Here is a 288,358-nt window from a genome sequence, read left to right as displayed (position 1 = left end):
AAAATCAAGGCTACAAAACTTTCATTCTGAATTTTGGAAATAAGCACTGCCATATTTAAGATTGAACTTTCTAGGACACAAAAATTTTGCGTGCAAAGAAGATTTATTTTTTCCAAAAACTCTTTCTTGAAAAGAGCAGAATGAAGGTTTTTAAATGAACTAACTCAATTTAGAAACAAGCAGCTATTTTCTCACTGAAAAACACACTTCCATGTATTTTCTATGAATTGTAAATTATGTAGATTTCTTTAGAAAAATATTTCCATGTGACCTAACTGCCCACTCTGCAGACCACTGTGAAACACATGGCAGAGGGTACGTCCATTGTACCAGAGATTACAGTTTCTTCCTATCCCATACACGTGTAGATCCAGGGAAGAATGATTGTTTGAAGGCCTCTGTGCATGCTGTAATTAATCAAAACTTGTCCTCAAGATCCTTTTGAGCTAAATGCATAGGAGGTTGTAGTATATTCCTAGTCATCAATTAAAACCGGTTGTTGAATCTTTGTTAGTAGACTTTCTATGGATAATTTATGTCTGTCGTCACGAGTCTGCTGGTTCAGTTTCTTCACTACCTCTGTGACGCTCTTCCAAGGTTCAAACAAACCTTTGACCATTCATACTGTCCTTCCCTGTATACATTCAGTATCCCCTGTTAGTCCTGCTTGGTGCAGATCCAACACTCTTGAGCAATATCCTAGAACTGATCGCACAAGTGATTTGTAAGTAATCTCTTTCATAGACTGATTGTACTTCCCCAGTATTCTACCAATAAACCAAAGTCTACCACCTGCTTTACCCACAACTGGAACTATCTGATCATTCCATTTCATATCCCTATAAAGTGTTACATCCATGTATTTGTAGAAGCAGGCAATTCCAGCTGTGACTCATTGATATTATATTATAATCATAAGATACTATGTTTCTCTTTTTTATATATTTAGTGAAGTCACAATTTTACAGTTTTCACTGTTTAAAGCAAGCTGTCAATCTTTGCACCATTTTGAAATCTTACCAAGATCTGGCATGTCTTTGGGTTTTTTGAAGGATCACTTTACACTATTCCATTGCAGCAGTCATGCTATCCCAGGAATTTGACATTTGCAGTATGATACTGGTCTCTCTCTGCTTCATTTCACACAGCTGATTTGCTCTACTTCTTTAGTTGGATTAGCAGCAGATATTCCTTGCACCTCAACTGTTGTAATAGTCTGCCCTGTGTAAGGCATGCCAGATTTGCATCTAACACAATACACACCTGGTTTTCAGAGACCTATACTGTCTTTAACATTACAAAGAATACACTTCATCCAGGCAGTGGAAACACATAACTGCAAAAGTAACAGCACCTGAAGAAGACAGCAGGGTCGGTAGTCGAAGTAGTGTGTGAAGGGTTCCTAGATAGTTCATTCATCCCGGGAGAATCTCCATGATTTTTGCCTGTGATTGATATCTATACTCTCAAGATATCTGTTCCAGGGATTCCAAGACTTTTGAGAATGACAAAAAATGTTTATTTTGTGTGATATAATTGCAAATTAACAATTTTTGGATTTTCTTTTTAAATGTACTATGAAACTTTTGCTTCTTGCCAAATTTCATGATTCTAGGTTAACAGGAAGTATTGTATAGCTTGATTCCAGATCAACAGGAGGTATACTATAGGTTTTGATGACTGAGCAGGTATTAAAATATGTGACACAAATGGCCATATCTTTTGACTGCATTGACTTAGAATCTTCAACTTTTTACACCGCCAAGGGAGGCTAAATATTAGTATATGATATAAATTTCCACTGCTGTATCTAACTGTTCCTGAGGAAATGGGTTTTTAACAGTTGGACACACAGTCAGATGGACAACAAAGGGATCCTATGATGCCAGAGTGCTCAACCCATCAATTACAATAAACCTGTAAATTGCTGAGGCTTTGTGGGTCAATCTTTTGAAATATTTGTCCAAATCCTGTTTAAATGAACTGTTGTTGTAAAATACTAGTTTCTTGACAATGAGTGTCACACAATATTTGTAGGTGGTAAATCTTACAACACTGACTTCACCTCTTTCACCTCCATCTGCATTTCACCTCCTTTAACACTTGTGCCAAGCAAGTCTTTCCTCCTGCACAGTTCCAGAAATTAAATGTGAAACACTTTCCTCAACTACAGTGAGAACTGTCGAGTCAACAAACATCACTGGACCAAGATGCTGCAAAGAAATATATGGCCAACCTGACAGCACAGAAAATAGTGAAAAACTGATTTTCAGATTTCAAAGCAATAGAACCTGTTCTAGCTTTCATAGCTCCAACATTTCTAAAAAGGGGTGTTGAAGATATTACAAGTAAAGTGAGTACTCTTTTTCTCTTATAGTGAGACTGAACTTGAAGTGGAACATGAAGTTTTCTTAAAGTCAGAATGCAATGAAGATAACTTTTGGAGATTAGTGAGTGTAAAAACTTACTATAAACTGTAAAAGTGGCATCATATGTTTCATTGTTTTTTTGGATCAACATATCTATTTGAAGCAGTGTTTTCAATTATGGACATAGTGAAATTTAAGTGTAGAATTAAACTGACTGATCCTCATCATTTGGACTGCGTACGTTTGGCTCTGACAAATTATTCCTTGCCACCGATATGCAAAGCCAAGTATCTCGTCAAACTGTTTTTAAAATTTATGATGGTGTATATTTTAATTCTTTTCACATGTGTAATATCTCAGAAACTGAGTAGTAGGCCTACAACTTCTGATGGTGAGAAAATTTTCTTTTATGTATTTTATGTAATTAAAATGGTTAATTTTGGCAAAGAAGGTGTTTTGTGCTTAAACCCATATGATATTTTAAGCCAGTAACTTTCTAAATGGACTAAATTGCTCGTAGTTGGCCTCAAGCCTAAAGAGGGTGAGCACTCCCGTTATAAAGGTTCTGTTTTGTCAACTGAGGTACAGAATCGATAAAGTCGAACAGAACAAGTTTTTCATGATGGCACCCTTCAACCAGTTAGTATGCAAATGCTTGCTTTTGCTGCAGCCAACACCACACAATGTGTTTTGTCAACCTCAAACCACTCTCTCGTTACAGTTACCATCGCCATCACAAGGCAGAAGGCGGGCACCCAGCCCGCCACCCGAAGAGCACCATCCGTCTCCAGACGAGACTCCTGAAATGGCTGCTTACAGGGCACGCCGCCTGAGGAACAACCTGGCCGCCAAGAAGTAAGCAGTTGCACCATTTACTACCAGCCTTGCCTCAAAAATATGGGAACCTGGTGTCAGATGAAAAGATCTACATAAAAACAGACAAACTACACTGATCGCCCAGAACATTATGACCACCTACATTATAGCCAGTATATCCACCTTTGGCATGGGTCATTGGAGAGAGTTAGCACAACATCTGCACACACAAATCACCTAATTCCTGTAAATTCTGGGGAGAGGGGGCGATGAGCTCTGACACCACATTTGACGACATCACAGATCTATTCTATTGGGTTGAGATCTGGCTAGTAAGGGGCCCAGCACGTTAATCGGAAATCGTCACTGTGGTCCTCAAACCTCTCCATCACACTCCTCGCCTTGTGACATGGCACACTATCTTCTTGAAAAATGCCACTGCTGTCGGGAAATGTGATCATCGTAAAGGTGTGTATGTGGTCTGCAACTGCTGTACAACAGTCCTTGGCCATCGTGGTGTCTGACACGAGCTGCACAAGTGAATGTTCCCCAGAACATAATGGAGTCACTGACAGTTTGTTTCCATCCTGCAGGACAGGTGTCAAGGAGCTGTTCCCCTGGAAGATGACGGATTCGTGACCTCCCATCGGTAAGACGAAGAAGGTATAGGGATTCATTAGACCGTGCAATGCTCTGCCACTGTGCCATCATACAGTGCCGACGGTCACGTGCCCATTTCAGTTATAGTTGCCAATGTCGTGGAGTTAACATTGGCATGTGCGTGGATCACAGACTGCAGAAGCCCATCATAATGGATTGTTCGGTGTGCTGTGTGTCCAGACATACTTGTACTCCACCCGACATTAAAAGTCTGATGTTAGTTCTGTCACCCGTTCTGTTTTACCAGTCTGCCCAGCCTACATTGTACAATATCTCGAATGAGCAGTGGCCACCCAAGCACACATCATCTGGAAATCATTTCACCTAGGTTTCACCCATGTGTTAAAGACACTCACTCAACACAGTACTTATCAAACACCCAACAAGTTGTGCAGTTTCCGAAGGCCAAGGCTCCAGGCCATCACAATCTGCTCTCAGTCAAACTTGGATAGATTGTGCATCTGCCCCATTCTACACACAGACAGCACTCTTACTGATACTACATGCACCATGCGTGTGTCTGACTAGCAGTCATCCCTCACCAGGTGATGCTGCTATCACTTGGATGGGTTTACATCAATAGTAGGTTGGTGGTCATAATGTTCTGGCTGATCAGTGGAAAATGTTGTTCTTGTGGCCATCAGTCCAAAGACTCATTAGCTACAGCTAATCTAGCCTGTGCAGGCTTTATGAGGAGAAAACAGCAAAACTTAGATTAGTGGAAGAGGGTCAAAATAAGAGAACATGTGCCTTGGCTTATCTGTAGATGCTAGACAGTTTCTGGAAAAATCACAGTCAAAGTTTTTGAGCTACTTTTGAGATACTTTACATGCCTATTACTGTGTGGTATCACTAGACAAATTGTGGCATGGTGGTTAGCGTAGCAGTTTCTTAATTTTGCCACCCGTTTTTGAAACCTGTTTTTCATTTATATACCCACGGTCTGTAGAAGTATCTTTTTCAGTGTATACTGTTACAAAATTGTCCTTACTTGCCTACTAATTGTAAGCTGGGTGAATGAATCAAAAATTGTTTGAAATTGTTTTTGGTGAAGTTCCTTTACTGTATCTTGACTCATAGAGACAGTTTTCAGAAATGTGATCCATTATACAAGGTTTGCCATAAATTATTACTAATGCATGAAATCTTCACCATTGTGGCGTTTGGAATATCTTTGCTTTGAATCTTTCCACGATCTGTATCATCCAGGCAAACACATCAAATCTTCTTTAAGGATGAACATGTGAATAAAATATAAGAATTAATATAATAATTGATATAAGAATGAAATATCTGAATATGAGAATTTAAAAAGATTATTACTTCTCAACATAGCATACACACATACATTACATAATAAACTTGTGACACTTAATGTGACATTCAGCTGTAATATAACACCATTTTATCCCCTTATTTGATTAGAAACAGTTGTGTCATGACCTTTCATGGACATGGTTAAATAAATGAAAACAGTAAAAATAAAGAAGACAATAATCAGGTTTAGAACATTGGGTGTAAAATTAAGAAGCCTCAATACTAAACGCTGGGCCACCATTTTGTCTGAGAATATCATGTAGGAAAAGGCACATAAAATACTTTGAAAATACCTCTAAAACTTTGCCCAGCATTTCTTCAGAAATGGTTGAGTACCTACAGATAAGTTGAGACATGTGTTCACTTATTTCAAGTCCTCTTCCACTGAGCAATTGTTTCTGGGAAATCAGGTTATGAAACTTGCCATGTTTTCCTCATTAGTCTCTCTCTAAAAGTGATCACACAATCCCATTACCCCCGATTAACATGTTCACATATTCGTAGATCATGTCATATCATGACAGATGACAATTCTGAAGGACTGTGACTATTCTTTATTAATTATTGCAGAGTATCTGTGTTTCATAACAGTATAATTCTCCTCCATGTTTGAGGTGTGTTCAGAAAGTAAATGTACTATGACCATAATGGGATGTGGTTTCAACACTGAGTGGTAGATGGAGAATCCTCTGACCAGAGTGAGCATCGCAGTGACATGGTAGTACCTAAACTCGTGTTGTAGTGTCCTGTTGCATGAAAGATGCCACGTGCTGGTGTCCACTTATTACTCACAGAAGGAATAACATTCACTGAAATTTTTTTTGTAAATCAAAACAGTTTATGGCAAAAGTGTCATGAATCGGCAGATGGTGTTTATGTGACATACAGAGTTTGTTGGAGGCAGAGATATTTTCATGACAGAGGCATGGAAAACCTTGCTTTTTGACTGATGATTTGGTGCAAAAAATAGAGAAAACTGTTTGTGAAGACTGCTGATAGACAGTGGCTGAAATTTCTGCAATGTTCCCACAACTCTCTTACATGAGACACAGAATTGCTGGGATATGATAAACTGTCCACAAAATGGGTCCATAAACAGCTGGCAGAGCAACAAAACAGAAATTGAGTTAATAGTGCCTGCAAGTTTCTCGAGCAACTTGGAATGGAAGGTGAGGATTTTCTGAACTCTGTTGTGACTGGAGATGAAACATGGGTGGTTCATTACATGCCTGAGACAAAAAGACGGTCATTAGAATGGTGTCATAGTAGTTCCTCATCTGCCAAAAAATTCAAAATCATAATTTTGGGCAAAAAAACCATGGCCTCAGTGTTTTGGGACTGTAAGTCATTTTAGTCAAGTTTCTGCCTCAGGGGGAGAGCATCAAAGCAAAATGATATTGTGAAACCTTAAAAAAACTCAAAAGGAATGGAATGCCAACAAGGCAGGTGTGCTTGCTGTACAACACTAACTGTCCTGACGAAGCCTTAGCCACCAAAGAGCTCTTGGACTGATTTGCTTGGGATGTTTTGAACCACTTCCTGTATTCCCCTGACTTGGTGGCTTCTGACTGTCATCTTTTCATCTCCCTGAAGGCACACATGAATGGAATTAATTTTCAACTGACAAACAGGCACAGAAAGTAGTTCTGAAGTGGACAAAGGATGACATAAAGAAGCTTGTGCTGCAACTCACCATTTTCATTGAATGGGATGGTGATTATTTGGAAAAATATTCAACAAGTGTATAAATAATATCCTGTAATTTTTCTCCACATATACTTTTTCAAAAAAATTAAGTGCACTTACTTTTTGAACTTGCTTTGCATAATACAAAATTCTCTTCAATGTTGTTGGCAAGGTGGCAGTAAATGCTCATCGAACAGCATCTTTAAGTTGATAAACTGTCTCGTTGTGAGTGACAGCAACCTCCTGGTTAGTGAACCCCCACAATGCATTGTCGTGAGGTTACAGATCACTAAGACATTTGTGTGGCCACTCTGAAGGTGCAGGCTAATCAACAGAACTGTGTCCAATCCATTTGTCAGGAAATATCTCGTCGAGATAGTCTCTAACAGCAATATCCTATTGAGCTGGCGCTCCATCCCGCTGGAACCATACACGAATGAGCAGTGTCTGATCTTGCAGATATGTAATAAATATTCATGTAACATAATGAGATATGCAACGTGATTCATAGCACCATCAAAGAAATATGGATCTACCAGGTGGGCTGCAGAAATTGCACCCCAGTTAATGACATGTGGTGCATTGTATTCAAGTTCTTCATAAAGACGTGGGGTATCTTTACTCCAGAAAGACATCCTAAGACAAAAAAAAATATCCAAATGGGATGGAAATTGGTAGATGTGATGTATGCATACACACAAACAACTGATTACAGTTTCAGAAAAACTGGATGATTCTTTTCAAGAAAAAGGGCTTTACTAACTGGGCAGTCAATAACACATTGGTTCACCTCTGGCCCTTATGCAAGCAGTTATTCAGCTTGCCATTGATTGATACAGTTGTTGAATGTCCTCCTGAGGGATATCATGCCAAATTCTGTCCAGTTGATGTGTTAGATCATCAAATTCTCAAGCTTGTTGAGGGCCCTGCCCATAATGCTCAAAATTTTCTCAATTGGGAAGGCATCTGATGACCTTGATGGCCACAGTACAAAGACAAGCAGCAGGAGCTCTTGTTGTGTGCAGCAGGCATTATCTTGGTGAAATGTAAGCCCATGATGCCTTGCCATGAAGGGCAACAAAATGAGATGTAGAATATCATTGACACACTGCTGTGCTGTAATGATGCTGTGGATGACAATAAAGCGGTCCTGCTATGAAAAGAATTGCATCCAGACTATTACTCTTGGTTGTCAGGTTGAATGATGAGAAACAGGGAGATTTGTATCCCACCTCTGTCCAGGCCATTTCCAACACATCTTTGCTGGCCATCGGGGCTCTGTTTGAAGTGGGACTCATCACTGAAGACGGCTGTACTCCAGCAATGAGATTCCAGTCTGAAGATGTGTCTGGAGATGCCCCAGAGAATGGTGGGATACCAACCTGACAGTCATCTGGCACGTGGCCTGAGGACCAGGAGTGATGGTCTTGGGTCACATTTCTTTTCATAGCAGGACCCCTTTGGTTGTCATTCATGGATCCCTTTACTGCACAGCTGTACTGCAATGATATTCTGCACCCCATTTTGTTGCCCTTCATGGCACTCCATTCTAGGTTTACATTTCAGCAATATAATGCCCATACACATATGGCAAGAACTTCTACTGCTTGTCTTCATGCTTGCAAAGCCCTACCTTGATCAGAAAGGTCACCTGATCACTCTACACTTACAAATGTTTGGAGAATTGTGGGCTATGCCCTCGAACCATCTTGGGATTTTGATGATATGATGCACAAATTTGACAGAATTTGGTGTGATATCCCTCAGGAGGGCATCCAACAATTCTTTCCACCAATGCCAAGATGAATAACTGCTTGCATAAGGGCCCGATTTGGGTCAATGCATTACTGAGTTGCTCAATTTGTGAAGCTATTTCTCTTGGAAAAAATCATCCAATTTTTCTGTAATGCTTTGTCTATCTGTACATGTACATCATATTTACCAATTTCCATTGAATTTGGATAATAATTCCTTCACTGTGCATTTGTCCCCCCTTCCCCTGCTCCTTAGAATGTAGATGTTTCTTGCTTTTTCACTGCAATATATTGCACACTTGTCCAAGAAAAACTCTTTCCTCCTTGAAGAAAGAGTTGTAAAGACATCGAGCATTTTCCCACAATCCTGATGATGTTTCTGCATGTCATAAAATTTGTTTACAAATGAAACAATGGAAAATCCAGGATGGAATGTAACAATACGAGAGAAGGAAAGTTACTACTCACCATATAGCGGAGATGCTGAGCCGTAATAAGCACAATAAAAAGAATCACACAATCATAGCTTTCAGCCATTAAGGCCTTTGTCAGCAGTAGACACATATACACACAAGCACACACACACTCACACAAGTGAAACGTGCACACACATCTGCAGTCTCAGTGCTTTAGCTCTTTTTATTGTGCCTATCGCAGCTCAGCATCTCCGCTATATGGTGAGTACCAACTTTCTTTCTCTCGTATTGTTTACAAATGAAGGTGTAAAAGCATTTAACATAAAGTCATTCTTCATATGTTTTTGTAATATTGATTATGGAACTCCCAGATCCTGTGACTGCACACGAATGGACTTTTTTGATTAATGTTTGATCCAATTCTGCAGCCTCCACAAATGTTTCCAGTCATGTTTATGGTTATCCTGAGTGGAGCTTTGTTATAACGTCAAGTTTAACACATATATTTCAGAACGACACAACACATATAAGTCACAGAGTAAGTTGACAAGCAAGACATGTGTACACGTTAGCATTCGAATGAGCACTGAGTCCCAGTCTAGCGGCCGCTGCTCGGCTGGCCGCTTAGGTGGCACAGCTGCTGCATGGCTGGCAGACAGTGCCGCTCGTAGAGGATGCGCGTAATTGCGCGGCGGCGCTTTGAATGATCGATGAGTCACAACACCTTTCCCCCTTTGAAATTGTTGCACTGGTCTTGATGGAGGTGTCCTGGACATGGCTAATGTCCATAGGCGTTGTTTGACTCGCCGTAAAGTCTCGAGGAGGAGGCTTCCTGTACAGACGGAAGTGTCCCTGATGATAACGGTTCATGATGACAGGAGACGTAGGGGTCGAATCTGCTGGGGCCCCATGCACCAATCTGCCCGTTGCAGCAAGTCCAGTTGATATGTCAGGAGACATGGGCGATGTGTCGGCGTCCGTTGAAGGAGGAGGCGAGTAGATTTGCTCTGACAGAGGATGGTCATCTGGTTCCTGCATGGGCACGTCTCCTGGTGGCATCTGTTCTTGTGCTGGCATCGCGATGACGGTGAGAGGGCTGCGTTGTGAGTATTGAGAGATGCCAAGATCCCGAGTGGCAGGTAGAGCCAAAGGTGGTGTAGTGGCATTCGGAACAGGCGTTGCTGGCACACGAGGTCGAAGCTGGTCCGAATGACGCACTGCAACACCCGTGTCCATCTGGATTTCATACAGGCGTCTGCCACGGTGTCTTAAGATGTGGCCCGGGCTCCATTTTGGCCGCCTGCCATATCCCCGTACCCAGACGAGGTCGTCAGCGGCAAACCGGCCAAGTGAAGGCACCCGTGGCCGTGAGGTGGAAGGCCGCAGAAGATGAAGTAGCGTGCGGGGCTTTCGGCAGTGTAAGAGCTCAGCCAGGCTGTGGCCGCCCATGGGGGTGAAATGGTAAGACGCCAGAAACTGGAGAAGTGCATCATCAGCAACAGAAAAAGTCAGAAGTTTCCGCATCTGAGCCTTAAATGTGCGGACCAGTCGTTCAGCCTCACCGTTGGATTGTGGATGGAACAGCGGGGCCGTGACATGCATAACGCTGTGACGAGCACAAAAATCCGCAAATTTGGAAGAGGCAAATTGCGGACCATTATCAGTAACAAGAGTAGAGGGGAGGCCTTCCAAAGAAAAAATGTGGGCGAGAGCACTGGTGGTTGCCGCGGTGGTAGGCGACGTGCAACGGACAATGAAAGGAAAGTTAGAGTAGGCGTCAATTACGAGGAGCCAATAAGTACCTAAAAAGGGTCCTGCAAAGTCAGCATGAATGCACTCCCAGGGCTTCTCAGGCGAAGGCCACGGTGACAAAGATGACTTCGGGTCAGCGGCCTGTGACGCACAAGGGCCGAAGGCAGCGACCGTGTGTGCTATTTCAGAGTCGATGCCAGGCCAGTACACATGACGGCGTGCCAGAGATTTTGTGCGAGACAAACCCCAGTGCCCTTGGTGAAGGAGGCACAAGACCGAAGCACGCAAAGATGCAGGTACCACAACACGCGGCGAAGCATTGTCAGTGGAGAGGAGGATAACACCATCCGTAGCCATGATGCGGTAGCGCAAAGCATAGTAGTTCCGCAACGGATCAGAAGTATTGGCGAATGGGCTATCTGGCCAATCCTTCTGAATACAGCGTAAAATCCGGGAGAGAGTAGGGTCAGAACCCGTAGCAGCTGCCAGCCTGTCCCCAGTGATGGGGAACTCGTCCACAACCCGCTGCTCGGCAACATCCAGGTGGAAACACAAAAGTTCGTCACTATTGAATGCCTGATCAAGACCCATGGGAAGGCGAGACAGAGCATCAGCATTTGCATGTTGAGCCGTTGGCTGGAAATGAATCTCATTGAAACGAGACAAGTAAAGAGCCCAACGCTGGAGGCGGTGTGCAGCCTTGTCGGGAAGTGACGTTGATGGATGAAACAAGGAAACAATTGGTTTGTGATCTGTAACAAGATGAAATTTTGAGCCATAGAGAAAAACACCAAACTTATGAAGAGCATAAATAATGGCCAAAGCTTCTTTCTCAATTTGAGAATACTTTTGTTGGGCATCCATGAGTGTTTTGGAGGCATAAGCAATGGGTTGTTCCGAACCGTCAGAAAAACGGTGCGCAAGGACTGCACCGACCCCGTATTAAGAGGCGTCTGTGGCAAGAACAAGTTGTTGGCCAGGTCGATAAGTAGCCAGGCACGGGGCCTATTTCAGCATAGTCTTCAATTTCTGGAAAGCCGCTTCGCATGATGCGGACCAGTGAAAAGGCACGTTTTTATGCAACTGCTGAGCCACCGAAGCCGCAGACGGTAAAAACTTGTGATAGGACGCTATTTTCCCCAAGAAGGCCTGCAGTTCCTTAACAGATGTAGGGCGAGGAAGGGCATCGATCGCAGCGACAGTTTGCTGAAGCGGACACTTACCATCCCGAGAGAGTTGAAACCCCAAGTACGTGATACACTCCTGGAAATTGAAATAAGAACACCGTGAATTCATTGTCCCAGGAAGGGGAAACTTTATTGACACATTCCTGGGGTCAGATACATCACATGATCACACTAACAGAACCACAGGCACATAGACACAGGCAACAGAGCATGCACAATGTCGGCACTAGTACAGTGTATATCCACCTTTCGCAGCAATGCAGGCTGCTATTCTCCCATGGAGACGATCGTAGAGATGCTGGATGTAGTCCTGTGGAACGGCTTGCCATGCCATTTCCACCTGGCGCCTCAGTTGGACCAGCGTTCGTGCTGGACGTGCAGACCGCGTGAGACGACGCTTCATCCAGTCCCAAACATGCTCAATGGGGGACAGATCCGGAGATCTTGCTGGCCAGGGTAGTTGACTTACACCTTCTAGAGCACGTTGGGTGGCACGGGATACATGCGGACGTGCATTGTCCTGTTGGAACAGCAAGTTCCCTTGCCGGTCTAGGAATGGTAGAACGATGGGTTCGATGACAGTTTGGATGTACCGTGCACTATTCAGTGTCCCCTCGACGATCACCAGTGGTGTACGGCCAGTGTAGGAGATCGCTCCCCACACCATGATGCCGGGTGTTGGCCTGTGTGCCTCGGTCGTATGCAGTCCTGATTGTGGCGCTCACCTGCACGGCGCCAAACACGCATACGACCATCATTGGCACCAAGGCAGAAGCGACTCTCATCGCTGAAGACGACATGTCTCAATTCGTCCCTCCATTCACGCCTGTCGCGACACCACTGGAGGCGGGCTGCACGATGTTGGGGCGTGAGCGGAAGATGGCCTAACGGTGTGCGGGACCGTAGCCCAGCTTCATGGAGACGGTTGCGAATGGTCCTCGCCGATACCCCAGGAGCAACAGTGTCCCTAATTTGCTGGGAAGTGGCGGTGCGGTCCCCTACGGCACTGCGTAGGATCCTACGGTCTTGGCGTGCATCCGTGCGTCGCTGCGGTCCGGTCCCAGGTCGACGGGCACGTGCACCTTCCGCCGACCACTGGCGACAACATCGATGTACTGTGGAGACCTCACGCCCCACGTGTTGAGCAATTCGGCGGTACGTCCACCCGGCCTCCCGCATGCCCACTATACGCCCTCGCTCAAAGTCCGTCAACTGCACATACGGTTCACGTCCACGCTGTCGCGGCATGCTACCAGTGTTAAAGACTGCGATGGAGCTCCGTATGCCACGGCAAACTGGCTGACACTGATGGCGGCGGTGCACAAATGCTGCACAGCTAGCGCCATTCGACGGCCAACACCGCGGTTCCTGGTGTGTCCGCTGTGCCGTGCGTGTGATCATTGCTTGTACAGCCCTCTCGCAGTGTCCAGAGCAAGTATGGTGGGTCTGACACACCTGTGTCATTGTGTTCTTTTTTCCATTTCCAGGAGTGTAGAAGCCCGAAAAAAATTGTGATTTCTGAAGATTACACTTAAGACCAGCAGTCTGAAAGACATGAAAAAGTGTGCGGAGATTTTGAAGATGTTCTTCAGTAGTGGAGCCAGTGACAACAATGTCGTCCATGTAATTGATACACCCGGGGACAGGGAGCAATAATTGTTCCAAGAATCACTGAAAGAGACCAGGGGCTCTAGCAGCCCCGAATGGCAAGCGTTGGTATTGATAGAGACCGAAAGGCGTGTTAAGGACCAGAAACTGCCAGGAAGCAATGTCGAGAGGAAGTTGATGATAAGCTTCTGACAGGTCAATTTTAGAAAAATACTGGCCTCCAGCAAGTTTAGTGAACAGTTCTTCAGGACGGGGCATAGGGTAAGTGTCGATGAGGCATTGAGCATTTACAGTGGCTTTGAAATCGCCACAGAGACGAATATCACCATTTGGCTTAGCAACGACAACGACAGGAGAGGACCACTTACTGGAAGTGGCAGGAAGCAAGACCCCTGAAGTAGTGAGACGATCCAACTCCCGTTTTACCCGATCACGAAGGGCCACAGGAATGGGCCAAGCCCGAAAAAACTTAGGCCGAGCAGTGGGTTTGAGCGTGATATGGTCTTCAAAGTCGTTTGCACGGCCTAACCCAGGACAAAAAAGGGACGAAAATTTCGTCGACAAGGAATCCAGTTGAGCATAAGGAATAGCATCAGAGACAATATTGACAGAGTCGTCTATGGAGAACCCAAAAACGCGAAAGGCATCGAAACCAAAAAGATTTTCTGCGTTGCTCTGGCCGACCACAAATATGGGAACAGTGCGAACGACGGATTTGTAAGATACCTCAGCATTAAACTGTCCCAAGAGAGAAATATTCTGTTTATTGTGCGTCTGTAATTGCCGAGTGACAGGTGACAGGAGTGGAGAACCCAACTGAAGATACGTCTGAGAATTAATTATAGTGGCAGCAGAACCGTTATCCACTTGCATGCGAACATCTCGACCAAGGATTTGGACAGTGAGGAATAACTTCCCTGAAAGGGAAGAAGTGCAATTGACAGACAACACAGAATCAGAATCAGCGTCATGTTCATGAACATCATGTATGCAGTCGGATTTGCAAACGGAAGACACATGACCTTTCTTTTTGCAATTGTGACACACAGCCCAACGTTGGGGACAATCCTCGCGTGAACGCTTCATAAAACACTGCAGACATGAAGGAAGTTGCCGGGGGTTTTGCTGCAGTTTCTTAGCGGGTTGTTTAGGGCTAGGCCGAGGCTGCACGTGGGAGTGCACTGCGGCCACGTCGGCCAGCGGGGATGCGCCGCACGCGTCGTCAACAGCGCACAGAGGTTGTATTTCTGCGACATCACCCCATGCCTCTATTTGCACCCCAGCGGCGCGGGAAATTTCAAAAGACTGCGCAATGGAGAGAACTTCATCTAGAGTCGGATTCGCCAACTGAAGGTTCAAATGGCTCTGAGCACTACGTGACTTAACATCTATGGTCATCAGTCCCCTAGAACTTAGAACTACTTAAACCTAACTAACCTAAGGACAGCACATCACACCCAGCCATCACGAGGCAGAGAAAATCCCTGACCCCACCGGGAATCGAACCCGGGAACCCGGGTGTGGGAAGCGAGAATGCTACCGCACGACCACGAGATGCGGGCGCCAACTGAAGGGCACGTTGCCAAACTTGTTTGTCGGGCGCCGATCGGATAATAGCATCCCGTACCATGGAATCGGCATAGGATTCTTTGTGAACGTCAGTAACAAATTGACACTTTCGGCTGAGGCCATGAAGTTCAGCAGCCCAAGCGTGATAGGGTTGATGTGGCTGTTTCTGACAACAATAAAAGGCAACACGAAAGGCTACCACATGCGTTTGCTTTTGAAAATAGACAGACAGAAGTGAGCACATTTCAGCAGAGGACAAAGACGCAGGATCGTTCAAAGGAGCCAATTGCGACAACAACTGATACATTTGAGGTGAAATCCAGGAAAGGAACAGAGACTTACATGGTTGTTCATCCGCGACATGAAATGCCAAGAAGTGCTGTCGAAGACGTTTTTCATAATCAGACCAGTCTTCCGCCGGCTCGTCGTAAGGAGGAAAGGAGGTATAGGCAACGACGAGAAACGCCCCGCATTTGATGCCGCGACGAAATCGCGAATCGCCGCTGTTAGAAGCGTTTGCTGTTCAAGGAGATTTTGCAATAGTTGCTCGGCAGTAGCCATGGAACCCTGTGGGTCAACGGTGAAAAGGAAAAATCCCATCCTCGTCGCCAATTGTTATAACGTCAAGCTTAACACATATATTTCAGAACGGCACAACACATATAAGTCACAGAGTAAGTTGACAAGCAAGACATATGTACATGTTAGCATTTGAATGAGCACTGAGTCCCAGTCTAGGGGCCGCTGCTCGGCTGGCCGCTTAGGTGGCGCAGCTGCCGCACGGCTGGCAGACAGCGCCGCACATAGAGGACGCGCGTAAGTGCGCGGCGGCACTTTGAATGATCGGCGAGTCACAACAGGCTTATCTTTTATGCAATCAGTTGGAAACAGCTTTCTCTCACACCATAAAACTGTTGATTTTGGTGGAGAAGGTTTATGAAATTTTATAGTGAAATCATGCTGAATATCTCTCACTGATTTTCCTGGATGGGGCAGTTCATGAGCCCACTTGCTCATGCAGTGGACTCATCAGCCACGATTTCCATGTATAGCAGCACCTGCAACAATAAGGACCAACAATTCATTAACATCTATGTAATACTTATTGGATAATGGGACTTCGTGATCACTCTGTACAATTTTTACCTCCATCAGAGACACATCGAGGCCACAATGAGGTAGGTCCCTGCCAAGGGCGTAGGCGCACAGGGAGCACAGAAAAAAGACAATTCAAGAATTAATCAAAAGATTTAATGGATTGGTGCAGAAGTTCATAGAGTTTTTCAATTAGTTTAATAAACAACACAGATACACATAACAGACACTTTCGTCATCAATAATACATTCGCCTTCACCATATATCAAAGGTGCTGAGTCACAGATAGGCACAAACTACATTCCATGCTGGATTTTCCACTGTCTGATATATTCGCCTTCACTATTTACAACAGCTTGCCGATACTGCGGTAACTCTTCAATTCCGTGATTGTAGAAATCGCACAATTTTGAGGTGAAGAAATTGTCAAGCCAAGTTCAGCGTGCATTTTCATCCAGAACAGAAGTTCCTGGAAGATTGTTTGATAGAGAGGGGAAAAGTTGAAAATCTGAGGGTGGAGGATGAGGTGAATAACATGGGTGTGGTAGGACCTCAACAGTTGCAAGAGGATGCTGAAGCAAACATGTTATTTTGGGTGAAGACATAAGATTTCTGCCAATTGAGAACAGAAGTGAAACTGTTTAAAGTAGAGTGTCTGAAACTATTTGATAGACTAGTATGTGAAATGAGAAACAGAACTCACATACAATACACCATTTCACCCCACATTAATTTCCTGTAAGGAACACTTTAAATGAGTGCTCTGTATCTTATTTTGGAAAAGATGCAACAGATTTTGGTGTCAAATATAGCATTTGAGCTAGTCAAATTCCAGTAGAAAGAGCTGAAATAGAACACTGATACAGCTTCCCATTTGGATGTTTTGAAGTATTATTCCCCTTCAAGGTATGAGTAACAAGCTGCTTATTTAAAAATAAAATAGATTTGAGGGCATATGACAATTCCAATGACTGCAGCATCTTGATCACAGTTTCAGCTAATTAAAGATTGTAAAACACTACTTACGGTCAAGTGTAGGTCAAGTATACTGTCAAATTCAGACGCTGTGTCAACAGAATATGACACAGTTGATAAATTTGACTTCAGTGACATAATCAATGAGCTTGTTTCTCTCATAGCAAGGAAACAGAAAGTAACCCTCAGTTCTTGGAAAGGCATTTGTTTGCAACTCTCAATTCTAGTTATTTTTCTTTGAATTCCAGTTAATAATTTGTGAAGAGTATATAAAATATGTTCTTTATAATACAAGTACATCATATAGAACACACACATCAAAAAAAGTTTTACCATCACCTCGGTTCTGAGAGTTCCGGAACCTGTACAGAAAACTGGAATAGAGATCAACAAAAACATCATTTCTGCCCTTTTTATTGCTCATGAAAACCAGACATTGCATGTTGTACCACCATACAACGAGACCTTCAGAGGTGGTGGTCCAGATTGCTGTACACACCGGTACCTCTAATACCCAGTAGCACATCCTCTTGCAGTGATGAATGCTTGTATTCATCGTGGCATACTATCCAAAAGTTCATCAAGGCACAGTTGGTCCAGATTGTCGCACTCCTCAATGGCGATTAGCCGTAGATCCCGCAGAGTGGTTGGTGGGTCACATCCTCCATAAACAGCCCTTTTCAATCTATCCCAGGCATGTTCAATAGGGTTCATGTCTGGAGAACATGCTCGCCACCCTAGTCAAGCGATGTCATTATGCTGAAGGAAGTCATTCACAAGATGTGCTGGATGTGGGCCCGAATTGTCCATGAAGATGAATGCCTTGTCAATATGCTGCCGATATGGTTGCACCATCAGTCGGAAGATGGCATTCACATATTGTACAGCCATTACGGCGCCTTCCATGAACACTAGCAGCGTACGTCAGCCTCACATAATGCCACCCCAAAACAGCAGGGAACCTCCACCTTGCTGCACTCTCTGGATTCTACTTTACCATACTTCTAGTTTTGTAATGTCAATAGGCATTGTCCCATTTAAAGAGGTGTATGTTTGCACAAAAAATACATTTTCTACATATTATTACAATCTGTTTATTGGCTAATGATACAAGCCGCTGACTACGAATCCATTCCATGAAAACACTTTCCATTTCCACAATATCTGCGGTGCAAGATTTAAGTGATTCACACTGTATATTCCAATTGCTGTCCCCTCTACAGCTGCATCCAATACCACAGAAGTTATTCCCTGATGACACATTTTGTCATCCCGTCCCTTCTTGCTGCCTGCCTAGTTTTTGACATCGTTCCATAGTTCCACATTTCCAACACTTTGGTTTTGCAAGTCTATGACTCACCACCTTACAATGCTGTGTTCCAAACTTATATTCTCAGAAATTTCTTCCTCAGATTGAGGCTGATTTCTGATACTAGCAGGCTTCTCTCAGCCAGGAATGCCCACTTTGTCTGTGCTGGCCTACTTTCTGTGTCCCCTTTTCTTCATACGTCGTGTTATTTTTCTTCTGGTGTAGCAGAATTCTGTAACTTCATATACTAAGAGGTTCCCAATTTTGACATTAAGTTTACTGCTAATCTCATATCTATTACTCATTACTTTCATCTTTCTCCTGTTTTGCTCACAGTCCATATTCTGTACTCATTAAACTGTTTAAATAAATAATCACCACCTGTAATTTTTTTCTCACTTTCACTGTCATCATCAAATCTTATCATTGATATCCTTTCACTCTGAATTTTAATTTCACTCCTGAACCTATGTTTCATTTAGACACAGATGAATTCATGACATTAAGCTACTAGTGGGCAATGATTAACATCAATAGAGAAAGTTGAAAATTTGTGCCGGACCGCGTTTTGACTTGGGTCTCCTGCTTAGTAGGCTGATACTCTGACCACTGAGCCACCCAGCTGCAAGGACTACCCTAGTATGCCCCCATCAGACGCCAATTCTCAACTTGTCCACACACTACTGGCACAGTGTCCCTGCCCATTACCTTCATTACTTGCAGCATTTTGCCAATATTTATAAGATTTCAAGCATGGTGTGCATATCCACATGTCCTAAAGAACAGAAACCACATATACGAGGCTCATTCAATAATTAAAGAGACAAACTGGTCTGGGAAAAAACTGTTAGTAGAGCTAGTTTGGTACTTCTATGGCTTTAAGTTGGCATCACTGGGATGAGCTCTGATCAGTTGATGTATCTACAGTGTTTTGTTTATAACATCAAAAATACATTTCAAGATGGCGAGTCCACTTGAAACGTCCACATTAGTTGAACAACATTCTGTTATTTGTTTTTTACTTGCTGAAAGTGAGAAAGCAGTGAATATATACTGTAGAATGTCTAAAATTTATGGTGAAGGTTGTATGAATTGTGAAAATTTTTAGAACTGGGTAGAGCAGTTCAAAAATGGTCGCAATTCAGTGACTGACAAACACCATTCTGACCGACCAGTTGTAGTTACAACTCCCTCACTTGCAAGTCGAATTGATGACATTATTCATGCCAAGCACCATGTGACTGTGGAAATAATAGTTGATGAGGTTCAAGTTAGTGCTGGTACAGTTCATAACATTATCTGTAGCAAGGTGAAGTACCGCAAAACGTGCGCAAGATGGGTCCCAAGGAGTTGACGTGGCTACACAAGGAAATAAGGTTGATAGTGTGCACAAAACTAAAGGAATAGAAGGTGAGCACTTCTTCAACAAAATTTTAACTTGTGATGAAACTTGGGTTCACTATTATGAGCCAGAATCAAAAAGACAAAGCATGGAGTGGAAGCACACCAACTCACCTGACAAGAAAAAATTCAAAACCCAAGCATCAGCAGGAAAAGTCATGTTGACGATGTTTTGGGATGCTGAAGGTCCATTTATTATTATTATCTTCTTTCCTTTCTCAGATCTTAGGTCTGGTTAAAAATGGAAAGTGACGCGGACCTTGATCAAGTGTAACTTCCTTTTACCTGTACGGTATATGTTACATTGCATTTAGGAACTTTCAGGTAATTGAACATGTATCAAAAATTACAGATTTCTGTAGTTGTATATATACACGTTTGGATGTAGCTGTATTGCGTTGATGTACTGGTGGATATTGTGCGGTATGACTCCTGTAGTTGATAGCATAATTGGTATAATGTCAACTTTATCCTGATGCCACATGTCCTTGACTTCCTCAGCCAGTTGGATGTATTTTTCAATTTTTTCTCCTGTTTTCTTCTGTATATTTGTTGTATTGGGTATGGATATTTCAATTAGTTGTGTTAATTTCTTCTTTTTAATGGTGAGTATGATGTCAGGTTTGTTATGTGGTGTTGTTTTATCTGTTATAATGGTTCTGTTCCAGTATAATTTGTATTCATCACTCTCCAGTACATTTTGTGGTGCATACTTGTATGTGGGAACATGTTGTTTTATTAGTTTATGTTGTATTACAAGCTGTTGATGTATTATTTTTGCTGCATTGTCATGTCTTCTGGGGTATTCTGTATTTGCTAGTATTGTACATCTGCTTGTTATGTGAACTACTGTTTCTATTTGTTGTTTGCAAAGTCCGCATTTATCTGTTGTGGTATTGGGATCTTTAATAAAATGCTTGCTGTAATATCTGGTGTTTATTTTTTGATCCTGTATTGCAATCATGAATCCTTCCGTCTCACTGTATATATTGCCTTTTCTTAGCCATGTGTTGGATGCATCTTGATCGATGTGTGGCTGTGTTAGATGATACAGGTGCTTGCCATGTAGTGTTTTCTTTTTCCAATTTACTTTCTTCATATCTGTTGATGTTATGTGATCTAAAGGGTTGTAGAAGTGGTTATGAAATTGCAGTGGTGTAGCCGATGTATTTATATGAGTGATTGCTTTGTGTATTTTGCTAGTTTCTGCTCGTTCTATAAAGAATTTTCTTAAATTGTCTACCTGTCCGTAATGTAGGTTTTTTATGTCGATAAATCCCCTTCCTCCTTCCTTTCTGCTTAATGTGAATCTTTCTGTCGCTGAATGTATGTGATGTATTCTATATTTGTGGCACTGTGATTGTGTAATTATTATTATTACCTTGAAGGGTAGCTACAATGAGCAGCCAACACTACTTGGATTTTCTTTCAAACAAGGTGAAAGAGCGAGGGACATCGTGGATCTCAGATGAGAGGTGTGATTCTCCAGCAAGAGAACACACGTCCTCATACTGATCAATGAACAGATAAAACCATCGACAAAATGGACTGGGAAGTACTGTCTCATCCCCATTACAGTCCTGATTTAGCACCTATGGATTTCCATTTGTCTGGTGCACTGAAGGAGTAATTACATGAGAAAAGGTTCCAGGATGACGATGACACGAAAAAGTTTGTGGGCAATTGGTTCAAACACCAAGATAAAGAGTTCTTTGCAGCCAGAATAAAAATGCTTGTAACCCATTGGAACAAGTGCATAAATGTTCAAGGGTATTCTGTTGAAAAGTAGAAAAAGTAGGGTTTTGTAAAAATAAATGCTTTTTTGTCCAGACCAATTTGTCTCATTAATTACAGAATGACCCTCGTATAATTAAGGTGAGACCGGCCAGTGATCCCTTGAGTGCAGGTGCATACCACACTCAAACTCTTAAGGGAATCAGTGAAATGCTGCGAGTAATGAGGATAATGGGCAGGGGCACTATGTCGGTAGTGTGTGCACAGGTTGAGAATTTGGGTCTGCTGGGAGGCTTGCTAGAATAGTGAGTGCAGTTGTGATGACCACTGTGTCTGGATGGCTTAGTGGTCAGAGCGAGCATCTGCCGAGTGTTCAGGGAGCTGGATTCAAATCCCAGTTTGGAGCAAATTTTCAATTTCCCACTTTGGTGTAAATCGATGTCCCCTAGAAGCTAAATATCAGTAATTGCTTTATCTCTTGATTCAGATTGGCTGCAGGATCAACACGGTGACTGTTTTTTTTGGACATGTCTGAAAGAACAGACACCACTTATATATCTTTCATTTCCTTCATTGCTTTTTTGGTGCATAGATTGGACAGTGGTGATGAAAGACTGAATCCCTATCTTATAACCATTTCAATTTCAGCATTTCATTCTTGGTCTCTCATCCTCATTTTTCTCTCTTGGTTTTTGTACATTACTGGTCTTTCCCTAAAGCTTATTACTACTTTCCTGATAATTTTGAATACTTTGCACTATTTTACATTGCTGAACATTTCTTGCAGGACAACTCCTAAGAAAGTGTGCAGATTTTTCTTATGATCAATATGATATGATACTAAAAAGAAAAAATACACACATGGCTTGAAGGATCACTAAAAGTCTCATCCAAACTGCAAGTCACAACTTCATGGTAGACAAATGCAGGGACCATTAACAAAAACTCCTTGTGTATGTGTGTGTGTGTGTGTGTGTGTGTGTGTGTGTGTGTGAGAGAGAGAGAGAGAGAGAGAGAGAGAGAGAGAGAGAGAGAGAGAGAGAGAGACAGAGAGGTGGGAGTGGTATCCTAATTAATTACTTAACTTACTTATTCTTTCCATTTTCCAGGTCTCGTCTTGCACGGCTTAATAGAGAATACAACATGTTAATTTCTGCAGTGTACTGCTGTTGCACCATTATATTCTACAGACATGAACTCGGGATGGCGAGGCTCTTAATACGGAAGCTCAAAAGGCAGCTGGAGGCAGTTCGCTTGCAGCTGTACAACAAAGGACTTCTTCATTTACTGCAGTGAATTGTGTGACCTGCACCCGCAATGTACACAGAGGAGAACTGTTGCAAAGCCTCCTAATTGTTTATGCTACTTCAGTAGTACCTGGAAAAGATGCTCTAGTTTTATGTAAAAGCAACTCAGATCATTTATTTAGAAAACAGAGTTATCGATAATATATTTTTTTCGAACCTGTATAAACAGATGTTTCCACATTTTGACAATATAATGAAAAAAATAGATTGCGACCCACCGTGTAGTGCAGATATTGAGTCAGATACAGTCACAACAAAAAGACTGCTAAACAAGAGTTGTGCATGTTTGTGACTCAACATCTACACTATGTAGTGAGGAAAAATCTATTTTTTTCATTATATTGTCATTATTCCATTGTGTATTTTCCGATGGTTATTCTACATTTTGATGGCAAAGCACATCATGTATTCGGCAAGATCTGAGTGAAAACAAAAAATCTCTTTGTGATATACATACGCCTTCCATTGAGTAGTTTAAAATTAAAATAGCAAACCAAGTATTGCTCACAGCCACTAATATTAATTGTAAATACAACATTTTTATAAATATTGGTTAAAATGTCTTAAGCCAGGTACATATATTATTTTATTGCAGAGGAGCCAATCTGCAAAGTGAATTTCTTTTATGGACATTTTGTCGAACTTTTATTCTGTCAAATATGCCGTGATGCCAAAGAGGATTAATCAAGTGAGGGACAATAAATAGGTAGAATTCTTATGTTCTGACCTAAATTGTTCAGATATGAACAATGTTAGAAGAGTGAAAAAATTTTGTATGTAAAGATTACTACTGAAGACTAAAAACTGTGCTGTGTTTTTAAATAAAAGACTGAAAGTATGATTACAGATTTAACTATACATGAGTATTACACCAAAATGTAGTGACTTGTTTTGTACTAGTTGAATAAAGCCGTCACATTATTATAATTATTTTTCTTTCCCTAAATTTTGTTTCTACTACTAGGAAGTGAATGACATTTTGAGACAACAATGGCAGTTTGCTCACTCGTGTACAGTTGATGGAACCCGTCAAGGAAAACTGTCAGGAATGAGGAACGAGTGGAGGTATACACCAAAAAGCTAACCCTTCTGACAATGTGGTTTACATTAGCACTATTCACACAACACCTGTAGTTAAAATTGTAGTCCTTATGATTGAAATAAAGTTGACAGGCAGAGGCCAAAAACTGTACCCCAGAACATGCTACAGTCCTGTCTGCTCGAGAAAAGAGTTTTAAATCTTGTTTGTGGGCCACTCAATGTCTGGGCTGTGCGGTTACTTGTATTCCTTCCAACTTTGAGGTATGTCCACAAAGTAAGTTCTATTTGGTTATATAAAACAAACTTGTACAATTACAGACAAAATATTTACTGTACAAAAATCTAGAACTGTTAAACTATTTTTCTACATAGCTTCTGAAATTTTGTAGGCACTTATCATAGCGTAGCACAATTTTTTGTATGCCTTCTTCATAGAATCATTTTTGAAGTGTTGACCACCTAGGGCAGATTTTAGGTGTAAGAGGCGATGAAAGTCACTAGGACCGAGATCCAGGCTGTACTGAGGATGATCAAACGCATCCCAGTGAAATTCCCGTTGTTTGGTCACATTCACCGTGTGAGGTCGGGCATTATCGTGGAAAAAAATATAACCTTTTGATGGTAATCCTCGGTGCTTGTTCTGTATTGCGCGGCACAATTTCCATAGCAAGGGCACTAAGTGTAAACTTACAGTTGTGCTTAATCTTCTCTTCAATCGTGTGAACCATTTCATCAGTAACCACAGATGGGCGTCCACTTTGTGCACTTGATTACGTCCTTCATTTAACAGCCTGACCCATCTTCTGACCATTGAATCACTCATAGTATTTTGTCCATAGACCTAGCAGATTTTCCAATGAATTTCCTTTGGTTTAACTTTCTTTGCATTTAGAAAACGAATCACAGATCTGATTTCACATGCAGCAGCATTTTCAATTAAGGCAGACATTATAAAAAAGCACTACAAAGCACACATCAGCAGCAGCAATCTGAAAATTGCGTATGTATCTTCTCCTTGAGTCAGAGTAACTGCTGCGCATGCTCGGAACTGCGATCATAGCGCTGCTGCGGATAGAAATAGAAACGGAACTTACTTTGTGGATGACCCTCGTATTTGTTGTCGCTTCATTTGTGTTGCATTTAACCCCTTATAGGGTTTCATAAATCAGCAAACCAGCAAATAGAATCAACTCATTTCGAAAAATGTGATAGTGACGGATGTTGAAAAGCAAGTGGGCTGGTAAGAAATAAAGAGTTTCTCCCCTGCACTGATGAGAAAGAAATACGTGGAATGCACTGACTAAAATGCTGGACATGACAGTGACATGTTGACACAGCAAGGACTAACTGGCATGGTATTAGAGGGAGCTATACAGCTTGGAATACATTCTACACTTTTCTCCATCTTTCCCAGTAAATTATTGAGAACACTGGATGTAAGTGGTACTCTCAAGATGAAGTGCCTGGCACAAGAGGTGAATCTAATTTTATGAGGTGTATCAAGAAAGGAAGTTCCAACAGCATCCAGAGATGGCACGAGTAATTGGACAGGAATGTGCACAAGTAGGAGAAGAGATGAGGTACACAGGAATAATGCAGGGCAGTTTCAGCCTTGTGATGGAATCAGTTACAGCACAGTGTTAAGGTAAAATGGCTACTCCAATATTGTCTCTGCAGTTAATTGATTTTTGCATGCTCAGAAACAATATTGTTTCTGCAGTTATCTGATTTTTTGCAGGCTCAGAAGCAATCTCCAGCAGAGATGTGTCGCCAACTGTGCCACGTGTATGGACACGATGACAGTAGAGTCGGATGATGTAATGCAGGCAATTAGCTGAAGGACAAACCAATATGCACGATGGAGACAATAGTAGCCAACTGCTCTGGTGACACCAGAACTGATGGAAAGTGTGCACCGAGCAGTTTTGCAGAACTGGCACCTCACAATTTCGGAACTCTCCTGTCAGCTTCCCGAGAAGTCTCACTTGCCATTGCATGAAATTGGCTCTGAATGGCTCAGTTTTTATAAAGTGTGGGCAAGATGGGTGCCAAGGCACTGAACACAAAACCAAACATCTGCCCACAGCACTGACATTCACACAGAGGTACACAGTGAAAGGCGACACATTTCTCAACTGTGTTGTCACTGGGGATGAAATTCAGTTGCATGCTACACCAGAAACTAAACAGCAAACTGTTTATTGGTTCAAATGGCTCTGAGCACTATGGGACTTAACATCTATGGTCATCAGTCCCCTAGAACTTAGAACTACTTAAACCTAACTAACCTAAGGACAGCACACAACACCCAGCCATCACGAGGCAGAGAAAATCCCTAACCCCGCCGGGAATCGAACCCGGAAACCCGGGCGTGGGAAGCGAGAACGCTACTGCACGACCACGAGATGCGGGCAAAACTGTTTATTGCTGGCACAGTAGTTCACCTGTGAAGACCAAATTCAAGCAGAAATTCTCTTTCAAAAAGATTGTGTGCACTGTCTTCTGCGATTGAAATGGTGGCTTCTTGCACAAGTTTTTACCGTGAGAGGAAACCGTATATGGTGATTGGTGTCATCAGAAATCAAAAAATCTGAGGATGGCAATCCAAAACAAGAGCTGTGGGTTGTTGGCAAGAGACATTACACTTGTGTATGGCAACACAAGGCCCCAAACAACCAACACTAAGGGAAATATGTCAAATCCGTTCAGATTGAAGATGTTTGACCATCCACCCATACAGCCTGACCTTGCCCCGAGTGACTGATATCTTCAGTGTCACAAAGCATTTTCTGGCAGGAAAATGATTCCACAATGACACTGATGTGCAGTAAGTGAGATGACTTCACAGCTACGGGCGTTGGCGGCAGACAGCTATTATGTGGGCACACATATGATGGTGCATCGTTATAATAAATGCTTCAACAATGGTATTGACTACGTTGAAATGTAGCCAGCAAATCTGTGTAAGTATTCCATAAGTAATTTCTAGTTAGTGATGTTTCGGTTTTCTTTATCGCTCATCAGAACTTATTGTCTAGACAGGCCTCACATATTCATTTCCTACAGTTAACAAGTTGGATGTGAAAGGCAAGCAGTAGTTGAGAAACAAGTGAGACAGGATTGTAGCCTATACCCAATGGTATTCAATATGTGCAATAAACAAGATGTGAAGGAAACCAAGGAGAAGCTTGGAAAAAGAATTACACTGATTTCAGGGAGAGCAAATAAAAACTCAGAGGTTCACAAATGAAGTTGTTGTTGTGTTTTTTTTTTTTTTTTTGTGTTAACTTACAAAACTATGTTTTATGATTGGGAGTTACTTCTGAACGTATTCTCATGCAGAGTGTAGACCTATATGGAAGTAAAAAGCAAACCATATACAGTACATTCAAAGAGGTATAACCTATTCAAACATAGTATTATAGAAAGGAATGCTGCTGATTAAATGGGTTGATTGAGAACAAATGGAGAGAAATTTGATGATAACTAGGTCCACAGGCATTGCGAAATATTTAAATGAAATCATTCTGATTTTGGCTATTAAAACATTATTTATCGTGATTGCAATTTCAACATGTGGTCATTTTACACCTTTGCCAGTTTTGTGAGCCATCTACCACACCCACTGCACAAAATTTAAACTTAAGTGTTTACATCATTATTTCATCAGCTTTCTAATGTGCATAATATATGGAACAGCTGATGAACTTACAATACCACATCCAGCTGCTCTCACACAGCATACCACAGCTTTACAACTGTTAAGTGGGTTACAACATGCCACAATGCTTGAAAATAACCGTGTATTGAAGTTGCAATCATAATAAATAATGTTTTAACAGCTAAAAGTGTAATGACTTCATTTAAAAAGGGAGATACTGATCAAATTGTGAAGAAATTGAAAAATCTGAGGAGGGTAACAGAACGAGATGTGGGATGTTGACAAGAGGCATTAAACTTGTGCATGACAATGCAGGACTCCACATAGCCAGTGCCGAGCAGCACAGCACACAACTTCACTGAAAGGAGGGATTGGCCAATAGGACACAAGGCATCAAGGGATTATCAATTTGTTGAGGGAAAGGGAGCGTAGAGGGAGGAGGGGGGGGGGGTGGAGGAAGGGAAAGGGGTGAAATTTGAGGGTGGGGATCGTTGCTTAAGTACAGTAAGCAGGTTCAAATGGAGTTAGAGACTTGCACAAAATAGACTACAATTAAGACTTGCATCAGATGTCTTTGGCCTGAAAATGAGCAACAAACATAATGGTGGGCCTGCAAATACTTCCTAAACTTCTTACCAAAGCAAAATGAAACTGGTTTCCAATTCTGATGTGGCCCTAAGAACTCCTTCAAGTTAGTAATACCATTCCATGTAACTGAGAGAATGAATAATGCATATACTTTACACCAGGGCTTAACAACTGGCCGGTTTTGAGCGCGAGTACTCGCGGCTGCTCAGGCACGTGCTTGCGAGCAGGTGCAAGGGGAAATGCGCGCGCACATATGAATAGGACCGCAGCGTGCCTATTGAATTCGCGCCGACTGTGTAACGTTAAAAGTACTACGATCAGCTCCAACAGTCACTTCGCTGGTTAAGAATCACGTCAAGTCGCCGTTGTGTAACCCCAACCATGCTTTCGCAGTTCAACCCCCATTGGGAGGAATTGTATCTGTTTACAGAAAAAGATGGTGTTGCAAAATGTTTAGTATGTCACAAAATGCTGAATTCTTTTAGGAAATTTAATTTGCAGCAACATTGTATGTCGTACCACACGAAAGACTACGGAAGTGGAAAGTGTGATGGACCAGATCGTGCACATGAAGTTATTAAACTTAAAAGGAGCCTATCCGAAGAAGATCTGGATGGCGAAGAAAAATCAACTGAGGCAGCTCTGAGAGTGAGCTACAAAATTGCTTTGTTTTTAGCAAAATCCCTGCGCCCCTTCACTGATGGCGATTTAATAAAAGATGTTTGGTAGTTGCAGCGGAACATTTGTGTCCATCTCAAGTTGAACAGTTTCGGATTGTGCCATTATCTGACATGACCATTATGCGTCGCATACAGGACATGGCAGACGACGTCCAGAGCCAGCTTGCAAATATCTATAAAGATTTTATGGCATATTCTCTAGCTCTGGACGAAAGTGTTGATATCAGTGGAACAGCACAGCTTTCCATATTTATTAGAGGTGTTAATAGAGATCTTCAGGTGAGGAAGGAGCTCCTCGATGTAGTAGCCATGAAGAACACTACAACCGGAGGTGATATTTTAAGTAGTGTTGAAGAAAGTGTTGAAAATATAGGATTGTCATGGAATTCTTTAGTTTCAGTGTCTACAGACGGTGCACCAGCGATGACAGGGAAAAAATTAGGTTTCGTTGCGCTGTTGAAGGAGAAAATGCAAAAACTGACAGTGCCGAATGAAATAAGGGGCGTTCACTGTGTGATCCACCAGGAAAACTTATGTGCAAAGAGTATCACTCTAAAAAATGTGATGAGTGTTGTTGTTCGTACAACCAATTATATAAGGAAGCATGGGCTACAACACAGACAATTTAAAAGCTTTCTTGAGGATGTAGAAAGCCAGTATGGTAGCCTGCCTTATTACAGCGAGGTCCGCTGGCTTAGTCGTGGCGAATTATTAAATCGAATTTTTGCCTATTAGATGAGATAAATATGTTCATGGAAATAAATAACATGTGTGTTCCTGAATTGAAAGAGCCTTCATGGAAATGTGATCTCGCGTTCTTAGCAGTTTAACTAGCAATCTGAATGCTTTGAACATTTCACTACAAGGTAAAGAGATCTGCTAATTACTCATTTCATAGATCGAATACAAGCTTTTAAAATGAAATTGACACTTTGGGTGAGTCAGCTGGAAACAGGAAATCTAGCTCATTTTCCTAAATTATCATCCATGCAAGATGTTCACAAAGACTGTGAACGTTATTCACATAGTTTAGTTGCCCTTAAGGAAGAATTTGATCAACGCTTTCAAGATCTGACAGCACTAGACAGTGATTCTGATCTGTTCTCCTCTCCATATTCAGCAAATACTGAAGAGATTCGTCCTGAGCTGCAACTAGAAATTATTGACCTGCAGTGTGACAGAGAATACAGAGACAAATTTCAGAACAAGAAAAACATTTTGTAATTTTACAGACACTTCCCTCAGGATAGATTTCCTCATTTGCACAAACTGGCGGCTACAGTAATACCAATGTTCGGTTCCATGTATGTTTGTGAATAACTGTTCTCTGCAATGAAATGTAACAAGACGCCCCTGAGAAACGCATTGTCTAATCGAAATTTAAACTGCACGCTGCGCCTACGATGCACAAGAACAATTACTCCGAACATAGACGCAATTGTAAAGGGCAAAAAGTACAAGATAACAGAGAATCCCACACTTCAGTGACACCTTTTATTGTGTAACCGTTCACAAATTAATACGAATGTAGAGGCATACACTAAGCTAATAAAATTATGTGGCACGTGTACATTCTCCTTTATTTGTTTCATTTGTCACAGTAATAATTCGTGAGTGATATCCCTGCAGGTGGCCGCGGATTTACATTGACTTGACTGGCGGCAGCTGTTGTGTGCCCCACGTGACTCTCCCCACTCTCCGCTCTGGTCCGGTAGTGGGGGTAGCATGCTCGCACTGCTCCGTGGTCGCGCCTTGTTGCTCACAGCTTGCTCCGTGAGCACGTATGTTGTGAAGCCCTGCTTTACACTGATTCCTACAATGAATGATTTAATGCTCAGTTTCTGATTGGATAGTCATCAAATTATGTATTCAAATTTGTCTTCAAAATGGAAAACTATTTAACAAAGGCATCTATCATGAGAAGTCAAACCTTCCTCAATATTTTCCCTTGTATACTTACTTTCAATCATCGTCTTCTGCATACCTGTCTAATAGTCTGTGCTGCTTCTATTTAATGAGTACCTTGTTCTCTGTATTATTACAGAGGCAATCTCTCATAAGTTCAATCTGACACAGTTGGATAGATTAAAATAAAAATGCAACATTGATCCAGAATAATGAAAGCAGTACGAATTTGCAATATTTTTATGGAATGTTGTTATTCAAATGAGGTCCATTATATTTATATTTATAATTATGCTGTTTATAAGGGAAAAAAAAGTATTAAAATAATGTCACAGACATGTGAACAATGACAATGAAAATCACAGTAGCAATCACACTGTTTTTAACAAAATTATAATAATGGAGTTTCACTGTACATAGTGTATTTATCACCTATTTAAACATACTGAAAAAGATGTCACACAGGCATATACATATTTGCTGAGTATTTTGATCAAACCCAACACCACAAGATGCAGTCTTTTCTCTTTGATTCTAATTTAAAAATATCTTTGCTGTAAGTTTTCAGTTGCATAGTGTTCCTTCCTACAGGCATATTAGTTAACCTGCTCTCTCTTAAAACAGAATAAATGTGTAGTGAAATGTTTTCAAGGTTTACACAACAATTCAAAAGACAAAAACTTTAAGTAGGCACAAAATCTAAATGTGAAAGTGATGATTAGAAAGGCTCAATAATTTCAATATATGAAACCTCCAAATATGTAAGCTGTAATTTTCTAAACTATTTTTCAGTGTGTAGCCTACAGACTGTTAATGATAACAGCCCAAATAGCCCATCTATATACATTTTCTTTTTTAAATGAAATATTCTAAATTTGAAAATCACTAAAACCATGAGCAATTCAAAATCTACAGCTACAAATAATTGTTTGTTTTGAGGCCAGCATACATTGTTTAAAAGCTCTCATTTCTGTCTTTTTAAAGCACATGATATTTTTACTGAAATTTACATAATGTAGAATTCAATTTTGAATAGCAATATCATATTCTAGAATGTTTAAATATTAAAATGTAGTCCTTTCCACAACCCAGTTTTGACCATTTTGTGCCCCAATTTTTCCATTCCAAAGACTTCCTAGCATAACATATTAGTTTTTGAAACATGCAAATTAGAAATTTAAGTTTTCATAAAATTCTTGGCAGGGTGCTGTAGAACTCCAAAACTGCCACCATAATAAAATAGGTACCCATTTAAGGATATTAAACTACTTGGTAACCACAATTACATTTGTACCTCATGTGAATGTATGTTGTATACTTCTGTCTCTTATGTTCATATCTCATATATAACAGCTTTATATTTTACATTTTGTAATATCTGGCCCATTTGTGTCTTTAAAAGGCATTTCACACAATGCCAGTGATGATCGCTGGTAAGCATTTAACTAATCTGAACACTGTGTTATTCAGTGTGTTGATTCAGTCAGTCAGCGCCCAGTAGCCATTGTGTTAATTAGCTACATCTTCCAGAGATTGTTTGAATGACTCTTATTGAAATGATATGAAATGAGCCAGTTTACAGGATATGTATATGCCATTAGCGTTGAACAACACATTTACACTCACCCACACATGCATGCTCTCTCTCTCTCTCTCTCTCTGCACACTAGGAGAAATTACTTTAATCAAGCAATGGGAAATCCAGTATGGAATGTAACAATATATGAGAAGGAAAGCTGCTACTCACCATATAGCGGAAATGCTGAGTCAGAGATAGGCACTGAAACCGCACTGCGAGTAGCAGCACCAGTGCATGACGGGAGTGTATGTGTCTGTTGTTGATGAAGGCTTTAATGGCCGAAAGCTTTAATTGTGAGTGTCTTTTTGCTGTCTAACAGCGACTCAGCATCTCCGCTATATGGTGAGTAGAAATTACTTTAAGTTAGAGTTAAAACTTGGTTTGCTTTGCTGCCTGTTGGACAATTTATGTAATTGGGCAAATGGTCAAAACTTTTTGTTGCTGCATACTGAACTTTGTTCTGAGCAATTGACAGCTTTAATAATGGAAAATAAATGTCATTTATCCGTCTAGTGCTGTAGGTGTGGATCTCACTATTATGATGATTGATTATTTATGATGAATTTCATTAGCTAATATATGCATTGTGATGGTATAATTTAAATGCTTAACTCCTGGGAGCAATACTGTGTGTGAACACCATACGTTAATCTTACTGTTCACTTGTGTGCAATCAATACTTTCTTTCCAAGTGGTGAGCCACCCTAGAAAATCATTCCATAAGACTTTATTGAATAGAAATATGCAGAATATGTCATGAGGTTGATTTGTTTGTTTCCAATACTCCTACTTACATGAATACCAAAATTAGCTGAACCAACTGTTTGCAAAGCTCAGTAATATGTTTCATCAGTACGCACAATGAAAAATTGTAAATGTTCTACCTTATATACTGACTACTGCTCATGTGCTACATCAGTTGTTGACGTGACTATTTGTTGTAGAGAACTGAATATAGTGTGTTTTCTCCAAATTGAGTCCATTTTCAGAGCATCGCTTAATAATTCTTTGAAAAACACCATTAACTTCATATTCTATTGCTTTTTCTCTAAAGGAATAACACTGGTATCATCTACAAAAATTACAAATTCTGCTTGCTGAACGTTAAGTGGAAAGTAATTTACATGCATTAGAAACAGCAGTGGACCCAAAATTGAATCCTGTTGACTCCATTAGTGATTTCTCCCCAGTTACTGAATTTTTCTACACTTGCAACATTGGTTCAATTATTGAGCACAAGTTTTTGCATTTTAATGATTAAGTGTGATACAGATCAGTTATGGGTAAAAAATCCCCCCCTGCCAGTAAAGCATTACATATATCACTAAGGACAGTCCTTGTTTCAACTTAATAACTTTCCAGAATTCTGTTTGAAATCCTGTCAATACCATATGAGCTTTTGTTTTTTAGAACTTTTAGAATTCTACTAATTTTGATGATGGATAATGATGTTACTTTGGGTAGCTTAAAGTTTTGTGGAATGACATTTTTAATATACTGAACCATTTAATCCTATTTTTGCTGCTATATTTAGAAAATGATTGATAATTCACAAGTTGTCAGTACTCTTTATCAGTTATAACATCATGATTTAGTATCTTATACACTGAGGGGCTATGCTGTCTCCAGTTTGACACTGTCCCATATACTAATAGTCTTACTATCTGCATTGTTTGTTTCTGTCTGGGTGTACATACTTCTGGACATTTTAACAACTTTCCTTAAATACTACAGTATTTTTTGTAGTTGCAAGTAATGTCAGAGCTGGACTTATTCCAGCCTTTATGTAAAATTCCCCCTTTCGCTTACATTAGATTTTAATTCCCTTAGTTATCCATTGCTTGTTTGTTCCTTTTATGAATTATCTGGATAACTTTCTATGAAAGCTACTTTCAAATATTGACAGAAGGGCCCTTTTTCTCCACTTGCTGTGCGGAGCATGATGATGAAGTTCAAATCAACTGGAGAACTCGTCATTGCTCTGGGAAGAGGCTGATGATCGGTGGCACCACAGGCGGTGGATGAAATTACCATGGCTATGGCAGACAATGCTGTGCACAATTCCCCATCATCACACAGCGCACGTACTGTGTCATGACAGTTGAACATCCCGCAGTCGACTGTACGGAGGGTGCTTCAAATCATTCTCAAATGGTATCCCTACAAGATCCATATCATACAGCAGCTTGCACCAAAGGATTCACATCATCATGTTGACTTTGTTCTCCAATTTCTCACAAGGATTGAAGTTCACAAAGGTTGGCACTCAACCATCCTATGGACAGGCAAAGTTTATTTTTCTCTGATGGATGAGGTGAACACACAGAATTGCCAAGTTTGGGGATCTTCACCTCCAGTCACTGTGCATGAAGTCCCTCTGTATGGTGAGGCTTCATGGCTATGTTCATCATTAGCCCATTCCTTTTTTAACAGGTTGGCACTCAAGGACCAAAGATGTGCAGTGTGACTGGCCAACATCACTGCAATATGCTTCACCTGCCCTACAGGAGAGAGACACACTGAACTCAACAGTTTTCATGCAAGTCAGCTGATTGTTTCCAAATGCTTGGCAGGCACAATCACCTGATCTCACTCACTGGTTGTGGGGCTACCTGAAGGTCAGATTTTACCAGGGGAACATTCACACATGTGCTGATCTGAAGGGCAGCATAGGGATGGGCTATGATCGCACCCGAGAAACACGCGACGCGAAGACAATTTCTCGAGAATGTCTCGGGTATGCTCGAGGAGTTGACAATGCTGCGCTCTCCGAGAAATTGCGCAAACCTTCAGTACACGAAGCATTGAGCAGCAGCGGTCCTACTCGTCATATGTACGTGCACCGAAACTTTGAAATTCTATGATTGATATCAACTGTACTACCGTTATTAATGTTTACTTAAGTATTAGTATATGTCTCATAAGACAAAAATCATAGAATTCTTGTTTAAAACAAAGCACAGAATTCACATGAAACAGAAGCTTTATTCCTACAAAATAAATTACCTTGTACATTCTGCATGTATGCATGCTCAAACGTAAAAGAGAAGTGTTATAGCCTTTTATATACAGAAACTGCGTACATGAGTTTACTTACTGAAGGAAGAAAGGAAACAAAAGGTGTTCAGCAGAAGGCATTTTTACATCCCATTGCTGCACTGCCGTCGATTTTTGTTTAGAAATATGATTTCATTAACCAATTGCCCTTTTAGTCTGCTTCTTTGTTTGTTTATAAGTAGTCCTGTTTTCGAAAATTTTCTTTCACTGGGAACAGAAGTTGCAGGTATTGCAAGATATTTTTTTGCCACAACAGCTAGATCTGGGTAACTGTTTTCATTTATTTTTTTTCCAGCAGTGTAAAGGATTATCCTTGTGTTGTGGGTACGGTTCTTCCAAATATCGTTGTACCTCCTGGTCTATGCTATAGTGTCATTAGCAGCCGAATGAGTAGATCCTACGGTTTCTACCATGTTTGTGCTCTCTGCAATTAGGCTTGCAACGGCATGTTTTGAATGAATAGGATTCGTAAATGGTAATGTTTTGAATCTTGAGTCGAGAACTATGGCAACAGCATGTACTTTGTTTCTATTAATCCTAGCCGGGCTATTAGTGAGTTGCGCAGATGTTGCTGTAGCTCTTGCGCTGTCGTGGTAGCCCACTTCCCATTGCATACGGTTAGGATTAGCTGTCTGATTATTGGAATAGCTTTCGAAAGAGAGGTATAGTTTTCAGTTGAGATTTCACTTTTTATCACTTCAAGGCTCCACTACACACAAACATTCGCTCAAAATTCGCCACTCGTCAGCTGTGAGGCTATCTACACCTGAATACAAAGATGATAAACAGGCTGCAATGCATTCCTTTTGCTCCACTAGACGTTGTAGCATATAAAACGTACTGTTCTATGGGGTTTCGGTTTCCTGATTCAATTTATGAACAGGTTTTTTCATTAGATACTGGATCTCATGGAGTTTTTCATTAGCATTGCAACTTGTTTCAAAATAGCCAACAGTTTTTCTGGCTTTTTCCCGCATTATGCAGAGCTCACCGTTGCTGTTCAAAGAACTTTTCACAACTAAATTGATGGCGTGTGCTAAAAAAGGCACATGTTGCATATCTATGTTGCCACCATGGAGGTAAGAATAAGGGGAGATGGCGCTACCTATCCCAGCCGTGCTACGTTTTGAAGCCATGGGGGCGTGGCTCGCTGCCATGACACTCTGACCAAAATATTGCCAGTGTGCTATAACGCTGCGTGTATTAAAATCGCTAATTGCACCATATACGCATGTAACATCATCAGATTGGTTGTTTCAAAGTTTTTGTTTAAAATAAAACCTCATAAAGGCAAAATTCCACATTTCTTCTGATTAAAAATATTTTTTAATGTAATATTACGAATAGCTAGTCTTCAATGTAAACGATACAATTTTGTTAATTCAGTGATCGACGTGTATCACAAACTAGGGTTCTTTCTTTACTTATTCTTACGATCATCTGATTGGACGAAGCAATGCCACATTTACGAAAAGTGACGACGTCTTTTCCGATTTTCGTGACATACAAACCAAAACTTTTCAGTTGTTTGAGTTCAGAATGATATATTGTAGCAGCTATTTACTAATGTGTAACAGACTGATTGCGGTTCTGACCACCAGCTATATCTGAAGAGGTAACCAAATGATCTGTCTTTGTTGTTAATTATTTAAACAATGAAGCAGCAGATAAATAAGTCTGATAAAATAACTCAATGTGAGTTAATGTTTAGCCAACAACCTGTCACATTGTGCACAACCTCATTCTGTTGTCAAGTGGAATATAACTGCGGAGAATCCCAAGAAATATAAATTAGGTGTTTGTTATACACAACAGGTACTTTCAGTTTCGATAACATTGACCCTGATGAAGAAAACAAAACTCTTTGCCATACAGTTCATACACACTTCAATACATACCCACATTTCTTCTCTTAAGTGATATGCAGCAGCTCTAATATGAGACTAGGGCACTTTTTTTAGTAACTAACAAATCAACTGCAGCAGCAGCAGCAGCACTTAAATGACATGTCTGTTAGCCAAGGCAGTATAACAGTGTTCCAATTTTAATCTGTTACGGGACTCATTTTAATATTAGTAAGGAGTTCTACTTATTCCTTACTTACCTTAGGTTCCAATTTCTTATTTTGGTATGGAAGAGATTTGTTAACAGGGCAACAATGTCCCAGTGTTTTTAGGTAGCTTAGGCACAAACCATTCTTCATTGAGCTTTGTTTATGTCATTCCCTATTTTGTAACTTTCTTTTAAATGCAAGCCTTTCTTGTCAAGCTGACAGGTATTTACAGTGGTACAAAATGAAATGAAGGGATTGAGACAGATCATGGAGCAAAACTTTACATCATCATAGTTTGAGAAGTGTGGAATGTCTCAATAAGCAGAAGCTTCATTGCTTGCCAATGACAAAGTTTTACTAACATTGAAACTAGGATTTGCTTTTGAAATCATTGTCCTAATAAAAATATAGGCTACATATTCCTTATTCGTTCATAAAAAGTATGTGAACTGGGAATGAAATAAAGCATAAATATTAGGTACTATATTCAGAATTTTATTCCAGCAAAAAAGCTTTTCTTGATCTGTTATCCACTTTGTTGAACTGCTTGTTACAGGTATACAGAAAAATTATTACAATGTGACTTTTCAGTTAACTGCCTTTTTCACAAGATTGTGGAATTTAAAAATAACACAGTTCTCTGTAAAAAAAAAATATTATATGAAATTGTAACAAAGTCCACATCATTGCTTGTTGAGAATGAAAGAAATGTCTCAGTCTCCTGACTGATACAAATGTAATACTATTTACCATTCCACATACATATGATTTATCACAGTGGTCTTGCAGAAACCAGGAAAGTAGTCAAGCAAACAAACATAAGAAAATATGCAATCATTTATAAAATATGTCTTACTACAGATATATACGTTGTGGGCTGTAGTTTCTGTACAACACATGGGTTACATTTCAATGGATTAGGGGAGAGACTGCTAGAAAATTTAGTGCCAAATGAAGCAGTAAAAAACCAATAACGCCCACCTGCGAACACTAATATCTCATTTTTTGAGAGTAAACCACTGTTGGACTAGATCACAAAAAAATAGAATTTGTAATGACACACAAGCAAAAACCATAACATACCACACACTGATGGGAATGTATTTCAATGTGACAAAAATGAGGCAATTCTATTTCTCATTAATATGTTGTCACTCGTGGAAACTTAATTGACAACACTGGCTAGAACATACTACAGCATACTCTGCCAAACAATGGCTAAATATTTCAAAAAGAAATGTATGTCCCATTTGGAAGCGCACAGATCACAAGCTATTGCAGAACCAGTACTGCATACTGGTATGATGGAGTATCAATCACTTGGAAACACTCTGCATATAATGTAGTTCCAAATGTTGGTTTGAGGAAGATATATTTGAAAGGTATTACACACACACATAAAATTATAATTGTCTGACTCCATCACACACCAGGAACAAATTTTCATAGATACACTGAATATGCCAGTACTAATAGTTTTAAGATACAGACATCACAAACATTTTGTAGCTGGTTATAACAACATAGACATAACGGAAAAGGAAGAATGTGCATCATTTATTAATTACAATAAGGTTACATTCCCAGTTTGCCTCAATATAATGAGTGCTTTATACAAGATGCCTCACACACTAGACCTCTGTGTACAAATATCAGTTACTGACCTTTAAAGAGTACCAGTTTTGTATAGGTTGTCCTGATTTTATTTTCATGCAATGCATCACTTATTCTCTTGGCTGCATGTTTTTGCCGTGTCAGGAGGTATCGTGTGGCAATTGCTTTAATCAGCAGTATCATATGATTGTCCAAGGGATGCTGATTTTTCATGTGGTCTGCTAATTCCTTAAACACTGGCTTGAATATGAATTCACTAAGCACCTCAGACACACATTTGGAAAACTGATTTTTCAAAGGAACTTTACAATTACCTGTAGTATAGTACCTGAACACTTTTTCTGCACACACACACACACACACACACACACACACACACACACACACACACACACACAGATGTCAACAACATCATTCGATGGTAAAACCAACCATCCCCTACTCTTTCTATGAATGAGAGAATAAGCAACATGGCTACCATCCCCTCTCAACACGGATAAACATGGTACACATTTTAAGGTTTTCTCTAAGTGATGCACCACAAATCCAGCTATATATACTACAATATAGACTGCCACTTCAGAGAGATAAATTCCAGTAGCATAGTAATCGTGGTCGCTGTCAGTTGTCGCTGCACTATTTTCCGTGCTTAGTAACTGCCACCGTTCCGAAGTGTTATTTATGTGATCTTCAACATCGGAACTGCTGAAAGTAAGAATGGGAGTATCTTCCAAAGTTATACAATTCCCTCTTTCTGATCCACGGATCTCACTATGATTAGTAGCCTCTTGTATGCTGCAACAAACTGGCGAGCAGTGGGGTTGTTATTCCAACCACCACGACTTCAGATGGCACTAAAAAACATTTCCAAGTGGTCCTGAGAACATTTGTAAAGAGGCAGAAACTTCAATGGAGGAGCATGAGTTTGTGTCCCCACTACTTTGCTATACATGTGTAAAACACTGGAATACACACCAGGAATCCAACAAACCCTGTCTATCTATTTGAGTCAACAACTCTCATTGCTTGAGGATTTGGACCAACAGTGAGATCCTTGATGTACCTCTGTGCCTTTAAAAGAAATCCCTTTACAGCACTAAAATTTGCTGTATTTAATGCCTGCTTGAAACCACTTTGTAAAAGTGTTCTGGAATTGCAGACATCACAGAGACAGTTGAAAATGCGTATAAATTTTACTGTTGCAGATGCCTGTTGAAAACCTGGAAGTTTCATATCACAACAGTACTGTATGGCATCTGCCACAGAATTGCTAAGCAGCTGAGTAGCCAGTTTCACCTTCATTTTATTTTTAAAAAAATTAAGGTGACTGGCAGTGATCTTGTTGCCTATGTGGAGCCCTTCCTTGACCTGTAATTTCTGTAACAGTTCCAAAAAGTGCCAAGAAATGACACCACCTAGCTCATCCCAAAGAAATTTTTTATCTCCTAAAGTGTTGCGCACAAGTTTCAACATATGTGGAGGGTCTAGGAAAAATGACATTTCATGATCATTCCCTTCAACTGAAAAAGTACTTTTCAAAGTTTCACAATTGACACTGCAGCTTAAACATCTAGCCATTGACAAATTGCTAGCTGAACCATCATATGTGAGCGAAACAACTATCACACCACTTGAATTGGCAAGATCAATGCACTGTTTAACTATCTTGGCTTTTTGCTCACCAGTTATACCAGCAGTCAGGAAATACCCAACTGGGAGCTTCCAAGAAGCATTAATAGCCACAAGCATGAGCACAAATGCTTCTTTGGCAATGGGCAAATTATCTGTGTCTACAGATGACCACATGTCAACATAACTGTAATAGCATGTACCATCAAATTCTACATGTTGCCTGATGGCAATTTCATCAACCACCAAGCTACATATAGTTGGAAACTCTGTTTCACGGTGACAAGCTTCTGCCGTGATTACCTTAAACGCCTCGGATGTGAAGCCAGGTGCTCCACCCACACACTGGTACCACTTTGTTAATGTTCTGGGGTGTGGCAAACATGTATTAAAACAGCGCCTAACATAATTATACGACCTGTGGGAATAAAAATGCAGCGTTAAGGCAAAGGAGCGCAGTTCTGGGCTGTATGACCTAGGTACAGCCTGTGCCCCAGCTTTTGCAGTTTATCGCTGCAGCAAGTCTCTCTGCATTCCAGGTATGCTTTCTAGTATATTTAGTGAACTTTCATCCACAAGATGCTTGTCCTTCAGTACCTTAATGATAGCACTCAAAGAAGCCACTTTCTTCTTAAGTCGTCGCTTAGACTGCTGAAGAGTTTTGTTTTTTGTACTGATCAGTTTTTCTTATGAGGTGTTCACACTTCGTCTTCAGTTCCTCACTTTCAGAGGATGTCTGACTACGTTCTGGTGGTCCTGCAGTGTACTCAGGAACAAGAGCAGGAACTACTTCATCCTGCACTCTGCTGACGGCAGCCAAAACTGAAGATGGAAAGGAAGAGCTCTCCTTCCGCAATGGTGGCTTTCTCTTCTTGTATCCCTAAATGAAATAAATGGATGGAAAACATTAAGAACTGTTTTTAACAGATGGTTGAAGGTGTTACAGTCTTTGTCATGAACAGCATGTTACAGCCCACTAATTACTCCTATTCTTAGTCCTTTCCAGAAATATAAATTCTATTTTTCCAGCAACTATTTATCTTGTTCATAAAATACTCATTCTAAGAAAAACCGTTGTTGTGTTCAGCAGACAACTTGACATGCCTCCCATGTGCGAAGCTACAATTAATACACACTTATTGAAAAAATATAAACTTTGAACATGTAAAATATTTCTGCTGGGGTGTCTTGTTTAGCTATCACACTGCACCGCTATGGGTGCTGTCAGTTAACAAGTTACCGGTCCAACAGTTAATGATATAAAATTGTGTGTTATATCTAATTTTGCATTAGTGGTTGGTGCATATTCAATGTTCCACAGTTGTGGATAATGTTAACAAGAAGCTTTTTAATCAATGATATCTTTCAATGGAGAAAGTCAATGAATAGTGCATCAAACAAAAGAAATGTTCATTTGCTGTGCTTAACCCAAATACAGAGTTATATTTAACACAGCCCAAGTGTTAATTTCTGTGACTTCACTAAATAATTATACCAGACAAACTTGTTAGCTTCAGTAGTCTGATAATCTAAACAGCGAACCTGAATTTTCTTCTCAAATATTCTCTTGTGTGCAGAGGCTGATGCTCATCAAAAAGGAGTTTCATAAATTTGTTTCTACATGACAATGTGGAGAACCAGATTATCTCTTTATAACATACTGTGTAGCTGCAGAAACACTTCAGTGTTCCAGCACCTCCCCTCTTAAATTCTATATACAGCATGGAATCATTCCTAGGCAAAAGCTATGTGTAAGGAAGGACCTAATCAGGTGGAAAGTGAAATTAATGCATTCAAATGACCTGAAGGAATCCTCCCAAAATCAACATATATAAGTAAAACTAGAGCTGTATCAATTACTCCTAAAACATAACTGCCATTAACCAGCAAAAACAGTGCAATAAAAATGTTGGACTACACAGTAGACCAGACAAAGTGAGATGCTCACAAACTACTGCCTTAAATATTCACATAACTGATATACTTTACTTCACACGTGTATTCCATTACTTTCGGAGTTAGAGCTATATAATAGAAAATGAGAACTAAGTTAGCTATACCCTCCCTCAAAGCCCCATAAATACATTTTGTTTGTAATACGTACTGGGGCATTTCAGTTACGTTACTCTACTGGGAAACATTGTTCATTACCACAAATATTTACTGAAATACGGTACATAGAATGACAAATCTACACAGTGTCCTGTTTAGGCCTATACTTTACGCCAGTTAATGTAGTGTTAGCTTTTAATTTGGTACATCATGAAGACAAAGCGAGTTACTCAACACTTCGATTATCGACGATACGTACGTATTATATTGAAACGTGAACTTGAAAACTAAGAATTTAATTCTTTGAATTAACGTACCTTTTGCAAATGTTTTGGGTGTGTGTAGGGAAAACTGATGGTACAGCATTTTCTCGGAGCCTTACTGTTGAAAGGGAAGTTCGGTCTATGTCCTCTTCTCGGAAATGCTGAGAACATATAGTGCTCCATTTAGACGCACGCCAATTCTTCCTCCTCACGGCATTCTCCCACAGAGCTTTCCGACTTTCATTTTTAGGAAATCTAAAATCATACAGGAGAAAAACACGCTATAGTACAAGTACCGATGTAGCACACGTTCGTTCACACTTAACGCGACAACTTACACATGAAATGTTATTCCCTTCGATTTCGCATCACAATCAGAACGATTCGTACATCCGAACACCACACAAGTCACCATAATAACGCAAAATCCTTCCAAAGCGAGCGACAAGCCTATGCACACAAGCTTACAGCAGCAATGTTTTGGTCGGACTGAGATGGCTACCCTCGGCTTCACATAGCTTCGCAGCTGTGACGTCACGGCGTCTCCCTATGTTCTAATATTAATAATAATTGTCTCATACGTAATTGCTATATTGTCTTAATTAAATGACGCATCGCTTGCAACAACATACATGTTAAATACGCTAACGTTTAATTAAACATGTTATCATAATTGACACAACACATAAATTGTTGTTTCAATCACAGTAGTCAAATATACTAGAAATATACAACTATATTGTAACAAAAGTAAGCAAGAACTCAAATTAGGTTACAAAATATATACATACCGGTATGTGAGCTATTCATCGTCGTCACTCAGAAGATCGAATAACTCTTCTGTTTCATGCTCTGACAGAACTGTAATTGATGTAGAGGGTTGAACGTCGCTCAAAAGCTGATGTTGCAGTTCGACTGGTTTTCCCGCAAAAGAGTAACTTTTGTTCGTTCCGATAAGGTCCAATACGTCTGACGGTATGTCAAAAGATGCACAATCTTTATTTTGTTTCTTCAAGTGGTCTTTCAATGTGGTCAAAGCATCAATTTCTTTAACGATAATCTGTTACGTTATTTAGTTTTTGTAATGTTCATAGAACTGAACATTCTTTCCACTTCTGCATTTGAATGCGGTAGGCATAGAACAGTCATTGCTAGCTGTGAAATCAAAGAAAAAGGATTCTCCCCTGCGGCATTTTTATACTGCAAAACCTCACTCCAAAATCGAACAGTGTTAGTAGTGTTATTCCACCTAATGAAGTTGATATTATGCCACTCTTGCAGCATACCGTCTATAAAATCGCCACCAAAACCCAATTCTTTGGCTACAACCGCTACAGCATTATTTTTATCCACTTTTGGTGTTTCTTCAACATTCAGCATTGACATTTTTTTCAGGGTCGTAACGTTACTTGGCAGTCTTTGTTGAATGTTTTTTATGAGTTTCAGACTAAACTGAATGCATCTCTTCTTCAAATAAACTTTATTTTCTTCAGACAGACAATTTCTGCTCAAACATAAAGCCAAGGTTCGGATTTGCATACATACATTTGCTTGGAACTGGTGTTGTCAACAAATCAACAGTTGGAAAAACTATGTTTTGTCCGAGTGACTGCATGAGAAATAAAAGTATCTAGTAATTTAGTGGGATCACTGTCTTCTCCTTCAAAAGCTTTTGTTGCTATTTGTACGTCTTTTATAGCATGTTTAAGGTAAAACATGTAAAGATGATTTGAGTCGTCACAATACATCTTGTACAAAAGATCGGCAGTGTAACAATTATCTTGAAGTTTTCGACAATTTATTGTCTCATAATCCTTTTTATATTCCTCTTGTCTTTTGGGTGAAATGGAGAACCAATTGTTGGTTTCCCGTACAAGAAACTCTATGTTTCTAGGTATGGTATTCACTGAGGCGTGCGAAACTGCAAACTGAAGAGAGTGACAAATGCAACGGATCAATACCAAATGCTTCAAACCATATTCTCTTTTGAGTTGTTCGAAAAGCCCATTGTTTATTCCAACCATTGCAGAAGCATTATCTGTGCCAATTCCTACCACATTAGCGACTGGAAGTTTGAGATCTTTCAAAGAATTCACAAGAACAGCAGCCAGATTTCTTGCATCTGCAGTTTCTACTACAGCGGGTTTCAGAAATGCTTATCTAATGGTTTGGTTGTTTACACTATAGCACCGTAGAACGATACCTAGCATTTTAGATATTGATACATCTGAGGATTCATCTATTAGTACACTGTATTTTTGGTTACCTATATCGTCAACCAATGATAGTGTAAAATACGGAGCCAAAACTTCAGTTATAATGTTAGTGCACTTTGTACGATGTAATTACATGTTTTTAGCGCCCTCATCATCGGAAAACACCTTCTTGCACAGTATTCCTAAACGATCTACAGCTAAAATAGAACAATGTCCAGCAATAAATAAAGAAAGGGCGCCTTCCGCTCTGCTTGCTATTCCAACTGTAGTTTTCAGAACAATTTTCACAAGTAAGGTGGTTTGTGTTTTTTAAATCAATTTTTTGTTTATGCTTAATAGTTTTCGAATGCTTTCTAATATCACACAATTTAGCATAAAACTCTGTTGCACATACTTGACATATTGCCTTGGATAAGTCTCCAACGACTGGTTTCAGCCACCCATTAAATTCAGGTTCTGCTTCCCACGCATCCAGATATTTTTGAGCGTACTGCTTCTTCTTCTGCGGTAAATCCATTATGTAAGCCACCACAACATAAGTTTCGCCAATTTATAATCGCTGAAAATACATTAAAACTCAGGCGAACTAGAGGCCATGAAACAATCTACTCACTCGGTAACTCGATATCAGTCCTATTGTTCATTGTTTAAAACGTAATAATGTCTGAGATGTTTGTTGTTGTTGTGGTCTTCAGTCCTGAGACTGGTTTGATGCAGCTCTCCATGCTACTCTATCCTGTGCAAGCTTTTTCATCTCCCAGTACCTACTGCAACCTACATCCTTCTGAATCTGCTTAGTGTATTCATCTCTTGGTCTCCCTCTACAATTTTTACCCTCCACGCTGCCCTCCAATACTAAATTGGTGATCCCTTGATGCCTCAGAACATGTCCTACCAACCGATCCCTTCTTCTGGTCAAGTTGTGCCACAAACTTCTCTTCTCCCCAATCCTATTCAATACTTCCTCATTAGTTATGTGATCTACCCATCTAATCTTCAGCATTCTTCTGTAGCACCACATTTCGAAAGCTTCTATTCTCCTCTTGTCCAAACTATTTATCGTCCATGTCTCACTTCCATACATGGCTACACTCCATACGAATACTTTCAGAAATGACTTCCTGACACTTAAATCAATACTGGATGTTAACAAATTTCTCTTCTTCAGAAACGCTTTCCTTGCCATTGCCAGCCTACATTTTATATCCTCTCTACTTCGACCATCATCAGTTATTTTGCTCCCCAAATAGCAAAACTCCTTTACTACTTTAAGTGCCTCATTTCCTAATCTAATTCCCTCAGCATCACCCGACTTAATTAGACTACATTCCATTATCCTTGTTTTGCTTTTGTTGATGTTCATCTTATATCCTCCTTTCAAGACACTGTCCATTCCATTCAACTGCTCTTCCAAGTCCTTTGCTGTCTCTGACAGAATTACAATGTCATCGGCGAACCTCAAAGTTTTTATTTCTTCTCCATGAATTTTAATACCTACTCCGAATTTTTCTTTTGTTTCCTTTACTGCTTGTTCAATATACAAATTGAACAACATCGGGGAGAGGCTACAACCCTGTCTTACTCCCTTCCCAACCACTGCTTCCCTTTCATGTCCCTCGACTCTTATAACTGCCATCTGGTTTCTGTACAAATTGTAAATAGCCTTTCGCTCCCTGTATTTTACCCCTGCCACCTTTAGAATTTGAAAGAGAGTATTCCAGTCAACATTGTCTCTAAGTCTACAAATGCTAGAAATGTAGGTTTGCCTTTCCTTAATTTTTCTTCTAAGATAAGTCGTAAGGTCAGTATTGCCTCACGTGTTCCAGTGTTTCTACGGAATCCAAACTGATCTTCCCCGAGGTTGGCTTCTACTAGTTTTTCCATTCGTCTGTAAAGAATTCGTGTTAGTATTTTGCAGCTGTGACTTATTAAGCTGATAGTTCGGTAATTTTCACATCTGTCAACACCTGCTTTCTTTGGGATTGGAATTATTATATTCTTCTTGAAGTCTGTGGGTATTTCGCCTGTTTCATACATCTTGCTCACCAGATGGTAGAGTTTTGTCAGGACTGGCTCTCCCACGGCCGTCAGTAGTTCCAATGGAATATTGTCTAATCCGGGGGCCTTGTTTCGACTCAGGTCTTTCAGTGCTCTGTCAAACTCTTCACGCAGTATCATATCTCCCGTTTCATCTTCATCTACATCCTCTTCCATTTCCATAATATTGTCCTCAAGTACATCGCCCTTGTATAGACCCTCTATATACTCCTTCCACCTTTCTGCTTTCCCTTCTTTGCTTAGAACTGGGTTTCCATCTGAGCTTTTGATATTCATACAAGTCGTTCTCTTATCTCCAAAGGTCTCTTTAATTTTCCTGTAGGCGGTATCTATCTTACCCCTAGTGAGATAGGCCTCTACATCCTTACATTTGTCCTCTAGCCATCCCTACTTAGCCATTTTGCACTTCCTGTCGATCTCATTTTTGAGACGTTTGTATTCCTTTTTGCCTGTTTCACTTACTGCATTTTTATATTTTCTCCTTTCATCAATTAAATTCAATATTTCTTCTGTTACCCAAGGATTTCTACTAGCCCTCGTCTTTTTACCTACTTGATCCACTGCTGCCTTCACTACTTCATCCCTCAAAGCTACCCATTCTTCTTCTACTGTATTTATTTCCCCCATTCCTGTCAATTGCTCCCTTATGCTCTCCCTGAATCTCTGTACAACCTCTGGTTCTTTTAGTTTATCCAGGTCCCATCTCCTTAAATTCCCACCTTTTTGCAGTTTCTTCAGTTTTAATTTACAGGTCATAACCAATAGATTGTGGTCAGAGTCCACATCTGCCCCTGGAAATGTCTTACAATTTAAAACCTGGTTCCTAAATCTCTGTCTTACCATTATATAATCTATCTGATACCTTTTAGTATCGCCAGGGTTCTTCCATGTATACAACCTTCTTTCATGATTCTTAAACCAAGTGTTAGTTATGATTATGTTGTGCTCTGTGCAAAATTCTACCAGGCGGCTTCCTCTTTCATTTCTGTCCCCCAATCCATATTCACCTACTATGTTTCCTTCTCTCCCTTTTCCTACACTCGAATTCCAGTCACCCATGACTATTAAATTTTCATCTCCCTTCACAATCTGAATAATTTCTTTTATTTCATCATACATTTCTTCAATTTCTTCGTCATCTGCAGAGCTAGTTGGCATATAAACTTGTACCACTGTAGTAGGTGTGGGCTTCGTATCTATCTTGGCCACAATAATGTGTTCACTATGCTGTTTGTAGTAGCTTACCCGCGTTCCTATTTTCCTATTCATTATTAAACCTACTCCTGCATTACCCCTATTTGATTTTGTGTTTATAACCCTGTAGTCACCTGACCAGAAGTCTTGTTCCTCCTGCCACCGAACTTCACTAATTCCCACTATATCTAACTTCAACCTATCCATTTCCCTTTTTAAATTTTCTAACCTACCTGCCCGATTAAGGGATCTGACATTCCACGCTCCGATCCGTAGAACGCCAGTTTTCTTTCTCCTGATAACGACATCCTCTTGAGTAGTCCCCGCCCGGAGATCCGAATGGGGGACTATTTTACCTCCGGAATATTTTACCCAAGAGGACGCCATCATCATGTAATCATACAGTAAAGCTGCATGCCCTCGGGAAAATGTCTGAGATACCCCCACCGAATTGTTCTTGCGTTACCACTGTGCATGTTGTAATAATTTGAATGCGAGTTAACATTTCGAAAAATTAGAGGTTATTATACTTAATATTACGTGTGTTTTTTGTCAATTCGAAAAATAAAGGGAGTTCAAAAGTAGAAGAATTATTGATCGATATGCTATCGACGATAACAGGCTAGTGGGCAGTGAATAATGAATTGTTCTATAGTCAAGGTTTTCTTACTCTGTAGGCAATTCCCACATTAAGGTTTACTAAATGCTGAACAGTGCTACATGATCTGCTAAGAACTTAATTTAACTTAGTAAATCTAGAACAAAGTCAGTGTAGTACCTATTCTATAGTTAAAATCTTAATTTTGTTAATGAAAATACTGGCCCAAAATAGTTTTGACTTGTACTTCAAAAGTCGTCAGTACTCCAAAAGTCGACAGATAAGTTGCTAAATAATTTTTGTCGCTAAAAAGTTTTTTTTTGTCGCTAAGACGAAGGCAAATGTCGAAATTTCTAGCGACAAAGTCGCTAAATTGTCAACACTTGTTGTCAGTTGTGATGCTTACAACTTTGTTTTCAATGTTCCATTTTGAAATCACATTATCTAATGCCTCACTAATATTTAGCGCTGTATGCTTTACCAGGAAACGAAATGTCTCGACAGCTCAAGCTTTAAGGCACCAGTTAGTGTTAATGAAATGACCAGTTACAGCAATATGTGCCTCACTATTGAGTGACCAGTTACAGAAATATATGCCTCACTATTGAGTGAAGTCCAAATATCGGTCGTTAAAGAAACACAAGTATCAAGTCTTCCACGCCCAAGTTTACATCCTCTTTCTGTTTATGGTAATCGTCCTCAATCATGAGGCGATTTGGTATCGAGTATTGTGGGTCCAACAGTGAAACAAAATGTCGAAAACCAGTGTCCTCGACGATTGAAAGAGGTTAAAAATCGTCTGTTATTATGGCCACTAATGCTTCATCTAGCTGCTGTCGTCGTTTACTTCCCTCTATAAAGAGAAACGGAGTACGATTTAAAAAATCAATGTTTTTTTTTTAAGCGTGGCGGACCGCTTCAGACACTGCCCGAACTTTTGCACGGAATTCACCTTTTGTACCATACATACCTGGATATTTAATCTGCCTCGCACTATTGGAAGAGCATCTGTATCCACGGACGTCGCTGTTTTATTGCTCGATAAATTGTGCAGTTTAAGATGTCTAATCATGGCCGTTGTATTTTTTGGTACATTACGGAGATTTTTACGACAAATGTTGCAAGTAACGTTATCTCCATCCTCCGTAAAATATTGCCGGCACCATGATGTTCGTTTTCGAGTGTCCATATTGGTTTGACTCGAATGAAAGCATAGAGATATTTACTCTATGAATGAAACCTGAGACATACTAGTTACGAGCACAGCGAGCGTGTTTGTCTAGTGGCGGCATTCAATTCCTAAAACAACAGCGGCGCGGCGAATGTTGTCGCAGTCAACTGGCGCGCAGCGGTACACGCAGCCGAGCCGTTTCTCGTGAGCTTCTCGAGAATTGCTTGAGAACTAGTGGCTCGAGAGATTCTCGGTGCGCTCGAGCCGCCCATGCCTCGCCATCCCATCACTGGGGCAGCATATAAAGAGAGGTAGCTAGCAGACCCACGGACATGCTTTGTTCTGCTGTGCAGAATGCAATCCTGCACTTTCAGACTTTTCTAGACACTGATGGGCATCATATTCAGCCTCCTTTGTAGCAGTAATGGTACCGGTATGTAATGGTATGATGTACCACAGCAGCACATTAAAAATATTTCAGCTGAATTGATTCTGCATTATTTCTCTTCCCCATGTCCTTGACATTAAGTTGTGTGAAGTAGCACCTCTTTTTCGACAAATATACATTTTTTTCACAGTTCTTGTTAGATCTGCCATAGTTCTAGAGTTCTTTGCACAAAATTTAAATACTTCTTCAGAATGTAACGAAAAAAACAACAATACTCGAAAACATTTTCGTATCGAAAATATTCTTTGTCAATTGCCGCAAAATGTAAATAAGTACAACAGTTCTGAAGAGTTCTATCGAAAATCCAAGTAACTTTTTCCATGCACCTATAGTTTGAGATAATTGCAATTTAAGGAGAAAATCTTTTCACTTACTGTGAAGTTGGCTCCCTTTTTTTTTAGAAATGTATATTTTTTCAGAGTTCTTGATAGATATGCCATAGTTCTAAAGTTCTTTGTACAAAATTTCAATAGCACTGCAGAATTTAGCGAAGAAAACACAGGACACGTAAAAATTTTGGTTTCGGAATCATTCTTTGTCGATTTTCGCAAAAAGTTAATTCGTACAACAGTTCTGAGGACAGTTCTCAACAGAACCCCAATAGTTCTATCGAAAATCCAAATAACATTTTATTGTGCAGCTAATAGTTAACGAGATAATTGCAATTTAAGGAGAAAATCTTTTCACTTAGTGTGAAGTTGGCACACTTTTTTCAGAAATATACATATTTTTCAGAGTTCGTGATAGAAATGCCATAGTTCTAGAGTTCTTTGTTCAAAATTTGAGTAGTTCTGCAGAATATAGCGAAGAAAACAACAATGTATAACATAGCTGATTCAGGAACCCTTTCCTTCTGATACAATTCTTACTGTTGCCACAATAAATCACTTGTGAATAGATTCCAACCGTATTGATCATTACAAAAACATAACCACTGACCAACGGCGCACATTTCTTGCAGCATTGTACAAAGCATTCAGCTTATCCACTGCGAAAATACCACACTTGATGCTATTGTAAAATTGACAATGGATGGCTTCCGTTTATCTACAGCATCAGCATCTATCGAATTATCTTCATGCAAACGTAATCACACACTTCCCCTTTTTAAGTACGAGGGAAACTAGAGTTCAGTCTTGTGGAAGCCAAAAAAGGAACTATGGGCAAAGCCGGCCACAGTGGCCAAGCAGTTCTAGGCGCTTCAGTCTGGAACCGCGCGACCGCTACAGTCGCAGGTTCGAATCCTGCCTCGGGCATGGATGTGTGTGATGTCCTTAGATTAGTTAGGTTTAAGTAGTTCTAAGTTCTAGGGGACTGATGACCTCAGAAGTTAAGTCCCATAGTGCTCAGAGCCATTTGAACCATTTTTGAACTGTGGGCATCCTTTCTTTTACTGATAGCAAACCCTAGAGAAATCTCACGCTTGTTTTTCTTCATCGTGCCAACAAAAGAAAAATTCTCCCTTCATAGCTCTATTATCATTCCAATACTAGTAAACCAGTTGTCCACTTTCGCATTTCGATCTGTCTGATATATAGGTTTACACAGTCACAGAACAACATCAAAATGTTTATTGCTCAGTTGGTAAATCCATCTGGTTGCAACACAGCGTGTATTCCCAAATTGTACAGGTAAAATACTTAAGAATCTAGAAAAGCATAGATTTTAAATCCATACTTGTTTGTTTTAATAGGTACATATTGGCAAAAACTGCACCTTCCACAGAATCCTTCCAGCTTCTTGTCTACTGTAACATTTTCCCCGAGGGTGTAAGATTTCTGGTAGTTGCGCACAAACACAGTAAATATTTCCCGAATTGCTGTTAGCTTGTCTAATTGTCTCCTTTCATCACGAATAGCGCGACTGTAAAATCTAAGGCACCCCACAATAGATTTTAAACGTTTTATGTTCATTTTCGAGGTGAAATTTTTCAATGCAATCCCCATCAGTTCCACATAGATCTTCCAGGCTTTATCTGTTACTTTTGTTAACAACTATTAAAAACAAGAGACTGATGAAGGCTTTCAATTCAATAACATCTATTGATTTTACCCCTCTCTCACGCTGAAATGAAGCTTTGGCGCTCTCAAAATTCTGATTGGAATACAAAACTACAATAGACAAATATCCTCATCTATGAGGCAGTTACAGCATCACAAAGGCTGCTTTGGCTGCGCCTATTGGTCCAGGTAAATTTCGAATAATATTATCCTTTTCGAACAATATGCTTTGGATCTTCAACATGATATAGTACATCCCACTTAAAATAATAAAATTCCTATAAGATAACGCAACCCTGCGCAGTGTATTAATTTGATACTTGACGTTCAGACAGCGGACACTGACGATTAAACAGTTCAAACAAAATTTAAGTGCATTTTACATTCTGGATTAGCCTTTTACTACTTACAACGTTGATAAACAAATGAATTAATTGCTGAAATGAAATACGAAAGGGCACAGTGGATAAAAACGAGCAATTGGCTCATATCTCATCAAGAGAGCATTAGCGTCGATACTGTATTATACAACAATGAAAGGCATACAGAGAAAGGAAGCTATAACGAGAAGTCGCGGGGCTGCCAATTGCCGGCAAGTAATTTACAGTCACACAACAATGAAAAGCATACGGAGAAGGGAAGCTACTAACGAGAAGGCGCCAATACTGCAAACTGTCGAAAAGTAAGTTACAGAAAATTTCGACATGTATCAATCTGAACAGCTGCGCCGGATGGAAGGATAATAAAAACTATGATACGTCCCTGAGACCTCTCAAGACCAAAAAATAATAACCAAAGCACAGCAACAATGCAAAAGTCGTGGCACTACATCTGGAAACAATGCACACGTGAACTGCGTCTTTTAAACAAGTGACGTCAGCGTAGCAGTTACAATAGAGGCAGCATCAAAGCTTCTCGCGGTAGCATCAAAGTTAATGACAAGAATGGCTGCACTTTCTGGGTGGCGCGCGCCGCGTCGTGTGAAGGCGCCCGCCAGCGCTGCATTTCACTCTTTGATCTGCCCCTAATGACTAAACGTAACAATACTACTCACACTCATGCTCGTTCAGTCAGAGCTCTTGTACGGTCGGTTCCTGTTGTGCAGTCGGTGCTGTTGTGCAAGTGATATTTATGAACCGTAAAACCCATAAAAATGTACAATCTACCAGAATTGAAACGTCTTCTCAACATGGAGGAATTTAAAGTAATCGATGATACAGGCATTCAATTCACTCCGTCTCATCCGATCTTCCCAAAACTGTCTGATGCCATGGGCGACATCAGCTCGAAAATGTTTTCAAAACATATTTACACAACAATTATAGAAGATAGTCATGATCTGCTTACTTTTGTTAGAAACACCTTCAGGCTGGAATGTTTCGTTGAAGAAAAAGAGGACGACAGCAAAGATGAGTCGTGGAATGTTTTTGGTTCTTCGTGCAACAAGGATATGATAAAGCAATTTGACCTACTACTGTCAGCAGAAAAATGGTCTACTATAAAACCAACAAAGAGAAAAACTTGGAAAGCCTTCAAGACTGGAAATAGGGAAATGGACCGATTTGATGGCTGATAAAATTTATGAACATGACAAAATTCCATGTGCCTTTTCTTTCAAGTGCGCGAAAGTGTGTGAAAGTTCAAGTCCAGAGTACTTCTTGAAGATCAAAGGAAGATGTACAGAATGCGGAGCCACTTTCGAAGGGATTGCTCTGAAGAAGCCAAAGGACAACGATATTATTCTAAATTGCAGACTTTCAAACTTTTCAGACGATAGTAATCACCTGAAAGGAAGACAACTTCGTGGCACGAGAAGACAACAGGTAGCTGCTAAATTGGTTGGTAACGGGATGCCTTTAGCTCTTTGGCGAAATGATGAAGCGAAAATATGTCTTTCGGAGACATGATTCCTCCAAATTTACCAAATGCTGATGTCTAGAGAAAGGCTAAAGAAGAGGAAAGGGACAAACGATTTGGTATAACAACTAGTAAGCCTGTTGAAAACCTGCAAATCGCAAAACATACAACCCATCGGGAATAAGTTCACGCAATCGGATTGGGCCCATTCTTCTGTATATATTAGCCGAAAGATCAAAGCCAGTTGTACAAATACTGTCATCAGATCAATAGCAGTGTATACGATTCAGTAGATGCTACAAGTGGCGTTGCATTTCGAGTTATTTCACGATTTGGGGATCTGTCAAACAGGGCTGACTGTGTGGAAATTAAGTCAAAGTACATACACCTGTATCAGTAGATGTGCATCAGCGAATTAAACGTCACTAGTAAAGATCCAAATACCATCAATCGATCATCAATCAGTTGCTCAACTTATCAGATGATATCCTCTAGGCATGACGCATCATTCTTGTCTTTTTTTTATGGGAATCATTAGATCTGGAGCTCCCAAACCAAAAATCATGGTAACTGATTTTGGTAAGGCTTTGTGGGTTGCCATTTCTAGAGCAATAGCCCATTGATTGGACTTAACAGATTATTTGAATAGGTGTTATAGTCATATTGTTTTGCATGAAAGAGTAATTCTACCCTCGTGTTGTTTGAGAATAGATTTAAACCATTTTATGGTCATGATTTCGAGGTGGAAATGCTTCTCGTGAGGTAAATCATAAGTCAAACAACTTCATCTTCGAGTTTTGGCCAATACTTACATGATGACAGATTTTCGTGATATTGAAAGTGCTTTGCCCTCACTTTTGGTTGTTGCGTTGAGTGAACACCTTGGTATTGATGAGTGCGGTCAAGAATATTCATTAATGGAACATCAGCGCTACCTTGATAACATTATCAAAGGTGGTCCACGTCATTCATATATTGACGAAAAGAAAGATGATGACAAGAAAACTGATGATGTGGAAAACAATGGTGACTGTTTTTTGGAATCAATTTTGAACTCTAAGGAATCTACTGCAAATGCTTGGATTGATAAGGCAAAACGTATCTAAAATGAAGCTGAAGTCATTGCGAATCATACTAAGGATGAAAGTCTCTTTGATGTGAATCTGTACAACATTCCTAATGCTGCAGAGATGCTGAAAGAGCTGATGTACTATATACCACTGTGGACAGCTGTGCTGTATCCTTCTTTCCATATTCCTTTATCTATTCGTTCGTCAGCAGCGACTGAAGGACAATTTTCAAAACTAAAGACAATGGGCTTTCACAAGCTGCCTGTAAGAGTAGACAAATTCATTTTTCAACATTTGAAGTGGCTGCGTGAGGAAACAAAACTGTTAGCGACACTTATGATGGAAAAACAAGATTCAAAGCAAGCTGTGAAGCACAAACCAACTGAAGCATCATTGCTTTACCATGAAGAAGAAAACTGGAGAAGAAAAAATAAGAAGGTGAAGATAACAAACCCCAAAAGCAATATATACTCGATAATTCTGAGAGCATACTGAACAATACCTTACGAAGTGAGACCCAACACGAAGATGGCAATGAGACAGAGTTAAACAAAGTTTATAATAGTTTTGAATACAGATTTTCTCCTACTTCGAGCTCACTTGTTATGAATGCGGAGAACAAAGTCTCTCAGTCAAGAGTGATAGTGTGTGTTTTCAGCGCTCTTCAGATAATAATTTACTGGCGAATTTGGACTCCTGTGTTTCGAAAACATAAGAAAACCGAGAGACCTGTAACATTAAAATGGAGGAGAGTGCAATGCTGAAAAAACTTCAAAATGAAATCATTGTCACATCGAGCATGCAAACTAAGAGCAAGAAAAACTACTTGGATGATTGCTCAAACTGGAATTAGACTAAGAAATTCATAGACATTAATTTGCCACTTTTCCCAAATGGGTGCTCAAGCAAATTCAAATCTGCTACCTTTGACTTGATGGGAATGTGCGGTTTCGATTCTTTGATGATCTTAGTCATGCAAGCAATATCACTCAGTGATGATTTCAAAAGTACCATTCAAATGGTGAGCCATCCATTTTTGAATCTGGCTTTGGATGTTTTGGACAAAAAATTATAAACTCCCAGCATTTTAAGCAGAGATTTGATATTTTATATGTGATACCATTCCTAAAAAAAAGGAGTAACCTCTCGAAAAATATTGTCTCTGAATGCAGAGTCGAATGTTGGGGAAGAGACAATATTAAAAGATATCCCAATTTGCAACAAAAGATATCGTGTCTAACGTGCCTAAATTCACGTATTTCCGTTGATAATTATGTGCTTTTCAGACTTGGTTATAACTTCATGCAAGAGGCTGTAGATGCAATAAATGGAGGTCTAAAGACTATCATAAAATGCAAGAAATGTAAAGGAGAGGCAGTCGAAGAAAAGAAATTTGGATGCTACTTGATGATGGATACTAGTATAACAACTTGTCCACTAACTGAAGATCAGTTTCCTTCGAATCAAAGGAAGAAATGTGTGTTGCTAACGATCACGAAAGAAATAGTCAATAACCAAGAGTATACTCTCATTGGTGCGAGTCATTATAATAGGTCCATCAAACACTACACGGCATATGTCTTCGATGGAACCAACTGGAAGCAGTACGATGACCTGTATAAAGATGTACAGAGAGTTTCAAAAGAAACGATAATTTCTCCACACCTGTTCATGTATGTCAAGACAGGAAAATTTTCAAATGGCAGCTACAAGACCGACGAGACGAAACAAGTAGTCCCTACATAGGAACCTTGCTTGATAAGGTAAGCAATTGCTGAAAGTTGATATCTAAATATTCAAATACAGCTCTTATGTTAATTCTTAGTATCTTTGTTTGTGGAACCACAGCCTTCCTGTTTTAGTTACTAGAATAATATATTTTTGGTACTTATTTTTTTTAGTTGTTTCACACCTCATAAATTGTATACTTATTTACTACTGAATTCTCTACATATGCATTTCCTTCTGGGTTTTAGTGTATCCTGAAGAAGAGCTGTTAAGGGGACCTGTACATCACGGCCTGTAGTTTTTACTGGCACTTTGAAATTTAATAATGCAACACTGTCAATAGATTCAGGAATGAAACTTTTATCAACGAATTGGTATATTCTGAGCTCTAGGTGAAAAAAATTGTAAATCTGTGGAATACATTGTGCAGTGAATATTGATGTTTTTCTTACATACTGAATTACATGTAATAGTTATTTTAGGTTCAATGTACTTACACACTATTCCAAATAAAAGATAAAAAACAAATTTTATTCTTTGAATTATTACCTTGTTGAAACAGCAAACCAGTAATATTTACCAGTTTCATTTTCTGATTTTTAAAAAAAATGTATCTTAAGAGTCAATTTTTTCTCCTAATAATTTAAGAACATAATACGAAATACTGCAGCTTAAAATATTTAATCCATTGTTGAATAATGTGGTTCAGTGTGTAGCCAAGCACTATTTTATTATTCATCCATAGCTTTGTTTATGTAGCTTTAGTAGTGGATGAGATACCAGTAACAGTATCTCTGTATGCGAACATGTTGATTACAGAAAATTGAAACTAAAGATTTGTATGTCATTTTTTTCTCAATGACGCCATTGCAAACCATATCTGCTCCATAATCTTGTTGATACCTTTCATGTCCTTTTAATTTTCTTTAGTTTTACTTCTTTTCTTTGTTATTCTGGCCTCCTTTTTCATGCTTTCAGCAGCTTTTTCAGTTTATGTGACATGTTGCCTGTCCATCCACATGAGCACAATTTTCATGTTGTTCCTAGTTTTGATGCCTGTTCTGCTCCTTGTTTTTAATCTTTCTTTCATCATTAAAACATATTGCAGCTGTTGAAGCGCATTCTGATTTTGTTTTATGCCATGTAAACATTTTTCCTGCACATACAATAGTCGACAGGTTCTTCAATGATATTACATAAACGAGGTTCAACGGAAACTGTGGCGCCCAAATTAAACCAAATGACATTTAAGCACGAGAATGACGAGGTGCTGTACATGAAGTGTATATTTTTAGAATCAGGAGAGACCAGAAGAATTTTATTATGTAAAACAGTAATTCTTTTGAGCTCTTATGGCATCCAGGACCCACTTACAACTAAAAATATGCCCAGGACCCTCATGGATGAAAGTTAGGTGCCAACATCACCAGACGCTAGGATACATAAAAACATGTGCTGTGTGTAACGAACAAATTTGAAATTGCTATCGTTAATATTGTTGCAAACATTTGTTCTAGTTAGAAAGGAAGTGTGGAAGTTTGATTAGTTACACTACAGCGAGAGTCAAAAGTCTTTACAATGTATAGAAATGTGAGTATATTTAAATGAATATATTGTACAAACTAAGTAGTATGTTAAAATCCTAATTCAGTCCATGACTGATAGAGGTGTTATTACGTTGAGGGGATACAGTATTCACGTTAATAAGGAGTTCGAAATTTGTAAACAAGAACCTCGTTTATTTGATCCCACTTATCCGGATTCATATTTTGTGTCCCTTGATTTTTTCTCTTTTTTTCTTTTAACACTGAAGATATGTAGTTGGTGAGGTACGTAGGCTGCTTATCACTAGGCCGGTAATTTAGTCTACTACTGAGTGATTAAGGAACTCAGAGTGTGTGAATGACATTGTTTCTCAAGTATTGTACATTAATATAACGGTGTATTGGTGCCCGTCAAGTAAGTTGCATAGTAACCACGCCAACAGTACTCCACCACAGCTCATTGTACCTCTGGTGCGCTTCTCGACAGGTGTGACACCATCTGGTTAGTGGCGCGTGTGAATGTATCTGCTCTCTCAGCCGTCTGTTTGTTTTGCACTGACGAGCCTTCTCTCTTTGAATCATCTAAGCATGCACATCCCACGCTTTCACCTACAGTTACGACAGTCAGTCTTAAGAAGGTGTACCGGCATTTGTACAGTGCTGAACATTTAGACTTTTTGTATTTAGTAGAATATATATCCGAATTTTCGGTTATTCGGATTACATCCGGTCTCACCTAGTCCGGATAAAAGAGCTTCTTGTGTACTGCACTGCACATTGTAACATTGTTTATGTCTCACATAATTCCAAAATAAAAGTGAGAATTTACGATCCGTCCTCATAGCTGTACTTCCAGCAGTACCTCATCTGCTGCACTCAAAATTCAACAGTAGTTGTCCTACGAAAATTGCAGAAGTAGCATTCCAGGAAGAAAGCATATTGTGACGATACTGCTTCGTCACAGCTTGGGGTTAGAGACCCGGTCCAGTACACAGTTTTTATCTGCCAACAAGTTTCACATCGGCGCACACCCGCTGCAGAGTGAACACACAATCTATTTCATAATCTATTGACACCATAAAAATGTTATGAGGGTTTTTAAAAGAACTCTTTCGGTGCTATCCAGAACTGTCAGCAAAAGGGTTCTGCCAATTTATTATAATGTAGACCAGGTGGGTCTCTCGTAAATGATATTATCTCATTAACTGTTATCCACACAAAAAATGTTATTATAGTTTTCGGTAGAACCCTTAGGGTCCTATTAAGAAATGCCATCAGACCTTTTGTATGAATTTATTACTTTTTCATGACAGAAGTGCGTCCCACATTAATTATCTCATATAATGTCGTCGTCACAAAAAATGTTGTTATAGTTTTCAGTAGAACTCTGTGTGTGCTATTCAGGACTGTCATCAGAAGTATTCAACGAATTTTGTTTTCAAAGTGAGTATCAGATTAAAACAATTATCGCATAAACGATTATCGCCACAAAAATGTTCTTATAATTTTCAATACAACTCTTCGGGTGCTATCCAGAACTGCCAACAGAATTGTTATACCGAGCGAGATGGCGCAGTGGTTAGACACTGGACTCGCATTCGGGAGGACGACGGTTCAATCCCGCGTCCGGCCATCCTGATTTAGGTTTTCCGTGATTTCCCTAAATCACTCCAGGCAAATGCCGGGATGGTTCCTCAGTAAGGGCACGGCCGACTTCCTTCCTCATCCTTCCCTAATCCGATGAGACCGATGACCACGCTGTCTGGTCTCCTTCCCCAAAACAACCATCCAACCAACCAGAATTGTTATACAAATTCTGCAGGACTATTCAAATTTTGTACAAAGAACTCTAGAACTATGGCATTTCTATCAAGAACTCTGAAAAAATGTATATTTCTGGAAAAAGAGTGCCAACTTCACACTAAGTGAAGAAGTTTCCTCCTTAAACTGCAATTATCCCGTAACCTATTAGGTGCACAAATACTGTTATTAGGATATTCGGTAGAACTATTGGAGTTCTGTTTAGATCTGTGCTCAGAACAGTTGCACAAGTTTAATTTTTGCGAAAATTGACAAAGAATGTTTTCGATACGAAAATTTTTTCGAGTATTGTTGTTTTCTTCGCTAAATTCTGCATAGCTATTGAAATTTTGTACAGAGAACTCTAGAACTATGGCATATCTATCAAGAACTCAGAAAAAAATATACTTCTGAAAACAAAGGTGCAAGCTTCACAGTAGGAGTTCTTAATGGGGTCCTTAATTAAGTTGCAATTACCTCTTAAACTATTACCTGCACAAAAAAATGCCACTAGAATTTTCGATAAAACTCTTCATGTGGTGTCCAGAACTGTCATCAGAACTGTTGTACGATTATTTTTACATTTTCTGTAGAGAAAGTGTGTCCCACATTAAATCAACTTATCTCATAAACTATTATCGCTATAGAAAAACATTATTGGGATTTTCGATAGAGCTCTTGGGGTTCTGTTCAGAACTGTCGTCAGAACTGTTGGAAGAGTTTAATCTTTGCGAAAATTGACAAATTATGTTTTCGATACGAAAATTTTTTCGAGTATTGTTGTTTTCTTCGCTAAATTCTGCAGAACTATTGAAATTTTGTACAAAGAACTCTAGAACTATGGCATATCTATCAAGAACATTGAAAAAATATACATTTCTGAAAAAAAGGGTGCCAACTTCACAGTAAGTGAAAAGATTTTCTCCTTAAATTGCAATTATCTCGTAAACTATTAGTTGCACAAAAAATGTTACTTGGATTTTCGATAGAACTCTACGAGTGTGAGTGGGTACACATTAACTGTTCCAGTTTGAGCACTATATATGAACATATTATCAATCCGGGTCCTGCTACACAGCTGCACACAAACAAACAAACAAACAAACACTGTGCGAACTTGAAGGCCCAACGTCACCAACTGGCCACCATGTCGTCGTCAGGCCATAGGTGTCACCGGATGAGGATATAGAGAGGCACATGTGGTCAGCACACTACTCTCCCGGCCATTGTCAGTTTTCTTGACTGGTGCCACTACTCGTCAACCACGTAGTTCCTTAACTGGCTTCACAAGGGCTGAGTGCACCCCACTTGCCAACAACACTCGGCAGACCCAGAGGGTGACCCATCCGCGTGCTAACCAAGCCCGACAGCGCTTAACTTCAGTGATCTAACAGGAAATGGTGTGACCATCGTGGCAAGGACATTGGATATCTCTCTGCGCGTGTTGGAAAATGAACTACTGAAATTAGATTGAAACACACTAATAATAATGTGGGAGTGACAAGTCGATAGTCGACAAGACACTGAGAGATTCTCTTTACCAGCGGGGTTCTTTGGAGGACACGACGAGTGTTCGTTTCCCGCATTAACGTATGTATCAAGGGTGTTTTGTGTGGCCTTCAATCAAGAAAGATACACAGGAGTGGGCCCGCAGCTGCTATCAGTGTCAACGTACCAAAGTGGGACGCCATGTTCACGCTCCAGTAGGACAATTCCCAAACCCAACAGCACATTTTGGGCATGTACACATTGACTTAGTTGGACCCCTCCCCCCTTCAGAAGGTTACAGGTACTTGTTTACGGCAGTGGATCGTTGCACGATGTGGGCAGAGGCTACACCAATCAGGGACATTTCTGCAGAGACTACTGCACGCGCATTCTTGGAAACTTGGATGGCTCGTTTTGGGTGCCCATTTTTCGTTACCACCGACCAAGGACGCCAGTTCGAGTCAACACTGTTCCAACAACTGTCAAAACTCTGCGGCTTCCAACGAAACCGTACTACTAGCTACCACCCGGCCAGCAACAGTTTGGTGGAAAGGTGGCACCGGACCTTAGAGGCTGCCCTGATGTGCCACGAGGACTCATGGACTCAAGCGTTGCCATTGGTTTTGTTGGGGTTACGGACCGCATTAAAAACAGACATCAATTGTTCCTTGGCAGAGTTGGTATACGGAAAACCACTCCGAGTTCCAGCAGAATTCCTTGCACCAGTTCCTCTCCCAGATGACACACAACTACCCCACCTCTTGCAACAAATGAGGAAGCGGGCAGAGACACTACGTGCAGCCCCGACGTCTCAGCACGGCACGCATCCAGTGTTCATACACAAGTCCCTCGATACTTGTTCCCACATCATGCTCCGCACAGACCTGGTATGTCATTCGTTACAGCCACCGTACACTGGACCATACCAAGTGCTAGGACGGGACACACACACAATGGATATCCTCCTCCAGGGAAAGTCGACCAAAGTTTCCATTGAGCGAGTAAAACCCGCTTGGACAATGACAGCACCGACGACAGTCTCACAGTTGACTTCAGACACAACTTGCAACGAACCCACACCTTCCGTAGAACCAGACAGCTGTGTCCCACATGAGCCCCACACCAGGGGACCTAATGCAGCAACAGAATCAGCAAGCAGCACCCACACCCACACTATCCGCACTCGGGCAGGCCGAGAGGTGAAGTTTAAGTACCCCACCATACCGGGTGCCCCGCACTTCAGGGGGGGGGGGGGGGGGAGGGGGGCTGTGTGAGAGTGACAAGTCGATAGTCGACAAGACACTGAGAGATTCTCTTTACGAGCGGGGTTCTTTGGAGGACACGACGAGTGTTCGTTTCCCGCGTTAACGTATGTATCAAGGGTGTTTGTGTGGTACAATAAAGGTGGTCGTTCACAGTATAAATTCCACACAAGTGTTTTCCTTTATGTAGTGAAATTACCCCTACAATAATTCCAGTTCACTTTTCCTGTCTGTATCTTTCATAAAAAATCTCCACAGACTATTAACTGTTTCTCCTTGCCTGTTAAGTATCTCAATAATGTGTCAATATTTCTGACAAAAAGCCGAAAGATTCCTAGAGGGCATTTGTAGACCTTTAAAACCGCCGGAAAGATATTCTGCAGTAACAACTCACAAACACATGGTCTGCTTTCCCAGCACTGAGAATCGATCGAATAAATTGCCACACGATATCCATCCATCTTACTGACAGCAGCAAAAAACACTGTTGCAGGCCTTTAATGCAATATGGACAGAAAGCGAAATTCGTCAAGAATGGAACACACAAATTATTATAACCATATTAAGTCCCAGTACAGATCCTTCAACAGCAGATTCATATCATGCAATTGCACAGTTATTATGTTTAGAAAAGACATTTGAATATCTTCTCAAATTACGATTTGCATGATGATTGGAACATAATACACTACATTGGCAAACAAATTGGTGTAGGCATGCTTATTCAAATACGGAAATATGTAAACAGGCACAATACGGCACTGCGGTCGGCAATACCTATATAAGACAATAAGTGTATGGTGCAGTTGTTAGATCAGTGACTGCTGCTACAATTGAAGGTTATCAAGATTTAAGCAAGTCTGAATGTGGTGTTATAATTGGCGCACGAGCGATGGGACACAGTATCTCCAAGGTAGCGATGAAGTGGGGATTTTCCTGTATCACCATTTCACGAGTGTACCGTGAATATCAGGAATCCAGTAAAACATCAAATTTCTGACATCTCTGCGGCAGAAAAAAGATCCCGCGAGAATGAGACCAACAACAAACAACGAGAATTATTCAATGTGGCAGAAATGCAACCCTTCTGCAAATTGCTGCAGACTTCAATGATGGGCCATCAACAAGTGTCAGAATGTGAACCATTCAACGAAACATCATTGATATCAGAGCTGAAGGCCTACTCGCATAGCCTTGACGACTGCATGAGACAAAGTTTTACGCTTTACCTGGGCCTGTCAACACCGATATCAGACTGCTCATGACTGGAAAAATGTTGTTTGGCCGGACAAGTCCAATTTCAAATTGTATCAAGTGGACGGATGTGTACGGGTATGGAGACAACCTCATGAATCCATGAACCCTGCATGTCAGTAGCGGACTGGTAAAGCTGGTGGAGCCACTGTAATGGTGTGGGGTGTGTGCAGGCGGAGTAATATGGGACCCCTAATACATCTAGATATGACTCTGACAGATGACATGTATGTAAGCATCCTGTCTGATCACGTGCACCCATTCATGTCCATTGTGCATTCAGACAGACTTGGGCAATTCCAGCACGGCAATGCGATGCCCTACACGTCCGGAATTGCTACACAATGTCTCCAGGAACACTCTTCTGAGTTTAAACACTTCCGCTGGACACCAAACTCCACAGACATGAACGTTATTGAGCATATCTGGGATCCGTGGCAATGTGCTGTTTAGAAGAGATTTCCACCCCCTCATACTCTTACGGATTTATGTTCAGCCCTGCAGGATTCTTGGTGTCGGTTCCCTCCAGCATTACTTCAGACATTAGTCGAGTCAACGCCACGTCATGTTCTGGCACTACTGGGGGGGGGGGGGGGCTACACAATATTAGGCAGGTGTACCAGTTTATTTGGCTCTTCAGTGTACATTTTTGCTAGTGTTACAGTGTGGCTTTCAGAAAGGGAGGAGCACTATTGACTATTTAAGTATCCTAATGTTGGACACTGAAAACACTTTTGACAAGAAAGATTATATTAAAATTTTATTCTCTAATGCAGGCTGTTCCAGCTCCTCAGCTCCGCTGAGAGCCGCGGAGCGCTCCCTGCTCCAGGGAGCCGCGTCGCTCGCTGTGACCAGTCAAGTGGGCCGGCACGTGGCACGGCTGGCTGAGGCAGGCGGCAAGGCAAGCGTTTTGATGTGCCAGCTACGTCTTACAAGATCGACAACCTCATACTCTTAGCTGCTAATACGATGTTCAGGAAATAAATAAGAAACAACTGTTTTACAAGAAATTGCATACTAAATTTATTGGGCCTCTGTAGCTTGACATTTTCTTTTCATTACAAGATCGGAAATATCAGGCGTCAAAGTGTTCGCAGTGTTAATGCGGAGGATGGCCTTCATTGTTGCGTCCTGAAGAAACGATCGTTCCTTACTTTTTACTCTTTTCATTGCTGAGAAAAGCTGCTCACAACACTACGTAGATCCAAACATGCACATGATCTGAGCGGCATTATTGTGAAGCTTGGAAAATGTTTTTTGCTGTAATGAACGATACCATCGTGACAAATCCAACGTGTTGTAGTACCTCTCTTTCAACAAAGTTGAATTTTCGCAAATCAATAATCTCCAATTGAAGTGACGATGACAAGTCGTCGGGGGAAACTGGAAAAGGAGTGCTGAACACCTTAAGTTCCATTTCCAAACTAGTGAGGTCTCGGAATCGTGTTTCAAACGACGTGATGAGCTGCTTTAACTTCGCTTGGTAATCGCCGAAACTAGTACCTTCAGGTAGTTTTAAAGAAGCAAGACGATTGAAGAACGTTAAATGTCCATTACTCATCTGCCCCTCAAATAAACGTAACTTTTCCATGAACGCTTTGATCTGGTCGTGCATGTCAACGATTAGCTACCATTTGCCCTGCAATGACAGCTTGAAATTATTCAGATGCATAGTTATGTCAGCTAGGAACGCCAGGTCTGATATCCATTTTATATCTTTCGGACAACGCATTTGTTCCCCTTTCATTTCGAGAAAAAGGAATATTTCCTCACGAATGGCAAAGAAAAAATCAAGAACTTTTCCCTGACTCAGCCAACGAACTGTACTGTGGTAAGGTATATCCCCATACTCGGCTTCCATATCTTTCAGGAATCCTTTGAATTGGCGATGATTCATACCGTGACCCCACACAAAATTCACACACTTCACATCTATCATTGGGCCACCTAGCTCTACTGTTTCAGCACACCGTGCCTCCTGGTGAATAAAACGATGAAGAGTTCAAATGTCTTTCCCGAATTCGTCGCCGAGTTTATTTTTCGAACGAGAAGCAAAACCTTGGTGACGCCTGATCATTTGTGGTGCACCGTCTGTAGTTACAGAATGGAACTTATCCCACGGCAAATTCATATTGTCCACAGATTGACAAACAGCTTCAAAAAATCACGTCCTGTTGCGGTGTAATCGAGTGGTACCACATCCAAGAATTCTTCAGTTACTTGCAGCTCCATGTCGACACCACGCACAAAGACTGCAAGCTGAGCACAGTCCGACATGTCGGTGCTTTCGTCAAGTGCTAGCGAAAATGCAACAAAGCTCTTCACCTTTTTCCTGATCTATGTCTCTAAATCCGCTGCCATGTCCAGGATTCGGCGAGACATTGTTTGCTTCGACAGGCAAACCCCTTCAATTACCTACACCTCTCTTGGGAACAAACATTCTGCAACTGCTACCATGCACGATTTTTTAAGTGGTCCCACCGAAAACGGCTTGCCACTCGTCGCAATGATGTGAGCGACCCTGTAGCTTGCTCGAAATGCAGATTCAGTAGTGTTTTCTCCGCTCACATTCACTTAAAAATTATAAACGCATTACAGTACACGAACTATGTTGCACGTTTTGATACCCTCCGTATTACGAAACCGTTTTTAAACTTATGTCTCTTGGTATGCCGTTCTTAAGCCTGGTTACCAGTTCTCTGCGTGCAACGACTTCTACCTGATCGTAGTGCGCTGCGTGAAGACGTGTATAATGTCTTTGTATATTGTACCTCTTAGCAAAATTAAATACTTTATGACATACAAGACACTGTGGGCGACCGTCCCTCTCAATGAATAGAAAGGTATCGTCCAATAGAGGTACAGGGCTCCCGTGGCTTGTCATAGATGTCATTGAACACAGATTATTGGGTCAGTTGCGGCTGCATGCGGCCAGGGGGCAGTGAGTTCGCTTTCCCCCTCCACGTGGGCTCCGAGCTGCCACAGTGAGCGCTCCGGAGCGCTCCCGGCTCCCTGGAGCTGGGTTGGAACAGCTTGCTCTAATGGATCTTATTTCTCTTGCATAAGTTTTACCACTTAGACGTCCCACACATTTGTCTTCATTCTGTTCAAAATTATTCACACTGTAGAACTGTTTACATTAATAAGCAAGACAACAATTTATATGGACCCTTCTCAGGACGGAAAGAAATACCTCAAGGTGTTATTCTAAGCCCCTCTTACATGCCTTATTTACAGCAGATTTGGAAAACTTATTTAGTTCCCATGATTCATGTGCTGTAATATGCAGATGATTGCTGCATGATTACAGCAGCTGTCAGCCTGGAATTATGTTGCTCATGGATGAATAATGCTACTGATCTATCTGAGTGGCTGCTGTTGTCACAATCAAAATCTTCCGTAGTTTCCTTTAGAAGGACAGATGAAACACAGCCAATGAATACAGTATCCCTGGGACCTTTCAGATTAAATATATAAACATTAGCAAAGGTATTAGTTGTTTTCCTGGATAGCAGACTAGACTGGACAGAAAACGTTAATCAAATTGTTACGAAAATAGAAAAAGCTCCGAATATCTTAAGTGCTGTATGTCACATGTGGTGGGATGCCCAACCAAACATACTCCTCGTCCTACACTATGGACTAATGTGCTCTATAATGTACTATGGAACTTTTCTATTAGGAAATGCCACACAAAACGTACTTCAATTTTGGGGTATTGGACAGTGCTTTGGACCAGTGAAGTCAAGGCTCTGTTAATACATCATGGAAGAAACAGGGGTTTTCTTTCCCTTTAGTCCAGTGCAGTATACCAAATAACCATGGTACAGTCTGAAAAATCTCCCAAGGAGGTATGTAACATCAGTTATTAGAATAAAGTCAGGACATTCAAGTTTCCCAGCCCATCTCAACGAGATTGCAGTGGCAGACTCTCCCACATGTAGCGAACATCGAGAAGACAACAGAGATCTTGACCATATCATTTTAGATGATCCAAACATGCTTCACAACAAAATAAGCTGTGGAAAAACATTGCAAAAATGAAGATTCCCTTATCAACAAATATTAAAACATTAAAGAGAGAACAACCTCAAAATGGCTAGTATAATAGTACATTATGTACAAGAGGAGGAAATAATGCTGTATTTGTAACTGTAATTATATATGTATAAAGTAGATGTATACTTAAAAATTAACTGAAGTCACTAATCTAAGCAATTTTAATGGTCATATTGTTTGTTACAAAAGTCAATAAAATAAATTTTAAAAATCCCTCTAGATTTTGATCTATGCAAAAACTGTTTCTTTCTACATGCCTGACTTTGTGTCCAACTCTTAAGTAAGTTGCAACAGCTCCGCTTTCCATTTATCTCTGTATGAAAACAATATTTAATTCCTCCATCCCTGTGTTTATATGGAGTTCAGAGAGGTACAGAACATCTACCACTTCAGAATTTTCCACGTCATCTAGGCATACAAGAAGCTCATCTATATTGTTTTGCAGCCCCGTAATGTTCTAAGGAAATATATTAATTTTACTTTTTTGGAAACTATTACATATATTAAGGTCCTTTTTTGTACAACATTTCTTTGAAGACTGTGTTTCTATAACATGACTCTAACCCAAAAAATTTGCTCCTCTGACTCCAGTAATCATAGGGATTTTGACTTGCGTACTTATGGGACCCTGTAACACTTTCTGCAAAATGCTCAGCCTCCTCCCTCCTATTCAGGCGCAGGCCACGATTTGTGTATCCCTAAATTGTAGTGACGGTTACAGCATAGAGAGGAGCCCTTGTTTCAGTCAAAAAAAAATCCACTCAGCTCTTTGTTAACATGACCAACAGCTGTTTTATCCCAGGGTAGGTCATGTCACTGTGAAACCTCCACAAACACTACATGAGCGTGTGCTGTTGCTGTACCTATTTCCTCCATGTCACCTTTGGTACTACACTCTCCAGTTGTGTGAACTTCAGTGTCAGACATAATATTCTTACAGTCAGTTTGCTAGGCAGAACACTTACTTGTTATTATTATTATTATTATTTCACTCAAAAGTATGTTAATCATCTACTTCAATTGTGAATGGCCAATTGTTAATTTTTGCTAGGCTATATACAGCTTACATGAGCTGCTAACCTGTGTTATACATGGTGTTCCACTTGAAGAGGCCCCACAAACCTGTGTAACAATTCTGCTGAATCTGCACCACAGAATTTGTGACATTTGACGTGTCAGCACTGCACTCTGCAACATCGTTTGATGCAACAGCATGTTTCCGCATGTCGCTGTGGCTGGAGCTCAGTATTCAGTGTTTAATGTTCAGTGTCCAGTGAGCATGTATCGCCATTCTGTCAAAGAGCACTTGTTTCTTGTGAAACAATATTGGATTACTGGTCAGCTAATGTTGGATAGAATGGTTTGGTGACCAGTAAATAGCATCTAAATGCTGCATACATAAGTTAGTGGACAAGTTGGGAAACAGTGGAAAAATGTTGGATCCCAGTGGTGGGGGGCGGCTGCCATTATCAGAAGAAAAACTGACTGATGTGAAACAACGTTTGTTAGCCTCTCCTGCAAAGTCCATTCAACATGTATCTCAGGAGTGTGGAATGTCACAGGGCTGCGAAGAAAGCTGGCATGTATCAAAATAGGTTTACAGTTGTTCAGGAACTGAATGTCAATAACAAGACAGACCCGTTACATTTTGCCATTAGTTTCAGCAATTTGTTGTTCTGAGGCCAGGAGTATTGCAGTACATGTGATTCAGTGAGGAGTTGTGGTTCCACCTCTCTGGTTATGTAAACTCTCAGAATACACATTTGTGGTGCAATGAAGATCCTCAAGCACTGGTCAAGTAATCCCTGAATTCGCAAAATATTAATGTGTTCTGTGCAATACCACAGTGTCACATCAATGAAGCAAATTTTTTTTAGTCTACTGTGACAAGTGCAGTTTGCATCGAAATGTTTCATGAATTTGTGAACCAATTGAACGATGAAGAACTTACCCTCAGCTGATACCAACATGATGGCACAACATGCCACATGTCTTGAGTGACCAAGGCTGAGGTCAAATCATTTTTCCCTGGCAGAGTGATATCGAAAGGACTGTGGCCCCCAAGGTCACATAATTTAACGCCGCCCGACTTTTACCTTGGAGTGGCCTAAGGGCAAGATCTACAGGAACAAGTCACACAACTGGGATGATTTATAAGACAATATCATCCATGAAATCCACCAGAGATTCTGGCAGCAACATTTGAGACTCTGCAGCATCGTGTTCAACTGTATTTACAAGTCTAAGATGGTCACTTTCAGCACCTTTCGTGGTTCACCTTTATTCATTTTTATTTCCCCAAGAACAAGATATACGCGTTCATTTCATTTCCTGATTTTCATCCAAAGCCTTTAAGTGTAATTTAAGCAATTGTGTGTGTGTGTGTGTGTGTGTGTGTGTGTGTGTGTGTGTGTGTGTGTGTGTGTGTGTGTGTTTTGGTGGCTCACCCTGTACTATCATTTAACATTAGTACGTGTAAACTAATCATCGTGAGAGTGTTTAGTAACAGCATACATGAAGGAAATGAAAGGTAAATCCTAAATTGTTGTGTTGAATTATTAAATAATTACTAAAAACACCTAATAACCATCAGTGCAGTGGTAGAGGAAGTCCTACAAGACTATGGCGCTTCAAAATGGGTCGGTAAGCCCACAACCTGAGACGATTGCCCTAAAAGCTACAGCAGATAAATAATATGATAATGATAGCATTCAAACTAGTTATTAATGCAACGGAGCATCAATGTCATTTTCGATCAGTTTTGACACATGGTTGGTTGATTTGGGGGAAGGGGATGTATTGAATGATATTTTTCTTTTTTTTCTTATATATAAACTATATGTAAACCGAATGAGCTATAAACCAAAGACACCGCAAAAATAAATTAATGAGTTGTTTTGTGGCAAGGATAATGTTTTAATACATCGTTAAATGTCTGTATGAAAAAAGTAAAAAGCATACTCTTAAATTTATTAATTAATGTATCTTCACCCCTTTTTGTATCAGGAAGTGGTAGTGTACAGACATATACTTGGATCCGTTGTACCAGCATTGTTAAAAATGTGTATATTAAAAGTATTAGAAAACAATATTAGAAAAGGAATTTTATTTGCATGGTTATAAGTTCAACGCTTATCTGTTCATCACTTAACTCGCCACCGAAGTTCTGCATCAAGAGATTGGGTGCAGACAAGAATAATTAATGCTGTATCTGGAATAACGTGCCTGTGTCGACATTGTCATGCTCAAGACTAAACACAATGGAATTAATGTGAAGGTAATTACTCAAACTAGATAGGAAGCTATTGAACTTGGTTTACTTGTACTAACAATATTGCGCTTCGGGTGTTTAAGAACAGACAGATCGACAATTGCAATGATTGTGATGATTATTTTGTACAGCATACTACTGGCAGCAGCAGTAAGCAATGCAAATTATGTTTATTGACCTTGAATGTGATGATATTCGAGGTCTGTTGATATTAGTGTCAGTTAAAGTTCACCGAAGGTCAACATTGAGCACAGATTCATAACTTAACTTCAAAATTTTCTCCACTATTCTCTCCAGTCAATTTTTCCAGTTATTCAAGCAATTATTAATCCATTTCAATTCCACATCCTTATTCAGTGGTGACAGTTTAAAGGACAGCCCCTAACGAAATATGAACAGACCTTTCACTTGTTGAGATAAAAAATATTGAGATAAATGATTCAAGTTATTATTACAAGGAAATTTTGAAACTTTCATTATATTTGTTACATGTCCACGAGTTTGGGAATGATAAAACCATAGGAGGAGCATATTAAAATTAAATTCTGCCTACAAACGAGATGAGCCGGGAATGCTGATTTCAGCGGTAAAGTTAGGAAGCTACTACGCTGTAGGCTTATATGGCTGCATCTCTAGAAGTTGATAATCTCTTTTTCTTCCAGTTAATATCCTTTACAGAATGTTCATTTCTACAGAAAAGACGAAAATTTGTACAAAGTCATCATTAAGATGCAAGAAAAGTCATTTAAAAGAATTTAAGACTGTGCCAGATAATAATCATGTTCATTAGTGAATACGCAGCTAAACCTACTTTAATTTAAAAGTACCAGTACAGACAAAATTTCATTTTTGAAAATTTTTATTCATAGTTTTGTTAAAAACTATTCACAATGGAGTCAAGGGAAATGACCATTATTGAAAATTCATTACAAAAAGTAATATGCCAAGATGTCGGAAATCCGAGCTTGGCAACACTTGAAGATTTTGATTTGATTTGATTTATTATTGGTCCTGTAGATCATACAATTTGTACAGCAAAGCACATCAAGATATAGGACAAGTTAATTTGAAAAATTATGTTAAGATAGAGAGATGACAGTAGTGACACATAACTCACATAGCAGAATACATATAGGATATATAGACAAAATTAAAAAAGGTGGTGTGTGATGAGAGATGACTGTGGTGCATACTGCACATAGCAGAATACATATAAGAGATACAGACAGAATATGAGTAACAAACAATAATTAAATTATCTTACTAAGTAGAAATATCTACAAGTGAATATACAGCTTATTACAAGTAATTAAAATATTGTGGTACATAGTTCACATAGCAGAATACATATATGAGATACAGACAGAATATAGATAAGATACAATAATTAAATTATCTTACTAAGTAGAAACATCTACAACTGAATAAACAGCTTATTGCAAGTAATTAAAATTTTGTTTCAAGCAATTCATGTACGGAATAGAAACAGTGATGTAGTAGCAATTCCTTTAACTCGTGAAATGGCCAATGGCAACCAAAACAACAAGGTTGGCATTCCACTATCAATAGATGATGACACTGCTAATATAGCTAATCACGGTGTCACATTTATGACACTTGATGAGACAATTGCTCAGTTATCACCGGGAAACGTTTTTTCAAATAGTGAAACTGAAGGGCACAGCAGCGAAAATTCCTTTGATTAGTTGCTCACAACATCACGACTGCAAGGGAACGTTCATGAAAACAGTGTAACTGCTAGTGAGACAATTTGATACAACTCATGCAACAAAAACACAGTTTTCAAAACCAGGAAAGTGTAACACAACTTAAGGATATGACACAGCAGTTCACAAAACATCAGGAAAATACAGGGCAACAGTTCACACAGCAAAATCGGGCATTTAGCGATTTCAAGAATAGCATTAGTCAACAGTGAGGTGAGGTGAGCAAAACTACACCCACTGAATTATCTGATGAACTGTCCTGGAAGTTGGCAGAGTTAGATAAACAACTAAAACAAGAAATAATTACCGACATACCCCGCAATAGAAATATGTTAACGGAAAGAGTATTATCTGTCGACGATAAACAGAAACAACTTGCAGGTGAGTTACAAAACCTTAGTGAATCATTTTCTCAAATTCAGGAGACGCAATCCCAAGTGGATGCGTGGGGAAAAAATGTGACGGGAGCAGTCAGCGAGTGTTAAGACATGTGCAAAAACTTACCTACAGAAGTACAAATGTTAGGTCTAGAGTCAAAATTTGCCAAAAAATTGGGATATACGTGCAGATGTAAAGAAAATAACTGAAAAAGCTGAAATTCTTCCACTCCACATCCCTATGTGACATACAGCAAACTATTGCTTAATGGTATTGGTTAAAAACAGTCTTGGCTGCAATTTTAGTTTTTTATTTTTCAACTACGCGTTTCGCCTTATTTAGGCATCTTCAGGTTATCTTAATTTGGTATTTCTTAAATGGTTCAAATGGCTCCGAGCACTATGGGACTTAACTTCTGAGGTCATCAGTCCCCTAGAACTTAGAACTACTTAAACCTAACTAACCTAAGGACATCACACACATCCATGCCCGAGGCAGGATTCGAACCTGTGACCGTAGCAGTTGCGCGGCTCCAGACTGTAGCACCTAGAACCGCTTGACCACTCTGGCCGGCGGTATTTCTTAGAAGGATCCCTTAGACAGTGTAGCCAAAGAGCATCGTCGAATGTATCAGGCCAACATTGCCTTCGTTAAACTCAGTAAAAACTTTTCTAGATGGATGCGAAAAGTTTTTACTGAGTTTAACGAAGGTGATGTTGGACTGATATATTCGACAAGGCCCTTTGTCTACACTGTCCAAAGGATCCTTCTAAGAAATACCAAATTAAGATAACCTGAAGATGCCTAAATAAGGCGAAACGCGTGGTTTAAAAATAAAAAACTAAAATTGCAACCAAGACTGTTGTTAATCAATACTGAAAAAGCTGAAGTTGGGATGCTAGATAAGGGTGGTACCCTTGCTGAAAAGGTAGTATCAGAATGCAAAATTTATTAAGATACAGTAGAAGAAACTCTAAAGGAGAAAAAAAGTCAATTTCTAGCTAAAATACACATTTAAAAGAGACAGAGGAAAGGTTACGAGGCAGTATTGCTAAAACTATTGACATTCCAAACCAACATATGACAGAAAACAAGTCCTATGCTTTTAAAGAAGTTAGATACCTTCACTGGTTACCTACAATACGGGATTAGCCCATCAAAGGAAAATAGCGAAGGTTGCACAATGCAACAACACTTGCCAGCAGCTGTACCTGTTGAGCAAGCGCAATTGCCATGCGCTACCCCACAAGTGAACTCAATTGCGCCTAGCACTGACAGCGTGGCGTTTTGTCAACATTACTTGCAGATGACGTATTACTTAGGCGTCAACCATTTCCGATATTTACCTCTGAAGGGAAAAGAACAAAACCTGTAGTCTTTATCAGAGCATTTCAAAGTGTTTTACCTCATACCTGGACCAAAGCCCAAAAAAGTAAATTTGTTGTTGCATAAACACAAGGTAATGTTCTGTTATGGGCTGTGGACACGGCGGAACGAGGCCGCTACTATGAACAGTTTGACAGAGCCTTTCTGGATAAATATTGGTATGAGGCCGAATGAGGGAGGCTCAGACGTGAGGTATTCAACCCAGCTCCATTCAATAGCAAACATGGAAGCTTAAGGGGTATTCTGAAAAATATTTGAATAAAATCAGATACTGGACGAACCCAGTATCTCAAGTAGATGTGCAGAAAATTTTAAAGAGCTATCTACCTGCCCACATTAGGGAGAAACTCCTTACGATCCCGGGACAAGACATCGAATTCTTTCTGTCTGTACTGGACTCCATTGATTTGATATACGAAGAGAGACAAGTAAAACCGAAGCCTGTTAATACGCATATAGTGCCACAAGGGTGTATAGACTAACAAGGGAACAACTGATTCATAGTACAACATGGATGGGAACCTTACCCCACACAAATCTATGGTAACAGTAACGGTAATCACTACAGCAATGGCAAAAGCTGTAAATTCAAGGACGGATATAAAAGAAACGGAAAAAAATAAAAACTAAAATGGGTAAGCAGTGTACAGCCAGCCTGTATGATATGTAGAGACACAAGCTACTGGCAATTATCAGCCGATCGCTTGGTAAACACAAAACAATACCAGGCAGCCGAATAACCCACAGACAGAGGAATTCAGCCAGCAAAGTAACTTACATATGCCGGATAACACGCGAAGGCAAAGAGAGTAATCGCGTAATCAGACACCAACAGTCCATATAGTAGAAGTTACGCCTAACCCAGAGACCGATGCCACTGCAATGCCAGAAAACTTGAACCGGTCAAAGTGAGGCCTCTGTTCTGTGACCTGGGAGGAGAATGGGGGCACGAGCTTGATCGACACTTGTTTCATCAGATACGATCAAGGTAGTGATGTGAAAGATGATCTGTATCAAAGTGATGAAGATACATAGAAAAACTTGACAGAGGACAAGGTACAAGCTACTATTAAAGCCAAAATATTTGACCTTGATTTTATCCATTGTGCTTGGCACAGGTGCTATGACTAATTTGATGTTACAGGGATTCTTTCAAGAACTGAAGAAACATGGGCGTATGACCACACTGCCAGTGCAAAATTGCAAAGTACAAACTGTGACTGGTCAGAAATCGAAAGGAGTCAAAATACAAGCTTTAAATCCCATCCAATTAGGGCAGTTTTTTGTACAATACAATTTTTTTATAGTAGGGAAATTAATAGTTGGCTTTTTAATCGATATAGATACATTTAGGACATACCAAGAACAAATTGATATAGGCATGCGCCAATGTCATTTCACAGTAAATAACCAATTATCTGCAATCGACCTAATCAGGGAAAGTACTGACAAACGTAAAACTGAAGTTACTCACGACTTTGAGGTACAGTTGGTAAATCCCATAGTCATACAACAATGAACAGTTGGCAGCAGAAGAGGTAAACATCGATACAATAAATACGAAGGTAAGTGAATCAAAGTGCTTGTCTCACGAACAACGAGCGGACCTTGAGGAACAGATACTTGCTTATATACATGTAGTTGAAAAAAGACCAGGTATCATAAAGGATTTTGTGTATGTTATGGAAGTATATCCTCGTGGAACATTTCGTTCTACTTCGTACCCTACACCATGGACAAAGAGTGAAGCAGTAAGAAAAGAGATTAATAGGATGCTTGAATTGGGAATAATACAACCATCATTTTCCCCCTACTGTAGTCCTGTTTTGGCCGTGAGTACGCCAGATGGCAAGGTGAGCTTGGTCCTCGACACTCGCAACATTAATAAGATCATTATATCAGTATGAACACGTCCAAACAACTTAGAGGAACAGCTTATGAAGTTCCCTGATGCTAAATTTCTTATTATAATCAAGCTTCATTCCACTTATTGGCAAATAACACTATGTGAAGAAAGTCTGAAGTATACTGCCTATGTGTATGGGGGCAGGAGCTTCGAATTTCAAGTATTGAACATAGGTGCAGGTGTATTTATCTCTGCTCTGGACAAAGTACTAGGACCTGAACATTTGAGAAAGGTAACAATATATGTGGATGACCGTTTAGTCACCACACCCCCTTGGGTAGAACACTCAAGATTAACTCAACAAGTATTGAACCACTCTTCTGAACACGGTGTAACAGCAAATTTCAAGGAATCTAATTTTGGACAAGAGATAAAATTTTTAGGACACATAATCTCTTTGGAAGGCATACTGCCAGATCCTTAAAAACTGTTCCTCAAAACAAGAGTCAATTAAAGGCATACTTAGGCCTTTTGCCTCATTTTTCAGGAAATTCATTCCTAACCAACTTATGAATAGTGATGCTTTACTCAGTCTTCTCTGGAAAAAGGGACCTTGGTTATGAGACAAGCAATGTCAAACCGATTTCAAGAACATCAAGCAAATCTTATTAAATGCTAATATTTTATGTCAACCAGACATGAAGAAGGATTTTTGCTTATGCACCGATGTGTCTTCTCAAGGTTTGGGTGCATTTATTTTTCAAATTGTAGAAGAAGAGGGAAAACTCATCACTAAAGTAATTAGCTACACCAGCCACACCCTATCCAAATCTGAACGTTCATATTCAGTTACGGAGTTGGAGGGTTTGGCTGTAATTTTGTCCTTTAAAAAGTTTGAATATTTCCTTTGGGGTAAATACTCAAAAGTGTACTGTGACCATCAGTCACTATTGTCCTTGTTAACTTGTAAATTGCTACACCAATGGATAGCCAGGCGGTGTATGTATTGCTAAGAACTCGATTTTTAAATAGTGTACATAAAAGAAAACTAGAAAATAATAGCTGATGCTCTTTCTCGATTACCACAAGGCTTAGAGGAATTTAACAATCTTTTGGAGCAGGAATGTGAAAAAAAGCTATGTTGATGGAAGACAAAACACTCTGACCATACTATGTCCACATGTGTAAACACGTGGAGCAATTATAGCAGACAGTCACAAGCTGGAGTAAGGTAAGAGCGACACTTACACAAAACGGTGATGAAAAGCTAAAGATGTTTTTCACTATTGACAAAGGTGTTCTGTTCCAAGGGAACCATCTCGAGCAAGAACAATGGCACCTGTGTTTGCCAGAGGAATATGTGGATTATTTAATCCTGTGCACACACAAAACTTGGGGCTATTATGGCACTGCAAAGTGCACTGACAGAATAGGTAAGTATTGTTATTTCCCCAACCTTAGACAAAGAGTACTACAGTTAGCAAGAAAGTGTATTGTCTGCCAGAAAACAAAACATTCTATCTCCAAACTGATTGAACTATACATCCCATTGTGGCTAAAAAAAAAAAAAAAAAAGCTCTTGAAACGATATCTTTGGATGTGGCTGTATCCTATCCCAGAGGTAAGGATGGCGTAAAGTATATAGTAGGTCTGTATGATATTTTCACCAAATACGTAAAATTGTACGCTGTACGGAACATTACAGTAAGTTCAATTATAAGACAAATCAAAGAGGATTATTTTGTATGAGTAGGAAAAGCAGAAGTCATATTAACAGATGATGTCTCATATTTTGTTGGATGTAAATGGAAAGAATTTGTAGATTCTAACCAAATCAAACACATTTTAGTATCCAAATTTCATCTCATAGCATCCACCACAGAAGGGGTGTATAAGGAATTCATCCTCGTAAACATACCAAGTGGATCGAATGTGCCCCTTTCTTACAAGTTGTTAACCTTCCCCATACATCAACTGTATTTACACCAAATGAGCTGATGTTCAATTGCAAACAAGCAGAGAAGTGCGAGAAATCTTTGCCCAAGATACTGGTACAGGAATTATCACTGGATGATAAATACAACAAGCAGTAATCAGCCTTGAAACCTGGGCTAAATACAGGAAAGGAATTTATGACAGAAAGTAGAAATGTACAACACAGTTTTATATAGGACAAAAGGTGTTACTTAGAACTTATCCCAAATCCATAGAAATTGGAAAGCTGAGCCATAAGTGGAAACTACTATACACCGGACCATACATAATTGCTAAAATCCCCTACCCGGGAGCATACAGATTGGTAGACATGATCATGAGTAGACACTGGGATTTACCCATACAAAGACTTGAAAATGTTTATATATTGAAAGAAGGGTGTGGTGTCACTGCCAGACACCACACTTGCTAGGTGGTAGCCTTTAAATCGGCCGTGGTCCATTAGTATACGTCGGACCCACGTGTCGCCACTGTCAGTGATTGCAGACCGAGCGCCGCCACACGGCAGGTCTAGAGAGACTTACTAGCACTCGCCCAGTTGTACAGCCGACTTAGCCAGAGATGGATCTCTGACAACTACGCTCTCATTTGCCGAGACTATAGTTAGCATAGCCTTCAGCTACGTCATTTGCTACGACCTAGCAAGGCGCCACAGCATTTGATATTGAGATTATAACATGTACCGTCAAGAGCGATGTACACCAATTGTGGATTAAAGTTAAGTATTATATCAACTACGTACTTTATTTGCTACTATTAATTCCCTTAACTGTTCCAGACCTCGCGCCAGTCAGCGTGTAATTAAACGCGTGCATTTCGGCCTCCTCTAGCAACACAGTGTTGGCTCTTCTGCCAATACTTCAAAGGGCTGTATACCCTCTAAGTTGTATACATGCATAATAATATTAGATTTAGGCTGCTGGAAAGTCACATTCCAGAATTTATGTTGTTAGTTGTTAAGGAAAATTTCTGTTTGTATTCTTTCAAATAAAGGAAAATCCAGGATGGAATGTAACAGCATTATGAGAAGGAAAGTAGTTACTCACCATACAACAGAGCTGCTGAGTCACAGATAAGCACAGCAAAAAGACTCTCACAATTAAAGCTTTCAGCCATTGGCCTCCGTCAACAACAAACACATATACACAAGCGCGCGCGCGCCCACACATACATACACGTGCGCGCAACTGCAGCCTCAGGCAACTGAAACCACACTGCTGAGACTGCAGTCATGTGTAACCTCCTAACTTAAGAAAATTAATAGTTATATTATGCTTTGTAAAATCACAAAATTATGTTGGAATTTTTTATGTTCCTTGTTTGACCATAGTTACCTTTTAAAATACATTCAATAATGAGTTAAAACAAATAATAATTATGGTAGTAAGCAGATTAACTGAAAATGAGTAGTGTGAACCATGATAGTGCTACGATGCTGAGGGCACACTTAGAATTTGTCCCGGTGCGCGAACCTTCAGGTAAAGTCTGGCGCTGGTGGGTCAGCTCTGCGACATCAAAAGGACTGCAGCAGAAGCGCCTCGAACCCACCCTGCCGCCACAGTCATTCAGTGTGGATAGCTTCGTTCAGTGCATGCTGCAGACGTGTTTAGTGTTATGACTTTAGTGTCTAGTGGACTATTTTATATGACTATATTTTATTCATTTACTTTAGTCTGTTAGTGTATTGTGAATTAAGTTTGCAATGTATAAATTTGTTACCAAAAAGGCGCACTTGGAAGTTGATGATACTGCAAGTCAACCTCCAACAATTATTGTGTCGTCAATTGCTTCATCATCTTCAGGCGACAACTGTTCACTACCGAAACCTGGACAATCCAGTAAGACCATATCATTTCAGTTGTCTTGGTTGATCAAATATACATGGCTAGAATATGAAGTCTCTACCGAAAAAGTTTTTTGCAAAACCTGCAAAGAGCCAGATGCTAAAAATCTATTACAATTTTTATCAAAAAAAGAAGATGCATTTACTTCCGTAGGATTTCCTAACTGGAAAAAGGCTTTGGAAAAATTCTGTCTTCATGAAAATATGTTTACGCATAAAGAAGGTGTCCTGAAACGAAATTCTATCACTAACCGAAGTGTGGCCTCCAAATTGAATGAACAGTTAGACAGTGATATGAAGAAAGGCCGTTTAGCTCTTGAGACTGTGCAATTTCTAGGCCGACAAGGACTAGGGAATTAGATGGCACAAGGATGTAAACTCAATTTTTTTTCAACTGTTGGAACTCTGAAAGAATGACATACCTGTGTTTAAAGACTGGTTAGGGCATTCGGGGAATAAGTGGACGTCCCACAACATTCGAAACGAGACCATTGATCTACTAGGAAAGTCTTGTATTGAGAAATGTATTCACTTAAATCAAAGAGACTGAACATCTTTCTAGTATTGTTGATGAAATAAGTGATTCTTGGATTCATGAACAAGTGTCATTTTGTATTTGTACTGTTGATGATTCCTTAATCATCAATGAAGACATTATTGGCTTATACGAGACCCCAAACTGAATCACAAACTCTGTTTAGTATTTAAAAGGCGTTTTTGCTAGTCCTGATTTGTCAATGGATGAATAACTTAAAGAGGACAGAGCTATGATGGTGCCTCGAATATGAGAGGTAAGTTCAAAGTACTAAAAAAATTAGTTTTGGATATACAACCAAAAGTACGTTATGTGCACTGCACCGCTCACAGTTTAGACTTGGCAGTTGTAGACAGTCTCCACCATCTTACGTCTATGAGCGATATTATGGCTTTAGCCAAGGACTTAATAAACACCGTAAGGGAATCCAACAAAAGGATGGGACTTTTCAGAAGCATACGCTGTGAGAGCGCCAACGACCAAGCTGGTCTATGACCCCTTTGCCCAACTCGATGGACTGTACGGGCTTCTAGTATCTTGAGAATACTGAAAAACTTTGAAGAACTTCTAGAGTTTTTTTAAACAATTTCTGCAGAGGACAAAACAGAGGCAGGTTATGAAAGAGCAGGCTACCTTGAGTCAATGTTACAATTCACGACTTTTATTTCTTTTTACGTCTTTATTGCCATGCAATGAACTCAGTAGAGTACGTCAATGAAAAAATTCAGTGCCCTCCCCTAGGTGTTGCACATCTGGAAAAAAACATATGATGGCTTGATTTGTATATTGAATGGAAGGCATGATAGTTTTGAACACTATTGGGAATTGTGTTTAAAAGAAAAACCTTCACAAGCTGATGTCACTTCACTTCCTCAGAATCGAAGTATACCAAAGAAGTATGAAAAAAACAAAGCCAGCTCATCACGCACTTTCGAAACCCCAAAGGAATACTACAAAGCTATTTACATTGACGTTTGTGAAAAGGTGCAATCTTGCATTACTGAGTGGTTTGCTTCAACTGGACTCACATAGGTCATTGCAGTTGAACAAGAGTGTTTGCTTTTAGTAAATAGAGATGAAACAAATTTGAAAAAATCAACTGAGTTTTTCAAAAATGACCTAGACATTGAGAGACTGTGGTTACACTTGAATATGTTAGCCGATATTGCTAATAAAAAACAAATGGTCTTAAAAAAACATGCGTGATGTAAGAAAGTACATTACAAAAGAGCCTGCAGTTGGAGAAATGTTATGTGAAGGAGTGAAGTGCCTTAAGCTTCTCCATGTCGTTCCAATCACGACTGCAACAGAAGAATGGTCATTTAGCGCCCTTAGACATCTGAAGTCATATCTCCGATCAACAATGGGACAGAAGCAAATGAACAACTTGGATGTTCTTCATGCCCATCGAATTGTTTTGGAGGAATTGGATGTCCAACCAGTCGTCAGCAACTTCATATTCAGTAATCCAGTCAGACGATCGTCGACATTTGCACCTTTCTAAAGATACTCTAGCCCTAATAATGGCATTTAAGCAATATTAAAAATCTTTATAAAATAGAGAATTAAATACATACATAATGTTAAATTTTCAGTTTCGAAATATTAGTACTAGTTTAGTACTGTATTAGTTATTTTCAAATACTTAAATATTTTTAGGGTGTAAGACTCAATTAAAACCCACTGTTTACATACTTTTTGACTGAAAGTATTAGGCATACTGTATTAACTTTATTAACTATAGCAAAGCATTAACTTTGAGAGACTGTTTTTATCTAACAAACCCTGAGCCTTATTCAAAGTAAGCTTAAATTAGGTATTGCACTTATTAATCAAAGTGCTATTACTGTGCGACAGCAATATTTTATGTTTTATTCTTTTAATGATAGTTTAGGATTTATTTAAATATAATTTCAGTCTTTTCAGAACTATTTATTCACTGCTCTGTAATAGTCTACAAGCATGATTACTACTGTAAATTAAATTAGTTTTTTACGAAAATACGATGCATGTTTATCTTTTGTATTGAATCATGTTATTTTCCTTTCTTTTCTTTTCTTTTCTTTTCTTTTATATGAGCTATATGTAAACTGAAGGAGCTCTAAATCAGATATACCGCTAAAAGTAAATTAACAAGTTGTTTTTTGGCAAGGCTAATGTTTTGATACATCGTTAAGTAGCTGTATGAAGCAAAGTAAGAAATACACTTTTCAATTTATTAATTCACGTATCTTCGCCCTTTCTGTTTCGGGAAGCGGTAGCGTACAGACATATGCTTGGATCAGTCGTTCCAGCATTGTTAAAAATGTGTATTTTAACCGACCATTAAAAGTATTAGAAAAATCATTAGAAAAGTAATATTTATTCACATGGTTATAAATTCAACTCCTGTCTGTTCATCATTTCACTCACTGCTGAGCTCCTGCATCCAGAGATTCGGTGCAGACAAGAATATAATTAAAGCCATATCTGGAGGAGCGTTTCTGCATCAACATTGTCACACTCAAGACTAAACGCAATGGAATTAATGTGAAGGTAATGACTCAGTCTTGATAGGCACCTACTGTACTCAGTTTACTTATACTAAAAATATTTTGAATCATGTGTTTAAGAACTTATAGACAGATCGACAGTTTCAATGGTTGCAGTGATTATTTGGTACTGCACATAACTGGAAGCAGCAGTACGTAATGCAAATTATGTTTATTGACCTTGAATGTAATGATATTAAAGGTCTGTTGATACTGGTATCAGTTAAAGTTCACCCAAGATTGTGTATAGATTCATAAATTACCTTCAAAATTTCCTCAACTTTTCTTTCCAATCAATTTTTCCAATTACTCAAGCAATATTAATCCATTTCCATTCCCATATCCCCATTCAGGGACCAGACAGCAAGATCACAATCCAATCAGATTACGGAAAGATGGGGAAGGAAATCAGCCATGCCCTTTTCAAGGAACCATCCTGGAAACTGCCTGCACAATTTTGAGAAATCACAGAACATCTAAATCAGGATGGCCAGACACGGGTTTGAACAGTCATCCTCCTGAAAGTGAATCTAGTGTGCTAACCACTGCGCCACCTAACTCTATTTTGACACTTAATGGTCCTATGGTTGTCATGTGTCTCTCTTGGTCAGTCTAAGCTCATTCTCAACCAACCTGACTCCACTGTTTGTGTATGTTGTTGCTCAATTGTGTGTATGTTTAGGGTGACCAGACATCCGGATTAATCCGGACATGTCCTCCTTTTTAGCTCTTTGTCCGGGGTCCGGGCGGATTTTTACAGTGTCCGGATTTTTGCAAAGTTGAGAGTAATGCAGTTAAATTTACATTTCGTCCCGTTCTACTGCTCTTTTCTTAAAGTATCAATAATTGTTATGGAGTGTGTGTATGTATGTTATGTCTATAAATAATAAATTCATTTATTAAAATTGAACGTATGTTTGATAAGGAATACTGCAGATGAGGATACCACCCGTCAGCTTTGGACAAGTCACATGAAAGTAGCCAATCAGGAGTGGTGTTTAGGCAGCCATCTTTGTTAAATCTTAAAACTATGCATAAATATAAAAACAATTGATGCCACCCTGTCACCAAAATCAATGTTTTTAATTTAAAATAAAAAACATTGCTGTGGGAATCACCACCTGACCACCAGTAACAATTAACTACTAGTTTTACCTGTAATTCCCAGCAGTCATGTGACTTGTCCAAAGCTGACGGGTGATATCTTCATCTGCAGCTGACCCATTTGATGTGTCCTCTTTTTTCTTCCTTTGTCCTCCTTTTTGAAGCTGTTTGTCCTCCTTTTTAAACAATTGCATCTGGTCACCCTATGTATGTTTAACCTCTAAACATTTACTTTCTCTCTTAGACTCCATTATTTTTCCTTGACGCACAGTCCTTGGGTTCAACAGATGACAGCAGCCATCTGGTGATAAAATGAGTTTCTTATAAGCATTTATCTGGAAAAGCTTACTGAAAATAGTTAAAAAATTAGTATACAAGGGAATCCCATGGCATCAGATGCAGAGAAAAGTTGCCTTCATGGTATTAAGGCAGATATTTCCACAAAACTTGTGTAAAAATGCCATTTTTCTGGATAAGTAAATCATCCTCTAAACATTATGTTTCTATTTCCTTGCCTATATCTTCTGAACCAAGAGTTGTTTTGTTGTCATTTCATCTATTTTCCTGCAAACTCTGAAACTTTATTTTATACCTTTTGTCAAGATGATGAAAAAGTATGGGTTCATTTTCTGAACAAACAACTGCATACCATCCTATCAGACAAGTCAAAGAGCCGCATGTCCAACAGAGACGTTAGTGAACTTTGCCATTAATATCAAGTGAGAGCATGCCACATTTACTAGAGACTTCCTGTCCTCTCGACATTTCATCATGCGGTGACCGACCCGACCTTAAAACATGTAAGTACAGGGTGATTCAAAAAGAATACCACAACTTTAAAAATGTGTATTTAATGAAAGAAACATAATATAACCTTCTGTTATACATCATTACAAAGAGTATTTAAAAAGGTTTTTTTTCACTCAAAAACAAATTCAGAGATGTTCAATATGGCCCCCTCCAGACACTCGAGCAATATCAACCCAATACTCCAACTCGTTCCACACTCTCTGTAGCATATCAGGCGTAACAGTTTGGATAGCTGCTGTTATTTCTCGTTTCAAATCATCAATGGTGGCTGGGAGAGGTGGCCGAAACACCATATCCTTAACATACCCCCATAATAAAAAATCACAGGGGGTAAGATCAGGGCTTCTTGGAGGCCAGTGATGGGGTGCTCTGTCACAGGCTGCCTGGCGGCCGATCCATCGCCTCGGGTAGTTGACGTAAACTGTTTATACCAACGTTTAATACACCACCTATCAGGAGGTTTAACACCATACTTCGTTCGAAATTCACGCTGAACAACTGTCGTCGATTCACTTCTGCCGTACTCAATAACACAAAAAGCTTTCTGTTGAGCGGTCGCCATCTTAGCATCAACTGACGCTGACGCCTAGTCAACAGCGCCTCAAGCGAACAAATGTACAACTAAATGAAACTTTATAGCTCCCTTAATTCGCCGACAGATAGTGCTTAGCTCTGCCTTTTGTCGTTGCAGAGTTTTAAATTCCTAAAGTTGTGGTATTCTTTTTGAATCACCCTGTATAATTTATATGATACGGCATCATTCTTTGTTCCAGATATAAGTAAATACAAATCAGTGTCTACAGGCTTTAAACAGTTAATAGCCACATAAAAATAATTACAATAATGCATAATCAAAATATCCACGGGTGTATTGCCGGTCTACAGTGTCCAACGGGCACAATATTTCGGCGATCATACATGTCGCCATCATCAGGTGAACTGATGATGGCGACATGTATGATCGTCAAAATATTGTGCTTGTTGGACACTGTAGACCGACAGTATACCCGTGGATATTTTGATTATCAAATACGCCGGGAGAAACTCAAGAATCACAATTACAATAATGCTGTTTAGCTTTTGTTATTGTATTCTTCCTCTGAAGTCGTCACAGATAAAATATGGTGAGTGAAACATTGCCACAACTTGTACAGAAACTAAACTGTTTTCATAAAAGTCAAAAGAAAGGGGAGGAATGCAGAGGTTTGAAGGGAGCGAGACAGGGTGGTAGCCTGTCCTCAATAATATTCAATCTGTTCATTGAGCAAATAATGAAGGAAACCAAGGAGAAGTATGAAACAAATTGGCCAAGCGCAAGTAGGACCCACTCACTGCGGGTTCCGTACAAACTCAGTTATGCATATAGATAGTTCATTCATTCTGGGAATCGAGAACCTCTATCATTTTTGCCTGTTATCAACACTGGTACTGGCAAGATAACAGTCCCAGAGATTCCATGATTTTGGAGAATGTTTTATTTTCAATAATATGCACGTGATATAGAATCGTGCAGAAGGCAGGTGACCATTATTATAATCATCAGCACTTCTGCATTCAATCTGACTGGGTCGCAATGGTAAAAGTCAGTCTTCAGGCTAGGAACAGTTTCATTGCTCATATGACGTATTTTGTAATTTATCCATCACCAGACATTCAAGAGCGATTACTGCACGTAGGTATGGCATTTCAAGTTGTATATGATACAAACATTCATGCCCTAGTCTCCTCATGGATATCTAGTCTGGGAATGCTCGAAATGCTGCCGGATATCTGGTGATGGATAAATTCCGAAACACATCATATGAGCAATAAAGTAATTCCTCGACTGATGTTTAACTTTTACCACTGCGATATAGTCAGCCTGAATACAGAACTACATACTGTTTCAATTTCAAGTTCGACATAGGATTACAAATAATGTCTTCTGATGTGCAACTTGTACTGTACAACCTTGTTTCCCGCTAAATTTCATAATTCTAGGCCAATGGGAAGGATCCTATAGATTTTGATGTGGGAATTTGTGAGTAACAAAAGTATGTGACATGAACAGTGGTACCTTTTGGCTGCATTGAGTTAGAAGCTTATATTTATTACAGTGTCAAGGGATCAGCATGTGACATAAATTTCAACTTAGTACATCTACCTATTCCTGAGAAAAAGGGTTTTAGACAGACAGATGGACAACAGAGTAGTCCTATGAGGGTTTGACTTTTACTAACTAATGCACAAAACCCTAAAAAGGATAAAAAGTTAGGGAAAAGAAGCAAAAACTTTGAGGTTTGCTGAGGACAATTTACTGCTATCAATTACAGTAAAGGACTTGGAAGTCAAACACTATCAGGGGATCAGAAGGAATCACATTATGAAATGACACACTAAAGATAGTAGAAGAATCGTAATAAATAGAAATACAGTTTATTTATAAATTAGTTGTTCTAACGTAACATTTATGAGACCTGGTGGTCAAGGAAGGCAGGATTCGGTAACGATTGTGGATGGGGCAGTAATCAGTTACTACTGGTTGGCTTTTCTTTTAATCACACACAATTTATTTAAAATTAACAACAAATTAAAATATTGGCGATAATTTAAGAATTGTTTCATGGCTGAAAGCCTTAATGGTAATAAATTAAGAATTTATTAAACTTGCTGCAACTTACAATTACAGTTATTAAAATATAAAGACAAGTGACCAAGGTCTTAAAGCTCACTGCAAAACTACAATTGCCAATTTAAAAATTTTACGACAAGTCATGACACTCACGGCTCAAGGCCTTAATGCAATAAATTAAGAATAGTTTCAAGGTTGAAGGCCTTAATGGCAATAAATTAAGAATTGTTTAACTTGTTGCAAGTTACAAACTACAGTTATTAAAATATTGAAAACAAATCACCAAGGTCTTGGAGGTTAACCGCTAAAATATCCACCCCGATAGCTGAGTGGTCAGCATGACAGATTGCTGTCCTACGGGCCCGTGTTCGATTCCCGGCTGGGTCGGGGCTTTTCTCTGCTCAGGGACTAAGTGTTGTGTTGTCTTCATTATCATTTCATTCCCATCTGGTGTGCAGGTTGCCCAATGTGGCGTCGAATGTAATAAGACCTGCACCGAGGTGGCCGGACCTGTCCTGTAAGGAGCCTCCTGACCAATGATGCCAAACGCTCATTTCCATTGCTAAAATACAATTGTCACACTAGAATTTTAAGACAAATAGTGACAGTCACAGCGGAAGGCCTTTAATGCCAAGAATGCCAATTATTTAAAAAAATTAACAAACATACTGTGAAACAGCAAGGTGATAGCAAAAGTTAATTTAAAAGGCAGGCAACTGATCACGAAATAGGTGAGATAAAATGATAGTAAACTTGGTAGCACAACCGTTTAATCTTGCTGTAACGCCAAAAGTGGCAACTATATTAAAAAAATTTAGAAACATACAATAAAACAGCAAATATAATAACAACGTTAATTAAAAAGGACAAGCAACTGATCAGCAAACAGATGAGACAAATGATGGTAACTTGGTAACACAATAATAAAACACAAGGGCTAGTCACAGATGGTGCTCCAGGAATCGACCTCTGAGTAAGTCAGGCCAAAAACACTTTCGCAAGCAATGAGAAAGGCAGCCAAGAGTTGCATTCACTTCACAAGATGGTAACTCAGACTAGTGGCAGTCTAACGAATGACTACTGATAATCTGCTGAAGTCCAATAACCAATTCAATGATGGAACACTATGCCAAAGCCGGCACCAGCGGTCAGCACTACGTCCTCAGAATGCTGTGTTTAGAGCATCCGAAAGGAGAAAGGAACAACTACTACCTGAGTAGAAGAAACACCAACCGATCTACAAATCAAGGAAACTGTCAAAACTACACGCCTTACTGGACAGCAGCAGCAAGGCGAGGAAACGTACACTGCCGTTATATACACTAACCTCCAGGGCAGGTCAATGGGGAATTAGCGGCCACCAGGCAGGAAAAATACCGCTGGATGAACTTATCAAATAGTAACACATAGAATGCAGCAATTAGAAACAAGAAGTCAAGGAAAGATAATTAGCTCTGCCTACCCCAAGAACCCCACTCGCTGGTCTTCGTCTCGGCAACACTACGAGCAGCAACACGAACTCAAGTCACTGGAGAATCACGCAATCTCACAGTGGTGGAGGTTTCACTGATAGGATTAAAATCCACTCAGCTTAAAGCTTGTTGGATCGGTTTGATGACTAGGTCGTGTACCCTTGCGACCACAGCCCTTCCATCTGGCAGTGCATGTGTGCCGCCAGTGGTCCTGGCGTGGTTTCGCAGCGCCCTCTTGGCTCCTCCGGAGTCGCCAACTGAACCCCTCACTCACACAACCTGGAAGAACGATGACGTCACCCCAAAGATAGGGCCACAGTTACTACATATCGATAATGCCACTGCTGCCAATAGGGGACAGGCAGTGCTTGCAAAACCAAGTGGTGCCAGTCAACACATGAAGATTACAAACAAATGCAACCATGTCAACTAAATGATACAGTCTGGAGGACGCAAACCTACAACAGCACCAACGCGAGCTGCAGCATGACTCAATTTATATGATAAAAGGGTAAATAACTTAAGGAAATGTTTAATATAACACTGAATGCAACATATCTTCAAGTTTTATTCCCACCTAACACTGTTAGTTCCCGACGTTCCTGCCAGGTGGCATGCATGAATGAATTTTCTCACTACCATCATGAAGTCACATAACAGTGCAAACGTGTACAGTGTTGTTTATGGTGTCATAAATTCAAATTTACTACTAAAGTTTAGAGACAATTCCAGAATTAATATTGCAAGCCATCTCCTCAAAAACAAACTGTTATTAATTGGTAAAATGGTTTCACCGAAACTGGCTGTGTATCACATAGGATGCTGGGACAGGGTCAGCCAGTAGTCTCTGAAACAGCAATTGAACAACTTCAGCAGGCTCGCATTTGTAGTCTGGGTATATCAATGAGATGTGCATAATGTTACAGTGTAGGAGATGATATGAAAAGAACTGTAATTATACCATACAAATTGGAACTGTTGCAGGCTTAAGAGAAAGTGACAAAGAAAAACCAGCCAAGTTTTGTGTAGGAATGTTTAAAAGAACACAGACTGGAGATGATTTTCTTAAAAAAGTAGTGTTCACTGACGAAGCCTCCTTCCACACCTGTGGTAAAGTGAATTTGCTTACTGTCTGGATATGGGGTGAGTAGAAACCATGTCACATAATCGAACATATATCGGACTCGCCTAACGAAAATGTGGTTTTTTCTTTTCTCTGTAAGTTATAAAAGATACAGGGGATAGGAAAAAGAATGTGAACAGTGGTAGTAATGGGATGGTTGTGTCCGACGGCCGACAATGCAGAAAAGACACGTATCGCGCTGGACTGTGTGTGTTTAGCACGGACTAGGCATCAGTGCAGTTTGTTTACGACTACTGCACACTTTGTATTTGCATTCACAGGCCAATGTTGACATGCAATGAAAGACCTAAGAGAATTCCAAAGAGGGCAGATTGAGGTGGCCCGATTAGCTGGACTATCAATAACCAAGACAGCCAACTTACTGAAAGTTTGAAGAGCAACTGTTTCAACAGTCATCACAGCCTACACAAAACATGGAAAGACAACATTGTGTAAACATAATAGTGGGCGCAACTCAAAACTAAATGACAGATATCGTCATACGCTCACACGAATTGTGTCAAAACGACACAAAACTATGGCAGCTTAAGTGGCTGCAGAGCTCAACAGCCACCTTGAAGACCCCGTATCTATTGACAGTGTCTGCCGAGAACTCCATAAGACGAATATTCGTGGACGAGCTGCTATACTGAAACCATCAGTGATGACAACCAACGCAAAGAAGCATTAAATACGATGTCAGGAGCATAACTCCTGGACAGCTGATGAGTGCAAAACGTCATACAGTCTGACGAGTCAATGTTTTCGTTATTTCCGTCGGGCTGGATTTACATCTGGAGGATGCTAAAAGGAGCCTAAAATCTGAACTGCTTGTTTCCAACGGTTAAGCATGGAGGTGGAAGTGTGATGGTATGGGAAGCCATATCATGGTATTCTGCTGGTCCCATCATTATTCTCAAAATCCGTGTTACAGCCAACGATTATGTGAACATTTCAGGTGATCTGGTGCACCCCATGATTCAAATGTTGTTTCCCAACAATGATGCCACATTTCAGGACAATAATTCACCCATTCACACAGATAGGACAGTACAACCATGATATGAGGAGCATGCAATTTAACTGAAGCATCTTTCCTGGCCAGCACAGGCCCCAGACTTCAATATTATCGAACCCTTGTGGGCGGTATTAGAGTGCAGACTCCAGAGCAGACTTAAACCTCGTCAGTGCAGGAGTTAGAAGAGATTCTGATCGAAGAGTGGCAATACATTTCACTGGAGACTATGCAGTCATTATATGCCAGTATTCCAAGAAGAATCGCAGCTGTATTACGGGCAAATGGGGGTCCAACCCCTTATTAATAAACCATTCCCAAGTAACTACAAGTGTTCACATTATTTGGCCTATCCCCCGTATATTGTCCTTTCTTTTTTGCCAAGTCAACTGTAACTGGCATATTGTACCTGGACATGCTTGAACATTTTCTAACGCCTTAATTACAACAGGACGTAGGTCCAGAATGTATTTTCTAGCGAGATGACTCACCTCCACAGGAGGGAGGCACAGAATTTATTTTCTAGCAAGATGGCACACCTCTACATTATATCACGAAGCTGCTGCATATCTCCTTAGGAATATGACAAGGTGGACTGGACATGTTGGAAAAATGTCCTGGCCACCACGATCACCTGATTAAACACCAGTGGACTTCTGTGTTTGGGGTTTGTTTCTCCGCTTCCAAGAAATGTCAAGCTGTTGCCCCCATACATTGAGACTTGTTTCATAGGATTTGGCAGGAAACTGATTACAGATGGGACATTTGTTCAGCACTGTATCCAACATTTCTGTAAGTTATTCACATTTTTCATAACTGAAGGTTACTTTTGTACAGCTAATTTTTCAACATCCTGTAATTTGAGGCGAGTGTGTGCCAGGCTGCATTTAGTCAGGATAGTTGCTTCCCCCAACTCACCAGTCTAAACACAGCTACACTGCCAAAAATGATACATCCATGTGTGTTTCTTTTCATTGCATGTGTAATTTTGTGCTTTGGCAACTAAGTGGATGCATGTTGAAATTAATTTCTCTGATAAATTAGCTGCTATCACAATGAAGTTGTTGATGGAAGTTTATTGAAAATTTTTACGGCTAACTACAGAGTTGGTGTTTCTACAGTTTCAGAAAGCATTCAGTTGAAATCTAAATTTGTAGAACACACTGTGAAAAATTCTTCCAAGAAAAACATGGTAAACATCCAAGTTTGAAAAGTAGGTGAAGCTCTTTATCTTTGGTTCACCCAGCAGCAAGATAAGGGCATGACTGACTGGCCCAGTACTGCAAGAAAAAACTAAATGTTAGCCAAGTTACTGAGTGAGGAAGGAAAAGATTTTTCTTCAAGCTCTTCATAGTTAGACATGTTTAAAAACTGGCTGTACATGGTGAAATGTTATCCGCAGACCTAGATGCGGTTGATGTTTCCGGAACAGTGTCTGAAGGTTACACACTGAGGACCAAATTTACAATGCCGATGAAATGGGAGTTAATTTCATGATGTTGCCTTCAAAATCTTCAGCTGCCTTGAAGAAGCATCTGCCCCAAGATGCAAAATGAAATACTTATGGCACACAGATTGAACAATAATGTGTATCAGTAAGTCAAAAAATCTCTAGCTTTTAAAGATGGACTGGACATGTTGGAAAAATGTCCTGACCACCACGATCACCTGATTAAACACCAGTTGACTTCTGTGTTTGGGGTTTTTATAGAGCAGCAAAAAGTTCTTAGATGTCTTGCAACCTCTTTGACAAATGGTTTAGTGATGAGTTTGTACTGGAAGTTGAAAAGTTTTTAACTGGAAAAGATCTTCCTAAAAAACCCATCTTATTAACTAAGAATGTGCCTACACATCCTCATGAGTCGAAAATTGGTAATATTGTTGTGCATTTTCTTCCCCCAAATGTGAGATGTGACATGTCAGTTTTGATAAAAAGATATATCACATCTCTCCAGCCTTAATAATGATGAAAGATGTTCGAGAGATTTGAAGAAAGTTTATTTTATTAGTAGTTCTGTTTTGGACATCACACTGGGGACGGAATGCTTTTCAATATGTGCAGGTACGATGAAAGACATGAATGCATCCCACCTACAATGCGGCAAAGTGAGTTTAGTTTCTCCACATTGGGGGGTTGGTTGTTCTGTGACATCGCAGCTTGGAGAAGTTTTGCAGGCAAAGATAAAAGGGCCGTCATGTCAACAATGAAAACTGTGTGACAAGCAAAAATCAAATGAACTGTAAGCTGAATCTTGTCTGAACTAAGATGATGTAAGATCAGTCAGTCATAACAACATACTCTCAAGACTGTGAATGGAATAAGTAATTGTGTTATGAAGATTTAATAGAGGCATTCAACTTGAAATTCTTCCAAGTTATTTCATTAGTCTGGAAGAAAATCCGTGCTCTCCTTCTGCACCCAAATAATGCAAGTGGAGGCAAAGTGCATAAACTACTACTGGGGCATGGTTATTTGGCTCTGCGAAGTCCAAATCGGCAAAACATAAAATTAGGTGACCGCAAGAAATTTTATTAGCACATGTCAACATCGAGGCCAAACAGGTGACAGATTATAATTTCCACAAACAACACTTCCTTCACCATATTACACTTCATTTAGTGACTGTGACATGTTAACACGCAAGCGAAAAAGCAATAGTTTGGCGATCCAATTGTTTGTCACTGCAGCACTAAAATATTGTTAAAACTATCATTATCTCTGCTGAGGGCGCACATATGAGTGAGCGGAAATGCTAATATACTTAATGAGGCAAAGACACTTATTATAAAATTATTTTTAAATGTGTTTTTTTTGACATTATACATTACATATCACAGAACATTAATCCAAAGGGATTATGGATCAAACGAAGCAATTACTTTGTATTAGTAGACTCGTAAATGAATTGAAGACAATCAGTTAGGAACATTTTGTGTGTTACATAAATACAACAGTATTTGGCTAGGAAGCATTCAAGATTAATACAATATACATTACTCTGTGTTATTGAGATAATGAGTAAACCATAGAGACAATAGAAATTAAAGAGCTGAGAAATTTACTACACGGTACCATGAGAAGAAAACCGCAAATATGTTAGTGAGGTGGTCATCTATACTTGTAAAGGCAAATCATCATTTAAAGCGGTTACCAATTGGCAAAAATTTCGAGGGGGCGGGTGGGGAGAATTGACTGATTTACTTCAGATCGCTACACAATACTCCAGTAAATGTCCAGACCAACACACACTACATTGTGGGTTTTTTTTTTTTAAAATGTAGATGGCATATAAATACAAATACAATTTTCATTGTACTATATGAAGACAAGTTTATTTTTAACATTGTTATAAAGCTTCTCGAAAATTTCTTTATCAATTTACTTCAAATATTGACACAATGCTCTAATAAATGTTCAGATAGACATGAGCTATATATTTTTTTAAAATATATATGGTATATAAACATACATGTAGTGTGAGAAAAATCTCAAAAAGTTCTTGATACATTTACTTGCACCTTTCACATGGTGTTCTAATAAATATTCAGATGGAGAAAGGCTACATACGTTAACACGGATAATGAGAAAGAATATTCAGTGCTTTAAAAATGTGCTGTTCCAGTTTCTTTCTTGCAGGCCATTTTAACTACAATAGTGTAGCCTTTGAGCCACTAGACAATTTGCGTGTAATTTCAAAAGAAAAGAAAAAGTATACACAACTGTGAGCCATTTTGCTTTCTTCTTCGCAGTCACTTTTCACAGAAAATAGGAAAGTTGTAACTACGATTTATCCGTATATGAATAGAATACTACTATGGAATACAGATTGCCCAAAATTTTGTAAATGTTCCCTTTCGCACATTAAAACTATGTGAAATAGTGTCAATGAAGCTCCTATCCTCACAGATCCAGCAGCACGAGATGTTCCTCATACCCCGTATACCAATGATTCCAACAAGGATAAGATCAGAGAGAGTGGGTAGAGGAGGTGGGCAAACGGATATAGAGAGGGCAAAGGAGCAGATGGACAGAGACAGTGGGGAGGGGGAGACACAGAGAGATGGTACAGGAGCAGATGGGCAGAGAGAGGTGCACGGAGAGGGAGGAAAAGGAAAATAAGACGTACATCCAATTCCCACAAATATTGAGCAATTGCAAAGCATTGGTGGATTCACATGTAAGTTTACAGAAAGCACAAAAGAAAGTATAAGTGAAAGTGTGTTTACAGAGTGGTTTGGAAACATCAGTTTATAGGCTTCAAGGGAAGTTAAAACTCCAAGAAAAAATTTCTCCATATAAATGAATATGGGTATGGGCATTCTATTCGAGATAAGTAAATACTTCAGGTTCATGTCAATAAAGAACCGTACTATCCGCGAGTGCATTAGTGTTGTAGAAACAGGATACCAGTTTCCCATAATGACATCCCCTCCCGGGCACTTGCGCTACAAGACTACAATAAACATGTTATATAAATTTGTATTCAACGTCTCAATAACTTAAGCAAGAAAAATTTCACAACATTTTTCATCTCGGTGTGAGGATGAGAGATGTAACATGTCAAATTTGATAAAAAGATACACTGATCAGCCAGAATATTATGACCACAGACATACTATTGATATAAACCCGTCTGGGCGATAGCAGAGTCACCTGGGAATGAATGACTGCTAATCAGACACACATACGGCGCATGTAGTATCAGTCAGCGTGGTGTACGTATGTAGAATGGGGAACATTAATATTATGAAAAGGATAGTTGCTACTCACCATGTGGTGGAGATTGGGGGAGGGAGGGGAGGATAATGGAAAAGGAGATAAGTAAAAGGACTGAGGGTGCGTTGGTGGAACAGAGGGCTGTGTAGGACTGGAATGGGAACAGGGAAGGGGCTACATGAATAAGGACAATAACTTATGAACGTTGAGGCCAGGAGGGTTACGGGAATGTTCACTATATTGCAGGGAGAGTTCCCACCTGCACAATTCAGAAAAGCTGCTGTTGGTGGGAAGGATCCATATGGCACAGGCTGTGAAGCAATCACTGAAATGAAGAACGTTGTGCGCGTGGTGTGCTCAGCAATGGGGTGGTCCAGTTGTTTGTTAGCCACAGTTTGTCGGTGGCCATTCATGCAAACAGACAGTTTGTTGGTTGTCATGCCCACATAGACTGCACCACAGTGGCTGCAGCTTAGCTTGTAAATCATATTGATGGTTTCACAGGTAGCCTTGTCTTTGGTGGGATAAATGACACTTGTGACCAGACTGGAAGTGGTGGTGGTGGTGGTGGTGGGAGGATGTGTGGGACAAGTCTTGCATCTAGGTCTATTACAGGTATATGAGCCGTGAGGCAAGGCATTGGGAGTAGGCGTTGTGTAAGGATGGGTGAGGATATTATGTAGGCTCGGATTGGTGGCGGAATACCACTGTGGGAAGGATAGTGGGTAGGACATTCCTCATTTCATGGCACAATGAGAGGTAGTGGCGGAGAATGTGATTCAGTTGCTCCAGACCTGGGTGCTACTGAGTCGTGACGGGAATGCTCCACAGTGGCCAAATGGTGGGTGACTGGAGATATAAGGCACAGGAGATCTGCTTTTGTGCAAGGTTGGGATTGTAATTACAACCTGTGAAGGCCTCAAAGAGACCCTCGGTATATTTCAAGAGGGACCACTCGTCACTTCAGGTGCGACTGCCATGGGTGGCTAGGCTGTATGGAAGGGATTTCTTGGTACGGAATGGGTGGCAGCTGTCAGTATTGCTGGCAGTTGGTAGGTTTGATATGAACAGAAGTACCAATGTAGCCAACCTTGAGGCAGAGGATATCAAGGTAGGTGGCTTGTTGGGATGAGTAAGACCAGGTGAAGTGAATGGGGGAGAAGGTGCTGAGGTTCTGGAGGAACGTGAATAAGGTGTCCTTACCCTGAACCCATATCACAAAGTTGTCAACAATGAATCTGAACCATGTGTTTGGGATTTTGGGTGTTTAGGAAGGATTCCTCCAGATGGGCGATGAATAGGTTGGCACAGGACAGCACCATGTGGGTGCCCATAGCCATATCCCAGATTTGTTTGTAGAGAATGCCTTTAAAGAAGTAACTGTGGTGAGTATATAGTTGGTCATGGCGACTAGGAAGGTGATTGTTGGTTTAGAATCCATCAGATGTTGGGAAAGGTAGTGTTCAACAGTGGTAAGGCGATGGGCATTAGGCGTGTTAGTGTGGAGGGAGGTGGGAATCAACAGTGATTAGCAGGCACCATGTGGTAAAGGAACTGTGGAGGAAATGGTTGGTGTCTTTTATATAGGAGGGTGAATTGTCAGTAATAGGCTGAAGGTGTTGGTCTATGAGAGCAGAGATTCTCTCAGTTGGGCCACAGTAATTGGCAACAATGGGGCATCTTGGGTGGTTGGGTTTATGGACTTACGAAGCACGTTGAGGGTAGGAGTGCAGGGAGTGGTCCTTTCATTTATTATTATTATTATTTTCCAATAACTAGTAATTTCACACTGTGGTTCCCAGAAGCATTAGTGGTGCACAAAATCGTAATATGTCCTTAAGATGATGACATATACAGGAGCATGAACTTCACTCTTTAAAGCAAGGGTTCTGATTGGTAGACATTTCCAATACAGACCACTTTCATCTGCAATATAAATTTGGTCTGGGGTGAAATCTCTTCTTCCACAAATTTCTGGAACCCTTCCCAGAGGAAATCAGCTGCCACAACGTTTGAACTATGTCACTCTCCTTGCACAGTAAGTTCGCGAATCTTGGGATGACGACTGAATCTGGTTAGCCATCCAGATGAGGCATGGAACTCTCCCTCTAACCCTACAGCATTACAAAAAAATGGTTCAAATGGCTCTGAGCACTATTGGACTTAACTTCTAAAGTCATCAGTCCCCTAGAACTTAGAACTAGTTACACCTAACTAACCTAAGGACATCACACACATCCATGCCCGAGGCAGGATTCGAACCTGCGACTGTAGCAGTCGCGCGGTTCCAGACTGCAGCGCCTTTAACTGCTTGGCCACCCCGGCCGGCTACATCGTTACAAAAAACCAAGCATTTTTGATACTTTTATTTATTTATTTAATCGTGTCAGAAACACACACTATAGCTTACAAGTTATACAAAATAATCCAAAACATGGTACTATAAGCATTACAATTAAATGCGGTGTGACCAGTATGCAGCAACTTCGCATGCTTCCTTGGTGGCATCAATGACATTCTGTGACGTGCATGACATTGGGCATAGTCTACAGACATGAAGATGATTCACTGTCTGTTCTTCACGACATTCACATGCTGTGGAGTCGCATGCAAATCCCCACTTTTTCAAGTTAGTCTTTGTTCTTCCAACTCCAGAATGCAGCCTGTTGAGGGTCTTCCATATTGACCAGCTTTCTTCGTGACCTGACGGGAGGCTTTCGGTCGGGATCATCCACCCTGCAAGGTGGCTGGATCTGGAATGCCACAAGTTGACTCTGAAGTTCGAAGGTGGTTCAGTGAGGCTTTCAGTTGAATGGAGAAAGCTTTTCCTTGACTTGAGCCTTGGTACTGCTGGCTGATATCCGTGTAGAGCGTGGGCCTTCAGATTCAATGCCTTAGACTTTTCCAGTTTTTATGCACATTCACAATTGATATCTGGAGATGGAATGCCCGCTAGACAATAAACTTTATCAAGTGGTGTAGATCTCAAATATCCCATAATAAGTCTGAAGGTTTCATTCAAGGCGATATCCACTTGTTCAGCCTGACTAGATCTGCATCAGACAGGGCAAGCATATTCTGCAACTGAATGACAAAGAGCTACAGCAGAAGTTCTTAAGATGCGAGGATATGTCCCCCAGGTTGTACCCAATAATTTCCAGAGAATGTTGTTCCCTGCAGACACCTTCCGTTTGGTGCTCAAAGAATGTATTCTGTAGGTAAGTGTTCGATCAAGAGTTACTCCAAGATATTTGGGGGTGAAGCAGTGTTCTGAAAACAAGCAATTTCCTTGCTGCATGTCTATTTCTAAAATGTAATGCACAAATCTGTGTTTTTGCTGGATTTAGCTTCAGCTGGTTGTCTTGGTAATAGCCACTTAGATTTTCTACAGCATGGGGGAGCTTCTCTCTAACATGTTCAAAAGATGTTCCTTGAACTGCTAGAGCAACATCATCAGCATAAAGAAATCTCTTTGTCCCTTGCGGGGAGTGCTGATCATTTGTGTAACTGTTACAAGTATAGGAGCTAACACACTCCCTTGAGGAAGGCCGTTCTTTACATTCCTCCATCTGCTCCGCAGACCTCGAAATTCAACAATAAACTTTCTGTTCCGAAGAAAGCACTCAATCATTTGGGTGAGTTTGTAACCCCCAGTTATGTGAAGCACTTTATTTAGCAATGTATGGTGGTTAACAGTATCATAGGCTGATGTCAAGTCAATAAAAGCTACACCAGTGACTTTGTTGTTTTCATAGCTGTCTTCTATATATTGTGTTAGGTGAAGTACTAATCGTACCTGAAACAATGATATCTTCTGCTCATTTTTGGCTAAACCATTGCAAGAGAGCAGCAACTAATTCATCAAATCTATATCTCTTCATGCTTTTTTGTGCAGATGGTCCAGGACTAGAACTGCATTTCCTGGTAAAATTCTGTACTTTTTGCTGAGTGTTTTTAAGGAGCCAAACAGTCTGCATTTCAATTAGTTTTGCAGCAGGTCCCTCACTTCTCAAAGCTTTCAATCAATTCTAATTTTTGTTTTAATGTCAACACATTTCTCTGTGTTCCCGATCACACCGGAACACTGAATATGTCTTTGATTTCCATGGAACAGGTTGGCCGATAGCAGTGGAAATGATACTCTATTGTCATGTGGCAGTCATTTAAACAACAGAAATGGCACTTATTGTCATATGGCAAATTGTTTCACAAATAATCCGCAAACAGGATAATCCATACACTAATAATCACGAATACACTTCATGTATTATCATTGAGGCCAAGAGAGAGAAATCTTAAATTCTAAAAATCACACATCCTTGACCACGTTACACTCCAATGTTACCAATATAATTCAGCCACTGCATCAGGGCATGATAGCAACATTTAAATGGCACTACCGTGAGCTATTGTCGAGACTCATCCTGCAAGATAGTGACACGGAAAACAAAAACATGAATTATGCACTGAAGACAGTATATATGAAACACACAATTTATTGTCGAGTGCAAATCTGGTATAATGTGAAAGCAGAAACTCTTCAAAGGTGTTGGAGCAAACTGTATGACGGGCTCTGAGAAGATGAGTCCGAAAATTTTGAAAACTTGACAGATATGGTAGAAGGAATTCTCAAATGCAAAGACATGGATATGTGCGAGGTGGACAAATGGCTTGTCACTGACCATTTGCAAGAACTCGTTGATCAAGAAATCATAGAAACAGTGTTGCAATCCATAGCTGGCGATGGTTTTCGAACACTAGAGGTAAGGTTATTTCAAGAATTAATCTTTCTAAAACCTGCTGGATATAGTACAACACGGAAGTCACAGTACATGTGCTGCTGCTGCTGCTGCTGCTGTCGTCGGCGGCGGCGTAGATTGCCCTAAGATTTGTTGAACAATGCTGTGAGTCAACACTGGTTAACATCCCTCTGAAGAAATGTTGGTGGAACAATTCAGGTGCTAGCAACTGTTAAGCACAGTATATTGTATATTCAGGTATTGTAATCCCAACAAGTTATCTGAAATGGCTTCTCCCCCTTTAGTTCTATTGATTGGGATTGTATTGGCTCCTGAATTGTGTACATTCACCAATAACGAGGCATCATTTCATCCAAGCCAATAAGTCCAATGAGTGGAAAACATATATCCAATATTATAAAAATACATCTAAAAACAAAGATGATGTGACTTACCAAACGAAAGTGCTGGCAGGTCGATACACACACAAACAAACACAAACATACACACGAAATTCTAGCTTTCGCAACCAACGATTGTTTCGTCAGGAAAGAGGGAAGGAGAGGGAAAGATGAAAGGATGTGGGTTTCAAGGGAGAGGGTAAGGAGTCATTCCAATCCCAGGAGCGGAAAGACTTACCTTGGGGGAAAAAAAGGACAGGTATATACTCGGGCGCGCGCGCGCGCACACACACACACACACACACACTAACCTAACCTAAACACACACACACATATCCATCCGCACATACACAGACACAAGTGAAAATGTGTCTGTGTCTGGCCACGGCAGCCAGGCTCTGTGTGTGTGTGTGTGTGTGTGTGTGTGTGTGTGTGCACGCATATGCGTTTGTGTTTTTGGTGGTGGTGGTGGTGGTGGTGGTGGTGGTGGGGGGTTCATTCCGCTGAAGGCCTTTTTGGCCGAAAGCTTACTTGTCTGACAGTCTTACCTGCAACTCAGCATCTCTGCTGTATGGTGAGTAGCAGTTACCCTTTTCAAAATATTGTCATTATACCATGCTGGATTTTCCATTGTTTAAACATTATAAATCTTCTGACATCCCTGTCATTACCATACCTATCTGAGTTATAATATTCTTACCTAAGTTCAGGTCTCAAGTAATAAAACTGATAACACTGCAGATTTATTAACAAAACTTTTGCCCAATATAACAACAGACATTCAGTTCGAAGTACAAACTTACATGGTATAAAATAAGGGTACATAACATGACAGTTTGACACAAAATTAAGCAACATGTATGCCACAGTTATATCTGTCTGTCTGTCTGTCACATAATGTAACACTTTGCACACTATAACAAGCACTCTCCCCACAGTGGACAGACTGTGCCCTTTGAAGCCTACAGTGACCTGATGCTCCTCTATTTCACATAATGGTGGGAGTTAATCACTGTCACTGAACACTATCGTAGACTTCTTCATGCTTCTGCCACTGCTCCTGCTACTCTGGCCCGTGAATGACTCAGCAATAGTCCTTTGTGCCACAGGCTCATATGTACCCTATAAAATGCAAATAATCATCACATAACTGGAGAGAGAGAGAGAGAGAGAGAGAGAGAGAGAGAGAGAGAGAGAGAGAGAGAATTACAATTAGAGTACGCTCAAGACAAAAGCAAATGAAATTAAGATCAGGTTACCTTCCATTCGGAAAGCAGTTGCACTCCGTGACTGTTATATTGACTTCCAAATTGTAGATTGCAGCAATCAGTTGTCCTTTATAAATTTTATTATGCAGATCTAGATTTTGGCTAGAAGCTAGCCATTCTCAATGCACTATTATTTTCGCTCAATGCATATAATGCCTGTTGGTCAGGCTTCATCCAATATTCATTGAATACTCGATGAACTGTGGATGAAGCCCAAAATCTAGATCTGCACAATGAAATTTAAAAAGGACGACTGATTGCTGCAATCTATAATTTACAAGTGAAATTAAGATGCCAGAACAAGGAACTGCAAATCAACTTAACACAAAATATCTGTAAAAAGAACTATACATCCACAAACACACAAAACAAAAGCAACACAATACAGTAATTAAGCTTTAAACTACAATGCCTCTGTGGATCAGAAACACCAATTCTCAACAGGAACACAGACATTGAAAACACTAAGAAAAATGAATGCAAAATTGTAAGAAATATTCTAAGCCCAAAATTTTTAGACAAACAACACAGATTCAGAGGCAAAAAGGAGCTCTAAAAATGCACAAATATCCATAGTGAAATTAGGAAATACAAGTTAAGATACTATTGACACATTAAAAGAAGAACCCAGACAGACTTACCTAACAAATAGTGAAATTCTTTGACACCAGGAGTAAAGCCAAAAAGGACACAATGAAATGGACTGGAAACATCAAAACTGATCTGAAATTGGCAGGAATTACACCAGAAGATTCCAAAACATTGAAATCTTCATGTCTCAATTTTACAAATGGCAAGCTGACCAAGAGGAAAACCAAATATGGCAATGGAAAAAAATGGTCTGATTTCTCTGTCATATATTTGGCAACATAGATACGAGATCTAAGAACAGCTATGGTGTTTGAGATATAAAGGGCTCACCAAGAAATTAAAATGCAGAAATGTTCAACTGTCACTCGGCAACAGACCTATCGTGCTGCTTCTTTTTTGCAGTGCAACACCTAACACAATAGGCAGCTTACTGGGAAGAAGAGGCGCACGGCCTATTGTCCAACCAGTGGGGAGATCATCTGCCCAGTTAAGGCATCTAATGCGAGTGTGAAAGCAATTACATCATTCAGTCTATCCGTACAGTTACCACCTGCTGTGCAAACAGTGCAAATTAAAAATCGAGAACTTGAGAAATCAGCTGCTGCTGAGAACTGCCAGTACTTCGGATATCGAGAATCAGTTACAATGGTTACGGGCCATTTTGCCTCAGGAGATACAATGGCTTTATGACACCATCCCCACCTACTTCAGGAGATACATCCAGGCCAGAGGGATTACAACATTGTAAGTAGACTCATACTGCCAAGTACTTCATAAATTTGACTCGTTGGTGTAAACACTGAAATAATATTACATATTCTCTCGTCCCCGTAAAGTAGAGGTGTACAGACTAGTTAGTATTGGGGTCTGCTGCTGTGGCCGCCCACTGCAGACATCGTAGTGCCTACTGAATCGGCATCCCACTTCACATCCAACCAACATGGGACGCCTGCATCACAGGGCTTATATTCACCAGAAAAACCTACGTCATCTGTGTTGCCCACAAATATTTACCGGCAGCCACAACACAACACAACACCAGGTCTCCACCGACAGCCGCCAGGGACTGCTACCCATTCGTGGAGCCTGCAGAACAGCTACACTAGAGGTCGCAGCTAGTCCGGGAACTAATTTGCTACGCAAGGCACGTGATCGCAAATAGTTCTGGCAGATACATCCACCAATGAGCTTTATAGGGCGGTGCAATACCGGTAAAGGGCAGTTCGATGCACCGCTTGGAAGCCTACAGAACTGGCACCCTGGCAACCATAGCCAGTCACCTCTTCTAGCTGGGTGATCTCTTGCGGATGGACTTGGTATAATCGATGAACATCTTGACATTGTAGAATTGTTTGATTTTGATCCCTCCCTGTGAAGAGTCAGAACTTTCCTATTATTATTTGTTATTGTATACTGGTGATTATCCGCAGGGACAGAGTCTGTAATTTTTTTGGAGATTGTATTATTGTTTCATTTAGGTGAGTCCAGTAAGTTGTTTTCAGACTTGTATTTTCCGCATTTCTATTCTGCCAGTGCAGATACACGAGCCGCAATCCCCTCACTGCGACACTTTAAGGGCTGCGAGAACAAAATACACAAAGATATATATAATCGACAGTGAAAACAAAATTAAAAAATAATACAATTTGCATACTTCTGTGAACCTGTAAGTAGTCTGTGCATCCTTGGCATAAAGTTTCATTTTGTTTCCTCGTCTCCTCCTGAGTGCAACACTTCTCTTGTCAGGCAACATATAAAAGTAAGAAAAACTATTCTAACTTTTGGAACTGTTGTATCCTTCCTCACAAAAGAATATGTAAACTGTAGGGGGCACTTTAAAAGCAAGTGCTGACCACCTACAAGGGAATCTGTGTTCACACGCACCACTCCTGAGGCACAATGTGTAGCACTAATATTTCTTACCACTGAACGACATTCTCAAATGTAAACTATAGAACAAGTAGTCATAGGTAAAAGCAGTCGATATGTGGGGGTTATTATTTTTATTTGTACACGGAGAGCGAAGTCTAGGGACGAAGTGAGACTTTGGACACAGGACGGCAATTGCAGCAACTCTGTGAGAGAAAATAGTGCCTCAGACACAAAAACAGGCTGCTTTGGGGATGTGCAGAGTTGCTAAGATGGTATAAATAAATGAACAATGGAGATGAGGCTGGGTAAATTATGTGAAATTTTCTATTAAGACTGACTCTACGGTTGAACTACTAGCAGTGAGAGATCTCTAAGTAATCTAATCGATGATGTACCTTTGGGAAGTCAATAGATCTGTTTTAATTTGTATTGGAATCCTTACATTATTTGCTGCAAGTTTAAAAATGTGGTGTAGCTTTTCTTTAAAGAAGCGGAGGTACAGGTGACGCATGAGTCTGAGGAAAGCTGAACTGCAGCACAGCAGAGAATTTGGAAAAGGGCGAAGAAGAACTAAATTGATAAATTATTCCACAATGTCCACAAAACACCACATTTGTGCAACCAAAGTGCTGGACATTTATCACTTGCTGGAAGTGAAACAAAGCTAAACTTCACGAGAGACTAAATTACATCACAAAGAATGATAAAAGTGAGAAATATTAAATAAAAATTGATAAGGGAGACCATTAGAAGAAAGGTTTTAAGAACAATTAGCTATTTTACGTGAAGAATTATTGTGAAATGGTAGCATTGCTCCAGCGGACCAAATAAATAACTGAAAGGAATACAGGTGTTAAGACACACATAAAAGCAATTATTCCTAAGAAATTTGTTGCTGGCAATGTGCCAGTAAGACATTTTAAGACAATGAAATGGAAGACTGGCAGGCAGTCTCTTTGGCAGCTGACAGCTAACTGCAGTGGGCAGTCGGCAGCCACACAGAGATTTGCAGTGTGAGAGACAGTTGCACAAACAGTTCATGGCAGCACAGTGCAGTCCACAATTCCATGTGACCTGTTACTCAGCAGAAACATGTGGGCTGTGTATACTCCATTAACATTTTTTCTTCTTCTTAAAAGTGACACTGTGTGTTAAGAGAGAGTGCAGAATTGATTTTAAGTAGCAATTTTTTAAAGCAAATGTCAGTAACTGTCACAAATTATGGAAATTGTGCTCAAGTTTTGTTCTTTTAAAGTATGCCAATATTAACAAGGAAAATGGGTGAAATTTTAAAAGCTGTTTCTGATTTGTGTGCTGGAAGCATTGACAGGGCAAACCAAACTAACTTAAATGCTCAGGGTGTTAAGTTTGAAAAAGTTTTTGCTGTGACAAACACTACTGTAAGGCACTTAACTATTGAACTACATGCCAAGTCAAATACCACTAGTGATTTACATAGTAGACAACATGTTAGAGGTTAATAAAAAAAATGTTAGAACAGGTACGTATTACACTGAATTGAAAAGGGGACTTACAATCTGTGATAGTTAAGCAGTCTGATCTAGTGTGGCATAAGGTAAATGAACAATTTAAAGAAATAAATAGACATTTATAACAAATTAAAAGAGTTTACTGGAGAGGAGCTACTGAAGTACAGAATCAAATTTCAGGCATTATTGTAAGATTTAATGTTTAAGAAAAGCGTAAAGATTCAAATGAAGTAACTATCTTAGGTTCCACCTTCACAACATTGAAGGAATGTGTAAACGATTTGATTAAAACAAAAAGTTCAAGGAAAGCTAGAATCATCCATCAGTACTCATTTGTCAGCTGACCTGAAGTAAATATTGCTGAATTTTCAACATTAAGAGCAGAAATTTATTTAAAATATACTGTATGAAAGGAACCTTATTTGTGAGACTAAATTTAGTACACAATTACTCACTGGTGCAAGAAATATATAAATTAATTTCATCAAGTTTTAAAGTAATGAAAATGAGTTTTGTTCCATGTACTATTAAATAGTGATTTGTTCAAAATGTTTGATTCTGATAGTAAAATATGTAATCATGGCTTACCAATGGTATCAAGAGAAAAAATTCCCACGGAAAAGAGAGTTAGATATGTTCCACTGGATATCTTTGTGTTTTTTTTATTTAAATGTGGAACTGTCAGAGAAGAAACTTAAGTTGCAGACAGGCATGATTAAAAGACACTCACATATAGCTTTCAGACACAGCCTTCAACACACACACACACACACACACACACACACACACACACACACACACACCTGCCAATTCCAGCATCTGAGGCTGGACACTGCAATTGGCAGTAGTGTGTGTCTGTGTGCAAGGTGTTTATGTGAGTGTCTTAATTGTGCCTGTCTGCAACTTGTATCTTCTTTACAGTAAGTAAAAATCTATCATTTCCTACATTGTTAATACTCCAACCTGGAGTTTCCATTGTTAGAACTGACAGAGAGAGTGGTTACCAAACATAAAAGTAGGATTGCATTTCAGTTTGGAACTGCAGTGGAAAACTGAAGGCATTAGTAATAAAAAAAATAAAAATAAAAAAAAACCAGATTAATTTTTTTGTGAATTAGTAGTTCACGCCTATACACTCCCGAATAGGTCATCGAATTTTTTCATATTTCGTACTGTCTTGCTATTCTGTATACTCTTTTTATAGCTTCACTGACCATCAGTATCTAATTTTCTTTAAAAAAATGAATGAACACGAAAAGAGTTATTTGTTTCACAACAATTATTCTAAATTTGCTCTTTGCTTTGCTCACATTTCAAATTCATTATTGTACTTGGCTGGGATAACACATTCACCATAAGAAATGCCTCTTACAAGTACAATATTAGCTATGTCACATTGACAGAGGAATGAACAGTCTAGGTAGCTGACCATAAAAGTTATCACATGCTGATATAAACATTAAAACAGGAATTGTGTGTTCACATAATTACTAAAATAATACAAGGGTGGTATGAAAAGTTATCAGAATGGAATAGAAAAAAAAAACTACTTACATCACTGAAACGTTTTTTATTTTTCGAAAATGAGTTTTCTCCAGGCTTGCAAAATAGTTGTCGACTCCGGCTGTCAATTCTTCGTTTGAAGTGAAACTTTGTTCACCAAGAAAAATTTTCAATTTTGGGAAGAGATGGAAGTCTGACGGAGCCATATCAGATGAATAAGGAGGGTGTGGCACCAATTCATACCTTAGTTCGTGTAATTTTGCTATGGCGACGGCACGTGTGCATTGTTTTGATGAAAGAGGACTTTCTTCCTTGCTAAATCTCGCCTTTTTTCCCATATCTTTTGTTGCAATTTGTCCAGGAGGTTAGTATAGTATTCTCCAGTAATTGTTTGCCCAGTGGGGAGATAATCTACAAACAGAATCCCCTTCACATCCCAGAACGCTGATGCCATGACCTTTCTCACCGAAGGAATTGTCTTTGGTTTCTTTTGTGGTGAAGAATCGGCATGTTTCCATTTCTATGACTGTCCTTTTGTCTCTGGGCTATAGTAGTGCACCACAAACCGGCGCAAAAAATCTTGTTCATTTCTCCTACAACAGGCCAAACATTGTTCCGATATGTCCATTCTCACGAGTTTTTGATCAACGTCAAGAGTCGCGGCACCCATCTAGCAGATAATTTTTTTCATTTCTAACTCTTCAGTTAAAATGTGATATACCCTTTCAGATGACATTTGGCAAAGGTGAGCAATTTCACGCACCTTCAATCGTTGTTCCTCTGTGACCATCTTGTGCACTTTTGCAGTGATTTCTCGAGTAGTGACACATCTTGGCTGACCACTGCGCGGATCATCATCTAAGCTCTCCCGACCAAATTTAAATTCATTTGTTCACTTGGCAACAGTTGAATATGAAGGAGCAGAGTCCCAAAGTGTATTCTGCAAATCGGCTTGAATGTCCTTTGCTTTCATACCTTCCTTTTATAAAGTACTTAATCACTGCCCGAATCACAATTTTTTCCATCTTGCAAATTACTTTGTGGGAACAATAGCAGAGCCACATCACCGCCACAGCTATCTTCCAAGAGCACTGATATAGCACGTGTTTACAGGCAACAGTCCAACGAATATCAAGTGAACAACTCGTTGCGCTAGCGCTGACCTCTCGTGGCGATTCCGAGAACTTTTCAAACCACCCTCGTATTTATGACATGCTAACAAAATTATACAATGAGAAAATTACAAGGATTGCAGGCTACAATGGTATAGACGGATACTTAGAAGACTGAGCTAAGATAAAAAGCATACAACCAGGAGGGTTAATTTTTTGATTTGGAAAATAGGAGTAACAGTGTTTAATTTTTTTAAATATTTATAGAAGAACGAGGTATTTTTTTCAAACAATATCTCTACGAAAAAACAATGGCACACCATGAAGGAATTATCCAAATGGGACAGAAATAAGTAGATGTACATGTACAGCCAAACAAATGATTAGTTTCGGAACAACTGGGTGGTATATTCAACAGAAAGAGTACCACAAATTGAGCGAGTCAATAATGCACTGGTCCACCTCTGGCCCTTATGCAAACAGTTATTCAGCTCGACATTGACAAAAGCTGTTGGATGCCCCACTAAGTGATATCGTGCCATTTTTTTTTTCACAAATGGCACTTTTTTTTTATTTTCTCTTTTTTGAGTCATCAGTCTTTGATATGGCCCGCCACGATTTTTCTACTGTGTCAAGCTCGTCATCTCAGAATAGCACTTACAACCTACATCCTCAATTATTTGCTGGATGTATTCCAGTCTCTGTCTTCCTCTACAGGTCTTGCCCTTCACAGCTCCCTCTAGCACCACGAAAGTCATTCCCTGATTTCTTAACAGACGTCCTATCATCCTGTCCATTCTCCTTGCCAGTGTTTTCCAAATAATCCTTTCCTCTCCACTTCTGCACAAAACCACCTCATTTCTTACCTTATCAGCCCACCTAATTTTCAACATTTTTCTGTAACACCACATCTCAAATGTGTTGATTCTCTTCTCTTTCAATTTTTCCACAGCCCATGTTTCACTACCACACAATGCTGCGCTCCATGTGTACATTCTTAGAAATTTCTTCCTTAAGTTGAGGCCTATGTTTGGTACTAGTAGACTTCTCCAGGCAATGAATGGACTTTTTGCCAGTGCTAGTCTGCTTTTAATGTCCTCTTTGCTCCACCCTTCATTAGATATTTTGCTGCCTAGATAGCAGAATTACCTAACTTCATCTACTTCGTCGCCATCAATCCTGATGTTATGTTCCTCACTGTTCTCATTTCTGCTACTTTTCATTACTTTTGTCATTCTTTGTTTTACTCACAATCCATATTCTGTACTTAAGACTGTTTATTCCATTCAGCAGATCATGTAATGCTACTTCACTTTCATTCAAGATAGCAATGTCATCAGCAAATATCGTTTCACCTCAAATTGTAATCCCGCTCCTGAAGTTTTCTTTTATTTACAAAATCGCTTCTTAGTAGCGGCAAAAGACTACACCATCGTTTGACACCCTTTTTAATCCAAGCACTTCGTTCTTGGTTATCCACTCTGTGTGTTTGTACATATTGTATATTACCCGCCTCTTGAAAGGTGGCTACACTGAGTCCCAGCGCCAGAGATTGCGCCAAAGATTATTATTCTGCCGCCTCCACTGGTGCAGTAGTAGTAGTACAGAGGTTGCCGAGGGCAGTACTTGTTGAGAGGATGTCGAGAGCAGTACTAGTTCAGAGGATGTCGAGTGCAGTAGTTGTTCTGTTGGGCGAAAGAGCAGATGGTGTTTGGTTGGTGTAATGTATAGATGGAAGATGTTGCAATGATCACAGTGTATTTGTCATCAATATATATAGAGGTAAAAAAAAAATTATTTAGCATTTCTTTAATGACAATGTCTCTTGGTCACAGGTTCAGTCAACAAAGCATCTGGCTCGTGTTCATGTATTAGACTTGTAATTCTGGCTTCTATGTGCAATTATAGTATTTCTGGTTTTTCAATTAGTTCATTGTAAATGGTGTTTAAAATATCTTGTCGTATTGAGGAAGATCCATGCCAGATACATGTACGTTGAGACACACTACCACACACAGAACAGTTACACTTGTGCTTTGTTGTTTCGTAGCTTTTATAGTTGCAGGGGAATTAATTAATTAATTGTGTTAACGGAAATTTCTTGTCATTCTTTATTTTTATTTTATGCAGTCAGATTGCGTCCCAATACTACTCAGGGCCAACCAGTTACGAGACTTCGCAACCGATCACACAGCCACTAAAATTATTGCATTTTAAATAAGCCCCCATGCACGTGGCGACCACTGCTTCGGATCGTCCCTTGGAATTCTTTTGATAGTAAAAATAGCAGACAGTAGTATTGTTGTAGTAATTTGTAGTTTAGTAATTGTAGTCTATATTGCATGTGTAGATTTAGTAATTGAACATTTGTAGTTGTCTTGTCATTCTTCTGCTGGTATTTTTGTAGAATTTAATTTTTGATGAGTCGTATATGGGTTTGACAATTTTGTGCAATTGTGAAGGTTTTAATTGTTCGTTTGTAGGGAAGCATTTCGTGTGGATGGTATTGTTGGTGATAAAGTGTTATATTGTGTGTAATTTTCTTATAGTGACGAGTTTTGTACGTTTTGTACATGATTACGCGATCGATGAAAAAGGCAAAAATGATGGACAGTCAGAATGACGAAATTGTTAACATGGCGAACTCACCAACACAGGAGAACAGTATGATGAATAATGAAGTAGAAAACAATTTACTAAGCCGGGAAAATAGTCTGGAACCAGTTCAAAATTTTTCACCTCAAAAAATTCACAGAATACGAGATTAACGACAGAAGATTCTGGAATAGTATCAAACACAGATAGCTTTACAGCTATGATGAACGAAGTTAGTTTTACGGAAAATGTTAGGGGCGAAAAGAATTTCGAACCAGTTAATATGGAGCAGTTGATGAGTGCAATACTAAATTTGGGATCACCGTCAGAAACTGATATGGGAACATTGGAAACACAGTTGGACTCACGAATAGGGACATGTTTTAAAAACATGAAAGAAGAATTAAAGAAAGAAATTAGAGAAGAAGTACAACCAATTTTGAATGCTCACAATAATAGATTAATTTCAATAGAAATTAGACAAAAGGAACAGGATAGAGAACAGGAAGAAAGAGATCAAGTGATAGTACAAAAATTTTCAGAGTTAAATCTTCAACGTGCATACGATAAGGAAGAAATATTTGAAAGAATCGAGGAATCCATACCAAATGACAGAATAAATAACGTAACACAACAATATGAACAGTTAACTACTACATGTGTCAATACAGAAACCTGAGTCGCGACGCTTACGGAAGACATAAATAAACAGAAAGAACAAATAGGTGACTTATCGGAAAGAGTTGAGGAGATTTCAGATAAATTGACAAGTCTTAGTTTAAATGGGGACAGATTCAGATGATACAGCTCCATTGCCATTTGCAGAAACAGAAGAGACCAGAATATAAATAAACATGTTGAAAATCAGGGAAAATTTAATGAACGCGTTAAAAGGGAATTTGAGGCGTTACGAAAGCAAGTTACACAAATTGAAAGCGAAATCGTAGGAAAAAGACAGTAGAAGAAATTTAGAACCACCGATAGCAGTGGGTTTTGAAGAAAATAATTTATTTCATTTACGAGATGCAACAAGAGAGCGCCAGACGCGCGAACTTGACAATAATCGACATTTGGATTGGGCAGACACGGTAGGTCTTTGTCGCCACGAGGCGAAAGCTTTGACTATAAACACTTTTTAATTGTTCGGAAATTTAAGATCTTTCGCAATTCTAATAATGACATACATCCATGTTGATGGTTAGATCAATTTATGAACGCACTTCCACCAAATTGGCCACTAAGTCACAAAATGGAATTTATGTGTGGCTATTTAGGTCCTCATGGGATTCGCTACACTAAGTGAATATGTGCCGTAGCGTGCACAGGGCCCCAAGCTGTAGTGGTGCTATTTCCCTTTTAGTTTTCTGCACTGCTGCCTACTCTTTTACTATTCTTTGTATCTATCAAAACAACTCCAACTATCAATCTATCCAGAAAACGAGTCAGTAAAGAATAACCGGATACGACTATTTTACCCAAAAGTGATTTCGGAAATTACTGTTTGGACTTACTGTATCTTCAGCAGCATTCATTCGTGGTTGAAACGAAATGTTACCTGTTTATCTTCGTGACAATATTACTTCATACGTTGACAATATTCTTATTGCTAAACGTTCTTGGAGTGAGCATAACAAAATTTTGGATTCATTATTACGTGTTTTTGCAAGAGTTGGCATTACAGTGAACTTGGAAAAATCTGAATTTGGTCATTCTCAGGTGAAATTTCTTGGTCATATTATTTCTACAGAAGGTATTCTTCCTAATCCAGATAAACTAAACGCTTTTCATAATTATGCTGTTCCTATTACTAAACGTGATGTTCATAGTTTCCTTGGTGTCTGTAATTTTCTTAGACGCTTTATGAGATTGGACAATTTGGCCACACCTCGTTTATGTGAACTTTCTGGAAAGAATTCTAATTGGTGTTGGAATGAGGAAGCTCAATTAGAATTTGAACAACTTCGTGATGCTTTATTTGCTGCTCCACTTCTTTCACACCTGGATTTATCTAAAGATTTTTGTCTGATGACAGACTCATCATACAAAGGCCTAGGTGCACACTTATTTCAAGAGATAGAAGAAAACGATGTTGTAGTACAGAAAACTATTGCATTTGGAAGTCGTGTTCTCTCTAAATCAGAAAAGAATTATTCGATTACGGAACTTGAAGCTTTGGCTGTTGGGCTTTCACAAAATTTCACTTCTTTTTGTATGGCAGACATACTAAGGTTTACACCGATCATTGAGCTCTGGAATTTCTTATGTCAACAAAATTAACACATGGAAGATTGTCACAATGGGCGCTGTATCTACAGGAATTTGATTTTAGTATTGTTTACATACAGGGTTCTTCAAATATTATTGCTGATGCTTTATCACGTGCACCTATGGGTTTGAAACAAAGTGCTGAGGAGGACTGCAAAGAAAACAATTATTGTTTGATGTATATTCAAGGTGTTGCGTTTGAAAATTGTATTTTGTCTTCGCTCCAGGACATCGCTATGGAGCAAAACACGGAACCAATCTGGAAGGACATTAAGGAGAAGTGGAGGAGAAAGGAAAGTGTAGCGATTAGACAGTATTATTTAGTTTGCAATGATATTCTTTTTAAACGAAAATCGGTTGACAACTCTGTTTGGTTAGTTTGCATTCCTGATGAGTGGGTTAATAAATTGATTTGGTATACACATTTCAGTTATGCACACTTTGGTCCCAAAAATGCTTTCATAAATTATGAGAAAATTACTACTTCAGTAACATGGAAAAACGTATTCGATTTGTCACTGCCAAATGCAAATTATGTCAAAAGGCAAAGCCGCCAACTATTTCTCACAGAGCACAGTTGTTTCCTATCATTCCTGCGAAATTAAAGGAGATGGCTGCAGTCGATTTGTTCGGTCCAGTGGTTCGTTCTACTAATAGTTTTGCATACATTTTGGTAGCAGTGGAATTGACATCAAAATATGTGTGTTTTACACCTTTACGTTAAGCAACAGCTCATTCAGTATCTAATGCTTTCATCAAACATTTTCTTAAAGACGTGGGTCATATTGATAAAGTTATATTAGATAATGGATCACAGTTTCGCTCTAAAATTTGGCTTCGTACTCTATGGCATCGTAAGATTAAACCAATTTTCATTTCACTTTTTCACCCTCAATCTAACGCTTCAGAGAGATGGATGAAGGGAATCAATAAATTGTGTCGTCTTTGTTGTCATAATAATCACAGAACGCGGGATCAGTATCTTCATATTTTTGAAAACATTCTGAATGAACTCCCTAATCATTCAACTTCTTTACCGCCTATATTGATATTAAAAAAATAAAGCACCAACTAATCGCATTTCTGCAATCGTTCCTTTTCCGCCTACACAGAAACTGCGGCATTCTGAAGTTGTCAACCTGGCTCTACAAAATATTGCATCTGCGGCTGCTAGAAGAGAGATATCAGCTAAACGTCCTGGTTGTTTAAAAACTTTGTCAGTTGGTCAAAAGGTGTTGATTAAGTCTCATCGTTTGTCTCACAAAGGAAAAGGCTTGTGTCGCAAATTTTTTCTGCTTTATAACAGTCCATATAGAGTTCGCAAAATTATTCATGATAACACTGTTGAAGTGGAAATTCTTAAATCACGCTGCTCTAAGGGAATACTTCATATACCGAACGTAAAAATTTTTGTAGAATGACATACTTTTGAGAAATTAACAGTTACATGTAAACACGCAGAGAATACAAGGATACCGCACCGTGTTTTGGCGGCGGCACATATACAAAGCGACAGTCAGTCTGCGCGCCGCACAAGGTAGTCGTTGACCGCAAACAATTACTTCCTACGTCACGCTTACCTACAGCTGATCGAGCGCTCAGTGCAAATGCACTGACAGCCATAGACAAACACAGTCTAATTTCTCCGATTAAATTCAATATAAAGCTATAGTGACTTGATAAATTATGTTATTAACGTTCAGTTTTTTTCAGGATACAGTTGTATGAAATATTTAAGAACTTCAGGTAAATTCTGTGTGTGTCCGACGTTAATAGGACTTGCTATCGAGAAAATTTCAGGAAGAATGTAATTTCATAGAAGAAAGTAATAAACTAAAAAGGTAACTATTAATTGAGTATATTTTTCAGGTAACATATTTCTACTTAGGTATGTACTTTATACATAATTTGCTGCTCACAATTATGTGATTTATACTTTTTGTTAACTGATTTTGACAATGTTTTATTAATGAACAGGGTTGTAACTTAGGCCGGTATTACACTATCAAATTTCTTTGTCAAAGATTTGATCAAAGATGTGATCAAATATTCCGTCAAATATATTTGACAAAGATCTTTATATTTAAAAACAAAGATGATGTGACTTACCATACGAAAGCGCTGGCAGGTCGATAGAAACACAAACAGACGCATACATACACACAAAATTCAAGCTTTCGCAACAAACTGTTGCCTCATCAGGAAAGAGGGAAGGAGAGGGAAGGACGAAAGGAAGTGGGTTTTAAGGGAGAGGGTAAGGAGTCATTCCAATCCCGGCAGCAGAAAGACTTACCTTAGAGGGAAAAAAGGACGGGTATACACTCGCGCACACACACACATATCCATCCACACATATACAGACACAAGCAGACATATTTAAAGACAAACTCTTTGTCTTTAAAAAAACAAACTCTTTGTCTTTAAATATGTCTGCTTGTGTCTGTATATGTGTGTGTGTGTGTGTGTGTGTGTGTGTGTGTGTGTGCGCGCGCACGCATGTATACCCGTCCTTTTTTCCCTCTAAGGTAAGTCTTTCCACTCCCGGGATTGGAATGACTCCTTACCCTCTCCCTTAAAACCCACTTCCTTTCGTCTTTCCCTCTCCTTCCCTCTTTCCTGATGAGGCAACAGTTTGTTGCGAAAGCTTGAATTTTATGTGCATGTATGCGTCTGCTTGTGTTTCTATCGACCTGCCAGCGCTTTCGTATGGTAAGTCACATCTTTGTTTTTAAATATATTTTTCCCGTGTGGAATGTTTCCCTCTATTATATTGACAAAGATCTTTGACGTACCGCTAGAAGGGGTATTACACTGTCATCAAATTTTTCGTCAAACTTCAAGATGGCTGACAACAACTTGTTATTAAGCGCAGCAGTTGCACGTACCGCAATTGCATTGTGTGCACATGCGGATAAGAAGTGGGGAAAAAAAGGAACCATACATATGAGGCTGACAGCCTTAAATTCCTGGGATTACAACTTTATAATAAATTCAGTTGGGAGGATCACACCACAGAACTGCAGAAACACCTTAACAAATCTGTATTTGCAATTCGAGTGTTAGCAGACATAGGCAACATAAAAATGAAAAAGCTTGCATACTTTAATTCCACAATGTCATATGGTATAATATTTTGGGGTAAATCTTCAAGTCAAACAAAAGTTTTCAGAGTCCAAAAGCGTGTAATACGTATTATTTGTGGAGTAAATTCACGGATGTCCTGCAGAAACCTCTTCAAACAACTGGGTCTACTAACTACTGCCTCTCAGTATATTTACTCCTTAATGAAATTTGTCCTAAATAATATATCTCTTTTTCCAACAAACAACTCAGTTCATACATACAATACCAGGAACAAAAATGAACTGCACAAGGACTTAAAAGCACTTACTTTAGTTCAAAAAGGGGTCCATTACTCAGGAACACTCATCTTCAATAATTTGCCAGCAAACATAAAAAATTTAGTTACAAATAAAGATCAGTTTAAAAGGAGCCTGAAAGACTTACTAGTGGCCAACACCTTCTACTCGATTGACGAAATTTTTAATAGAAGCAAATTATGTATAGTATTTATTCATACTATTAGTATTGTTATTTCAGCTTAAAAAAAAATTGACATTTTCCACATCCACGAGGATCTCCTCAGCACGGATCTATGGAACGAAAAACTAATTCAGTCTGGGTGAAGCCGTGGATTTTACGACGACACGATAAAAGCATTCAACAGAACTTGTTACGTGAGCTTACAGTGGCAGACGTCAAGTCGTACATCAATTACTTAAGAATGGATGAGCATACATTTCTGTATGTGCTCAGTGAAGTGCTTCCTCATATCACAAAGCACAATATTCACTTAAAAACTGCTACATCTTCAGAAGACAGTCTCACTGTAACACTCCAGATTCCTTGCTACAGGAGAGGGTTAGGTTACGTTAGGTCATGTCAGGTCTCCAATCTTCTTAATCTATTTTTGTATTCAGCGTGCCTCACGTTGTAAAGCGCCTCATCAGCTTCATACATCTCTATTAATTTTGCAGTTGTCGGCACACACCAACTGTATTTACTGGCAATGTTTATAACAACAATACAGACGACAGAACGCTGCAGCGATGCTAGTGCTCCATGTGGTAACATGTCACACTGCAGTGAACAGAAGACAAGCGGGTTCTCTGATCAAATATACAGCGAGGCCCTAGATTTGATCAAATATTGGACGACATTTGACAAAGTTCCTATTACACCATCAAATATCTTTGACAAAGATTTTTGACAAAGATATTTGACAAAGAAATTTGATAGTGTAATACCAGCCTTATGTATATTATGCATCGCTTGGCTGCTCTGCTTTTTCACTGATGTCATACTTCTTATTATGTGCCTGCTGTGCCTATTTATTTAAATTATATTTGTCACCTGATTAGTTGTGCTGATATGGTCATGTATGTAAGTTATACTTTGTGATTTATCTGCTTGCGCCTTCATGTTTACTTATTGAGATTACATATGAACATTTATTGCTTATGCTTATATGATGCTAATGACCTGTTTATTATGTAAGATATATACTTGCTGCTTTGCGTATGGATTGCATATTTACACATTTCTGTTTTGTTGTCATAACTACTATTTAATTTGGTATATAGAAATGCTTATATACTGTGTACGAAAATGGAGTTTAGGTTACACTATGGTATTAATTATAGATTGTTCGCTTGGCAGAGCCTCGTTGTACGGATTGTGCTACATCCACTTGTTGACATTCTGTTCTCTACTGGTATATTTACTCGCTATTGCATGTTTTGCTTATGCTCAGTGCTTTATATTTTAAGATAAGAAAATGAACTGCTATAATTCTACGAATTACATTGGTACAAGAAACATTATTGAAGTCACATGAGCTGGAGGTTTTATGGAAGCTGTATAAATTTATGCTAATAGAAAGGAAGCTAACGACGTGAAATACCAACACTAGCTTTAGACCATTGACAGTTATTACACTGCATTCTTCGTGAGCCATTGAAATAGCAAGTGATACTTGACACAAAGAAATACTCCAAATGTTTCCTTCTGTTTTGCCATGATTCTTGAAGTGGTGTACACACTGTGAAATATTACGATTTATTCATTCAAAGTCTTATCATCAAATACAGAGGAATGTCAGGTCTTAAATGGCTACACATGATAATTGAAATGGCCTGGGAGTCGGGACAGGTTCCATCAGACTGGACAAAAGCAGTAATCACACCAATCTTTAAACATGGAAACAGAAAAGATTGTAACAACTACAGAGGTATCTCTTTAATCAGCATTGTGGGTAAAATCTTCTCAGGTATTGTTGAAAGGAAAGTGCGAGTATTAGTTGAGGACAAATTGGATGAAAATCAGTGTGGGTTTAGGCCTCTTAGAGGTTGTCAGGACCAGATCTTTAGCTTACGGCAAATAATGGAGAAGTGTTATGAGTGGAACAGGGAATTGTATCTATGCTTTATAGATCGAGAAAAGGCATATGACTGGGTTCCTAGGAGGAAGTTATTGTCTGTTCTATGAGATTATGGAATAGGAGGCAAACTTTTGCAAGCAATTAAAGGTCTTTACATGGATAGTCAGGCAGCAGTTAGAGTTGACGGTAAATTGAGTTCATGGTTCAGAGTAGTTTCAGGGGTAAGACAAGGTTGCAACCTGTCTCCACTGTTGTTCATATTATTTATGGATCATATGTTGAAAACAATAGGCTGGCTGGGCGAGATTAAGATATGTGAACACAAAATAAGCAGTCTTGCATATGCGGATGACTTAGCTGTGATGGCAGATTCAATTGAAAGTTTGCAAAGTAATATTTCAGAGCTAGATCAGAAATGTAAGGACTAAGGTATGAAGATTAGCATCTCCAAAACAAAAGTAATGTCAGTGGGAAAGATATATAAACGGATTGAGTGCCAAATAGGAGGAACAAAGTTAGAACAGGTGGACGGTTTCAAATACTTAGGATGCATATTCTCACAGGAACAGGGAATTGTATCTATGCTTTATAGATCTAGAAAAGGCATATGACTGGGTTCCTAGGAGGAAGGGAGAAGCAAGGTTACCCGAGAGACTCATGGGTTCAGCAGTAGAGGGTAGGAGGAGTCGGGGCAGACCAAGGAGAAGGTACCTGGATTCAGTTAAGAATGATTTTGAAGTAATAGGTTTAACATCAGAAGAGGCACCAATGTTAGCACTGAATAGGTGATCGTGGAGGAATTTTATAAGGGGGCTATGCTCCAGACTGAATGCTGAAAGGCATAATCAGTCTTAAATGATGACGGTGAGTCTTATGTGGTCATTCATACTACGTACTCGCACCTACTTACTGAAAGTTATTCAAACTGAAGGCTGTTAGAGGTCATGTATGCATTTCTTTTATTTTATGATGGACAAGGTAACCAAAATGTATTTTATAATTCATACTGAGTAGAAGATTTGGCTCAGGTGGATTACACAGAGGTTGTTTGTGGACACTGTCTTCGGATTGTATGGGATGATGAACTGAAGTTTGCACTAGGATTTTATCTGTATTTGTTCGAGGAGACTGACTAGAGGAAAGAGTTGTTATGGAAGTGAAATGATATTGGTGATAAAGTTTATATGTATCGACGTATTGAAGAGGTATTAATGAATTATTGAGATTGTGAGATGTTGATGATTATTGGAGTTTTGGTGGGTAAGAGGTAAGGTAAATGATATTGGTGATAAGGTTTATATGTATCGACATATTGAAGAGGTATTATTGAAATATTGAGATTATGTGATGCTGATGATTATTGGAGTTTTGGTGGATAAGAGGTAAAGTAAGTGAGGAGCATATTTTTTTTGTTGGTTTATATGGAACAAGAAGAATGAAAATGGCAGACTAGAACACTCCAGTGGAAGGAAGATTATCTACACACACACACACACACACACACACACACCACACACACACACACACACACTTTGTTAAATCAATAAGCAGTATTGAGGAAGTATATGCATATCTTGACACACTGACCGTTTTTCAGCAACCGTACATTGTGATTTGGCTTGGCAAACATTGGTCTTGACATGGTGACTATGACGTTGACTAACTATTATTGACTGTTATACACTGTTGCCACTACTACTTGATACACAAGTTGAAAATCAAATTTTGACAGAATTGCATTTACACAGTTAACACTATTCAATTACACAATAGTACTTAATATGTGGATGAAAGATGAGTGATGTGTTTTGTGTGTTTTCCTTTCCTAATACCAAATAACTGGTACCGACCTACCTCCTAAATATTATTTTACTTGTTTGTTGTGGCTTGCACTGACACCCATAAATATTATAGGTTTACTGATATTTGTGTATTTGTAATAGTTAATATGACAATTATCTGGTATCATTTGTGTGTTTATTATAATTTGTATGTTTAGTGTAAGAGCATTGATAAGAATTTTGTAAAAGCAATTGTGTGTGCATTTGAACTGTTGTTCGTGCTTACACTTCTTAACATTGGTGGGTGCCACTTGGAAATGTTTAATTTCTGCTGAGGAACTCTGATGAACTGTGTAATCATTGCTGGTGAATATTATGGACTGTTACCTGCACCTGCTCGCCATTGCTGGGTGCCACTAATGGAACTGCTTCTACTGACATGATGTCACTTGTTGCTGTCTGCACCTGCTCGCCATTGCTGGGTGCCACTGATGGAACTGCTTCTACTGAGAAGATGTCACTTGTTACTGTCTGCACCTGTTCAACATTACTGGGTGCCGCACCTGCTCGCCATTGCTGGGTGCCACTGATGGAACTGCTTCTACTGACATGATGTCACTTGTTGCTGTCTGCACCTGCTCGCCATTGCTGGGTGCCACTGATGGAACTGCTTCTACTGAGATGATGTCACTTGTTACTGTCTGCACCTGTTCAACATTACTGGGTGCCACTGATGGAACTGCTTCTACTGAGATGATGTCACTTGTTACTGTCTGCACCTGTTCAACATTACTGGGTGCTGCACTTGCTCGCCATTGCTGGGTGCCACTGATGGAACCGCTTCTACTGACATGACGTCACTTGTTGCTGTCTGCACCTGCTCGCCATTGCTGGGTGCCACTGATGGAACTGCTTCTACTGAGATGATGTCACTTGTTACTGTCTGCACCTGTTCAACATTACTGGGTGCCACTGATGGAACTGCTTCTACTGAGATGATGTCACTTGTTACTGTCTGCACCTGTTCAACATTACTGGGTGCCACTGATGGAACTGCTTCTACCAAGATAATGTCACTTGTTGCTGTCTGCACCTGTCAACATTACCGGGTGCCACTGATGGAACTACTGCTACTGAGATAATGTCACTTGTTGGTGTCTGCACCTGCTCGCCATTGCTGGGTGCCACTGTTGGAACTGTTTAAATACTGCTGATGAAATGTTATGGGACTGCTATTTGCACCTGTTGACCATTACTGGGTGCCACTGTTGGAAATGTCAACTACTCTGAGGAGTGCTACTTGTTTATTGAACTATTGAAAAGATTTTATGTGAATATTTGAGGAAACTGATTTATTGTGTATTTACTGTTTATGAAATGTTATGGGACTCTTACCTGCTCCTATTCGTCATTGCTGGTGCCATTGATTGAATTGTTTAACTACTCTGACAAATGATACTTGTGTAAACTATTATGTAAAATCACATGTATGCAAGTATTTGTATTCCTTACTGTAGTTTATATATTAGGTTATTGAAGGGTCAGTGCAAAGCCAAAATTTATTTAGTTCTGTGATATTTACTTATTAATATCATCTTTTATTTTTGTCTGTGTTTTTTCGACGAATTTGATGGTATTTTCACCACCAATGCTGGCAAAACACCATCAAATTCTAGCCCGTGGAGGAGGGGCATATGAAAGGTGGCTACACTGAGTCACAGCGCCAGAGATTGCGCCAAAGATTATTATTCTGCCACCTCCACTGGTGCAGTAGTATTTCAGAGGTTGCTGAGGGCAGTACTTGTTGAGAGGCTGTCGAGAGCAGTACTAGTTCAGAGGATGTCGAGTGCAGTTGTTGTTTTGTTGGGCGAGAGAGTAGATGGTGTTCGGTTGGTGTAATGCATAGATGGAAGATGTTGCAATGATCACAGTGTATTTTTCGTCAATATATATTGAGGTAAAAAAAAAAAAAAAAAAAAAAAAAATTTATTTCACATTTATTTAATGACAATGCCTCTTGGTCACAGGTTCAGTCAACAAAGCATCTGGCTCGTGTTCATGTATTAGACTTGTAATTCTGGCTTCTATGTGCAATTATAGTATTTCTGGTTTTTCAATTAGTTCATTGTAAATGGCGTGACCCGTGGTCTACGGGTAGCGTCTTTGATTCATAATCAAAACGTCCTCGGTCCCGGGTTCGATCCCCGCCACTGCCTATATTTTGATAAATAATCAGCATTGGCGGCCGAAGACTTACGGCATAAGAAGTCAGCCTCATTCTGCCAACGGCCTTGTCAAAGAGGGCGGAGGAGCGGATAGAGGTTCAGGGCACTCTCTTGTCCTAGGGGTGGGAAATTGCCCCTAAAGGCAGAAGAATCAGCAATGATCAACAACATGAGGATGCAGAAGGCAATGGAAACCACTACATTAAAGACACGTAACGTGTATCCACAGGACATGTGGCCTGTAATTGAAGAAGTGTCATGATGATCTCTCCATTGGCAAAAGATTCCGGAATAGTCCCCCATTCGGATCTCCGGGAGGGGACTGCCAAGGGGGAGGTTACCATGAGAAAAAGATTGAATAATCAACGAAAGGATAACGTTCTACGAGTCGGGGCGTGGAATGTCAGAAGCTTGAACGTGGTAGGGAAACTAGAAAATTTGAAAAGGGAAATGCAAAGGCTCAATCTAGATATAGTAGGGGTCAGTGAAGTGAAGTGGAAGGAAGACAAGGATTTCTGGTCAGATGAGTATCGGGTAATATCAAGAGCAGCAGAAAATGGTATAACAGGTGTAGGATTCATTATGAATAGGAAGGTAGGGCAGAGGGTGTGTTACTGTGAACAGTTCAGTGACCGGGTTGTTCTAATCAGAATCGACAGCAGACCAACACCGACAACGGTAGTTCAGGTATACACGCCGACGTCGCAAGCTGAAGATGAACAGATAGAGAAAGTGTATGAGGATATTGGAAAGGTAATGCAGTATGTAAAGGGGGACGAAAATCTAATAGTCATGGGTGACTGGAATGCAGTTGTAGGGGAAGGAGATGAAGAAAAGGTTAAAGGAGAATATGGGCTTGGGACGAGGAATGAAAGAGGAGAAAGACTAATTGAGTTCTGGAACAAGTTTCAGCTAGTAATAGCGAATACCCTGTTCAAGAATCACAAGAGGAGGAAGTATACTTGGAAAAGGCCGGGAGATACAGGAAGATTTCAATTAGATTACATCATGGTCAGACAGAGATTCCGAAATCAGATACTGGATTGTAAGGCGTACCCAGGAGCAGATATAGACTCAGATCACAATATAGTAGTGGTGACGAGTAGGCTGAAGTTCAAGACATTAGTCAGGAAGAATCAATACGCAAAGAAGTGCGATACGGAAGTACTAAGGAATGACGAGATACGTTTGAAGTTCTCTAACGCTATAGGTACAGCAATAAGGAATAGCGCAGTAGGCAGTACAGTTGAAGAGGAATGGACATCTCTAAAAAGGGCCATCACAGAAGTTGGGAAGGACAACATAGGTACAAAGAAGGTAGCTGCGAAGAAACCATGGGTAACAGAAGAAATACTTCAGTTGATTGATGAAAGGAGGAAGTACAAACATGTTCCGGGAAAATCAGGAATACAGAAATACAAGTCGCTGAGGAATGAAATAAATAGGAAGTGCAGGGAAGCTAAGACGAAATGGCTGCAGGAAAAATTTGAAGACATCGAAAAAGATATGATTGTCGGAAGGACAGACTCAGCATACAGGAAAGTCAAAACAACCTTTGGTGACATTAAAAGCAACGGTGGTAACATTAAGAGTGCAACGGGAATTCCACTGTTAAAAAACAGGAGTCGATTTAGAAGAGATAGGGGATCCAGTATTAGAATCGGAATTTAAAAGAGCTTTGGAGGACTTACGGTCAAATAAGGCAGAAGGGATAGATAACATTCCATCAGAATTTCTAAAATCATTGGGGGAAGTGGTAACAAAACAACTATTCACGTTGGTGTGTAGAATATATGACTCTGGCGGCATACCATCTGACTTCCGGAAAAGCATCATCCACACAATTCCAAAGACGGCAAGAGCTGACAAGTGCGAGAATTATCGCACAATCAGCTTAACAGCTCATGCATCGAAGCTGCTTACAAGAATAATATACAGAAGAATGGAAAAGAAAATGAGAATGCGCTAGGTGACGATCAGTTTGGCTTTAGGAAAAGTAAAGGGACGAGAGAGGCAATTCTGACGTTACGGCTAATAATGGAAGCAAGGGTAAAGAAAAATCAAGACACTTTCATAGGATTTGTCGACCTGGAAAAAGCGTTCCGACAATATAAAATGGAGCAAGCTGTTCGAGATTCTGAAAAAAGTAGGGGTAAGCTATAGGGAGAGACGGGTCATATACAATATGTACAACAACCAAGAGGGAATAATAAGAGTGGACGATCAAGAACGAAGTGCTCGTATTAAGAAGGGTGTAAGACAAGGCTGTAGCCTTTCGCCCCTACTCTACAATCTGTACATCGAGGAAGCAATGTTGGAAATAAAAGAAAGGTTCAGGAGTGGAATTAAAATGCAAGGTGAAAGGATATCAATGATACGATTCGCTGATGACATTTCTATCCTGAGTGAAAGTGAAGAAGAATTAAATGATCTGTTGAACGGAATGAACAGTCTAATGAGTACACAGTATGGTTTGAGAGTAAATCAGAGAAAGACGAAGGTAATGAGAAGTAGTAGAAATGAGAACAGCGAGAAACTTAACATCAGGATTGATGGTCACAACGTCAATGAAGTTAAGGAATTCTGCTACCTAGGCAGTAAAATAACCAATGACGGATGGAGGAAGGAGGACATCAAAAGCAGACTCGCTATGAGAAAAAAGGCATTTCTGGCTAAGAGAAGTCTACTAATATCAAATACCGGCCTTAATTTGAGGAAGAAATTTCTCAGAATGTATGTCTGGAGTACAGCATTGTATGGTAGTGAAACATGGACTGTGGGAAAAGTGGAACAGAAGAGAATCGAAGGATTTGAGATGTGGTGCTATAGACGAATGTTGAAAATTAGGTGGACTGATAAGGTAAGGAATGAGGAGGTTCTACGCAGAATCGGAGAGGAAAGGAATATGTGGAAAACACTGATAAGGAGAAGGGACAGGATGATAGGACATCGGCTAAGACATGAGGGAATGACTTCCATGGTACTAGAGGGAGCTGTAGAGGGCAAAAACTGTAGAGGAAGACAGAGATTGGAATACGTCAAGCAAATAATTGAGGACATAGGTTGCAAGTGCTACTCTGAGATGAAGAGGTTAGCACAGGAAAGGAATTCGTGGTGGGCCGCATCAAACCAGTCAGTAGACTGATGAAAAAAAAAAAAAAAAAAAAAAAAAAAAAAAAAATTATGGTGTTTAAAATATCTTGTCGTATTGAGGAAGAACCATGCCAGATACATGTACGTTGAGTGACACTACCACACACAGAACAGTTACACTTGTGCTTTGTTGTTTCGTAGCTTTTATAGTTGCAGGGGACTTAATTAATTGTGTTAATGGAAATTTCTTGTCATTCTTTATTTTTATTTTATGCAGTCAGATTGCGTCCTAATATTACTCAGGGACAACCGGTTACGAGATTTTGTAACTGGACACTCAGCTACTAAAGTTATTGCATTTATTTCTTTTTAATTAAGCCCCCATGCACTCTCCCTACAGCTTACGCCTATTTTTCTCAGAATTTTGAACATCTCGCACCATTTTACTTTGCCGAATGCTTTCTCCAGGTTGATAAATACTACGATTGTGTCTTTATTGGCACGTTAGATCGTGAAAATCCCAAGATGGATGGAGGCCTTGCCCATAATGCTCCAAATGTTCACAACCAGGGAGAGATACAGCAACCTTATTGGCTAATGTAAGGTTTGGCAAGCATGAAAACAAGAAAGAGAATTTCTCGTCATGTGCAATCAGGCATTATCTTGCTTAAATGTAACAAAATATTAGGGCGAAGAATATAGCCGATATACTGCTGTACTGTAAGGGTGCTGTGGATGACAACCAAAGGGGTCCTGCTACAAAAAGAACTGGCATGCCAGACCACCTCTCCTGGTTGTCGTGCCATATGACGGGCGACGCTCAGGATGGTATCGTACCACTGTCCAGGACGTCTCCAGACAAGTCTCTGTCGGTCACTGGGGCTCTGTTCAAAGTGAGACTCGTCACTGAAGACAGTTCTAAAGTGGACAATATTGGATATAGGGACACCAACTCTATGAAGAAAGGAAGGAACACTGATTGGAAATTAGAATAAAATGTATCTGAGGAAAGAAGTGAAAGGAATATAATTTAAGTTTGACAGTAACGAAACATTTAATTTTTGAGAATTATTCCAATGTTTTCCAGAATAAAACCATAGTGTCCTGAGTTGTAGAAGGTTAAGAAAGTTGATTAAGTAGGAAAATTTAAATATACAAAAAGTTTCTGAACTTGAAATAATACATGTAAAAAGAGGACGAAACAGCTACACAAAACTTCCTGGCAGACCGAGACTTGAACTCGGGACCTTTGCCTTTTGCGGGCAAGTGTTCAGAGGTCCCGAGTTCGAGTTTCGGTCCGGCACACAGTTGTATTCTGGCAGCAAGTTTCACGTTGGCGCACACTCCGCTGCAGAGTGAAAATTTCATTCTAGCTACATAAAAGGTTAAGGTTTCTAAGTACTCAGAATGTAATTTCACCAAGATCAATTTTAACACAAAAATAAAACCCATTATGAAATGAAAGGGTAGCCAGGCCTATCCTTAGGAGAGATCTACATTTGAAGACTCTTTCTAGTATCCTTAGCATCAAAGCCAATTACTATCCATATAAATAATTGCCATTAATGTTAAAATATTTGTCACTGTAAAGCAACATTAGGTGGAAAGGTACAGATATATTGCTCCAACTATATTGTAGAGGCAATTAATGTTCAGATATCTATGGTGATAAACACTGTGTACCAAGGTATACCTACATTACTTTGACTATAATAATGCTGTCATTAATTTTCCAATGTTTGCCAAGATAAAACAATGGTATGTACATACAGGAAGCACCCACTCTTCCCACACAGCAGCTGTTATTAGCTCTGTAATCTATCAGTATTTATCGGTATATGTTTACAGAGAGATCATTCGTCTAAGGTAAGTGGGGGAAATTTGGCAATACATATCCCTCCAGATGAACGTCGAACATCCCTAAATCTTCTTACTGCCACATGAAATTTGCGAATGAAAACTATAACACAAGAGGTCACAGGTAAAAGCAAAGATATTGCTTAGAGGTTGTGCTAAGTCTTGTTGAGGGATGACATGCGTCTTCAACATGGAATGGCAATTGCAGCAACTTCACGAGAGGAAATACTTGCTTGGAAATGAAAATAGAAAAACACCCTGTTAAAAATGACTATGGTTCAAATTTAACAGTGATGGAAGGTCTGTACATAAAATATGTTTCGATGTATATTTGAGAATGTTGTGTTGTCTATTCAAACTGGACTTCTTACTTTATTTTATGGAAGCTTAGCAAGAGTACAGATGGAGCATGACTTCAAGAAGAGCCCAAGGGCAGCACAGTGAAGGATCAAGAAGAACAAAATCAACAATATATTCCATAATGTCTGCCAAACACCACAATGAATACACTCAACAGGTCACCAATCTGACTCACATTTCACCTTATCAAAGGCATCTTCAGTGCTGGGTGTGAGGGTTTGCACACCTCGATGAAGCTGAAGGCTATGCTGGTACTGTAGCTGCTAGTGGGGCCACCCAAGCAGGAGAGGCTTTATAAGGGCCTAATGAAGAGCATCCCACACATTAGGGGCAAAGAAAAGATATAGCGTATTTTTATTCAATTGTAAAATATCTGCTGGAGGCTAACTTCTACAATTATACGATTCTTTTTGGCAAACACTAGAATGTCAGCCAATAATAAGTATGCAAGGAAAGAAAAACAAAAAATAATATTTTAAATTTTACTTTTATTAAATCAGAAGATTGTTTAAGTGCTTTGGTCATAAACATTGAGTGTCATGTAATTATAATTGTTAGAATTAGATTAGACTGTAGCTTATTCCACATTAAAAGACGTGGTATCATATGAAGTATTACAAGCTTTACATTATAAGTTTTGAGCTGTTTCTCATGAACATTATGGGAATAACTATAAACAAAAGCCTTTTTATGAATAATAAGTAGAAGTTAATTTATCATGGGTGCGAAAAAGTGTATTAGTGCTGTTGCACGTATATCAAGAATACAATTGCAAAGGAAAGAAAATTAAGTTTGGCCCTTCTCATTATGCAGTGGTGAGAAGAAAATTTATTATTTCAAAATCTAGGCCAAGAAAGAAGAAATAGATCATGGGTATAAAAGATGCCAGACGAATTTTCCTCACACACAAAATAAAATCACTCCACAAGAGCTTTGTAAGAAAATACAAGAAACTGTACACTTATTTAATGAATAATACAGATTTCAAAACTGACTCAGGAATCAACTGTAATGAATTTTGTACATACATCTAACTTTCCAAGGTCACTCACCATTGTATCACCACCATTGCCATTATACTGTATACATAACAGTATAAAGAAACTTTGCTGACCACCTAGCAAGAAAACTGAATGTGATTAGGACAAAATATGGCTCCCTCACCGAAACGCTCGGGACCATGGGCTAACAAACCGCTGCCCTTAATGCATATTGTTTAAGAAACATTAGTGACCAGAAAAGTGTGCGACTTGGAACACTCATGACCACATGAAAACATACTTAGGATATAAACGTGTGAGCCACTCACATGCAAAACTGTGCATCTTACAGCAAGAGACTTTTGAATTATCTATTCGAGTTACAAGACAGAGTTTTGGCAATGTGCAGAAACAAAATTTTGATGTAATACAGGTGAGCCATGTATCGACTCATGCTACACCTTGTGTTTACATTGCATTGGTTTTCTTGTTCTTCCCATGACATGTTTGTTTGATATGTTGTCTGTCACTAAGTGGCTGCTTGGTTGTCTTTTCCCTCCACTATCGATATCTGCGTTTTTGCTTCCGGGAAACTGCTATGGAGGAAGAGATCTTTGACCGGTTGTAACCTCGTGTGGTGGTGCAGACGCAGGGGCGTTGCGAGCAGAGAGAGTGTGGTGGACACGGAAGGGCAGTGTGGCTCTCCACTGCGAAGCAGGCGTGGTCGGTTGTACTGAGTCGCCACGTGATGTATGTCGGTTGTGTGTAACGAGCAGGTCGAGTTGACAGAAGAGCTCCCCACATGTTGGTTGTATACAGAATCTCCCCACGAGTAGTTGCTGTTCATTTCGTCTTGGTGGGACGTTAACAAGCTGTTTTAAATCCTCCGTTTCAACACTGAAGTTTAAAAGGAGACACCTAACACGAAGGAGCGGTCACTACCCGTCAACGTTGCAGAGAAGACGTGAATTCCAGTGACAGAGCCTGTTGTCGCGTGACCGTGGCGTGTTGGGTACGCTGGCAACGCGTGCGCGGTCGGATGTGTGGATCCTTGCCATTGGAGGTCATGTACTGCCTGTTCGAGCGCAATTGCAAGTTAAGTTCGTGGAAGGTTTAATCATTAAGTAATAATTTTGTGTAACCAGCGTCTCTTCTGCCTTGTTGCCTCCGGCAACCAGGTTTCCTGTCCCTGGCACCGGTGTAATTGAAGACAGTGATCTTTCCTCCTCCTCTCGTTACTGTCCGATGGGAGGTGTAGTTTTGGCAGTTTAATTGTTTCGCTATTCTGTCATGGGTTATGAGTAAATTCATGCTTATTGTTGGTTGATCATCTGGCTGCTCATTCAGGACTTTGTGGTGTAATGTTTCTTTGCACGAGGTTAGCTCTAATTCTGTCAGCAAGTTAAGCCATCTAATAAAAAGTGTTCGCTGGCCAAAAGTCGGTGCAGTGACCAGCCTGAGAGTGACAATTGTGTTTATGGGCATATTTAAATTGGTCAGTATTCTGTCTAGCCTGAGCCTCCCTAGTGGGTGATTTGTGGCCGCCTTACACGGGTCCGTCATATCTGTTATGTTCTAATGATATTCCAGGACACTTTTGTTTAAAATTTTTTTAAATTCCTCCTTTTGTAAATTCCTTTTATTGCCATTAATCGTGTGTTTGCTGAGACCTGTTTGATTTTTTTAATGGTGGTGTTGGTAGCTTCACTACCTCACCGTACTTTATTAACAAAGTTCTGTATTTACTTTAGTAGCCTGTTTACTAATGTTCTTTAAAATTTTTAAATTGTTGTATTGCTATAAATTACTTTGATTGGCGTTAGCGGCGTGTTTTAAAAGGTAGTTTATTGCCGTACTGCTAGCTTCTGTGTTTTTTTTTTTTTTTAATTTTTTTAAAAATTGTTGTATTGCTATAAATTACTTGATTGCCGTTAGCGGCGGGTTTAAAAGGCTGTTTATTGCTGTACTGCTAGTTTTTGTAAGATACGAATAAAACATTTGTGAAAATCTCAATTCGACAGTAAACCATGAGAAATTTGGCCCCGTTTCCCAACTTGTGGTGTGGCTTGGAGTAACCATAACCACTGTGTGCGTCAGCAGGGTGTATACGCGAACAAGGAAAAAAAATTCCCGGATTTCCTGGTTAAAAATACACTTTCTCCTGGGTGAAAACATGCTTTTTCCGTATTAAGTGACAGTATATTTTCCCTTATCAATCCTTTGAATGTTTATGGTTTTATACATGGGCGTAGAATTTCCCAGGACTTTAGAAAGCAAAACTTGGGGAGAAAGACATGTTTTGAAAATATCTTTGACATGCAGCAACATGTACGCTGCATATTTTCGTATTACGAAAGTACACATTGGAATTCCGACAAACACCACAAGTTAGTCTCCGAATCACTGAAACTGAGATTGCAATGCGCTTTTGTAAGCCAGTAATAGCTCATGTCACGTGATCTCGCCGGCCGATGACAGCGGATATTCAGACCATAGGACACGTGATGCGGTCAGCCAACACCAACATCGCTGTTAAGTAGCATGAACACACAAACAGGCAAAGTTAATAGTTTAAATTAATATACATAGTGTTGCTACAAGAAAAGCAAAGCTTTCACATATAATATTGGTCTCTAAGGTTAATAAGCTGCAAGAGAAGCTAAGCTTTTGCATATAATGTTGATATTTTTTGCGCTTGTTACACTTTAAGATATATCACACAAATGTCCCAGTAAAATTTTTAATAATGACATAAATGTCTGATCTTCAGGCTTCGAAATTCTTCTAAATGGTTGATCATCAAAGAACTGATTTTTAAATGAGAGTCAAACGCACTGCGATTTAATAAATTCGTGGGACATTCTTGCACATAGTTCAACTTACGTAAAAGGATATTTACTTTGAAAGTAACACTTTCCAAACTGCTATTCGCAGTATTTTCCCGCGACCTGTTAGAAATAGGTTCGTTTCAGCAGTTACCAGAGAGTGCAGATAACAGGTGCCACCGCGCTTGCGCAGCTATCATGACATACGAAGCCTGTATGTACATACATGTACAACGTTGAAAGATCATACATTATGTCATAAATAAAACAAGACATCACAGGACACTCCAAGAGCATCGGAATTTCGTGAACCATATTAAAATTTGCACATTTAAAGCGCATACTTAAAATGCACATTCGTATGTCCAGATACCTAATGAAGTAGACCTCGACCTGATATTAAGCTTTTCAGTGTGGTTTCCAGGATGTAAATTTTCTTGGAGCACCAGTACTGTATTAAGTTTGGTTCTTTAGTATGGTATAATGCCATATGTGCTAATGAAAATGTGCACTTGAAATGCAGCGAACAGTTTAAACTAGCCAGTACTGTGGAATTAAACATTTCGTTTCAAATACATTGACTGCCTCTGCGGAAGAGGTTAATAAAAGTCAAATTTCTGTAGCAAACAGACAAAAATAACTTCATTGTTCTGCAAGGCAATTAATGCTTGACTGCCAGAAAGGTGGAAATAAAATAAAATCTGAAACTAATGACATATTTTAGCCTTCCATAATTATGTTCATGTATTTTAATTTACTTGATAGCTCCTGGCCACAGACATCCGTTTTGTTTTCATTTGACATGAGAGTAAACAAAGGGAAAACAGCAAAATCACTAAATGTTAACACAGGTCACGTGGAGACTACCCAATATAACTCTGACTGCTCCGTGCATCAGCCCCGGATCTATGATATTTGTGAACCGGGTCAATACTAAAAAAAAAAAAAAAAAAAAATCGAATTTTCAAAAAAAATTCATCTTGTAGCACACACTTTCTGAAAAGCCTGAAATATAAAACATATGTGCTCGAGGAAATTTAGGACATATTATTTGGTCTTAAGTACGCCGAAATGCAGTGCCACGCCTCTTCATTAAGCATTCTTCTACTGCACATCACTGTATTTCGCTCTGTGGAATTGAAATGAGTATATTTTGTAATGGATGCCATCAAACTATATTCAGGACAGTGGAAATTGAAATGTCCTGTGGTGCCTCTCCTCCTCCCAGTTGACCTGTTTGACAGCCTGCGCCTCTTTAAAAAAATCTCGCAATTAATAGCGGATGGGATTATTTGTAATCTATATAACAAGAACTCTTCAGAAAATTTGAACTCTTCATTGCTTATTAGCTAATAACTTGCTGTTTTGTGTGACGTAAAATTAAATATAGGATACATAAATCCAATAAAGACAAGAGATAAGCAAGAAATTACACATTTCTTCAACCCTTAGCTCTTAGCATTTTTTTCCTGTATAATCTTGCTACAGCTTTACATGGCATGTTTCCCTTTCTGCGAAAGAATCTATTACCTCATCAAAGTTCATCAAATGTTTTGCTACATGAAAAATCGAAATAATGTTATCTGATACGGAAAAAGCTGTTAACACAAATAATACCCAAGACTGGTGTGGTTTCTCGATTGGATTACGTCTATTTTGTCACTGTCTGTTAGATAAAACAAAATAAGCCTTTCTAATATGGCAGCGATTTTGTAACACACACCAAATAAACGAGACTGTTTTGGCACAAATGGCCATTTTTATAACACGACAGAATATAATTCACGAAGTACCAAGACCAAATGCCTATTAGGCCTACTACAAGCAAAAAGCTTTATGTTATGAAATAGTTTCACATTTCATTCATACGCACCAGTTTCTCAAGTATGAGATCGAAAAGTAGTATTACGAAATTTTTATATAAATTTGGAATCGTCTTATGCTTCCATAACTTGTGTGATGTCCCTGTTTCTTCTCCTTCCTTGTTCAAACAAACAATCTTGTCATCACCAATTCTGAAGTTATTCCTGCCATTTTCAAAATTTGTTAGCCAATTAACTTCACTAAACCTGCCAGAATCACAGGTTTAGTTAACCTGAGATTATTTTCCAGTTAGGCATTATTACGCGTTTGTATAACACGTTTTCCGCTAGCCGGGGACTGTACTACTGGTCCTTACTAGTGTAGCGAACTGGCCAAAAATTTTCTGTCAAAATTTCACTTCCTTGGCTACACCGAGAAGATAACACGTAATCTTTCTCATCTGTTATTCCTGTCGGTCGTTTATTTCCGTTCTGGTAGTCCGAATTTATGGATTTCTCTAGTAATTATAACAACTCTGATCATTCACAAGCCCAATCAACCACATAATCAGACAGTGGTTGGCATTCATCCGTTCGGCTTTACTCCGCTCAGCTCGTATAGCCCCATCCCTTTTTGTCTGCGGAAAGCTTATTTCTAGATGTGACAACAATTCTCCTGACAGACACATCATGTACGCTATGCATGCATTCAAAAATCAACTTATGATTCATTCAGAAATCAACTTAAAATGTGTTCAAAAATGTTCAAAAACCTACAGGGATGCATTTCAAAATCATACGAATAACCGATCAACAAACGTGTGCCGAATGCTAGGCGCTTTGTGAAACAAGATTTTTTTTCCCCTCAAGAATATGAATTTGGCGCCTCCTTTTCCCGGTAGCATCTAGCTGCGGCCACTTGCACAGCCAACAGCCACATTCCTGTAGCCAGAAGCAGGAGAATCTACTACTCAAACGCGAATCAACTGCGCAGCGTGAGCCTGCTCTTAACTGCTAAAACGAATCTAATGTAAACAGTTGTGACTTCACGCTCATCAGAGGTAATTTGTTGTTTTGAAGCATTGCATAGTCTTCCTAAAGCCTTTGACACATTTTGCAGTTGGCAGACGCTTGCATGAGCACTGTGTGTGTCATCGTATATAGCGCATTTCCTTTGCAATTTAAGTGTTTTTTTCTCTTGTTTATGTTTTATTGTTGAAGTATTATTCTGTAATAGCGGGGTACAGTAATATCCTTTGTTAGAGTATCAGTTCTTACAGTCAAAATTACAAAAATTAAACTGAAAACTAAAACAACGAAAAATTCCCGGAATTATAAAAAAAAAAAAATCCCGGGTTTTTCCCGGATCTCCCGGGTCGTATACCCTATAATATGACCAAAAACACATATTTCAATGTCACTACTTATTGCTATATTTACCTTTGCTTAAAATAATAATGTTATTTGAACAACAAACTTTTTGTATTGTACTGACAGAGATGCACAGCTATTCAGTCTTCAAAGTTCAGATGTGGGTTTTCACTGAAGTGGTCAAAGAAAAGTGGAACAGAACAACATGCACATCTGACTGACATGAACTTTTCACATTCAACTTCACTTGTGGATTCAGGCAACTCAATCTCAAATGTCATACCAATTAAGTTTTCATATTTAAAAAAAAGAAACAAATATGCTGTAACTTACCAAACAAGAGAGTGTTGGTATGTTGATAGAGACAATAAAAAACACGCAAACAAATTTCAAGCTTTCGCAACCAAAGGTGGCTTCATCAGGAAAGAGGGAAGGAGAGGGAAAGACGAAAGGATGTGGGTTTTAAGGGAGAGGGTAAGGAGTGATTCCAATCCACATCCTTTTGTCTATCCCTCTCCTTCCCTCTTTCCTGATGAAGCAACCTTGGTTTGCGAAAGCTTGAAGTGTGTGTGTGTGTGTGTGTGTGTGTGTGTGTGTGTGTGTTTTATTGTATCTATCAACATACCAACGCTCTCTCGTTTGGTAAGTTACAGCATCTTTGTTTTTATATATATATATTTCCCACGTGGAATGTTTCCCTCTATTATATTCATATCAATTAAGTTTTCACATTGGTAAGTCAGTGTCATAACCTGCCTTTTACCAAGAATACTCTAACATATGCTTGTACCTCAATATGGGAAGGTATATTGTTCCGTTCCATTCGGATTTCACCAATTCAGCACTATCATGTCAGTTGTTCACACAGTGTAATCACTTTAAGCAGAGCAAAATATAGCAGTAAGTCATGACACTGAAATATTTGTGGGTTTGGTCCTATTATAATGATACTCTGTTGCTTTGCAATGTCAAAAATCCTCTCTTTACACCTCGAATATGTGATCACTCAGATACATGTCATGGTAAGACATGCTGTTTTGCATGCAAATGGGTCACTACAACTATTTTTAGAATGAGCGATTTATATTCAAAGCACATTTTTGTTTGGTTATGAGTGTTTGAGATCGCACACTTCTCTCATGAGATGTAATAGGTGATCCAGTACGTGCTTCTTGGCATTTCTGAGAAATCGGAGGTACAAAGTTTTAAGAGCCTGTCTAATGCCATTCGAGAGCGACAGCTGAAAAGCAGTGGTGTCGGCACTACCAGGTAAGGCGGCAGGCTACAAGTCTGTCCTTACAGCTCCTGAATCTTGTAATCATCTTTTCTTTTTCCGCCCCCCCCCCCCCCCCCCCCCCCCCATTTGTCTTCCACTCAACACTTTTATCACTACAATAAATCTTGTTTCTTTGGAGAGTAATAATGATGATAGCAAGGTTTAACCAAGCTGCAATAAGGAATCATTATGAGATAAATGATTATTTTATTGATATGTCCATATTTGTATTGTAGAGAAGTCATACAAGAAAACTGAAGTCCCCTGCTCACTTCTGTCTGTATCTCTGGGCCAATCTCAGGAACAATGGGAAGGATTTTGATCTGCTTTTGATAGACAAGGAAGATTGTGTGTATAATTTTACATATATTTCATGGAATCTGGCTGAACTATGATGAAGTCCACTGCCACTGTGAAAACAACAGCACTGCCATCAAACAGTACAGCTGCTGCAACTCCAGACAACAGCAAAGTTTGAACGCAATCCGAGTAGTGCCCAGTGGTCTACCAAGAAAGTGTGTGCTCGAAAATGAAAAGGTCACGGCATCAATTCTCGGTCAAATTGAAACAAAGGAGGTGGATCCTTTCCCCATTATACTTTTCAACCCCCACCCACAATTTGCTTTTGCAAATATTTCGATAGTGTTATTTTTATAACAGATGCACAGTAAGAAAATCCTCAATATTAACTGAAGGTTTAGCCAACTTAACTCTATTATCCATTACATTCTTTTGGTTAATGAGAGCTCATGAATATAATTTGTTTACCTAAAAACCATGCTAATTACGAATATCAGTATCACAGAACTTCTCAATCATTGTTCATATGTAAACACATATCTGATTGCTAACTTCCTAATAAAGTAAATCAAAAGTATATATATGCTAGTTATGCAGCTAGTGAAAAAAATATGTTAGAAAATCTTGCATTCATTTAGTTTGACAGTAATCAGCATCCTTAGTGCAAACATTGTTATCACAATAGAATCTCATATTTTGGCAAACTAGACAGCATAAGTAAATAGCAATTATTGTTATATCTAAAAGTCCACATCCAGAAGAATCTCTCTCCACTATCAGTTAACCCAAAATGTAAAACTCCAGCGAACAATAGCTAAATGTAATTCTAATTATTGTAATCTTATAAAACAGAGGTGGTTGCAAGTCATTTCAGTCAGTCAGCAAAAGGTTATGATGCGAGCAAGGTCTGTGACCAAAATTACTGCACAATGTTTGCAGACAAGTTAACACAAATTACAACTAGTACACTGTACAAGGTTTTCTCTAAATTTTGTATCCGAGAGATCATTTTGCAATTCAGCGAGCGTTTTTGGTGATTAACAGGACAGTAAATATGTAATTATTATTATGGACTTTGGCAAACTTCAATAATGATCGTCTACTGTGGTAATAGGGTCAAATTGTGAACTGTGTTGTTATGATATAACTTACCTACTCGGAAGGACAGTGTAACTCGTGAACGTATTAATGGTTTACTTGTCACACATTAATTATTGTGAATCAGTACATCTCGTTAGGTTACTGCGCTCGAACAATTGTCGTCATTATGGGACACCAACCGAGTGTAGTACGTGACTAACCATTTAGCTGGGCATAGATTATGTTAGATGAGGCATGATCTGGCCATAAACAGAATGTGACCCAACGTCAAAGTGCAATTAAAGTATTTAAACTGTGAACTTCATGTGGACACATTATTTAAAATAGCCTAATTCACAACTAGTTTTCAGGTTTTCAGCCAGATTCAATGGAGGCGCAACTACCAATGCCGAATTAGCACAGTAAAGAATGTAAAGTTACAGCACCGTGGATTTTTCACTGTATTTTCACCTAAAATTCACCTCTCTATTACGCTGACATTAGCCAGAAGCAGAACATGGTTCGAATTCCATGTTAAACTGTAGATGGCACTTTTAAGAGCAGAATCAAAGTCAGAAATATGGTCCACTGGAAACATCGTGGATCAGAACCCCAGGAGTACCAAGAATTTTTTTTTTCTTTATTTTTAACCTACCAATCATCTCTCAATGATATGGATTCAGCACAAATTAAATGTGTTACAGATTCCACATTAAACTATAGCCACTTCTCCCAGTTGCATAACTGGCTAGGGGGAACCAGACAAAAGAATCTATACATAAATAGATGCGTTCTCCTTCTTGTGCATTAAAGTCACTTAGAGCCTTTTTCTGCCTACACATGAAGTAAAAATGCTGTTTTAAGTGCCTTAATGTTGGAAACAACTTCAAGTGTAGATGTGGTCTGCTCGATTTAAAAATGGCGATATGTCGACTGACGGTGAACCTCGTTACGAACATCCGTCAACTGCCCAAATGGTTGAAAATATTGAAAAAATTCAAGAGCTCGTGCTCACAGACCATCGACAGACAATTTATCGACTGTCAGAGATTAGTGGGTTTATCTTGGTGCTCAGTCCAGACCTGATTTGTGGCAGACAGTGGACTGGTTCTTCCACCAACAACAACGCACCTGCACACACACACAACCATCCCTGTTAGGGCAAATTTTGGCTAAAATGGCATGGTTCTACTTCCCATGCACATTACCTGGCTCTGTGTGACTTTTTCCTATTTCCATACACGACAAGGAACATGAAAGGACACCGATTTGACAACAATGAAGAAAAAAGAGCGAGGACTTGTCAGCCATTTCTAAAGATGACTTTTAAACACATGTTTCAAACAGTGTAAGCACCAGTGTGACTAATGTATTAATGGTAAGGGAGAGTATTTTGAAGGGCATAAGGTTGTTTTGTAAACAATTTGAAAATATATAGCTTTTAAAAAATAATTACTTTTTTGGGGAGGAGAGAAGGTACCCCCTTTCATGGTGATGAATATCATTCACACACAAACAAGTTTTTTGGTAATTTAAGCAGTCAAAGAGTGACAGGAAGAGATCGAAGTGAGTCATGGCCAGGAAGACTGTGAGTGTCAACAAGCTATGGGGGAGGTGGGGCGGAGGGAGGGGGGACCACACTAGATTTATTCCATAAAGACCAACAGATGGTATTAGTGCAATCGCTGATATTGTAAGATTCAACTAAGGAACAGATCACCAGATTTTACACAAACATTCCCACATGAAGGAATTTTGTTCAAAAATGTGGGCGAAGAACCCGATGCACGGACAGAAAGAGCCTCAAATGATCATTTGTGCTGAAATTCTGAAAACTATAAACAAAGAGTCAAAATTTATCAAAAAGTAATAATGTGACGAATTCTGGTTTTCCAGTTGCAATACGGAGACTAACTGGAAGAGCCTCAACTCACCAAAACAATGCTTTAATGTCAAAATCAAAATTCAAAATGACAACAATTGTGTTTTTCGACACCTGTGGGATTGTGTACACGAATCGGGTGCCTGGAGGTCAAACTGTAATTAAGGAATATTACTTCCAAGACCTATCTACACACTGTTAACAAGCTAGAAGAAAGCGAACTGAGTCCTGGAAAAACAAGTTGCAAATACTCCATTGAAACAATGCCTACGCCCATAGGCGCATACTGCACTGGTTGTCAAATCACTTTTGGCTTGACACACGACACCTGTGTGAACCACCCCCCTGCTCACCTCATCGCAGTTTTTTTCTGTTCCGGATAGTGAAATACGCACTGAAAGGAGTGAAGCTTGGGACAGTCAAAATCATGAAAGAAAAAGCAATGGAGATTGAACTAATTCGAGCAATGGAAAATTCAAAATAGCAGTGTAAGGATCATAAAAGCGAGTATTTTGAATGGCTTCATTTGGTTGTGAAAATGTACAAATAATGAATGTTGCATAACTAATCTCATTGTTTGTCAGCCAAACCTCATATGCTTCCCACATCAGACCCAAGGCTGAGAGAGACCCACGTGCAGTGAGAACAAAGGGAGGCAACTATAAAATTTCAAATAGTTACTGTAGGTGAAAATATGGTAAAAATAGCCAGGTATCTCAGCATAGCTGAGGCCGACTCACCTTGCCTCTGCTGCCCCTCGGGCCACGGCTGCCCCTGCCTCCCCTGGCCCTCGCCGGCACATCCCCCGTCGCGTCTTCCTTCGAGACTCCTCTGGCTGCACGGCCTCTCCCACGAGGGCGCGGACTTCCACGCGATCCGCGCCCTCTAGGCTCCTTTCTGCCAAAACCGAAAATGGCTCCACTGCCATCGTCGTCGCTGCCCGAAGAGATGGCATCGTTTCTGTCTTCGTCAGAATTATTTTGCATTCGTGATGCCATCAGCTGAGAATTCCGCTCTTCGGCTTCCAGCACTTCTTTCACCTACAACATCAATGGCACATTACTCTAAAACACACACCTGTATGAGCGAAGATGAGCATGTGCATGTGTGTGTCTGTGTGTGTGTGTGTGTGTGTGTGTGTGTGTGTGTGTGTGTGTGTGGCAGGGAGGGAGGAGGTGGGGGGGGGGGGGCACTCAAGCTAACAAGTTGGGCTCCTCCTTTGCAGCCGTTCCCAGGAGAGATTACCTGACCCAGGGCATTCACAAACTGTCTAAATCCTCCACTTATATGAACTTCCATAGTGATCCCATCTCAGAAGTCCAGCATAACCTCAAATCACAGCTTGAATTTCTGTGTCCATCCAAGAGTCTCTCCTCCAAATCCATTTTAACAAATACAGTTATATGCATTACCAACCACAGTGGCACTGAGTTGAAGATGCAACATGTTATCTTCAATGGAAAGTCACTGATAGAGGCAGAAGTAACTTCAGCCATGACCCAGGGAATTGTGTTGGGATCCTCGTCGTTCATTTGTGTTAATCCTTGACTACTGCGTACAAGTTAACTTGTCACACTCCACTGCTCCCCAGGTGCTGAGGATGTGTGTAAACACTATCGATGTGTTTACAGGTCCAGTTTCAAAGACCTCTCATTTCTACGGATGAGTTGCTTCCATTTCTCAGTGAATAAAAAACGAACGATAATAATGATTGCACTTTTCATGTGCAAGGACCCAGATGGGCACGTTCCACATGATCATCTGCCAGATATAGAAAGCAGTAACTCAAGAATGGAACGAGATATCGTTCTGCTCTCAATTTTAAGTAAAATTTTGATATCTTATCCCGTTCCTGGCACAGCACTGATTGAACTAAACTCAACCATATGCTAGGATTACTCAATTCATCTTTAACTATGCAAACTTATAATTTTGTGCACTGTTTTACTCAATTTGATGCAGCACATTAACTGTAATAAATAACGAAAATAAATTCAGTCCTTCGCTGGGCAAAGATATCAGATTGTAAGATGTGCAAATATTGGATTTTTCACCAAATAGGCTTCTTAAAATTGGGCGATAAGTGTTTCATAGTGGATGCAACATCGTCTCTCAGCACAGGTAGCAGCATTTGGCAAGCAGTACAGTGACAACAAAGCTGCACTCGGCAGAGAATGCTGAGAGGACGTCTGTAGCAGCAAAAGGGTTAATGACCTGGCAGACGATATTGAAAGCAACCTCACAAATACACCTACATTCATTGCCAATGTTGCTAACATGTGCTCATGCTATGGTGCTCAATTCAGCAGTATGAGGGGGTTCCAATCCTGATGGTGGAAAGTTGTCATTGCCAATATTTGACTGGCAAGGAGAGGAGAGGTGGTGTACAGTTCACAGTCATCTGTCTTTGTGCCAATTTCCCAGACTTTTTTTTTTTTTTTGGGTGCAAAACTGCTATGGTCATTAGCGCCCGGTCCGTGACTTAGGAAACAGTAAAAAACCGAAAATGGAAACCAGCGGCAATGGGAACGAGAATCATAAAATTGGAGAAACGAAAAGCAGAAGGAAGGCTTAAAAATCCACTACAGAAAGGGGTGGTTGTCCCCAAAAAAAGCTTCAAATGACTGACGTCATTTCACTGGCACTAATAAACTCGAGAACGCGATCGGCTGAGAGCGTGTCATCTGCTAAAATCGACGATACATCAGGCGATAGCTGTAGTCGGGAGCGTAACGGATTAAAATAGGGGCATTCAATTAAAAGGTGTCTTACCGTCCACAGCTGAGAGCAGTGGGGACAGAGTGGGGGAGGATCGCCGCTTAAAAGATGTCGATGGCTAAAAAGACAGTGCCCTATCCGGAGTCTAGTTAAAATTACCTCCTCCCGACGACGCGTTTGGGAGGAAGAGGTCCAAGCACAAGGAAGAGCTTTCACGTCCCGCAATTTATTATGGGGAAGTGTCGACCAATGTGCGTGCCATAAATGAAGAACACGATGACATAGAATGCTCCGTAGATCGGCGAAGGGAATCGATTGAATAGCTGGCCGAAGAAGAGAGACTGCAGCCTTGGCTGCAATATCGGCCGCCTCATTTCCACAGATACCAAAGTGTCCTGGGAGCCAGAGGAACGCCACCGAGACGCCCCCCAGGTGGAGCAAGTGCAGACAGTCCTGAATCCGGTGGACCAGAGGGTGCACAGGGTAAAGAGCTTGGAGACTGAGGAGAGAGCTGAGAGAATCTGAGCAGATAACATACTGTATCCGCTGGAGAACAGCGTAAAGCTCCGCAGTATAAACCGAACACTGGTTGGGAAGCCAGAAGTGATTTGGGGTGTCGCCAACAATATAGGCACTCCCTACACCTAATGATGTTTTCGAGCCATCGGTGTGAATAAATGTGGCTTCTGTCATTTGTGCACATAGAGCAGCAAATGCCTGACGATAAACAAGTGAAGGGGTACCTTCCTTGGGAAATCGACAAAGGTCATGGAGCAGGCAGATCCGGGGACGGAGCCAACGCGGTGCTGTACCCCAAGTTGTCAAGAAGGTTTTAGGAAAGTGGAAGGAAAGAGAATGGAGCAGTTGACGGAAGCGGACTCCCGGTGGTAGTAGGGAGGAGGGGCGGCCAGCGTATCCTACATCAAAGGACGCGTGGAAAAAAATGTCATGGGCTGGATTAGTAGGCATGGAAGACAGATGGCTAGCATAACGACTCAGAAGGACTGCTCGCCGATTGGACAGCGGAGGTTCAGCAGTCTCAGCATAAAGGCTTTCCACAGGGCTGGTGTAAAAAGCTCCAGACACTAAACGTAATCCACGGTGGTGGATAGATTCGAGACGCCGAAGAATAGACGGCCGAGCAGAGGAGTAGACTATGCTTCCATAGTCCAATTTCGAGCGCGCTACGGTGCGATATAGGCGGAGAAGGACCACTCGGTCCGCTCCCCAGGAGGTACCAGTCAGGACACGGAGGGTGTTGAGGAATCGCAGACAGCGAGCCGAAAGACAGGAAACATGGGAGGACCAGCACAGTTTTCTGTCAAACATAAGACCCAAGAATTTAGCGACGTCTGAAAACAGAAGGTTGACAGGACCTAGATGTAAGGAGGGCGGAAGAAACACCTTACGTCGCCAAAAATTAACACAAACGGTCTTACTGGGAGAAAAACGGGAGCCGGTTTCGATGCTCCAAGAGTGGAGGCGATCGAGACAGCCTTGAAGACGTCGTTCAAGAAGGCTGGTCCGTTGAGAGCTGTAGTAGATCGCAAAATCGTCCACAAAGAAGGAGCCCGAGACATCAGGAAGGAGACAATCCATAATTGGATTTATGGCAATGGCAAACAGTACAACACTCAGCACGGAGCCCTGGGGTACCCCGTTTTCTTGGGAGAAAGTACGGGAGAGAGTAGTGTTCACCCGCACCCTAAATGTGCGCTCTGCCATAAATTCGCGAAGAAAAAGGGGCAGCCGACCTCGAAAGCCCCAAGAGAACAGTGTGCGGAGGATGCCTGTCCTCCAACAGGTATCGTATGCTCTCTCCAGATCAAAAAATATTGCTACTGTTTGGCGTTTCCGGAGAAAATTGTTCATGATACAAGTGGAGAGAGCAACAAGATGGTCAACTGCAGAACGATGCTTTCGGAATCCGCATTGGGCAGGTGTTAAAAGACTGCGGGATTCCAGCCACCAAGCTAAACGGTAATTCACCATACGCTCCAAAACCTTACAGACACTACTCGTGAGAGAAATGGGGCGATAGCTAGAGGGGAGATGTTTGTCCTTTCCAGGTTTCGGAACAGGAACGACGATAGCTTCCCGCCATCGTCTGGGAAAAGTACTATCGGTCCAAATTCGATTATAAAGGCGAAGGAGGTAACGCAGACTATGGGTTGATAAATGCAGCAACATTTGGACGTGGATACCATCCGGTCCTGGGGCGGAGGAGCGAGAAGAAGAGAGTGCATGTTGGAGTTCCCGCATGGAGAAAACAGTATTGTAGCTTTCGCGATTTTGAGAGGAGAAAACAAGATGTCGCACTTCCGCTGCACGTTTCTTCAGGAGAAACGCTGGCAGGTAATTTGAAGAGCTCGAAATCTCAGCAAAGTGCTGACCCAATGAGTTAGAAATTGCGACGGGGTCCAGTAATGTATCATGCACGACAGTGAGCCCAGAGACCGGGGAGAAAATGGGCACGCCTGAGAACCGTCGAAGCCGACTCCAAACTTCCGAGGAGGGAGTGAAGGTGTTAAATGAGCTAATAAAGAATTTCCAGCTTGCCTTCTTGCTATTGCGGATGACACGAGGGCATCGCGCACGGAACTGCTTATAGCGGATACAGTTGGCCAAAGTAGGATGGTGGCGGAAAACGCGGAGAGCACGTCGCCGCTCACGTATTGCGTCACGGCATGCCCCGTTCCACCAAGGAACTGGGGGGCGCTAGGGCAATTCGGAGGTGCGTGGTATTGAACGTTCCGCAGCTGTAAGAATAACGTCGGTAATGTGTTTGACCTCATCGTCGACGCTGGGAAAGTGACGGTCATCGAATGTCGCTAGAGACGAAAAAAGTGTCCAATCGGCTTGGGCAAACTTCCAGCGTCACGGGCGCATATATGGCAGTTGAGGCTGCAGTCTAAGAACACATGGAAAGTGGTCACTCGAGTGTGTATCATCAAGGGCGAACCATTCGAAGCGCTGAGCTAGCTGAACAGTACCGACCGCAAGGTCCAAGTGAGATAAATTTGTCGTGGAGGCAGACAAAAATGTAGGGACCCCAATGTTGAGGCAAACTAGATCCGCTTGCTGGAAGACGTCTAGCAATAGTGAGCCACGTGGACAAGGATGTGGAGATCCCCAAAGGGGGTGGTGGGCATTGAAGTCCCCAACCAGCAAATAGAGGGGTGGAAGCTGACGAAGAAGATGAAGGAGATCAGCTCGTGCCATTGGTGTGGACGATGGAATGTATACAGTACAAAGAGAAAAGGGATATCCAGAAAGGGAAAGACGGACGGCAACAGCTTGGAAGGAAGTGTTTAAGTGGATTGGGTGATAATGGAGAGTATCATGGAGAAGAATCATGAGTCCTCCATGGGCTGGAGTGCCTTCAACAGAGGGGAGATCATATCGGACAGACTGAAAATGAGGGAGAACAAAGCGGTCATGGGGATGCAGCTTTGTTTCCTGAAGACAGAAGATGACTGGTGAGTAGGATCGTATGAGGACCGACAATTCATCCCGATTGGCTCAAATGCCGCAGATATTCCAGTGGATAATGGACATAGGGTGAACAGAAAATGGAGGAATGTGACCAAGGTCGCTGTCAACTCAACGACTGCTCAGAGCTTGCGACCGACAGCACGGAATGGCATTCAGCCGAAGGCAGAAGATCCTGATCCATAGGTTGTTCAGGAGCAGCTCCTGCCACCAGCGATCGGCCGGTTGATCGGCCGCCAGCAGTGCACCTCGGCGACACAGAAGACGGCCGAGGGCGATTTTCGTCAGGTGGTGCTGTAGATGGGACATGCCTTGGCGGAGAAGGAGATGAACTGGGTTTCTTTGTAGCCTTCTTGGAAGTATGACGTTTAGATGAAGGAGGAACCGATGGTTGTGAAGTTAGGGTACGTAAAAAATCTTCACGAGTATGCTCTTTTTTCGAAGTCTTGGTGTCTGACTTTTGGGCTCGAGATTTAGCAGAACCCGATGAAGGGTGAGCCATAGAGTGGGCAGGCGAAAGTGGTGAGGTTGAACGGGCGATCTTTGCGCTGGCCGAGGAGAAGCAAGGACAGTGCTGTATTTTCCTGTCTGAGGCACGGTGGGCTGTCGACTGGCGAATAATTTTCGAGCAGCAAAGGTCGACACTTTTTCCTTCACTCTGATTTCCTGGATGAGCTTTTCGTCCTTAAAAATGGGGCAATCTCGAGAGGAAGCAGCGTGGTCACCCATACAGTTGATGCAGCGAGGGGATGGAGGTGGACAAGCACCCTCATGGGCATCCTTGCCACACGTAACACATTTGGCCGGATTGGAACAGGACTGGCTGGTATGATTGAACCGCTGACACCGAAAGCAACGCGTAGGGTTTGGGACGTAAGGGCGAACGGAAATTATCTCATAGCCTGCTTTGATTTTCGATGGGAGTTGAACTTTGTCAAATGTCAAGAAGACAGTGCGGGTTGGAATGATGTTTGTGTCAACCCTTTTCATAACCCTATGAACAGCCGTTATGCCCTGGTCAGACAGGTAGTGCTGAATTTCTTCGTCAGACAATCCATCGAGGGAGCGTGTATAAACGACTCCACGCGAGGAATTTAAAGTACGGTGCGGTTCCACCCGGACAGGGAAGGTGTGTAGTAGTGAGGTACGCAGCAATTTTTGTGCCTGGAGGGCACTGACTGTTTCTAGCAACAGGGTGCCATTCCGTAATCTGGAACAAGACTTTACAGGACCTGCAATTGCGTCGACACCTTTCTGAATAATGAAAGAGTTGACCGTGGAGAAGTCGTGACCTTCGTCAGACCGAGAAACAACAAGGAACTGTGGCAACGATGGAAGAACTGTCTGTGGCTGAGACTCAGTGAACTTACGCTTGTGAGCAGACATAGTGGAAGGTGAGGAAACCATTGCGGAAGAATCCCCCATGATTACCGGCGTCTCCGATGGCGCGCTCCTCCCTTGTGGGGGGGGCGCCTCTGATGGCACTCCCGCCTTAGGTGATTGTTCACACCTCAGGTCACACCTCCCGACAAACTGATGGAGGGACCAATCGGCACTTTCGGAAGGTATCAGCTCGGGTAATCACCCCTCCCTGGGCCTGGCCGTTACCAGGGGGTACGTACGTGTCCTACCTGTCTACCCGGGGCGGGGAATTACGCGTTACCCCGTCATCGGCTACGCATGGAAGTGCGTGGGTCGGCCTTCAGACACACACAGGGAGGAAAAAAGAGAAAGGGAAAGGAAAGAAGAGGGGTCTCAAACGCCGCAGCGGAGAAAAGGGCAAAGAGAAGAGGGAAGGAAAAGAGAAGGCCAGAGGAAGGACGAAGACTTGCAAGTGTAGAAAGCAAGGAATTTGTAACAGTTTCGAGCGTCCGTCTCCGGACGTAGGCACAAACCATACTCCCAGAGGGGGAGAAAGGGAAGGAAAGAGCCAGAGGTGAGGGGGAGGGGGGTGAAGATGGGGGACGGGTAAGGATGCGGAAAGGGAAGGTATGCAGCCCGGAAAGGAAGGAGGGCCGCATTAGCTCGGGGTCCCGTGCTCGCTACGCACGTATCCACAAAAGAGTTGTGGACCCCTGGGGGAAATTTCCCAGACTAAAGTCCAGATCTTGCTGCAGTGTCTTGCGAAGTGAAGGTGTGTCACTTTTGACAGTGACCTGTCTGTCGGTGCTCTTCGAGGGTAGGTTACGTGCCAGTACTGGGTCTCACCCCCTCCCTTCCTTTTGTCCACAAACTCATCTCAGTGACCCCCCGAGATGCAGTTACACACAATACTTCATATCGGGTCAGCAAAAGTGATGGGAAAACTACTTCCATTAGCACTGATGTAAGATTCTCACACCCAATTCGCCGTACTTATTCCCCGATTATGTGGATGCTTTGATTTTTGATGAGATACGAGATATACAAGGTCTACCCAAAATTTTCAGGACTGGTGCTGCCACCCGTTGAATACCTTACCTTTGGACTAATGGTCACCACCACCCTTGAAGTAGTTCCCATTCGCACATACACACCAGTCCCAGCGCTTCTGCCACTGGTCGAATGTTTTCTGAAAGTACTGTTCTTTGAGGGTGTCTATCACCACCAGCAATGCTTCTTGATTTCTCTCTAGAGTGTCGAACTGATGGCCTTTGAACTTGAGTTTCAGTTTTGGGAATAACTCGAAGTCACAAGGTGCCAAATCTGGCGAGTACGGTGGGTGGAGTGCAACCGACATGTTTTTTGCCAAAAAGGTCCTGCTGAGCAAGGACGTGTGACAGGGCACGTTGATATGCTGCAACAGCCAGTTCCTTTGATGCCAAAGTTTGGGCCGCTGTCGCTGCATGTTCCACGGAGCCATCGCAAAACGTCACAGCAGTACATGGAATTCACTGTTTGGTTGGGTGAGACAAATTCTTTGTGCACAATGACCTCAGTATCAAAGAAAACGATGATCACGCTCTTCACTTGTCTCACTTTTTTGGGTCTTGGAGAGTCCGGGCTCTTCCACTGGGATGATTGTTGCTTTGTTTCTGGTCATAACCGTAAATCCAGCTCTCGTCGCCTGTGATAACCCGTGACAAGAAGGTTAGATCATCAGATGCGGTCTGACGAAGGTCCGTGCACACTTCAACACACTGTGCCTTCTGATCGGCAATCAAGATCCTTGGCACAAATATTTCGGCAACAATGCATGCTCAATTCATCAGTCGACATTCATTGACATGTCCCATAACCAATACCCACTACATCCGCAAGGTCTCAAACGGTTTGATGTGATCCGCACGAACCAACTGCTGCAGTTTGGCAACAATGTCTGGCATTGTGCGGCTAACTGGCCTTCTGGTGTGAGCATCATCTTCAGCGTCTGTACGGCCAGCCCTGAAGCAAGCATGCAACTCAGACACACGCGTATGGCTCATGCTCTGTCCAACAAACACTTGTTGAATCATTGAAATGGTCTCCGTAGCACTTTTCCCGAGATTCGCACAGAATTTGATACACATGCACTGTTCTGTTCGCAGATCCATCGTAAAATCGCCACACACCAAACTCGGAGTAGTACGGAAATCACTGTGGACATGCAACACATCCTCCCAGCTGAATGCCACTCCGCACACTGACTCATCAGATATGCAGCTCTTGCCACCTAGCAGTGCAAAGATCTACTACTCCTACTTTCCAGATGGCAGCACCAGTCTGGAAAATTTTGTATTCTACCTCGTAATAAATACTGCTGACAAGAAAAAAGAACCTTTTGAAATGTGGCTTTACCCAAGAATGAAGAAATTAGATGTAGAACAGATAACCAACAAAGTAGTAGTAAATTGAACTGGGGAGGGAAAAAAAAAGAGCGTTATGAAACAATTTGGCTAAAAGACAGGATGGAGGAAGGCGGGGGCAGAACTTTAGAGGGAGATCAAAGCTCAACAACAGTATGCAGGTTCGAAGAACACTGCACGAAGAACTGCATCAATACAGTCTTCTAACTGAAAACCACACTGGCAACATGGCTGAATGAATGCAACAAACAAAAATAAACTGTGTCACTCTTGTGGAAAGTTACAAGAGAGTGTCATACCTCTTTCATCTCCTCCTCTTGCTTCGCCTGCCTCTGCAGCCTGTAGTTCTCAATCTCTTCGTCGAGCTTGTCGCTGGCCACGTTCTTCTTGTCGAGGTACTCCAGAGTGCGCTTCACTTGGTGGCTGCAACATGTGAGCGATATCTAGATCACTGCCAATCTCAATGTGAGGTGTCAGGAACCCATTTTAACAGGGAGATTACACAGACAAACAATGCACAGACTCAAGAGGCTGACGGTGCTTCCCAGTGACTTTTGCCCATTTACTCACTGTATATACTATGTTGCCTTCCATTTAATCGACTTACTTGAAGATGTCCTTGATAGCGTTACGGTCGTCCTTCTCCACGTAGCGTGTGACAGCTTCGGTCAGGCCCCGGACCGATAAAACACGCAGCTTACCCTCGGGATTGACTTCTTCAAAATACTTCTGGACAAACGTCTCAATGTGCGTGTTGGACAGTAGTTCAGGCTACAAAACAGGACCACAACATTAGATTTCTAATAATGGACACGCTCAAACACAGATGGTACTGCCAAAAGACTTAGATCGTGTGGATTACAAAATTTTTCTTGACAAACTACAGTTTGTGGAATTAACGGCATCACTCTTGCATTCATTTTACCTTCATAACAGAACGAAAACGGTATGACAGAGACTTCATGGGCAAGAAACTAACCTTCGAATGGGGGAATATAACTAGGGACCACAGGGATCAGTAATGAGCTCACTCTTATTTCCAACCATATAAATGACCTTGGAACTACTAACGGCCTTGGGACAGCCAGTTTACACATAAAGGAACTAATCACTTTCTTAGTAATACTGGAAATTCCTGGATGGAACAATACATAAAATAAGGGAAAGGCAACCACTCATCTATAGGGGACTGATGGGTAGAGCACAGGGAAACAAAATACAAAACAGCACTCACATTAGCTTTTGAGCACTAGCTTTTTTCCAGCCAAAGTACACATATTCACACACATTACCATACAGACACCCAACCATGCACTCTCATGACAACGGCAACACTGATTATTGAAAGCAGCTGCCTGAGCTGGTGGAGGTGGGGAAGGGGTAAGGAAGGACACAGGTAGCGGGAAACAGGCAGGTCTTTCGACAGACAAGTCCACAACTGCACAACAAGACAAAAAGAATATGTAAAGTGTAAAACAAAAAGAGGTGCAGAATGAGGCAAAGGGATTGGGGTGGGGGGGTGGGAAGTAGAATATGATGGAACTAAAGAGTGTGGGAAGCATGGTGATTCTATGAAAATGTGTTCCACTTTCAACCACTTAGGCTGACAAAAGATGTTTGTGGAAACAAACCAGAGTTTTAAGTATCTACTGTGCACACCCTCGTTTGACGTGCGTGCAGACGGATGCAAAAGGAAGCTAGTATATCGACACGACACGACAGTAAATGAACATCTCCATTTGCTGGGGAGGCCTCCTTACGGTTTGGCGTTTCAGCTCGGTTGTGCCTTGTAAGCCACAGAGTAAAAAGTGCTGGTGATAATGTAGCTGAAGAAGTGTTACGAGAACTGTCGTTCAGTTATGTACTGTTCTATAATACACGGATACATGTTGTAACCTTTTATGAGCTACAATGTAAGAGAGAGTGTTCAACCACTGTTGTAACTGGAGCTGTACACGAAAAGAATTCCATGTAAAATAGAGAAGAGTTACTGCAAAGTTGTTTACGTCATTTAGTAGCTTCGACAGATCGGAGCTCTCTTCAAGCATCCGCCTCCACTGCAGAAGGTGAAGAAGTTACGCATCACAGTATAATGGCACTGCATACCAGCTTCACAAAAGTAATTAACCTCAGGAATGATGACCATAAATTATTTATATGGTAAAATTGGCACACACATGCAATCGGGTGAACATGGAGTGGAACAAATCACAACAAAAACCGTATCAAGTGACACTCCAAGGGGGAGAGGGAAAGAAGAGAGAAAATGGGGTGGAAAAGGGGTTATGGAGGGGAGGAGAGGGGATGGGAGGGGGATGGAGGGGATGGGGTATCAAGGGGAGGGGAGGGGAGGGGACGGGAATTGAGGGGAGGGGAGGGGACGGGGATCGAGGGGAAGGGAGGGAGAGGGGGAAAGAGCGATTGTGTGACCACAGGCGGTGGGAGAAGACAGCAAACAATTGGACAGGGAAGGAGTGGTGTGGGTAGAAGAGAGAAGGAAAAAGGTAAGCTGAGGAAACAGGTTAGAAGAGGTTTAGGTCAGGGGGGTTGCGAGAACGCAGGTTATACTGGATAGCCTGGATGGTCAAGTCTGTGGTTTGCCACAATTTGATGGTGGTATTCATAAGAGTAGGTTATTCATCATACCCACATAGAATGCTGAAGAGTAATTTCAGCACAGCTGATGTATAACATAGCTACTTTTACATTGTGCAGGAAATATCTGTAACTCTACTGTGGTACAAGGTGCTGTGTGGTTGGGTGTATGGGAAAAGTCTTGCACCGGGCCGACCACAGGAGAATGACCCAGAATTAGGCGCCTGAAAGTTCCTTCTCACCTCCTCCCTTTCTCATTTTCATCTCCATCTTCCTCTCTCCCCTACCACTTCCTTTCTCTCCCCTCTCACTCTTCCTACATTTCTGTTTGCTGTACCATTTGTACTCTTTTTGTATTGTTGTGGAGCGGTGGAATCCGTCTGGTCCAGAGACGAGAGGAAGGGGGTGGGGGTGGGGGGGAGGGGGAGGGGGAGGGGGAGGGGGAGGGGGGGGGAGAGAGAGAGAGAGAGAGAGAGAGAGAGAGAGAGAGAGAGAGAGAGAGAGAGAGCTCAAAATCTATTGCGAATGCTGTTTTCTGTTGCGTGTGTCTCTGGGCTCCATGCATTAGCCCACTACAGGCGAGTGATCACTAGCTTAGCTCGGCATCTCACTGTGCTGACTTACAGACAAGACTGAGTAGGGATGTAGTTGTAACAGGTGTACAATGATTAAATAAAAACAAGAGAAACTGATAAAATAAGCACACAAAATGAACCATGTAAACGAACAGTCAAGATAAATATATAGTTGACTGAAGAAAATATTTTGAATAGGTACAAAACCATATGAAAAAGCAGATGCTCCTTAATGACACAGTACAACTATTAATTTTCTTGCAAGCAAAAATTTTTGTAGCAAATGCAAGGTAGTTGCTTGCAGACTTCGAGCTATACTACAGATCAGGCTGGTACAACAAATTTTATTTCACAAAACAGTAAAACTAATATTGAATTAAACATTGAAAAAAAAAGATACTCATCATTTTGTTGTCCCACAAGATACATCAGGCATCATGTTTTGTGGCTGGCACACACAAGCAAATTGAGAAGGTGTCCTGATGATTTGTGTGTTTGAGAAGTTGAACTTACATATCTAGTGGTTTTTCTAGTTAATTTTGCATACTACGAGAATAAGCAGTTCAATGCATATGCTATAGTGAAGAGCTTACAAAAATGTGTCATTTATGTTACAACGTGTTGTGCAGAACTGTAGGGAACTGTGAAGTTGCCAAATAAAACTGTTTGGTCTACTCCAAATAAAATATTTGAAGAAGGATTCACTATTGTGGAAAAAGGACTTTTTTAAGATGAAACACGAGATTTAAAAAACATGAAGAGCAAACACTTCAAGCTTATGTTAAAGAAACACATTGGATTACACTTTCGAACCTTCAGTCAAATTTTATGACCATGGGTCCTTGAAAATCTGTGTTTGCAGCCTTAGGTTCTCGTTTCAACTCTAAGTTGTCAATAAGGCACAGAATATCAATGATGATTATTATTATTATTATTATTATTATTATTACTATTCATTTTCTGATACAGCAAAAATTGTTTGGATACCTGGAATAACAGGTGTCTACAATGCAAATTTTCTGAAGTGATGCAAATCCCTTCAGATGGACATTGTGAAATGTACAGTGTGCTGAAAGCTTCAAAGTACATAAAAAAACTCAAGCGACAGTTCTCACACTACAATGAAGTGTTGATGGATCAGTGACAATGTCTGGGAAGAGAACACGGAGTTATGAAAATGCTTTCTTTTGAAAAACTATGAACAGTTATTTGTTCGTTAACTGATCACATTTAATAAGTCTAACATAAATGTATTGCAGGTATGAATTAAAAAACCCTTCAGTCACAACTTTTCGTGTTTTATTAAGTACACAATGCATTTCAGACCCTGTGGGTCCATCATCAGGTGTAATTAGTCTTAATATATGTTTTATTTTATCTCCTGAATGAGGTGAAATGCAAATTCCTGTCACAAAAAGGTTTGATGTTAGTTTACGAATTTCATAAGTCAAACGCGGAAAATATTTGCGAAATATTGGAAAAGATAAACAGTGTAAATTTACCACATACCGTTTTTACCGTTTTGGCAATGGCAATCACTCTTTTCTCTATTGTTTTCATACACGTCACTTCATTCAAGAGGCACATTTGCAAACACATGTTTGTCTACATCTACATGGATACTCTACAAATCACATTTAAATGCCTGGCAGAGGGTTTATCGAACCACCTTCACAATTCTCTATTATTCCAATCTCGTATGGCACGTGGAAAGAATGAACACCTATATCTTTCCGTACGAGCTCTGATTTCCCTTATTTTATCATGGTGATTGTTCCTCCCTATGTAGGTCGGTGTCAACAAAATATTTTCACATTCAGAGGAGAACACTGGTGACTGGAATTTCGTGAGAAGATTCTGTCGCAATGAAAAACGCCTTTCTTTTAATGATTTCCAGCCCAAATCCTGTATCATTTCTGTGACACTTTCTTCCATATTTCACAATAATACAAAACTTGCTGCCTTTCTTTGAACTTTTTCGATGTACTCTGTCAGTCCTATCTATCCCACACCACGCAGCAGTATTCTAAAAGAGGACGGTCAAGCGTAGTGTAGGCAGTCTCCTTAGTAAGTCTGTTACATTTTCTAATTGTCCTGCCAATAAGTTAGCCATCGACACAACATTTTCTATGTGTTCCTTCCAATTTAAGTGGTTTGTAATTTTAATACCTAGATAATTAGTTGGATTTATGGCTTTTAGATTTAGACTGATTTATCGTGTAATCGAAGTTTAAGGAGTTCCTTTTAGCACTCATGTGAATGACCTTACACTTTTCGTTATTTAGGGTCAAACTGCCACTTTTCGGACCATTCCAATATTTCTTCTAAATCGTTTTGCAGTTTGTTTTGATCTTCTGATGACTCTATTAGTCAATAAATGACAGCGGCATCTGCAAACAACTGAAGACAGCTGCTCAGATTGTCTCCCAAATCGTTTATATAGATAGGGAATGGCAAAGGGCCTGTAACACTACCTTGGAGAATGCCAGAAATCACTTCTGTTTTACTCGATGACTTTCCTTCAATTATACAAACTGTGACCTCTCTGACAGGAAATCACAAATCCTGTCAATAGCACTCAATACTTCATGTGAATAAAGAGCTAGTTGTGTTTCCCAGGAACTCTGTTTGGTAAACCCATGTTCACTGTGTGTCAATAGACAGTTTCCTTCGAGGTAATTCATAATGTTCGAACACAATATATGTTCTAAAATCCTGCTGCATATCTACGTTAACGATATGGGCCTGTAATTTAGTGGGTACGGATCTTTTGTCGAGCAAACAGTTGTATACGATTGTTAAGTATTGAGCTAATGCATCAGCATACTCCGAAAGGAACGTAACTGGTATACAGTCTGATCCAGAAGACTTGCTTTTATTAAGTGATTTAAGTTGCTTCACAACTCTGAGGATATTACTTCTACATTACTCATGTTGGCAGCTGTTCTCGATTCAAATTCTGGAATATTTACTTGGTCTTCTTTTGTGAAGGCATATCGGAAGGCTGTGTTTAGTAACTCTGCTTTGGCAGCAATGTCTTAGATAGTATCTCCATTGCTATCACACAGAGAAGGCACTGATTGTTTCTTGCCTCTAACATACTTCACATATGACCAGAATCTCTTTGGATTTTCTGCCAGGTTTCAAGACAAAGTTTCATTGTAAAAACTGTTCTAGGCATCTCGCATTGAGGTACGTGATAAATTTCGAGCTTCTGTAAAACATCACCAATTTTGGGGATTTTGCGTCTGTTTAAATTTGGCATGTTTGTTTCGTTGTTTCTGCAACAGTGTTCTAAGAAGGATCAGTTCTGTCGTTTGTTAATTTATTTGATATAAATCTCTCAATTGCTGCCAATACTATTTCTTTGAATTTAAGCCACATCTGGTCTACACTTATATTATTAATTTGGAATGAGTGGAGATTGTCTCTCAGGAAGGCGTCAAGTGAATTTTTACCTGCTTTTTTGAATAGGTATATTTTTCGAGGATTTGGGGATTACAGTATTCATTCTCGCTACGACAGTCCTGTGTTCACTAATCCCTGAATCGGTTTTTATGCTTGTTATTAACTCAGGATTATTTGTTGCTTAAGAGGTCATACCGGTATGAAATGAGCGTTTTCTTTTTTTTTTTTTTTTTTTTTTTTTGTGAAAATGAAACACTAATTTTGAATAGAAAAGCAAAAACATTTTATTCAAAGTACTGACCATTGCTTCCTATACATTTTGACCACATTTCTGGCAATTAGTGGACACCAAACCAATAGAAATGTTCGTCTTTTGAAGCAAACCAATCAGACACCCAATTTTCGACTTCTTCATATGAATTGAAGTGTTCCTCAGCCAATGCATGTCCCATTGATGAAAACAATTGGTAGTCTGGTGAATACGGCGGGTGGGGTAGCAACTCCCAGCCAAGTGTTTTGATTGTATCCTGAACCAGTTCTGCTTTGTGTGCAAGTGCATTGTCGTGTAAAAAAATTACTTTGCCGTGTCTTCTGGCCCATTCTGGTCTTTTTTCAATCAATGCATAGTTCAAATTGATCATTTGTTGTCTGTAGTGTACTTAATAAACACAAAAAGTTGTGATTGAAGGAGTTTTTTAATTCATACCTACAGTGTATTGACACAGTCACACTTGAAGCTGTGAAATGGTGAAAATACATGAGATCTTTAATGCTAAAAATTTTGTGTAACTGACTGAATAATGACAATATTATCTAAAGGACAGACATAATGTATTTGGATAGATAAAAAGTCTACTCACTAAGCAGCGGCAGGAGAACACACATATAACAAAGGTTTTACTTATGCAAGCTTTCAGAGCCAGTGGCTCCTTCTCCTAGCAGAACGGTTGAAGTGGAAGGAAGAGGGGTGAAGGAAAAGGACTAGAGAGCTTTCTACTCACCAAATAGAGGAGATGTTGAGTTGCAGACAGGCACAACAGAATGACTGCTACACATGTGAGCTTTTGTCCAAAAGGCTTTGTTCTAATGTAGAAAACACACACACACACACACACACACACACACACACACACATTCACGTAAGCACAACTCGCACACACATGACCACTATCTCTGGCCACAGAAGTCTGACTGTGACCAAGTGCGACAGATGGGCAGCAATCTGGATGTTGGGGGTAAGCAGTAAGCTGGGACGGGGAAGCGGAGGGGGAGGGATAGAAGGGTAGGGGTGAGGATGTGGTGCTGATGGTTGGAACATACAAGGATAGGCACCTACTCCAGTCTGGTCACAGTTATCACCTATCCCAGCAAAGGTATTACCTACCCCATCAAAGGCAGGGCTATCTGCAAAAGCAGTCATGCGATGTACAAACTAAGCCACAACCACTGCATTCTATGTGAGCATGACAACTGAAAACCTGTCAGTCCAGACATTGGCAGGTGTCAAACTATGGCCGAGAAACAGTTGGGCCACCCATTACCAACTTGTGCCATCTGGATCCCTCCTAACAACTCAGTTTTTCTGAATCTCACCTGTTGAAACACTCCCTGCAGTATGTCCTACATTCCCACAACCTGCCTGGCCTCAGACTTTGTTAGTCCCTGCCCTTCATCCACCGGTCCACTTCCCAATCCAGCACTTCACAGTCTATTATTCCACCAGTACACCCTCACAGCCTATTATTCCACCAGTACAACCCACTAGTCTCCCCCCCTCTCTCTCTCTCCCCCCTTCCCCCTCTATTTCACTCCCCCCCACCCCCACCCCCCGCCCCTTCTTCCCCACAAACCTCCAGACTTTGCATACTGCATAGGTTCAGTGGGCGGTGGAATGACCCTGTAGTAGGGGCAGAAGGATAGAGGGTAGAAAATTCCTCACATCCTCACTGTGATTGGCCTAAGGAAATGAGTAGAGACTGGAGATACTGTTGGTTTTCTGGAATGGGGTCACTATGGCAAGGTTTGCAGGTGGCCACATCTGACAGCTGGTCGAGTCCTTCGGCCATGTAATCCTTGCAATTCAAAACCACAGTGGTAGAGCCTTTGTCCGCTGGTAGGATTACAAGGTTCTTTCTGCAGATGTAATGTTAGCTTCTATATTGAAGAATTTGGCAAATGGTGAGGCAAAGTGTGAGGTTAAGATATTTTTGAATGTTAATAAAGAGTCATTCGAGTGCAGCAGGTGTGGATCACGTTTCGATGGAGGAGTGAACTGAGTCAGGCAGGGTTCAACATTGTCTTAGGGCTGAGTCTGATTGCTAAGGTTGTTGGTAAAAAAGTGTTACTACTGTAGGGACTGGAAGAAGGAGAGAAGGGTCTTTAAAGTCCAATGTGATTGAATTTGGAAGTGGGAAAATAGCTGAGGCCTGTTGAAAGGACTGATACTTCTGTGGGGCTAAGGCTTTCAGAGGAAAGGTTCATGCCTGCATTTCAGGTTTCTTAAGTGCTGGATTTTGTGTGGTGGCGGGAGGGAGTTTCTGAGGGAGTGGTAAATGTAGTAGGCCTGCAAGACTGGGTTTGTCGGCTATGAGGGGATGTGGGAAAGGTTTGGAGGGTGTTATAGAGGCGGTGGATAGTAGTAGCCCATCATGGGAGTAGGAAGTGAACAGGTTGCAGAGTTTTTTGATGTCGCGTTGTGCATTCTGCTCCATTCCCTGGAGCCCAAGAGTTCCAATGTGTGATAAGGGATTCAGGATTTGGGATTGCACAGCAGGAGAATTTTACAAATGGAGAGGAGGTATTGCAATATGATCTCGGCCCGTTTTACATGGTTTTGCAAGACTAGGTTGGTGACGTCTATGGACTAGTTGAAAGCTCACGTGTAACACTCTTTCTGTTGTGTCTATCAGTGGCTTAACATCTCCTCCATATGGCAAGTAACAATCCTTTTCATAATTATGTTGTTAATATTTCAACATAAAATGGAAAAACAAATGAGACAAAATATCATACTCAAAACTAAGCCATCAGAAAATAACATCTAAAACTGGCAAAAAACGGAACACCAAAATCATCAAAAAAGCACCAAAGTTGGAGAAAGACCAAAAATCTGCTAAAACGACACTATTGTCAACAGAGAAACAACAACAAAATTCGTGAAGCAAAGGAACAACAACAAAAAAAGCACTGAACATGGGGGGGGATAGATTAAGAAAGAATATATACCCATAGCAAACAATCACAATAACATGGAGATCGGCAAAGAATATACTTGCAGAAAACAACAAAACTAACACAGAAATTGGCAAAAAATTAAGGCCTTAACTAGCACAAAAGTAACCCCGAAACTGATACAAAAGTAACGTCTAAATATTAACACCAAAATTGGCACATAGATCATCAAACAACAGAACAATAAACAACAGCAAAATTGGCCTTAAAATAAAATGATTTCCTCCTGTCCCTACTCATCTGGTGATGATGAAATAAATGTCAGGTATGTCAGTCAGCATCCTGAAACCAAGGATGTGTGACAATACTGCAGCAATAAAAAATGGGACCAGAATGAAGTTGGGGCAAGAGCCTACTCACATCCTCTGCCTGCAGAAGGGCATCCATCGCATGGCGGTCCAGCTTGGCATCTGAAGTAATATTCTTCTTGCCATCGGCACGCTCCTTCCGCAGCATTACCATGTCCTGCGGGTTCGCTACCTTCTCCTGGTACATCTGCCCAAATCGGATCTCGTTGAACATCTGCGTCTCATCTGCGTACTCTACTCTGAGGCGCACCAGAGGAATCAGGGGCTGCTTTGGGTCTCCTGAAAGTGCACAGTGTCATGTTACATGCAACTGATAAGTTCAGAGTAAATATGTAGGGAAAAGTATCAAACTGTAAACACAACATTAGAGAATGCAAGAGTAAGGTTGGCTGGTTAGTTGGTTTGGGATATAAAGGGACCAAACTACAGGGTCGTCAGTCCCTTTTATCTGACACAAGCAAGGCTCAAGGAACAAAAATATCCAAAGTACATTTGAGAAAGTAAAAAGGGAAAAGGAATGGGGAACCACACCTAAAAAGAAAACGAATGGAGCAAACAAAAAATGGGGAAAACATACACCACAAGGAAAAGTAGAAGGTATTAAAACCACTGGCTGATCACATTAATAAAAGACGATAAGCCAGCCACTTTGCAACACATTAAAATGTCCATCCCAAAAAGACAAGGCAAGATGAACACATGTAGGGAAAAGAAGACCACCAAGACAAACAAATGCAAAGAATGTACAACAGAGTTAAAATGGAGGGAGGGTGGCAGACTTGGAGAGAAGGCTATGCCCACCCTTAGATGGTATGATAAACCCCCCCCCCCCCCCCCCTCACGAATAAAACTTAAAACTAAATCTGCTGTTGAGGCACTGTCACCCAACACGGAAGGTAGGGTGCTGGGGAGGTTAAAAGTCTGCCGCACAGTGGCTAAAAGTGGGCAGTCCAGTAAGATGTGGACGACAGTCACATGTGAGCCACACTAACACTGAGGTGCGTCCTCGTGACGAAGGAGGTAGCCATGTGTTAGCTATGTATGGCCAATGCAGAGCCAGCAGAGAACCACAGAGTCCTTGTGAGAGGCCCACATGGAGGACTTCCTCAGATTCATAGTCTCCTTAATGGCACGCAGTTTGTCGTGCGTACTGAGATTATGCCATTCCATCTCCCAAAGCTGAAAAACCTTGTGGCGTAATAACGATCGCAGGTCAGTTACAGGGATGCCGATCTCCAGAAGCAGTTTGTGTGTAACCTGTTTGGCCAGCCGTCGGCAAGTTCATTTCCTGGGATTCCGATACAACCTGGGGTCTACACAAACACCATGGAACGACTGGATGGTTGCTACCAAAGGATGGCAAGGGTAGCACTGGTCGACAGCTTGTATGCTGCTCAATGAGTCAGTACAGAGAAGAAACGACTCGCCAGGGCACAAGTGGATGTGCTCAAGAGCATGAGAAATGGCTGCCAGCTCTGCAGTGAAAATACTACAGCCATCTGGCAAGGAGCGCTGTTCAATATGTCCTCCATGAATGTATGTGAAGCCAAAGTAACTTTCAGTCATCGAGCTGTCGGTGTAAACCACTTCATGGTCCCAGTACATCTCAAGAATCAAGAGGACGGGACAGTGGAGAGCTGCAGGGTTAACTGAGTCCTTAGGACCAAGTGAAAGGTCCAAGCGAAGCTGCAGCCTAGGTGTACACCATGGAGGTGTACATGGATGGACCTCGAGTATAGGTGATAAAGGCAAGGACTCCACTTCAGACAGAAGAGATCGGACACAAACTGCATTCTTAAGCCCTGACCTGGGCCTCCGATGCGGGAGGTGCAGCGCCATGGGTGGAAAAAGGAGACAGTACTTCGGATGTTCAGGATAACTACAAATGTGTACAATGTAACTGGCGAGCAGTTGTGTGCGCCTAACTTCCAATGGAGGGACTCCAGCCTCCACCAGGACATTGGTTACCGGACTAGTCCTAAAACCTCAAGTTGCCAGTCTACCACCACAGTGGTGCACAGGGTCAAGTAAACGCAATGCTGAGGGTGCCACCGAACCATAAACCAGACTCCCACAGTCAAGGTGGGATTGAACACGGGCTCTGTAGAGCTGCAGCAGCATAGAGTGATCTGCACCCCAGTCGTTGTTGCTCAGGCAGTGGAGGGCACTGAGGTGCTGCCAGCACTTCCACTTCAGCTGATGAAGGTGAGGAAGCCACTCTCAATCAGGCGTCAAAAACCAGTCCAAAGAATCGATGTGTCTCCACTACAGTGAGTGGATCATCATTAAGGTAAAGTTCTGGTTCCAGATGAATGGTACGACACTGACGGAAGTGTTCAAGGCTGAAAAATGGAATCCATGGGCTAGAGCCCCTGATTGTGCCTTGTGGATGGTTCCCTGTAGCCACTGCTCAGCAACACCAGTACTGGAGGAGCAGTATGAAATGCAGAAGTTGTCTGCATACAGAGAAGGTGACACGGATGGGCCAACAGTTGCTGCTAGACCGTTAATGGCCACTAAAAATAGAGACACACTCAATACAGAGCCCATTCTTCTGGATTTTGATGGAACTATGGGAGGCACCAACTTGGACACGGAAAGTATGGAGCAACAGGAAATTTTGGATAAAAATCGGAAGCGAGCCCCGGAGACCTCACTCATACAATGTGGCAAGGATACAATGTCACCAGGTCATGTCATAAGCTTTTCGTAAATCAAAAAAGACAACAACCAGGTGTTGGCATCTGGAAAAGGCTGTTCAGATGGCAGACTCGAGGGAAACTAGATTTTCAGTGGTAGAGCGACCCTGGCGGAAACTGCCCTGGCATGGAGCCAGTAGGCCACGTGACTCCAGGATCCAACACAACCGCCGACTTACACTGGTGAGGCTGATGGGCTGATAGATATCCACATCAAGTGAGTATTTTCCAGCTTTGAGCCCTGGAATCATGGTGCTCTCTCGCCCCTGCGATGGAAAGACGCCATCGCACTAGATCTGATTGAAAATGACGAGGAGATGTTGCTTGTAGTCTGATGTGAGATATTTGATCATCTGACTGTGGATCTGATCTGGCCCAGGAGCAGTGTTGGGGCAATGTGCAAGGATGTTGAGGAGCTACCACTCTGTAAATGGAACATTATAGGGTTCATTGTGACATTCAGTGAACAAAAGGGCTTTCATTTCCTTCTGCCGTCTGAGGGTGCGAAATGCTGTGGGATAGTTCTCAGACATGGAGGCTCAAGCATAGTGCTCAGCAACTGCATTTACGTCGATAAATAACATGCCATTGATGTTAATGCCAGTGACAACTGTCGGGGTCTAGTACCCAAAAACATGTATGTATGATCTTCGTCCAGATTTGGGAAGGTGACGTACAGCACCCATTGGTCGAGACGTACCTCTCCCAACATTCCTGTCTCCGTCTTTTTATAAGCTGGCAGAACATGAGCACAAAACACCGCTTAAAAGCTATTAGGTGCGCTAGGGAAGGGTGCAGCTTATATTGCTGTAGAGCTTGCTGACGCTCTTTAATGGCCTCAGCGATTTCTGGCGACCACCAAGGTACTGACTTTCGCTGGGGGCACCCTAAAGAACAAGAGACCATGTTTTCTGCCGCAGAGACGATTGTTACACTGACCTGCTCAACTGCCACAAAGATGGTACCATGTGGGGGAGATTCAATGGTGACAGCTAAGGTGCAAGCTTCTCTTTCTGCCTAGTTTAAACCCCATCTTGGTAGATGTTCGGGGGAATGGTGTCAGTGGAGTGACAGGAAGATGGAAAAGTGGTCACTACCACACAAGTCATCATGGGCTCTGCAGTGAACAGGTGGGAGAATTCCTGCGCTTCAGACAGATAAATCAATGGCTGAGAAGTGCTATGAGCCACACTGAAATGTGTTGGGGAACCCAGTATGTAAGAGGCCGAGGTCGAGTTGAGACAGGAAAGTTTCAACATCTCTACCTCAGCCAGTAAGCACGGTGCCACTCCACAAGGGGTTATGGGTGTTACAATCTCCCAAAAGTAGGAAAGGTTTAAGAAGTGGATGAATCAGGGTAGCCAATGTGTTCAGAGGTACTGCACCATATGGAGGAGGACATACGTTGCTGACAGTTATTTCCTGCATTGTCCTGATCCTGACACCCACAGCTTCAAGAGGGGTTTGAAGGGGCACAGGTACACTGCATACTGAGTTCCACCCGACACACTATTATAGTCGCTACGGTTCTTGCAATATTCCCTATAGCCATAGAGGGCAGGTTGCCTGGAGGGCAAGGTGAAGCAGAAAGCAGGTGTAACGCTTAATAGTTGCCATAGCTCAGGCAGGTGGTGGAAAAGACCGTAGCAATTCCACTGAAAGATGACGTTATCTTGAGGTTGGGAAGGCATGAAGCACGCAAGGAGGCGGGTTACGCCTCAGGGTCACCTGGTGCCACTGATTGAGTATTTTTATCCATTCCTATTGTGGATGAGGCATCAGTGAGATCCCGGTCCTCAGGGGACGCTACGATCTCCAACTAATCATCAGGTGCAGAATTGGTAGGGAGTGGTGGTGTTGGGGTCACAGGAAGGTCCTGTTTCTTAGCAGATTTCTTTGTTTGCTTGCCCTCTCACTACTCTTTAGGGGCTTGCTGGGAGGACTTCTCCGAAGTAGCTTCAGGCACGGAGGAAGACCGTGAAGCTCTTCGTCCAGCAGCTTTTGGCTCCTTTAGCCACTGGTGAGTGTCCGCTGTGGCATAAGTGGAGACCTTGGGAGAGAGGGTCCCAAGGGATGAGAGGAGCCGGAGGAGGCTGTTGCTTCTCCACCTGGGGGGGGGGGGGGGGGGCCAATGTCCCCTGTGTTTAGGGGAGGGGCCTTGCTCCAGAAGTAGGTACTTTGGGAGTAATGGAATGAGATTTTCCCCCTACCACCAAGGGGGCAGATGTATTCTGGAGCCCCGGAGGGCCCACTGTTTGTGGCACAGAGCCTGGTACAACTCGTACTTGTGACGACGATGGTGATGTAGCTGCAGCGTATGTGGCAATCAACCAAACGGGTTGTAATCATTCAAATTTACGTTTAGCCTCTGGGTAAGTCTACCAGTCTGAGGTCTTGTACTCCACGATTTTCTGCTCCTTCTGGAGTACTGCGCAGTCTGGCGAGCAGGGGGAGTGCTGCTCTCCACAGTTGATACAAATGGGAGGAGGTGCACGTGGAGTATCTGGAAGCAGTGGATGTCCAGTCTTGACATGTGGCACTGGAAGTGCAGCAGGAAATCATGTGCCCCAATTTCGAGGACTTAAAGCACCACATAGGGGGAGGGACGTATGATTTAACATCACAGCGGTAAACCATCACCTTGAACTTTTCAGGTAACTAATCACCCTCAAAGGCCAAGATGAAGGCACAGGTAGCAACCCTGTTGTCTTTGGGTACCTTTAAATGCACCATTCTAGCTAGATTGGTGCGGAGCTCATCGTCGGACTGCAAGAGGAGATCGCAATGGAAAATAATCCCCCTGGACCATGTTGAGGCTTTTATGGGGAGTGCCGGTCACAAGTGAGTAATGCCGAGGATTGGGCTGGGGATGCTGTCTGAATCAAGACTGCACCGTTTCTCATCTTGGACAACACTGTCACTTCCCCAAACTTATCCTCAAGATTTCGAAAAAAAATTGAGGCTTTGTAGGTAGAAAGGAGTCCCCGACCATTCTGCTACAGACTAAATACTGAGGTGAATATGGCTATCTCCTTTCTGTAGCCCTACCTTCCTCCCATGGTGTAACGAGGGAGGGAAACTATTTAGGGTCATATCTGTCAGCATTGTTCTCAATCTTGCCCTTCTTAGAGACTGCTGGCACTGTACGGTCACCAGCAAGACATGATTTAGTCTGCTTCATTGTGGGTCATCTGCCCTGCCATCGATCAGGAGCTCTCCCCACAGGCGCTACCCAGCCACAGCAAACGCCACCTGGCATGATGGCCATTGCCAGAACTCCTGATGCCCCAGGAAAACAGGCATCTACTCCTTGGCATACGTGGGGAGTTTACAGCTCAGGCATCAGCAGTGCGATCCCTGTGTTGTCAGGGAGCTACCACCAAATAGGTACATGATGGCCCCACCACAAAGGACTGGCTACCGTGCTGGATACTGGGTGCAGAGAAATCCAATACTGTCATGGGGGCAAAAGAGGACAGCAGTCAACGGCGGAAGATAACACACCCCAGAAAGTCTTCTCGCCCAAATAGTTGAATTGCAGGTGGAGATGCAAAGCCATGACAAGAGGTTCCAGAGATGGAATCTAGGGGCACTATGGATAACTCGTGCACCACATAAGGCGTCCTTCCCCATATGGCTCGCACCTCTTTAGAATTTGGAAAGTGGCAGGTCAAACCATAAAATGGGACCTAAACGTATAGGGCCAAAAAGTGAGAGACTCCTAGTTGCTTCTTACGACAGGCAGGGATACCTTGGGCCTATTCTAACCCCTACCTGCAGGGGGGGGGGGGGGGGGGGGGGCGGAAGAGGAGGGGGCAGCAAGAGTAAGAGGTAATTGAGTGGACACGTGACAGAATGTGCCTCAGCCAGCCAATGAATAACTATAATTAATGTGTACAAAAGAAAATAATAGCAACAAGCTTCCTAATTTGTCAGAGTGTAGTATATACAGGATAATATTAACACTTTGCCGTCTGCAAATCTTGTACAAATTTATTCGATTGGTGCCGGCAGTGCTAATTCGGATTACTTGGCTTCTCGCAGGCCTTTCTTGACATTATCGGGAACTTATAAATTGTTACGTTTTACTAATCTCATCGTAAGTTCTCAACCCTATTCCACTACTTTCACGAAATTTCGAAGACATACACAAAATTTGTTTGTTTCATATATTTGTTTATTTGCAATGTCTTTGGTACTTGGTATTTCTCTTTCATATGGTATGCAGCCCCCCCATGAACCATAGACCTTGCCGTTGGTGGGGAGGCTTGCGTGCCTCAGCGATACAGATAGCCGTACCGTAGGTGCAACCACAACGGAGGGGTATCTGTTGAGAGGCCAGACAAATGTGTGGTTCCTGAAGAGGGGCAGCAGCCTTTTCAGTAGTTGCAAGGGCAACAGTCTGGATGATTGACTGATCTGGCCTTGTAACAATAACCAAAACGGCCTTGCTGTGCTGGTACTGCGAACGGCTGAAAGCAAGGGGAAACTACAGCCGTAATTTTTCCCGAGGGCATGCAGCTTTACTGTATGATTACATGATGATGGCGTCCTCTTGGGTAAAATATTCCGGAGGTAAAATAGTCCCCCATTCGGATCTCCGGGCGGGGACTACTCAAGAGGATGTCGTTATCAGGAGAAAGAAAACTGGCGTTCTACGGATCGGAGCGTGGAATGTCAGATCCCTTAATCGGGCAGGTAGGTTAGAAAATTTAAAAAGGGAAATGGATAGGTTGAAGTTAGATATAGTGGGAATTAGTGAAGTTCGGTGGCAGGAGGAACAAGACTTCTGGTCAGGTGACTACAGGGTTATAAACACAAAATCAAATAGGGGTAATGCAGGAGTAGGGTTAATAATGAATAGGAAAATAGGAATGCGGGTAAGCTACTACAAACAGCATAGTGAACGCATTATTGTGGCCAAGATAGATACGAAGCCCACGCCTACTACAGTAGTACAAGTTTATATGCCAACTAGCTCTGCAGATGACGAAGAAATTGAAGAAATGTATGATGAAATAAAAGAAATTATTCAGATTGTGAAGGGAGACGAAAATTTAATAGTCATGGGTGACTGGAATTCGAGTGTAGGAAAAGGGAGAGAAGGAAACATAGTAGGTGAATATGGATTGGGGGACAGAAATGAAAGAGGAAGCCGCCTGGTCGAATTTTGCACAGAGCACAACATAATCATAACTAACACTTGGTTTAAGAATCATGAAAGAAGGTTGTATACATGGAAGAACCCTGGAGATACTAAAAGGTATCAGATAGATTATATAATGGTAAGACAGAGATTTAGGAACCAGGTTTTAAATTGTAAGACATTTCCAGGGGCAGATGTGGACTCTGACCACAATCTATTGGTTATGACCTGTAGATTAAAACTGAAGAAACTGCAAAAAGGTGGGAATTTAAGGAGATGGGACCTGGATAAACTAAAAGAACCAGAGGTTGTACAGAGATTCAGGGAGAGCATAAGGGAGCAATTGACAGGAATGGGGGAAATAAATACAGTAGAAGAAGAATGGGTAGCTCTGAGGGATGAAGTAGTGAAGGCAGCAGAGGATCAAGTAGGTAAAAAGATGAGGGCTAATAGAAATCCTTGGGTAACAGAAGAAATATTGATTTTAATTGATGAAAGGAGAAAATATAAAAATGCAGTAAATGAAGCAGGCAAAAAGGAATACAAACGTCTCAAAAATGAGATCGACAGGAAGTGCAAAATGGCTAAGCAGGGATGGCTAGAGGACAAATGTAAGGATGTAGAAGCTTGTCTCACTAGGGGTAAGATAGATACTGCCTACAGGAAAATTAAAGAGACCTTTGGAGATAAGAGAACGACTTGTATGAATATCAAGAGCTCAGATGGAAACTCAGTTCTAAGCAAAGAAGGGAAAGCAGAAAGGTGGAAGGAGTATATAGAAGGTCTATACAAGGGCGATGTACTTGAGGACAATATTATGGAAATGGAAGAGGATGTAGATGAAGACGAAATGGGAGATAAGATACTGCGTGAAGAGTTTGACAGAGCACTGAAAGACCTGAGTCGAAACAAGGCCCCCGGAGTAGACAATATTCCATTGGAACTACTGACGGCCGTGGGAGAGCCAGTCCTGACAAAACTCTACCATCTGGTGAGCAAGATGTATGAAACAGGCGAAATACCCTCAGACTTCAAGAAGAATATAATAATTCCAATCCCAAAGAAAGCAGGTGTTGACAGATGTGAAAATTACTGAACAATCAGCTTAATAAGTCACAGCTGCAAAATACTAACACGAATTCTTTACAGACGAATGGAAAAACTGGTAGAGGCCAACCTCGGGGAAGATCAGTTTGGATTCCGTAGAAACACTGGAACACATGAGGCAATACTGACCTTACGACTTATCTTAGAAGAAAGATTAAGGAAAGGCAAACCTACGTTTCTAGCATTTGTAGACTTAGAGAAAGCTTTTGACAATGTTGACTGGAATACTCTCTTTCAAATTCTAAAGGTGGCAGGGGTAAAATACAGGGAGCGAAAGGCTATTTACAATTTGTACAGAAACCAGATGGCAGTTATAGGAGTTGAGGGACATGAAAGGGAAGCAGTGGTTGGGAAGGGAGTAAGACAGGGTTGTAGCCTCTCCCCGATGTTGTTCAATCTGTATATTGAGCAAGCAGTAAAGGAAACAAAAGAAAAATTCGGAGTAGGTATTAAAATTCATGGAGAAGAAATAAAAACTTTGAGGTTCGCCGATGACATTGTAATTCTGTCAGAGACAGCAAAGGACTTGGAAGAGCAGTTGAATGGAATGGACAGTGTCTTGAAAGGAGGATATAAGATGAACATCAACAAAAGCAAAACAAGGATAATGGAATGTAGTCTAATTAAGTCGGGTGATGCTGAGGGAATTAGATTAGGAAATGAGGCACTTAAAGTAGTAAAGGAGTTTTGCTATTTGGGGAGCAAAATAACTGATGATGGTCGAAGTAGAGAGGATATAAAATGTAGGTTGGCAATGGCAAGGAAAGCGTTTCTGAAGAAGAGAAATTTGTTAACATCCAGTATTGATTTAAGTGTCAGGAAGTCATTTCTGAAAGTATTCGTATGGAGTGTAGCCATGTATGGAAGTGAAACATGGACGATAAATAGTTTGGACAAGAAGAGAATAGAAGCTTTCGAAATGTGGTGCTACAGAAGAATGCTGAAGATTAGATGGGTAGATCACATAACTAATGAGGAAGTATTGAATAGGATTGGGGAGAAGAGAAGTTTGTGGCACAACTTGACCAGAAGAAGGGATCGGTTGGTAGCACATGTTCTGAGGCATCAAGGGATCACCAATTTAGTATTGGAGGGCAGCGTGGAGGGTAAAAATCGTAGAGGGAGACCACGAGATGAATACACTAAGCAGATTCAGAAGGATGTAGGTTGCAGTAGGTACTGGGAGATGAAAAAGCTTGCACAGGATAGAGTAGCATGGAGAGCTGCATCAAACCAGTCTCAGGACTGAAGACCACAACAACAACAACATGGTATGCAGCAAAACAGCCTCCAAGATGTAACAACTCCACAAGACTTGCACATTAAGTTTTTTGTTCCTTTCTTTTGTTTTTGGAACATACATGGCAGTTTCTTCGTTTCCATTTATTCGTTTCATAAATACGTAGGCCTATTAGTTGGTGTTGCTTTATGTGACTGGAAAGTCTGTTAACTGGATCATGATGAGATATACGTGATGTAGTGGCGACCTCCAAGTTTTGGTCCATGCATTCATCGTAAATAACTGTATCGTCTCTTTCATCTGCCATGATGAAAGGGCACAAGTACTCACAAAAACAAAAAACTTGATGACGTTTGTAACTTACTCTTACCTAAACAAAACTCCAACAGAATGCAAAAGATACTGAAACGCTGTCGCTGGCCACTGAGCGATACTATGCACACCACACCACTGTGGTGTCGCCGGCCATTGACCGTTATTTCGCGCATGAAACCACTGTGGTGTCGCCGAACGGCCGAGTGTTAATCACAGGGTAACCACAGGGAAATTCAGAATGGTTTAGTAAACAAGCAAATTTCCATAGCATATGGTGGCTTTATAATGTACATCAGGAGCAAAAAAGATTTTTTTATTTAATGTGGTAAATGTTTTACATTATTGTTTGAAAAGGAGAGGGCTGAATGTTTTATGACTATTGTAACGAGTTTTCAATAACTATTATTTTATGAATGAGCCACAAGCATTTGTTCATTAGAAAAAATGTGTTTTATAGCAATAAAGATGAACAGGTGGTCATAGCTCTTAAGGTATGCATTTTAGGGCCCATATTCACTAGACTCTTTTGCTTTGAATGATCATTCCTGTCACATCCCTAAACATTGGCCATTCCTCCTGAGACAACCTGTATACATATTTTTCACATACATTTACCAAATTTCACACATATTTTACCAATATCTCTAGCAAACTTCGCCCTGCCGTACCATCTGAATTCTGAGAAAACTTTTAATTCTGTCAGTACCATTTCAAGAAAAATGAACTGCTATTGCCAACTGTCCGATTTTCCTGTCTTATGGCATGTGACTCTAAACAGAATCTTAAATACGTCTGCGGTACTGAACCGTGTCACATGAGCTTTCATTACAAAACATGCTGGCAAAATTATTATCCAACTGCAGTGGCCATTCTCATGATGTGGTTGACGCAGTTAACAATGCAGATGCAAGACAGATTGCACATGATACTTCCACGTTTTTCCAAATCAACTAATTACAGGAAAGAAATACCAATAGGCTGCTTTTCGAAAGTTTCTACAAGTCACTCCCTCTCAGTGTCACCTCCACCTCTGGTGGCAGAATGATAGCGTAGTCCCACAGTATTTTCATACACACACTGAGTCTTGTATGTACCAAATTTGGCGGCATTTGCTCCAGGTGTTCTGAGTTACGCTTTTATGTCACACCTTTTGACCCCAAACTGTCAGCCACAGGGGCGCTAAGGGCGTTTACAGTCACAAGAAATTATTTTCAGGTAGCAAGTAAGACATGTGCCAAGTCTGGTAGAAATTCCTTCATGTATTACAGAAAAATGCTGATACGTCACTGTCTTTGCATCCCTCCTGAATCCTCAACTCTAGGGCTGAAATGTCACTGTGACTCTCATCAGTAAGTCTAACAAACATAAAATTTACTTATTTGACACTAATATCAGTTGTTACCAAATACTTTGACAAGTTATATCTTCTCATCTCCACCCCCACTCCAAAGAGTGGTTGGGTATATTATCCCTACAGTTTTTTATACAAATAATGGTTCATGTTGTATATACATAACTGGACTGAAATTGCTCTAGATGCTCCGAAGTCAAGTTTACATCAGCCACCTTTCAGCCCACCCCAATGGGTGGTAGTCAGTTCTTCCCTCGCCTTCACCCTCTCACAGAAACCTTTGCAGGTGTGCACAAAACAACTCGTCAAAGTTTCATACCACAGGGTGAACAGTATAGCAACACATAGGAGACAAACAGACAAACAAATATTAAAGTAATAATTATTAGTACCCAAACATATTTCTGAGAAGGTTCACAAGCTAAGTTTTACAGTCAGATGACTAGATCATTGTCTTTCGAAGCGCATTGTTGAGTTGTCTATAGGACAGAAATACGGTTCAATGCTACCAATTACTACCCTAAAAGTTTAACAACCATTACCTCACATGTGTTATGGGTAATATTAAAACAAATATTAATTTTTATATGTGAGGTAAGTAAACGTTTTATTTCACTACCGATTCTTGTTCAGAGATTCGATACGTAGTGATAAATGTGGTTATAAAAATACAATCTGAGACTAAATGGCAATAGTTATGGGAAGCATGTAAGCTATGAGAGATGTCAGGGCACAGACAGTGAGCAAATAATGCAATAGTAGCACGCATTTGATACGAGCAGAAATACAGGATTGGCATAAAAGATGAAACAAGGCTAGTTGGGTACACTGCAGCTTACTATTTTGTACGCAGGTATGATGAGTTGAATGTGTCCACTTCATGTGATGGAACCAACAGGCAACAAGAGTAGCACAGACATTTACACAACCTGTAACATCCCATAAGTACTATAATAGGATACAAACCAGCGAATCACCATGTTAATATAATTATTACATGTTACTGAAGCAAAGTGTAAGATGTATAATATGACCCTCCACATGGTCCAACTCAGGACCAGGTTTTTGTATTAAAAATAGTTGATATTGAAAAAAATGCAGTTTAAAATCACAAACAGACGTAGTGGCTAGACAGTGCTTCTGTTCAGGAGACGAAATTCCAGCATTTCCAACAGACATGAGTGAAAAACCAATTACTAGCTTTCAGGACTAACAAACCTTTCCTCAGTGAGAATAGAGGGATAGATTGATGAAGGTTAGATCACTCGAATCCAGGCTGAGAGTGAAACATTTTCTGAGGATGAGGGGATTCAAATGGCAATAACACTACAGTTCACTTACACCTTAGCCAAAAGACCAAGCAGTAATGAAACTAATCATTATAAAATCTAGGAGCAGTTTATAACTTTTAAAAGTCTCAAAAAGGAGTATGGGATTTTGTTGTAATAAATCATTTCTGGGTAGTACTTATCTTCATTAGACAAAAGGTGTAGTACTGCTGAAGAACACAGATAAAAGTGAGAATTTTCCTAGCTTTCAGAACCACTACTTATTTCTTCGGTGAGGAAAGAAGGATGTTGGGAAAGTTAAAAAGGAAGGGTAGGGCTCTCGTCTCTTGGTTGAGAGAGATCTACATAAAGTGAGAATGATAGCAGAAAAAGATGTAGACGGAGGCGACAGAGAGAGACGGTCTGAGATTACACACTTGTAAGCACTGTACCAGCTTCAGTCCAGAGATGATCTACATCTACATATATATCTACACAGATAGTCTGCAAATCACACTTAAGTGCCTGACAAATGGTTCATTGAACCACCTTCACAATAATTCTCTATTATTTCAATCTCATGCAGAAAAAAACGAACACCTACATCTTTCCATGTGAACTCTGATTTCCCTTATTTTATTATGATGATCATTTCTTCCTATACAGGTTGGTGCCAACAAAATGTTTTCACGTTTGGAGGAGAAAGCTGGCGATTGAAATTTTGTAAGAAGATTCTGCAGCAGTGAAAAACTGCCTTTGTTTTAATGCTCTCCACACCAAATCTTACATTGTGTCAGTGACACTCTCCCCTGTTTCTCAATCATACAAAATGTGCTGCTCTTCTTTGAACTCCTATCTGGTGAGGATCCCACACTGCGCAGCAGCACTCCAAAAGAGGACGGACGAGCATAGTGCAGGCAGTCCCTTCAGTAGATCCGTAGCATCTTTGCAGCATTCTCCCAATAAAATGCAGTCTTTGGTTCGCTTTCTCCACAACATTTTTTATGTATTCTTTGCAATTCAAGTTGCTTGTAATTGTAATTCCTAGGTATTTGGTTGAATTTATGGCCCTTAGATTTGAATGATTTTTCACGTAACCGAAGTTTAATGGATTCCTTGTACCACTGATGTAGATGACCTCACACTTTTCATTATTTAAGGTCAATTGTCAATTTTAGCACCCTACAGATATTTTTTCTAAATCTGTTTTGCAATTTGTTTCGACCATCTGATGACTTCACTAGATGATGAATGACAGCATCACCTGCAAACAACCTAAGGCAGCTGCTCAGATTGTCTCCCAAATAGTGTTTATAGATAAGGAACAACAGAGGGCCTACAACGCTAGCTTGGGGAATACCAGAAACCACTTCCATTTTACTTAATGACTTTCCATCAATTACTAGGAACTTTGACCTCTCTCTCACAAAACCACGAATCCAGTCACACAACAGCATGCAATTTCACTACAGGCCACTTGTGAGGTACAGTGTCAAAAGCCTTCTAGAAATACACAACAAATTTGAAGTCTCTTGTCAATAGCACTCAACACTTCACGGGAGTAAAGAGCTAGTTGTGTTTCACAAGAACGATGTTTTCTAAATCTGTGTTGACTTTGTGTCAATAGACCATTTTCTTCGAGGCAATTCATAATGTTTGAACAAAATATATGTTCCAAAATCCTGCTGCATATTGATGTTAATGATATGGGCCTGCAAATTAGTGGATTACTCCTACTATCTTTCTTGAATGTTGGTGTGACATGTGCAGCTTTCCAGTCTTTGGGTACGGATATTTGCCGAGCGAATGGCCAGGTGTACCGGTATGAAATGAGCGTTAAGATACAAATGTATTGATAGGGAACATTGTTGTGAACGAGCCTTAATTCATTCTGTTCTTCTTCTTCTTCTTCTTCTTCTTCTTCTTTTTTTTTTGGGTTGGTATGACATCTGTCAAAGATATTTAGTATACATAAAGTCATGGAACAAACAACATCACGTTTTCATCGTGTTAACAATGTCGAATTTTGAACCAGAAAGTGATGATTTGCGGAAAGCATTAATTTTTTGTTTTCATTTGAAAAAAAGTGCTGCTGAGTCACATCGAATGCTTGTCGAGGCATATGGTGATCATGCTCTATCAAAAGCAACATGTAAAAGATGGTTTCAACAGTTCAGAAATAATGATTTTCATGTAAGAAATGAAGAACGTGGAAGACCACCAAAAAAGTTTGAAGAGGCCGAATTGCAAGCCAACATTGGATGAAGATGATACTTTGAATCAGAAGCAAATGGCAGCAATGCCAAATGTAGCACAACAAACAATTTCTGACCGTTTGAAAGCTATGGGAAAGATCCAAAAGTGTGGAAAATGGGTGCCACATGAATTGAATGAAAGACAGATGGAAAACCGAAAAACCATTTGTCAAATTTTGCTTCCAGGACACGACGGAAAATCAATTTGCATCAAATTGTTACTGGCAATGAAAAATGGATTTATTTTAAGAATCCTAAATGGGAAAAATCATGGGTTAACCCGGGACAACCGTCAACATCGACTGCAAAACCAGATCGAATCGGCAAGAAGACAATGCTCTGTGTTTGGTGGGATCAGAAAGGTGTGGTGTATCATGAGCTTCTAAAGCCCGGTGAAACTGTGAATACTAATCGCTACAGACAGCAAATGATCAATTTGAACTATGCATTGATCGAAAAAAGACCAGAATGGGCCAGAAGACATGGCAAAGTAATTTTATTTTTTTAAATGACAATGCACTTGCACACAAAGCAAAACTGTTTCAGGATACAATAAAAACACTTGACTGGGAGCTGCTAACCCACCCACCGTTTCCCCAGACTTGGCCCCTTCAGACTACCATTTGTTTTCATCAATGGGACACGTATTGGCTGAGGAACACTTCGATTACTACGAAGAAGTTGAAAATTGGGTGTCTGATTGGTTTGCTTCGAAAGACGAAAATTTCTATTGGCGTGGTGTCCACAAATTGCCAGAAATGTGGTCAGTACTTTGAATAAAATGTTTTTACTTTTCAATTCAAAATTAGTGTTTCATTTTCACAAAAATGTCTTGCTGCTTGCATACTTCACATACAAATAGAATCTCTTTGCATTTTCCGCCATGTTTCGAGACAAAGTTTTGTTGTGGAAACTATTATAAGCATCTCGCATCGAAGTCCACACTAAATTTTGAGGTTCTGTAAAAGATCACCAATCTTGGATATTTTGCGTTCATTTAAGTTTGCCATGCTTTATTTGTTGTTTCTGCAATAGTGTTCTGACCAGTTTTGTGTACCAAAGGGGATCAGATATTACATTTGTTAATTTTTTTGGTATAAATCTCTCAGTTGCTGTCACTACTATTTCCTTGAATTCAAGCCACATCTGATATACATTACTGGCACATTGTTAATTTGGATGGAATGGAGAGTATCTCTCAGGAAGGTGTGTCAAGTGAGTTTTTATCTGCTTTTTTGAATGGGTATATTTTTTGTTTATTTTTGTAAGGTTTGGAAGCTACTATATTCAGTCTCACTACAACAACCCTGCGTTCGCTAATCCCTGTATCGGTTTAAATGCTCATTATTATCTCAGGATTATTTGTTAACTGCTCGAAATAGTTTTCAGAGAATGTGTTTAGCACAATTTCGGACAATGTTTTATGTGTACCTTGTAATGGATCTGGGAGATGTTATTTTTTTTTACTGTATTTGTCGATACCGAATTGTAAATGTTTTCTTATATTTTTGTCAGAATTTATTATAATTTGTCTTATTATATGTTAATTTACTTCTGTTTTTGAGAGTAAAAGCATATTGATTACTATTAGAAAATGTATCGAAGAATAGCAGAGAGACTGATTACAAGTGGAAACTTGTGAATTGTGTAAAATAACTTTGACGTTGGAGTCGTCTTTGACTATAGTCAGTCGGCAGCTAACTCTTGGTGTGTGTTGACGGAAGAACAATGTGAAGGTCACCATCATAAATAATTTTGAATTATATTACTATTATTTTTGTATTAACTAAAAAGAAGAAACTACATTTGAAGAAACTGTATTTGAAACACCAAAATGAGAGAAACACGTCGAACCACGCCATTTCTGCAGCTGACATAGATGCAGTGTGGAATCATACTTAGACAACTGAAGCCAAGACTAATATCGCCTTGCAAACATCTAACGGAAAAGGTACTGTCACGAAATATGGCAAATTTAAGTAAATAAAAAATAGTGACCATATTTTCAACTTGTGTCTTAGCCGGGAAGCCATATTTCAACTGGGGGCTCAGCCGGGATAGCATATTTCAACTGGGGACTGTAGCCGGGATATTGTGTTCACGAGATCTTCAACAGTGCTACGAGGAAGAAAATTTTTGTGTGTTAATACCAGTTTCTTCAGAATGTGTGTTACAGTGTTTGTGTTCATCGGGAAGCAAAAGTTTTGGAGAAGAAATGTTTCGCCAAAAAATATAATTTTCGACAGAAGAAAATACTTCAAGAATTTTGGTCAACAATCACATGGATGGAAAACGTGGTTTTGCAACAGTAGAAGAGTGTTCCAGATAAGTCACGAAACCCTCGTATTTTGTTAAAACAATATTTTTATCTTGTTTTGTATTGTTGTGTATAAATTTTTGTTCTTCACAATGACTTATGAGATTTTCGAGAGTATTGTGCCTAAAGTAGAAAGTAGTAATTTAATAGACTTCGAAAATCAGGACAGGTCAAATGAAACAGAAAGAACCGATCAATTTGATTTAAAAAGTTTTCTTGTAAATTTCACGAAAGAAATTAAACAATCAGTTGACGACAATAAGACTTACTGGGATGAAAAAATTGATAACATTTTGTTGCAAGTCCAAGCAGTCAATACCCAAGTGGATGAGCTTTCGAACAGAGTTGGCAGTGTTGAGGAAAAAATTGAATCTGTGGAAGCAAAAGTAAATGAAATTGATGCTAAATTGAGCGGTGAAATTAATACTGTAAAAAATGAGTTGCTGGCAGATAGGGAAAGAAATTTAATTGATTTTAATGAGATAAAAGGGGAAATTAAAAATTTGGATGAGAATACAAAAGTTTTAGTAAAAAATGTACAACAAGAAACTGACGATCGTTTGGTTACTCTAGAAGAAAAAGTAGAATGCAATGATTTAGAAAACAAAAAATCTGTCAAAGAACTTAGCGAAAAAATTGAAAGTTTTGACATTGAATTTCAAAGCAAAAATTACAATGTCAACACATGTAATCTTGTATCTAATATTCCAGTGAAGCACTTTTCGGTAGATGGACCCTTACATCCCGTTGATTTTATGCAGTATTGTAAGGATTGTTTTTTACCTCACTCACCAGATGAAATAAAAATTAAATTTGTGAAAAAATTCTTGGAAGGGGAAGCTTTGACTTGGGCAAACCAGATTGTAACTTTGGGGATGACCTTTTCAGAATTTGAATAAAATTTCTGGAAAAATTTTGGGATGATCTTAAAACAAACTAGAATCAAAAGTGAATTTTTGAATGGGCGAAACTATAGAGAATCAGATGGGAACATGAAACAGTTTTGCAAAAGTGAACTTCAAAAACTTATTCATTTAACAAAACCTTTGGATGACTTGATCAAAATTGATACCTTAAAGAGAAGATTGCCATCAGCAATGCAGTTGAGTTTGGTTCATTGTCCTGATAATAATGTAGAGCAGTTTCTCAATTATATTGAAAAGTTGGATAGGGTAACAACAAGAACACACAGTGGGTTTACTCAGAAAGGTAATGGTCAAAATTGGGGAAATGAAAACTTTCAAAAAAAGGGAACAAAACAATTATCATGGTGTCAGTCAAAATTCAGGGGGATATAACAATTTTCAAAAGAAGGACCATAATTTTTATCCAAAACAAGAACAACATTTTCGCGTTAATAATCAACAAAATAGAGAACACTTTAGGGATCAAAATCACAGTAATTTTGATAGAGGTCAGTACAATAGAAACTACCAACAATCAGGTAATGTTTGGCATAGAAATGGGATCAGAAATGTTGATCAGAGACATTGGCAGAACCACAATCAGCAGTTCAAACAGGAACCGGAAATAAAAAACGAGTAGACGCCCCCTTGAAGGTCCGCAAGGTTGAGGCAGAAGGTGAGCATGATGAAAGGACCAATGGATGTGACTATCATAAACCCAAACAGGACAGTTCCAAACCTAAGCTATCACATGAGGTCATTAGTTGTTACTTATTGAAGAAATTTCAAGAGGAAAATAATGATGATAAAGATAACATTTTGAGTACACAAGAACATACAGTAGATAAAAGTAATTCTGATTCATTTAATTTAACAGAGTTTTACACTTGGGCAGAAAAGAACAACACTTTGTCAGATGATGTAATTTGTAGTAGTTCAAAGATGTGTGTGAATGAAAGAGAGAATGCATGCTGTGAGAATGAAAATTTTGGTGAAAGGGATCTGGTAACTTTAGAAAGGGGAAATAATATTTTGGGGGATAATTTGAATGTGTATGACCTGAATATGTGTAATGATAATGATGTTGTTGATAAAGTTGATAATGATGGTAATAGTATTGATGATGATGTTGAGGAAAGGTATTTCATTAGTTTAAATAGGGAGTTGGGTATACACATGGTTGAAAATGGATTAAATAGTGAGAATATTATAGAAATTCCCAGGGATGTTACCAGGATGAATAAAGCTCACAAGCTGGATGTATGTGAAAGTGTGAATTTTGATGTTGTTGGTAAAGAATCTGACTACACAAATAACGATGACACATGATAACTTCTAGCCTAAGTGAAACTTTTACAGATACTAATGATACACACACATTTCTTATGAATATATGGCTGAACAGTGAAACTATTTCTTTTGACAAGAACTTTAGAAAGATGCTTATTAATGTATGTGAAACTGTATGTCCTGAGTGGTGGAAAAAGATGAGATGAGATATTTTATTTTTGAAAAGCTGAGGGATAAGTACTTCAGTAGTATACAATGTGATTTGGATGAAAATTCTTGGCTATTTGAGATAATAGAGAGTACTCATGACAATTTTGTGTCTTGTGCAAATTTTATAACTGTGACAAATAATACATGTAATGATATACCATATGATTCTGGTAAGTATAGGTTTGGGGAAATTGAAAGTGATTTATTACATGAGGATACAGGTTCTGAGAAAAGTGATCAATTTTGCAGTCCTTATATAAAAGTTCAAATTGGGTCATGGATTGGTAAATGTTTAATTGATACAGGAAGTGAGATCTCGGGAATATCTGAAAGGTTAAGCAAGAAATTGAAAGTGGGGAAAGATTATGTTGAAATGCCAGTTGTTGGGGTAAAGATAAAAGGTGCTACTGGGAAGAGCAGTAAATTGGTAAAAAGCCAGGCTTTAGTGACATTTTTAATTGAAGGCAAGTTGTTCACACATGGATGTTTTGTAATTCAGGAATTTAATGAGGATTTTCTTTTGGGTATGAATTGGATAGTAAAAGTAAATACAGCATTTGATTGGGTTGGAAGAAAACTTTTGATAGAAACTAGTGAAAGGGAATACATTCAGACAAATTTTGTGAACACACTTGGTGATCAGAGTAATGGAAATTTTGACAGTATCAATTTACTAAAAGAAAATAGATTGGAGAATATTGAAACTCATAGATTTGATACTGATGAAGTTGAATTTGGGAATTAAGTAAATTTGAAAATTTCAGAAACGCTAAATGTATCTGGGGAGCAAAAACAACAGTTAGAAAATCTGCTGTGGGAATACAGTGATGTTTTCAGTGACATACCTGGAAGGGTAAGGGTTATCAGTGTGAGCTTCAGGTAAAACCTCATGAACCATTTTTCATAAAACCATACAGTATTGCAATATCAAAAAGACCTGCTGTTGAGAAAGAGCTGAAAAAGATGGAAGGATGTAATACAATAGAAAGGAGTATCAGTGCATATAATAATCCTCTAGTAATAGTTTCGAAAAAAGATGGTGGAGTAAGATTGGTTTTGGACTCTAGACACTTAAACAAAATTTTGTTCAGACAGACAGACCATCCTGAAAATATTGATGAGTTACTCTATAAATTTACAGATATAAAATATATGTCAAGTTTGGATCTAACTTCGGGTTTTCATCAGGTACCACTTTCGGTTAATTTTAGAAAATATACTGCTTTCTTGTACAATGGTAAGAGTTACCAATATTGTGTTGTGCCATTTGGGTTAAATTCTTCTGTTTCTGAATTTATAAGAGCTTTGGATCATGTACTGGGGCAAGAACTTGCGTCTAAACTGATAATTTATGTAGATGACATTTTGGTTACATGGCAAAATTGGGAGGAACATTTTTTGATTTTGAAGTCAGTTTGTGAAAAACTTAGAAAAGGGGGGATGACATTGAAATTAGAGAAATGTAAATTTGCAGTTTCTGAATTAAAATTTTTGGGTCATGTTGTCACAGACAAGGGAATTTTGGCAGATCCAGAAAAAATTAAAGCAATTTCAGAAATTCCTATTCCTAAGACTAAAAAACAAAGTCGTTCTTTGGGTTATGAGGTTATTACCGAAAACATATAAGTGATCAGAGTCTGAATGCACCATGTTTAAGTCAATTACTTAAGAAAAACACTGTTTGGGTTTGGGATAAAAGTTGTCAGGAAGAGTTTGATAAAATTAAGCAAGAGTTAAGGAAGCAACACTTATTACACAGACCTGATTTTAATTTACCATTTTGTTTGAACACTGATAGCAGTAATTATGGGCTTGGAGCAGAGTTATTTCAAGAAAGAGTAGAGAATGGAGTTAAGATACATTGTACCATAGCATTTGCAAGCAGAATGTTGCTCAAGCATGAGAAAAATTATACAGTCACAGAGAAGGGACTTTTGGCATTTCATTGGGCTTTTACAAAATTTAGAATTTACCTTATTGGACATAAAACCATGGTATTTTCGGATCACAAAGCTTTGAGTTACTTACAAGAGTGCAAATTATACCACAGTAGATTGACCAGATGGGCAATTTTTCTGCAACAGTTTGACTTTGAAATCAAACACATAAAAGGTTCTGAGAATGTAGTAGCTGATTCACTTTCAAGGTTACCAATTGGGGGAGAAAAGGAGATTTTTGAACAAGAGGAGGAAAAGCAATTTAAAATTAGATACTTGAAAGGGGTGGAAAATGAAAAAACAATTAGAGCTATGTGTAACAAAATTAGAAAAAATCAAAATTTAGATCAGAGTTGGAAATTAATCAAAGAATGTTTAGGCAAGAAGGGGTATGAGAAAGTTGATAAATTTTACAATTTGCATAAGGGGATTTTATTTCGGAGAACATATGTAGATTCTGATAATTGGAAACTGTGTTGGCCAGAGGCAGATGCTGATAAGCTGATCATTTACATACATGAAAGTTTTGGTCATTGTGGGATACAGAAGTGCATTCAAAAGATACAAGAAAATGTTTATTTTTACAATATTGGAAAGAAGGTAAGAAAAGAATTGGCAACCTGTGACAAATGTCAGAGAGTTAAAGTGAGCAATCAAAGATGTGGTGGAGAGATGCAAAACATTATTCCGGAAAAACCTTTAGATCTTATCGCAGTGGACTTATATGGAATGTTACCAAAGAGTAAAGGTGGTCACTGTTACATATTTGTTATGGTAGATGTATTTTCAAAATTAATTAAACTATATCCAGTGAAAAAAGCTACTAGCCATGAAATTATAATAAAAATTGAAAGAGATTATTTCACACAGGTGGGTAAACCAAAAGCTATATTATCAGATAATGGTTCACAGTTCACCTCTAAAATTTGGAAAAAGTTTATTGAAAGATCAAAATTGAAGCATATACTTATATCTGTTTATTCTCCGTCCACCAATCCTGCAGAAAGATATATGAGGGAAACTGGGAGACTTTGTAGAACCTATTGTAGCCATAAACATCCAACCTGGTTTGAGCACATTTGAAATTTTGAAGATATTATGAATAGCCTACAACATAGTTCCACAGGATTTTCACCGTATGAGATTATGTTTAATATTAGACCTCCAAATCTTATATCAGAACTTATTGAATTTCCTAAATGTACACCTTTAACTATGCAAGAGAGAGAAGATATTGTCAGGGAAACTATGAGGAAACAAGGGGAAAAGAGGAATAAAAGACATAACAATAGGGTAAGATTAACCACTTTTAAAATTGGGGATCTTGTTCTGGTCAAATCTCATGAAAAATCAAAAATGTTAATTTCAGAAATAAAAAAATTCTTTGATATCTATATTGGGCCTTTTGAAGTCATAGAAAATCCACACCCTAATGCTTATCGTTTGGTGTATCCTAAGTCAGAGAAATTATTTGGTCTCAGGAATGTTGTCTCTTTAAAACTGTATAAACAGAAATCATAATTTCAAAATTTAAATAACCTATTATCATCTAAAACAAAAGTCCTCCACTGGAATATGCTTGTTAGAACAAAACTACCTGTACAACCAAGTACGTATATTTGCATGTATAAATTAATAATTTGAAGTCACATGTTAATTGAAACTGATGAAAAAACACTGTTGTAACAAAGAATGAGAGAAAGATTTATTTTTACTTTTTTACAAAAAAAAAGTCTCCATAGTGAGCATTTCTGAATTATTCTAATTTTTGGAAGCTAAGTCTTCCCTGTGGGTGAAGGCATGCATGTGAGGACATGCATGCAAAGGTATAAGTTTCAAAACCAATTTTAGACAAAGCCTCATGATATATGAGCAGTTTATTGTTGTTTATACTGATGTTGTGGGGAGCAAAAGTACTCTTCACAAGAATGTGACTTGTAGTAATATTGTAGTAGAGAGGAAAGTGTACATAAATAATTGCAAAAAATTTAGGTAATACTGAAGTATCTTTAGCTGTACTAAAAGAAGAAAATCATAAGAAAAAAAATACAAAAAAAAAAAAAAAAAAAAAAAAAATTTAAAAAGAAAATCATAAGAAAAAAAAAATACAAAAAAAACAACACTACACTATATGTATCCAGTATAATTTTTACTGTTACAATATGTAAGCATAATGAAATTAACATTAATATAAAAAAATTAATTAAATCTTATTCTAGGAAATGAGTTTTACCTTCCTATTATTTTCAATCTGTATGTTAGAATATTTCTCATGTATGTTTTATACCATGTATATTTGTCATGTCAAATAATTTCTTTACTTGAATTTTTTTTGTGTATGAGATTGATGGGGAAGTATCATTGCAACAACAGCCAGTAACAAGTCCACAGATTCAAAGAGTCCACATTTGGAAGAGGTTATCAGACTGCACCATTAATGTACTAATTGTGTAATACAGATCCATCACTGAGTGTGGTCGGGATTTTGTTGTATATGTCCATAACAACAAAAGCCCTGGGGAGCAGTTGTAATGGATCTGGGAGATGTTATTTTTTTTACTGTATTTGTCGATACCGAATTGTAAATGTTTTCTTATATTTTTGTCAGAATTTATTATAATTTGTCTTATTATATGTTAATTTACTTCTGTTTTTGAGAGTAAAAGCATATTGATTACTATTAGAAAATGTATCGAAGAATAGCAGAGAGACTGATTACAAGTGGAAACTTGTGAATTGTGTAAAATAACTTTGACGTTGGAGTCGTCTTTGACTATAGTCAGTCGGCAGCTAACTCTTGGTGTGTGTTGACGGAAGAACAATGTGAAGGTCACCATCATAAATAATTTTGAATTATATTACTATTATTTTTGTATTAACTAAAAAGAAGAAACTACATTTGAAGAAACTGTATTTGAAACACCAAAATGAGAGAAACACGTCGAACCACGTCATTTCTGCAGCTGACATAGATGCATTGTGGAATCATACTTAGACAACTGAAGCCAAGACTAATATCGCCTTGTAAACATCTAACGGAAAAGGTACTGTCACGAAATATGGCAAATTTAAGTAAATAAAAAATAGTGACCATATTTTCAACTTGTGTCTTAGCCGGGAAGCCATATTTCAACCTCCAGATTTAAACATGCATTTTTGCAAACATATTGAGTGTAAATTATGTCACCACCAACTATAATTGTGTGAGTCAGGTATGTGTTTGAAATTAGACTCAAATTTTCTTTTAACCTTTCAGCAAGTGCATCATTTGAATTGGGATATCAGTTAAAGGATCCAGTTATTATTTTTATTTCGTCCCAGTTGCCAAGAATGTCCTGTATCTATCATACTAACCCACAGGAACTATCTACTTCAATCTCACTACAAGATAAACAACAGCAACAAATATGCGACTGCCAACAGTGTTTAGCCCATCCTTTCTGAACACCATTACGTTCTTTGCAAAAATTTCAGCTGAACTTATCTCTGGTTTCTGCCAACTTTCAGTGGTTATAATGATTTATGCATCAGTGTTTTCTATTAGCTCTTGGAGCTCTGGCACTTTCCCAACATCAGCTATGACAACTTACTACTGTGATACTGATGGTCCCTGGATCTATGTTCTTCCTGTTTTCAACCTGCACCCTTCGAGACTCAAGTCCTTTTTGTGTTTTCCTGAGACCCTCTAACCTAAAAAGCCACCCAGCCCACCCCATACAGCCCTTGCTATCCATGCAGTCCTCTCCTGCATGTAATGGACTCCTGAGATATTTAGCGGAACCCAAAACCCAATCACCCTATGACACAAGTCGAGGAATCTGCAGCCTACACGGTCACAGAACCGTCTGAGCCTCTAATTCAGACCCTCCTATTGGTTCTGTACCAGAGGTCCGCAATCGATCCTGTCGACTATGCTGCAAATGGTGAGCTCTGCTTCCATCTCACAAGCAACACTGACAGCCTTTACATCTTCTGATAGTCGCTTGAAATCAGAGAGAATCTCTTCCAATCCAAAGCGACACACATCATCGGTACCGACATGAGCCACAACCTGCAGCTGACTGCACCCTCATTCTGCATGGCATCCAGAAGGACCCGTTCCACGTCTGCAATGACTCCATACAGTACGCACTTTGAGTGCACATTGGCTTTCTTTCCCTCCTTGGCAGCCATGTCCCTAAGGGACTCTATAATGCACCTAACATTGTAGCTTTCAACTACCAATGATACCACCTTCTGTGAAACCCGGATCTTGCAGGCTGAGAGGCTTCCTCTGAAACAGGACAAGTGACTGCATCTGCCTGACAGGTGGAAAGATAGAGAAATGAAGATGGAGTAACGGAAAGAGAGAAGAATTACAAAAGAAAACCAAACATATCTTATACACACAAATAATCTACAGATATTTTTTCCCAAATCTAGGGACAAAACAATGGGGTGTGCAGATCTTGACATACCATAGTGTTGTTGCAACCTCAGTCTATGACATCAGTAGCACGTTAAAAGTGAAGTATTGACCACATGTTAACTTGCTAAGTGTGGCTACAAGTTCTCATTATCACTCATGTACAGCTAAAGAAAAACTTAAAATTCTAGAAATGGGAAGAAAGTATGATGTGAGGAAGGGCCATGTTCGCGATTGATGAACAAACAAAATGCAGCCTCAAGAAACCGCCAGGCATTTTGTAGCCAGGAAGCAAAGTGTAGAAACCTCAGAAAAAGTACCTTCAATAATGTAGATGAGAAGTGACCTTACGGATGTGTGGTGACTAGTGAATTGTGCCAAGTTGAAACACTGGCCTTAGCTGAAGAACCAAGCATCAAAGGTAGCAGGGACTGGCGGCTATCAAGATTTTTCAATCAAAGTGGATTGGGCTTCCAGAGGAAAATTACCATCATTCAACTGCTTCCAGGTGATTACAAGGAAAAGTAATGAATTTTCATCACTACACTATAAATTTGCACCCTGAACATTCCTAAATGTTATTGCAAACTGGTGATGCGGATCAAAGAGCCGACCATTTTGAGAGCTGCTCGGACCAACACCATGAACAGGAAAGGGGAGTCCAGTGTCTTGGTGCAAACTGGCAGCAATGAGAAGCAAAGGTGTACGGTGATGATGGTGTGTAACTTGGGATGGACGAAAGCTATCATCTTATGTGATATTTAAAAGGTAAACTGCTCCAGAAATCTCAGTGAAAGGCATAATGGTGAGAGCAAATCCAGAAGGGTGTATGTGCAGTATCCTTGCGGTTGACTGGGTGGCAGACGTTTGACAAAGTTGCTATGGTGTGTCACCAAATTTATGTAAGACATTGTGGTCTTTGATAGCTTCTGTGGATGTACAACAGAGGAAATGCGAGAAAAGTTACAAAAAGAAAAAAAACCTGTCTTTGTCATTATCCCTGGAAGCCTAACATCTGTCCTGCAACCACTACATGTGTGTCTAAAAAGGCCATTCAAAGCTACACTTAAAACAGCAATACACACAATGGACTGCTGGAGAAAACAGCACATTTGTGCCGAGTGGGTGGGGGTGGGGTGGGGGGAGTGGGGGGGGGGGGGGACAAGCGACTGGATTTGTTCCAGATTTGCGAGTAGGTGAAATGTACACAGGACTCCATTCTGCTACATTGGTGCAACAATCCTTCAAAAAAATGTGGTATCACAAATTCACTGGACGGAACTGAAGATGACTCACTAGGCAAAGTTGGTGATGATGAAACGATTCTTCCACTAGCGATGATGATAGAATCATTACCTTAGAATAATTGTTTTCTAAGCAAAACACAGATTAAAGCCGATGTTTCTTTTCTTTTTTTTCCCTACCTTAAAATTAGGGTGCATAGATTATTTGACAGTGCAGATTATATGGGTATATACGGACTATTGTCGTGACTCGAGCATCGAGCAGACCTTCACAACTAGCCGAGGAATATGTTGACCAGCCACTGACGTAATTCTGCACTGGGCGGTGCAATAGTGACCGCCCAACGACCCACCATGTGGCATTCTGCCGTCACCGGGCGACAGTGTCTCAACACGGCACAGCATGACGAGGCATTCCCACATCCGAGTGAGTGGCAGGAACCTACCACATGTTGTAAGACATCTAGTCACGGTAACGATAAATGCTTCGGTCTCATCGAACAGCCTTGTGAAACAGCATTGTTGACAAGAAAGTCATCAACCTATGAGCGATCAGCCTCCAGGTTTTGATCTCGATCCACTGAAATGCCACCACTAAGTGGCTGCCATCACCTGCCACCAGAGCCAGTCTCTGAGGGGCCCAGGTTCAACGTGGGCCCTATGCCAAAGAGAGCCAGCCAGCACTACTCAATCACCGTGTGGCTCGGCCTGCTTCACTGAGCTGACAGAGTGACCAGCAGCAGCAAGGTCACTGCCCGCCATCAGCCTCTGTCTTCTCGACATATTGCCAGGGAGGACAATCGCGATATATTAGCTGGGGCCACCACCGGACTGCTACTGGCAAAGTATTGTACAGAGGCATTGAATAATAAAGTATTTCCCAGTCGAGTATGCATTCTTCACTCCGCGCTCTCTGTGGTACTGAAGAACACAGACTAGTTTCCTGCATACACGATTTTGGGAACAGAAGCCGCCGGTCTGTAACAGTAAAATATAAACACCATTCAGGGATTAGTCCTTAGGCCTGTTCTATGTACTGTAAGTTCCTTCGCATGATTTGTGCTTCTTCACAAGATATAGGAGTGAGGAACAGATGCAGTTTGTGGAGAGAGAATTCATATATTATTTTATGCTACACCTAATATCAAACAGTAAAAGTAATACATTACTGTTTGCTGTAGTTGCAACATCAGTTGTTGACAGTAATCTGAGTGTTGAAATATATACAGACACACAGTTTTCCAATTCAGGCAGTCAGCAATACAATGACTATTCCAAAGATGATGAGCCCTGACCGATATGGGAGCCTGCAAATGTTATGAAATGGCAAAAACACAAAATGGGCTCTGTGCCTCAATGTTCAAACTTAATTAGATCCACTGCTGGAGCTCCAGAGAGAGGACACTTGTATGTCACTGGTAGCAGTGTAAGCAGTCACGGCAGTGCCATCTTAACGCGCGGGTGCCTGTAGGGAACATGGCAGCACGACTGTCTGTGCATGTATTTTAAAGAGCGGCCGACTGATGTCAGCCGATACTGCACTGAGAGGGCCGAACGTTGTGTGACGACAAAACAAAACAATCTCGGCCTCACACCAGCCGGTCAGACGACACGGTCATGCTACTGCAGACAGCTGTTTCGGAGGATTGCTCTAGTTGGCACACCTGTGGAACTGTATGCACAATCCTGCATAAGGACCTGAAAATGCAACAAGTGGCATTCAGTTGAGTGGCACAAATGCTGACACATGCCCTCAAGGTTGTGTGCTTGCCAATTTCGTGATGAATGTACAAATGAGATTTCGTTTTGAACAACAGTGACAATGGATGAGACACAGCTGCCACTTTTCAATATTGAAACAATGTGCCAGTCAGCTTAGGGGAAGCACAGTGGTTACTTTTTTATGTTTCGGGTGAGAGCCAATGCTAGAAAAATGACTATGTGGTCATATTCTGTGACAGTGATGGTGTAATTCTTCTTCACTGCTTTCCAAAGTGCACTACAGTAAGAGGTGTGAGTTACTAGTTTGTTTTGTGGACAAGTTTCTTCCAGCTTCTGGTGATTTTTGGTTTTTCCGAGTTGTGAGAGACATTCCAACATAATCTAGAAAATATAGTAACACATCTGGATTGTAAGGTGGGTGTTCGAGAGACCGCCAGCGCAGCTCGGCGAGTTTTCACAAGTTAGAGCTACTGTAGGCAACTGTGCAAGAAAAGGAAGTCACAACTTGATTGCCAACATCATTTGCTGCGATAAGCAGTCACGCCATCATCCGGCAGTTTGCTGTAGTACGTTACATTCATCATTCTTCACCTATACAGGTGATACACAAGTAAAATTAGTTGGATACATAAAGAATGACTTTAACACTTATTTAATTACTACTATATCCCCTCACTTGTAATGGCTTAGGCAGAAAGTACGGCAGTATGAAATCTCCAACACCTTGTCACATTACAGAATGCATGGTGGTGACAACTGGAAAATCACAGATGTAATAGAGGCACAATTGGAAAATGTACAACCCAACAACGGAGTGTGTCTTCCGTTCTAGGCTTAGTCAAATATACATCAGTACTCTGTTGCTTTGATTTGCATAGTGACAAGAGCAACACAGCACTCTCGCAAGTCGCTTTTGAGGAAACTGAGTTGCCTTCCACTAGCCGCGCAAGATTCAAATGTTGTGTTCAGTGACATGCTTGCCAGATGCCATTTATAGCCGTGGTTTTTATTTTATCATGACCATTTCAAAACTTCTGCACCTAGCAGGGGGGAAAAAGGGGGGGGGGGGGGGCGGCATTGCACACCAAACACTAATGGTTATTGCTTAATTGTAGTGATACTAAAATGGCACACCTTTGTTCAGTCATGCGTACAGCCATTCCTTCTCCGTTCACCCGCAAGTGATTTCCAAATGTGCGGCACTGCTTGTGTCACTATGCGTATCAGATGAACAAAGTTCCGACTGAGTCAAATGTAGAAGACACACTCCATGGTTGGACATTCTCCTACAGTGTCATTGTTACGAAGGTGATTCAAATAGAAATCTTAAAAGTCTATAACATTTTTAGTTGTAATAATGAACAAACGACTTGCATGTCATTTGCTGACATAGTCTCCCTGACCCTGAATGCATATATTGTAATTTCCTTAGAAGTCTCAACTGTCTTACGGGCTGCATGTGGTTGGGTGTTGTCAAGCTGTAGCAATACTCCTAAAGTCAGAAGTCCTCACTGTTAACTCCTCACTGCAGGGTGAAGTTGTTATCATCACTCCCCTCTCCATGTAATGATTCAAAATTTCCCTCTTGCATCCCAGAAGAGAATGAGGATGGCTTTTCCAGCAGACGTTTTAAGTGCAATTATTTTTTTCCTTTCTGGGGTGATGAGCTGTGGCGTCATTCCTTACTTGACCTTTTCATTACTGGGTGGTCAGAGTGAACCCAAGTCTCAGAACCTGTAACAATTTTTCCCAGAAACACATCACTTTTGATATGGAACAATGCAAAAGTTCTCACAGGCATCGACGTGACAATCTTTCAATCCGGCAGTCAACTGACGTGGCACCCATCTTGCAGACACCTTATTGGAGTGCAGTACAATGTGAACAATATTCTGCACCGAATCAATCACTCTGTTCTCCTTTACGAGCTCCTCCACTGACAATGTTCTCGTTTGTCACTATGTGGTGAGCCTGCCCTGGTCTTGGGGCATCCACAGAAGTTACATTGGTTTTAAACTTCCTACATCACTCGTACACTTGCTACAATGATAAACACAAATCACCATACTTCAATGTCATTCCGTGATGAATTTCGATTGGTCTGACACCTTCACTACACAAGAAACGTGTCAGAGATTGCTGCTCAACTGCGGTGCGTGTTGACAATGGGGTGGCCATCTTGTTGTGGATGCTTCTGGCTTCTCCTGTGTTGTAGCATCACTGCCACCTGTTGGTCACTTTCTGAACCTCAAGGAACACTACTGCCCCCACCCACTCCATCACACCAATTTTCGAAAGTTTATGGGACTTTTAACATTTTCATCTTAATCACCTTCATATAGCAGTGATTACCCAGTGGTCAAAACATACTCCTACCGATGCATTCTGTGGTGTGACAAGAGCGAAAGTGAGTCAAATGAACAAAGTCCTGACTTATATTTGACTGAGCCTAACACAAAAGACACATTCCACGGTTGCAGATTCTCAAATTTTCCAGCAATCAAAACAGACTCTTATAGGTGAGTTTCATAGTGTGACAAGATAATGGAACTTTCACACTGTTGTACTCTGTGCTTAAGTAATTACAGGCGAGGAAAAGACGCTGTAGTAATTTAATAAATGTTAAAGTGATTCTTTATGTATCCAAATGTCTTTTCTGTTCCATGTCAACAGTGACACAACATGCTGAAGGAAGAATCTGTGTTTGTAGGTTCCACAGACACTGAGATGAGTAATACCACAGCTTATGCAGCACCAAACGATTACAAGTAGATCCTGCTGTTTACTGTTGCCAGTCTATGAATCCATTGTAACTGAGAGTAATTCATTCAGTGTGGTAATAAAGTAAACAAAAATGTTTATCTACCTCCAATTCTCACTTATGTTCGAGCTTTTGTTGAGTTTTTACGCACCGTTCTTATGAGCTACAGCATGTGTATCTGTGTTCGTGAGGACAGTAAATCGTATTGATCTGAGAGGGTTTGTTTTCTACCCAATGTTGATATTCCCAACAATCAACGAATATAATTTTAACATTACGTGACAATGCTTTTGACGTATTACTTTCTAACATGAATTATTAGATGAAAACAAAATAGAGTTAAAAATCTATTAAGCACTTAAAGAAGTACAATAAGTATCTCCAAAAAATAAGCATAGAATAGACATTGTCATTTAGATAAGACCAAATTAAAAAGAAACCGCTTTCTTCTTATGCCAATAAATGAACATACAACCAAGTCATTATAATGAATGCAGCTTACAAAGTGGTGGAAACTATTGTGCCGAATGTGGTAATAAATGATAAAACCAGATTTTCAGAAGCTACATGTAATGCCGCAGTTCGCAGTGAGCTGCGCCGAATCATAGTGTTCACATCGTGCGAAGCTTGTACGACTTCAGATAGGTAATGCTGAGAAATACAAAAGTTTCAAATATTTTGCGTGACTACTTTTGAAATAGGTAACTGGAGGTCTTAGAATCTGAACACACCTCATCCAAAATATTTCAAGTGCAACAGCAAGACGCAATCAATACCTTTAATGTCCAATAACAATGGACTCATCACTGATGATAGCGCCACTAAAGTAGGGTTACTTAACACAGTTTTACGGAACTCAGTCACCAAAAAAGACAAGAAGTAAATATTCTCAAATTTCAATCAAGAACAACTGGCAATGTGAAAAATTTAGAAGTAGGTATTCTCGGTGTAGTGAAGCAGCTTAAATCACTTAATAAAGGGAAGACCTCCAGCGCAGATTGTATACCAGTCAGTTTCCTTTTAGAGTATGCTGATACAATAGCTCCATGATTAGCAATCATATACAATTGCTCACTCGTGGAATGATGTGTACCTAAAGCCTGGAAAAATGCACAGGTCACACCAATACCCAAGAACTGACATTGGAGTAATCAGCTGAATTACAGACTCATATCACTAGCATCGTTCTGCAGTAGGATTTTGTAACATATACAGTGTTTGAACATCATGAATTATCTCAAAGGAAACAATATATTGACAAACAGATAATATGGATTCAGAAATAGTTGTTCCCTTGAAAAACAACTAGCTCTTTATTCACACAAAGTAATGAGCATTAATGATGGGGTATGTCAAACTGATTCCATATTTTTAGATTTGCCAGTAGACTTTTGACACTGTTCCTCACAATCGACTTCTAATCAAATTGCATGCTTATGGAATATCACCTCAGTTGTGCGACTGGATTTGTGGGTTCCTGTCAGAAAGGTCACAGATCATAGTAACTGATGGAAGGTCACCAAGTAAAATGGAAGTAATATGTGGTGTTCCCCAACAGGGTGTATATGCGGACAAGGGAGGGGGGGGGGGGGGGGGGGGGGATCCCGGATCTCCCAGTTAAAATTACACTTTCTCCTGGGTGAAAATATACCTTTTCCATGTTAAGTGACAGTATACTTTTCCTCGGTCCTGTAAAACTTATCAATCCTTTGAATAGTTATGGTTTTATACACCGGCGTAGACCTTCCTGGACCTTTAGAGGGGGAAGCGGGGGGATGACGTTTTTGAAAGATCTTTGATGTGCAGCAACATGTATGTTGCATATTTTCGTATTACGAAAGTGTAAATTTAAATTCCACTAAACATCGCATGTTACTTTCGGAAGCATTGAAATTATGATTGCAATGCACTTTTGTAGCCAGTCATCGCTCGTCCCGTGATCTCGCCTGCTGATGGCAGCGGATATTCTAGCGTTAAGACATGTGATGTAGTCAGCCGACAGCAATATCACTGTTAAGTAGAGCGTACACACAAATGGGAAAAGTTCATGGTTTAAATTAATATACACAGCATTACTACAATAAAAGCAAAGCTTTCACATATAATATTGGTCTTGAAGATTAATAAGCTGCAAGAGAAGCTAAGCTTTCACATATAATGTTGATATTTTTTGCACGTGTTACACTTTAAGATACATCACACAAATGTGTCAGTAAAACTTTTAATAAAGACATAAATGTCTGATCTGAGCCCGAAATTTTTCTAAATGTATGCCCTCAAAGATTTTATTTTTAAAAGAGACAACCACTCTGTAATTTAAGAAATTCATCGTACATTCTTGCACATAGTTCAACTTGCATAAAAGGAAATTTATTTTGAAATTAACGCTTTTCAAACAACCATTCGAAATATTGTCTGGTGACCTGTTAGAAATAGGTTCATTTCAGTAGTTGCCAGAGAGCGCCAGAAACAGGCCTCACTGCGCTTGCGCAGCTACAATGATGCAGGAAGCCCATATGTTCGTAGGTGTGAAACATGTAAAAGATATTACATTATGTCATAAAAGAAACAAGACATCAGAGGACACTCCAAGAGTATCGGAATTTCGTGAACCATACTAAAATGCATAATTCGGCTTAAAGTGCACATTCGTATGTCCAGATCTGGATGTAAATTTTCTTGAGTACTGGTACTGTATTATCGCATGTTTGGTTCTTTATTATGGCATAATGCCATATGTGCTAGAAGATGAAAACATGCACTTTTGAAATGCACCAAACAGTTGAAACTAGCCAATAGTGTGGAATTAAACACTTTGTTTCAAATAAATTGACTGCCTCAGCAGAAAAGATTAATAAAAGCCAAATTTCTTTAGCCAACTGACAAAAATAACTTAATTGTTCTGCAAGGCGATTAATGCTTGACTGTCAGAAAGGAGCACATAAAATAAAATCTGAAACTAATAACATATTTTAACCTTCTGTACTCATGCCAATGTATTTTAATTCACTTGATAGTTCACAGCCACAGAAATACATTTTGTTTTCATTTGACATGAGAGCAGTAAACGAAGAAATGACGTACACTATGCACACTTTCAAAAATCAACTTGTGGTTCATTCAGAAATAAACTTATAATATGTTCAAAAATGTTGAAAAACAAACAGGGACGCGTTTCAAAATCATACGAATAATCGACACACCAACGCGCGCTGGATACTAGGTGCTTTGTGAAACAAGGTTTTTTACTTCAAGAATATGAATTTGGCAGGCCCCCACCTCCCCTTCCCTGAAATTGCCGCCCAGGGTAGATACCACAGTTTGCCGCCAGTGAATGTGGCAGCTTGCACGCACCAGTAAAACTTTTCCGGGTAGCATCATGCTGCTTGATGCTGCTGCTGCTGCTGCTGCTGCTGCTACATATACAGCTAAAAGCCAAACTTCAGCAGCCAGAAGTGGGAGAAGGTACAACACATGCACGACTCAACTGTGCATGCGCACGAACCTGCCTGCAACTGCTCAAATGAATCTAAAGTAAACAGTTGTGACATCACACTCATCAGAGGCAATTTGTTGTTATGAAGCATTGCACAGTCTTCCTAAGGCCTTTGACACATTTTGCTGTTGGCAGACGCTTGTATGAGCATTGTGTTTTGTTGTATATGGTACATTTCCTTTGCAACTTCAGTTTTATTTTTGTTTTTATTTCTCGTTCATATTTTATTCCTGCAGTATTATTCTGCAGTAGTGGGAGACATAATATCCTTTGTTAGAGTATTGCTTCTTACCACTCAAAATTACAAAAATTTAACTGAAAACTAAAACAAAACAAAACAAAAATTACAGGGATTCTAGAAAATTTCCAGGTTTATCCTGGTTTTCTCCTGGATGAAAAAATATCCAGGTTTTTCTCACTCTCACGGTTGTCCTGGGTCATATACACCCTGCCCAAGTAAGTGTTATAAGCTCTCAGCTGTCCTAATGACATGTGAGATAATCTCAGCAGTCCTCTTGATATTGCTTGTAGATGATGCTGTCATTTACTATCAGATGATCAAGACCAATTGCAAAATGATTTAGACAAGATTTCTATATGGTGCAAAGGTGGCAATCAGCTCTAAATAACAAAAAGTGTGAAGCCATCCACATTAGTACTAAAAGAAATCTGCTAAAATTTGGTTATACAATAAATCACGCAAATCTAAAGACTGTAAATTCTACAAAATATTTAGGAATTACAGTTACAGATAACTTAAATTGGAACAATCACATAGATAATATTGTGGAGAAACCAAACCAAAGACTGTGACTTAAGTCATTAAAACAAAGGTGTTTTCTGCTGTGGCAGGATCTTATCATGAAATTTCAATCACCTATTTTCTCTTCCAATTGCAAAAATATTTTGTTAGCGCCCACCTACATACGAAGAAATGATCCTCGTAACAAAATGAGAGAAACCGGAGCTCCCGTAGAAAGATTTAAGTGCTCGTTTTTCCCGTGTGCCATTCGAGAGTGGAACAGAAGAGAAAAAGCATGAAGGTGGATCAATGAACCCTCTGCCAAGCACTTAATCGTGAAGTGCAGCGTAACGATGTAGATGTAGTTATAGATCTCCCACTTGTAACTCACCCTACAGTCAAAACTACAGTTGTGGTAATTGATGTTAATGACAATGAACTTTGTCCTTCAGGGTGTTCTACATGACCAAACACTGCTCAGAAAAAGATGAACATTTTGTAGTTTTAGACTCACCGCTCAGTTGCCTGGCAGCACTGTCCAGCATGTTCTGTATGTAGTTCCCCACGTAGTTCTGAACCTTTAAGAAAAGAATTGGCATGACAATTGTAATTACTGATATACTTCTATATAATTATCATTTGGAGCCACACGCAACAACATTTACCTACAATTAACTGCATGCCGACCTAATATTACGATGTCACTGTGAATCGTATAAGGCACACTTTTTGTCTTGCGGATCTCAACAATCTTGTTCATTATTTAAATTTGTTCGAGGAACAGGCTGGGATTTTAGGTTCACAGTTAAAAAGTTCTCCTCTTCTTCTCCACAATATAAAAGTAAGTGTTTATCGTAACTAGCATGCTGTATTTTTTTTGAATACAGGGTGTACATTAAGTCTGGGAACACTTTCAGTTATTTATTGCACAAGAACCAAACATTGTACAGATATCATACATATGTCATTTTGAAGAGGAACCCTGAAAGTTTTTTTCACGTATACCGCCTCAATGTAGTTTGGTGATTTGCTGATAGTCAGCGCTAGTCACAAGCATGGAGAGTTCAGGTGCAGAGTGAGCTTCCTGTGTGAAGTGTGCTACACCTGTTCAACAGATGTTAAGAACCAAGTACGGAAAGAAGCCACCAAGGCCATTTAACACTGGCACAACAAATTCGTTATGATGGATTGCTTGTGCCCAGGAAAGAGAAGCAGACGTCCCAGTGTGAGTGAAGTGAATGTGAAGTGTGTATGAGAGACATTTATAAGGTGTTCCAAGAAATCTGTGTGTCATGCATCCCGTGAACTTGAAATGGCTCCGATGACAGTGTGGAAAAGTCCTGTGATAGAAGCTGTCTATGAAACCATTCAAACTGAAGCTAGTGCAGAATCTCGATGACGACGACAAAGACAAGCATTTTGAGTTTCGTTCACAGTTGCAACAATTGAAAGAGGATGGGGATGGCATTGCCGATTGCTTGATTTTTAGCAAGGAAGCCACTTTACACACTAATGAGAAAGTCAACAGGCATAACTGTCGAATCTGGGGTACAAAGAATCCACACAAATTCATTGAATTTGAGGGTGATTCCCCAAAGGTAAATGTTTCTTGTGCCTTGTCGTGGCGAAAACTGTACAGGCCATTCTTCTTCGCAAAGAGCACTGTCACTGGATGTTACTTCTTGGACATGTTGCAGCAATGGCTGATGCCTCAAATGCAATTGGACTCTCCGTTCATCTTTCAGCAGGATGGGGCTCCACCTCATTTTCATCGTGAAGTTCATGGGTACCTGAACACAGAGCTGCCACATCGATGGATCGGCCGTGCTACAGAAGGAGACAGTTGTTTCACGAAATGGGCTCCTCAATCACCAGATCTCACTCCGTGTGACTTTTTTCTGTGGGGACACATTAAAGATCTGGTGTATGTACTGCCTCTACCACATGATGTAGCACAGCTCTGGGAGAAAATACAAGATGCGGCTGCCACAGTTGACAATGCCATGCTGGGACGGGTGTGGCAAGAATTCGATTACCATATTGACGTCTGCCGGGTCACTCACAGTTCGCATATCGATTGTTCAAAATGCAATATGTATGACATCTGTACAATGTTTAGTTCTTGTGCAATAAATAATTGAAAGTGTTCCTGGACTTTATGTACACCCCGTATTTCTCCAAGGAAGATGACAATGTTTTCTGTAATAATCTCAAGTCCATTACAGAGATTCTTGACTGTGATTTGTGAAGCAAGGGTTGAGGTTAAGAAATTCTGTAAAGTTAGCAAGGGCTGATTTGGGGGCAGTGGGGGTGAATCACAGTAGGATGGAGGAGTGAACTGAGTCAGGCAGGATTCAACATTGGTATTTGGTGGAGTCTGGTTGGTAGGGTTAGTGGCGAAAAAGTATTACCACTGTAGGGACCAGGAGAGGAGAGAAGGTCTTTAACCAGTCCTGCAGACTGAATTTGGAAGTGGGGCAAAAGGTGAGGCCCCTGGAAAGGACTGATACTTCTGTGGGGCTAAGCCTTTTTGAGGAAAGGTTCACGACTGTGTTTCGGGTCTATTTAGGTTCTGGATTCTGTAAGGTGGTGGTGAGGTTTTGAGGGTGACTTAAGTGTACTAGGTCTGAGGCAGGGTTTGTCAGCTATGAGGGGATGTTGGGGAGGATTGGAGGTCCCTGTAGAAGTGGTGGATAGTGGTAGTCCAAGGCAGGAGAATGAAGTGACCATAACAAAGAGTTTTTTAAGAACGTGTACATGTTGCTCTAGTTCTGGAGGGCAAGGGTTTCAATGTGTGATATGGGACCCAGGAATTTGGGATTGCACAGCAGTAGAATTTTACAGATGGAGAGGAAGTACTGCAAGGAGGTTTGGGCCTAATTGATGTATTTTGCAGGACTATGTTGGTGAGGGTTACGGTCTGGAGGGACCTGAATAGATGGAGGTCACTGTGGAAGGAAGGATGGCAGTAGTAAATGGGTAATCTGATGGTCAGGATTCCATGAGCCAAGCAACAACACAGGAACAGTATGTGGCATGGTCTGCATCACCCTGCACGACTTGTTAAAGACATTATTTCCTTCTGCCAGGACCTACAGTAGCAGCACTTTTTCACCACCAACCCTACCAGTCAGACTCCAAACGAAGACCAATACTGAAACCTGTCTCACTCAGTTCATTCCTCCATCCAACTGCGATCCACCCCCACTGCTCTCAAATCAGCCCCTGCTAACTTTACAGAATTTCTTAACCTCAAATCTTGCCTCACCATCATTCCCCAAATCCCTCAATATGCAAACTAGCCTTACATCCACAGAACGAAAACCAATCTACCACCTAAAAATGCTGATCCCAACCTTATAAGCCTACCTGCTGCCAAAGGCTCCACCACTATTGTTTCGAATGACACGGATTACCTGGCAGAAGGACTCCGCCAGCTGTCAGATTCATTCACCTACAAATCCTGCCAGTCACCCTATTCCCAAAATCCAGCAGCATCTCCTGACTCTCTTCAAACCTTTAGGCCCATCTCAGAACCTCGAACCTCTACCTGGAGTCCATTTCTCTCCTCACACCTACCACTTCCTGCACTCCCATTTTCTACATGCTTTCTGAAGTCCATAAACTCAACCATCCAGGACACCTCACTGTTGCCAGTTACTGTGCCCCCATAAGAGAATCTCTCTGCTCTTGTAGACCAACACCTTCAGCCTATTACCCACATACTACCCTTCCATATAAAGAAACCGACCACTTCCTCCACCGACTCTCCACAGTTCCTGTTCCTTTACCACATGATGCCCTGCTTGTCACTATTGATGCCACCTCCCTTCGCAATAACATCCCTAATGCCCGTGGCCTTACTGCTACTGAACACTACCTTTCCCAATGCCAAATGGCTTCCAAACCTAGACCTTCTTCCTAGTCGCCATAACCAACTATATCCTCACTCACAATTACATTTAGTTTGAAGGCATTACTTAAAAACAAATCTGAGGTACAGCTATGGGCACCTGCATGGCACCATTCTATGCCAACCTATTCAGAGACCATCTAGATGAATCCTTCCTAAACAGTCAGAATTGCAAACCCCCTCACCTGGTTCAGATTCACTGATGACATCTTCGTGATCTAGATCTAGGGTGAGGGCACCCTTTCCACATTCCCCCAGAACCTCAACACCTTCTCCACCATTTGTTTCACCTGGTTCTCCTCAGCCCTAGAAGATACCTCCCTCAATGATGATCTCCAGCACTCAGATGGCTCGATCAGTACCCATATCCACATCAAACCTACCAGTCACCAACACCACCTCCATTTCAATAGCTGCCACCCATTTCACACCAAGAAATAGGGACAGAGCCTAGTCATCCACAGTCCTCACCTCTGCACTGACAAGCAATCCCTCACCAAATATGCTGAGGATATCACTAAGGCCTTCACAGACAGAGAGTAGCCCACCTACCTCATTCAGAAACAGATCTTCTGCAACTTGTCTCCCAGTCACCCACCTTACCCAATGACCAGCCACGACAGAGCATCACCCCCATATCCCACCCCCCTTTCAACTCAGTACAATTCGTGACTGGAATAAACTGAATAGACATACACAGAGAAACATTATGAAAGTAAACAAAATGATAAATCAAGTACCGGATGATATCAAAAAGTCAGTATAAATTTGAAAACTTAATAAACCACGGAATAATGTAGATAGAGGGGTAAAAATTGACATACATGCTTGGAATGACATGGGGTTTTATCAGGAAAAAAATAAAAAATAAAATAAAACAATGTTCACAAAAGTCCGACAGATGGCGCTAGACGGCAAAACGTCAGTGACTGCACATGACAATCGTGTATAAAAGGAGCTGTAATGAGAGAGAAAGAGAATCAGATGCGCCAGCAGTCATAGCATGTTGACATTCTGAAAGGTGCTTTTAGTGAAGCTGTATTATCAGAATGGGGAATGTGCTAGTTCAGCGTTACGATCCTATCGCCATAGGAAGGGGATTCAAATGGGTAAAGGTCCGTTGACAAATGCAGCTGTGGCAAGAATAATTTTGAAGTTCGAAGCCACGGGTTGTTTAGACGATAGACCCCGTAGTGGCCAACCGAGCACAAGGCGTAATGCTGCTGAGACAGTTCAGGAAGGAATGGAGACTGGAGCAGGTTCGTCTATGCATGGGGAAGTCAGCGCTCGTGCAGACGCACGTCGCACTGGCATTCCATACACTACTGTTTGGTTGGCACTTACGTGTACCCTCCGATGCCATCCGTACAAAATCCATTGGCATCATGAACTGTTACCTGGCGATTTAGTGAAGCGGAGGGCATTTGCGGTGTGGAGGTTTCAAAAGATGGCGGAGGATGACGATTGGTTGAGTAACGTGTTGGGGACCGACAAAGCTCATTTCACACTCCGAGGGTCCGTCAACGCCCACAACTGCAGAATTTGGGCTACTGAAAATCCTAGAACTGTCGTGGAAACTCCATTGCACGACCAGAAAGTCACGGTATGGGTTGGATTTACCACATCTACCGTTATGGGGCCTTTTTTCTTCGAGAAAATGTGTGATTCTGGTTTTGTAACTGCTACCGTGACGAGTGAGAGGTACGCAGATATGTTACAGAATCGCATCATCCACAGCCTGGCTGATAAACACCTGCTGGAACGTACAGTGTTTATGCAGGGTGGCGCTCCACCCCATATTGCTAGACTCGTGAAAGATCTCTTGCGTGCGTCGTTTGGTGATGATCGTGTGCTCAGCCGCCACTTCCGTCATGCTTGGCGTCCCAGGTCCCCAGACCTCAGTCCGTGCGATTATTGGCTTTGGGGTTACCTGAAGTCGCAAGTGTATCGTGATCGACCGACATCTTTATGGATGCTGAAAGGCAACATCCGACGCCAATGCCTCACCATAAATCCCGACATGCTTTACAGTGCTGTTCACAACATTATTCCTGGACTACAGCTATTGTTGAGGAATGATGGTGGACATATTGAGCATTTCCTGTGAAGAACATCATCTTTGCTTTGTCTTACTTTGTTATGCTAATTATTGCTATTCTGATCAGATGAAGCGCCATCTGTCTGACATTTTTTGAACTTTTGTATTTTTTTGGTTCTAATAAAATCCCATGTCATACCAAGCATGTGTGTCAATTTGTATCTCTCTATCTACATTATTCCGTGATTTATTCAGTTTTCAAATTTATACTGACTTTTTGATCACCCGGTACATTAATTTTGCTAACTGGGAAGTAAAATGACAAGATGACAACAGAAGTATAATGGATATTAAAAGAAGAGTTACAATGAATAAACAACAATACAGAAATAACAGTTAGTTATTGATAAACACGCTACCTCTGTATGGAAACAAGAAATAAATTCATCAAAACATTTATTTGGAGCATTTTGACTATGGTTGTGAAGAGTGGACTCTGTAGGAACAAGGAAAAATTCTGAAGAGGACATTAAATAACATGGGATAGAGAAACACAAATAAATCAATTAGACACCTACTCTGACATAACAGTTTCCTAAAAACTGTCTTGTAAGTGAAAATTACGAGGGGAAAAAGCCAAGAGGCAGGCCAAGAACATTCGTATCAGCGAATGTTGTCAGTGAAATGAACTGCTGGAACTACGCCCAAATGCTAAAGACAGTGACAGACAAAAAACAAGTAATTGCTTTTAGCATTTGAGATCAACATGCAGAGTCTGGTAGTGGCTTATGCCAAAATGCATAAAATTGTAAAGATCCTAAAAAACAGAAAAGCAATCAAGATAGGAAACTACGTTAACTTACAACTGCTGACATTAGGCAAAAAAGCGAAATGTTCAACTGTGATTTATTATATAAGGTGACAATATAAAAATGACAAATGTACAGCAAGCTGGAATCTCTAACTTACAGCATGTGAGGGCTTGCTGGCGTCTGCCATGTTTATATTACACTTGGAAAGCGTGATGGTGTCATAGACGAATGGCCGCACAGTCCGCAGAGGTATCAAGTCCAGCTTGAAGTTCTTCTTCCTGATCTTCAGGATGGCACAGTGTTTCTCTTTTGCTTCTCCTTCACACAAAGATGTAGCAACAGGGCTGCCTGGAGGAGGGAAAAAAATAAAATAAAATAACAAGCTCCTACTGTCACACATATTATAATTAAAATATGTTGTTTTTATTTTAAAAAATATGATTTAAAATCTGTTAATTAATATTTCCACACTATTTCCATTTGGTAGTAAGTACAGAATTTATAACAAGTGAAAAAAAAAGCAGCTGCAAGTGTGAATCAAATGAGCGACCTTGTGATCATTCAAGTTATGTGCTATTAACTCAACTACAGGCATTTTCATTGAAAGGCGATAAATGCTTTGTATTTAACAGCAATCCGAAATAATCTACTTTTGAAAGATGATTTACACTGTTATACTCCCCGCATTTTCATAATCCTAGATACATGCAAAACCACATGACTCAACACAACGTAAGGTTATGAGGCGTATTAGTAACATGTTTGGAAAAGTAATTCTATGTCTAGTTAAAATCTGGTAATTTCTGATTCTCAAAAATACATGTCACATGGACACTGAAATGACGCACATTTTCAATTCTGACTAGAAAATCTATGTTTAAATTTTATTAACTACGTAATGGTGCATTTCAATAAGTAGGTAATCATTTATTGTAATTATAATAAATTAAAATACAACTGCCAATAACAGGTGAACTGGTTCCAATTGCTAAAATTTCATTTATACTTAGGTGGCTGTGCCTGCCAAATGACTTCACAGGATTGCCAGGACAGTGCAAGTTTCGTTCAACTGAGTGCATGGGATCATGCTCGTGTGCACATGTGATGTCAATGTAAATTCTTTTTTCTGAAAATTCAGTAAAAAAGAGTTTTATAAGTCATTAAATTATTGGAATCCCTATCATACCAAATAATACAACACAGTGCTACCTTCTAGCGAGTAGATATCATCGACGGTTATCTCGAACAACTAAATATTAATTTAAGTACCTTAAAACTGTGACATTTTCCTGCCACAAAATACTGTAATTGCCCAATGCTTTGTAATTTTGTAGAAGCATATGCAATTTAAATGAACATTTTATTTGAATTGAACTCAGGGGGGTGTTATTCTGGGAAGTGGTCTTGATACTATTGTGGGATGAGGCAGCTACTTCTTTGCACCGACAGGTCTCAAAGATGTGCTATATATAGCTCTGAGGAACTGACACTTCATCACAATTTGAAGCTCAATAGTGGAATGGGTCTGAGACAGTGCAACACAGCAGACTGTTAACAAAGGCACGCGCATACTGAACTGGTTCCGAGACATGTGAATGTGTCAAAGATTTCTTAAGTAATGGAACACAGTACACTGTCCTTGGCTGTGAGTGTTCACCAGAGAGAAGGATATCATCAGGAGTGCCCCAGCAAAGTGTTATATGACTGCTCTTATTCTGTACATACATATGATCTGACAGACAGGGAAAGCAGCAATCTGCGTATTTGCTGCTGATGCTGTACAGGAGGTATCATTGCCGAGTGACTGCAGGAAAATCGTCGTCGTCGGCTGATACTCGTATCCGAGTTTTCATTTCTCTCCTGAGATTTCCTTTGTCACGGTTCAGGCGTGGAAGTGTCGTTGATGGCTTAGCAATCCAATCCTAGCGTGGAACCGGCGGCCACAGACATTACAGCTGATGGAAGGTGGAGGACATGGCTGAGCCTGGAGGAGTTTACGTCTCTGGCGTTTGTCATTCTCCATTCTTCGACGTTCCAGCTCAAAGTTTTGAAGAGCATTTGAGGTAACTGAGCGCCAGCGACTTCGGTCTTCTGCTATTGTGGACCAGTTACTCGGATCAATGTTCAAGTTTTTCAGATTTTTCTTGTACTGATCCTTATAACGTTTGAGAGGGGCACCTCGTGGCCTTTTACCTGTGCTCACTTCGCTGTACAACATTTGGCGTGGAAGTCTGTCATTTTTCATCCGCTGGACATGTCCGACCCATCTGAGTTGATGCCCAATGATAAGAGCTTCCATGCTATGCATTTTTGCTTTCTCTAGAACAGCCGTGTTGGATATGAAGTCATCCCATTTCAGGTTCATGATATATCTTAGCTTCTGTTGGTTGAAGCGTTCTAGTTTCTTCAGGACACTTCATCACTTTCTGCAGGAAAATACAACATGACTTACACAAAATTTCTAGTTGATGTGAGAAATGGCAGCTTGTTCTAAATGTAGAAAAATGTAAGTTAATGCAGACATGTAGGACAAATAATCTCATACTGTCCAAATAGAGCATTAGTGGCATACTGCTCAATGCAGTCGTGTCGATTAAATACCTACACGTAATGTTGAAAAGCGATACATAATGGAATGATTGAGTAAGAATGGTACAAGTGAAGGTGAATGGTCGACTTTGGCTGGGGGAATTTTATGACGGTGTGGTTCACCTGTAAAGGCAACCGCACAAAAAACACTAGTGCAACTCATTCTTAAGCACTGTTCGAATGTTTGGGATCCCCACCAGGTCAGATCAAAGGAACGCATCAAAGCAATTTGGACTCGAGCTGCTAGATTTGCTATCGGCAGGTTCGATCGACATGCGAGTATTACGGAGATGCTTTGCGAACTCGAGTTAGAACTACCGGAGGGAAAGCGACATTCTTTTAGAGAACCAGCATCTGTAGCTGACTGTGGAATGGGCCTACTGTCACCAAGGTACATTCCACGTAACGAGCACAAAGAGAAGATGGGAGACATTAGAACACTTATGGAGGCTCGTAGACAGTAGTTTTTCCCTCATTCTATTTGCGAGTGGAACAAGAAAGGAAATTACTAGTAGTGGTACAAATACCCTCTACCGTGCACTGTTTGGTGACTCGCAGAGTGCATACATTGATGTAGCTGTAGACGTAGATGCATGTCATATGAAACTGATCAGCAGTAAATTTCGATGTGGAAGTCAGACTGTGTAATATGTAGAACCAATATTTACGGAAGATAGTAAGTGAGAAGTTTTTCAATCCTCTTCCCCAAAGTGCACCAAATAGCCACTATTCTACATTTTGCAAAATTCGAGAAAAGCAATTTCACTCTCAGTTCTTTTTTCTGCTTTGGGTAACATTTCCAAAAATCTACAGATCAGAAAAAAGGGCCACTATAATACCTTTACCTTTACAGGCAGATAATTACTCGAAGACACTATTGACACCGTGTGCCAGACTGGGACTTGAAATCTGAAGCTCGTCTTTCACAGGCAACACCTGACTGAGCTATACCTACATCTACTCCACAAGCCACTACCAAAACCTGTATCCTGTACCTTGTACGACCTGACCTCACAGCAGTACTTTCCACAGTGGACTCTACAAGAGAGGCACTCAGTCAAGCATCGCCCATAAAAGCCGAGCTTCTAAGTTCGAGTCCCAGTCTGCCACACGGGTTTAATCCGCAGAAAGTTTCAAAACACCACACACTCTACTACGGAGAGGAAGAGCCTTTCTAGAGCTGAATTTATATTTCAAGTAACATACTAATGTCTGTGAAAGACAGAACAGTGATTTCCAAATAGAATGTACCAGTAATACCCATATCTTTAAAGAATCAAACTCCCACGTGTAAAACAGCTTCAAATGTCTGATTATAAATTAGTTACTGTGTTACATATCTGCACTGTAAACATGTACAAGAGAAGAAGTTTAGAAAAGGTCAGAAACTCTGCTTTAATTTGTTAGAAGTTGCTAAGTGCTCTCAATATGAGACGCTGCATGAATATCAACTGGGTAATGTGTTCTGCACTTTAAAGGAAAAGCTAGGTTATCACACATTACAATGTTTACAATATCATATCTCGCAAACTAGTGTCGTGCAATGATATAATTGTGCAAGTACATTCAGTTGGTACAAGTCAATACTGTTTGTAAACTGTGTTGCAAACAGAGTTAGTTATAAAGAAGTAATTAAAAAGTCACGCCTGATGCTGTCATTTTACTGCATGAACAGTGGAAATTTGGTAACCCGTAAACCTTTCTTTCATCATTTGGTGGAGTGTGTCAGTGAGAAAAAGTTTCAAAAAGTGCATTAAGTTTGTTGCAAGTGATAAGTACTTTCTTTCTCAAATACTTTCATCCAAAAGAAGTTGAGGCATATGCACACCATCAGGCAAACACTGTAATACTTAGCTAATTGTGTTAAATTTTTAACATAGATTATACCTTTTAACAATTAGATTATGACAGCATTTTGAATTTTGTCAATAATTAATGCAAAATACTGAAAACCACATTTTTGTTATCCTGAAAACTGTCAGATGCACTACCTGTAAGTGTGTCAGTAATGGGCAGTAGTTTAGTGGTACAGACGTGACAGCAAACTGTTGGAAGTATTGAGTTGTGATGCAAGAATGAACTCTAAAAAGTGGAATTTAACTTTTCTCATTCCAAATAAACCAGCGATTTGCTGTAGTACTTTCTTACAACATTCCAACTGCCACCTTATCCTTTTAAGGCACACAGGACATGGTGCAAATACGATTAATAGATGTGAACTTGTGTTTCTCGAAGTTTTCATCGGCAGATCAAATATTCTGTCATTTTTCAGGAGAGCATTTCACATCTGCACTCTAAAAGGAAATACTGTTCTAAGTCTTCACTGCATTCTGACACGACACCCACAATAATTAACTGAATACTACATGTCTGAAATTCTTTCTACAACCGACACTCTCGTTACCGACACTGTCACCTCTGTGCATGCACAACCACTCCACAGAGTGAAGTCCTTCGAAAATCTGGCAAGTGACTCAACTCAAGATCAACTGAAAGGTCGTGAGCTGAAATATCGGCACAAGAATTAATAATATCCCAGATGCACTCCCAAAAAGTGACAGAATAAAGACATGAACCTTTCTACCGGTCAACTGTACTCTACTGGTTAACTGTAAAGTACTGAAACCTAGCCAGCTGTAACAGAGGGAGCTCGCATCTACATCTGTAACTCCACAAGCCACTGACTCAAAATGTGGCACAGGGAACTTCCCATACTGCAATCTTTCCCGCCTTCCCTGTTCAAAACGTAGATAAAGTACAGTACGAATGATTGTCCACAAACCTCCCTACTGGTTTTAACTTCTCTGATTTTTCACATAGTGATCATTTCATGAGATGCATGTGGAAAAAGCAATACGTCATCTGACTCTTCTTGGATCACGTTCTCTCAAAATTCGACAGCTAATCTCTCTGTGATGCACAGGTCTCTCAGTGTCTGTCACCGAAGTCTGTTGAGAATCTCCAAGACACTCACGCCGACTAAACGATCCTACGACAAAATGTGTCTCTGCCTGGTCTTCTTTCTCCTTCTATTCTATTACTTAAATCTGGTGAGGGCACGATATTTATCATCAGTAGTTAGAAATTGGTTTTAGAAGTGTTATGTACACTACTTTCACAGGCGAATTACATATCCTTAAGATTCTTCCAATGAATCTCAGGCCAGAGTCTGCTTCTCCTCAGATTACTTTTAAGTGATCATTCCACTTTACGTCACTACAAATGGATCGCTTCACCTTTTTATGTGCAGTACTTTCTATTTACTTATGTTGAGGGTCAACAAAGTCCCTGCATCAATCACCTGCACTCTGCAGGTCTTCTTGGATTCTATTACAGCCACACACACACACACACACACACACACACACACACACACACACACAGGGGCATGCATGCACAAACGATCCACGTGCGAGATCAACTCCTCTCGTATCACTCTTTTCGGCTCATGTACAGTCTCAAATTGATTACCGTTGCAACAAACATGCCTTGCAACTGTTCCCCAAAGGTTTTTGACTGGACTCAAAACCAGGCTACATGCTGGCCAGGGCAAGACATCTTCATCTTCAAACCACTTTTTGGTTTTAGTAGAAACACGCACAGATGCATTATCTTGTTGAAATGTTAAGACTTTTGTCGCCTAGGTTCTCATACATTCCAATTAGTTCCGTACATGTTGAGAATTAATTCTAGTGTTGAGTCAATTAATGCACAATTTAAATTCAATTAATGCACAATTTATCTTTAGGTTGGTTGGTCGGTTGGTTTGGGGAAGGAGACCAGACTGCGTGGTCATCGGTCTCATCGGATTAGGGAAGGATGGGGAAGGAAGTCGGCCATGCCCTTTCAGAGGAACCATCCCGGCATTTGCCTGGACTGATTTAGGGAAATCACGGAAAACCTAAATCAGGATGGCCGGACGCGGGATTGAACCGTCGTCCTCCCGAATGCGAGTCCAGTGTCTAACCACTGCGCCACCTCGCTCGGTTAATTTATATTTAGTCCTGAAGGCTGTCCAAATCATAAAACTTCCATCACCAAAATTTCTGCTCATTCTTACCTGCTGTTCTGTTCTCAGATCATGATAATAGTACTGAAATCCATCCAGCCCATAAACTGAACTACTTCTCATCAATGAAGATCACTTTATCCCATTCTGAAGTCCATGACATATTTTTCCAGCAAACTCTAATCAAGTCTGTTTACGTTTTGGTGTTAGAGTAGGTTTCAGCAGTAATTTCTTGACGTAATTACACTTTGTGGCCCTCGCTTTTAGTGAAAGTTACCATTCGACATCTCAGATAATTTTCTACTTTACCCGTATTTTCCATTCTCTCCATTATCAAAGACACTATTGGAACGGTTCAACTTCTTGGTGATTTGATGATTAGTGTCCAATTTCCTTGTACGTGTCTGTTTCCTAATTGCAGTAAAGGCATATGCAAACACTTAACACTACACACTGCCGACTGCCTTTATATGAAGTTCCTGCCCTCTGCCACCTGAATCATCAACATCTTATTATATACTGCACTACTAACATCAAATGCGACACCATTTGACTGCACTTTTTGGTGTTCTGAATAGGAATGACCTGCACTATTTTCCAATTTATTGGTATCCTACATTGATCCACCGACCCATGATAAACTGCAGCTAGAACGAGAGAAAAAAAATCTCTTGAATAATCTCTGTAGAATTTCACACATATAACTTATTGTGTAGATTACAGCATGAGTGTTATGGAACTTGTCTAAACACAGCAGGGCAACTTCTGTAACCAGAGGACTACCCAGATCTTCACTAGAGACACGGAATTTAACAGAAAGTATAGAGAAGTGTTATAACAACACTACTGAAAGAAAATGAAAGCTACCGACTATATAAAAACCATGTTTCTTGATTTACACCCTTCTTCTAAGTAGTATTTCCTGAAGACTAAAAATTTTGGTAACAAATTTTGCACCTCACTTCACTATTATCAGTTTATCAAAATACTGCCAAGTTTCACTCTTACTAGATACCATTCTGTCTGTTAATTCAGTAACTCTTCACCTAAGCCATTTTACACAACAATATAAAAGCAAACAACTAATATGAGTCACGAAAAATGACAGGACCCCAAGTGAATGAACTGCAGAGAGACATTGCCACGATCAATGAACTGACACAAATGTTTCGTATGCTGACTTTACTACCTGCACACAATTGTTGAAAGAGTCACATAGTCAAAATTTTAGGTACATAATGAAAATGTAACACAGCACTACTAGGATAGTTTGATACGATAATAGCTATAGTGTTGGTACGAGTAAAAGCATCAGCCACAAAGTGGCAAGTAAAAATGTATCAGTATAAAAATGAAAGGACTCGATATCAAGAAATACCAATACTTTTTCTGAGACCCTTTAGAGTCATCAGTCTTCTGGCTGGTTTGATGCTGACCAGGAATTTCTCTCCTGTGCGAACCTTCATCTCAAAGTAGCATTTGCAACCTATGTCCTCAATTATTTGCTGGATACATTCCAATCTCTGTCATCCTCTACAACTTTTGTACTCTACAGTTCCCTCTAGTGCTGTGGAAATCATTCCCTGATGCCCTAATGGAAGTCTTATCATCCTGTACCTTCTCCTTGTCACTGTTTTCCACATACTCCTTTCCTCTCTGATTCTGCACAGAACCTCCTCATTCATTACCTTATAAGCCCACCTAATCTTCAACATTCATCTGTAGCATCACATCTCAAATGCTTCTATTCTCTTCTGTCCACATTTTACTATCACACAATGCTGTGCTCCACACGTACGTTCTCAGAAACTTCTTCCCCAAATTAAGGCCAGAGTCCCTACTCGTCATTATACACCACACTGGTACACATGTAGCTGTGAAGGCCTTTAATGAAGCCAGGTAGAGCTTACAGGAAACAAGAGACCAGCCCGATGTGTTCCCTTCAAAAAGTAGTTTGTGGATGTGGAGGAAGAACCGGAAGTGGACGTACCCGGCTGTGTGATGTAGAAGTTGCCACCCTCTGCCTGCTCGGGTGCGATGCGGCACTCGTGCTCGTGGCCCCAGAGTACCAGGTCCAGGAAGTCTGGCAGGGCGGACTCTGCTATGAAGTTGTTGGGCCCACGGTTCACGCGGTTCTGGTGCAGCACGAACAAGTTGAACCACTCCTCTGTGTGTTCCCGTGGCCGGTAGAACTTTGCCTGAAGTATAAAGGAATGACATCAGAGTATGAGAAAATAAAAACTAATCAGAAGCAGTAACAAATTTCGAATAGTGGACTGATCATTAAACACTCATCAACATCGAGCATCTTCACCTTTTAGCAATGCCAGACACTGTAAGATGACCCCCAAGGTATAAAGAGATTTAATAGTTAACTAGCCTTTCCCCCCACAGCTTTGCACACATATCTGTTCGGCGTGTGTATTCGACACACCTCCTCCTGTGCCTCTTTGTGTGCACCTCTTCGTCACTCTTTCTGTCCATTTCATCCTCCCACCTCCATCTGTCAATTTCGTTCTCCCCAATCTCTCGGCCTCTTCATCTCCTCCTCCCCTCTGTCCATTTCCTCCACCCCCTCTCTCTGTCCGTACCCTCCTCGCCCTCTCTCTTTCCGTCTCTGCCTCTTCCTTCTGCAGCTGCCCACCACCACTCTACACCTTCCATCTGCTTCATACATCTCCCCCTCCTCCCCTCTCTCTGTCCATCCCTTCCTCTATTCATCTCAACCCATCCCCAGCCATGCTCATTGGCACTTGTAGCCTCAGGAATACAGTTCAATGAAGCAAGGCGATACTATTCCCACACAACACACCAATCATACAGCACACCCTGTACACCAGGGTCTGAAAAGAAACATTTTTGTTTGTATCTACACTCCAATTAGAGCTCTGAATTTACAATCCCACAGTCTTAATACCAATTAAGTGTGCTGTTCCCATGTCAAATTTGGTTGAAATTCAGATCCCAGACCTACACACATATACTCTGCTTAGTTTGGACGTATGAATTCATATTATGCCAATATTGATACATCTGAATGTCTATATACAGGTGCATATGGGGCCTGACGGTGACATATTGAATTGCCGAAACTGATTGCGAAAATAAAATACAATAAAATAACTTCTCAAATAACATGGTTGTTTGACGATTTTCCTTATTAAATATTTAACCAGCAGCTGTTCAGTGTCCACAATGTATCAACAGAGATATAGTGGAGAAGTTGAGTCGCCGACAGGCACAACGAAAAGACTGCTACACAAGTAAGCTTTCGGTCAAAAGACCTGCTTAAGAATTGGACAACATATACACACACACATTCATGCAAACACAACTCACATACACAATCACAGTCTCTGGCTGCTGAGGTCAGACTCAACAGATTAGCTACTTGCATGTTCTGTGGATCATAACTGCAACTCTCTCTCTATGACATGGTACAAGTCAGTTTTATAATTACAAAAGAAATAAACATCACTTTTTTCCTCAATGGTTCGTTGCCATAGAATATGATACCATAGGACATTACTGTATGAAAACAGGAAATGTAAAGACACCTTTTTTTTACATTTTGGCCTCAAAATTCTATATTATTCATGAAAAAAAAAAGAAGAAAGATCTGCATTATTCAGTTCAGGTTACTTTAAATATAACCACCAAAGAATTTAGAATACAGTACAGATTCAATTATCCAAATATGAGTCAACCGAACAACCCCTTAACACACTTGTACGTGCCGCCGTGTAAAGCCAACTCAGATGATTGTTCGTCCACTGCAGCCATTTTTACTGACTTTTTGTTAATCAGTGAAACCTAATGATAAATACAACTGCACTCTTTTCCTCCAATTTCTTTGGAAAATATATGTTCTCTTAGGTAAAATAAATCTTCGGTGCAAAGTGCATTCCAGTTATACAGACACATTCGGGTTGTTCTCAATGTTCCAATTGTGGTACAGACCTTTTTGTTCACCAACACACCCACAATTAACCTTGATAATTCGATACATGAATTTACTGCCTGTACCTTGTGTGCAAGAGAATGCTTCTGGGGCTACACAAGATGGGGGGGAGGGGAGGGAGGGGGGGGAGGGGGTGGGGGGTAAGGTTCAAATGGCTCTGAGCACTATGCGACTTAACTTCTGAGGTCATCAGTCGCCTAGAACTTAGAACTAATTAAACCTAACTAACCTAAGGACATCACACACATCCATGCCCGAGGCAGGATTCGAACCTGCGACCGTAGCGGTCGCTCGGTTCCAGATGCAGCGCATAGAACCGCACGGCCACTCCAGCCGGCACACAAGATGCAGTCACTTTCTTCAGTTCCACCTGTACTGGGCAGCTCGGATGTACCATAATGATGTTTAAGAGGTTGATGTCTGGCAACACGTTTTTATCGAGAGGTGAGAGTATGATACTGTACACAAATATGCCTGACACAACTCGAGACAATATGTGCACTACACTACCTCTCAATTTATTGATTGTAAACTTACCATGCAACAAAAAAACACTCTGAACTAATTGTAATCCTCAACCTATCCTGAAGAGGCTTTATGAGAATTTTCTTTCCCCTTTTTTAACACATTTAGATTAAAGTTCATCCAATGAAAATGAGTATACTGTTTCAGAATAATTGTGTGCAATAACGAATTTATCATCTCCGCTGAAGATTCAAAACTATACCATCTAAGTCTACAATTACTTAATAACCTATACGAACGTGACAGGCCCATACCTTTTAGTAGATTTAGATTGACTAAATGAATAGCAATGTTCATCGTTAGTATTCACAAACCAGAAATCATTTATCATATGATACTGTGAAATAAAAAGAGGCACTGATCACAGTCCATTTACTGTGGGAATGCAGTTTTTTACTGGGTTGATATAAAGCAACTGCACATAAATATTTTGGAAAAAAAAAATTGAAACCACCAGCAGTTAAAAGAAGTTATACTAACTTAACAATTTCTGAACTGCATTATTTATGGCACTAGTAGCATATATACAGGGTTATTACAAATGATTGAAGCGATTTCACAGCTCTACAATAACTTTATTATTTGAGATATTTTCACAATGCTTTGCACACACATACAAAAACTCAAAAAGTTTTTTTAGGCATTCACAAATGTTCGATATGTGCCCCTTTAGTGATTCAGCAAACATCAAGCCGATAATCAAGTTCCTCCCACAAGCGTTTGACTTTGTCATCGGGTGTCAGGGCTTGTAGCAATTGTAAACAGTAATGCTTCTGCTTTAGCCTTTTCCGTAAGATTTTCCAAACCGTCGGCTGTGGTACGTTTAGCTCCCTGCTTGCTTTATTCGTCGACTTCCGCGGGCTACGCGTGAAACTTGCCCGCACGCGTTCAACCGTTTCTTTGCTCACTGCAGGCCGACCCTCACAGAGGCATCCAGAAGCTTTAAACTGCGCATACCATCGCCGAATGGAGTTAGCAGTTGGTGGATCTTTGTTGAACTTCGTCCTGAAGTGTCGTTGCACTGTTATGACTGACTGATGTGAGTGCATTTCAAGCATGACATACGCTTTCTCGGCTCCTGTCGCCATTTTGTCTCACTGCGCTCTCGAGCGCTCTGGCGGCAGAAACCTGAAGTGCGGCTTCAGCCGAACAAAACTTTATGAGTTTTTCTACATATCTGTAGTGTGTCGTGACCATATGTCAATGAATGGAGCTACAGTGAATTTCTGAAATCGCTTCAATCATTTGTAATAGCCCTGTATATCTTTTTGTAAGGTTTCAGAAGTACACAAAAGTACCTATAAGCAAATGGAAATGTCCAAATGTGCCAACCAGCCCAGAGCACATCGAGTCATCTGGTGTAGAGTCCTCCAGTCACCGTCCAATGCTTGCAGTGGGCACCCCTTTAAAAATGTGTTCTATTGTTTGCTACTCCACTCCACAGTCACGGCCAGCAAACGAATGGAAACTTCCCTCGTCCCCTCCTAATGTGGCTCAGCATCGACTAGGTTCGGCACAATATTTGCTTTAGGGTCAAGGGTGACGTCCTTTGTTGGTCTAAATCTAAAACCAGGTGAGCACTGCTGGGCTGATGTTCATTCCAGCATTGACACCACTCGACGGTCGAATTGAATGAGGACGATTTCTGAATAGACCCTAGGACGTTTATGGGATTTCATGTGGTGAGATGGTGGACCTTGAAGGATATTGTACAAGGGAGGATTCTTATGAGGTGCAATCTTCTCGAGCAAGTTTATCTTAGCAGCTCTTCTCCTTTAGAGCTTGTGGAGCAATATTACCTCGGACAGGTAACCACTGATTGGGGGTAGACCTACCAGTCCCAGATCTAACCCTCATGGCTTCAGTACACTTCACACCAATTTTCATTGTGTGGCTGCCATTTTTCCACACAAGAGCACAAATTCGCCAGCAGAATGCACGAGAATGAGTGCAGCAGAGCACAGACGATTAGCCTGTGCACCCCAACCGTTTCTGACACACTCACAAAGTAGATTCAGTTTTGAGCCAAGTTTCTTAATTAACTTGATTCACTGTTGTCTGAATGTCAAGAACTGAACAAAAGTGACTGTAGTACGTAGTCCTCTGATTCAGTCATAAGTCACACATATGTTCCCTTTGAACTTCTTTATCTTTTAGATGAAACGCAATCACCTCAATTTTATTTTGGTTAAGATGAAGTCTTCAGTTATGGAAATTTTTTCATATCAACTGTCTGCACATTCTCGTGATGTGTAAGGCCTTTGCTCTGGAAGACTACCGCTATGTCATCTGCATACAGGATTTTCATGAAGTCCATGTCTGACACGTCATAGATACTGTTACCTGCAACAGGAAGAAGGTGTGCTTTGTCGGTGCTGCACATTTCAGCGATTTTGACCAAAATAAACTTGCGCCACAGTGCTCTTCTTTGGCCTGCCAGTACAGAAGTTGGCACAGAAACAGCTAAGTGGAAACTCTGTGCAATTCACATTTTTATTTATATATAAAAGCCAACTTCAGAATTTTCCTTTGTGTGAGATCACATGTACAAGATTTGTGTGCTGATTTGAAATTCTACATTTGCATATTTTACCGTTCACGCTTCTGGATAATCTTTCATTGACTGTATCAGTACCCATTTGCACTGCAATATATATTGTGAAATTTGAACATTTGCGAGTGCTGCGACAAACTCTGTTATCGTCAGTCATAGGCTTTAACTTGTTTGTACTCTTTCTAAAATTTTTGAGAACAGTGGGCCTATATCCATTCAAAATAACTGTTCTCCAATTTCATTGTATAGTTACTTGAGAAATAGTATATTTATTTTTTTGTACGATATTTCAGTGCCTGTGTTATTCTGATTACAGTGCGCAGTTCCTTTGGATACGCATGCACGCCCAAAGGAACAGGCGCTGTGGCAACTATAAACATAATGAAATACATTAAATCAATTCAGAATATCGTGAATAAAGACAACCTTCAGCTGTAGAATGGAATGACACCAATGAAAATTTGTGCCAGCCAGGACTCGAACCCAGATTTCCTGCTTATTGTGAGTGGTCGCATTACCATTTACCTATCTGTGTACGAGCCACAGCCGATACCGGGATTGCGACTTAAGTACAACATCTGACCTGTGTGGGAATATACATAATGGATGAACGAGTATAGGTCAAAGATGCATGATTGATGACAGCTGGAACTTTGGATCTGGTCTCGAGTCGTGCACGGATAGCCAAACGGTATGGCGACCACTCACAATAAGCGGAAAATCCAGGTTTGAGTCCCGGTCTGGCACAAATTTTCATTGTTGTCATTCCATTCTACAGCTGATGGTTGTCCTCATTCACAATTGCAAAATCATTTAATGTATTATATTTTTGTAAGTTACAGGTATGAGTGTTTTGGATATGTAACTTAATTTCATAGTTACTGCCAATAAATAGATCACTCCTGAATTTCATTGTATGTCAATGCAAACAAACATTCATTTCTAAGAATTTTCGTGAGCTACCATTGTCCTGTACATAATCTAATCCGTAGTAAATTGGCAATTTGTGATGTAGTTACAGTAGCAGATACTCTACCACATTGTGTTACATTCAGTTTTCCCTTACAGAAAGAGTAGCCCTTATTAATATCTATATTTATCGTAAATTAACCCTGTTTTCGAGTTTGCTAACAACTACAATAAACCCCAAAAGATTTTAGGAAACTAGTAATTTTTACTACATTTCTGTGTTGCCAGAATAGATATCTCGCTTTGTATATTTGTTACAATTCTTATAGGGAATCAGCAACTTTCTAGCTCAATAGATTAAAAGATAATCAGTCTGCTTGATTTAAAGTTATTTGTTCACTGTCCTGTAACACATTGCACCAGCTAAAATGCCGCTCTATTGTGAATGCTGTTCTTGAGAACACAGAACAAGTTGGTTGAGATTTGTAAGCAGCTGGAAATTGCCCTGACTACTATCAAACAACTGACAGCTGATGTGAGTCACTGTGTTGGAAGAGCTCCTGAGAGTCATGTACCTGTGGTACTCCTCTGGAGAAACTATGGGATCTGTCATTACAAGTTGGTTAATGGTTGACTGCAAGCTGCAAGATCTAAGTGTCTTGTATAGGGTGGGTGGGGTTCAGTGAGGACTCAGGGTGTTGTACTGATACCCTAATCAAGAGGTTCAAGGTGCTGAGTTTCATTGAAACTGAGCCAGTGGGACCCACTTCATCTGTTTTGGGGAAGCCTGTGTTGTCCAGTGTCGAGAGGTGGCAAACACAAGAGAGTATGCATCTATTATCATCAGCAGTTCAAATGTACAGTGGACCTTTAAAGAAATGGCAGCAGGAGACAGGAAAGGGCTCCAGGTGCACTGTGTATATGCTTGGGGGCTTCATCCAACATGTTGAAAAGGCTATTCTTGCAGTCACTGAGGGAACAGGGTGCAAGCAACTGCAGATTGTGGCACACACTGAAACAAATGATGTCTGTCATCTGAGATCATACTTGGGACCTTCTCCAGCAAATGGCACAGAAGGTTGAGAAGCCCAGCACGGAATTTCAATGACGCTCACAATTTGCAGCATTGTAGCCCTTTGGTCCCGAGTTGAGTGGAAGAACTAAACCGGAGACTTCGAAACTTCTGTGACAAGCTGGGCTGCAACTTCCCACACTTGTGCCACAACTACGAGCATTGTCAGATGCCCTAAATAGGTCAGTTTGTTTTATTTTGTTTTGTTTTAGGGCACAAAAATAACTAGGGTCATACGCGCCTATGTCAAAACTGTGAAACACAAACACGAGTTAAAAAAACAGGGATGAGGACAAAGATCTATATGGCCATATTGCTACAACAGATAGAAAGTAAAACGGGGTTGACAGCCTGCACATCATTCACTGGGAGGGCCAAGAGGAGGTCATCCGAGCTGCCGGGAGAGGCTTACCCGGAGCTTATTCCCATGAAGCAAGGATCAGAGGCGATGCCAAAGTGACACCACCTCCTAACAGACGGCAACACAGAGATCACCAGAGGGAATATAAGAACTAGTGGGCTGTAGCCTTGGCAGCAGCACCAGCAGCCTCGTTTCCTGTCAGACCGACATGACTGGGAACCCACATAAACATCAGAGTGCCTCCATCAAGAGTGAGCACGCGAAAGTTTTCCTGGACCCGTTGCACTAACGGATGGGTGGTGTACTGTGCACAGAGGCTTTGAAGGGCACCGAGAGAGTCTGAGCAGATGGCACAATTGAAAATTCTATGTCGCTGATGTACTCTGTGGCCTGACACGGTGCGAAGAGCTCTGCTGTAAATACTGAGCAGTGTGCCGGAAGCAGATACTGAAAAACGTCAGTGCCAATGACAAAGGCACAACCTACACCATGGTCAGTCCAACAGCCGTCAGTGTTCAAGGTACTACCAAGAAGTCCCGTGCGAAGGTCATGAAGCTGAAGGTGATAGAGCCAGCCTGAAGTAGTGTCCTTAGGAAGCGAATGAAGGCCAAGGTAAACATCAGCCACCACATGAAGCCAAGGTGGTGAAGGGTTCACACCCACTGGGGAAGTTGCAGGTAGCGTGAAGTGAAGCTGCCGGAGCAAGAGCTGAACACAAACTCCAGGAGGTAACAGAGAAGAGAGACGCGCCCCATATTGGCAATCAAAGGAGTGATCAAAGAAGGAGGCAAAGGTTTGGTGGCCACGCATGGCAGACAAACGGCATACATATCTGCAGAGGAGAAAGTCGGGGCGGTAGGACAGAAGTAGTTCAGCAGCTTCAGCATACAGACTCTCAACCGGGCGTGTGTAAAAGGCGCCAGTGACCAAACTGATGCCAAGACGGTGGATAGTATTGAGACGGCGTAAGAGGGACAGACGTGCAGCTGTATAAACAAAGCACCCGTAGTAGGGTCGTTTGATCTGCACTCCACGAAGTGCCACTGAGGACATGTAAATGGGTCACATGTGCACTACACACCAGAGGCTGCTACCCATGTGCCTGGGTATGGGGTGCACACATAGGTTTTCTAGATTAGGCAACTCTCCATCCAAGCCAGATAATGACAGCTGTAGGAAACCTAGAGGTATCAGTGTATGATCAAAAGAAATGCCTCTCACAGGTGAGCGTATTAAAATTCTAATGGTTAACTGCCAAAGCATTCACAACAAAGTGCCAGAGTTTGAAGCACTCCTGAAAAGCAGTAAAGCTCGCACAATAATATTTACAGAAAGCAGAGTGAAACCTGAAATTGATAACAGTGTGATTTTTGGGGGAAATTTAAGTGTATATCGAAAGTATGGGCTACTGGGAAATGGAGGTGGTGTATTTGTCGCAGTAGATTGTGAGACCGAAATTTAAGCTGCATGTGAGATTGGTTGGGCAAGAGTCAGTATCAGGGGGTGGACACAAAATGATAACTGGACTCTTCTATCACGCACTAGGAGCATCTCCTGCTGTAACTGAAAACTTTAGAGAAAACCTCAGATCAGTTGCGTGTAAGTTTCCCAATCACACTGTAATTTTTGGTGAAGACTTTAACCATCAAACAATCAATTGGAAAAATTACAGTTTTGTTAGTGGTGGGCATGACAACATCCTCTGAAACATTATTAAATTCTTCCTCTGAAAACTACCTAGAACAAACTCCACTCATGGTGGAAATACATTGGAGCTAATGGCAACAAGTAGACCCGACCTATTTGAGGATGTCCACATTGAAACTGATGTCAGTGACCATGATGCCGTTGAGGCAACAATGATTACCGAAATACAAAGGACAACTAAAACAAGCAGAAAGATGTACATGTTCAGTAAACTAGGTAAAAAAAAAAATCAATAGCGTCGTATCTGAATGAGTAGCACATGGCAGGAGAATGTAAAGAAACTATGGCTCAAGTTTTTCTTTTAAACTGACCATGCACTGGATAGCTATGTACTGATAGAACAGTTCGTAATGGGAGGAACCGTCCATGGTATATGTTAACTGTAAAAAACTTCTAAAGAAACAGAGACTACTGCATAATGGGCATAAAACAAAGCAAAGGGCTATAGATAGAGAGGTGCTGAATGAAACACATTGGGCTGTCAAGAGAGTAATGCATGAAATCTTCAGTGACTACCGTTGCAGAATATTGTCAGATGGTCTTTCACAAAACACAAAGAAATTGTGGTCACATGCAAAGGCTGTTACTGGAATCAGAGTTAGTGTCCGGTCCCTCGAGAATGAAGCAGGAACTGAAACTGAGGGTAGCAAAGTGAAAGCTGAAATGCTTAACTCCATTTTCAAATGTGCATTTACAAAGATAAACCCTGGAGAATATCCCAATTTAATACTTATACCGTGAAATGATGGATGATATAAGTATTAATGTCAGTGGTATTGAGAAACAGCTGAAATCGTTACAAACGAATAAAGCTCCAGGGCCCGATAGAATCCCTGTGAGATTCTATAACAAATTTGCGGCTGAGTTAGCCCCTCTTCTAATTATAATCTAGCATAGGTCCCTCAAACAGAAATAGTGCCCAGTTCTTGGCAAAAAGCTCTGGTCAATTCATCTACAAGAAGGGTAGTGGAGGTGATCCACAAAACTACCATCCGATATCCTTGACATCGATTTGTTGTATAATCTTAGAACACATTCTAAGCTCAAACATAATGAGGTATCTCAAGGAGAATGACCTCCTCCATGCAAACCCAACTAGCATGAATTCTGAAAACATCAATCATGTGTAACCCAGCTCGCACTTTTCCCACATGACATACCGAAAGCTTTGGATAAGGGCAGGCAGGAAGATGCAGTATTTCTCGATCATCGAAAAGCATTTGACTCATTACCACACCGACAATTTCTGTCATAAGTATAATTCCATGGGGTATCAAGTGAGATTTGTGACTGGACTCAGGACTTTTTGGTAGGGAGAACGCAGCATATTATCTTGGATGCAGAATCGTCATCAAATGTAAAAGTAATTTCAAGTGTGCCCCAAGAAAGTGTGTTGGGACACTTGCTGTTCATGTGGTATATTGATGACCTAGCAGACAATATTAATGGTAGCTTCAGATTTTTTTCAGGTGACACAATTATCTATAATGAAGTACTATCTGAAAGAAACTGCATAAATATTCAGTCAGATCTTGAAAAGATTTCAAAGTTCTGCTGGAAAATTGCTTTAAATATTCAAGACTGTAAAATTGTGCACTTCAGAAAACTAAAAACTGTAGTATCCTATGAGAATAAAGTTAATGAGTTTCTGTTGGAATCCGCCAACTCATATAAGTGCCTGGGCATAACATTTTGTAGGGATATGAAACGGAATGATCACATAGGCTCAGTTGGGGGGTAAAGCAGGAGGTAGACTTCGGTTTACAGTAGAATATTATGAAAATGCGTTCAGTCTGCACAGGAGACTGCTTACAAATCACACGAGACCCGTCCTAGAGTATTCCTGAAGTGTGTGGGGCATGTACCAAATAGGAACAAAGGGGGATACTGAACATATACAGTGAAGGGCAGTACAAATGGTCACCTGTTTGTTTGGTGCACAGGAGTGTGTCACAGAGATTATGAAAAAACAGAACTGGTAGACACTTGACATTGAAGTTTCGACAACCGCCTGTAAATGCTGACTCTAGGAATATACAATAACTCTCTACATAACCCTCACATCGGATAGTGAGAGAAAGATTAGAACACACAGACACATTCAAACAATTGTTCTTCCCTCGCTGTGTATGTGAATCAAATGAAAAGAAACCTTAATAACTGGTACAAGGGGACGTACCCTCTGCCATGTGCTTCACAGTCGTTTGCAGAGCACAGATTTAGATGTAGATATACATGTTAAACAGAATGGGGGCTGAAACTGATCCCTGAGGTAGCTCATTACTTAAAGAGTTCTCCATCTGCTAGCTGTTCTCTTCGGGAACACCTTAAAGCACCTGTCAGCAATCATAGTGTTTACTACAAAGCCAACTTTTGACACAGGGTGGTTTCAATAAACTTTTGGCATCAATACCTCCCCTCCACTCAGTGTCATAAGCTGCCACAAGCTCTACAAACACTGCAGCTGATTTGAGACCTCCTTCAAATCTAGTTCCTACTACAGTTGTCCATGTTAAGACCTGATCATAGCAGCTCCAATGTTCCCTAAAAGTGGCCTGTTGAAATGGGATAACTTCATCACTTGTGACATTCCTGCCTGTGGCCGCCAGTATTTTATTTTACTAGAAGCCCACCTTGATGCAGCTTGATACACGTAAGATAGCATACGGTACAAAAATGGAGTGAGGAACAAGTGACAGATGGTACAGTGGCATGGAACAAGTACTAATCTAATCTCTAACAGTATGTACCAGTCCCATAGGAGAGTCCGCCAAAGGTACTGAACTTGCTTCTGATTGGTCGACACATTCAGGTGCTAGGTGCCAAAACGTCTAACTTTTCTTATTAATTATTTATATACTTTTCATTGTATTTAACCCAGTTTCTAGCACGACAATCTCTCATGGTTACCCTCTGAGTCTATTGTTTTTGTTTCTTAAATTTCACTAGTTTTGAGAAACATAAGAGTAACAATATTGCAATCAAAGTGCTACAGACACCTTCGGGTCGCTTTGGCGTGCCTAGGAGACAAAGTACATCAGCTGCGCTAGTCACTCTGTTTTGGGTGTTCTTCAGAGCCAGACACGTAACTCTGTTTTGGCCATTCTGGAGGAATGGACACGTCATACTCTATATAACCAAACATGACACATTAATGAGAAGTGTCTCCTACCATCATCGTCAGTGCTACAGATCTTGCCCTCTGTAGATACAGATACTTGCCTGGCCAAGTGGCATCCCATAAAAAACACCATCAGAGGTTCGAGATGACAGCATAGCAGCCTCCGCCGAAGAAGATCCCACGACCGAGGAGCTGTCTTATGTGCTGGATACACAACTTTAGATGACATCAGGTTGGTGGAAAGAATGGTTAGAGACTCTTATTCAATCTCTCCAAATCTCCCCTATCTTCCAAATCTCCCCTATCTTCCAGATCTGACTTCCAAAGGACACACTTCCTGTTTGAGCTTTTGTAGGTTTTTTTTGAACTGTTAGGCAACGAAGATTATAAATGCCGCTAATTAATCTGCGTCACATAGTTGAAAGTGAAAACACAAATTGAAGTCTAAGTTATAAGTGTGTGTGCCGTCCAAAGGGATTATGTTTTATCTCCCCGCTATGAGAAACAACGCTACAGGGAGCAGTTAGCAGAGCAGCGTACAGCAGGCGAGGTGGATGACGTGGAAGCAACACCTGTCGCCTCCGCCAGCTGCAGTCCAACATCAGTGAATGGCAGAGATAGGTGTCTGTGGTTGACTACAGCAGCCGAAGAAATCCAATACGACAAAAACAATGCAGTGGGCACCAGCATCACACCAGAGAAGAAGGTAGCGTGTACACTACTCACTTTACAGCTAGTGAGAGGAAGGTAGTATTGACACCCATAGGGATTTTTTAAAAATATTGTTACATTTTTTCGTAATAATTTCTTTAATAACAAAATATCAGGGGGTAAGCGAAACATGGTACAATCTTAGAAGTAGAGAGACAGTGCAGCCTCAGGGTAATGAAACTGAAAAGGCAAGCCAATTACAGGGCATGCCAGATGAAATCAGTAATATAAGTAAAGAGGAAAGTGTACAAAATCAAATGAATGATAGCTATTTACCAGAACCATCTGTTGTAGAAACTGAAGTTTTCCAAGAAAACATTATTTCAGATAGTAGCAATAGTGAATTTGGAGAGGCGGATTCTGATGTAGGTGACATGAATGTTAATGGTGAGTTAAATATGGTGAATGGTGATGTCAGAGGTGATGACTGACACCGCCATTGCTAATGAATCAACAATTGGAACAAGTAGATTAAGCCATGGAACAGCATCAGCTGATACATAGCCTATACAAGATGATGATAAAAGTATGATTGAAACATTAATGGAGGTAGTATCTGGGCAAAAAGAATTAACAATATGGCTAGAAGAAAAGATAGAACAGGGGCAAAAAGAATTAAAGAAAGGGCAAAAATTACTTGCTGATAAAATAGAAGCAACAAACAAGAAGATGGCAAAAATTAATCGTAAGTTTAGAGACCAGGGTTGATTTTCTTGAAACTACAATAGGGGCTTGTGAGAAAAGAATTGAACATGAGAATAAAGAATGGGGTAAAAAATTAGATACGTGTAAGCAAGAAGTGAATCATAAGGTTGATAATGAAGTAGCGAAAATAAATGATCTCATGCAAGCTCAAGGTACTTTTATATTGTCAGTTAGGGATGAAGTCATTAAATTAAGTAACAATCAGAGTAAAATAAACAGGACTACCAAAGACACCCATGGAACGCAAAACAAAAAAGTCGTAGACTAAAAGGACGAAAATGCAGTCATTTGCCGTAAAGTATCACTAATAGAATCTGTAATGATAATACAAATACGATTCAGGGTCATTTGAGAGAAACAGAACAGAAGGTAGAAAACGTACCTCAACTAAGCGAGGTGGGTAAAAATATAGATTATATGGAAGCTGTGTTAAAACAAAAACTCTAAACGTGGGTTGAACAGGAAAAATGTAAGGGTGTTGTTCGTATTAATGAAGTAGTCAGTAATGGCGATGTTTACAAATTTCATAAGTTTTCTAGCAAAGGTAGTATACATCCTGTTGCTTTCATTTGTCAGTTTGCGGGCATCATGCCCGACAACATGAAAGAACAGCACAAAATTAAATTTTTAGCCAATCGTTTTGAAGAGGCCGCAATATCATGGGGAAAAGGCGCCAGTAACACATGTAAAACATGCCAAGAGTTTGTTAGAGCATTCTTAAGCCAATACTGGTCCCCAAGAACAGAAAACAGTATAAAAAACAGAAATATTTGAAGCTAGGAGCTCTGAAGACAAAGGCTGCGATACTTGCAAGGAGTTCTTTCAGCACTACTGCAAAAAACATATTTAAATGATCCTTTACGTGAATCTGACCTAGTAGAAATAATAGTTCTTAAGTTTCCAGTGTCTGTGCAGTGGAAACTAATTCATGTCAACAAGAGTGTAGTTAAAAACCTCCTGTATATATTAGAACAGCTGGATGCACTTCCAGGCAACAGATAAGTGCCAGAAGGCTGGTGTAAAAACACGTGCCGTGCAGACTGTCGCAACCACCATGACTCAAACAGGAATAGCATGTCAAACAATAATAGCGAGCAAGGGAGAAGGGAGAAAAACAGACCTCACAATAGTAACTGTAGTCCATCTAGAAGGGGAAGAGGTTTTAGGGGAGGAAATAACCATAATGGTAGCAGGGAATATTGTAGTAATAATGATCAATTTCAAGGCAGAGTTCGTACTCTGGGAAAGAAATCAAGGGGAGTCGGAAAATGTGAAGGTGCTTCGGACATGGTCCAATTGCGAACAGCCAAAATAAGTGGACCACCAATGAAATTCTTGATATATCAGGAGAGGGATAACAGTAAAGATGCACTTATGCAAGAGGATAGGCTAGAAGTAGAGCAAAAGTACCAACCAGCTGTAGAAATTGAAGTTCAAAACATTAAGACAGTTGTGATTCTGGACTCGGGTAGCGAAGTTAGTGCAGCTTCAAGTGACTTTTACGAGAGACTAAAGAAAAATAAGCAAGTACCAGAATTACCTGTACAAGGAATAATGGTAGTTACTGCCTGTGGGGCCCGAAGTAAAGTTATAAAGAAGCAGATTTCATTAGAATTTACACTGCAGGAAAAGACATTCACAATTAATGACATGGTAGTGACATGCCTGTGTGTCAATTTAATGCTGGTAGTGGATTGGTTAACTCCTAATAGAGCAATGCTAGATTTTGCTGAAGGTGTAATGAAAATGAAAGAGGAACAAGAGGGAAAATAAAATTTGTTGGGAACCAGGGACCAAAGCGTGATGAAAGTAATGCCAGAATACGAATACTCATGGAAAAGATATGTTGGGACCTCAAACCGAGAGAAACCCTTAGTTTACTTACAAGAGTAGAGTCACAGGAGGAAATAAGCATCGAGATTAGGATCAGAGAAAACATCACAAGCATTAAAGGTTTAACTGGGCAACAAGCCTATAAGTTAAAACACATTACTACAGCACAAAAGAGCATTGAAAGAAACCAAGGCGCAAGAAGGACAATGAGTATTGTTTTCAAGTAAAGCCACATGACCCCTTTAGGTTTGTGCCCTATTCCATTCCACTGGCAAAAACGGAAGCTGTGGACAAAGGAATTAAAAAGATGATTGAATGGAAAGTAATAGAGTGCTCCCAAAGTAATTACAGTAGCCCTCTCGCCACTGTAACAAAGAAGGATAACTCAGAATTACGCTAAATGAACAAACTAATACAGCCACAAATGGATTGGCCTGAAGTGTTTGAGGAATTGGTGCAGAAGTTTAATGGCGTCAAGATATTGACAAGCATAGACTTGACTGCCAGCTTCTGGGAAAACACCTCTAGCTCAGGAATGTAAAAAATATACAGCATTTGCATATGGAGGAAGAAGTTATCATTTCAGAGTGTTGCCATTTGGTCTGAAAATACCATGAGCCTTCATAAGCATGTTGGAGAAAGTGCTAGGAGAACAGCTACTAGACAAAATCACAGTATACATAGATGACATTCTGATTACTGCCAAAAGCTGGAAGGAACATAATGAAATATTGAAACAGGTGCTCGATAAATTTGACAAAAGTAATATTAGTGCCACCCTAGGCAAGTCCAAATCTGGAAAAGACGAAATTAAACTTTTAGGGCATGTCATTTCAGCAGAAAGCCTCAAGCCTGACCCTGACAAACCCGAAGCCATTAGAAATTTCCCACAGCCTAGGACCAAAAACCAGATTAAAGCATTTTTAGGGCTCACAAGATTCTATCGCAAATCTGTGAACAATCAGGCACTCAATGCTCAGGCATTGCTGGAATTAACTAAGAAAAATGCCACTTAGGTGTGGACTATAGAGTGTGGGGAAGAGTTTCAAAAGATCAAAGACGAATTATGTAACAGTATCGTGTTAGCCCACCCAAATTTAAATGAGCCATTCTGCATTTTTGCAGACAGTTCAGAATACAGTTTGGGGCTCATCTTTACAAGCTTATTAAAAATAATGGGAAAAAAGAAAAGAAGACCATATGTTTTGCCAGTAGAGTATTAAATAAATGGGAAAGAAAATATTCTGTCACAGAAAAGGAGGCTTTGGCAGTAGTCTTTGCATTCGAGAAATTTAGATATTATGTCATGGGCAGAAAGGCTAAGGTTTACACAGATCATAAAGCATTATCTTTCCTTACGGATTTCAGAGAGAGCCATAACAGATTGACCAGATGGGTCATTGCTCTCCAGGAGTATGATTATGCTATCAAGCACCTTCCTGGAGAAAAAACAGTGACAAGACACCTTATCTAGGTTACCTGTTGGAATGGATAAAGTGGACTTTAATGGTTCAGGGCACAAGGAGGTATCAATTATGCACTTCACACAAGTAAAGAATGAGAACAAAATTCGAGTCATCCTACAAAACCTGAGAAGGGAACAAAATAAGGATGAGGACATTAAGCTTATCAAAGCAGAATGGAGTAGGAATACTAACAGTAAAATCAGGAAATATTATATGATATGTAAAGGTATCTTATATAGGAGAGCAGATCCTGACCAAATGCAGTGTAAGGTCTATTGGCCGAAACAGTGTATCAGTAACCTAATTTGGTCTATATACTACACGTATGCACACTTTGGTGCGAAAAAATGGGCAGGTAATATAAAGGAAAGCTGCAACTTCAGCAATATTGAAAAGAAGGTCATGGCAGTACTGAAAACATGGGTTGATATGGCTCCCTTCCAACATCATGAGGAGGATATAAATATCTATTTGTGGTGGTGTATATGTTGTCAAAGCATGTGAAATTGTATCCGTTGAGAAAGGCCACTAGTAAGTCGGTAACAGACAAAATAAAGAATGACTATGTTACCACGGTAGGGAAACCTGAGAGAATCATTAGCGATAACAGAAAGCAGTTCACTTCAGTATACTAGATACGAATGTTGAATGACTTAACATATAAAACCCATTTACATTTCAAAGCACCATCCTCAATCCAACATGAGCAAGAGATTGAAGAGAGAGCTCAATAGATGTTTTAGAACCTACTGTGCTAAGAAACATTATACATTGGTACAATATGTGGAAGAGTTTGAAAGAATAATCAATGAGTTGCCTCACTCTACCACAGAACTACCTCCACAGGAACTGATGACAGGGGAGAGGGTGCCCAGTATTACCGAGCAAATAATTAGCTTTCCACCCAGAGATGAATTATCCACTCAAGAGAAAAGAGACATGGCATTAAAGAGGATAAAGATAAGGTGGCTAAACATATGAGTAAACATGATCAGCAAATCGGACAGGTATCGTACCAACTTGACAAACTGGTGCTAACTAAATCCAGACCTAGGTCCTCAAAAATCAATTCAGACACCAAGAAGTTCCATGAAACATATGAGGGGCTGTACAGGATAATTAGATTGGCTCACCCTGGTGCTGTGGAGGTGGTCAACCCAAAGACAGAGCATAGGATTGTATAACATTGTTGATATCAAACAGTTTCAACAGAAACAGAGAAATCTTAGGGGGTCAACAGCACTCTGCATTGCCAGGTAGCTGATGCCTACCAGGTACCCGAGTTAACCAACAGATTACTTCCTTTCTTTCCACACTGTTAGTTCTTCCCTCTTCATCATTCTGAACTATAAACTCTCATCAAGCTTATCTTTATTTATTTATTTATTTACTTATTTTCTGTCCATATAACAAAAAGTTTTCGGACATTGTCAGGAAAATTTAGATTACATTACACATATACAGTAAAATATTTACATTCTTTCATAACAACATATGGATCAGACACATGTCTGTAGACATTATTTTTCAAAAGGGTACAACAAGTATATTCCTCTACAGTGTAACACAATTTAGCTTATATTTATAATAGTACAGTACACATAATACAGTGTATAATTACATTCTTTCATATCACTGATATGATTGGAGACATTGTCTATATAAACTGTTTTCCAAGATGGCACTACAACTTAATTCCTCTATAGAGTAACAACACTTCTCTATTAATAACTGTTTCAGTCTACTCTTTAGCATATTTTGATTTACTTTCTTGAGTTCACAACAGGATAGTGCATTGTAGAAAACTGCCCCCATTCTGTGGGGGCTGTGGTCCGTTGTCTTTTTATTGGTCACAATTCTATGAAAATTTTCCCTTCCCCATGTATCATAGTTGTGTACATTACTGTTTCTCATATTAAATTCAGGATTTTGTTTCACGAACATGATTGTCTGCAGTATATACATGGAGTACACCGTAAGAATGTTATATTTTCTAAAGATGTCTCTACAAGGCTCTCTCTTCTTTACTTTGGCTACCATTCTTACTGCCTTCTTTGTAATCTAAAAAGTCTTATCTATTGAACTGCTGATGCCCCACCACATATCTCAATACCAAAATATATTTGCCTTAAAGTTTCATGGTCCAAGAAGGCTAAGACCCGTTTCAGTAGATACACATTTCTACTGATTTTCTTGCAAATATTATCTACATGTTCTTTCCATGATAAGTGTTCATCAACAATGATGCCCAAAAATTTATGTGAATTTGCATATGCAAGACCCAATGGGAATGTAAATACAGTATCAGTTATGGCAGCATTATAACTGTGGATGAACTTCATTATTACTATTTTGTCTTTATTTACAAGAAGCTTGTTTGCTATAAGGTATGCGGACAGAGTATTGAAACTGATCTCAGTACTGTTAGCTGCAGACTGCATATCACTGCCACAGCTGATGAAGGATATGTCATCGGCATAGCTTACAACCATGCAATTTTGGGGTTCAAATAAGTTATTTACATATAAAAGGACCAGAAAAGGCCCTAGTATGCTTCCTTGAGGCACGCCACATTGAAGTGTCCTGAAGTTTGGTTTCCTGTCTTTCAAATAGGAGGTAAGTAGTTTCAAGGCTAGTCCTCTCAACCCATACTCTTGTAGCTTACACAGAAGAATGGTATGATTCGCAGTATCAAAGGCTTTACTCATATCTAGGAAAGTGCCTGTTACCTTGTCACTTTTGTCCAGCTTATTTAATATTTCATGTATAAAAGATGCTACTGCTGTTGTAGTAGATCTCCCTTGTCTAAATCCATGTTGTAGGTTGTTTAACAGATTGTGTTTGGTGAAATATGATTCAACTTGATTTAGTATTACTCTCTCTAACAATTTGCCTAGTTCTGAGGTTAATGATATTGGCCCGTAGTTTTTAGTGTCAGTTTTTAATCCCCTTTTATGCACTGATATAATTTCAGTAATTTTCAAAAGGTCAGGGAATACTCCATTTCCGAGGGAGGTATTTATCAAGTGAGTCAGGGGTTTCACTAATTCATCCCTGCATTCCTTTAGCAGTTTAGTTGAAATGTCATCCCAGCCACAAGATATTTTTGGTCGAAGTGCTGATATGATTGCTAGGACATCCCTCGCAGTAATGCCGTGGATATAAAAGGACTGGCTAGATTTTCCAAGACTAAAATTTTGTGGCTTGACATGAACTTCATTTGTACCAACTGTACTGATCTTTCGTATAAATTTCTCACGCATTTCTTTTGGGTCATTTATTTCTTCACCATTTTCTTTTAATGTTATGTTGCTGTGTTCATAGGAAATCTGTTTCCCACTTTCTTTATGCATTATTTTACACGCAGTTTTACTGATACAGCTAGACTTCCTTATTTCAGAGGTATATTCCTGTGTATTTAGGTTAGTCAAGGACTCTGTATGTTTTTCTGAGCAGTTTATATTTTGTTGAGAAATATTGTAGTTTAGTATCTCTAAAAAGTATATAGCAATCTTTCATTTTCTCCCACAGTTCAATAATTTCAGAAGAGAGATTCTTGGCTCTGTGGTTTACAGCTTTATTTACTTTTATAACTAAAGGACAGGTTTCATTTAAAGTGTTACTGAATAACTTATAGAAATATTCCCATTTTTCATTCCCTTGTGCCATCTTAAATTTAGAATAATTAAATTTTTTTAATATATAACTGTATCACTTTCAGTTACATCTATGTTCCCTATATCAATTTCCATAGTAAGAGCTCTGTGATCACAAACGTAGTTTTCTAAGGTGTTTACATTTACTTTCACTTTTCCTACATTTGTGAGAACATGGTCAATACATGTCTTCGTATTTGCAGTGACTCTTGTAGGTTCTGAGTTCATTTGTTTAAAGTTAAAACACTGCAATACATCCATATAGCGCGAATAGTTAACACTATTATTTAATGAGTCTATGTTGATGTCTCCAACAAGCAACAAGTGTTTTTTATACACTGCTGTCCCCTCCAGCAAGTCCTCTAGGCAATTTAGAAACTCTTCTGTGTTACTTCCAGGTGACCTATACAGTGCTGCTATAATAAGGCTGTTGTTTCCATACTTCAGGTTTACTGCTGCAACCTCAAATACCATTTCAGTACTCAGATCATCTATCCGTATAACTTTTTCCAATTTTACATCATTTCTACAATAAATGCCTACCCCACCACTTTTGTGTGTCTTTCTGCAGTACAAGTTTATAAGTTTGTAATTTTTTTAGCTTGTAACCATATGCTCTATCCTTCTTCTCTATTCAAGATAAAAAGAAAAAAATGGACAAAAAGGGGTTAAATGAAACAAAAGATGTACTAATTAAATAGTTAAACTATCCATCATAGACTATACTAATGTATAACAAAAGATAACATGCAACGTAAAAGTTTACAAAACAAGTACAGAGCCTAGGCTACAAGACCTAAAATCATCGTCTATACAGGCATGTTACCCACACAGCTAATTGACACAAGACATCAATCTCACATACGACATAGACAATATTAAGTACTGAGGTACAAATACATGAAGCACACGAGTAATTACATGTTTGAGCAGCAAAGTCCATAATAAGCTATGAGCGAATTAAAGCAACAGGATTTGTTTCACTGCCTTTCTCTGTCATCATGATCTAGGGTATCTTCAGTAATTTGAAGTGATAATGAGCTGAACACAGCATTATTTTGCTATTCCTTCCTCCCTAATATCTTAGGTTGAAGCTTTTACTGTGTTAGAGGATGACTGGCCCATCCAGTTATTATCTTCATTACCTGCCAGTCTTCTTTTCTGGACTTGCCTCCTAATGGCTGTCCACATCTGATATTGTTTTCTATTGGTCTGCCTTGATTCGCTTGCTCCATTGTACCAGTCAGAGTAGTTGGTTGGTTGGTTTTGGGGAAGGAGACCAGACAGCGTGGTCATCGGTCCATCGGATTAGGGAAGGATGGGGAAGGAAGTCGACCGTGCCCTTTCAGAGGAACCATCCCGGCATTTGCCTGGAGTGATTTAGGGAAATCACGGAAAACCTAAATCAGGATGGCCGGACATGGGATTGAACCGTCGTCCTCCCGAATGCGAGTCCAGTGTCTAACCACTGCGCCACCTCGCTCGGTGATCAGAGTAGTGATGTGTGTTCATATAAGAAAGACTATGAGGGAGTGTATGTAATCTTATGTTGTGTTGTATGCTGTCCTCATGTGTCATCTAGCCACAGTCGTCTCATACAGTCAATGTATAGGTGCTGACAACCACGATGATCAGCGTCGTAAAAATGCAAAAACAACAGGAGCTGCAAACAGGGAAATCCACTGACACATGTGGCTCTGACAGACAGTAGACAGTTGTGGTCCGGTGCCTGGAAATGAGCATCTCAAGAATGGCTCAGCTGCGAGCTGATCAGCTGTTCACGTGCTACTACTGTGAACATCTACAGAAAGTGGTCAAAAGATAGCAAAAGTCCAAGTAAACAGGTGACAGACATATACACCTTTTCACACAACGAAGAGGTTGGAGACACAGCCACTCTGTAAAGTAGATCTGTGGCAGATCTGACAGCCTTGTGTTTTGGTGTACACCATCGAGTACACATTACTGAATATAGAGCTCCGCAACAGACAATGCTGTGTCTTTCCAAGCTGACGCAACAAATTCATCATCAATTACAAACTAAGCATTACAGAATTATAGAGATTGGACCACAGAAATATGTTGCCTGGTCAGATGAATCTCGTTTCTTCTAACAGCAGGTCAATGATCGTGTCCAGATAAGCCATCATTCAGGCAAATGGTTGCTCAAAACTAGTGCCGTGCCACAGACTGGTCAGTGCAATAAAATGCTATAGAGCACTTACATCTTGGCTTCTGCAACACCTGTGGTAATAAATGAAGGCACAATCACAATCATCGACTATGTGAACATTACTGTAGAGCACATGCAATCTTTCACACTTGACTTCTTCAGTGGAATAATTGTGTCACAAGCTACAGAGGTTTCAGGAACACTATAATTAACTCATACTGATGTCTTGGCCCCAAAATTCATCTGATCTGAACCGGAGGGAACGCATCTGGGACACTATCGGATATCACCTCCGTGTCCACACGTCGCCTACTTGTAATTTACAGGAACTGCATGACCTGTGCATACACATCTTGTGCCTCATATCAACAGAAACATACCAAGAACTTGTCAAATCCATGCCATGCACAATAGCTTCTGTACTACATTTACCAGGTGGGTTGACACAGTTTTAAGCAGATGGTGATAATGTTGTTGGTTGATCGGTGTGTATACAAGTGTATGCTGAAAAGTAATGCCTCCAAATTTTTCGTGCGAAAACTAAGCTTTTTAAATGAAATTAACATTATGAACATCTACGCCTTTAACTTCCTGTATGCATATTGCAGCACTCTGCCACTATAGGTCTCTGAACTGTAGCACATAATGTAGCAGTATGTACTGTAACTATGACAATATGAGTACTGTCTCTGGCTGCTGAGGCCGAACTGTGTAAGAGTTGTGCTTCTGTGAATTTTGGTTGAAAGCTTAATTTATAGCAGCTTTTCTGTCGTTCCTGACTGCAACTCAGTGTCTCCTCTATATGGGAGTAACAATCTATCCTTTCCATAATATCAAGTACCACAAATATTTCACAGGGGTCAAAGGCAGTCTCAGGTTGACGGGGTCGCCAGCTTGCCCCCTCCTGAAGCAGCGACTCTGCTTTCTACCTACAGTCAGGCAAGAAGTCAATTCATGAGTTGAGTGCCATAGACTTCATTCTTTTACCATATGTGTACATTTAGGAATTGTATATCTCAATTCAGAATTGTTTATAGGGAACCATTTCCAACACGTGTGATACTAGGAAGAAAGGAAACTTCACCTTTCCATCTCATACATTTAAACTACACTCCTGGAAATTGAAATAAGAACACCGTGAATTCATTGTCTCAGGAAGGGGAAACTTTATTGACACATTCCTGGGGTCAGATACATCACATGATCACACTGACAGAACCACAGGCACACAGACACAGGCAACAGAGCATGCACAATGTCGGCACTAGTACAGTGTATATCCACCTTTCGCAGCAATGCAGGCTGCTATTCTCCCATGGAGACGATCGTAGAGATGCTGGATGTAGTCCTGTGGAACGGCTTGCCATGCCATTTCCACCTGGCGCCTCAGTTGGACCAGCGTTCGTGCTGGACGTGCAGACCGCGAGAGACGACGCTTCATCCAGTCCCAAACATGCTCAATGGGGGACAGATCCGGAGATCTTGCTGGCCAGGGTAGTTGACTTACACCTTCTAGAGCACATTGGGTGGCACGGGATACATGCGGACGTGCATTGTCCTGTTGGAACAGCAAGTTCCCTTGCCGGTCTAGGAATGGTAGAACGATGGGTTCGATGACGGTTTGGATGTACCGTGCACTATTCAGTGTCCCCTCGACAATCACCAGTGGTGTACGGCCAGTGTAGGAGATCGCTCCCCACACCATGATGCTGGGTGTTGGCCCTGTGTGCCTCGGTCGTATGCAGTCCTGATTATGGCGCTCACCTACACGGCGCCAAACACGCATACGACCATCATTGGCACCAAGGCAGAAGCGACTCTCATCGCTGAAGACGACACGTCTCCATTCGTCCCTCCATTCACGCCTGTCGCGACACCACTGGAGGCGGGCTGCACGATGTTGGGGCATGAGCAGAAGACGGCCTAACGGTGTGCGGGACCGTAGCCCAGCTTCATGGAGACGGTTGCGAATGGTCCTCGCCGATACCCCAGAAGCAACAGTGTCCCTAATTTGCTGGGAAGTGGCGGTGCGGTCCCCTACGGCACTGCGTAGGATCCTACGGTGTTGGCGTGCATCCGTGCGTCGCTGCGGTCCGGTCCCAGGTCGACGGGCACGTGCACCTTCCGCCGACCACTGGCGACAACATCGATGTACTGTGGAGACCCCATGCCCCACGTGTTGAGCAATTCGGCGGTACGTCCACTCGGCCTCCCGCATGCCCACTATACGCCCTTGCTCAAAGTCCGTCAACTGCACATACGGTTCACGTCCATGCTGTCGCGGCATGCTACCAGTGTTAAAGACTGCGATGGAGCTCCGTATGCCACGGCAAACTGGCTGACACTGACGGCGGCGGTGCACAAATGCTGCGCAGCTAGCGCCATTCGACGGCCAACACCGCGGTTTCTGGTGTGTCCGCTGTGCCGTGCGTGTGATCATTGCTTGTACAGCCCTCTCGCAGTGTCCGGAGCAAGTATGGTGGGTCTGACACACCGGTGTCAATGTGTTCTTTTTTCCATTTCCAGGAGTGTATTTCAACATCTCCTAGTACATACCAAATGACGTCCTTGTGGAAATATATGGTTATTCAGTTGCAGCATTTTTAAATGAGGGTAACGTTACCTATGTAAAGTAATGTATCAAGCTCGTAATGATTACTGTAAATAAAAATCAATTTACTTTTTAATACTTTGTTTGTGTAAATTGTATTATTTGTATTGATGAGTCTAACATACAACAATAATTATGTGTAATAGAATTCATCTTGTGTAAAAGGAATTTTACTTTGAAAGTAACACTTCTCAAACCAGCATTCGCACTATTTTTCTGCGACCTTTTATAAATGTAGATAGTTGTGATGTCACAGTACTTGAAAGCTGTTTACTGTTACTAAGTATTGTTCAGTCTTCATCCTAAAGCATTTAACCCATTTTGTTCTCGGCAGACATGTGTGTGCGCACTGTATTTAGTTGTTGTAAATGGCACATTTTCTTTGCAGTTACAGTGTGATTTTAGTGTTATTCTATCATTTATGTTTTATTACTGCAATAGTGGGCTAAAGTAAAACTCTTTGTTAGAGTATCAGTGGGTGGCACAATGAGGGAGGGCCAAATGATTTCCAAGACAAACAAGATTTTCGGCAAAATTTCAACAGTTATTTTCATTGATTTCTGGGAAATATATTAAAGCAAATTCTACGCATTTCATTACTACATGTGTTCCTGGAGGAGGGGGAGGGGGAGGAGGGGGAGGAGGAGGAGTGCATCAATAAAATTTAATGTCATACCCTGAGCCCCAAGGAGGAGGGAGGAGGCAGGCAGTGTGCGTGGGCATGGGAGGTGGGGGGTGGAGACAATGTCGGGACAGGGACAAGTGCCCGGGGCTCTGGGTCCCAGTTATGTTGGCTGCATCACTGGTTCTTACCAATCAACATTACAAAAATTTACCTGAAAACTAAAACAATGAAAATTTTCCCGGGTTTTTCCCAAATGAAAAAATTCTCGCGATTTTACCAATTTTCCCAGAGTGTTATGTGACCTGTAATAAAATTATGATCAATTTTTATTCCTTCACACACATGCGTACACACACACAATACTGAAATATAGTTCTGCAACAGGCACAGACTGATATGAAATGTAACTAGTATAGCTTTGTGTATAACTAAAAAAAAAAAACAAAGCTATAAGGCCACATAGTAATGACTCACCTTGCCATCACGAAAAATCCTGGAAAGTCTCTCATCTTTGATGTGGCTCAGGCCATAGAGAGCGAGATGGGACTGGCCCTTCCTTAATAGCAGAGGTGTAATGGACACTTCTTTCAAGTCACTCCACTTTCCAAAATAATTCACCAACCCTGACACACTTAGCAGATCCAGAGAACTGATCCATCCGTGACCTGTGTGAAGAGGAGTTTTGAGAATGTATACTGCAACTAAATGGAGGGAGGGGGGGGGGGGGGGGGGGGGACGACGACAACACAGCAAAATTAGGATGTAAACGTACTGCACATAAAAACTAAAAGAATGTGTGATGTCACCCTAAGATTAAATACTCAAATCAATTAATTTCATTCATTCACAAATACAATGTGTTCCATGAAGTCCACTACGAAGGAGAGCCTTCGGGGTACGTAGTGACTAAAGTTATATATTAACATCCAAAAGAGATCACGGCTATAAAGTGTACCGACAACAAATTATGATTAGTGCAAATGGCTGAAGTGCACACACAGCATCGGCAGCTGAATCTCTGACTAATGATTTGTTTTGGTAGAAGTTACAAATTAATACATTTATTTTCGATGTGGCGAGTGCCAAAATAACTTTTTCTAATCTGGTTATTATGTACTTTGAGTATGGTTACCAATTTTTATATTTATTTGCTGAATGGAAAAAACTATACGTGCTGAAAGACTGACCTGTAGCAAAGCCCAAGGCCTAGATAAGACTGGAATGTGACAATCTGATTGACAGTTGGCAAAGCCAACGAATATGAATAGAAGGAAACTATATGTGCAGACATACTGACCTCTGTGTAACCCAAGGTCTAAGCTGCAACTACATCTACATGGTTGCTCTGCAAATTACACTTAACTGCCTGGCAGAGGGTTCATAGAACCCCCTTCACAATAATTGTCATTATTTCACTCTCAAACAGTGCGCGGAAAAAACGAACACCTGTATCTTTCTGTGGGAGCTCTGATTTCCCATATTTAATATGATAATCTTTTTCCCTACATAGGTCAGTGTCAACAAAATATTTTCACATTCGGAGGAGAAAGTTGCTGATAGAAATTTTGAGAGATGATCTTACTGCAGTAAGAAACTCCTTTGTTTAAACAATGTCCACCCCAAATCCTGTATCATGTCTGTGACAATCTTTCCCCTATTTCTCGATGCTACAAAACGTGCCGCCCTTTTTTGAACTTTCTCGATGTACTCCGGTAAGCCTGTCTGGTAAGAATTATATACTGCACAGCAGTACTCCAAAAAAGGGGACAGACAAGCGTAGTGTAGGCAGTGTCTTTAGAGATCTGCTGCATTTTCTAAGTGTTCTGGCAATAAAATGCAGTCTTTGGTTTGTCTTTCCCACAGCATTTCCTAAGAATTCTTTCTGATTTATATTGTTCACAACTGTAGTTCCTAGGTATTTAGTTGAATTTACAGTCTGTCAATTTGACTGATTTATCGTATAACCGAAGTTTAATGGATTCCTTTTAGCACTCATGTGAATGACCTGACACTTTTCATTGTTTAGGATCAATTGCCAATTTTCACAACATGCAGATACCTTTTCTAAATTGTTTTGCAATTAGTTTTGAACTTCTGATGACTTTACTAGACGACACACGACAGTATTATCTACAAACAACCTAAGGTGGCTGCTCAGATTGTCTCCTAAATCATTTATACAAATAAGGGCCAGCAGAGGGCCTATAACACCACCTTGCAGAATGCTAGATATCACTCCTGTTTTACTTGATGACTCACCATCAATTATTATGAACTGTGACCTCTCCAACAGGAAATTATGAATCCAGTCACATAACCGAGACAATATTCCATAAGCACGCAACTTTATTACTTGCCGCTTCTGAGGTACAGTGTCAAAAGCCGTCTGGAAATCCAGATATTCAGAATCAATTTGGAATTCCATGCCAACAGCACTCAACATTTCGTGAGAGTAAGGAGGTAGTTGTGTTCCACAAGAAAAAAGTTTTCTAAATCCTTGTTGACCAAGTGTCAACAGACCGTTCTCTTTGACGTAATTCATAATTTTCAAACAGATTATGTTCCAAAAAAACCTACTGTATATCGAGATTAATAATATGGACGTGTAATCTAGTGGATTACTCCTATTGACTTTCTTGAATACTGGTGTGACTGTGCAACTTTCCAGTCTTTATGTACGGATCTTCCATTGACCAAGAGGTTGTATATGATTGTGAAGTAGGGAGCTATTGCATCAGTATACTCTGAACGGAATTTAGGTTGAAATGTGACTTGTTTGGTTCTGAGATGGCAGAGCCAATGATTTTCAACTTGAAAAATACAATTGCCCTATTATACTGGTATGTAGAGTAGCCCAAGATTTACATTCACCATTGCAATAACCTACTTGTATGCCTTATTTCCAATTTTTCTGTAAAATGCAACAATTTGTTTAAATTCAAACCTAATAAAATAAAATGCCTGCTAACTTTATTAACAAACTATAGAAAATTATAATAGAACATTCTGACAATTGACTCATGATTCATCATCTTCAATTCCCATCATTCACAATGCAACAATTGCCAGCAACATAAGTGTACCTTTACCATACTACCCTACTCTTCTACTGATAACTTTGAAAAAAACCATTTCTATATATTTACACAGACCACTATCAGTTGTCTGTACTCTTGCAAAGTTAGGAACCGTTTAATGTAAACATAACAATTATATGGCTTTACCTTGCTGAATTCAAATATTCTGACAATTTTTAGTGATGCCTAATGAGGTATTTCTTTTCTTTGTTTCTGATTTTTTTTTTTTTTACTTTCAGTTTTCTACCTGATGTCAATTGGCAAACCATCACAGACATTTGCACGAGATACGTGATTCCACTACGAATTCTAGTGGGAGTTGCATATCAAATACAGAAATTATTTTTATAGCTAGTGTTGTTGCAAATTGCACAGGTATTCCTCAACTGAACCTAGTTTATTATCCACAAATATCATTAGGCAGTATTTGAGCATTTGTATACCAATAAGTCTCTCTAGGTTCCCGACAGGCTTCTGCAAGATGCTTGTTTATCGACTTACTGCAATAAACTTACTGCAGTTTTCTGTAGAATTAACATAAATACTTGTCTGACATTAGCAGAGATCCCAGAATATTCCTCTGTAGGACAATAAAGAGAGGAAGTACGTTATAATTCCTGTAAGCAGATCCACACAATTAGAGAGATTCCTGAAAAGTAGGCAAACTGAAATTTTTGGGCAACTTCTCCATATTCTGCCGCCATTGCAGCTCATTAACTATCTGAATAGCGAGGTGCTTCACACGTGGAGCCTGTGCCCACTAATTTCTCCTTCTGGTAGATATAAGCCACTTTTATTTGTTTGGAATACCATAATAGGAGTTTTAAGCCTGTGTATTATTCTCCTGGTATTAAGATGTTTGGGCATTGCATCATCAGCAAACATTCCAGTTGCTAGAATGTCCTCCAATGTCCCAGGTAAATAATTTATGTAAATCAAATATAGGATTTGGTTATGCACCAACCCTTGTTGCACAAATTATTTAATGTTTCTCAACTCTGAATTTGGTATTATTTCTGTTATATCACTTGTTGGTGTTGCCCTCTGTTTTCTAGTGATAAAACTACCCCATCCAGGCAAGGAAGATGCCTTTATCACCATAATGCTATAGTTTCCTTACTCAATGCACAATGGGACACTTTGGGAAGACCATAGAAATTGCCAACAGTATAATTTTTCTTGTTTAGGTGTTCCAAATCTGAACTTGTGAGATCTTATCTTGCTCTATCAGTAAAAAATCCTTTATTGAAGCCAAACTAAGCTTTTGTTAGAACATTATTTTCAGAAATATGGTTCAATAGTCTGCTGTAAATTACCTTCTAAAATAATTTTAGAGGACGCATTATTATTCTCGAGTCAGAAACACAAATTTACTGTAGCCATACACATCAATAAATATTTACACATATATATACAAATTTTATTTATATTACATGTGCCCAGTACTTTGCAACCTCCAAGGTGCTTGGAGTGGCTTGCAGGAAATCAATCTTCGTGCAGTATGTAGAGCACAAAAGGCACTGGAGCATGTGGCTTGTTCTTGTCCACAATCACAGGACGTATCTTCTGTTATGAAGCCCCATCTCTTCAGGTTGTATCTGGATCATCCAACTCCTGATCGTAATCTGTTTAGAGATTTCCACACCAGCCAGCTCTCGTTGTGTCCAGGTGGTAGTTCTTCGGCTTCTGGCGTCTGCAGGTGAGGCATCGACTTCTTCCATAACTCCAGCCTTGCCTTCTCTGGTGAAATGGTGAGCTTCTCAAGTGTTCTCAGGAAGCTCTTTCGCGATCTCGGACGTTGCTGTGATGGGTTATGTCCGTGTAGTGGATGGGCACTGTCCTGTTCCACTTTCAGTCTCTCCTTGTTGGCAGTCACTGTTCTGTGTATCCATGGTGGCGCTATTCCAGCCAGGCAGTAGAGCTTATCAGTTTGGGTAGGTCTTAAGCAACCTGTGATCAACCTGCAGGTTTCGTTGAGAGCAATGTCTACTTGTCTGGCATGAGATGACCTGTACCAGACTGGAGAAGCATATTCAGCAGTAGAAAAGCATAGTGCCATTGCAGAACAGTGAATAGTTTGTGGATGTGATCCCCACTGTGTCCCCACTAGTTTGCGAATTAGGTTGTTTCAAGCGGAGATTTTCAGTTTGGTGTTCTTGCAGCGAGTTTTGAATGTCAGAGTTCTATCGAGAGTGACTCCCAAGTATTTAGGTGCGTGATGATGCTGGAGTTGGATGCCTGACCATGCAATATGTAGCTCACGATTCGCTTCCCTGTTCCTTAAATGAGAGGCACATACTTGTGTCCTCAAAGGGTTTGGTCTGGTTTGGTTCCGATTGTAGTAGCTTGACAGTGTTTTAAGTGCTGTTGTCAGGTTTCTTTCCACTCTTTCAAAGCATGAGCTCTGTGTAGCAAGGGCTAGGTCATCTGTATATAACAGTCTCCTTGTGCCTGGGGTCAATGGCTGGTCATTGGTATAAATGTTGAAGAGAAGTGGAGCCAAGACACTTCCCCAAGTTAGACCATTTTTCTGCGCTCTCCAGTGACTGCGTTATCCTTGAAATTCAACAAAAAACCTGCAGTTTTGGAGGAGAGTGCTGAGTAGTCTAACGAGGTGGGCGTTCTTGATCATACTGTATAATTTTGCATGGAGTAACCGATGATGGACAGTATACGCTGCTGTGAGATCCACGAAGACCACGCCCGTTACTGATGGGTTTCAAAGCCATCCTCTATAAACTGAGTGAGATTCAAAAGTTGCCCTGTGCAGCTTCTGTTTGGTCGAAATCCTGCTTGTTCGGGTATGAGAAGAGGGTCTATTATTGGTAGGATTCTATCTAGAATCATACGTTCGAACAGTTTATAAAGGTGACTCAAAAGGCTAACTGGTCTGAAATTCTTGGGATGATTTGCTTCCTTTCCAGGTGTCAGAAGAGCTATCACCCTTCTCTTTCGCCAGATCTTTGGTATTTGGCACTGGTTCATGCAGTTGTTGAAAAGCTGCAGGATCCACTTTCTTGTTTCTGGGCCGAAATTCTTGATTTGCTCCATACACGTGTAATCTAGACCGGATGCTTTACCAGTTTTGCTCTCCTTAATAGCCTTGTTTAATTCGTATATCTCGAATGGGAGAGTCAGATCCCTCATTTGTTCTTGGGCCTCTTGCTGTACTTTCAGAACTTTGATTCTTCCCATTCATGAGCAGTTGGTGTGCTATCTGATCTGCAGTAATGTTGCACTGTGCTGTGGATCTAGTTGGGTCATTATTCAGGCGTCTCAATAATCTCCAACGCTTTATGACTGTTTCTGATGAGATCAAGTTCTTCCATAGTTTTAATCCAAGAATTCCTTTTGAATTCTTTCAGAGATGCAATAAGTTTATTCCCAGCCGATAGCGTTGTCTCGCCAAACAGATCTTCTTCGAATAATACCTTATACTCTGTAAATTGAGCACTGAGTTCTGAAGTTACACCAGGAATGTATGATGTTCGACAACCCCAAGGAATTGCAATTCTGGAGCACCTCTTTACAGCCCTCACAAAAGTATCATACGAGTCAGGTGAAGGTTCAATATTGGGAACTGCAGCGTCTCTGTAAACTTTGGCCAGTTGGCTTTCCTGAAGTTAAACCTCCTTTTGAACGGAACTGTCTGGTCTAACCGCTGTGTAAATTTCACACACGATCGGTCTGTGCTGTGTATTTGGAATAGGGTTGCAGACAGTTTTTATGCACTGTTGTGAGATGCTCTCGCTGCAAAATATCAGATCGGGGTTGTATCTGCGTTTCCATCTGCCACTGTTGAAAGATGCAGGTTGCTTAGGGTCATGTAAAAGGCTCAGATGACTGCCTTCCGCCCATTCTTGTAATGCTGTACCATTCTCATCATCATGATCATAGCCCCACGTGGTGCTGTGAAAGTTGAAGTCACCAGTCACTATTTGTGTGTGTTGACTATAAAAGTTATTAGGTAGATTGATTTTGAGGTCAACATCCGGCGGTTTGTATACGGGTGTGACTGTACAGCCTTTGATTTCCAAAGTTAAGATTTCGATATCATTTGCTTCAGTAAAGGCTAATGATATTATCTGTATATCTGGTTGGACAGATATAGCACTTTTTGGGTGGGGTCTTTCTGTAGCTGGTCGCATTCCGTTTATTTTTGGTCTGCGCATTTCACAGTTTCTGTGGGTCTCCTGTATGCAGAGTACATCGCACTTGGTTTGTCTGCACAGCTCTTGTAACAGTTCTTTTGGTGATGATATACCTTCTATATTCATCGATATGATGGTCAACTGTGGTCCTGAAAAGGACCAAGATGATGTTTCTGGTGTGAAAGGATCAGCCGCCAGAGAAACCTGACGCCCAGGGTACCCCCGACTGCAAGTCTTATCTTGGTCAGAAATCATTGCAATCTTCGTGGAGGCTCCTTTAATGTACCCCAGAGGACACATGTAGAAAGCAGTTGGGTCTATGATCAGAGGTCACTCTCCTATTTTTTTTCATACAGGGTAATACAGCTGGCACTATATGTCATTTTATGCAACCTGCAATGTTATATCTGGTTTTCAAAAACCAAGTGTGAGATTTTCATACTCTCTCACTCGCTACACGCCAAATACTAGTCCTATGGAAATAATGAACAGGACTCTTTTGCAGGAAATTTAATGTAGTTAAAGCTTGTACTGGGATACATTTTCACTAGAGGCCATATTCTTCCAGTTATTCAAGAAAAAACATACAAAAGTGACCTTCAAATGCACCCCCAATGGTCAGGATTTCTTTAATAGCAATCTGCTACAAAAAGGTCGTGTTCATTATTTTCTGTTGTACTGACAGCCTGCATGTAGCAAGCAAGAGAACATGAAAATCTTGTGTCATTTTTGAAAGCCAGATATAACACTGTGGAAAGAACATCAATGCGAATAACCAGGTGTTATGCCCGCATACATCAGTATTTGAAGTAATACACTTTGACTCATCAAATGGTTAGAAAGGTAAATCAAAAAGGTGCTACCAACTCTGCACAAGATCTTAGTATACTGCAACAGTTATTGCTCTTCAGATATGTACTAATACCTCTGATCTCTGTTAATACGATTTGACAAAAGTAATGTCTAGTAGCCGAGTATGGAGTGGCTGTTCAAGTAACTTTAAAGGATATGCTTTTGATGTTTCATTTGTGGTCCCCCACGTGTTCAGTTACTCTTAGGGAAAGTTCTTTGAATGTAGCAGCCAATGATTTGAATTAAACATTATCCGGTTAGCTCCTAAGTTTATTGGAGTCTAATATATTTTGTAGCAGTGCATCCACATCTCTTGATCACAGAACTCTCCATTAAACATATATGCAATAATGCCATATGATAGCTATCACTTCCCTTTGCTCCCATTGCCTTTGTACCTCATTCATTGTAAATAAAAATTGATTTCATATTGTGGCAAGACCATTTTTTAGGAAAGAATTTAATACTTTATCTATTTTGTATCCTTGGTGAACTTCTTACACTAGTTCACTCTGAGAATTCTGTCTGAATAGTGTAACAGGCTCAGCATCTGAGATCCTCCGAAATTTTACAACTTCCTTGCTTAGTTGTCTGACTGATCAGCCGCTTGATCATCATGAAAATTGAGTAAGGAAATGAAAACCTATGTTGACAGCATTTGCAGACTTAGAGAAAGCCTTAGACAATGTTGACTAGAATACACTCAAACTTATGAAGGTAGCAAAAACAACATACAGGCAGCAAAAGGTTGTTTACAGCTAGTACAAAAACCAGACTGCAATTATAAGAGATGAAGGGCGTGAAGTGGAAACAGTAGTTCAGAAGGGAGTGAGACAGGGTTGTAGCCTATCACAGATGTTATTTAATCTGTACACTGAGCAAGCAGAAAAAATAAAAAATAAATAAATAAATAAATAAATGGAAAATAAACTAAAAGTTCTGAGAAAACAAATAAAAGCTTTGCGGTATGTTGATGACTTTGTAATTCTGACGGAGACAGTTAACGATTTGGAAGAGCACTTGAACAGAATAGGCAGTGTCTGAAAGAAGCACACGAGATTAACAACAACAAAAGCAGAAAAAATGGGATTTAGTCACATTCAATCAGGAGATGCTTCGGGAATTAGATTTGGAAATGAAACACTAAAAATAGTCTACGAGTTTTGCTATTTGGACAGTAAAATGAATAATGATGGCCAAGGCACAGAGGATATAGAATGTACATTGGCAATGAAAAAATATGTTTCTAAAGAAGAGAAATTTGTTAACGTCAAATACAATTTAAGTGGTGGTGTTTCTGAAGGTATTTGTTTGGAGTGTAGCCCCTTATGAAAGCGAAACATGGACAATAAGCAGTTCAGACAACAGAATAGAAGCTTTTGAAATATGGCACTACACAGAAGAATGCAGAAGAATACAGTAAGCAGGTTCAAATGGCTGTAGGTTCCAGTGATTATCCTGAGATGAAGGGGCTTGCACAGAATAGTCTAGCATGGAAAGCTGCATCAAACCAGTCTCTGAACTGAAGACAACGATAACAACAATTGCTGTGTCACTATGTGCTATTATTCCTGTTGGGAATGTTACTGTGGAGGTCAAGCCTACCCTTAGGAAACTCTACGCACACTCAATACAAACTGTTGGATTGAAATCAGTACTGAAATCTCCATGCACAATCCTGTAATTTCTATTAAGTCCCACTAGTACCGTCTACTTGCTTACTTGAGTTTAAAACATTTTGTGCTGCATCTGCAGACTGTCAGAAATACTGTGTTTCCAGGACTGGGCAATAAAGAAATGTCAGATTCTACACGTCTGTTTTGAACCGCAATGCCACCAAGATCCTCCAGAAAAACCGAACAAAACAAATGGGATCTAATATTTCATGTGATGTGTATAGTTCAATGGAAAAAACTATGACAGACACCTCCCCCCACCACTACATACAAGCACACACACAACCAACAAAAACAACTAAACAAAAATTTCAATGGACCTATATAGCTCAAATGAAGATAACGACAACAAGAGCCCAAACTAGCAGAACTATTACCAAAACCCAACGAGACCAAAGTAACTGTAACATACTTCACGATACCTATCACTATTAAATAAGAATGAACTTCAGTTACCAATACAAACCACAAAGACAATAAAAAAACTACACAAACAAATTCAGAACTGTGTTGCAACCCTACATTTGTCACACACAGCACAGAACGCAAAGTCCTTTTCAGTGTAATATTTATTTAGAACCTTAGCATGGGATTTTATACCACTTTGCAGATGTATCGTATACAGTGCATCTGCATGACTATCTTTATAATTTTCAATTTCCTGTAATCATATGAGTAGGTCTAGTTCATTTCTCCCATTCAAAAAGCTTCTTAAGTTATGCCGGAAAATGTCCACATATAGCCTTTGTGCTCCCCTAGTTGCCCCCTTTTTTTTTCCAACTGTCTACAGTTATTCAGGTCGCTTTCCCTCCAGGGATCCCATTTGAGTTCCTGAAGCATCTCCTCAACACTTACATGTTGTTCGAACCTACTGGTAATAAATCTAGCACTCCACCTCAATCATTTCGAAGTCTTCCTTCAGTCTGACGTGGTATGGATCCCAAACACTATAGCAGTACTTACGAATAGGTCACTCCAGTGGCCCATATGCAGTTTCCTTTACAGGTGAACCACTCTTTCCTAAAGTTCTCCCAAAACAGCAAAGTCAACCATTCGCCTTCCCTACTACAGTTCTCACATGCACGTTCCATCTCATATCACTTTGCAACATTGGGCATAGATATTTGAACAATCTGACAGTGTCAAGTAGATCACTAGCAATACCATATCCGGACATTACTTTATTGAGGGCTAGCTTCCATTCATCACACCAACTGGAAATTTTGTCAAAGTCGTCTTGTATCTACCTACAGTCACCCAATTTTGACACCTAAACGTACACCACGACATTATCAGCAAACAACCGCAGACTGCTGTCCACTCTATCAACCAAATCATTTACGTATATAGATAACAGCAGAAGTTCTTGAGGTACAGACAGTATCCCTGATTACATGTTACAAAATGTGCAACAGTACTGACTAAGTCTCACACTCACCTCTGCAACTCTTCATTGTGTAGTGGTATTTTCCCCAGAAAAACTAAAAATGGCCAAGATAAAACCTCTTTTCAAGAAGGGAGAGAACACAAATGAAAAGGACTACAGGCCAATATGTCTGCTGTCTGGTTTCACTAAAATACTGGAAAAAGTTTTTTTTTAAAAAATGACCGATTTCATTCATAAAACAAAATAATTTTGTATCAAATACCCAACATGGGTTCAGAAAACTCACATCAACAGAAATTCCAATTTTTTCATGAAGCCTTAACTGTAATAGTCCTGAAAAAACACGCATCAGCAATATTTCTGGACCGAGCGAGGTGGCGCAGTGGCTAGCGCACTGGACTCTGCATTCAGGATGATGACAGTTCAAACCAGTGTCTGGCCACCCTGATTTTCTGTGACTTTCCTAAATCACTTCAGGCAAATGGCAGGATGCTTCCTCTAAAAGGGCACGACCGACTTCCTTTCTCATGCTTCCCTAATCCGATGGGACCGATTACCTCACTGTTTTGTCCCCTCCCCCAAATCAACCAACAACTTAATACTTCAAAAATTGGGAATATGTAGGAATTAGGGACCTGGCATACGGATGCGTGACATCATACCTGAGAAGCAGAGTGCAGTTAGTTGAAATCATGTGTCAGAAAGAAAACATTATGTATACCTAGCAATCTAAAAGAAAAGAAATGAAGTATTGTGTACTCAAGGTTCTATCTTGGGCCCAATGTTGTTCTTAATCTTTATCAATGACCAAAATCATATAGCGATTCCCAAAAATATATAAAACTTGCATGACAAGTGTATTAATAAAAGGCAAAACTGCTACTGAACTACAACATGAAGTAAAAGATTGCTCCACACACATTACATGATGGTTCACCATAAACAAACTTATTTGTAACACAGAGAAAACTGTTGCAATACAGCTTTATACCAAACACAAACAGCCACTAACCCCAACCATAAGCCTATTTAATAAAAAAATTAGAAACTGTAAATTCAACAAAATTTCTAGGTTTAAGGATCCAGGACACCATGAGGTGGGGCATACACATCAAATACAACAGCAAGAAGCTTAGCACAGTATGCTATGGTATAAAAATATTTGCTACATGTACAACAAAAGAAACACAAAAAAAACACTAAAAAATGCTCAAGCAGAAACACTGCTGAGATGTGGGATAATTTTTTGGGTAAATTTGCCAATAAGCAAAAGCTGTTTTGTAGGACAGAAGGCAACTGCAAATGCCACACCCAGAAATTCTTACAAACCCATTTTTAAAACACTCCAGATATTCCCACTACCATGTCTGTCCATTCCTGAGATAATTACAGATATAAAGAAAATTTCAGAAACTAAACCCACTTAGTATATGCAAATCAAGCAGTCCACGTACACAACACCAGGGAAAATAAAAAAATCGAACTTACACAGTGAACATGCACGCAAAACTCTGACAAAATGGACCACTGCAAACTGGCAAAAAACTTTTTCTATATATTATATTGCAAATTAATATTTAACATAAATTTAAATTATTTCCTTTGGTAAATAAATATTTGTTGACACAAATTTAAATTTTTTCCTTTTTTTGTATTATGTATCTGAAACTGCTTTTCTTATCTATTGTACTATCTACTAGGTTGTAATATTATATTAGTGTATTATATTTCAGTGATTTACTATACTTTATCATATGATTAAATTATTTGTGTTAGTGAATCAATGTTGCTGTTATGTAAGATGTACTTAAAATTGTGCAATAGTGTACAATGCAAGCTATATCCCATATAAAATATTTGATGAATGGATACTTACCAAATAAATAAACAAACATCTTATATTTATTCACTGAATAATATGTGCATCATGCAATCAGATTTTGACAGGACCATAGGAAATTCATACTTTAAAAGAGAAGCAGGGCAAGGGGACTCCATACCAGTAAAACAATTTTCAGCAGTTTTTGGGGTATTTTCCAGATCTCTAAACTGTGAAAATGAAGAATCAATATGGGTCATGTGAACATGTCTGAACCACCTTTGTTTTAGGTCCTGTATTGTAGCCTACAGTTTCACACTGGGTGCAGATAATCTATAATTAAAGGAAATTGTGTGAGAGCTGAAAATCAGTTATGAGATTAAACCACGTATAACCAACACATTACAAAGGAAATTATACATTAAAAAAAAATAAGTTATATAAACTAATAATGTATTTGTTTCTGTACTTTGAACACTTGGCAAGAATGATCAGATGGACAGCTACAAAACTAAATAAAGGGGTAAAAGTGTCATGGAGCGATTTTTGTAAACTAAATAATAAATATATGTAGTGAATCCTGCTTGTATATTTAGCACCTTATGTACAATATATGTTTGTAATATGCATCATACTAGAATTGAGTCTCGGTCCGGCACACAGTTTTAATCTGCCGGGAAGTATCATGCATCATACTACTCGAAGACTTTAGGTATCCTGAATTTACCTTGTAGCTTTAGTTTCAGTAATGAAACATGCATTAAATATGCCACACATGGCAACATCAGTGTATGCTACAGATCAGTCTGCCACTCTATGATTCCTTGGGGAGAGGGGCACTACCACACACTAGCCATATGGGATTTTAAAAAGCAAGCTTCTGGAGTGCCCGAAAAGAATTGATTGAAATTACAAACAAGTGGGAGGTGGGCAAAGTAGGTGACAACAGAAAACATGCTGCTACACAGTGTATGTCCAACACTGAAAAGCATAATGTATGGAACAATCTAGAGGTGGTCTTTATCCAGATGTGAATGTCAAATGGCTAACGACAGTGATTTGGTAAGTTTATAATTGTGTACTAACTGCACTGACGTTAAAGAAAATGTCTCCGAAATTCTTGCTACCTTGAACTAAGATTCTTCTCACCAGCACTAGATTATGTCATTCACAAGAGGGAGGGGGGGGGGGGGAGGGAGAGGGTTGATTTTTATTTTGCAACGTCAATAATTTAGACATATTTAGAGATTATAGCAATCAACAAAGAATTCAGCATTACCACTTGGATCATCATGGTTTCCGTGAATTGAGAACACTGGCATCGATATATTTAAATTCTCGTCTTCATAATTTACTACAGGATTATCACAGTGCCGGAAATTCTCTGAAGGATCACTTAGGAATTCGACAGGCACAGGTCTGTAAAACAAAACAGTAGCGAGTGGCAATTTCTTCCACTGTTACACACAATACACATTGTTTAGCACTTGTACTGACCTATCACCCATGCAATATCTACGTAACAACGACAAACATCGGTAAAGACAACTTTGAGACGGTTTGTTGTCATGAAATAAATCTCCTCCCAATAATATGAAGTCGACTTCTTTCTTCGCAGCTGTGCTCAGAATCTCTTCGAACGTTATGAAACTGTCTTCACCTGGAGAAACGAATAGAATCACAATAACAACAGAGAAAGCTCTTGATACATTTTCTTACCTCTGTTTATGTCCTACTACATTAAGTTTTACCTCTAATAGGGTCAGACTCATTATATCCCAGATGAATATCAGAAGCTATCATAATATTAAACGTGTCGTCTTTCATTTTGGGACTGATTAATGTTTTACACCTGTCATACAACTTCCACACTGATTTTCAATCCCTGCAACACCCGCGAAATTTTTGTTTCACTTGTAGTCCTGCCAACATTAAGATATGTTGTGTTTTACCTCTAAAGTAGCAATCGATTTTGTTACAAATTAAAACCTTTGGAAATGATCAAGTTTATATAGTTTCTTTATAATATTCACATGAGTTTAAACTTGACAACAAACAATTTACTGACACAGAAGGTTGTAGATATCACTTACAAACTAATCACTTGAAGCAACTTCTGGTTCACTAGGTATTTTGGTCGTTACCCAGTTTAGTGTAAATAATTCCGATAAAATGAAACACTAAAAAGCGAATGTAATCAGAAAATAGCAACTAGAAGTATCAGCACTAACATCTTCAATGAAAACGGTGTAATATCATACAGGAATGAATTACACAAATAATCTGGAAAGGTTGTTAAAAAAATGGACCGATACAAATTATCAAATTTGTTTACGGCTCAAATTATTTAACGAAGCAACTTCTTACGTCGTAAAAACTTTATCTTTGGACAACAAACGCAATACAAAAACACTTGACAACAGTGCACACATTCAGGACTACTAAAGTTGTTATGTATGATGAATGGAGGTAATTATTTTATACCTCCATAGTACAGTGTTGGCATCCTTGTTCATATGAAATGCTGCTTCTGGTGTGTTCCATTACCTCCAATGGTATGCGTTCTTGGATCTTATTAACCACTCTTCATAAACTTGCAAAAAATAGATTGTGATGTGTTTTAAGCGTCTTTTCAACGTTTATTAAAAATGGTTAAAATATCCAAGAACCTACAGCAATGGAGGTGACAGAAAATGGAAAAATGTATCAAATAAACACGGTTCGAACAGGTCTTGAGGACCCAGAGGTACCGACCGACCGCTGTGTCATTCTCAGCCCTTAGGCATCACCTGATACTGATACAGAAGGGCATGTGGTCAGCACACTGCTCTCCCAGCCACGGTCAGTTTTTGTCATTGGTGGCGCTACTTCTCAATCAAGTACCCCCTCGACTGGTTTTACAGGCGTCTAAAGCTAGCGAAATGAGGGATGCTCAACTACCGGACCTACCGATAGATGGCTCTACCAGCTGATTACTGTCGTCTGTATTGTCCGCCATATTCGAATTTGGCAAGAAGTTTCTCTCGGTCTGTACGGTGTATAAGGAATTAAGGATTGTCGAAATGGTGATTTCTTCTTCCGCTTTCAATTGTACGAAGCGATGAAGTAAGGAATGTGACTTACCATTTCACAGGTAATAGGACTATCGATACAATACGATAAAAATACAGACTTAGTGCGTTTGCTAATTCGATTGTTTTGAACAGGTTTCCTCTAAAGCACCCAGAACTGCTAAAGAAGTGGATTACTTCCTTGAATTGGAAAGGTTTTAATCCTACGTCTTGCAGTTTTCTCTGCGGAAACCATTTCTGACAAGGTGATTACGTAGTGAGCCCTGGAACGTGGAAGAAACGTCTCAAACCCGAAGCAGTGCCATCAGTTGGGTCTAGTGCAGCAGGGGATACAACCCGTCGGCTTTGAACAATGACGTAATTCCTTAGTCATAGATCGTAATGTCTTCACTTCGAGGCGTAGATAATAAAGCAGTTCTGTGTTCTAATAAGCACTATCATTAAAATAATTGAATGTAAATCTAAAAGCGATCGCTTGATATTGGGTGCATCATTGAACGTGTGACTTAATTAACTTTTGCTGTTATGTTTCAGTTTCGTTTCTTTACTGATTGCTTAATGAAGTAGGATCAGTTTATTCTATCTCGTGAGATTTTTTTTAAAAAAAGCCAAAAAACTCTTATTACGTACTGAAGGGAGCTAGAACACTAAGAAGAATCGCTTCTCGGCTTTTGACAAGATATTGCTTAATAAAGTAGGATCAGTTTATTCTATCTCGTGAGATTTTTTTTTTAAGTCAAAAAACACTTATTACGTACTGAAGGGAGCTAGAACATTAAGAACAATCGCTTCTCGGCTTTTGACAAGATATTGCTTAATAAAGTAGGATCAGTTTATTTTATCTCGTGAGATTTTTTTTTTTTTTTTTTAAAGTCAAAAAACACTTATGCTTTTGACAAGATCAATGGTTATCTCTCTCGCATTCCTTTGTTTCTCAACATTCTCCTCAGCTCTTTCATCTCTGTAATACATGCTCTCTGACGACTTGTGACGTCATTGTTCAAAGCCGACGGGTTGCTATTTGGGGAGCAAAATAACTGATGATGGACGAAGTGGAGAGGATATAAAATGTAGACTGGCAATGGCAAGGAAAGCGTTTCTGAAGAAGAGAAATTTGTTAACATCGAGTATAGATTTAAGTGTCAGGAAGTTATTTCTGAAAGTATTTGTATGGAGTGTAGCCATGTATGGAAGTGAAACATGGACGGTAAATAGTTTGGACAAGAAGAGAATAGAAGCTTTTGAAATGTGGTGCTACAGAAGAATGTTGAAGATTAGATGGGTAGATCACATAACTAATGAGGAAGTATTGAATAGGATTGGGGAGAAGAGAAGTTTGTGGCACAACTTGACCAGAAGAAGGGATCGGTTGGTAGGACATGTTCTGAGGCATCAAGGGATCACCAATTTAGTATTGGAGGGCAGTGTGGAGGGTAAAAATCATAGGGGGAGACCAAGAGATGAATACACTAAGCAGATTCAGAAGGATGTAGGTTGCAGTAGATACTGGGAGATGAAGAAGCTTGCACAGGATAGAGTAGCATGGAGAGCTGCATCAAACCAGTCTCAGGACTGAAGACCACAACAACAACAACAATTAATTTCCTTGCTATGGGTGTGCTTTTTTACTTTTGTGAATTTATTTCGTACGGACACAAACGGGCTACATACACTCCTGGAAATGGAAAAAAGAACACATTGACACCGGTGTGTCAGACCCACCATACTTGCTCCGGACACTGCGAGAGGGCTGTACAAGCAATGATCACACGCACGGCACAGCGGACACACCAGGAACCGCGGTGTTGGCCGTCGAATGGCGTTAGCTGCGCAGCATTTGTGCACCGCCGCCGTCAGTGTCAGCCAGTTTGCCGTGGCATACGGAGCTCCATCGCAGTCTTTAACACTGGTAGCATGCCGCGACAGCGTGGACGTGAACCGTATGTGCAGTAGACGGACTTTGAGCGAGGGCATATAGTGGGCATGCGGGAGGCCGGGTGGACGTACCGCCGAATTGCTCAACACGTGGGGCGCGAGGTCTCCACAGTACATCGATGTTGTCGCCAGTGGTCGGCGGAAGGTGCACGTGCCCGTCGACCTGGGACCGGACCGCAGCGTCGCACGGATGCACGCCAAGACCGTAGGATCCTACGCAGTGCCGTAGGGGACCGCACCGCCACTTCCCAGCAAATTAGGGACACTGTTGCTCCTGGGGTATCGGCGAGGACCATTCGCACCCGTCAATGCATCAGTTCAGATAAAGAAAAATAACAATTTGTTTCGTTTATACATATGTAATACTTTAATAGTTTAGTTGTAATTTCTGTTGTCAGTAAAGATCCCCCTAAGCAAACGATGTCAACTTTTTTTCAAGAGACTTCACTGTTTTCCACACTTGATTTTCCGAATTATACCTGTTGTTAAAAGCTTTGGCAAGTAAGGTAAGCACTCATAAAATTAACAGTAAACAATTTATAGGTCAGCTTGTCAAACTTCCAAAACACACTCGAATTTAGGAATTTCATAGCAGTACTGTAACTGTTTTTTCTCGCTAGATTAGAAACACTTCATTATGTTGATGTGTAGATATCTAGAACATCCAATATATGTGTGAGGGTGCAGAACGAAAAACATTTTCATATGTGTTTTGACACTTCGTTTTTTGCCAAATTCAGATATGGCGGACACTCAATGATATGAATTTTGGCCGGCACGCGCTAGAGCCATCTATCGGTAGGACCGGTAGTTTATCATCCCTCATTTCGCTAGCTTTAGACGCCTGTACTGGTCTCACAAGGGCTGAGTGCAACACGCTTGCCAACAGCACTCAGCAAACCCGGACAGCGACGCATCCAAGTGCTGGCCGATCGAGATAGCGCATATCCGCTTAACTTCGATTATCTAACGGCAGCCGGTATTACCACTGTGGCAACGAAGCTGACGATGAAAGATGGAACACACCACAAAAAGACAGCCATTTTATATGAAGAAAGATGACCACAGCACAAACCAACAATGTACAGAACAACATTAATATCAATGATACTTTTGTCAAATGTTTTTATATTGTCATTGTTGCCTGAAGATGAGATTTATACCTCAGAATATCTTGCTTCATTAAATAATTTACCCTACAAAAGATCCAGTGAAAAAACTGGAAGTAAAGCAACGATGCTCAGGCAATTGCTGAAAACTCTTTTCATATTTTTGAAACAATCATAGTTGATTAAGATTCAGTATGGTTTTAAAATGGAAATAACGGCTGAAGTAAACTGTTATCAGATCAGAAACTAGTGGATGGAACACAATAAAGAGAATTGAGTAGTATGTTAGAACGAGCAAGGGCGCTTGAAAAAAGCAACAAAAATATGCAACATAGCCCTATATTACAGAAAAAGTTATATTTCACATAGATGAAGTATCATTGGCTATGAAATGTTCGTTTGTAAGCAGTATGTTGCACTATGTATGTCTATTTGAGTGCAGAGAAAGGTTATCACCAACACATAAAATGAAAATATCAAGGCCAAATTAAGGTACATAAAGAAAGTAAGCAGATGAAACACCAAAAATCGTCAATATAGCTGTTGAAAATGAAAGTTTTAGCTCCAAAACACGTTGTAATGAAGCATAAAAATTGTGATGAAGACTTAGTATTCCGGAAATAAAAATCTTGCCATGGGAAAACAAGAAATATTGTCATGGTGGTATATTCTGTAACATTGGGCCTTTGTTATGCAAAATTCTACAGGAAAAACTAAAAGTTTTAGCATCTGTGGCATCCCTCTTGCAAGGATGTATTAATATCTTCATAACAGAAATTACTAGGTCATACTGACAGAGTGGGTCGCAGGAATAAATGTAAACTCAGATTATAGGAACGTAACATTTGGGGCCCTGCAAAGTCCAGTATTAGTCTGCTCTGCCGTTGGGCTACATAAACTATCTTCCATTCGCTTTAAAGGACAATTCAACAACAGCAATGCTTGCTGATGACACAAAAATACTAACCAAGGTCTGAAACTAAACTTTGGTAGACAAAGTTAAAGGTGTAGGTGTACAAGCCTAAAGCTTATTCACAGCTATCATTTTGCCAGTTACTGTTGTATACCAATGAACAGGCACACAGAATTAATAGTAGGCCTCAACTCAGACTTTTTTTGCAATTGATGTGATTTGCAATGAATTATGTAATGTTTCAATTTCACAAACTTCTTGCGCCTCCCACTATAATATTAATTTCATAACATTAATTTGTCGAGTTATGGGAGAAAGACAACAAGTTTGAAAAATTAATTTTTTAATAATTTTGAAAATAATCTATTTCAATTAATCAGCAAATAATGTCCAAGTCAGCACTGAGCATCATATTCCAGGGAGACTGATGAAAATGCAGTGGAGATGTGGAACAACAGTGTAAGAGGCATGACATGCACAACTCACCTTTGTCACGAAAAACAGGAAGCCAATTTTAAAACTGCATTAGTCAGTCTTTGCACTGTATTCGTTCTAGGCTACTTCAGTTATTGTCAATATGTTTAAAGACTAGTAGGATGTTTAATAGTCCCACTACAAAATACAGTAACTGTACCATTATTAAGAAAATACATTCTGCTATGCTCTCAGTAGCCCATCGTTTACTTTACAGAATTAATGGACACGAAAGTGAGCTGATTCATTTTACAGTGATTTTGTGCAATGTGGAGTGAATGTCATTTATTCGTTACCTAACATAGAATTTCTGTTTATTACTGAGAAAAATCCAATTTCCAGACCCTGGGGATCATGTGATTCCTACCAGCAGTCGTCCCATCCTCTGCCATGTGCTGTCGTTTGGGTGTGGTTTGGAGGGGCATGGGCTCAGCATATGGCACTTATGATCATTGTCCATTTTACATTCCTCAGAAACGTTACTTCTCAAGCAAGTAGCTCTTCAAATAGTATTACAAGGCTGAGTATACTCTGGTCCAGTCGAACGAAAAGTCGCTGGCAGTTCCTAGAATTGAACCCACATCCTCCACAAGACAGTCAAGACCGACCATATGCTCATCCATGAAAACAGACAGATAAAATTGCTCTGAAATAATAAAAGATAAAGCTGCTATCAACCCAAAGATTGATCTGAACACCATAGTGTTTTACTATGCAAGGTCCAACAGGAGGTGGTATTCCTTTCCCTTCTCACCACTGAACTGACACCTAAACATCTACAGTGGGACCTGCAGTGTAACATGGATTCCGAACCATGGTACAACACGCCATTTTTCACATTAACAAACGGATACAAGATGTTAGAGTGTTTTGTGGCAGCAATATACATTCCAATCACTTCGTGTCAGTGTCAAAAACTGCTTAACTATAGCTAGACAGCTAGATGGAGAAGAACAAGGACGATTCATAAAACTAAGACAGAAAATGAAGAAGAGTAGGAGGTGTACCTACTACACAACCAATATACTAGGAATTTGTCTTGCAATAGACTAATTGCTTACTTACAAAGACAAATTAATAGTGAAATACTGAAAAAGAATGGGAAATCATTAGCAGTTGCATCCACAGTGCTGCATTTGATGCAGTTGGTAAAAAGCGTACACTGTGGGATAACAGAATTCTTAGAATAAAGGAACAGCCACAGAGGAAAAACAGAAGCCTTGTAATGTGTATCTACAGGCAAAAGAGGATAGCAGTAAAAGATAACTGTAATAAAAAGAGAAACATAAATAGCAGTTCTAAGAATAGATAAAAAATCAAGCTGGGAATAGATTTATTAGTAACTTTGAAGACGAGAACAGCTTATAAAGTAATGAAACATGTTAATAAGACAGAGAAGGATATAGTTGATATACCCAATATCAGAAGAAGATTGGGAAAGATTTTACAGGGGCTTACAGTATAGTGAAAACAAGAAGTATTGGTAGATTATGTTACAGAGGAAACTTACTCGAGTGATTTGAGTAACATATGAAGAACGTGATGAAGTTCTGTCAAAAATAACCAATACAAAGGCGACTGGGAAGGATGGAATAAACACTGGAGCTTATAAAATACGGTGGTAGTTTGCTAAAATTAAGAATATTTCATCTGTTAAAAATATGCTTCAAGAATGGGCAGTGTAATTGTCACCCGTATTTTTGAAAAAGGAGTGCAGAATAACTGTGATAATTATAGTGAAATAAATTTGGTAGACACTATGTATAAGATGTACACTAGAATGATTGGCAAAATACTACAGATCATAAGTCAAATACTCCTTTTAGAAAAACAAGGTGGCTTCTGGATCCGCCACAAATAGAGTATCATCATAAAATATTCAATAGAAAAAGCGAGAACTTGATATGGAATAGTCTTTGTAGAGTGCGTGAAACCCTTTGATCATATAAATGGACAAATGCTGTGGAGCATACTACATACATGAGGTTACCCTGAACACATCATAAAAGTGGTATTATAGTGACTGTGTTGTTAAAAGAACAATCCATGTAATGTTCCTTCAGACAAGCATACATGTCTGAAGGAACAAGCACTGTGGCGACTGCAGCCATTATGAAATACACGAAATGTATTCACACTTGAGAATACGAACAACGATCAGCTAGCTATATAAGGGAATGATGACACTGAAAATTTGTGCCACACCGGCATGTGAACCAGGAATTCCCACTTACATGAGCGGTCGCCTTAATCGATTTGGCTACTCATGCACTACTCACAGTCAGACACAAACTTCCATATGTCGTCGCTTCTGCATCACAATCTGTACTCGTACACACATCGTGTAACTCCTGTGCAGGAGAGGACATTTAATTGATAGTTGCTGCCCACTATCAGCGGATAAATACGATATTGCAATGCCTGTGTTGTAAAGACGAACGAGGCAATGTTTCTTCTTACATACACGGAAATTTGAGCCTGACCATGAGGCATATATAGATAGCCAAGGCACTTAAGGCGACCACTCGCATAAATTAGGAAATCTGGGTCAGAGTCCTGTTCTGGCACAAATTTTCATTGCTGTCATTCCCTTTCACCACTGACGATTGTTCACATTCACAACTGTGAATACTTTTCATGTACATCGTAAAGGTTCTGAAAGATATCTACATAGATACCAAAGTAACGATTAAAACAGGTACAAGAGTTTCAGAAATGATACCTGTGAGTCAGGGTGTCAAAAAGGGTGCAGATTATGGTCAACATTGCTTAATGTATACGTAGATGACATATTGAGAAGATGGAAACAAAAAGTACACCCTGAGTTACAGATATCACAATATGGAACTATAAACACCTATGTCATTGCAGACGATCAGTTTATTGTATTTGACGACGAAAAAAAATTGCAATGTCCCATACATAAGTTGCACATTCTGGGCAAATCATACAAAATGGAACCTTCACTGATAAAACAGTAATCGCATTTAGGGGAATTGTGTCAATCACATCAAAAATTGTTATCAATAATGGAATAAGTTAATAGATTTAATTATTTAGGTTACCAAATAAGGTACAAGCATAACAGAGGTATAGGAAACAAGCTCCAGCAGTTTCAATAAATATGTGGCACTATTAACAGAACCTAGAAGAAAGGGGTTAGAAAGGGAATAAATATAAAATTTTATAAAACTAAAGCTGTGACTTTTCTGCTGCACATGAATGAAATATCAGTTCTCACAAAGAGGGATATGAGAAAAGCACAGACAGCTGAAAAGAGATTTCTAAGAACAGTGTATGGTTTCACTCACCAAGAAAGGGTTAAGATTGAACAAATTAGTCAAGATGTGAACACTGAACGGATAAAACATGCAACAGAGAAATATAGTAACACATTGTTTGAAAGATCATGTGAGCAGAATGTCAGAACAAAGACTGATCAAACAGTTGTTGAGGTACAGGCCGAGAGGAAGAAGAGGCTGTGGTAGACTGAAAACGAGATTCTTTTGAAGACAGAATAGGTGGTTAGTTTAATCCCTGGAAGTGGTGATGATGATGATGATGATGGTAACAAACACTGGCAGAGGTGAAAAAGTGAAAATTGACATTAGTACCTTAGGACTGACTGGGAATCAAATCTGACAAATGGATCACTATCAGCAGTATCAAATGCCCTCTCATCATAGGCACTGCACAAACATTTGGGATTTAATCCAGGACATCATTACACAATAGGGACGGTGAATATCACTGAAACAACCGGTTTTTGGTTATATCTTTTTTCATGCCAGTTTAACCTGACTGACCACTCAAGATAACATGTTTCTGATATAACTGATTTTCGGCTTTTTATTCCAGTTATTTCCTGTAATAAATGTGCAAATTGAACAATGACTGAATAACTTTGATTCTCTTGGTTTCAAGAAACATAGTATAAAAATATTAAATTAAATAAGTGAATAATAGAAAACTTAATTCATACAACATTTGCTGCTTTTCTTGAAAAGTGATAAGTGGTTGAATACTTCAAAAATTCACCAGTACACTCCTATTGATTCCAGTTTTTTGAAACATCGCTCAAAAATCATGTTGTAGCAGAAGATCATGCCACTGATTGGGTCCTACGAGCAGTCAGTGCTAAATGGTGAAAATTGAGGTTGAAGAACTCTGTTTTACATGTTAATTTGTCCATTTGCAAGAGCTACAAGTAGCTACGGACATATTACGTAGACACAGGCAGAAATGACATATAAATTTTCGATATTTTAAAGCAAATGAAGCATTGTACATCACTGTTATGTCACTTGGTAAAAATATGTCCAGACTGGGGTTGGTTTCATTTTGCAGAACAATGGATGTCCAGGAATTACATTGAGATACTCCCATGCAGATCAGGTGGGGGCAAGTCTTGCACACAGCACGTACACACGTACCTTAAGCCACAACAACAACAAGTATATTATTGTCTCAGCAATGCTGTACCAGTTCTTATGCCAAGTTTTTGTTGCTTCTTTCTGTCGCCATTATACACTCCTGGAAATGGAAAAAAGAACACATTGACACCGGCGTGTCAGACCCACCATACTTGCTCCGGACACTGCGAGAGGGCTGTACAAGCAATGATCACACGCACGGCACAGCGGACACACCAGGAACCGCGGTGTTGGCCGTCGAATGGCGCTAGCTGCGCAGCATTTGTGCACCGCCGCCGTCAGTGTCAGCCAGTTTGCCGTGGCATACGGAGCTCCATCGCAGTCTTTAACGCTGGTAGCATGCCGCGACAGCGTGGACGTGAACCGTATGTGCAGTTGACGGACTTTGAGCGAGGGCGTATAGTGGGCATGCGGGAGGCCGGGTGGACGTACCGCCGAATTGCTCAACACGTGGGGCGTGAGGTCTCCACATTACATCGATGTTGTCGCCAGTGGTCGGCGGAAGGTGCACGTGCCCGTCGACCTGGGACCGGACCGCAGTGACGCACGGATGCACGCCAAGACCATAGGATCCTACGCAGTGCCGTAGGGGACCGCACCGCCACTTCACAGCAAATCAGGGACACTGTTGCTCCTGGGGTATCGGCGAGGACCATTAGCAACCGTCTCCATGAAGCTGGGCTACGGTCCCGCACACCGTTAGGCCGTCTTCCGCTCACGCCCCAACATCGTGCAGCCCGCCTCCAGTGGTGTCGCGACAGACGTGAATGGAGGGACGAATGGAGACGTGTCGTCTTCAGCGATGAGAGTCGCTTCTGCCTTGGTGCCAATGATGGTCGTATGCGTGTTTGGCGCCGTGCAGGTGAGCGCCACAATCAGGACTGCATACGACCGAGGCACACAGGGCCAACACCCGGCATCATGGTGTGGGGAGCGATCTCCTACACTGGCCGTACACCACTGGTGATCGTCGAGGGGACACTGAATAGTGCACGGTACATCCAAACCGTCATCGAACCCATCGTTCTACCATTCCTAGACCGGCAAGGGAACTTGCTGTTCCAACAGGACAATGCACGTCCGCATGTATCCCGTGCCACCCAACGTGCTCTAGAAGGTGTAAGTCAACTACCCTGGCCTGCAAGATCTCCGGATCTGTCCCTCATTGAGCATGTTTGGGACTGGATGAAGCGTCGTCTCACGCGGTCTGCACGTCCAGCACGAACGCTGGTCCAACTGAGGCGCCAGGTGGAAATGGCATGGCAAGCCGTTCCACAGGACTACATCCAGCATCTCTACGATCGTCTCCATGGGAGAATAGCAGCCTGCATTGCTGCGAAAGGTGGATATACACTGTACTAGTGCCGACATTGTGCATGCTCTGTTGCCTGTGTCTATGTGCCTGTGGTTCTGTCAGTGTGATCATGTGATGTATCTGACCCCAGGAATCTACATCTACATCTACATTGATACTCCGCAAGCCACCCAACGGTGTGTGGCGGAGGGCACTTTACGTGCCACTGTCATTACCTCCCTTTCCTGTTCCAGTCGCGTATGGTTCGCGGGAAGAACGACTGTCTGAAAGCCTCCGTGCGCGCTCTGATCTCTCTAATTTTACATTCGTGATCTCCTCGGGAGGTATAAGTAGGGGGAAGCAATATATTCGATACCTCATCCAGAAACGCACCCTCTCGAAACCTGGCGAGCAAGCTACACCGCGATGCAGAGCGCCTCTCTTGCAGAGTCTGCCACTTGAGTTTATTAAACATCTCCGTAACGCTATCACGGTTACCAAATAACCCTTTGACGAAACGCGCCGCTCTTCTTTGGATCTTCTCTATCTCCTCCATCAGACCGATCTGGTACAGATCCCACACTGATGAGCAATACTCAAGTATAGGTCGAACGAGTGTTTTGTAAGCCACCTCCTTTGTTGATGGACTACATTTTCTAAGCACTCTCCCAATGAATCTCAACCTGGTACCCGCCTTACCAACAATTAATTTTATATGATCATTCCACTTCAAATCTCTCCGCACGCATACTCCGAGATATTTTACAGAAGTAACTGCTACCAGTGTTTGTTCCGCTATCATATAATCATACAATAAAGGATCCTTCGTTCTATGTATTCGCAATTCATTACATTTGTCTATGTTAAGGGTCAGTTGCCACTCCCTGCACCAAGTGCCTATCCGCTGCAGATCTTCCTGCATTTCGCTACAATTTTCTAATGCTGCAACTTCTCTGTATACTACAGCATCATCCGCGAAAAGCCGCATGGAACTTCCGACACTATCTACTAAGTCATTTATATATATTGTGAAAAACAATGGTCCCATAACACTCCCCTGTGGCACGCCAGAGGTTACTTTAACGTCTGTAGACATCTCTCCATTGATAACAACATGCTGTGTTCTGTTTGCTAAAAACTCTTCAATCCAGCCACACAGCTGGTCTGATATTCCGTAGGCTCTTACTTTGTTTATCAGGCGACAGTGCGGAACTGTATCGAACGCCTTCCGGAAGTCAAGAAAAATAGCATCTACCTGGGAGCCTGTATCTAATATTTTCTGGGTCTCATGAACAAATAAGGCGAGTTGGGTCTCACACGATCGCTGTTTCCGGAATCCATGTTGATTTCTACATAGTAGATTCTGGGTTTCCAGAAATGACATGATACGCAAGCAAAAAACATGTTCTAAAATTCTACAAGAGATCGACGTAAGAGATATAGGTCTATAGTTTTGCGCATCTGCTCGACGACCCTTCTTGAAGACTGGGACTATCTGTGCTCTTTTCCAATCATTTGGAACTCTCCGTTCCTCTAGAGACTTGAGGTAGACGGCTGTTAGAAGGGGGGCAAGTTCTTTCGCGTACTCTGTGTAGAATCGAATTGGTATCCCGTCAGGTCCAGTGGACTTTCCTCTATTGAGTGATTCCAGTTGCTTTTCTATTCCTTGGACACTTATTTCGATGTCAGCCATTTTTTCGTTTGTGCGAGGATTTAGAGAAGGAACTGCAGTGCGGTCTTCCTCTGTGAAACAGCTTCGGAAAAAGGTGTTTAGTATTTCAGCTTTACGCGTGTCATCCTCTGTTTCAATGCCATCATCATCCCATAGTGTCTGGATATGCTGTTTCGAGCCACTTACTGATTTAACGTAAGACCAGAACTTCCTAGCATTTTCTGTCAAGTCGGTACATAGAATTTTACTTTCGAATTCAATGAACGCTTCACGCATAGCCCTCCTTACGCTAACTTTGACATCGTTTAGCTTCTGTTTGTCTGAGAGGTTTTGGATGCGCATTAAACTTGGAGTGGAGCTCTCTTTGCTTTCGCAGTAGTTTCCTAACATTGTTGTTGTACCACGGTGGGTTTTTCCCGTCCCTCACAGTTTTACTCGGCAATAAAGTTTCCCTTCCTGGGACAATGAATTCACGGTGTTCTTATTTCAATTTCCAGGAGTGTAATTAAAACAGCAATGATCACTTTCCTCATTTCCTCTAATAATGCAATATTTTAAACCAATGTAGATTTTATGACTAAAAATTACTACTTTTTTGAAAAATGGTTTATTTAAAAGAGAAAAATTTTAGCACTGCTGCTATAGCTAACCGATATTTCGATTATTTGATCTGCTATTAGTTAAAAAAACTGTTTTAAACAAGACCAAACAAATACCGTAAAATACGCGTTATTCAGAACTAAAAGACTGGTATCGGTTTTAATTGGTCGGTTTTTCTCATCCCTAGTACACAGTCAGAGATTGGGAACCTCATATCACCATCCCTGCTCTCTTCTCTTTCCCAGTCGAATGAAAATTTATTTCACTACAAGGGCACTTCTGAGTCACTTATCTTACGAAAATGTGTTGAATGCAAACAAACATGTACATAAATTATAAAGTATCTACATTACGAATCAACTGTACTAGTGCCTGGGGTATTGACCGGTGACCTACTTTCAGGCTGCCTATCTAATGGTTTCCATTGACAGTAAAATTTCGATTATTGATCGAATTAAAAAATTTAAAATGCTGACATAATCTTCACATTAAGAGGTACACTCTTACATTAAAAGTTTAACACAGTAAGACAGTTAGAAACTGTGTGTTTGTCTTTGGATAACGTTACTGATGGTGCACAAATGCCAGAATTTATTTATCCAGTATTTGAGACTACACTTAGCGACTTCCAGCACACTTTATATATAATTTCAAACCTTTTCAATGTATGACATCTCTTCGCAACACAATATCTGGACAATATCAGCTTATACCACTGAATGTACCTGCAAGTTATATCATTTTACAACATGCAGTTCAAGAAGTATGACGCCGTAAACATTTAGATGCGTTATGAATGATCTAAATCTTGGAATGCATCGGAAATTGCCCAGTTTATATCCATCCAGGGTTTCATAATGAGAGCACTTAACGACTTCTAACAAACTTTAAGTATAATTTTAAACCTTTCCTAAACTTTTTCTCGCTTACATACTTACAGCAAATATTGAACACTTTAACTTACTTGTAATCAGATTTTTGAAACTGTTTTATACAGGTGTTTACTGGTATCTTGAGAAAATATAATTTTGTCTAGAAATCATTCGTTATAATTTGAAGTTATCAGAGGCAAAATATTGGTAATGGATGGTTATTTACAATTCGTACTGAAACCAGACTGTAGTTATGAGCTGACAGAGACGAAAGGAAAGCAGTTGTTGAGAAGGAAGTGAGACATACATACAATAAGTAGTAAGTGAACCAAGAAGATATTTAGAAAGGGAATTAAAATTCAGAGAGGAAAAATACAAACTTTGAGAGTCACCAACGAGCTCTGTCAGAGACAGTAAAGAACTTCAGATTATTTTAATGTAATGGTGAGATTATAATATGAACACCAGTAAAAGCAAAATGACATTAAAGAAGTGTAGGTGAATTAAATCAGATGACCCTTGGGAAATGAGACACTAAAGGTAGCGAATGAGTTTTGCTATTTGGGCACAAAAAAGTAAGTGACGCCAGCAGAAATGAAGAAGATATGAAATGCAGTCTTCAACAGCAAGAAAAGCTCTTATGAAGAAGAGAATTACGTTGCCATCCTCTACATGTCCCTCATTGTGGTTTCTGTCTGTATGTGAAGGCAAATCTTAGGAATTATTGTAGCGATTTTGATATAGTTTTCACTAATACATAGACAGATTCACGAGGAAGGTTTGTGTGTGTAATTTATCACTGCTACGCCAGACACATCATCTGTCTATAGATACTTAGTGCTACCCATGCGAAGCTGGAGTAGGTCGCTAGCTGATTATAAATTTAAATTTAGGAAATATTTTCTGAATGTACTTGATAGAGTGTAGCTCTAGACAGAAGTGAAACATGAGCTGTAAGGAGCACAGGTAAGAGGAGAATACAAACTGTCGAAATGTGGTACTCCAGAAGAATGCTTAAGATTAGATATCAAGTGAGAAGAAATCGCCTGTGCCCTTCCAAAGGAACCATCTGAGCTTTCACCCTAAGCAGTTTAGGGAAATAACGAGAAGCCTAAATCTGGATGACTGGGCAGGGTTGGAACTGCACTTTTATTTAATACCAGTCCAGTGTCTTAAGACCATTCCACAAGAACGACTTTTTGGTCAAAGTCGACTACTCGTTACAGATGCGTGTCAGGTGCTTGTGTGGAAACCACGTCACGAGTTGGCTACGTCAACTTTGAAACTCTAAATGCCGCAGATTGCACATGCGTGGAAACTGGGGTTGGCGCCGTCTTTTAACATCGAAAGTTAACCTATTCGTAGCGTGCTCATAACTACTGTGGGAATGGATCTTGTATTTTTGTGTCTTCTTAATCGTTATTCATCACTAAAAATGTAAATAGATTAACGAGCTCCAATGAAAATTGTTTCAGTAGTGAAAGAAAACTTTGAAGTGCTTGGTCGACACTTTTTCCAATTGTTTCAATTCTCAATTTAGCATATGATATTTTTAATAGGACACTTTTCAATGATATCCACTATGTGTTTTACTTTGGTGGTTATCGTTGCTTGTTCCTACATTCTGTTATTATACACTCCTGGAAATGGAAAAAAGAACACATTGACACCGGTGTGTCAGACCCACCATACTTGCTCCGGACACTGCGAGAGGGCTGTACAAGCAATGATCACACGCACGGCACAGCGGACACACCAGGAACCGCGGTGTTGGCCGTCGAATGGCGCTAGCTGCGCAGCATTTGTGCACCGCCGCCGTCAGTGTCAGCCAGTTTGCCGTGGCATACGGAGCTCCATCGCAGTCTTTAACACTGGTAGCATGCCGCGACAGCGTGGACGTGAACCGTATGTGCAGTTGACGGACTTTGAGCGAGGGCGTATAGTGGGCATGCGGGAGGCCGGGTGGACGTACCGCCGAATTGCTCAACACGTGGGGCGTGAGGTCTCCACATTACATCGATGTTGTCGCCAGTGGTCGGCGGAAGGTGCACGTGCCCGTCGACCTGGGACCGGACCGCAGCGACGCACGGATGCACGCCAAGACCGTAGGATCCTACGCAGTGCCGTAGGGGACCGCATCGCCACTTCCCAGCAAATTAGGGACACTGTTGCTCCTGGGGTATCGGCGAGGACCATTCGCAACCGTCTCCATGAAGCTGGGCTACGGTCCCGCACACCGTTAGGCCGTCTTCCGCTCACGCCCCAACATCGTGCAGCCCGCCTCCAGTGGTGTCGCGACAGGCGTGAATGGAGGGACGAATGGAGACGTGTCGTCTTCAGCGATGAGAGTCGCTTCTGCCTTGGTGCCAATGATGGTCGTATGCGTGTTTGGCGCCGTGCAGGTGAGCGCCACAATCAGGACTGCATACGACCGAGGCACACAGGGCCAACACCCGGCATCATGGTGTGGGGAGCGATCTCCTACACTGGCCGTACACCACTGGTGATCGTCGAGGGGACACTGAATAGTGCATGGTACATCCAAACCGTCATCGAACCCATCGTTCTACCATTCCTAGACCGGCAAGGGAACTTGCTGTTCCAACAGGACAATGCACGTCCGCATGAATCCCGTGCCACCCAACGTGCTCTAGAAGGTGTAAGTCAACTACCCTGGCCAGCAAGATCTCCGGATCTGTCCCCCATTGAGCATGTTTGGGACTGGATGAAGCGTCGTCTCACGCGGTCTGCACGTCCAGCACGAACGCTGGTCCAACTGAGGCGCCAGGTGGAAATGGCATGGCAAGCCGTTCCTCAGGACTACATCCAGCATCTCTACGATCGTCTCCATGGGAGAATAGCAGCCTGCATTGCTGCGAAAGGTGGATATACACTGTACTAGTGCCGACATTGTGCATGCTCTGTTGCCTGTGTCTATGTGCCTGTGGTTCTGTCAGTGTGATCATGTGATGTATCTGACCCCAGGAATGTGTCAATAAAGTTTCCCCTTCCTGGGACAATGAATTCACGGTGTTCTTATTTCAATTTCCAGGAGTGTATTTCAAATTTTTCTACATATGGATGGTCCCTTGTAACCTCATTTGCGACATTCAGGTGGCAAGCTGCACAGCAGACAGGCCGCACTACAATGCAGTTTTGATGCTGACATACAAACGAAAAGAGCTTCCTGTGACAGACAAGACTCAGTACAGAAACTAAACGCCCCTGCTGGAGTAGATTCGCTTGTCACGACTACTCGGTTAAGAAAAGAATTGCGACCCTGTGGAAGGGGCGTTATCACCATGGAGGTAGAAAAAAAAGGGTAGTGTCATTACGTGACAAACTTGAATCCAATGTCCGCCATCTTAAACTAGCTCAAAACATTTGGTTCACCACATTCAAACCTCCATGTTTCACAGCTTTGATACTTCCCTGTGACATCATTTTGACGTGGCAGTGCCCAGTTTCGATCGTGTTGGGGGCTTCGAATGTGTGGAGACGTAGTTGTTTCATCAAAAATGCCAGCCTGTGCTTTTTTACGGGTGTACTAATCGATCCGAACGTAATCCAAAGTGTAAAGGAATCACATTTCATTCGTAAGTGAAGCAATTCAAGCAATATTTTCTTTTGTGCACATGAATTATTGTTGCACAGTTTAATTTTATTGTATTGGTTTTATTTCTGTCATTTGACTTTAGATTTGCCTTACTTTACACCGTGTCCGTTCTTTCTTTGTTTTTCTGTGTTTTTCATTGCCTTCCAAGTCGCAAACGTTGCGACATCCGAGCCATAATGTATCAACGGTCTTGTCTCTGCACAACACATGGCTACGTAACCATACTGATTGTTGGGGCCACATCTGGGGCCACATCTGACCGATAATTATTATTCGTTGTCCACATTCCCTCTCCCTTTAAAAGAGATTTTGGCTAGAACAGTGGAACGGCGGTTATGTGTGCGTGGGGTTGGTGTGTATGATTGTATGAATGTCTATATGTGCTGTACTTCCTTTCTGAAGAAGGCTTCAGTGTATGAACACTCTTTTAGTCATGCAAGCCTTGTGCTCGGAGTGTGAGTAGCAATCTATATGTTTCACAGTACAGTTATTCCCTCATGAAGTTTGTTGTAAATATCTCACTGCACTTCAACAGGAACAATGATGTACCACTTTACAATACCAGAAGGAAAAAAATTCATTTTACCACATTAAGGTTATCTGTAGCACAAACAAAGTTCACAATGCTGCAACCAAAAGTTTTGATCTCTTACCTATTGATATAAGATGACTGACATAGCAAAGTAAAGTTTGAAATTAAACTGAAAACATTTCTCTTTGATAACTCCTCCTATTCCACAGAAGATTATCTATTACTTTAATGTGTAAGTAGTGATGGGTAGGAATTACTGAGTAACATCTGTCTGTATTTACTTAAAAAATGTAAAACTAATAAATGATTGGCCTGCACACATATATACAAAAGAACTGATGTCATTATATAATAAATCGTTCCTAATAATTACGATTTATTGTACAAATGGTACATGGAACCTGAAATTAAGTAGCTAACTATTGGTATATCACAAAGCATGGTACAGACTTTCACACTTTGAAAACCGCAAAATGAAATTCAAAAGTAAAATCAAGCAGCTGATGTATTAGATGTACATTCTAATTGCACTATGTTTGGTTATTCCTGAAAAACTGGCAGAGTTACTGGCCAGAAATACTGCGTCGGAAAGTAAACCGATTTTGTGACATATTAGAAGTTCTTAATCATTGGCGAATTATTTAGTTTCACCTGAGTGCTTCGTTAGTTAGGTTTTTGAATATCTGCGTATTATTAGACACAGTTCCTGCCTTTTCGTCTGGGTGTACAGTAGATTTGCACAGGATGTGCCGATAGTCCGTTTATCTGCACAGTTTACTTTTCCACGGTCTTTAGTATGGACAGGGACTGCGATTGTTGCAGATGCGAGCCGAATTGGTGACACTTCGCTCTCAGCTTCAGGCTGTGATCGCTTCGATTACACAGCTTGAGGCTGCAGTGGATGGGCACCATTGTTGTGGGCCGGTTGTGGGGATCCAACGGACGTCCAGCACGCCCAAGTCCTCCGATCAATCCTTACCGGTGTCCAACTCAGTTACTGCTCACAATGAGGCTGACCCCTCACCTGTGGTCGAGTGGGAGGACGCCCTGGGGCGAAGCAAGCGGCGAAAGACTTCCCTGGGGGCCGCATGTAAGGTTCCAGGTGCTGTCTGTGGCTGACACTGTCGCTGAGCAGATGCTGTCGCCTGTCCTGTTTCAGAAGAAACCACTCAGCCTGCAAGATCCGGGCAATTGTAAAGGGTGGGATTTTTGGTAGTTGGGAGCTCCAGCGTTAGGCACGTTGCGGGGCCCCTGAAAGACTTGGCTGACAAGAAGGGTAAGAAAACCAACGTGAACTTTGTGTGCATACTGGGTGGAGACATTCCAGATGTGGAAAGAGTTCTGGCCGGCCGGAGTGGCCGTGCGGTTCTAGGCGCTACAGTCTGGAGCCGAGCGACCGCTACGGTCGCAGGTTCGAATCCTGCCTCGGGCATGGATGTGTGTGATGTCCGTAGGTTAGTTAGGTTTAATTAGTTCTAAGTTCTAGGCGACTGATGACCTCAGAAGTTAAGTCGCATAGTGCTCAGAGCCATTTGAACCATTTGGAAAGAGTCCTCCCGGATGCCATGAAGAGCACAGGGTGCAGCCAACTGCAGGTGGTTGCTCACGTCGGTACCAATGATGTGTGTCACTTTCGATCATAAGAGATTCTCTCTGGTTTCGAGCGGCTAACCGAAGTGGTAAAGGCTACCAGTCTTGCTCGCAAGATGAAAGCAGAACTGACCATCTGTGGCATTGTTGACAGGACCGATTGTGGACCTCTGGTACAAAGCCAAGTGGAGGGTCTGAATCAGAGGATCAGACGGTTCTGCGACCATGTAGGCTGCAGATTCCTCGACTTGGGTCAAAGCATGTTTGGGTTTCGGGTTCCGCTGAATAGGTCAGGTGTCCACTATATGCCGGAGGCGGCTACATTGATAGCAGGGGTTGTGTGGCGTGGACTGGGCGGTTTTTTAGGTTAGAGGGTCTCGGAAAAACACAAGAAGAGCTTCAGCCACAATGGGTGCAGGCTGAATACAGGAAGAACGTAGATACAGGAACCATTGGTATAACAGTTGTAAATTGTCATAGCTGTGTTGAGGAAGTACCAGAGCTCCAAGCGCTAGTAGAAAGCACTGGTGCTCAAATCGTTATAGGCTGGCTAAAGCCGGATATAAACTCAGACGAAATTTTTGCGAAGAACCTAACGGTGTTCCTAAAGGATAGGCGTGTATGTTGTTAGAAGGAGTTTACTTTGTTGCGAAATTGAAGTAGATACTTCCTGTGAGTTAGTATGGGCAGAGGTCATCGTTGGCAACCGGAATAAAATAAAAATTGACTCCTTTTACCGACCTCCCAATTCAGACGATACAGTTGCTGAAATGTTCAAAGAAAACTTGAGTTTGATTTCAAATATCTATCCAACTCATACGATAATAGTTGGTGCTAACTTTAATTTACTCTTGATATGTTGGCGAAAGTACATGTTTAATTCCGGAGGTACGCATAAAATATCGTCCGAAATTGTGCTAAATGCTTTCTCTGAAAATTATTTCGAGCAGCTGCTTCATGAATCCACGCAAATAGTAAACGGTTGTGAAAACACACTTGACCTCTTAGCAACAAATAAGCATGAGTTAACAACGAGCATCAAAACCGATTCAGGGATTAGTGAACACAGGGTTGTCGTAGCGAGATTGAATATTGTAATCCCCAAATCCTCGAAAAATAAGCGAAAAATATATCTATTCAAAAAAGCAGATAAAAATTAACTTCATGCCTTCCTGAGAGACAATCTCCACTCATTCCAAATTAATAATATAAGTGTAGACCAGATGTGGCTTAAATTCAAAGAAATAGTATCCCCAGCAATTGAGAGATTAATACCAAATAAATTAACAAACGACAGAGCTGATCCTCCTCCGTACACAAAAGGGGTTAGAACATTGTTGCAGAAACAACGAAACAAACATGCCAAATTTAAACAGACGCAAAAACCCCAAGATTGGCGACCTTTTACAGAAGCTCGAAATTTAGCTCGTACTTCAATGCGAGATGCCTATAACAGTTTAACAACGAAACTTTGTCTCGAAATCCGGCAGAAAATCCAAAGAGATTCTTGTCGTATGTGATGTATGTTTGCGGCAAGAAACAATCAATGCCTTCTCTGCGCGATAGCAATGGAGATTTTTGTGTTAGCAAAAGAGCCAACACCGTGTTACGAGTGGAGGCCGAAATGCACGCGTTTTCGCTCACGCAGGCTGGCGTGAGGAGGGAAGAACTATATTGACGTGAGGTCTGGAACATAACAAGGAATGAGAATTCAGAAAGCGGACGAAATTAGTTTGATATTTAACTTTAATCCATTAATGATGAACGTCGCTCTTGACGGTACATGATTCACAATATTATCTGTTCAGAATACATTCTTGAAGTAATTATAGTAACTGAATATGGCGCCTGAGTTGGTCGTAGCAAATGACGTAGCTGAAGGTTAAGCTAAACTGTCGTCTCTGCAAATGAGAGCGTATGTAGACAGTGAACCATCGCTAGCAAAGTCGGCTGTACAACTGGGGCGAGTGCTAGGGAGTCTCTCTAGACTAGACCTGCCGTGTGGCGGCGCTCGGTCTGCGATCACTGATAGTGGCGACACGCGGGTCCGACGTATACTAACGGACCGCGGCCGATTTAAAGGCTACCACCTAGCAAGTGTGGTGTCTGGCGGTGACACCACAGAGATACTGGCTAAGACAGTGCTGCCATAGCAGAGTTACTAAACACAGGCTTCCGAAATGCCATCACAAAAGAAGACGAAGTAAATATTCCAGAATTCGAATAGAGAACAGCTGCCATCATGAGTTACGTAGGAGTTAATATAGGAGTAGTTAAGCAACTTAAATTGCTTAATAAAAGCAAGTCTTCTGGTACAGACTGTATACCAACTAGGTTCCTTTCGGAGTACGCTGATGCATTAGCTCCATACTTAACAATCATATACAACCGTTGGTTCAACGAAAGATCTATACCCAAAGACTGGAAAGTTGCACAGCTCACACTAATATTCAAGAAAGGTAGTAGGAGTAATCCACTAAATTACAGGCCCATATCGTTAACGTCGATATGCAGCAGGATTTTAGAACATATATTGAGTTCTAACATTACGAATTACCTCAAAGAAAACGGTCTATTGACACACAGTCAACATGGATTTAGAAAACATCGTTCCTGTGAAACACTACTACCACTTTATTCACATGAAGTGAATAAGGGATTTAAGATCGATTCCGTATTTCTGGATTTCCGGAAGGCTTTTGACACTGTACCACACAAGCGGTTCGTAGTGAAATTGCGTGCTTATGGAATATCGTCTCAGTTATGTGACAGGATTTGTGATTTCCTGTCAGAGAGGTCACAGTTTGTTGTAATTGAAGGAAAGTCATCGAGTAAAACAGAAGTGATTCCTGGCATTCCCCAAGGTAGTGTTATAGGCCCTTTGCCATTCCCTGTCTATATAAACGATTTCGGAGACAATCTGAGCAACCGTCTTCAGTTGTTTGCAGATGCCGCTGTCATTTATTGACTAATAAAGTCATCAGAAGATCAAAAGAAACTGCAAAACGATTTAGAAGAAATATCGGAATGGTGCGAAAAGAGGCAGTTTGACCCTAAATAACGAAAAGTGTAAGGCCATCCACAAGAGTGCTAAAAGGAACTTGTTAAACTTCGGTTACACGATAAATCAGTCTAAATCTAAAAGCCATAAATTCAACTAATTATCTAGGTATTAAAATTACGAACAACTTAAATTGGAAGAAACTCATAGAAAATGTTGTGGGGAAGGCTAACCAAAGACTGCGTTTTATTGGCAAGGACACTTAGAAAATGTAACAGACCTACTAAGGAGACTGCCTACACTTCGCTTGTCCGCCCTCTTTTAGAATACTGCTGCGCAGTGTGGGATCCTTACCAGATAGGACTGATGGAGTACATCGAAAAAGTTCAAAGAAAGGCAGCACGTTTTGTATTATCGCGAAATGTGGTAGAGAGTATCACAGAAGTCATCAAATGAAAGGCATTTTTCGTTGCAACGGAATCTTCTTACAAAATTCCAATCACCAACTTTCTCCTCCGAATGCGAAAATATTTTGTTGACATCGACCTACATAGGTAGGAACGATCACCACGATAAAATAAGGGAAATCAGAACTCGTACAGAAAGATATAGGTTTTCATTCTTTCTGATCGTGTTACGAGATAGGAATAACAGAGAATTGTGAAGGTGGTTCGATGAACCTTCTGCCAGGCACTTAAATGCAATTTGTAGAGTATCCATGTAGATGTAGATGTGGGAAAAGAAACAAATAAGCTACTGACATGTGGAATACTCGGGACTACTGCCGGATGTTTGTGTCACTCTCGCACAATTTTTCGCCCACGTAACTCGTTGCCTTCTTCAGGTGCTACCTGAGACTGCCGTATTGGAGGATCTTGTCCAGTATTTATGCCCAGAGGGCGCTGGGTGCTCTCCTTGCCATCCGCGCCCGCCTGGTGCTGCCCCTGAGGTTTTGGCCCTTCCCTGGTGCTCCGACGGACGTCCGCACCCGGCTCGTCCACCATCTGTGGTCGTGGCAGCTGTCTGCGGCCGATCCCGCGTTTGGCGTTCCGTTCGTGGTCCGCGCCCGCTTGGTGCTGCCCCTAAGGTGTTGGCACTTCCCTGGTGCTCCGACGGACGTCCGCGCCCGCCTACACCCCATTTGCAGTTGTGGCAGCTGTCTGAGGCCCGTCTCGCGTCGGGTGCTCCGTTCCCGGTCCGTGCCCGCCTGGTGCTGCTTTTAACGTGTTGTCTCTCCCCCGGTGCTCCCTCAGACGTCCGTGCCCGACTTGGTCTCCATCTGTGGCAGCTCTCTGAAGCTCGTCCTTTGCCGGGCGCTCCGTTCGCGGTCCGCTCCCGCCTGGCGCTGCTCCTGAGGTGTTGGCACTTCCCTGGTGCTCCGACGGTCGTCCGCGCTCGGCTCGTCCATCATCTGCGGTCGTGGCGGCTGTCAGTGGCTCGACCTGCGTCGGGAGTTGTTTTCGCGGTCCGCACCCGCCTGGCGCTGCTCCTGCGGTGTTACTACTTCTTGAGGAGTTTCTTAGTTCCTTTCGTTGGGCCCTGATAAGCTCCAGAGCCGGACTCCACGCCGAGCTGAGCTGGTAACCGCTGTCTCGGTTTATTAGGTTGTCTGTGACCTTGATCTCAATGGCCTCCTTTGTGACACTGTCCCAAAATCTTGGCGTCTGTGACACAATTTTGGTGTTGTTGTAGTCCATTGAGTGACCGAGCTCCAGACAGCGTTCCGCTATGGCGGATTTGGTTGCCTGTCCGAGTCTGGTGTGCCTCTGGTGTTCTTTGCACCTGACGTCCACCGTTCTGGTTGTCTGGCCCATGTATGACTTTCCACACTGGCACGGGATGTTGTAAATGCCTGGTTTACGTAGCCCCAGGTCATCCTTCACGCTCCCTAGCATTGTCCCAGTTTTGGAGGGTGGATAGAAGATACTCTTTATATCCCTGTGGCTAGACTTTCCGTATCTGGCAGAGCCCGAGCCCTGTGAACTAATGTTTTCAAGACTCCATTCTTCTGTGCCGGGTGGTGGCAGCTACTGGCTTGAAGGTATAAGTCAGTGTGGGTGGGCTTGCGGTACACACTGTGTCCCAGAGTGCCATCTGCCTTCCTCTTGACTAGGACATCCAAGAATGGGAACTGTACATCCTTCTCTAGCTCCATAGTAAATTTTGTACTTGGGTGGCATGAATTTAGATGTTCCAAAAAGTCATCTAGCTTCTCCCTGCCATGGGGCCAAATGACAAAAGTGTCATCGACATACCTAAGAAAGCACTTGGGTTGGTGAGTGGCTGATGCAAGTGCCTCTTCCTTGTACCTTTCCATGAAAAGGTTGGCTACCACTGGTGATAAAGGGCTGCCCATTGCCACTCCTTCTGTTTGCTCGTAAAATTGACCCCCATAAAGAAAATATGTTGAGGTCAGTACATGCTTGAGCAGGTAGAGCAGGGCACCATCGAACATCTCTCCAATGATATTCAGTGAATCGGTGAGTGGCACTCGTGTGAAGAGCGACACCACATCGAAACTGACCATGATGTCAGAGTCCACTGTGTGTAGCTGCCTTAGCCGTTGTAGGAAGTCCTCCTAGTTCCGAATGTGGTGTGCACATTTGCCCACATATGGTGCCAATATCTTCTTCAGGTATTGTGCAGTGAGGTATGTCGCTGTGCCGATGTTACTGACAATAGGTCGAAGAGCGTCCCCCTCCTTGTGGACCTTGGGGAGTCCATAGAGTCTGGGTGGTACAGGTGCTTTGGGATGAAGCTTCTTGATGACCTGTTCAGGTAGACCTGTCTCCTTCAGCAACTTCTGGGTCTTCTTGTCCACCTTGTCAGTGGGGTCGCCATCTAGTGGTTTGTAAGCAGTGTCTTCCAGGAGTTGTTGCACCTTCCTGTCATACTCCAACTTGTTTAAGATGACCGTGGAATTACCCTTATCAGCTGGCAGATCTACAACGCTGTCATCCTCCCGTAGCTGCCTGAGTGCCACCCTCTCGTGAAGGACGCCCTGGGGCTACGTAAACCAGGCATTTACAACATCCCGTGCCAGTGTGGAAAGTCATACATGGGCCAGACAACCAGAACGGTGGACGTCAGGTGCAAAGAACACCAGAGGCACACCAGACTCGGACAGGCAACCAAATCTGCCATAGCGGAACACTGTCTGGAGCTTTGTCACTCAATGGACTACAACAGCACCAAAATTGTGACACAGACGCCAAGATTTTGGGACAGTGTCACAAAGGAGGCCATCGAGATCAAGGTCACAGACAACCTAATAAACCGAGACAGCGGTTACCAGCTCAGCTCGGTGTGGAGTCCGGCTCTGGAGCTTACCAGGGCCCAACGAAAGGAACTAAGAAACTCCTCAAGAAGTAGTAACACCGCAGGAGCAGCGCCAGGCGGGTGCGGACCGCGAAAACAACTCCCGACGCAGGTCGAGCCACTGACAGCCGCCACGACCGCAGATGATGGACGAGCCGAGCGCGGACGACCGTCGGAGCACCAGGGAAGTGCCAACACCTCAGGAGCAGCGCCAGGCGGGCGCGGACCGCGAACGGAGCGCCCTGCAAAGGACGGGCCTCAGAGAGCTGCCACAGATGGAGACCAAGTCGGGCACGGACATCTGAGGGAGCACCGGGGAAGAGACAACACGTTAAAAGCAGCACCAGGCGGGCGCGGACCGCGAACTGAACGCCCGACACAGGACGGGCCTCAGAGAGCTGCGACAGATGGCGACCAAGTCGGGCGCGGACGTCCGAGGGAGCACCGGGGAAGAGAGAACACATTACAAGCAGCGCCAGGCGGGCGCGGACGGCAAGGAGAGCACCCAGCGCCCTCTGGGCATAAATACTGGACAAGATCCTCCAATACGGCGTGGGGGTTCGGGGGGTTCTTGTGTGGGTGTGTTTTCCTGTATATGGTGCGTTTCTTCGCAGCGCGTGATTTCCGGGAGTGGGGTCGTGTTGTTTGGGGGCATAGGTGTTGGTACCGATGCTTGCTGGGTTTCAGGTGTTGCCTGTGGTTGTTGTGTGGCTGTTGCAGCGGTTGTTTCACGTGTGTGTGTAGGGCGCTGAGGTTCCGCAGCCTGTGCCGTTCCGCCAGGGCGTGCAACCGTGGCAAACGTTACGTCGTTCCTTACTGGGTTCGGCGCTGGCCTTGGGCGTGGTATGTCGTACAGTACCCTGCTTTTGTCTAGTTTTCGCTTCAGCGCCTGTTTGTATGAGTTGCACTGTCTGAAGTTTGCCGCATGGGGCCCACCGCAGTTGGCACAGCGTCGCTTGTTTGGTTGTATTTGTGTGCAGGTGTTGGATCTGTGATTGCTAGCGCATCCGCGGCAGCGAGTTGCCAGGCCGCAGCGGAGGTCCGAGTGGCCGAACCGCTGGCAGTTGTTGCATTGTTGGGGGACGTTGGGTGGTTCGTAGAGTTCTACACGTACGTCCATCCGCAGAAAGCTCTTTATCTGCAGGATGGCGCGGGAATCAGCCGTGTCGGCTAACTCAACCATGTAGTGTGGTAGCGGTGCGTGTGTACGGAACCCTGTCATCCGGGAGGCACTTTTACAGTCGAATCCCAGATAACAAAGGGCCCCATGTACTGTCTCGTTGGGGGTGCTGGGGTCCACTCCCTTGATCACGTACTGCTGGGTTCTCTCGTCCAGCGTTCTGTACGTGTAATGTTCGATCTTCCGATCTTTGAGGAAGGTCAGAAGATCTTTATATTCGTTGTCTGTGGCAACGTACAGTGAGGCCCTGTCCCCCGAGTACTTTGCATGTAATGTGCTGTTTATGTGCCTCTCCGCGAATGCAGTGTTAAGGGCACTAAGGTTCCCGTAGTTTTGTGTAACAACCGGGGGGAAACCAGTCTTGTGTTGTGTGGGCACTGCTGTGGCTTTGTGTGCTTTGTTGTTGTTCGCCACAGCTGTGTTTGCGTTTGGTTTTGAGTTAATGTTGCTAGCCTGAGATGAGCTAGTGGGTGTAGGCAACAGCGCCTTTCGGTTGCCTAGCGAGTTTGGTTGCTCGCTTGTTTGTGCTGGTGTTTTTTTGGGTCTGCGTTTTGGGCCCTCCACCTGCCAGGGCTCTGTGTAGTGGTTTTCTGTATCCACATCCGCCGCCGCTGCCTCGGTTTCTTGAGGCTGCGACGCCGGTGGGAGAATGGTACATGACTGTCCAGTGACAGGTGAGTGTAAGGTAATGTTTAGTGTAGTTGTCTTGGTGGGAGAGACGTCCGCCCCGAAAAGTTGGGTGATTAGCCGGCGCGACTCGAGCTGCTTTTGCGCTTTCATGCCAAGCTGTCGAGCGTCGCCAGCCGCTCCCTTGCCTTCGGTAGCGGGCGGGGCGCGAGTTTCGGCGGGTGCAGTCGAACCTCGCGCCTCTTGTGCTGCAGTCTTGCTGCGGGTGATAGCAGGGGAAGTGCTAGTAGCGTCCGCCATCTCGCACTTAGGATTATTTATTGGGTAGGAAGGGGGAAACGACAATTTTACTTTTCTCGAAAGGCGAGAGAAGTGTTACGTGTTCCCTACGGAAGTGGGTGGTCCCTACTTTATGCTAACATGCGCTGTTCGTGCAAGCGCGGCACCTAAAGGAGGTGCGGGAGAAGAATGGCCTGCAGCACGCGGGCTTGGTCCCGTGAAGGAGCCCTGGTACTGCCTCAGAGTCCCTAAAAGAACGTGAGAATCACGTTGCGGGCGTTGGGTAACCGGAGGCTACCGGGAGCTGCGAACAGCCAACAAGACACCGAGACTGTAACTCACACTACCATCCCCCTCACCACAGAAGTAACACAGGCGCCACAACCTCTGCCACAAAGCACAACACACCAATACCCGCACAAGCGGCCGCTAACTCCACAACAGCACCTCAGGCTGCCACACCCATCACCAGCACACCACCTGGGGGAACACTGGAAACACTATTCCCCCGACACACGACCATTCAAATCCTTACCAAGGTGCTGACGGCCGTCACTACACTCATCACCCAGCTCATGAGCGCCGAACCCGGGCAATACTGGGCTGTCATACACACTGCCATCACAACACTCTTTTACATGAATAATACACCACACCCGGCCCATAACGCAGACCCGCATACACTATCATGGATCCTGTTCTGGAATGCAGACTCGATCCACAACAAAAGGGCAGAATTTGCCGCGTTCATGGAGCGCAAGGGAATCCTTGTCGCGCTACTGAGCGAGACTAAACTTAAACCGCACAAACAATTAAACTTTCCTGGCTATTGTGTCTATCGTACCGACCGACCGGGCGACGCCGTGGCAGGTGGAACTGCAATCGTCATACACAAAAACATTGAGCACACAAACATAGAGCTCCCTGAACTGGAAAAAATTGAGGCTACGGCCGTCAGAGTCAAGTTCAACGGAGCCTACACCACGCTGATATCGGTATACAACAGCCCTGTAGGCATCTCAACACGCGATATCAGCACATTACTCAACATTTCACCGCGAGTAATAGTCGCTGGAGATCTGAACGCAAAACACCCAGAATGGAATTCACGCATAGGAAATCCCAACGGCAAAAAACTGTACGAACATTCGCTAGGTAGAAACTACATTATACTAGCGCCGACTGAACCGACGCACATTCCCTATCAGAGGGGACACAGGCCAGACGTGATAGACATGGCCCTCATCAAGGGCATTACAGCGACACTCAACGTTGCCGTTGAAAACGATCTGCCCTCAAACCACCAACCTGTAAAACTATACATTGAGGAAACACTGCAGCACACAGAACAACGCAAGATGTTGGACTACGGGCGTGCGAATTGGACATTGTTCAAGCAAACGCTTGATAGCCACATCCCACCTACACACGAAATTAACGAAACAGGACAAACTGACGAGGCAGTGGAAACCCTCACTAACGCCGTCCGGGACGCAATGGCAGGCACCATACCTGATCGCACCTCACAACAACGCAGTGCGGCCCTGCCCCAGGAAATCCTGGGCCTAATCTCAATGAGGAATCGCCTCAGGAGACAATGGCAGCGCACCAGGCGTCCGTACTTCAAACGGCACATTAACAGACTACAGGGCATCATACACGATAAAATACAAACACATAGAACACAACAGTGGAATCAAAAACTCGAAGGGCTGGACACCGCACGACCTGGCGTGTGGCAGCTAGCCCGACACTTCACCAGGGAGAAAATATACACCCCAACGCTTCAAGGGCCTGACGGACCTGCATACTCAGCGGAAGAGAAAGCAGAACTAATGGCTCGAACACTCGCAGCGTCATTCACACCGAACCTGGTACCATCAGATCCAGTGTTCACACTTGCTACTGACCAAGAGGTTACACGCATTCTAGCCCAACCATCGCGCGACGACATTCGACATGCTAGCACAGCCGAAGTCTCCTGGGCTATAATGCATTCCGCTGCTAGGAAAGCCCCTGGTCATGATGGCATTCAAAACCGTGTCCTCCAGGAGTTCACGGATAAAGCAACTGAGTACCTAACACTCATAACGAATGCCATACTAAAACACCAACACTTCCCCGCCTTTTGGAAGACGGCCAAGGTCCTGATGTTCAGGAAGCCGGGGAAAGACCACAGCCTCCCACAAAATTACCGACCCATCAGCCTTCTGAGCTCGCTCAGTAAGATTGTTGAGAAGGTGATTCTCAAACGCATCACTAGGCACTGCATAACAAATGACATCCTGAGACCGGAGCAATTCGGCTTCAGGAATCACCACTCCACAACACAACAACTCCTACGGGTCGTTGAACATATAACACATAGCTTCAACATAAACAAAGCTACAGGGGCAGTGTTCCTGGACATTGAAAAGGCTTTCGACCGTCTATGGTGTCCGCCCCAGTAGCTGAGTGGTCAGCGTGACGGATTGCCGTCCTCTGGGCCCGGGTTCGATTCCCGGCTGGGTCGGAGATTTTCTCCGCTCAGGGACTGGGTGTTGTGTTGTGTTCATCATCATTTCATCCCCATCCGGCGTGCAGGTCGCCCAATGTGGCGCCGAATGTGATAAGCCCTGCGATATGGCGGCCGGACCTGCCCCGCGAGGGGCCTCCCGGCCAATGACGCCAAACGCTCATCATCATCATCACCGTCTATGGCACAACGGCCTCATCCGCAAACTCAGCGACGCGGGATTCCCTGACGGGCTGCTGCGTCTAATACACTCATACCTCACAGACAGGAGTTTCAACACTGACGTGCAGGGAAAACAATCAACACAACACGGTATACACGCGGGAGTACCCCAGGGAAGCATCCTAGGGCCCCTGCTGTTTAACCTCTACATAAACGATCTCCCAACCACACACAACACAATGATGGCAATCTACGCGGATGACACAGCCATCCTTGCGCAAGATTGGAAACCATCAAACATTACTTCACGCCTACAGACTGCACTCAGAGTGGCCGAGCCTTGGTTGGAGAAATGGCGTGTTAGAGTAAACGTCGACAAGTGCGAAGCCGCTCTGTTCACTAGAAGACCGAAGCAACTGCGCAAACACCGATACTGCAGACCAATAACTCTACATGCACGCCCAATACGTTTCCGTGAGAAAGTCAAATACCTCGGTGTCTGGCTGGACCGGAAATTACTCTGGGGGGACCACATACAACGCATGACCAACCGAGCTAGCGCGAGGCTCAAACAGCTCTATCCTATGCTCAACAGGCGAAGCACACTGAACAGAAGGGTGTCGAGGTCCATGTACATGACACTTATCCGACCCCTGATGACGTACGCAGCTCCTGTCTGGGGATACGCTGCGCCTACACGTCTGCGCCGTCTGCAGCTCATACAAAACAAAGTACTCAAAATCATAAGCAATGCTCCACGATACACACGCATCGCGGACCTTCACCGGGAATACCGACTTGAGACTCTCACGGAGGTAATCCACAAACTCACCACAAGACTATACAGAAACTCCAGACATTCGCAGAACCCGTTTATTCTGAATCTGGGGAACTACGACCACAACCATAGATGGAAACATCAAAGACCAAAAGACATACTTCTAAGGACATAACATCTATGGCCAAGCATACGCAAACATAGCGGCACAGGCGAGCCCCTGTTAATCAGACCCATTACTGGATATCCAGCTGTAATACACTGCCGAATAACTGGCACCACACAGGGAAGCCGTACCGTACACTGCATGCAAACAAGCTCCACACATCCCCCACACAGTGAGATGATCTATGGCCGATCTCCCACTACTGAATAACGATCTTGATTGTTCCAGGAATGCAGCAGCAGCAACAACTGGGACACATCGCCATCGCTTGTCATGGTAATGATGCATGATACCTATACTAACTAATCCAACCTTGCATTAACTATCGCAGCTAGTAAGCCACTACTGCTCTTACTACCCATCCCACTGTCGCAGAGGTTTTTTTCCCACGGCACGAGCCATGGCACTTTTTTCCCTCTGCTCTTCAAATCAATACCCTCACTCGCGTTTCGTCCACTATCTATCACCTGATGGACCGTGTTAATGCGTAGCCTTACCCAGACACACGGACAACATCACAGCCCAGCATCCTGTGATCCACATACTAGACAACTAACATGTTTACGGAGGTGACAGTAGAACTTTTGGTTTGGTCACCACGTTGGTGCGGGCGTGGAGGGGCCCCATCTCTTATTTCCAATACGGCAGTCTCAGGTAGCACCTGAAGAAGGCAACGAGTTACGTGGCCGAAAAATTGTGCGAGAGCGACACAAACATTCGGCAGTAGTCCCGATTATTCCACATGTCAAGATCTCGCCGGGAAAGCCTGAAGAGTTACAAATAAGCTACTGTTGGAAGAGTAGGCCTACATTTCATACAGGTTAGGTTATCATTACTAAAAAGTTACTCACATACATATCCAAGCAAAGTATCCATTTTAAGGAGTTTTAAGCGTTTGAGACCATTCCATTGATCACATTTATAGCATTTCACAATGCTGGAAGATGCTAAAAAATTGTTTTTACCTGTAAGTTGCTATTTTTGGCCACACATATGATGAATATCGCATCATAGCTACGATTTCAAAGTGAGAAGATGGGAAGACTTCAGTAAGACTTATGCACTGGTCATCTAATAAAACAAGAGCTCTATTCATCACAAGGGTATACCTCTACACAGCTGTGTTTATATGACATTTCAACAATCGTTGACTTTGTTGATACGCACACGATACGACAGCACACCTTGGTTTTTTACTCATTGTACAAGTTTCTGGGCTATCAAAGAACACAGAGGTAAGTGTTTTGCAAACATGAACACTAAAAATGTTGTGCATACGAGTCGAAAGCTGGAAATGTAACGAACAAGAAGCAGTACCGACATCAGTAAGCAAACATGCAGTTTCATTTGCTATCAACAAAAATACAGTTAAAGTGGAATTAATGTATTACGAAAGCATGCTTTTCACATCACTTCCTTCTGGTTCTGGTTATACGTAATGCAGCAGCAAAAACAAATTACGTTACCGAGGCCAAATGTCTCCTATTACTAGAGAAAATACGCATTCGAGAGCAGAAAAAGTTCGAAACAGCCTTTCTGACACTATTCTATTCATATGAACTCTATAATTTTTAGTTTTTAAGACAGATGTTGCTAGCTCATGTCAGAAATAATGAACAAGAAGCACTAGTAATCAGTAGTGTGCTAATGTTTGAGGCCTGTTTAAAATGGCGGCACACCCCGCCAACACTGGTTTCAAAACAACATACAGAGTAAGTCTGTAGTGACACCTCCCTTCTCTTTTTATCTACATGGTCACTGCACCACTTCGCTCGATAATGGAAAGCAGTGTGTGGGTTGAAAGCTGCAGGCTGACAAAACTTGTCTACAGTAAGCAGTTTCAAGTGGATGCAGGGCACAGTTGTTGTGCAGCGATGAGAAGACCAACGAAGAGAGACTGTAAAGGCATTATCTGGACTGAAGAACGCAACAAGAACTACCCAGTCGAGCGCTAACGACATTTGACAACAACGTTAGTTACGGACGATGGTATCGATCGTGAGACCTAACAATATCAATTGTTCAGTTTGTTTACGCCCTTTTAATTACGTTTATTCAGGGTTGCCAAGTTAGCGGAATTTCCGCTAAATTTGACGGATTTTACACACTG

At 40.8% G+C, this 288,358-nt stretch overlaps 1 protein-coding gene and 1 long non-coding RNA gene across 2 annotated transcripts; both read right to left on the bottom strand.

Annotated features, from left to right (window-relative positions):
* Positions 1–41,410: 41,410 nt before the first annotated feature.
* LOC126425266 (uncharacterized) lies at positions 41,411–43,544 on the bottom strand. The gene is made up of 3 exons (XR_007576274.1): positions 43,417–43,544; positions 43,133–43,333; positions 41,411–41,643 (listed from the first exon to the last, which is right to left on the bottom strand). It is a non-coding gene; the product is annotated as an uncharacterized LOC126425266 (long non-coding RNA).
* Positions 43,545–103,050: 59,506 nt separating this feature from the next.
* Positions 103,051–254,033, bottom strand: LOC126425264 (double-strand break repair protein MRE11). Its single transcript, XM_050088234.1, has 12 exons — positions 253,863–254,033; positions 253,609–253,771; positions 253,391–253,530; positions 239,624–239,814; positions 213,150–213,357; positions 204,719–204,909; positions 198,313–198,376; positions 161,441–161,667; positions 151,879–152,042; positions 151,571–151,694; positions 142,038–142,337; positions 103,051–103,451 (listed from the first exon to the last, which is right to left on the bottom strand). The coding sequence occupies exons 1-12, from the start codon at positions 253,936–253,938 to the stop codon at positions 103,335–103,337; spliced, it is 1,965 nt and encodes a 654-aa protein (XP_049944191.1). The 5' UTR covers positions 253,939–254,033; the 3' UTR covers positions 103,051–103,334.
* Between the last annotated feature and the right edge of the window lie 34,325 nt (positions 254,034–288,358).

This window comes from Schistocerca serialis, chromosome 10, assembly GCF_023864345.2.
Source record: "Schistocerca serialis cubense isolate TAMUIC-IGC-003099 chromosome 10, iqSchSeri2.2, whole genome shotgun sequence".
Lineage (NCBI taxonomy): Eukaryota > Metazoa > Arthropoda > Insecta > Orthoptera > Acrididae > Schistocerca > Schistocerca serialis.
The sequence above is the reverse complement of the archived record's forward strand: the minus strand, read 5'-3'. Positions and strand labels throughout refer to the sequence as shown.

Bases quoted from the DNA above. Each gene is read 5' to 3' on its own strand.
- LOC126425264 (XM_050088234.1), bottom strand. From the start codon at position 253,938: ATGAAAGACGACACGTTTAATATTATGATAGCTTCTGATATTCATCTG. The intron at 253,531-253,608 runs GTCAGTACAAGT...TTTGTTTTACAG, and splicing joins AGATATTGCATGGGTGATAG to ACCTGTGCCTGTCGAATTCC. The intron at 239,815-253,390 runs GTAATGCTGAAT...CTCTTCACACAG, and splicing joins AAACCATGATGATCCAAGTG to GTCACGGATGGATCAGTTCT.